The 287,597-nt window shown below is 47.5% G+C and overlaps 1 protein-coding gene and 3 long non-coding RNA genes across 10 annotated transcripts; 2 read left to right on the top strand and 2 right to left on the bottom strand.

The window, feature by feature from the left end:
- Positions 1 to 39,516: 39,516 nt before the first annotated feature.
- LOC149748120 (uncharacterized) lies at positions 39,517 to 45,959 on the bottom strand. The gene is made up of 2 exons (XR_016394522.1): positions 40,902 to 45,959; positions 39,517 to 40,434 (listed from the first exon to the last, which is right to left on the bottom strand). It is a non-coding gene; the product is annotated as an uncharacterized LOC149748120 (long non-coding RNA).
- Positions 45,960 to 72,754: 26,795 nt separating this feature from the next.
- Positions 72,755 to 224,126, top strand: LOC149748118 (uncharacterized). 2 transcript variants are annotated; one of them, XR_016394520.1, is made up of 4 exons: positions 72,755 to 75,405; positions 82,372 to 82,447; positions 163,575 to 163,692; positions 217,712 to 224,126. It is a non-coding gene; the product is annotated as an uncharacterized LOC149748118 (long non-coding RNA). The 2 variants fall into 2 exon arrangements; XR_016394519.1 differs by lacking the exon at positions 217,712 to 224,126 and having other exon boundaries at positions 163,575 to 163,973.
- LOC149748119 (uncharacterized) lies at positions 146,151 to 153,051 on the top strand. The gene is made up of 2 exons (XR_016394521.1): positions 146,151 to 149,396; positions 149,772 to 153,051. It is a non-coding gene; the product is annotated as an uncharacterized LOC149748119 (long non-coding RNA).
- On the bottom strand, positions 171,006 to 235,188 carry LY86 (lymphocyte antigen 86). Of its 6 annotated transcripts, XM_022586596.3 has the most exons (7): positions 235,014 to 235,186; positions 207,348 to 207,434; positions 205,964 to 206,092; positions 186,336 to 186,388; positions 176,041 to 176,162; positions 172,074 to 172,163; positions 171,006 to 171,915 (listed from the first exon to the last, which is right to left on the bottom strand). In XM_022586596.3, exons 1-6 carry the CDS (start codon positions 235,138 to 235,140, stop codon positions 172,100 to 172,102), a joined length of 582 nt encoding a protein of 193 aa, XP_022442304.1. In that variant the 5' UTR covers positions 235,141 to 235,186; the 3' UTR covers positions 171,006 to 171,915; positions 172,074 to 172,099. The 6 variants fall into 6 exon arrangements, 5 of the variants coding, with proteins under 5 accessions (XP_022442304.1, XP_022442302.2, XP_022442307.1 ...); XR_002646455.3 differs by lacking the exons at positions 171,006 to 171,915; positions 172,074 to 172,163; positions 176,041 to 176,162 and adding exons at positions 182,330 to 182,734; positions 182,837 to 183,035 and having other exon boundaries at positions 235,014 to 235,177; XM_022586594.3 differs by lacking the exons at positions 171,006 to 171,915; positions 172,074 to 172,163 and having other exon boundaries at positions 175,923 to 176,162; positions 235,014 to 235,188.
- Positions 235,189 to 287,597: the final 52,409 nt, after the last annotated feature.

Raw genomic sequence — 287,597 nt, 5'->3', positions numbered from 1 at the left:
TCGTGGTACCCACTCGAGGACCTGCCCGGCTGCCAGCACCCCACCCGCTGGGGCCGGTTCCTGGCCGGGCTCTGGGTGACATGAAAGGCCGTCCTCTGTGTGCGGAGCCCGTGGGTGGGCCGTGCCCCCGGCACAAAGCCTCCTGTGAGCGTTTGCATCGCGGTCTTAGCGACTGTCACGTCAGCATGTGACCTTTAAAACTTGCGGGAACAGGAGCCGCTTGTGGGGCATGTGCTGGGGAGGAGCGCCCGTCCCTGCTGCCCGCCGGCGGGAGGCGTTGGAGAGGAGCCCGACGGGCTCAGTCCCTCGGCACCTGCTTTTGCTGCGTCTTCTTCTTCTTCTTCCCGCAGTTGTCTTGCGCACAGCTGTTGGGGGGTTCGGCACCTGTCCGACTCCGTGAGGACCCCAGATCCGCGCCCTGCTCCTTGTCACACTCTCTCACCCCCCGGGGCCTGTGTTTTGGCAGCCGCCCATCACACACATGCACCCTGGCCGCCCATCACACACATGCACCCTGGCCGCCCATCACACACATGCACCCTGGCATTCTCTTGTTCTCAGCAGGGCTCGCTGAGCTTTATCCACTTGGGGAAGCTCCCACGGAAGGGAAGACACCGGCGTCGTGGAGGGGAACCCAGCAGAGGAGGGTGGAGGGCCCCATGGGGTCGCAAAGGGAGACGTTCTGAGGAGGAAAGGTCAGGGTGCCTTGCAGTCGCTCTAAGGCAGGTTGGGGGGATCCCTACGTCTAGGCCCCAGACACTCTTGGGGACGCCCTGCCTCCCTCGGTCCGGTTTTGGCTGCCCTCCCCTGCACGGCTTCTCACTCTCTCTTGGGATATTTCCAACTGGAATCAGGTAGTTGCAGAGATTCTCCTGGGTCACCCTCGACTCAGGGCCGTGGGCCCCGATGGTTTCAGCCCCCTGGTGCCCGAGCGCTCACAGCGGGGCCGGCCTGTCCGCCACCAAAGCCTGCCCACCACCCGCTCTGCTGGCTCTGCCATCTCTCTCCAGGACCCCCAGTTCTGGAGTCGTAAACTATGGCCCACAGGCCAGATCTGGTGGCCGACTGTTTTGTAAATAGAGTTTTATTGGAAAGCATCCACGTCCCTTCATCTGCGTGCTCTCTGGCTGCCTTCTTGCTACGCCGGCTGAGTTGAATATGCCCCCAGTGTTTACCGTCTGGTCTTTCACAGAGCACGTCGGCTACCCCTGCCCTAATTCACCGCGATCCTCTTTCAGGGATGAGTGAACCATCGTTCCCACTGCTGTCCTGTCTCCTGTCTGGCTCCCCTCCTGTCCGTGCTCCACGCTCTGGCCTTTCTACCCTTGATTTAGCCAAGAGGCCGAGGGGCCACGCACTGCGGCCTTTCTAAAGTAGGAATTGGGTGATGCTACTTCGCCATTCCCTTCACTGGCTCCTGGGGCTGGCTGGCTGGCTTCTCAGCCCCTTCTCTGGGTTTGCGGCCTCTCCACGTGCCTCCAGCTCTGCTCCTCCCATGGTCCCATGGTGCCACATCCACTGCGCAGAGCTGCCGAGCGCCCTGTTCCCAAGGCGCCGGGTCTCCGTCCAAAAAGAAAATATTAGGATAGTGAATGTTGGAGAAGAGGATAAGGAGAGAGAATAAGTCGGGAAGGAGGAATGAAATACACTGGGAGTGCTAACACCGAGACATGGTGGCCAGAGAAGGCCTCACTGAGAAGGTGATTTTTTTTTTTTTTTTTTTTTGCGGTACACGGGCCTCTCACTGTTGTGGCCTCTCCCGTTGCGGAGCACAGGCTCCTGACGCGCAGGCTCAGCGGCCATGGCTCACGGGCCCAGCCGCTCCGCGGCGCGTGGGATGTTCCCGGACCGGGGCACGAACCCGTGTCCCCTGCATCGGCAGGCGGACTCTCAACCACTGCGCCACCAGGGAAGCCCGAGAAGGTGATTTTTGAGTAAAGGTTTGAAGGAGGGGAGGGAGGGAGGGAGCCACGTAGGAATTTGGGGAAGAGCATTCTAGACAAAGGAAAGAGAAATGCAAAGGTGGGAGGGCAGGAGCACACCCATGTGCGCTGTTAGAAAAGGAGGCCAGGGTGGCTGGAGGGGAGAGAATGGGTGTGGGGGAAATGTGGGCTGGACAGGGCTCTGGGGGCCAGGGGAAGGGCCGTGGGAGCCCCTCGGAGTGCTGAGCAGAGGATGGCGTGACCTGACGCAGTTTCATAGTCGTCCTGGCTGTGATGTTACTCCCCACTAGACAGACAGCTCATAGGATCTTGTTGACCTTTTTTCTCGGAGAGCCTCTGGCTTGTAGAAGACCTCAGTATGTTTTACAAATGAATGAGGAACGAATGAATGCATGAGTGAATGCTGTCTCCCAACCACCGGCTCCTGGCTCCGGAGGGCTCTGGAAGTCTCCTCACTGCTGAAGGAAAGTTCTGGTAGCAGGTGCTGCCAGTGGCCAAGTCCCCCGGGGCTCTTAGCTGCCTGCTTGGGCGTCGCTATGGCAGCAACACACATCCAAACCAGTTTTCCTTGTTGCCACAGAAAGGGCTGCTTCATGGATCCGTGTCACCCAGAGGGAGGATTTCAGGGCGTATCTCACAGCCTTGGCCTGGGCCCTGCCGTGTGCAACGCTCTGCTCAGTGTCGCTGACGGAGCCCCAGAGTTACTACCAGCTGCAGATGCAGGTGGGAGGGAGGGATGATTTGTTGATCGACAGACTCAGGATTTAAAACTATCTTTGTAGGTTCAAGCCAAGAGGCCCGACCCATAGGAGAAGGTAGAAATAGGCAGACATGGAAGGTTCTACGGCAAAGCCAAAAAATCAACTGTAACAAATGGGATTGGGGATATGTAGCTTCAGGATGTGGTGAGCACTGTCTGAATTAAAAGTGTTTAGCAATTGGCAGAAATCCTAAAGCAAGCGGAGAAGCTGTTCTGGAAGTATATTAATAGATGCGTATTTTCTCAGAGTGGTTATATCCTCCTCTGATTGTGTAAGGCCACTCCTAGGACTTCAGGTCCCACCACGGGTAACACACTGGGAGGTGGTGTAGAGCACAGTGGGTGCTGGGAGGAGAGGAGTCTGGCTGTGGGGACTTGGTGGCTCTCTTCAAAGATCGGAATTATTAAGGCAAGAGGGCTCAGGTTTGAGAGTTATTCGGAATGACCTTAAGGACCACTGGATGTCAGCTAAACAGATGGAAATGTTGTCCAGACATCAGATGGGTTGGCCCAGACCTCTTTTTATGAGGTGAGTGGGGTGGGAGTGGGGACAACCAATGGGCAGGAAAGCTTAAGCATCAGATAAGCACTTTTACTTGATAATTAAAAAAACCCTTTCACAGTGGGATTCCATGCATTTATGCTTCTCTATTACTGTGTGAGGTAGAATCTGCCAGTTCCTCCTTGATATCCATTTTCACTTCTCCCTTAACAGTGAACCCCAACATTTTTAGCATGCCTTTCCAGAACAAGGGCTACTTTCCCCAACCTTCCTTGGAACTAGGTATGGCCAGGGAGTGCAGTTGTGGATTGTGACCAATGGAGTAAAAGCGGAAGTATCACGTTCAAATTCTGGGAAGCAGTAGTAAAGAGAGGAGGGGTATACTCTTATTTCCCCTTCCTCCTTTATGTAGGCTGGAATGTGGATGTGGTGGCTGGAGCTCAGTAGCCATTTTGGGGCATGAGGTAGAAGCTCTGTATTGATAAGGAGCCTGCATTCCTGATGGCTGTGACCATTACTGCAACCCCATATTGTTACCTTTATTCTTATTTATTTATTTATTTTTGGCTGCATTGGGTCTTAGTTGAGGCACGTGGGATCGTCGTTGTGGCATGTGGGATCTTTAGTTGCGGCATGTGGGATCTTTTAGTTGCGGCATGTGGACTTCTTAGTTGCAGCATGTGGACTCTTAGTTGTGGCATGTGGGCTTCTTAGTTGCAGCATGAGAACTCTTAGTTTCGGCATGCATGCGGGATCTGACCAGGGATCGAACCTGAGCCCCCTGCATTGGGAGCACAGAGTCTTACCCACTGGACCACCAGGGAAGTCCACCTTTATTCTTTATTTATGTAAAGGACACACAAAGGAACAGCACTGAAATGAATGACGTGGACTCCCCAGTTGGATTGCTTGGCTTCAAATTCCAGCTCCACTAGTTGCTAACTATGTGCCCTTAAGTTTCTTAACCTCTCTGTGCCTCAGTTTCTCAATGTATAAACTGGGAATAATAATAGTAACAACTGTGCAGTTTTTGTTTTTGAAGGGGTTTAACTGAGAGAACACACCTAAAAGCATAGGAGATTGACACAGTAAATGTTTGACGCATGCTGCCCATTGTCATTGGTAGACAGAGTCTACACATTTTTGGCTCATACTTTGCATCTCCATACACTGAGGCAAGTACAGAGCTGTGCAAGGTGTGCTTTCCCTTATTTACTTGCTCATTTGATAACTTCCAGTAATGCTCCAGAAAGACAAAAAGAAACAATATAAGAACAGTCAAAATGCAATTTATGCATGCATATTCAAGATTTTTTCTTAAGACAATCTTCCTTAAGGTTTGGATTGAGGAATTAATCGTTTCTAGAAGAGTGGGTCGTTGGAATTTGCTGTGTGTTCTGAGTCCCTTCACTGCTCTGGTTATTAATGTTAAGACTGTATATAGATATAGATTTCATAATGATGAGCAGGAATTTGTACCTAGAGAAAGATTACACTTCTCTGGTAGGCGTTGTCTTCCCGAGTTTCTTAAGAAACCGAAGTCTGAACATCATCCGTTCATTTATTTATTCATGGGAATTTAAAGGCAAATGAGGGATGCATGCCCTAAGATGCTCTCAGCTTTGTGGAGAAGGCATATATGCTTCCTGCAGCTCTCTGGACATGCCTCTTCTTATGTCTGTCTCCCTGGGCTGTGGGTGTCAGAAGGTGAGTAAGAATTTGCCAGGAAGAAAAGGTGGGGCAGCACTTCTGGGAATTTATCCCCCAGAGGCGTCTGCACATGTATGGGAGGATGTGCGAACACGGTTATTCACGGCAGCATCGTTTGTAATAGCGGAAGTCTGGAACCCATATGTCCATCTATAGAGGGCTGGGTAATCTACTGACATCCCCGCAGTAAAATAGTATACAGCTGGAAAAAGAAAGGGTTGTCATCAGTGCTGTGATGGAACAAGGCTTCCAGAATATACTGTTAAGCAAAAAAAAAAAAAAAAAAAAAAAAAGCAAAGAGCAGTGAGCATATATAGTGGGTTACGTTTTGTGTAAGGAAAGTTGGGGGCATATACATCCATATTTCCTGTATTTGCAGAAAGACTGGCAACATAAACAAGGAACTAATAGAAATGACACCCCCACACACCCCCCCCACCAGTAGGAAGGCAGAGGACCAGGCCAGGGTGGGAGCCACTCTTCCTAATCATTCTTTATTATTTAGATTTTTGAACCATGTAAATATGTTATCTCCGCCAGTAGCTAAGATGAAGTGTAATAAGAAAAGGGAAGAACGTTCTGGGCAGAGAGAACAGCATGTGCAGGGGCCTGGAGGCATGAAGCTGCAAAAACAAGACAACAAAGTCCCCCTAACTTGCATCTGGTGTCCCTCCAGCCGGGCTTCCAGAACTGTTGGCATGTCTCTGTTTGTGATTTCTGGACACCTACTGGAATCTAAGTTCCTTAAAAGTAGGGGACTTTATCAGTCTTGTTCACCACCATACACAAATTAACACTGGTTGCCTGATATTATGGACTGACTGACTGAGATCTTGTGCTCTCTCACATGGGTCCCAGCATCTTCTGAAGGAAAACCTACTTCTCTTTCCATATCTTGTTCTGCTTCTCAGCAGGGGGCCTATGCGCTTCCTTTTCCCGGACCAGGAGTCATTCCATCTCTCTTCAAGAAAACAAAAAGCTATGGCTGACTGGTCACGGAGAAATTATACATTTAAGCAGAAAACCACCGCTTTGAAGAAAGTTGCACGTGAATGTAAATCTATATGCCATGCACGCGTAAGAATGTATATAAACTTATTCTTACACATATGCACAGGGAACTATGTGAAATACACAATAGATACAGCACATTTCACCTGTTAAATAGAAATTACTTGAGTGGTTTTTCTGGAATAGTGGTTTTCAAGAATTTTAACTTGTACGCCTCCTGAAGGAATTTTGCAAAAACCGTCCACAACATTTACAACTCAACATCTAAAATTTTTTTATCATAAGTTTAAATAGTTGCCAAGGATGTAGGTTTTGGCCTATTGTAAAAGGTTGACTCTTTAAAGTAAAAATATTACAAGACTTTAAAATATAGGCCAAATGGAATTTAAGTGCTATAACGATTTGATAATTGTCACATTTTACACTATGTTAACACTTCTTGTTAACATTCAGACATTTTTCATCTTCCTTTTTTCTCCTTGCAGTCCTATTTCTATTCTACTGCTGCACACATTTTTATCCTAATGTAATACATTTTTATGCTTGAAAGTCTTTTATTGGTCTCATAATTATCTCAATCAAATCTATGTATGTAAATTGCACCTGTATTTTATTTCCCGTGACAAGTTGCTAAATGGTAAAAAAAAAAAAAAAGTGTTTTATTTTCTTTGTGGATTGAATTAGCACCAAAATAGATAGTAGAGAATTTGTCAAAATAAGATGTAATCAGCTTTGTCTTGCCTCAAGAATACTTCATTACAAGCTATCACAGCCCCCCAATGAGTATTCTTTTAGCGCAGGAGTCTGTGGGTCGACTGAGTGGTTCTTTAGGTCTAGAAGGGCTGGCTGATTTGTCTGGGCTGGTGCACAAACCAGCAGCCAGCACCTGGTCAGCTGGGATGTCTGGTGCCTGCTGCATGTGCTTTCTCAGTCTCCAGTGGGCTAGCCTGGGCTTCTTCATGGGGCAGTTGGGCAGGGTTCCAAGAGTGTGGGTGTGACCAAACAAAGCTTCTTGTGTCCAACTTCAGAACTGACTCATTCTCACTTCTGCCGCATTCCACTGGCCAAAGCAAGTTATAAGGCCAGTCCAGGCTCAGGGATGGGGAAAGAGACAGACTCACACAGTCACATCACAAGGGCAATGTTTTGTTAGATTTATACTAAGTTTTTCATTTTGGGGTACTAATATAAATGGTGTTGTGTTTTTAATTTCAAATTCCACTTGTTTATTGCTGATATATAGAAAAGGAATTGGCTTTTATATATTAACTTTTTATCCTACAACCTTGTTATAATCACTTATTAGTTCCAGGAGGTTTTTTCTTTTGTCAGTTCTGTCAGATTTTCTACATAGATGACCATGTTATCTGGGAACAAACACAGTTTTATGGCTTCTTTCCCAATCTGGATACCTTTTATTTCCTTTTCTTGTCTTATTGCATTAGCTAGAACTTTCAGTACAGTGTTGAAGAGGAGTGGTGAGAGGGACATCCTTGCCTTGTTCCTGATCCTAGTGGGAAAGCTGCTAGTTTCTCATCATTAATTATGATGTTAGCTGTAGGCTTTCTGTAGATATTCTTTATCAAGTTGAGCATGTTCCCTTCTACTCTAAGTTTACTGAGTTTTTCTTATTATGAATGGGTGTTGGATTTTATCAAGTGATTTTCTGTATCTGTTGATGTGATTGTGTGATTTTTTTCTTTTTTAGTCTGTTGATGATTGCATTAAGTGATTTTTGAATGTTGAACCAACCTTGCATCCTTGGGATGAATCCCATTTGGTTGGGTGTATAATTCTTTTTATGCATTGTTAGATTCAATTTGCTAATATTTTGTTGAGGATTTTTGTATCTATATTTATATGAGATGTTGGTCTGTAGTTTGCTGGTAACGCCTTTTCTGGTTTTGGTATTAGGGTAATGCTGACCTATTAGAATGAGTTAGAAAATATTTTCTCTCCTGGAATAAGATTTTAATGATAAAATTGATAAAAATAGGTTTTAAACTATGTTATTAAACAACACACCAAATCTGAAAGAAATCACATGAAACTTCCATTCCAGGGCTTTAGCTAAGGTGTCTTGAAAATTTTAGAAATTGTTTAAAACATTCCTGTTACAGTTAAAATGACCAGCATATGACTAAAATTATAAAACTCCAATAGCTACATGGTTTAGCTATTTGAATGTGCTTTTCTTCTCAGCTAATGACACCTCCTAGGGATGAATTTTAGGAATAGCGGCAAAGAATTTCTTATATTTAAAAATGTGAGGAAGAAAAGTATTTTTTAGCATTAAAAATTCTTACAGATGTTCTCCTTGATTTGCGCCTATAGAACTAACCTAAGAATGGTGAATTTCCTCTTTCTCCCTCCCCTCACTTCCTCCTTCTCCCTTTCTTTGACAGAGGTGAGAGAGTGGAAGAGGTGACTTTGTTGATGAAAAGTTTTTATTCTAGTTCCCCACCCCCGACCATCTAACTGAATTCAGACATCCCAACACAGGCCAAGTACCTGGTTTGACTAACAGGCTTTCCCTTAACAAGCAAATAAGCAAAGGTGCAAACCAGGGAAAACCCAAAAGCCCTATGAGTCAACAGGGCAATTATTATTCATCAAAGGAGGCTCTCCTTTGGTTGGCTGCCCTGGAGCTTTCCCATCACGGGAAGATGTATGAGGGCTGAGGGGTAAGCCTTTCTTTTATAAAATGGGAGAAAGGCTTTTGCAAACTCCAGCACCTTCTCACCGCAACCACTTTAGGAGAGTGCACATGTGGAGAATGAAAATCTAGAACATGATTCTCTTAAGACTATCCAAGAGGTACCCCCTGGAAAGTTTTCACATTTCCCAAAGTTAGGGGGTGCCTAGTAAGTTAGGGGATCTTCCAGTTGTCGTAGTAAACAGGGCCTGTGCAGACGTTTCTTATAAAGAGAGAACCTCCCCCATCATGTACAGGAGAACTGGGGACAACTCCCGGCAACTCTGAGGACGTTCTTTGGGGTTTTGTTCTGAGACGCCACAGAAGTTGCTTTTCTAAGTAGACCATAAGCGTTCTGAGGGCAGATGTGTATCCTTTATTACTATTCCCCCAGAGGGCCCAGATAAGTTGGGCAGGCGGTAAACCTGCACAAACACACAGCAGATGGACTTTTTTATTTCTCGGAAGGGAAGGACTCAAAGAGACCTCTAGAATTCTTCAGCTCCTTTCTCGTGCATCTGGTGAAATGAAATTCAAAGTCTCAAAGACAACTGAGAATTTGTCTGAGTTTTAAAAAGCAAGAGAAAGATTCCAGTAATGTCACTTGTTGACCCATTCTCGGGTCTAACGGCCTAGAGTGCAAGAGATGTTTCCCTACGTGTAACATGAGTGCCCGTTTGCTTTCCTTCATGGACCGGGAATAGCTGGTCCCATCATCAGTGACCTTAATCTTCACAGATTGAAAATTTGGTCTCCTCCACCCTCCCTTCCTCGGGCTGGAGAGTCTGGACGCCTTTTCTGTCTCGGGGGTGTAGCATGTTTTCGCAAGGTGTTCTCATTTCCCTTCTCTTATTTTGAGCTGGGGAGAATTTTAAGTTTAAAAGGAAGAAGAATGTGCAAGTTACCTTTCTGACTTTTAAAAACCTGTGGTAGTCGTCAGAAGTACTGTGCATTTGGTTTCCTGATCTGGCCTCTGTCTCAGAGTTTACCCTGATATCAGTTCTTCCTTAGCCACTGATCCACCTGCTGATAGCTGGGCCCCAGGCTGTCCACATAAAGACCACGCTCCCCGACCTACCTTGCAGCTGATTGTGGCCAAAAAGACAGAGACAGCAGTGTTGCCTGGAAGCTTATGGAAAGTTCCATCAAAGATGACACTGCACACGCATTTTTTTTTTTTTTTTTTTTTGCGGTACACAGGCCTCTAACTGTTGTGGCCTCTCCCATTGCGGAGCACAGGCTCCGGACGCGCAGGCTCAGCGGCCATGGCTCACGGGCCCAGCCGCTCCGCGGCATGTGGAATCTTCCCGGACCGGGGCACGAACCCGCGTCCCCTGCATCGGCAGGCGTACTCTCAACCACTGCGCCACCAGGGAATTCCTGCACATGCTTTTTATCTCTGCTTCTTCTGCTTACTGTTCTTTCCGTTATCCATTGCTGTGAACCAATCCACTCGGAAAATTAGCGACTAAAACCACTACAGTGTATTATTTTTTATGATTCTGTGGGTTGGCAATCTGGGAGGTTTCTCATGCTGGTCTCCCAGCTGGGCCGTGGGACCTGAGATGGCCTCGTGGTCATATCTGGCCACTGAGGTTCCTTGGTTCTTCTCTGTGAGGTGTCTTGCTCTCCCAGAGGCTGGATGGACTTTATCACAACATGGGTATCAAGGTTTCCAGAGGGAGACAGAGGAAGCTTCAAGACCCCTTAAGGGCTGGGCTCTGGAATGCACACGTCACTTCCACCAAATTGTATTGGTCAACCTGGATTCAGAGGTGGAGAAATAGAACACATGTCTTGATAGAAGAAGAGGCAGTGACCTTGATATTGCAAAAATGTGCAGACACAGGAGGCCCGATTCACTGGGGCCCATTATTAAGAACCATCTATCACGTTTGTTGTCTGGAATGTGGTTGTGATGTCTAGAATCCAAGCAGTTATCCTGGACAAGCTATGGAGACCACTTGCTGGGAACGTTGGAGGGGCGAGATGGAAAGAGCCTGAGCCCCCGCACGCACTCTGAGTTGTAGACCATCTACCTCCATTGTGGTTTAATAGGAGAGAGCTCTAAACTCTTATTTGTTTGAGCCACTGTCATTTTGGACTTTCCGTTCCTTGCAGCCAAATCTTTACATTCTCTCCGTGCTCAACCTCTTTGAAATTTCCAGCCCTACTTACTGGTTTAAATTACACTGCTTAGGGTTTTCTGTACTTTCAGGGTCACAGAGGAAGAGGGAAACTAACACTGTAAAGACGCCATCATGACTGTTTGATATAATTTCCCATTCCACCTGGCAAGCCTGGGGAGAATAAGATGAGGCAGAAAAGGGTTAGGAATGGTCATGCACCTGAAACATCGCCTGGTTCCAAGTCGATCAGCGTAATCTCAGTGACTAGCTCGGGGAGAGCCCAGGAACCACAGTGGCAGGTCCAGGAACGTCCCAGGCAAACTGAAAAAGCCAAACTTGCCCATGCATAGACTTGTGGATCAGTGGTTCATTTGGATGTGGTCAGAAGCAGGCCTGCTCCTTGAAATAATGATAAGCTGTATATCTCAGATTCCATCTGGAAACCGTTCTTAGATTTCCATTATGAAGAGATGATTTTGAGCTGGGTGTCTCTTAGCTCATCTGTTTTGCATGTGCACCAGGGTGGTTCTAGAGATGAACAACAGCTTTCTCCTCCCCATTTTTCCTTCAAGTTTTATGGTTTGGTTTGGGCTTTATTTATAGCACGTCACATGTAGAAATACAGCAGGGCACTGCCCAGAGGACAAGTGGCGTCCTATCCTCTTACATATTCCCCACTCATAATTACTTTAGGCTGTTGTAAGTTTGCATTTCTTTTCTATAATGATACAGTAGACACAAAGAACTGGAAACAGAAATGTTCCCCCCACGTTGCCCTGCTCCACCCCCCATACCCAGGAGGGTGTACATCAGTCCTGGGTTCATTAACCCACCCGTGGAAAACAGATTAATCTGAAGGCTTCAGCCACTCTTAGAGGCCAAGGGACCTTGAACCCTTATCTCCTCCCTCTCTCTCCTCCAAACAGAATAGTATACAAACAAGCCTGGACAGACAGAAGGCATCTATCTACTCCCAAAGAAGCTCCACGGACAGGGCTGGTTCTGTGACCTTGCTTTGTTATCCATCTCTGAGTTTAGAGGCCTCACTGCCAGGGACTGTCCAGAGTTTCTAGACCTCCAACCGTGTGTGGTCTTCTGGTCACTCAGACCCCATCACAGGTGCTTGCATTGCCTTTAGCTCTCTGTGAAGGACGAGCTGGCGAGGCCACGTATGGGAAAACCTGGACGTATGACAGAAATGCAGCCTAGTTAAAACAGAAAATATGCATAGACATATATGTATATTTGTTTCCAGAGGACTTGGCTTAGAAGACAAATTTGCAGTATTGGGGCATAAATTTGCATATATGTGGCACAAATTTGCATATTATGTTCATAAGTCTCTACTTCCAAATAAAGTAGAGAACACCTTATTTATTCTACTATAATTTATATTCCCCCCTTAGACCCATGTTGTATTACATCAGCTGTATTACAAACTAGTTCCCCTAGTTTGTCCTCTATTTCCCAGAATTTGTTCTAATTTTGAAGAAATTCTTCCTAACTGTCGCCATTGTTGTGAAACCAGCCCTGAGAGACGTCAAGAGGCCTTTGTGAACTAATAGCTATTTGTTAGGTATTGTCTGAGGAGAAGACACTGGGTTCACTAGAGACACCACACAAAGCTCCTCCAAAAGTATTAGTTAGGAAATTGGGCCTTTAATTGTATTTATATAAATTATAACATTATGTTTATACCTATATAAAAAAGAATTGTAATTAAAAATTATAGGTGTAAAGAAAATGATTTTACCAAAAGTACTAGAAACCGTATCACAGTTATTGTCAAATGTAAAGTTAGGGATATTAGTCATGGTTCAAGAACAAGGTTATCAAACCTGCCAACGTAATTATGTGTGAACTTGGGCAAGTTCTGTCGCTTCCCTTGAGCCTCAGTTTCTCCCTCTGGAAAGTGTGGATGGTGACAGGGATCTCAGTGTTTCCCAAACCTCAGGCACTGAGGCTCACCTTATGCTCGTATCACCTACACTATCATTTACTTCATAGTTTTCTGGAATTTAATAACTTTTAAACTTAAACTGGCATTATCTATCTTACCCTGCTCCTAAGTAAAAAATACCTATGAAATGACAGATTTGATGTACTCTTTTTTTTTCACCTTAAAATAACTGCAGACTCTCAAATAATTTTAAAGATGCCCATCTGTATTCACTTGAAATTTTCTCAGGTACCATTGCACCTTGAGAACTGTGGCCAGAAAACTAAATAGTACCACAAAGAGCTTGGAATAAGACCGGTCACAGTTGTCCACAGTAGCTGTGTTTGTGTAGCTGTAGCGTGCACATCAGGAGTGAGAGGAATTTTTAGTGGCCACATTTTCAGGTAACCTACTAAAATACCTCCCTGAATCTCAATTTCTCCATGTGTAAAAAAGGGAATACTACCTATTATGCAAGATTATTGTGGAAATTCAAGGAAATAATGAATAAGAAACTGGGAACATGAGATTGATAGATGAAATAGCTACTCAGATAAATGGCAGCTCACTCCTCTTCCCCTTCCTCGCTTCTGCCCACACACGCCCGCCTACCACTGGGCTCCTTTCACGTGTGATCTCTCCTCCGCTCCCCGAGCAAAACAGATCCCAACCTTGTAAAGGTCTCAGGCGTGTAACAATTGGGATGGATGAGCAAAGATCTAAGTATCAAAGCTAAAGACTGTAGGCTTGTTTGGGGGAGTTGGTCCAGAGGAGGGTCTAGGAGCAGGGCGCGGAGACGTGTGACAGCAGGGCAGAGAGGGGGCCTCTGCTAAGCCCGAGACCTGCCTGAGTGCCTTCTACCTCCTTCTGATGTTAAAGTTCAAAGTTCAGGGCTTCCCTGGTGGCGCAGTGGTTGAGAGTCCGCCTGCCGATGCAGGAGACGTGGGTTCGTGCTCCGGTCCGGGAGGATCCCACATGCCGCGGAGCGGCTGGGCCCGTGAGCCATGGCTGATGGGCCTGCGCGTCCGGAGCCTGTGCTCTGCAACGGGAGAGGCCACAACAGTGAGAGGCCGCGTACTGCAAAAAAAAAAAAAAAAAAAGTTCACTATCACGTATCCCTTCCTATAGGGCTCTGGTTATTGACAGATGTGTGTGTGTGAGAGAGACAGAGACAGAGAGACAGAGACAGAAAAAGAGGTCTGTCTGACTCCTCAGGGGACATTTGGCAATGTCTGGAGACATTTTTGATTGTCACAACCAGGGACAGGTTGCTACTAGCATCTAATGGGTAGAGACCAGGGACGTTGCCGGACATCCTTCGAGGCACAGGACGGCCCTTCCAGCAAAGAATTGCCCAGCCCCAAACATCGAACCCTGCTTTAGGGTTATTGTCATTTCTTCTGGGGAAAGAGAAGACACCATGCCCATCCCCCCACTCACCAAATGAGGTGTTTCCTGGTGGTTTCAAAACTCCTTTAACAAAATACAATTTTTTTTTGTACCATAAATAGAGCTAAAAGGCTGTTCATGATTTCCATAGTGTGGGCCTCTGCGTGCATGTGTTATGGTCAAAGCGAGCTAGAAAGTTGGGAGGAGTACGATTAAGGATGACATAGAATAGGATACTAAGAAGACATTTAACAAGAGTTCATATTTATTGAGTCCTTCCTGAGTGTCAGACCCTGGGCTGAACGCTTCACATTTCACATGTGTCCCTAATGGCAGCTGCCTGGTGGCCCAAGTTGGTTGTCCCCACAGGTCACACTCTGACATTTATGTCCCAGTTACGTTGCTTTGGCTCCCCCCTCAGCGGGAATCCCTGTGTGTCCCTGGATGACGGCTCTGCCATTTGCTAAGGATGCTGGGGACAGGCCCGGGCAGATTAATTTAGATATAATTCGCATACCACACAATTTGGTCATTTAAAGTGTACAGTTCAATGCTTTTTAGTGTATTCACCCAGCTGTGCAGCCATCACCACAGTTAACTTTAGAACATTCTCATCCCCCTAGAAAGAAACGCCATCCCTATTAGCAGACACTCGCATTCCCGCCAGCGCCACCCCCAGCAGCCGCCATTTCCTTTCTGTTTCTATAGATTCGCCTGTTCTGGCCGTTTCCTACAGATGGAATCGTAGAGCATGTGACCGGTTTCTTTCATTTAACAATGTTTTCAAGGTTCAGACATGTTGTACTAAGTATCACTACTTCATTCCTTTTTCTTTTTTCTGTTTTGCCAACTAGTCTGTTATATGAATACAGCATATTTTATTTATCCGTTCATCAGTGGGTGAACATTGATTGTTTCCATTTTTTGGCCATTCTGAATGGAGCTTCTATGAATATTGGCATGCACGTTTTTGTGTGGACGTGCGTTTTCGTTTATCTCGGGTGTACCTAGTAGTGGCATTGTTGAACCCTGCGTGGTTTGAGGGGCGGCCAGACTAGTTTCTGGAGCATCTGCCCCGCTTCACTTTCCCGCCAGCAGTGCACAAGCGTTGCCGTTTCCACGCGTCCTGGCCAACGCTTGTCATGATGGCCTTTTGTAATAGTCACCCTAGTGCTTCTGGTTACTTCTTGCTCCATTAAAAAAAATCTGCCCAGTTGATAATCTCACATCTAAACCTCCTGTGTCTGTTTTCTTCTTTCTGCTTTACGTCAACCCCACAGTTGGTTGTCTGGCACATCACTGCAGAATGATCGAGTGAACGACCTCCAACTTTACCGTCCTCCCTGCTTTCAGAGTCGGACAGCTGAGGTCAGTGAAGATTTCTCCCAACTTGGCGTCTATCTTGCTGCCTCTCTCAGTGCTCGTGATCTTCTCCATAACCTTTTCTGCAGTGGAAGCTCCGCGAGGGCCTTAGAATGAAGAGTGAGTGAGTGGACCGGGCTTCCGCGTTCATCCTATGTTGTGTTTGGATGGTTGGCGGGACTATGAAAGCCTGTACTCCTAAGAGCTGATTTTAGAGAGGTGGTAGTGCTGTCCAGATTGGAATGAATTTGGATTGTTTTTAGTGATTGAGGCGGCAGATAACCCGGGCTGAGTTCAAAGTACAAGGTAGTGAGTGTGAGTCAGAACCAAGGGAGGAGACTGTTCAGTGGGGCAACACCCAGCTCATCTGTTAGGACGGGATCTGGATGTCATTACATGAAAGGGAGGGAGAGAGGAAGGAAGAAAGGGAGGGAGGGAGGGAGGGAGGAAGGAAGGAGGGAGGGAGGGAGGGAAGGAGGGAGGGAGGAGGGAGGGAGGGAGGGAGGAAAGGAGGGAGGGAGGAAGGGAGGAAGGAAGGGAGGGAGGAAGGGAGGGAGGGAGGGATGGAGGGAGCAAGGGAGGGAGGAAGGAGGGAGGGAGGAAGGAGGGAGGGATGGAGGGAGGGAGGGAGGGAAGGAAGGAAGGAGGGAGGGATGGAGGGAGAGAGGGAGGGGAGGGAGGGAGGAGGGAGGGAGGAAGGAGGGAGGGAGGGAGGGAGGAAGGAGGGAGGGATAGAGGGAGAGAGGGAGGGGAGGGAGGGAGGAGGGAGGGAGGGAGGAAGGAGGGAGGGAGGGAGGAAGGAGGGAGGGATGGAGGGAGGAAGGGAGGGAGGAAGGAGGGAGGGAGGAAGGAGGGAGGGAGGGATGGAGGGAGGGAGGGAGGAAGGAGGGAGGGAGGGAGGAGGAAGGAGGGAGGGATGGAGGGAGGAAGGAGGGAGGGAGGAAGGAGGGAGGGATGGAGGGAGGGAGGAAGGAGGGAGGGAGGGAGGGAGGAAGGAGGGAGGGAGGGAGGAGGGAGGGAAGGAAGGAAGGAGTGAGGGATGGAGGGAGGGAGGGAGGGAGAGAGGAAGGAAGGAAGGAGGGAGGGAGGGAGGGAGGGAGGGAGGGAGGGAGAGAGGAAGGAAGGAAGGAAGGAGGGAGGGATGGAGGGAGGGAGGGAGAGAGGAAGGAAGGAAGGAAGGAGGGAGGGAGGGAGGGAGGGAGAGAGGAAGGAAGGAAGGAGGGAGGGAGGGAGGGAGGGAGGCAGGGAAGGAGAATCCTGAAGCCCTCATCAGCACAGCACCGCCCAGAGAATTAGTACTTCAGCTGATGATTTAAACGGCAGGCCCTTGAGCTGGGGAATATTCCTGGATGTTGGGAGGTGCGAGCTGAGGCAAAGCTGGCAGGGAGGGGAGCCGGTCCATCCTCAGGAGCCCTGCTCGGACTCGTGGCCTCAGAGGTTCCTTGCAGGACAAGTGGAAGCCCCAGCTGCAGGGGACGTTGCTGGAGACAGAGGCCAGCACTGAGCAGGGCCGGCCCCTCCTCTCAGTTCAGGCGGGCGCCCTAAAGGAGCCCACGGACCCCAGCTGTGGGTGTGAGTGTCGGGCGGGGGCTGGGAAGGAGTCCCTCCCCACCGCTTCTCACCCCATCCTGTCCCGCTGGAAGGAATGGGGCTGGTTTGGCGCCTGGTGCCGTATGGCTTCCGTCTGAACATAACTGAGCAACTCGGCTTTGGGGGGTGTGCTGCTCAGGGGCACATTCACTTTTCAAAGTCAAAGTCGGAATTTACAGTGCTGCCTTTCAGGGCCCTCCTTCGGCACCAAGGTTATCTGGGAATTTCTGCCAAATTAAACCCGTATGCCTTCTTTAGCGTGTAAAAAAAAGGCCCTTATTTTCAGATTTCAAAAAAATTACATGTTACCCTTGGCAGGCTTTAATCTTTAAGTGATATTTTTAGAAGGGATGATTTAAGGGGCATGAAAGGGTAAATTAGAAATTCATTCATTCATTGTATTGAGCGCCTATTAGGTGGGGTATACAGAGAGATATGAAGCCAGTGGTCTGCCTTCAAGGAAGAAAATCCTGAAAGAGCAGACAAATAACAGGACAGCTCAGAGATCCTCCAGCTCTGATTAGACCTGCTCTGTCCAGTATGGCAGCCACTGGCCACATGTGGTTCCCAAGTACCTGACGTGTGCCAAGTCCAAGGTCAGATGTGCTGCCATTGTAACAAACATACCGGGGGCCTGGAGATTCAGCATAGGAAAAGAATGCAAGACGTCTCATTAATAATTTGAGGTATTGAGTATATGTTCAAATGGTAGTATTTTGTTTACATTGGGCTGAATATATTCCTAAAATGAATTTCATCTGTTTCTTTTTCTTTTCTTTGAATGTGGTCCCTAGAGACTTTCAAACCACACACCCGACCTGTGTTATATTTCTGTTGGACAGGGCTCGGTTAGCACCACAGAGCACTTGTGCAAGGTGTGATTAGCAGAAGCGCACGGGATTATGTTTATGGGTGTCTGGAGGATTGCTAAACTGAGAGGTAGGGCAACCGAGGGGGGAAAATAAGTTCTCTCCCCGTTCTCATTTCGGAGTCGTGAGTCCAGACACCAGATTATTTAACCGCATTAGATGATCTTTGGGGTCTGATTTGAAATCTGTAGAAATGAGCATGTCAGCACCGGGGATGAGAATGCAGGCTGAGCTTTTACCCCTGTAAAGCCACATTCAAGGGACTCTCCCCCTGGAAAAGAAAGAGTTTGGGTTAACATCTCCTCCAGTGCTGACTTCCTTTCATGAAGGATTTAAGCCAGATTGTTGCTTTTCCTTGAGTGGCACTGGTTATAAAAGTATTTTTATTTTCATTTCACTCCATAAAATAATTTCATTTTCAATGCGCATACTACCCCAGCGAGGAGAATTCTGTTCACCGTTTTTTCCTGTCCAAAAATGAAAGGCTGATCATACCAGATCATTCCACACTCCCCAGTCTCATTTCAGCATCTCCTGTTTGGCGTGCGCAGTTGTGTAGTGATCTGAGTGAACTCATCTTAGCTGCTTGTCTGTTATACTCCATCAATAAAAAAGACAAAGGGTTTAGACAAATTTTTAGTGTATGTTTTGAGAACACCACTGAGAGCCTGGGGTGCGAACATACTAGAAATAAAAGAGAAATTTTTTAATCTGGGGGATTTTTAATCTTAATATAAACATGTAAATAAATGCAAAGCCGAGAGGGAAGTGTCTGTCAACTTTCTTTTTTTCTTTCGTCACAGCTATTTTTAATCTTGCTTGGTTCAGAATTTGTGGCATTCCCGAGATTATTCTGTTGGAACCGGTTACAGCTGCATATATACCCTTCCCTTTGTGGTGAAACATTGGGAAGCCTGGGTGTATTTTGTATTTCTTGACCTTTTCTCTAGTTGTCAGCTCATAACAGGTTATAGTCAGCCTATGAACATTTATTCCCTTGAGATTTCTTTTAATAGTTTGGGCACTGGAGTCAGTCGAGTGCAAAGCTCACTCGTAACCTATGAGACCTTGGGCGAGTTACCCACTCTTTCTAAGCCTCATCTGTTAAACAGGCAGAATAACGGTGCCAGCTCACAGCGCTGGGTGAGGATTAAAAGAGATTATTCACATAACGCCCTCAGCCCAGAGGCTGGCACTCAGTAAGTCGTGGCTATATTTATTATCTTTCCCCTGCCAACCTCATCCTGGCTTCCCACAGAGCAGAGTGCCTCAGAGGGGGACCTGGGAAGCCTCCTGCGTCCCTGGGAACCTGTGACAAATGGCAGCCCCGAGCCCCACCTTGGACCATCGAGTGTGATCTGCACCCCGACACTCAGCTGCCCCGTCCCTACCCTGCCTCCTTCCTGGGTGCGTGCCCACTGCAGGTGTGGGAGAGAGCTGAGGGGGTCTCTGGGAGAGGGCTGCTGGAGAGAGGACACTGAGGGAGAGAGTGTAGCCAACCACAGGAGAGGGCGCCCAATCCCTTAATCAGTGGGCGAGGGGGCGGAATCAGCTCTCAGGATGCAAATTCGCCAACCAGGGTGCCACTGGGTGCCCCCGCCTACGGGGGAAGCGACTCACACCCTCTCACACCCAGCCCTCTCCCGTGCTCCGCCCAGTCCAGCTGCCCTGCCTGCTGCCCTTGGGGGCTACACCTGGGCCACACTCCCGCCCCCCGATTATCCAGCAAATGTCCGCCTTTAGTGACCCCCATGCGGTACCCTAGCTCAAGTATTTACATATCTGCCTCAGCTGGGAGGTTGTAAGCTCCCCTCAGGCCAGGATTTTAGTCCACTATTTAGGTCACTATTTACCAAGTGCCTACTGCGGCTGGCCCTTTCTGGGGGCTGGGGGTACAGCAGAGAGCAAGGACCACTGCCAGCACCCCCAGTCCGGGTGACATCCCCCAGAGGCTCCACACTGGTTTCCTTGCCTCTGCTCTCACTCCATAGGGTCCATTCCTCACAGGCCCCCCAGAGAGCATTTAAAAACACAGAATCACTTTACTTCCCTGCTCAGAACCCTCTAGAGGCTTCTGGTCACGTTTAGAATAGAAGCCCCACTCCTTTCCAGGCCTGTAAGGATCCCTGTTGTCACTCGGAGAACCTTTGCCAGCTCTCTGCTCTCAGCGCCTGCGCCACGGTGGCGTCAGCCTCCAAACGGGCTCCTGCCCCAGGCTTTTCCCCTTCCTCCTCCTGGGACGCTCTCCCCAGGCCCTCACGGCTTGCCGCTTCCTTCTGATCATCTGACCACCCCATGCGTGTAACCCCACTCGACCCCATCAACCTCGTCTTCCACTCTGCTTTAGTTTTTTTAGTAGCATTTATTTTTTTTTTCATTTTTTAAAATTGATGTAGAGTTGATTTACAATGTTGTGTTAGTTTCAGGTGTACAGCAAAGGGATTTATATATATATATATATATATATATATATGTATATATATGTATATAAATATATATGTTTTCAGATTCTTTTCCCATATAGGTTATTAGAATTTTGGGGGGGCAACACTGTGTGGCATGTGGAGTCTTAGTTCCCCAACCAGGGATCGAACCTGTGCCCCTTGCAGTAGCAGCGCGGAGTCCTAACCACTGGACCGCCAGGGAATTCCCACAAAATATTGAGTATAGTTTCCTGTGCTAGGTAGTAGGTCCTCGTTGTTTATCTATCTTAGTAGCATTTACCATTGCCTAAAATGATACACTATTACTATTACACTACATACCCATTTTTCACTTGTTTCTATCCATCTCTCCATTCACTTGTTTCTCTAGGATTTGGAAGTTCCTTGGAGGCAGAAACTTAATTGACCTGATCGCTGTTCTGTCTCCAGTGCCTAGACTGTGGCTGGCACCCAGGAAGAGCGGGGTATTTGTTGAATGAATGAATTGATGGACAAATGATTGGATTTGGAGTTTGTAGACTCTCTTATTAGATTCTGGTCCTGGTGTCAATTCTTTTCTCCCCTGGTCCCTTGGAAGACGTAGAGGCTTTTGAAATGTCCAGCAGGCTTTGGGATTCTCAGTCCTGAAGGTTTGTTAGGGTGTCATTGATTGAACCCTGGTGATACTTGCTGGCCTTCATAGAGATCCTGCAGGATGTCAAGAAATAGTAATGCGTTATTACAAATAGCTTTAAGGGAAGTTCACTATGGAACATTAGCCTGGGAATAATAAACATTCACTGGTAATTTTCTTAACAGTACAGATACTACTTTAAGGGATTTCGAAATATTCTGTAGAGTCCAGACAGTAATACATCATGGGTTTGTCTTACATTATTGGTCAGAAAGCACTAAGTCGGGACAGGTGAATTTTTTGGGATAATAATGCATCAACCTTCTTAATCCTAAAATTAAAACACAAATATGAAAGTCGTTTTGATGTAGGAATTTTTCATCGAGTAGAATGTTTATCTGTACCTATGTATCACGTGAACTCTCCTTGAGGGTGGTCTGCAGAGAGAGGAAGGGGGTCTCTCTGAAGCTTGAACAAAGAAAGTGATTCTCCAGGCGCTCACGTCTGAGTCCTGTCTCTCCCTCATTCTTCTCTTTCTTCCGTCCTCTTTTCCTCACCTGTGACGTGGAAATTTAAAAAGTTTCTTCTAGCCTTGTTGCTTCTCAAGGTCTCAAAGGGAAAAGTAAACAGACTTCTATCCAGTTAGCAGATTCTTTGCCTGACAGATGTTCACATAAACAGACACACTGACAGACCCACGGGACAGTCCCTTCGGAGGGGCTGTAGAGGAACTGACTTTCCAGTTCCCAGCCCAACAATTCTTCCTGCTTTTGCAAAACTCTTTATGCTGAGATAATATAAGGAAGATTTTTACAATGTGTCATTTTTTTTTTTTTTTCTTTGTGGTACGCGGGCCTCTCACTGTTGCGGCCTCTCCCGTTGCAGAGCACAGGCTCCGGATGCACAGGCTCAGTGGCCATGGGTCACGGGCCCAGCTGCTCCGTGGCATGTGGGATCTTCCCGGAGCGGGGCACGAACCCATGTCCCCTGCATCGGCAGGTGGATTCTCAACCACTGCGCTACCAGGGAAGCCCTACAATGTGTCATTTTAACGCACTCTCAAGTCACCTCTGCACCCAAGCAAGCAGGGAGATGGAATTATTACCTCATCAGGAGAGTGGTTCTTTGGCCTAACAAAGAAACCATTTTCTTTGCTGTTTATAGAAGCTCCTGAAAGAGTTTTCCAGATGAACTCAAGTTGCCAGTGGTCTGCATCTGTCTCAGGAGGACATCTTCCTTACAAGATGACTAAGGAAGGGTTCCTGCTTTCTTTGTACTAGGAGGACTTTGTACCTCCTATCAGCGATAATTCTTTCAGCTGCAAGTGGCAAGAAACCTGATCTAAACAGGCTTAAGCAAGACAGAGAATATGCTGGCTGGTGTAACCAAGCAGTCTAGAGCACATGAGGTGCAGCTTCAGGTGGGACTTTATTCAAGCCTCAGATGATATAACCTGAGTCCTGCTGTCACTTCTTTCCCGAGTCAGCTGCCTACACGGTGGGCTCTTCCTCTGCAAGGTGGTTGCCAGATGCTCTGGGGAGGAGGAGTGGCTGCTGAGAATGGGGTGCTGGGGATATATAGGGGATCCGGGGATGGTTACCAGGAGAAAAGAGAAGCTGGACAGCCAAGGATGCAGATCTCTGCTACTCACGAGCTGCATTTTCGCAGACAAGACAGACTAGAGGAAATGGTGGAACATAAATAATTTCCAGGGAATCCTACAAATATGATTATACTTTATTTGGGAGCAGATTTAGCCAGAAGTAGAAGTTTTCCAACTGTCACATCATTAAAATCACTGGGGGATTTAGACTCTAGAGGTTTGGAGCGAGACCCAGTGCGTATGATAAATATGATAAATTTGGTCATCTTTAAAGATGATCCCAGGGGATTTGGAAGATCAAGTGGCATTGGGCATCCTTTAGGCACCCTTGTTCTTGGCAGGGCCAGCTCCAGCAGGTGGGTGAAGTAGGCCAGTTTGTCTGTGTCTGCACCTGTGCCTCAGTTGCCCACAGGGTCCAGCCGAGACCTCTCAGCCTCCTGAGGTTGGGACTCGTGCGGCCTTTCCGGTTCATCTCTTGCTGTTCCTCTACATTTACTTTCTATTTGTCAGACTGGATTAGTCCCTTACCTAAAAATGCTCTATTCCTTTCCCACTTTCCTGTCCTTGCTTATGTCATTTTCTTCCAAAAGTCCTCATCTTCTACCTGACAAAATTGTAACCATTATTAAAAAGTCGACTTAAATTCACCCCCTCTTTGAAGTTTTCTCTGATCCCCCAGAAGTGATCTCCTTCCTTCTCTGCGCTGTGTCCAGACCGTGGATATTCTGCCTTGCTCTGTAGTGTTTCCGTGTGGGCTTCACTTTCCTGTTCACCATGATAAACCCTTGGGGACGGGGCTCATGCTGTGTCCCTTGAGGCTTGAGTCTTCCTAGGCTCTGCTACTGTGTCTTATGCATAGGAAGCACGCAATCTGTTTCTGCTGTTTGAATCAAAGTCCGAGTGAATGAAACAATCATGCCTCCCCTTTCTTCCTCCTCCTCTCTGTTTCTGGCATTTTATCTTTCCCAAGATGTCTGTCCTTGGGAAGCTCTGATGAACTCTAGCCTGACTTGCTGAAAAGGCCTTGAAGTGTTACTTCTGCAGGGTTGCTGACATTTTAAGAGGAAGTTGTTGGAAGACAAGAAATTTTAAGTGGTAATGTTGAACCAAAGCAGAAGAAAAGACCTCAGGTCCAGAAATCAGGGACTCCATCATTTCTCAGAGCTCCTTGTTTCCTGCAGTAGCTCTATTAGAAGTGAGCACAGGAGGACATGACAATAAAAACAGGAGAATAAAATTTAGGAGGACAGGTAGAGACTGCTTTTTAAATAAGATAGGAAACCCAGATAGCATCTAAAAAGAAGAAAAAAGATGAAAAAAGAAAGGAAATACCTGCACGGGAAAATGTACCTTAATCAAAGTTGATAGATGACAGGAGAAACCGTTGATAATTCCTGTAACCACAGAAGTTTACTGTTTGATAAATGTTTGAAATTTGATATGAGAAAGCAAACATCCCAACATAAAAATGGGCAAAGGATATAAATATGGGACTTACAGAAGAGGAGATACAAGTGGCCAGAGTGTCTGAAAAGAAGCTGCGTCTCACCGCAGTCAGGGAAACAGAAGTGAAGTTAACCAGATGTCAGTTTTTATCCACCCAATTTGCAAAATTTGAAACAATCCATAGCATCCAGAGCTGGGAGTATTGGCGAAATGGGCATCTTATCCATTGCCAGTGTGAGTATGAATTGCTGTACGTATTTCCCAAAGTTGTTTGGAAGGAGCTATAAAATAAGTGACGTGTACAGCCTTTGATTGAAACACTAATCCTGTTTCTGGGAATCCAAACCATAGCTTTCAAAGTGAAAGCACCAGGATGTAAGACTGCAGGTATCAAGATTATTTCAGCTTCGTTTGAGGTGGGGTGAAGGAAAAGGAAACACTGACTGTCCCGTCATAAAGCAATACACATTTGTTCTATGGCATCTCCTGAAACTAATTAAAAAAATGAGTTAGATCTATAAGTGGAGGGGGGAATGACCATGATATATATTATATATTGGAATACCACTTTTATTAAAAAGTTACTGAGAAAGAGGAAGAAAACCTCCTCCATATGTGTTTATATTTCTATGTGTTTGTGAACCCATGGAGGAAGGTGTGAGGGTTACAAACCAAACGGTTAACATTGTTAACAGCGGGGATGGGATCACACCAGGGTAGGCAGGCCTGCCCTTACCATTGAGAGGTGGCGGCCTGAGAGGGGACAAATGGATGCTTGGCCTTGTCGGCTCCCTGCTCTTCACCCCAGCTCCTGGTGCACCTGAGGAGGCCTGCTCACTCCCCACAAACGCTCCTGGGGTCTAGGAGTGCGCTTTCCTGGGGAGGACAAGCCCCAGAGGAGGCCCGTGCTGGCCCTGGAAGAGGGCTTGGGGCCACTTGGGTAGGGAATTCTAGCATCCTCGGTACTTGGAGTGTGGTCTTGAAGGAGAGTCATAGACTCCAGGTGGGCACGTATTGTTGGCCCTGGAGACTCCTTGGTACAGTGGTAAGGCTCAGCCTTCTAGAGCAGAGTGCTCAGGGCAGGGGCTCCAGTGGCCCAGGTACAGGGGCGTGGAGAAGGTGATTAATACTCTTCCATACATATCTCTAAATTACCCGACTCATGACAGTAAGCATCCAGGAATTTAAAAACATGTTACTTGTAATAACCTTAATGGAAAAGAATCTGAAAAAGAATATATACATTCTTTATATAGAGATATATAGCAATCACTGTACCCCTGAAACTAACACAACATTGTAAATCAACTATACTTCAATAAAAAAGAAGCAAAAAGAAGGAAAAAACATTTAAAAAGTATCCCCTTAAACATTTTAAATTGAAAACCAAAACTCTAATGGGGAAAAAAGACACCAGCTAAATTAATCTCTAATGGAGAAATGCCAGGTGAGCTTGTGGTTGGAGAGAGAGCTGAGAGCAGGTACCACTTCCTTACACCTCCGGGCTCCATCTCGCCATCCCAATTTGTCGATGTGCTGTAAAGCCAAGGGGCATACAAGGCACGGAGCCAGGTACACATTTTTGGGAGGGGATGTCCATTTGGTTTACCCACCCATCAGATAGTTACTGAGGGCTCCTGTGTGTACTTACTATTTCTGGTGCTAAATAATGAAACAGCAAAAATCCCTGCCCTCATAAGACACACACACTAAATAAGATAAATATGTAAGAGTAAAGGCATGTTAGATAAAATAAAATAAAATAAAATAAAATGAAGCCAGGAAAGAGTGAAGACGAGGGGCTGCTGTGTTACGTGGTGTTGTCACGGAGGTCTGACCTGGTTGAGACATGAACCCAGCTCTGTAGAAAGTGAGCGAGTCAGGCTCCGGTTGGGAAGAAAATTAGGTGACGTGACGGATTCACACAGCTCACTTTTCTCCCCTGGAATCGACTGAACAACAAACTAGACATGAAAAGACATGGAGGGAATGGATGTACATATTGCTAAGTGAAAGCAGTCAGTCTGAGAAGACGACATACTGTCCAGTTCCAGTAGTATGACTTTCTGTAAAAGGCAAAACTACAGAGACGGTAAAATGATCAGTGGTTGCAGTGCGGAGGGAGGGGGGATGGCCAGGTGGAGCACATATTCACATTCAGTATTTTTTTTTTTTTGGCTGCACTGCGTGGCTTGTGGGATTTTAGTTCCCTGAGCAGGGATCGAACCCAGGCCCTCGGCAGTGAGAGCGCAGAGTCCTAACCACTGAACCACCGGGGAATTCCCCACATTCAGTACTTCTAGATATTTGTATATATATGGGTTGATGTACCCACAAGTATTTCTTTGCTCAGTCAGTCAACAGGACCTTTTAAAAAAAAAAAGAAAAAGAAAAAGATACCTTGGTACCAATGAGCACACCTCATGCCAGATCTTGAGTTCTAACCACCATCCCCCAGTAAAAGGAGCCGGAGGTCCTTGGAGAAATAGGACCGGGACAGGAAACATGTCAGATGAGCCTGGGCACCTTGTGGTGCGGGAAAGTAAGGCTCACTGGTGACTTCGCCACAGGGCGCAGGGGACAAATAACGGAGCCTCCAGTGGCTAAAGCGGGGACAATTTGAGCAACAAAATAAGGTCCATTTTGTAATCCAAAGTGTAAAATGAATATCCGTCAGTCCAGAGTGATGTAAATAATGATGGAATAAATAAATAAATGGGGGAGGAGAGACACATCTCACCCTCGAGGAGCTGGAATAGAACTGCCCACTTAGGGAACCAACCTGCTTCCAAAGGCTAGGAGGACCTGGGGAGCCTTCCTCTCCGGTGTCAGGGTGGAGTCCCACCAACCTCGGACCTGTCAGTCCTCGATACACACGTGCCCGGGACGTGGCAGGGCCGGCATGCCCTGTCTAATAGGGTGCTATACAAGGCCCTGACAGGGACCGTGGTGTTTGTGCACAGAGTGGGAGGGTGGTTTGGAGGGAGCCACGCTCCCCCAAGGCAGGAGCAGAGGCTGGTGGCTGGCTGGGGACAGAGGGGTGGCAGAATCCTAGGGCAGCCGGCATTCTCAGGCCAGCTCTCCCTTCCAGGTCATGCCCCAGACCCACCTCCTTCCAGAAGAGGGTATGGGCAAAGGGGGGGAAAGAGTCATCTTACAATGGAGCAACCTGACAAAGACGACCTCAGCCAGATGACTAAGGTCAGCATCAACAGTGATAAGTCATGCTGAGAGCGTGTGCTCTTGATATGATGTGACGACAATGGCCCTGACCCCTGGTCTCCCTCCCCCAAATCCGTATTCCCAGTCTAACCATGAGAAAAACATCAGACAACCCAATAGAGGGACATTCTGCAAGGTACCTGACCCGTGCTTCTCAGAACGGTCCAGGTCATCAAAAACAAGGGAGTGAACCACCACGGCCAAGAGGCAGCTAGCTAAGCAGACTGGATCACTAACTGTGGTCTCAAGTCCAGGAAGAAGAACACAACTATGAGAAACTATGGGGAAGACTTAGGAAATCTGAATCAAGTTCAAACTTTCATTTATAATCGTGTATCAATATTAGTTCATTAAGCATAACAAACGTACCATACTCATGTAAGATGTCAATAATAGGAGAACTGGGTGCTGGGTATATGGGAGGTCTCTGTACTATCTTCCTTGATTTTTTGTAAACCTAAAACTTCTAAAAATCAGTCATAGTATATCTATCTGTCTGTCTGTCTGTCTGTCTCTATCTATCTATATATCTGTGAAAGTACAATCATGAGATACTTCCTAAGCGGTCCAGTGGTTAGGACTACGTGCTTCCACTGCAGGGGGCCCCGGTTCAATCCCTGGTCGGGGGAACTAAAGATCCCTCATGCTGCATGGTGTGGCCAAAAAAGAAAGTACAGTCGTGACTTTTAAACCGTAGTTTTGTCCAAGGGAAATACAGCTATGAGAACGATGTTGTCACCGTTTGGAAGTGGATCCCTGGGCCTCTTTCTGAGCCCTCAGACCTCCGGGTCCTTCTGTGGCTTTGGGAGACCGTGGAATAAGATGGGGATCCCAGGGCACCAGCAACCTCAGAATAGCCCTGGGAACCTCTCCTTAGACCCCCAACCTTCCCTAACAAAGCTTCTTTGCTTCCAAGAAACTGCGAGTTTCCTGGCAAGCAAAGGCTCACCCGTGGCTTCTAGAGGTGGTTATTTACTAGCCGGGCACTGGCTGCCCTGCATCTGAGCGTAGCCAGTTACCAGGGGACGCGTAAAGTTCCATCCCAAGTTCGTTATTTTAGAGCTGGTCTTTGAACAAAAGAATTCCATTGGCTTTGGGTAATTTTATTTTCTATCTTCCAGGGGAAACTGTCTATAATTTACATTGTGCAGCTTCGGGTTATCTAATAACTCTGGATTTTCTGCTCTAAGGAAAGGGAGTAGCAAAGGGGCTTTTTGTTTCTTAAAGGAAAAAAAAATATTCACTGCTTCTCTTGGTTGGAGGTAAGGGGCATGGGATGCTGGCCTGGCCGTCCTGAGGGTTAGGTGGAGGGAGGGCTGTGTGGGCAAGCTGGCCTGGTGTGCAGACGTGCTGGAATTCTCCCTCTTCCAAGAGAATTATTCCTTGCATATACGGCCAGATAAAGGGAGGGTAGGACCCACTGGTGGCTGAGGGGCAGGTGTTCCGCCCCTTCGCAGTGTCAGAGGATTGTACTTGTTTGTCTCTCAAAAGGAACTGAAAATGCTCCATTTTGAGTGATTCATACCAGTCCGGTGTATTTGTAAATATCTTCCCTTGGAGAGATTTAAACAGGAAGCGTGGAAGGGCTGTTTACCCCGGCACATTGCTCTAGTGCTTGAATTCTGCTTCGGGGGCAAAGCAAAAGCGGCCCTGATTTCCAGTCTCATTCGAGGTGTTACCCCAAACCATTGCACTGGCCGTGAAGGAGGCACCAAAGTGAAATTCCGAGAGGGGCCCTGCTTAACCGAGGTGAATTACAAAGAAAGCATTCTCTCCCGGGGGTCCGGCAGGCGGCGGTGGCCAGGAGTGTGCTGGAGAATCCTCTAGTTGGAGAGGGTGGGTCGGCTGGGTGGGGGGGGGGAGGGCAGACCCCAGTGGGCAACCGGAGTGAATGGGTTGGTTGCCAAGGCGTTTCTTTCTCTCTCACCTGTCTTTTCCCAAGTGTGGACATGGTTTACGTTACACTGTGAATTAGGCAACGTTGTGGTTTCTCCCGATTCCTCGTGTATTTCCCACACAGGATGGTCCTTCTCCTGGCAGCTGAGTTGTTTTTCCTCAAGAGACTGTTGGATTGAATGAACTCTTACTTTCAAAAAGAGTGAAAGAAAGAGAGAGAGGAAGAAAGGAAGAAGGAAGGAAAGAAGGAAGGAAGAGGGAAAATGAAACTTTTGTGTCTCTGATGCTTTGTTCCCACATGGAGTTGTTTTCAGTCCGAGAGGAAGCAAGGACAGGTTCTCCCCTCTTCCTCTCCCCTTCCTCTTCCTGTCCCCTTCCTCTCCCCTTCCTCTTCCTGTCCCCTTCCTCTTCCTGTCCCCCTCCTCTTCCTCTCCCCTTCCTCTTCCTCTCCCCCTCCTCTTCCTGTCCCTTTCCTCTTCCTTTCCCCTTCCTCTTCCTCTCCCTTCCTCTTCCTATCCCCTTCCTCTTCCTGTCCCCTTCCTCTTCCTTTCCCCTTCCTCTTCCTTTCCCCTTCTTCTTCCTGTCCCCTTCCTCTTCCTGTCCCCCTCCTCTCCCTTCCCCCTTCCTCTCCCTTTCCCCTTCGTCTTCCTCTCCCCTTCGTCTTCCTCTCCCCTTCCTCTTCCGCTCCCCTTCCTCTTCCTCTCCCCTTCCTCTTCCTCTCCCCTTCCTCTTCCTCTCCCCTTCCTCTTCCTGTGCCCTTCCTCTTCCTCTCCCCCTCCTCTTCCTCTCCCCTTCCTCTTCCTCTCCCCTTCCTCTTCCCCTCCCCTTCCTCTTCCTCTTCCCCTCCTCTTCCTGTCCCCTTCCTCTTCCTGTCCCCTTCCTCTTCCTGTCCCCTTCCTCTTCCTGTCCCCTTCCTCTTCCACTCTCCTTCCTCTTCCTCTCCCCTTCCTCTTCCTCTCCCCTTCCTCTTCCTCTCCCTTTCCTCTTCCTGTCCCCTTCCTCTTCCTGTCCCCTTTCTCTTCCTGTCCCCTTCCTCTTCCTCCCCCTCCTCTTCCACTCCCCTTCCTCTTCCTGTCCCCTTCCTCTTCCTGTCCCCTTCCTCTTCCTGTCCCCTTCCTCTTCCTTTCCCCTTCCTCTTCCTGTCCCCCTCCTCTTCCTGTCCCCCTCCTCTTCCTGTCCCCCTCCTCTTCTGCTCCCCTTCCTCTTCCTGTCCCCTTCCTCTTCCTCTCCCTCTCCCCTTCCTCTTCCTGTGCCCTTCCTCTTCCTCTCCCCTTCCTCTCCCCTTCCTCTTCCTCTCCCCTCCTCTCCTTCCCTCTCCTGGCCTCCCCTTTTCTCTCTCCCTCTCTCTCCTCTTTCCATTTAAAGACTTAGATGTTTGCCCATCCAGAAAAAGCTGCTTTAGGGAGGAAGACCTCAGGGAGGAAGCAATGTGAGGAGTGGAAATAGCAAGAATCCAGACACACTTTGATTTCCCGCCCTTAAATCGGGAGAGGAAGAAGCTCTTTCCCTGCTCCTGGCCGGGGTCTGAGTGGATGGCAGTGCCCCTCGCCCCCTGGCTCACGGGCGGCCCAGTAGAAGGCCAGGAGGCCGCGAGCACCCTGCACAGGGCAGCTGGCAGAGCCTGTGCTCCCCCTGGCGCCGTTGGGATTAGGAAGGACATATGCACGTAAGATGCTTAAGGCTTTTTCCAGACACAAGACCACTTTCCAGCCGGAGAGGCAGCTTGCAGGAAACAGGGTAACTAGATAGTCTCCTGCAGGGAGGGGCAAAGAGCCCAGTGCCCTTCGGAACCTGAAGGCTTTAATCTCCTGCCCTTCTTCTGCCTCCTTCTTGCTTCTCGTCCTTTTCTTCTTTCTCTTTTCCTACTTTTAAAATTTTTTTCTCCATCTACTTCCTATTCATGTTTTCCCTTCTTTATTTGTCCCCAATTTCTTTTCCTTTTCCCCCTTTGCTTTCCCACGTTTTGTGTTCCTCTCATCCCTTCTTTTCCACCTCTCTTTCTTCCCTGTGCTCTTCGTGCTTTTCCAGGTTTATCACAACTTTGGTTTCTGACTCCTTTGTCAGCTGAAATGGATCGCAATTCTCAGGGAGAGAAAGTACAAGCTGTGTTATTGAAAACCAGCGCCTGCCTTCGTATGGCTACAAAGAGGTAGTGGTGTCAGAACACAAAAGTAATGAGTACCACCGTCGATCGGGAACTGTTAATCTCTGTAACAGCCCAGCTGAGCAGCCTAATGGTTTCTGGTTTACAGGTTGGGAGATCCAGGCCCAGACACCAGTCTTGCACAAGGTCGCCCTAAATGTTGGAGTGTGGAGTTAAACCCAACTCTGTCCCGTTCTGAAGTTCCCCTTGCTCGGTGCAGCCTTTAGGAGAGTGGGGAAAGTGGCCACGAAGGCTGGGTGTGGGGAGGGCTTCTGGTTCAGGTCAGACGTTCCCCACTCCCAGCTTTCCAGTTCAGGTCTGGGGCAGGGCCTGAGAGTGTGCATTTCTCACAAGTTCCCAGCTGGTGCTAACGCTGCCGGCCTGGCGACCACACTTGGAGAACTGGTGGTTTAAAAGGCGTCAGCTTTAGACGTGGCTGGTCGGAACTCAACCCCAGGTGTCAGGAAATGCTTTCCAGCCCCAGACACGAGTGCAGGGTGGGTGTAAATGGAAGTACTTAAATGGTTCAACCTGCTTCATTTCAGAAAGGACTTGAGGTTGCCTTATAAAATAGAAAAATATAAACATGATAAACAGTTGAGGAAGTCAAACGAAGGGAAAAGATAGGAGTTTAGTGAAAGTAGTTGACATCCAATGAGGATAATTTTCCCTGTTACCAGAGTTACATGCACGTCCCTTTCTTTTCCCGGTTGACCATGTCCTGATTTCATTTTGGGAAGAGGGCCCTTGAATTTTATCCCTTGAATCCAATTCTTCTTTTCCCAAAGTGCCTTGCAGAGAATGTGTTCTTACTCAGACAATTTAGGAGGCATGAGCAGATTGATATATATTTTTTTATAACCTGTGAACTTTGGCAAAATAGCAATTGTGCAACGTGTATTAATTGTGCCACCGTATTTGTTAAATATCTCTTACTTGCTCGTAATAGGAAAGAAATCTAAGAACCATAATAAGGAGACCACAGGGAAACTATTGATAACATAGGATTCCTGTCTTCCAGGCCTTTACAACCTAGTTTGGAGAAAAAGATGTACATATAAACAGTAGGAGAATAATTATATCCTTTAACAGATTCCAATGATTCTAAATGTAGCAGTTCACAGAAAGGAAAGGTCAGAGTAGGTTGATGTACGCACAAAAGAATGAAATTTGATAAAGAGGAGGAAAAAATTGAGAAAATTTAAGAGTTTTAGATATCAAAGTTAGTATAACTTTGCATAAACAAAAACCCCTACAACTTTATATGACACATAACACAACTCTGAGATGGTGAAAAAGAGAACTGAGTTTGTCATCAGAAAGTTTGTTGTGGGGCTCCCCTGGTGGCGCAGTGGTTGAGAATCTGCCTGCCAATGCAGGGGACACGGGTTCGAGCCCTGGTCTGGGAAGATCCCACATGCTGCGGAGCAACTGGACCCGTGAGCCACAACTACTGAGCTTGCGCGTCTGGAGCCTGTATGTCTGGAGCCTGTGCTCCGCAACAAGAGAGGCCGCAACAGTGAGAGGCCCGCGTACCGCAATGAAGAGTGGCCCCCACTCGCCGCAACTAGAGAAAGCCCTCGCACAGAAATGACCCAATACAGCCAAAAATAATAAATAAATAAATTAAATTTAAAAAAAAAAAAAGCTTGTTGTGGATTCACCACTTACGATGATGTGATCTGTACCAGTCATTTGAGCTTCTTAAGTCTTGGTTTCTGCAAACATAAAATGGGGATTTCCGGTATCTGTCTGTATCAGCTGAACTTTAGTCAGGAAGCAGAAACCAGTATTTGAAGCAATTTGAATTAGGTGCTTTAAAGACCATAGGAGAGATTAGGAAAACAGAAGTTGGGAGGCCTTGCACTAGCTCTCCAGTTTGCTGGTACAGCTGTGAGGGTCAGGAAGTTGCCACTTCCACCCAGGGACGGGATGGTGCTGACCGGCGTGCAGAGTCCTCGGGCCCAGTAGAGGCGCACGTGTACCGAAGCTCCTGAGTTAGCACTGCTACTGCTAAGGAAGGATGCCTTCCGTCACTCTTGCGCCGTCCAAGTATTGCTCATGGACGTGACATTGGTGGAAATTAGACTGGAACTCTGTCAGCCAGGCACTTAAGAAAGCACAGTTTCTAGTCTTCTAGCCCTGAGAATTCAGAAAAGAGCCTAGAAGAACGTGTGGAGAGGAGTACAGATGCTGACAGGCCATATTCAGCTCTGACTAAAAGGGCCATTGGAAGCTGTGGGTGGCAACCATTAGTGGGTTGTGAACTCAATTTAGAAGGCTGTGCTCAGCATTAAAAAAATCAAATGGATAAAACGGAAAATAGGGCTTCCCTGGTGGCGCAGTCGTTGAGAGTCCGCCTGCCGATGCAGGGGACACGGGTTCGTGCCCCGGTCCGGGAAGATCCCACATGCCGCGGAGCGGCTGGACCCGTGAGCCATGGCCGCTGAGCCTGCGCGTCCGGAGCCTGTGCTCTGCAACGGGAGAGGCCACAGCAGTGAGAGGCCCGCGTACCACAAAAAAAAAAAAAAAAAAAAAAACCAAAACGGAAAATAGTGCATTGTGTAGAGTAACATTTGAGTGTGCGTGTGTGTATGCATGCATGTCTGTATATGTGTGTGTATGCATGCATTGTGTATGTGTGCACATGTGTGCACGTATGCATGCATGGGGACGTGTGTACGCATGCATACGTGTATGCGTGTGCATATGTGCACACACAGGCATGTGTGTATTGTTTGCGTGTGTGCATGCATGTGTGTACGTGCTTGTGTGTGTGCATGCTTGTGTGTATGCATACATGTATGCGTGTCCTTGTGTGTGCGCATGTATGTGTGTACGTGTGTGCATGTGTGTGTGTGTGTGATATGCTGGGTCATGATATATCGAGGTCCGACAGGTTTAAAAACCACAGAATAAAGAATCAATGACATGAAGTGATTTGTGTGCTTTGTAACTTCTAAAGTGCAAAGCAAAGTTATGAATTAATAACTCACTTGCCTCTCCTGAACCCATGTTTCGTATCTACCCAACCTCAGCGCTTCACTGCTGTTTGTCGCATTAAGACACCACCTGTCTGCCCAGGCAAGTGGATTCAAGATCCCCCCCCACACTCGTGGAGGCTCGACAATCAAACCAGTGGGGACAGAAAATAGAGATTAGTGTGTTAAAGAGGAAAAGCGGCCTTGGTGTTTGATTTCTCCAAGGCCCAGTCTGACTTTCTGATTGAAGGTGCGCTTAGTCAGCAGACACAGCTGCTGGTATTTAGCTGGGGAGAAAAGAAGCTGAGTGATAGGTAAGACAACTTTTAATAGATACACTGAGCACCTTGCTCGTAATAACAGTCTATTTCCAGATTGAAGGGTGTCCTCCCTCAGACAGCAGGTTCCCGGGGACCCTCATTACCAACATCTGGAAGCTGAAATAATACTCCAGAGTCAGTTTCATACTTCAGCGAAAGCAGGCTTTGACGTTTTATTAACTGAAAAACCATTGTCAGCTCCTTCCTTGTAGACCATGTTATTTCAAAGGATTCGCATATCTTTGGGAATGGGTTGAATTTCGTTTTGCTCAAGGGTACATGAAATTTTAAACTGGGTACAAACTTAATCATTTATTTCTTTCTAGTCTAGAAATTTCTCCTTATCTCGCCTTCCCTGTACTCCGTCCTTTTTAAATTGCTTGTAAGGGGGTAGCTCATGATAGAATAACTGGTTTTTCCTGGAAGAGCGAATACATAATAAAAAGAGCACCATTCACTCCTAACAATTTACTGGTTGTTCTCTGAGGCCCCCGGGGGGTGGGTGGATGTTGTGACTTTTCTCTTTAGAGCAAAGGATGTATGACAAGGTGATAGGATCCAGGTCAATGGCACGTAGGAATTCAAAACCGAGACGTGGTTACTCTATAGAGTGCAGTATTTTCTACCTCCCCCGAATGCAGGTGAATGGGGAGCTGCTATCAGACTAGAGCTGTGCTTATCAAAACGTACCTGTGCTTTTCCATGCTACTGTTTGTCCCCAGGCGTCAGGGAGGTCAGGAAATGAGAATGTGTTCTTGTCACCCAGGAGACAATTAAGGGAGGTGTGGCTTGGGGAGCTGTGGGTGGTAGGATGGGATTATTGGGGGAGGGTATTAGATGCGTAAGAATAATTGGGAACATTGAGAAAAATGAGTTCAGGATGTGGGCAGTCATTAAAGAAGTCAGAAAACTTCTCTTGAATGTTTGTGTGGGATTAGAATATGGGCCAGGAAAGGCGGATTCTGATCAAACGAGAATATCCTCTGTCCTGCATAGTTTCAGGGGTTGTCCAAGAATGGACTCAAGGTGTCTGGGGACTAGAGAAAAATGATGTTAAATCCAGAGGGCCCCAGAGAGCTGCCTTTTGAAATGCGAGTAAAAGGAGACAGAGGAAGCAAGTTCCCATTTCTAACAACACCTCAGACACTATGCTAGATGCTCAGGAGGAAGGCGCTGCTTCCTTTCTTTCCCTCCCTCCCTCCTTCCCTCCCTCCCTCCCTCCTTCCCTCCCTCCCTCCCTCCTTCCCTCCCTCCCTCCCTCCTTCCTTCCGTCCTTCCCTCCCTCCCTCCCTCCCTCCCTCCCTCCCTCCTTCCCTCCCTCCCTCCCTCCTTCCCTCCCTCCCTCCCTCCTTCCCTCCCTCCCTCCCTCCCTCCCTCCCTCCCTCCTTCCCTCCCTCCTTCCCTCCCTTCTTCCCTCCCTCCCTCCTTCCCTCCCTCCCTCCCTCCCTCCCTCCCTCCTTTCCTTTCTTAAAAAAAAATCTCAAACTACTTCTCCCAACACTTTGATCATTGTTCCTACTTCAAAGATGAAATTTTAGCGTTCCAAGAAATCAAGTAGCATGCCCAAATTTATATAACTAAATGAAAAAGGAAGATTCAAATTGAGCTTCCCCTAACTCCCAAACCCATGTTCTTTCCAAAACATTACACCAGCTCTCTTCCAGAAAACGGAATGGAAAATATCTGCGGAAACCCAGTGACAGTTCCAGCTACGCTGTGTAGGGAGACTGCGCTCAAGTTATCTTCGTGCATGCAGTCTGTGCCCAAAATTTCCGTAAAGTCTGCTCTCTGCACGGCTGGTTACGTGCTCCTAGCTGAGGACTCGGTGGAGGTGCAGGAGCAGTGAAAAGGAAAGGCCGTGATCTGACAGGCACTGTCCTTGGAAGAGTAATTCCTTGGCCACTGAAAGTTATCATTATGAATGTTGGGCTGCTCTGTAGTTCAGTGGTGAGATTTCAGTTTCTTTGCATTTCCCATTTGCAGGTAGGTGTGTGCTGCATGATTGAGGCTGGCGCTGGCCAGGATCCAGTGCACAGTGAAAATGTGGGCCCCTTCGTTGAAAAGTTAGAAAGGAATTTCCAGGTGGTGAAGGCGGAGTGTTAATAAGTGCAGAGACCTCTGAGCGTGTGGGACCTGCGTGACTGCACAGGACAGTCGCCCACGAAGCTGACCCTGAAGGTAGCCAGTCCACAGTGATCTGGTCCAGCAAAGATATTCACCAAAGGCCTGCAGTTATGCCAAGGTTTCTAACACAACAACAGCTGCGGGGTGGAAATGAGACTCTGTAAAACAGCCAGTTGACAACAGCAGCCACTGTAAACTCGCTTATTTGTTTTTTATCCATGAAGTCATCAATTCACAAGGGATTTATCAACCTTACCGTGTGCAGGCACCCTGCTAGGTGTGGAGGATGTGAACATCCCCTGAAGCACGACCTATATGTTCTTGCCTCTCCCTCATAGGCCATGGCCCTGGGGGCATTAGACACAGGACGCAGAAGTGAGTGGCCACTGAATCTCTCAGCCTAGAAGTCTGTTCACCGAGCGGGTTCTCCGCCCTCCCCCAAGGACGTGCTCATTGAGGACGTATTGGGGTCTTTGGTGGCAGGGAACGGAAGCTGATTCTGCCGCCTTAATGGAGAAAAATAGGTATTATTGGAAAGATATGGGGAGCTCCCAGAATTGATGGATATAGGGATAGCCACACCTTTTTTTTTTTTTTTTTTTGCGGTACAAGGGCCTCTCACTGCTGCGGCCTCTCCCGTTGCAGAGCACAGGCTCCGGACGCGCAGGCCCAGCGGCCATGGCTCACGGGCCCAGCTGCTCCGCGGCACGTGGGATCTTCCCGGACCGGGGCACGAACCTGTGTCCCCCGCATTGGCAGGTGGACTCCCAACCACTGCGCCACCAGGGAAGCCCTAGCCACACCTTTTGAGGGACAGAAACCCAGGCAGGGTTAGGCAGTCTGGGTAGAAGGGAGTAATGTCTTGTCTGAATGCTGCTGCAGGAATGAATCAACTTGGCTTTGAAAGTAAGAAATTTGGGGTTTTTTTCTAAGCTCAGATAGATGCAGAGATTAGACTCGAGCCTAGTCTGTCTTGAGGCACCGGACCCCACCGGTCTGGGCAAGACCCGTCTTGCTTTTTTAATACATTTTCCTTATTTGATCTGTGAGTCCCACTCTCCTCCCCACAGACAACTACCGTAAATGTGCTTGATTTGTGTTCTGGACTCATAGGTATATACGTGTATATAACATACACAGTCTTTAGAATATGTGTCTGTGCGTATTTAAAATTTATGTAATTTTCCTTATTTGATCTGTGAGTCCCACTCTCCTCCCCACAGACAACTACCGTAAATGTGCTCGATTTGTGTTCTGGACTCATAGGTATATACGTGTATATAACATACACAGTCTTTGGAATATGTGTCTGTGTGTATTTAAAATTTATGTAATTGGCTTTACATGACAGTGTACTGATGCTTGCCTTTTTTTTTTTTGAAGATGTTGGGGGTAGGAGTTTTAATTAATTTATTTTTGCTGTGTTGGGCTTCTGTTTCTGTGCACGGGCTTTCTCTAGTTGTGGCAAGCGGGGGCCACTCTTCATCGCGGTGCGCGGGCCTCTCACTATCGCGGCCTCTCTTGTTGTGGAGCACAGGCTCCAGACGCGCAGGCTCAGTAGTTGTGGCTCACGGGCCTAGTTGCTCCGCGGCATGTGGGATCCTCCCAGACCAGGGCTCGAACCCGTGTCCCCTGCATTAGCAGGCAGATTCTCAACCACTGCGCCACCAGGGAAGCCCCTCTGCTGTCATTTTTGATGTAGTGTCTGGAACCCTGTTGTCTGCAGCCAGGCCTGGGTTAGCTGGGTTTTTTCTCCCCATGTGAGCAGTGGTACACGTAGGGGCAGGGGAGGGGTGGAAGGAAGTGTAAATAAGAACACTTACTTGCCCATCCGTGCACCCAGCCACCTTCTGCCTGTGGTGCTGTGCACCCATCTGTCTCTCCTTCTTTTGAACCTGACCAAGGGCTTCTCACCGATTTCATGTCAGTTTCTCAGACCTCCCAGCTCCCTGTGGCATCTCCAGGGCTGAGCTCCAGGCAGGAAGAGAGCAGCCATATCGCTGAGCCCTCATTTCCAGCTTTGGTCAGTCCCCAAGCTTCTGCAGCTGTGCAGCTTCCCAAGCTTCTGCAGTGTTCATAGGAGAGAGGGTCCTCGGGCCTGGCCCGGCCCGGCCCAGGTGGCCTCCCTCAGCCAGGGCAGCACATCTTGATTGACTGACTAAGACTGATGGGGTCGCAGGGGGAGGGGAAAGGAGGTGATGCCGAGATGATCCCACAGTCTAGACATTTGCCTTTTAGGGGAAGTTAGGGGAGGTTTGTGCAGCTAATTAGGAGAGCCTCTAAGCAACCCACTGTGCTTGTACTGCAGTTGGAGAGCTCTCTGAGGAGCTGACGCTTCCCATCAGTCCAATGCCGAAAGTCTACCAACCCCTTCCAGCCCCCGTTTGGTGGGTGAGCTTTGCTCTGCCCGACCCTGCTTCCGTTCACGAAAAGCTGACCTCCAGAGGCGCTGTCGCGCACACATCCAGACCACGGTTTTCTCACCAGTGGCAGTTATATCGAGTGAGCTCAGTTTGGTATTTCTGTGGACTCTGAAATTCTATGATTCGAGAAGACCATGCTTTTAAAGTTTCCGATTTTGAAGTAGTAAACGTTCTGCGTCTGATATCTACCAAAGATGAAGCTGTAGGAAAGCCTCAGGAGGTATGGCAGTTGCAAGCAGTGCAGTGCAGTGGTTAAGGCCACAGCTTCTGGGGCCAGGCCTTCTTTGCGTTCAGGTCAGGGCTCCATCAGCATGTTTTATCTGTGTTACCTTGGGCTCTCTGTGCCAGGTAAATTCTTTAGCTCACACCCAGAGTACTTACTCACTACACACGTGTAGAGTATTTAATCATTATTTAACCATTACTATATTGTTAATATTTGATGCAACTAAATGAAAAAGAAACGTCAAGTTGTTTTCCTGCTATCATTATCTTCATGCCAATACTGGGACTTTCCTGGAGGTCCAGGGGTTAAGACCCCGCGCTTCCCCTGAAGGGGGCGTGGGTTCCATCCCTGGTTGGGGAACTAAGATCCCGCATGCTGTGCGGTGTGACAAAAAAAAAAAAAAAAAAAAAAAAAGCCAATACTGCTGGTTTTCTCACCACCTGAGAAAAGTGATACAGTCCCGAAATGCCTCCTCCAGGAAAATGAAAAGAGCAGTTGAACCATAAACCTTCCTGGGGCTACTTGATTTCTCCTCCCCCTGTTCCCCCTTAAAATTGGCAGCTGTAACAAATCCACTCTGTCACCTGCTTCAGTGGAAACTTTACACTGAGCGCAAAAATGTAAAGTGGACAAAAGCCCTGCAATGAAAGATGCCCAGGTGGGTTAAATCATCACTGATTGTCAGAAGATACTTGTTTTTGTGGAATCATTGATATATTTCCATGGAGAACCAGAACTTTGGAACCCCATGTGAAATCCTCTACAGTGTAAGGCAGTCAGAAAACAAAAAAGCTGCATTAACTATAAGACACACACACACACACACACACACACACACGCACCCTACGTGTATGCGCACGTGCATGAGCCTCACAGAGCACTGACGTGTGTGTTGAGGTTTTGTCCCGTTGAATGACCGCGGTTCAGTGGAGTTAGTCTGGAGGGTTTCCCTTTTGTTTAATAACTTCACGCCGTCGTGTGAAGGCCTTCAGTGCCTCTCCTGTTCTGATGGCACCTCTTGTTCCCCGTGTCCCCATGTGGCACAGCCCTGGGGCGTCCTTTGGTGGCTCCTCAGAGGCCCCGTTTTCTTCCTTCTGATGACAAAGACAAACGTGTTAGGAAGCAGCAAAGCCATGGTTGCCAAGGGGGGTTGGGTTGGTCCCCATGACGTCCCCTCCTGCACAACCACGGCTGTAGCAGAGGTTGCCAGGGCCCAGCCTCGCCCTTTGGACCTCAGACACTTGGCTGTGCTCCGGGCGCTGCTTCCGCCTCCCAGGTAGCCTCCTTGCACTGTAATCCTTATCTCAGCACAGCTTCTGGGGGATCCCAGCAAGATGCCATCCTTAGCTTCCCCCCACCCCTCCTCACCGCCCTTTTAAGCTCTAAGTTTGGGCTCTTGGTGCCATGTCTGTGCCACATAAGCCTGTCCTGTCCTCCTGGCCACCTGATGGACCAGGGAGAGAGACCAGCTGGGCCCGTCAGAATCCCTTCCCCTGGTTGGGATGGATGGGTTGGGGGAGGGGAGTGGAGGAGAGAGAGGGAGAGAGACTGAGAGACTGACCTTTCCCCAGGTGGGGGCTGAAGCACGCACTTGGGAGCTCCGACACCTTCTGCTGTGTATCCTGGGGAGCAGAGGCAGCTCAGTTAGTCTGCAGAGAGCAGATGAAGCAGGTGTGCAGTGCAAAGTGTTGGTGTGGGACACAGAATTCCCGCTGTGGCTTTGGCGGCCTCCCAGATTCTGGTCCGAGTCTTTTCAGAAGGCTGGCTCCATATATTTGACAAGGTACCCGTTTTCTTAAGAAAAATGCCCACTTTGTGTTGAAGCTAGGATGAGTTGCTTTCTTTTTCTCGAAGCCAGAACATCAACAAATGCACACTGTACGTCCCAAGTAATTCTTCTGAAACACGAATTGTGTTTACAGGGCTGTTGCCATCTCAGCTGTGGAATGGCGGTGTTTCATTTTATATTACTTTCTCTCCCTCCTCAGGGGACACGGTGGCAAAGGAAGGGTGGTTTCTTCTTTTCCGCAGGGAAAACCCAGCAGCCCTCTCTTGAGGAGCTGTGTTCTCTGCTCTTTTGGTACCCGAAGGCAGATCCCCTCTCATGTCCCGAGATCGTGCAGGGGCAAGAGTCTGGATCCCCTGGAGAGGTGCGGGCTGTATGCTGGAGGCCGTAGATACACCGGGCAGAGAACGGCCAGGATTCATGGGTCCTGGGCCAGTGTGTTCCGTTCCTTCACCACACTCGTGAGGACGTGGGGTGGACGTGACAGTGAGTTTGGCCACCAGGCCCTGTGGCACTGGGAACACTGGCAAAGGAGGAGAAAGCTGTGAGGGGCATCTTTGCGGCCTGCCCAGAGACAGAGCATCCGCCCCTGGCAGTGGCCCTGGGCAGCAGAGACAGAATTGTGACATTCAGCTTTGAAGAAAGGGTTCTTTCCCGTTTTTGTGAAGCAGGTGACCCCTGGGATTACCATGTGCTACAGGGTGGTAGGGTGTGAATATTGTCGAACCCTGGCCTTTCTAACCGACCTTGGCAAGTGGGCGGTCTTATTTGGACATCTGTAACACACGTACCATAGACGGGGGGGCTTCAGCAACAGACAGTCATTTCTCACAGTTCTGAGGCTGGAAGTCCAAGATCAAGGTACTGCTGATCCATGGTCTGGTCATGACCCTCTTACTTGGTGTGTAGGCAGCCACTTTCTTGCTGTATCCTCCCATGGGAGTGGGAGAGGGAGAGGGAAGGGGGAGGGAGACAGAGAGAGGGGCCTGGGGGGGATGGTCAGGAGGCTCTCTGGAGCCCACTTGCCCCTACTTCCCCGTGCTGCTCCCCTGTGCATGTGGTTTCCAAAGGGTGGGCACGGTCCCCTGAGGGTGTCATGGGTGAACAACTTTAGAACTTCTATTTATATGTATTTTAAACCCAAATGATGGAGTACATTAGGATCGATTGATATGAAATACATGGATTAACACGGGTAGCCTCACTGGGTCTGTGAGCTGTCACGGCTGCACACGGGACCCCAGGCACCTGTGGGGAGTGCTGAGTGCCACAACTCGAGAGGCTGGCGGTGACATTTGCGTTCACGTTTGCTGCCAAACATCCACGCGGCTACGTGCTTATAAGACTGGCTTCTAAGAAGCAGCGTCTTTATGACACTTTTAATGAAATGAGAAGTGGATGCAAGGTATTTATTCCAAAGAGGTTTGCTCAAGGCAAAGAGCTGGCTGTTGATCCTAAAGACACAGGTTCCAGAATTTCTGACTTTTTGTGTCTGGTTAAGTGGCTCTCAGTCATAAGCTGTGTAGAAAATAAAGAACATTCTAATATGTACTTTCAGAGTAAAAGGGACACTTTAACAATGAGTGAAAGAATAATTGACTTTCAAATGTTGTGGAGAAAGCATGTTAAAAACAGGTCTTTGAGACTATTTCCAGTGCTTGCCATTTTCTTCTCTTTTCCCTTTCTCTCTCTCCCTCCTTCCTTTTTTCTTTTGGCTGGAAATGACGTGTGTTAAATATAAAACCTCATCCCTGCATTCTTTAAAAGTATGGAAAAAGAATTTTTATTTTGCCCCTTTTTTTCTCAAATGAGAAATCTCAATGGGTTTTGAAGCCATTTGTTAAAAGTATAAAGTGTAATAACTTATTTTTTGGCCGCGCTGTGAGCGGCATGTGGCTTGGGGGATCTTAGTTCCCGGAACAGGCATCGAACCCGCAACCCCTGCGGTGGAAGCGCGGAGTCTTAAGCACTGGGCTGCCAGGGAAGTCCCTAAAGTGCAATATAACTTGTGATTGATTTCTAATAACAGCCAATCCACATTAGGAAAAATCGATGCTTACCAGCCAAATTTCAATAAAACCTTTGCCTAGGAAGTAGATAGGATTAAAAAAATGGCCCTAGGCAGCAAAGAAGGAATTGTGACCATTTAGGATTGGAGAAAAGATCAAAATTCAAAAATCAGAGTACGGCTTCTATTGAATTCATATTGATTTTGCACCAAGTCGAAAAATCGTTAATGAACCATCCTAGGTTGAGGACTGTCTGTTTTACCTTGTTTCCAACTGACCAAAATTTTTCCCCTTCAACTTTTCAGTCTTTTCCCACTTTCTTCTAAATCTTTTTTTAAAATTGAGATTTATCCGACTTTGTCTTTTCCATCGTTGCCTACATGAGTCCCGATGGGCTCCTGTCCAGTGGCCGCCCCTCTGCCTCACCTCTCCGTCCCCACTTTCTGTCCCGTCTCTTCAGACCCTCCTTTTCTCTCTCCCCTCTCCGTTATTCCCACGCTCCTCTGCAGCGTGATCAATTCTCTGGGGACCATCGGTGGTGATTGGAGAATCACAGAGAAGTAGTGGGGGCCCACTGGCTTTCACTTCCATGGTTGGAGCAGAAGTAGATGCTGCAGAGGGGAAATGAACTGTGCATCAGGGTTCCCAGGACAACTTACGGGGCAGGACCGTTGGTCAGGGGCATGGGGCGGGGGTGACTCCACCCACAGTGGCTTCTGGATCTCGCCATCCAGAATGAGCCCCTTAGGATGAGCCCTGAGCTCAGGGCTCGCTCACATCCTCTGCTGAGAGCTTGCTCATACCTATAGGTGGTATCAGAGAAAAACTAAAATCATTCGTTGCGTGGGACGGTGCAGAGCTGTCCTGGAACAGGCAGAAGATGGTGGGCATTCGGGTCTCCCAATCGAGGGCCCGAGCTCTGCACGTCCCAGGGGAGTCGTACTCAAGTGGATTGGAGAAATGTAAAGGAACCTACTTACAATGCTGCTTGTTATAGGGCAGAAGTCAGTATAAGTCAGGCTGGCCCTGGCTCTTGGCCAAAGGACTTTATTTCCTGAGTCACCAAAACCATTTCCTTTTGCAGGATGCCCCGTGACCCCACCCCCCAGCAGAGAATTGCAAACAGTGAGGTTCCAAGGCCGCTGCCCTTCTGGTCACATTGGCCGGTGCAGACCGTGTCCCAGTTAGGGTCTTCCTGAGCCTGGCTGCAGATCGCCCCTAATTGCCCTGGGCTACCCTTCCCTCATTAGCAGCAGCCTTGGGTGCTGCCACATCTGCACATACCCAGTGCCCGGCTGACGGGGCTTGGAGTCTTTTCCCAGGGCAGCTGGCTGCCATGTGGTGCAACGGCCACAGCCATGCAGAGTGGAGGCCGGATCCTTGGGGACCCTGGGGCAAGACAGGGTGCACTGGTGCCACATTAGGTGGTGTGTCCTTTTGGGGATTTCCGTCCTGCAGTCTCTGGAGCATGCCCCTTAGGATTCCTTGGCCCACGGCACCCCGAGTGGGTAATCCGAGTCTCTGCAGGGCTTGGTAGCTGCAGCCACTAAGCCAGGATGGCTCTGTGTTTTTCTCAAGGGTTAACATGTTAACTCTTCTTCAGTGTCAAAACGTTTTCCCGTGAACGCCAGGGGCAGCATTTCCCCGCCTGCCTTACCAGCCCTAGCAACCAGAAGCCTGGTTTCCAGGAAAGCAGCCACTCCATCCAACCTGGTGAAACCCACTCCCCAGCCTGGCCACTGACACGGCATTTACGCCCCAGGACTCCACAGCAGAGGGGTGTCTTAGCTGTGGCCACGTGGCATCACTTCCGATCGGCCAGCCATCCCCACCTCCCCCATGCAGCCTCGTCCCCAGCCCTTCTCCTCCCCGAGGTCCAGGCTGATAGTTTGCGAAGTGGGGGGAATGCTTTGGGCTTTTGGTGGTGAGGCTGGGGAAGGGGCACTAATTGCCTTTGTTTCTGAGAATATCCTTGGGCCCTGGCTGCTCTAATCTCTTCCCTGGGCACAGGCTCTGGGAATGCCAGCTGCTCGCTGAGTGGCCGGGCTGGGTGGCCCTGGGGAAGACCCTCCCGTTCCCTGGGGCACCTGCCTCCCTGGGGCCACATGGAACGCCGTGCCTCTGCACCCCACATCCTGTGAAGCGCTTGGGAAGAAGAACCGTGTTGCTGATGTGCAAGCGTGGCAACCGCCTTGAGCAAGTGTGGTGGTGCCTTGGGGAGCCACGAAAAAGCAGGGTTGCTGTGTCTTGTGATGTGAAGATGTTCTTTTCCTAACCGTATATGTCTCCCCGAGAGAACCAGGAAATAATGTGCTCCCTCTGGCTGGGCTGTCTCTCCATAGCTGCCCCGGGAGCCCTCTGGCCCTGCTCGCTGCTCCTCCTGTTTCAATTTCCATGTCCTCTCCGTTTTGTAACTCAAGGAGCATCTTGGGCTCAGGAACAGCTGACATCCCGGCAGGCAGCTCCCAGCCATGGCTCCTGGGGAAGGGGCGATAGGCACTGACTTGCAGCTGTGCTCCGGGGCACCCTGTCCCCAGGGCTGTGAGTCACTGGAAACTGAACGAGGATGTGTGCTGGTGGGTGGAGGCCGCCGGTGCCAAACCCAGAAGATCTGGCAAGGCCACGCGAGTGAGTAATGAGACGGGAGATGTGGATGAGCATTTCTCACGGGAGGATCCTGCACACAGCCTCTCATCACATGTCATCCTCCGCATTGGTCCCCCGCCAGAAAGGGGGCCCACTGCTCCTTCGGGGGGCATGCGTGGCTAGACTCCGCTCACACTGCTGAATCGGGGAGCTCGAAGGACCTTTGCAAGCTATCCCACCCCAGCCCTGTATTTTCCAGATGAAGAAACGGAAGTCCAGAGGGGAAATGAATTGTGCCAAGTTGGGATAGAGCAGGGCTTGAACTCAGAGCTATAGAGTCCACACACTGGGAAGCTCAGGGGCTGTCAGCTCCGAGACCTGCCCTGGCCTCACGTGTTTCCCTTGCACCCAAGGAGGTGAGCTGGAAGATTCATGGACTCTATCCCTGAGCCTGGTCCCTGCACCCCTAGCTCTGCTGCCGGCCCCGCCCGCTGTAGCCCCAGACCCCTTCGAAAAGTGATGGCTTTCCCTTCTGGCTCAAACTAAATCTTCACCCCCATCACCCTGGGGGAGGGACAGGTGGAGCACCAGCCTAGGGCGCCTGGGAAGAACACCCTTGGCCGTTCCCTGCCTCCAGCTGTTCTTTTTTTTTTTTTAACATCTTTATTGGAGTATAATTGCTTTACAATGGTGTGTTAGTTTCTGCTTTATAACAAAGTGAATCAGCTATACATATACATATGTCCCCATATCCCCTCCCTCTTGTGTCTCCCTCCCACCCTCCCTATCCCACCCCTCTAGGTGGCCACAAAGCACCGAGCTGATCTCCCTGTGCTATGCGGCTGCTTCCCACTAGCTATCCATTTTACATTTGGTAGTGGATATGTGTCCATGCCACTCTCTCACTTTGTCCCAGCTTACCCTTACCCCTCCCTGTGTCCTCAAGTCCATTCTCTATGTCTGCATCTTTATTCCCGTCCTGCCCCTAGGTTCCTCAGAACCTTTTTTTTTTTTTTTAGATTTCCATATATATGTGTTAGCATACGGTATTTGTTTTTCTCTGTCTGACTTACTTCACTCTGTATGACAGACTCTAGGTCCATCCACCTCACTACAAATAACTCAATTTCATTTCTTTTTATGGCTGAGTAATATTCCATTGTATATATGTGCCACATCTTCTTTATCCATTCATCTGTCGATGGACACTTAGGTTGCTTCCATGTCCTGGCTATTGTAAATAGAGCTGCAGTGAGCATTGTGGTACATGACTCTTTTTGAATTATGGTTTTCTCAGGGTATATGCTCAGTAGTGGGATTGCTGGGTCCTGTGGTAGTTCTATTTGTAGTTTTTTAAGGAACCTCCATACTGTTCTCCATAGTGGCTGTATCAATTTACATTCCCACCAACAGTGCGAGAGGGTTCCCTTTTCTCCACACCCTCTCCAGCATTTATTGTTTCTAGATTTTTTGATGATGGCCATTCTGACCGGTGTGAGATGATATCTCACTGTAGTTTTGATTTGCATGTTCTTTTATTATTGAGCACATGCACCGAAGGAGCCCGCAGAGCTTGGGCAGCCAAGCAAGTCATCTGGGGCGTGGCCAGCAGCGCTGGGGTTGGTGGCTGAACCGCAGAGACAGCCAAGGAGTCCTCAGGCTCTGGCTTGCCCTGTCGCTGCGCGCTGGAGTGGAAATTTCTGAGAACGTCCCTGAAGGTGAGAATGTGGACGAGGCCACTCCCGGCCGAGGGCTTGGAGGGGCGCCTTCCCTCAGAGCTCTGGAATGCCACGCATTTGTTTATCTGCACAGAGCCGTGCCCGCCCACTCTGTCCACCTCTGCTTTCCCCATGGGCTCAGATGCCATTGGCATTTAATACTTGTTAAAAAATAGCAACATCTGAACCACTGACCTTCACATAAAGGCCTTGGAGACCACAGCCAGAGCGGTTCCCCCTTGGTGGAGCCAGACAGCCAAGGCCTGGAAGGGGGAGAGAGAAATACACCCTCAGCTCAGGGGTGGGGACGCCGGCGTCCGGGCGTGGCGTGGAGTTTGCCCCAGACCCAGCCAGGCTCAGAGGTCGTGCTAAGTGGGACGGGGTGCCCTACGGAGGCGCGGGGCTGCTGGCCCTCTGCAAACCAAGGGCAGAGCCTGCCTCACCTCGCCCCAGCCCTGCAGACAGCGCTGGTGGGGCCAGGTGGCCTGGGCACCCAGCGTCTCGGACACTGGGCTGAGGCTGTGCACTTCTGTCACCTCTCTTCTTTGCCTGACCCAGCAAAGTCCCTTCCACCATTGTTCAGCCAAGACTTCCTTGTCTGGTGGTGAAGGACAGGAGGGACTGGGGTTTTCCAGCCAGCATGAGTCTTAGGTTCCGATCTCTTCCTTTAAAAAAAACAATGATGCCGCCTTTATCCACGAGGCCTGGTCGGTAGAGTCCGGGCAAAGTCTTCATTTTGAGCCAGCCCACTCTTTCCTCTTTTCCTTCTTCCCTAAGACTGGGGAAAGGTGCATGTGGAGAGGGGAGGGGACCTGTGTCTCCTGAGGGCCTGGCCCTGGAAGGCAAGGTCATGTCACTTATTTACCTCCCTACGGAAGCAAGTGGACAGGCGAGGCAGCTGGAGTTCGGGCAGTCAGCGAGCGGCCGGGGTTGGTGCTGGTTGTGGACAGGGCTGCATCCCAGGCTGATGTGAGGAGCCTGGAGCCTCTCCAGGGCTTGATGCTGACACCTGTAAGAGGCTCACGGTGCAACAGGCACTGTTCAAGGGGCTTAATGTGTTTGATACCTTTTCTTCTTGACGATGGTCTCATGAGGAGGTGTTTCCCCATTTTACAGATGAGGAAACTGAGGATCAGAGAAGTTAAGTACCTTTCAAAAACGGTCCCTTTAGTTTCAGAGCCACTGCTACAGCAGAAACAGGTGTCTTCTGGGATCCTGGATGATATGGATGACTGGACTGTTGGAGTGACCAGCTGTCCCAGTTTGCCAGGGACTCTCCCGGGCTTAGCAATGAAAGTGTCCTGGGAAAGCCCTTAGTGTCTGGCAAACCTGGGGGGTTGGGCACCCCATTAAATGCTCGTCCGTCTCTCCCTCCTCTGGCACATCTATTGTTTTTTATTTTTTAAATTTTTATTGGAGTATAGTTGATTTACAAAGTTGTGTTAGTTTCAGGTGTACAGCAAAGTGAATCAGTTATACATATACATATATCCACTCTTTTTTTTTTTTTTTACATTCTTTCCCCATATAGGCACATCTATTGCTTTTGATCTTCACAGTAACTTGGGAAAGACAGAGAGGGGCCCCGGGGGTAGAGAGCAGACCCCACATCCTGGGGTTATTTGAGGATGACAGGGAGAGACATTCTTAGCCCAGAGCTGGGAAGCCAACGAATGCCCATTCAGTGACCACTCTCATTGTCCCCCTAACACGATGTGGGGGGCAGAAGAAGGGGAAGGGACAGCAAAGCTGGGGACTCCAGTGCAGCAGAGGGAGCACCCAAGAGCTGAGTTCCTGCCGGGCGGCATTGCCACCCTTCACCCATGTCCTGGGGGCTGGGACTGAGCTGCGGGGCACACCTGGGCGCAGGTGAGGAAGACAGGCAGAGGGAGGTCAGTGCACCGGCCAAGCCAGGATGTGGGGAGTGAGGCTTTCCTCCAAGCCCATCATCCTCCAAAGTCCAGTCGTGAGGCAGGGCTCTCTAGTGGGAAGGAGATGCCAGGATGATGCTTTGACAACGGGGCTGGACGCAGCAAGAGGCAGAGAAACAATCTCTGCAGGGCTGGGAGTGGAAGAGGTTTCTGACCAGAGGCTGTAAGAGCTGTCTCAGTGTACTAGGCCTTCCTCTGTGCCAGGCGTTTCTATTTGCTTTCCCACATTTAACCCGTTCCTGCGTCCCGAATCCTAGGAGGTCAGTATCATCATCGTCATCATCGTCTCCATTTTACAAATGAGGAGAGTAAAGGCACAGAGGAGTAACGAAACTTACCCAAGGTCACACAGCTAGTAAGTGATGTAGCTGGGATTCAAATTTGTCGGATGGTTAAGGAGGAGAGGAGCTTCCCCTTCCTTTCTTTTCCTCCCTCCCTCCCTTCCTCCCTCCTTCCTTCCTTTCCTCCTTCTTTTTTTAAAATTATGTTGCCTTTTCTCTGCCTACAAGGCCAGGTCGGTGGAGTCCAAGCAGAGTCTTCTTTTTCAGCCAGCTTCTCACCCTTCCTATTTTATTTTCTCCCCTAAAGGCTGGGAAAGGTGAATATTTTAGCCCCCCCCTCCCCCCCCCCCAGTAAACTTATCTGCCCCAGGCCCCATCAAGGAGTAGGGCTGACAGTGGAGGGAGCTGGTGATTGGTAATCCGGGTGTGTGAGTGTGAGATAGTGCGTGAGTGTAGATCAAAGTTGCTCCAGGAAAACATCTGGATTCTGGAGCTTGCAGACCACCCCGCCTCGCCCCTGCTAGTTCACGCCTCCTTCATGGCTAGTCTCCTTTCAGGAGCCTGGGGAGAGCACCAAACCCTGAGATCACCTGTTGGCTTTGCCCCAACTCACTGCTCAGGAAGCAGCCTCTGTGCATCCCTTGCACCTGTGTCTGATGGGAAATCGGGGGCGGGGGGGAGCAGATCAGGAAAGAAGCTGTGCTGGGTGTGGGTTCCATGCCCTGGGCAAGCTCTACCTCTGCCCCGCCCCTCCTGACAAAGGGGAGCCCGTGAGTCACTGGCGCAGGCACCACCTCACCAGTTTGGCCCTCTTCCCAGCACCACCCTTGCCACCAGTTCCTCACCCCTGGCCATTACTCACCTGCCTCCATCTGTTCCCATCACCGAGTCTGTGTGGGGCTCATCTGGGGACCAGCCCTGCTGGGAACCACATAATTGTGACTGGCCTGCATGTCAATACATTGAAATGAATGAACAATACAAGCCCAACACCAGTCACGGCAGATGGTCCAACCTGTAAAGAAATACAGCATCCACATGTGCATAGTGGGGAGTCTTGGTTCATGTGGCTTTCGCTCTGGGAGCCCTCTTTTTGCCGGCGAGTTAGGGAATTAGATATACCAGAGCTACAGAGAAGCCTTTTCTAGGTAGAAAGCATTTTGCAGAGTAACAAGTAGAGCAGCAGGAAGTGCCTTAAACTACAGCATTGCGGGAGTATCTGTGTGAATTACGGTTCACCATGGCTGGAGTAACAGCGAGACTGAAATCAGTCTTTCTACCTCAACAGAAAATTTATCAAATACGTGAATACAGACTCTATTTTTAGGCCTGACATTTGAGCAAGTGTAGACTGAGAATTCTCTGTAATCAGAACATCAGTGCTGGTACAAAAATGTGATTATTCCAATCCAATCTGGCTTGGAAGGTGGAGCAGTTTGAGATCAGAAATAGATCATGAAACCACGATGATGGAAGAAAAGAATCTGTGACTGTGATACATCTCTTTGCAGTTCTTAGCTAAAGGCAAGGTTGCACAGGTTGTGTACTGCACAACTCTGGAAGGCACTCTTCCTAGCCACCACTATATGTAGTGCGCTGTAAAGCAGGAGACCTGGATAAGCGTTTTCCCAATCCTTTAGTTAGGGGTATGTGAAAAGTTAGTATGAGAACAAAGCAGTGCGTATTATTTGGAGTTTGTCTGTGCATCTGTTTATGCTTCCCTTAACCGTTCAGCAAATTGCATATATAATTCACTCATGTGGATTCAGTCATTCAAGAAATTTTTGTTATGAAATAATTATAGGTTTATAGGAAGTTGCAAAACAATGCACAAGAAGGTCCCATGTACACATTATCCGGTTTTGCTCAACGATAACATCTTGCAGAACTAGATATAATATCAAAACCAGGAAGTTGACATTGGTACAATCCATGGAGCTTATTCAGATTTCACTGGCTTCACATGCAGTCATGTGTGTGTGTGTGTGTGTGTGTGTGTGCTTCAATGCATGATAAACTTTTATCATAATAAACTGCTGTAGATTCTTGTAACCATCTCCACAATGAAGATACAGAACTGTTCCATCCCCAAGGACATCTCCCACCTACTATATCCTCTCCGTCCTTAACCTCTGGTAACCACTAATCTGTCCTCTGGCTCTATAATTTCATTTCAAGAATGTTATATAAATGGGGATTTAATCTTTTTTAAAATTGCCAATCATTTTTAAACTAATTCTTTCACTACAGAGTTCTGAGTTAAGGATTTCTACCCAAGTATTCCTCAGGAGAGGTGCTTAAACTAGGGAAACCCAACTGATAGGGATCCAGAATATGGTGCCTGGAGGGACAGGCCAGGAAACAGGAGAGCACTTGTACTTATTAAGCACTTACTGTGTGAAAGGCCCTGTGCTCAGGCTTTAAGTGGGCTTCCTGCCGTACAGTGCCTCGAGAGGCAGACTCCGCCTTGGGGTTCGTCCCCACCCTCACCCAGCACACACTCTTTACATCCTTTGCATACGAGCTCCTCATTGGGTCACCATCATCCCGAGAGCAGGGGTGTCTCTCGCTCCTCCTGGAGTATGTGGGAACCATGGGACCTCTGGCCACTGAGTGTTTCAGTCAGATCCCCCTCCCCTGGGCACGAGGCAGCTCTGGCTGCCCAAGGGGCTGCGTGTGGCTCTTGGATTGCCCTCGCTGCCACCTCCCAGCTGCTAGGACCAAACGCCGCCTGGGAGCTGGATGCAGGTGGCCTTCAGCATTGGCATTACTTCCTGTAGCCACCTGGCTGCCTCAGGTTCTCACTTCTGAAGATCTAGAGAGAAACACTCGCAAACACTGCTGGCACCCTCGGCATTTGCAGGAATTAAAGATTAATGGAGAGGAACTCATTGTCCTAAATCCCCAGCTGCATGTGAGTTTAGCAGATTCCCTTCTCGAGGTTATTGAGGCTCAGTGGCCAGGTGAGGCCAGGATGCCAGGGACAGAATGTAATTGGCCCAGTATCTGGGATTTGGGACTGAATTGGCACAAACTAGTGAACAGGGACTTTAAACCCAGGGATGGGTTACAGGCACTATTGAATTCTCATGTCTGGAGGGCTCTGAAAACAGAAGTGAACATGATGTGTCTGACCAGTTAGGTGCAGTGTTACCTGAAGTAAAGGCATCAGCTAAAGGTTATTTTAGAGCCCCTGTTGCACTTCGGTTTTGTGAAATCTCTACTCTGTCAGTGGAGCGATGGCCTAATGCGGAGAAGATACAGTCTTGGTGTTTCAACTTTGCCTGACCACCAATGGATATACTACAGCCAGTCTATAGGCAGAATCCTCTGGTATGATATTCCAACGGTTTAAAGATTGAATATTTACAACCGTTTTGAAGTTGGAACGCCTGTCACTGGTTGGTTAGCGTTGTGGCCAAGTACGTCGTATTTTATTTATTAAGGCAAATAAGAATTGTGTTGTTGGGATTTTGTTGGACTAAGAAACCTGGAGGCCCCTTGAACAGTGCGACAGGAGATAGTTTGCATTTAACCATTCTTTCTAAGTTAGAACCCGAGGCCATAAAGCCGGATTTGCTTCAGAGAAGCTCGTATAAGGAGAGAAACAGTCACTGTGTCCTTGTCACTGGACACAGCTATGCGATTACATTCACCCAAAACGGTAGATGCTTTGCTGACTTTAGAAGTTTACTGATAAGTCATTAAACCTTTGTTCTTCGACCCTTTGTCTTGGAAAGCCGCACTTTCTCAGGCCCCCCCTCGTTATAGTTAAAATAGTCCAGAGTTCTTGTGAGTCCTTCAAGGGCAAAAACGGATAGAGTCCCCTTTCGTGGAATCCAAATCAAAGCAAACAACATTAAAGCAAAGTCCAAAGTAAGTTGATCCTAAAAGAAACACTGGAAAATTTCTGTTTACAAGTAAGAACACCGTGGTGCACTGGAGATGGGATTTTTCCGTAAAGAGAAGTCCTTAGATTTATTGCATGGCGTCACTGCCCACCCTCTTCTCTTCGTAGCACGCATCCTTCTGTGAGGGGCACACTGAAGACTCCCCCTCTCTCATCTACAATCCTAACATCCAGAAAGGTGGGAAAACCAACAGAGGTTTTGTGTATCTGATGCCACTTGGCAGTAAAATCTGACCTGAACTGACTTAAGACTTAGGGCTTATTTATCTCACCTACCATGAACCTTCATATTTCATTGCAGAAATATTAACATTGAACATGGGGCAGTGCCCCGGGTGCCCTGCGAGTGGTGTCACATAAGTTATGCTAGATGTACTGCATTATCTTTCTAAAAATCTGAAAATCTTGGAATTCTGTAACACAGCTGCCTCCAGGATTCTGGATAAGGGATTGTGGACCTAAAACACAGCCTTTTTATTTTCCTGCTGCGCAAGCATCCGATGCCTTTTTTGATAGGTGAGGGGACCCAACCAGATGGCCCAGGCTGTCAAGCCCTTAGTCCCGTCCCTGACAAAGCCTAAGGCGACATGATCCCACATTAAACCCTGGACTCCAGTGCTTTTTCTGCCCGCGTCCAAGCAGCGCGGCCTTCAGGCTGGCTGGACACAGAGGTGACCGTGGCACTGGCCCTCCTGCGCCTTCTCCACGCATGCGAGGCAGGCAGGACCGCAAGCTCTAGGCCCATCGCCGCCCAGGCTTCCATCGGGTGGGGTGTGTAAGACCTTATGGTAAACCCACTGAGTCATTCACCCGTTAATTTGTCAACCTTTCATTTCCTCAGTTACCGCTTACCGTGTGCCTTTTGTGATCTAAGTATGTCTCATGGAGATCCTCGTACAAAATGAGAGGGAGAGTGTGGAGTTCGGACTCAATCAGGACTTTCCCAGACAGTGTTTTATAGACTCCAAGAGATGTTAATAGATTTTAGAGGAAAAAGATTTTCACGATCAAGTAAGTCTTGAAAATGATGCATTAAACAGAGTCCAACAGGTTTCTTCACTATAGCACATTTTTGAGTCCTTAATAACAGAATATGCATGGCTCACCTCCAGAAGAGAGCATTAGCATTGCCCAGGGAAGGCCCGAGGACCTCTGGGTCTCTGCTTGCTCAGATCAGTTTCGTATTCTATGGAGGCTCTAGGAGTGCATTACGTAGAAGGTGGCATAGCGGAATGACCCATAAGGCAATGGAAAACGTTTCCACCCAGCTCAGTCTCTGAGTTGTCCAGGGCTGCAGGCTCTTGCCTCTTCCCACTGCTCTGAAGGTACGTGCAAGTGCAGGTGGGGCCCCGGGAGCACAGAGAATGCTCTTTCTGGGCCCATCTAACCTGGAAAAATAATAGCCCCTTGCGAGCAATTTCCAACCGCATCTCTTTGAATTTCTTCTGTTCCCTAGACAGCTTGCCTTCCATAGCATTATGCCAGGCATAGCAGAGAACATTACTGCCCCTGACCTGTTAGCATTTTGAGAACCAGGATTTCTCCCGATCCAAGAATATGTGGTGGATAAGAGGAGTCCCATTTTCATGACTGGTCTTACAGTTGAGTTAAGGTCTCGCCAACAAAAAACACGGTCCAGTGTAGTAGTTAAATACACTTTTCTATAGTTAGAATGATTTACCTATGGAGATTCAATACCACTTTATGACTAATTCATGGGACAGTGTTTTACTTGACATAAGATACAGTCTTGAGGTAGGATGGGGATAGACAGATTCTTTAGTATTTGCTTCCTTAAATAATGATTTGAGTTCAATTTCTGAATTGGACTTGGGTTCTTTTTTCTGTGTTTATGGTTGCAGCTGTTATTATAATTATTATTTCTACCATTGACAGGAATTGTATCACTTAATTTCTATTTGATTTAGTTGCACCTCAGTTTTACCAGAGGAAAATGGGAATTTGTAAATATTATGAAGAAATGCCTGTGAAATTGGGAACACCCCTGGAGTGAAAAATTGTAGGTATTAAGAAATGACTTTTTTTTTTTTTTTTTTTTGCGGTACGCGGGCCTCTCACTGCTGTGGCCTCTCCCGTTGCGGAGCACAGGCTCCGGATGCGCAGGCTCAGCGGCCATGGCTTACGGGCCCAGCCGCTCCGCGGCATGTGGGATCTTCCCAGACCGGGGCACGAACCCGTGTCCCCTGCAATGGCAGGTGGACTCTCAACCACTGCGCCACCAGGGAAGCCCAAGAAATGACTTTATTTTTTTCAATGATCACTGTGTAGTGAGCACCCAACAAAAATATGACTAGGAGGTAAGAATGATGGTACCGTGAAGGGAGGGGCCTCTTCTGTCTCCTTATGTACTGAGCCCCACAGGGGTAAGTGGAGTTGCCCAGTGCTTGCTGAGTGCCTGAAACACCAATTAACGACCGTCAGAAGGAAGGAGGTTGGAGGAAGGGAGGGGTCCATCTTCTGAGCCAGCGAGTAACAGACTATCACCCTTGTCTTGTCTGGAACCCAGGAGATGTGTCGAACTCTTTTCTTCACATACTATTTTTCAATATTCCAAATTTCCTGAGATGTGTCCCTTCCCCTTCTTGTGTGGGTGAGTGAATCATCTCATTGATCAGACTTTTGGAACTTGGTTAGTACAGCAGGCATGGTTCACTACTTTTCCGTTTTTCAATTCTTTACGCCCCAGCAAACCTGTGTCTTCGAGTAGTGGGGTGCGCCCACCTTTGGACTGTGCGCTAGCATGCTACTAATGTTTGAATCACTTGATCCTTTCAAAACAGGCTCTGCAAACCCAAGGCACGCTCAGCCCAACCAACATTTTCCTTCCCTAATTGTAGAAGGGTCCACTTTCCTCCTGGACCTTCCTCCCCACACCTCGCACGTTTCCTTCTCCCCGACGGGCCATGGCACACAAGGCCAGGGGCGTGTGGTTCAGAAGACAGAACGCTGGGCTGGGAGCCAGGAGACCAGGGTTGGGGTCTGGGTCCCCACCTTGCTTCTCATCCATCCTGGGGGCTTAGGCAAATCTCTCGGCTTTTCTAGTATCGCATTAGCCCACAGGGCTGTCCTGGAGCACCACAGGCTCAGCGCGGAACACTTGCTTTTCCCTGGTCAGTGCCATAGCCGTGATTTTTCCTGGACCCCTTATGGTCACCTCATTATAGTGTCCTTGGAATCAACCAAGGCCCATCTATCATCTATCTCTCTGTCTATCTATCTATCTATGTATCTATCATCTATCTACCTACGTATCTGTCATCTATGTACTTAATTTTTGTGGCTTCTCTCTCCTGAAGCCATGAGATCACCTGGCGGCGAGGACAGACGATAGAACGGTCACCTCTCTTGCTGGCAGGGGAGAGGGTGTTGGGCAGTGACGTCCCTGAGCTGGGCACTGAGTGCTGGACAGCCTGACCCCAGGTCCTCTCCTGCCAGAAATCCCTGTGCACCTTAACTGGGGTGAAGTTGCCTGGTTGCCCATCTACCAGTTAAGACCTCAGGACCTATGAGTAGAGCCCCATCTGCCCTGCTGAGCTCTGGCCCTCCTCCCGCACGTGGCTCCCGCACCAGCTCTTCCCCCACCTGCAGGCTCTCCCCGCTCCCAGCACCTCTCCCAGCTGACCTCACTGGGGACACGTGTGGGTGATGTGTGTCCATCATCACAGAGAGATTTGGAGTTTTAAGATGGTGCTTCCTTGTCGTGTGTGTGTGTGTGAAATAGCTTTACTGAGGTAATTTGCGCGTCACACAATTCACCCACTTACAGTTTACAAACCGATGGTTTTTAGGGTGTTCACAGAGCTGTATGACTAGCGCTACAATCAATTTTAGGCTGTTTTTATTACTTCAAAAAGAAACCTCTTCAATTCCTCTTGAGCTACCACCCTTCTGTCCCCTCGCCTCCCTCCCAACCAGCCATAAGCAATCACTAATCTACTTTCTGTCTCTGTTTTTATTTACCAAGCAGATGGGGAATTAAATAAAAACCTCTTCTCTTGCAGTGAAAACTATGCTCATGAACGGCCAGTAGTATAGGGATCGTTCCCCAAAGGGCCGGCCCAGTGAGATGGGGTTGGGGGAGGCTCCAGTTTGCGACCACCGAGAGGTCAGAGGTCACAGAAGGCTAAGGATCGTGCTTCCTTTCTCTGCCCCTGTGCTGGGGGACTCAGGAGACATTTCTTTCCCCAAACTACCCACCGCATTACTAAAGTGAAGGACTGTTGCCAAGAAGCCAATTACAGTGTGGACGCAGGGACCTCCAGGCAAAACTAGAACCTAAATTGTGCGATGCCAAAGCCGGAGAAAGCTTGGAACTCATGTAGGGCCCACTTAGGCCCCATTCCGTGGATTTGGGAACTGAGGCTCAGAGAGATTAAGACAGGACTGGAATCCAGGAACCTGTAATCCTGGGTTTCCATTCTCTCAGCAGAAGAAGAAGCATTTCGTCAAAGTGTACAGCAAGTCAAACCGGGCTAGAAGGGTCGAGAGGGAATCTGCAGGAGATGCCAGTTAAACACGAAGAAAAGGCACTGCTGTCTCGTGATTAGAGCACAAAGCATCTCCTGGGAGCATCTCCCCTAAAGCTGTGTTAGCAATGGAGAGTGTGGTCTGACTTTATGGTGGAGAAGGCTGGCTGGTCACCTGGTCAGGTGACCAAGGGTAAAAGTCCCACAGGTGAGACGTGTCGGCCCAGTGTGCCCCAGTGGTGGTGCTCTGGGCCTGAAGTCATCCCTGAGGTGCCCGGTCTGAGGGCGTGGCCTGAGACTGGTCCTGAGACAAGATTGGGCTGCCCAGCTGAGGGTCAGCTACAGAATGAAAGGTTGTGCTCTTACGCTTGTCCAGGACACAGGAGACAAAGAACGCCTTTGTAACTTTCATATTGAAGGAGACTAAGTACAAGGCGTGATCCTGGATTGGGTTTTGGACCAGAAAGAAAAAGGTGACATTGATGGGACTGTTGGTGGGATCTGAATGGGGTTTCTGGTTTGGACGGTAGTGTTGGATCAGAGACGATTTCCTGATGTGGACGATGGTATTGTGATTATGTGGAAGAGTGCCTTTGTTTTTGAGAACTATACCCTGGAAAATACACCTGGAGTATATAGGAATGATGGGGCATCAGGGTTACAACTTGCTCTCAAATAGTTCAGAAAAGAAGTAATGGGGAATGAAAGAGAGAGAGAGAGAGAGAAAGCAAATGGGGCAAAATTGGGAACCTGGGTGAAGGAGATATGGAAGTTCTTTGTACTGTTCTTGCATATTTTCTGTAAATATGCGGAATTATTAAAAACAAAAAAGGAAATCAACGAGCCCCTCCCTCGCACCGCAGTCCAAACCAAACCAAGAAAGCAAAGCACCTTCTCAGCAGGTCATCTAGTGCCTCCTCTTTGTTACTAGAAAGATTTCCAGAGAGGAACCTTGAACATAGTTCTTATTTGTATTACTTAAAAGTTCTTGTCATTTAAAAATGTCTCTTATTTAAACTCTCTGGAGGAAGAGTTTCTCTTGAATATTCTCAGAATCAAGAGAGTATTGGGAATCTTATTACCTCAAATAGACGGTCATTCAGGTTGTTTTTACTATTAAAAACCCCCTGGGAACCGGGAGTGACAGATCGCCTGTTCACATCCTGTGAGCGCACCGAGCCCTCATGCTTGACCTGCCACGAGCTTCTGGGGGGCCCGGGAAGGACCAGGCCCCCCGCCCATCCCCGGGACTCGTGTTAACGAGCAGTGATCACTAGACAGAGGCCACAGCCTCCCCGGCTGTTAAGGTTCTGTGGTCCAGCCCAGAGGCATCACTGAAGCAGTTGTTTTGAGACGTGTCAAGATGGAATGGGGGGGCATTCTAATTTAATAATAACCCCTTGCCTCTCAGACATAGGGGTGTGTGTGTGTGTGTGTCTGTCTACCTTTACTTATACCTGCACACACACCCACGCGTGCACACCTGTGACTTAGAACACGACATCCCCACACTCTGGATGTGCTCAGTATCTGCCCGCCTGTCTCTGTTCCCACGTTTTCATGCTGTCTTCTGTAGAGCCAGGACAGGCAAGTTTGTAAACTACATTGCCCAGAGTCCCTTGTCATTTCGGTGTCAGCCAGTGGCAGGCACTGTCAGGGGATTGGCAGGAGACAGGGGTGGCCCCGTTTCCTCTGGAAGTGGCAGCGGCAGCAATGGTAGCAAAGTTTGGCCTCGTGGTCCCTGCTCAGGTGGCCTGGTTTCCACACCGTGGCAGCAGGGGGTCTGCGGCAGCCGCAGGAGCATGGAGGGCCTGGCCTCCTGCAGAGTAACGCTGGTGCCAGCAGCCTGGGGGCAGCCCCGGGGGGCGGGGTGGAGGCACTTCCAGTGTGGCGGCAGATTCCTATCATTATTTAATCTCTGCATAATCTTCCTGCCCCCCTTTTCCCAGCCCTTCCAGTGATTTGTGATCTACTCCCTGTATTAAATCCCTTTGGTTTGAAACACGTAGGGTGGTTTCTGATTCCACAGATTTTGAAGAATAGTTGGGAAATCCAGGGGGGTTTCTTGTCCGACACCTTGGCGATTGCCAAAGAGTCTGTGGTTATAGAAGCCAAGACAGGAAAAGAAATGGCCCGTTCCTGTGCTTCGTTCTGAAACTGAGAACTTCACGGACACGCAGAGAAGGTCTACGGCATTTGTTTCCAGTATCTTCTGTCCTTCAGACATTCGATGCAATTCAACACTTTTGTTTCTGTTGTCTCCCAAGTTCGTCTTTCCTGCCAGTCTCACAGCAGAGTTGGTCACCTCTCACGATACTAACAGGGCCTCCATCACCGTATTTCCTTTTGAGTCCTTCCTCTGGTTTATACTTTGGGGTTCAATACTTTATCTCTCCTGAACTTTGCTCTTTCGTTGGTTTGCTCACTCTTTCATATTTAGCCATCCATTCAACCAAAACAAAAGTTGTTTTTCACCGAGCACCTACTCTCTCAGGCACTGTACTAGAATCTGGAGTTACAGGGGACCATACAGATGCGGGCCTCCCATTTAGTGAGGCCGACGGGCTAGTAGGTCAGCAGTTTCTATGTGGAGAGAGAACTGCTGCAACCAGAGCCACACTGGACCCTCTCCTACCCTTTCGGTAAAAATCACACTCTTGATATTCCCCCAGTTATATGTGTGTGGGTCCCCATAATACCTATACCTGGCACAAGGAAGCACTGGCCTGGCCTGATGTAGAACGTAATTCAGTAAATGATGGACATAGTTAAAAGGAAAATAAATAAATAAAATCTGGACACAATAGTTTTTCAGAAGGGTATGAGAGTCTGGGACTAACGGGCAACCCAGGAGAAGGAAGCTCTCAGCAGCCTTCTGGCGGCCACGGAGGTCCACAGATCAGGAGCTCACCCTCCTGCCCCAAGCATGCTTGCTCTGTGATCCATTCTCTACAGCATCGCTGCCTCGGGAAGGAGACCCCTGTGTGTGGCCTAAGTCTGCCCTCAAGGTTTCTGCAGTCCCTGTGGTGGCTCTTCCAGAATCTTCTCTCCTCTTCTGTTCAGAGCCCAGCATCTCAGGCTCCGAATGCCATGTGTGCTGGAAAAAAAATCTGCATTTTCCCGGAAAGGGGGTTAGGTCATTCAGTGCTAGGCTCTGAAGTTGGCGAGTAAAGGAGAAATCTTAGAGCTCCCCTTAAGTTGTCCCCAAGGATGCTGCCTTTTACTCAGGCAATGACCAGCCTGGAGGGGACCCTGGCTGGAGGGGCAGCAGCTCTCCTGTCCCATTTTCCTCTAGTGCCCGGAATTGCTGGTGCTATTTTTAAATTGTTTCTATCTCTCTTTAAAACACTCTTTTGCCCAAGCCCTGCTGGGTAACTCAAATGTGCATGGACTCAAGTCCGTTGACTATATTTGTTGATATTTGTTTTCTTTTTCTTATGATTTCTTGTATCGTGGGGTCTCACCACATGCATTTTTAACTTATTTAAAATTAACTTTACCTGTAACCCAGCTGCTCCCTACCTCCCAATACTCATCCTCCCTCAAGAAGAGAGAGACAAGGATGAAGTAGTGCGGGGTGCAGGTGATTCGGCCTGCATGCCAGCTCAGTCGTGGGTAAGAGCTGTCCCTCTGCTGTGTCCAGTCCTTCTGTCCAGGGAGGGATGTCGACAAGGAAGCAGCCTGTCCTCGTCCGTTGTGCTCACCTGCGCGGGGCTGGGGCCTCTGGACTCCGTCTTGGAGGCTTAAGGGAGGTGGCTGATTTCTGAATTGCAGCAGAGAGCTTAGGAGTTGGCCGAGGTAAGAAGAGAGGGCGTGAGGAAGGCCTCCCAGGCAAAGGCCTTTTGAAAATACTGTGAGCCCTCTGTATCCAAGTTTTCAACCAACTGCAGATACAGAGGGCCAGCTGTACGGTGCCGTTTTATGAAAGGGACTTGAGCATCCACAAGATTTTGGTATCTGCTGCGGTCTTGGAACCAATTCCCTGCGGGCAGGAGGGCTGACTGTATACAGGACTCCAGGCGAGAGCCCAGGGCACTTGCCAAAGCTCTGTAATAAGTCTTGGTCCCTGGGGAGGGGAGGGTAAGTTTGGAGGAAGTAAGCAGGGTTTATGGGACACACTAAGGCACTTGGAGAGCGTCGAGAGATTTTAAGGAGGGGTCTTGTTCAACTAGGCTTGTATTTTAGAGAGAAGGCATCCCAGTGGCCAGCCCTACCCAGTAGGGGAATTACCCTACAGGGCAGCAGGTGAATTAGGACCCTCTCACAGTAATTCAGTTGGCATGACAGGTGATGGTAGCTTAGGATAGAGGCACTGGAATCTGTGTGCAGGAGTTTCAGAGTTTTTCTAAATTCAGTTTTGATGCTTTCAGTCTTGGAAAGGTCTTTTAATTTTCCTTGGACACTCACTTTTTTCAGTATAAAAGAATCAGACACATGTGGGTCATTTCACTCCCCCAAAAGAAGTGGGTTTACAATTTTTAGAAAACTGGTGCTTGGCAGCCAGCTGTACCCAGATAAAATATCTCTGAAGAGTGAGTTGTCAGTGCTTTGACTCTCAAAACCTAGTCTAAAAAGTTAAGAATAGGAAACAGCCTTGGGCTCAAATACCATGTGAAATGAAGCAGCGTGTTTGTTGAATGACTATCTTGCCCCCAGAAATAAATCCTTGTGGGGAGTACAGGATGAAAATAAAAGTAAATGAGGCCTGATTCCTGCCCTGCGCAATTTATAATGAAGTTGGATAATGAAATGACACACATGGGACTATTAATTATGTAGTTAAGTGTTAGGGATACTGTTACTGGCTTGAAATAAAGTACTGCTTTATGGCCAGCAGAGAGATGAGTAGCTCGGAGTTGCTTGGAGGAGGTGGGCTTGGAGTAGTTGGAGGGGCTGCAAAGAGAGAGAAGATAGATGGGCAGGCAGAGGCCACACAGGGCTGGGCGTGAGGGGACCGTCCTGCGGGCCCTGGACCACGCCAGCGTTCACTCCAAATAGAGCTGCAGTGCACAAAGATTCGCAACGACTGCAAGCTCAGTGGAGCCCCAAGTCCCTTTTCTTAAGCAAAGAGCTTACTATTTTGAGTGATGAATCTGTGTCCTTCTTGAAGTGTTTAATTCTCCTGGGCCCAGCGTTTGGACAGGAAATGCAGCCCTGGTCTTGGCATGGTTTCACAGAGAAAGGGAGGCTTGTGTGGGGTTACCCTGTCCCACAAGGAGGAAGAGCCCCTCTTCCCATCCTTATGTGCATCCGGAGCCACTAAAAAGGGGATCAGCCCATCCTTTTCCCAGGAGCTGTGCTGCTTCCAGACAGGCTGAGGGATTTTTTTTTTTTTTTTTTAGGCTGAGGGATTTTAAGGAGGAATGGATTTATTTCCCCTTTTCCCAGCTCTCTCCACTCAAGGGGCAGCGTGTGGAGTGGGATTTCCTTATGGAGTTGGAGGACAGCATGAGATGTAGTTATTGTCTTTATTGGGTCACTTGTCTCTTCCTAAGTATAAAACCATGAATTCCTTGCAGCTTAAAAAACATATTTTTAGACGCACTTTGATCGGTCCGAATGTCTAACTGACTGTCACATGGGGCCCTGGGAAGGGCCACGTGATGGCCGAAACCTGGAAACTCTACTTGGCGTGGGACTGCAAGCCCAGAAATGAAGCGCATCCTTGGTTTTAATCGCGAAGCCTTGTCAGAACCCTCGCTGTGAACGCTTCAGCCAAGCGGACACGCCCTTCCCCAGGGTCTCAGGGTTGTCGGAAATTGAGAAGATCTTTGATATTTAATAAAACTGCCTTCCGTTTGTCTCCTTTGAAAACAAATCAGAATAAGCGCAAATCTCTGCACTTGACTTGCCCATTGAATGCATGTGTTAGTCAGGATGGGCTGGGTTACCCTGTGGTCAGCAACACCCCTCCCTCCCCAAGTCTCAGTGGCGTAAAACCCAAAAGGTTTTCTTCTCTTTCTCACTACACACTGAGTAGAGAGTGGGTCGGGGCCCTTCTCCGCACCAGCCTCAGCCCAGGAGTGGGGCAGCCAGACCAAGTACCATCCCCAGGTCTGCTGGTCCCCAGGCCAGATATAAAGAGGTGCCTGGTGGGTCACCACTGCTTTCTAGAGCTCCTGTCAGGACACATATCACCTCTGTGTGCACTGCTGTGATCTCGGCCAGACCCCAGGCCGCTTCTAACCTTAAAGGGGCAGGAGAGGCGGTCCACGGTGTAAGGAGAGCTGGAAATTCGGTGACTCCCAAACCGTGTGACCCCTGAAGGGTGGGGATGCAGTGATGATGCGGCCTGGCCTCATGGCCTGGAAGCCTGAAGGACAGTGATTTTCTCTCGTTAGCTCTTGCTTGTAGGCAAATCATGTAAGTTCGGAGAGATCTCATCTCCTTATCCTTTAAGCAGGAAATGGGTAGGAAGGGATGGAGAAGGGAAAGGAATAATCACACCTGTTCGACCTCCCAAATAGGAATGCTGTGTGCATGAAAATAAGGCATCGCCAGTGAAAGTGAAATGGGAAGGAAAGGGATTAGAAGTATTTTAATGTTGTGCCAGAGAAAGAAGCCCCCAGGGAACTGCAGCCCCAAGGTGGTCCTCGTGTGTGTCTTAGGGTAAGGGTGTGTGTCTTAGGGTAAGGGTGTGTGTCTTAGGGTAAGGGTGTGTGTCCTAGGGTAAGGGTGTGTGTCTTAGGGTAAGGGTGTGTGTCTTAGGGTAAGGGTGTGTGTCCTAGGGCAAGGGCAGTTGTGTGTCTTAGGGTAAGGTTGCAGGTTGCAGAAAGTCCAAAATAGCTGTGGCTTACATAGTCTAGACGTTGGTTTCTCAGATACAAAGCTGAGGGGCACGTGGTCCAGGGTGGGTGCAACCGCTCCCAGATTCTCCAGATTCTCGGTGTTCTGGCTCCCCCCACCTTGCTTCCTTGCCATTCTCCGAGCGTCTCCCTGTTTCAGCCCAAGTGCTCCGGAAACCAGAGCTTGAGGCCAAAGCGCAAACGCATCAGCACTTCAGTGGCAGTGTGACCCCAGGAAGCGAGGGGGAAGTGAGGCCAAGGAGGAGGGAGGGAGACACGAAGAGCTGGTGGTCGCAGATGCGGCCAGTGGTTTCGTTCCGTGTGTGGGGGGGTGGGATGGGGGTGGGGGGTGGTCTCCAGAAAGGCCCCTTGGGGCTTGGACCAGAGGAGGAGGGGAGAAGAATCTGTCTGCCCAGCCCCCATTGGTCCACGTGGGCTTCACAGGGCATCAGGACCCCACCTTCCAGGGGGGCACTGTCTGCCTCTCCTGCTCGGGAAAGTCAGAGCCCAGGACAGCAGCAGAAGCATCCAGGGCACAAGGGGCCAGCTGGTGAGTGAGCAGCGGCCAGCCGGGCTGTCGACTCACATGTCTCCATCTGCAGCCCAACGGCCCGGCCAGGTGAGTCAGTGGACCTGGAGAGCAGGTCCCCTGGTGTCTGCTCATCAGAGGCAAGGGGGAAGCCGTAGGGCAGGTGAGGGGCCTCTGACGAGGTCTGGAGCAGCGTGTAGAACCAGGAACACCTGCTACAATGGGCCCAACCCCGCCAAGCAGGGGAAATGTCGTGCACTATGACCTCGCCCACAAGGTAGGATGGAACTCAACGAACCTCTCTTTAAAAAGTCGAAACCCTCTGTGGCATGCAAGAGTGTGGTGGGTGTCAGGTGACCCTCTCAGGGGATCGTTAGTGGCAAAGAGCAGAGAAACCGTGGCTGAGCAAATCTTGGGAGGTGTACAAACTGACGTATTTCATAGGCCAGAATGGCTGCATGGGCCCCAGCCATCACGTCTACATACCTCCTACCAAGGAAAATGAAGAAGAAAGTTTGTACACGACCTCCTTGCTGGCCTCCCTTTGGCCAGAACTTAGTCCTAGCGCCACGCTGAGATACGAAGCAGCAGCGTCATCCTGGGTGGTCTTCTGCTCAGTTGACAACTGGCCGATGGGTAGAACAGAACACTGGGACCGACCGGCACTTTGTGCCACAGCAGCCAAGGTTGAGGGGCCCTGAGCTGGTACAGCAGTGTCCCCACTGTGTGTCCTTATTGCAGAGGGGCACAAGAGGGGTGGGGGAGGGGAGGAGACTGGGGTGCATGAATGGGGGGCACCCGGGGGAAGGCAGATGTGCAGGAAGGACAAGGGAGGAGTGGGGAAGTGAGAAAGGGGGTGAATGCAAATACAGAAAGAGGGGCAAGAGGCTCCCCCCAACTCCCAGCCTGGGCTCTCAGTTTCCATGGAAACCACAGACTTTCCGATGGCAAGAGAGGAAAATGAGTGTGAGGGTGGGTTCTTTCTGGCCAGGGCTGCACAGACCTCACGCTGACCTTGACCTCATCAGCCCAGCGACCCCTGCCCTGAAACCCAGCCAGGCAGAGTCCCACCCACACCTACCTTCTGCCTCACTGCCCTCACGCTAAGGGCAGACTAAGAAGTCAGGCAGATTCCTCCCAGGGCTGCCTGGTGGGGATTTACCCCATCGGCCTGGCGTCAACTCGGGGTCCTCTGTGCCCCCCACTGCACCCCGAAATGGCCCTTCCTGTGTCTAAGAGGCTTCTGGGGAGAAAGACCAAAGGAGTATCCGGTCTGCTGGAAATTAAGGCCGAACTAAGAATCCCCACCCGTCTCGGGCCATTAGGTCTCCTAGGGGAGCAGGACCTTCAGAGACACGGTTCCATCTGGGGGGCCGGCTTTGGCCTCCCCCACGTGCATCATGACCGAGCAGCCTGTGAAGAGAAGCCCCCTGCCCACCTGGCAGTTCCTGACCCGAAACTTCCCCAGACCTGCCTGAACAGAAACCGCCCCGTTTCCCAGCCAGCGCAGCCTCTGCTGGTCTCGCTGCACCCTCCTTCAGCCCCAGGAGGAGCCCCGCAGGATGCTCTCGCAATAGAAGCATCCACTCAGCCTCGGGCCTGCGTCGTGGGGTGTGTCTGGCACCAGGAAAGTTTTCTGCACTTTCTGGGTTCCCCGCCTGAGGCAGTGGGAATCAGGGAGGGGCTTGGAGACCTGTGAGCAGTAAGTGACTTTAGATATCAAATCGTGGAATCATCACGGGGCCGCCCGCCAGCTCAGCTCTCAGAGGGCGGGGCGGGCAGTGTGATGAGAAGGGGTTCAGACCGGCTCCCGCGGCTACTGTGCAGCCTCCGTGGGCGACAGCCTCTCTGAGCCTCGGTTTCCACGTCTGTAAAAGGAGGATGACGTAGACCTGACTGTGTTGGAGGGGAGGCCCTGGCTCGTCCTGAGTAACGTCTGCTTCCTTACGGCCCCTCGGCCCGATTCCATGCGGGCAGCTTGCAGGTTCCGCCATCGAATGCGGACGGAACCCAGCAATGCCGGGCACGTGCTTCCCTGGAGCCGCGGCCAGCGAGCGCGGCCGGCGGCAGGACCGCAGGCCTTCCAGGTGCTCAGCGGGGCCGGCGGCTGCCAGTGTCCTTCTGTTTGTCCACGTGGACGACAAGCCCCAGCGGGCGTGCGTGCTGGACACGAGGAGGGGCCTGGCGCAGCTGTCCTCACCGTCGGCCCCCCGTCACCTCCGGGAGCTGCAGCTCCTCTACAGATGGTGGGGGACCCCCGGCTGGTGCCCGGAAGGCGGCCCGCAGCCCTGAGGCTGCCAGGTTCCGCAGTGGACAGAAAGGGCTGCGCTGAACCCACCCCCATCTCAGCAGGACGTCTTAGTCACAGCTCCGCCACGCCCCGATCCCCACCCACCCCCTTCCTGGGCATCCCCTCAAATCTTTTCCCTTTAAACTTTTTCCTAAAGAATAATATCCCTCGACCGTTTCCCGCAGCAGAGAAGGCGTTCATGGCCAGTGGAAGGGGCATCCTGAGGCTGCTGTAGTGACGATGGCTCTGTCGCCAGCTTGCTGGTGACCCTGAGGACCTCGCACGGCCTCCTGGGGTGGCTCCCTGATTCATTCCAGGAGGTGGCAGCCAGGGGTGTGCGTGAAGCAGTGGCCTTGGGCGCGGGGCGGGGAGGGGGCCGGGGAGCTGGGCGGTGCCCGGCAGGGAGGGCCGGGTGAAGGGTTTACAGGGGGGCGACTGGGGTGACGAGACAGTGAGGTCACGCCGTGCCAGGTGGGTTGGGGCTGGGGCAGGAGGCTGCGGCTGAGTCAGCATGCTGGACGAGGAGCGGACGGGCCCGAAGGGCTGCGAGACGCGGGGAGGGGCTCTGCGGTCGAGTCCCGGCCGCCCAGACCTGGCTGGTCACGTCTGTGTGGTGCGTGCGCGGCCGCAGCCTGAGCCATGGCCGGCCTCGGCTCGCGCTGCCGTCGCCACCCGCCTGCGTGACACTGCTCATCCCACAGTGTTCAGGTCGATAAACTGAGGCAGGAGCCGCCCGAGGCCGAGGGGGGAGGAAGGTGGGGCTGTAACTCCCCCTGCTCGTTCATTCATTCGTTCACATCCGGCCCTGTGGTTGGCTGGTTCCCGGCGGCAGCCGTGTGCTGATGCTTTCTGAGTTCCTCTTCTGACCCTTCCTGGCCTCCCCCATCGTGCTCCAGCCCCTCCAGGCCCTACCACATCCTTGCTGCGCCGCCCCGGCCGCAGCCACACACTGGTGCCTTTGTGCCGTTTATCTTGCGAGACCGGGGGCATCAAATGGCCTCTTTCCCTTGCTCTGCCCCGGAGAGCAGGGGTCTCCCACGTGTCGTGACTGATCACAGACCAGCTGTCTAAACCGAGGACGGGATTGAAGGCAGCAGGCCTGGGGGTGGAGGACAGGCCACAGCAAGCCCCCCTCCGTCCCATCCTGCCAACGCCCAGGGTCTCGGAGCTCACAGGCGTCAGAGGGGAAGTGATGTTCCCCTGTTCCAATCTCTTTTTCCTGTTTTACTAGTTGAATCTTGAGGCTGGACAGGACCGGAAAACTTGAAATGTTCACTTCTGCTTTTAAAATGGAAAACCCAACAGAAACCATTGTCCAGCGAACTCCCAGCCAATAAGAGAGCAGAGCCAGGGGCCTGGGCCCAAGTCCCCGCCTGGCCACCAACAGGCTGAGTGGACACGGTCAGGTGCAACTTATTCTGATTTTTTTTAAATGCAGGTGTTTTATTTTTGAAGGTGATTTGGAAAATGCAGTTGTCCCAAAGGGGAGGAGTATTTTCTTGTGCCATAAAAGGGATCAGGGCTGGTGTGGTTTAAACTCATGTTTATATTTCAGGTCGAATTGGAAACTCGCTTCCCCCTTTAAGCACTGGAGGGAATTAGTCACACTTCCTTGTGGAAGTGGAGGACAGATCCTCTGTGCTACTCAAAGCGTCCTTCAAAAAGTTCTGGGAACAAGCACTGCTGTGTGAGAGAGACAGAGACAGAGAGATGGAGAGACAGAGAGAAATGGAGAGGCAGAGAGAGGGACAGAGAGAGAGGCTGGAGAGGGAGAAGGTGTGTGGATGGGGAAGAAGCAACAGAATGGTCCCGACACAGGCACTGACCTGAAGGGTTTGATCACCAGCAGGAGGGCCTAACACGCCGACAAATATAACAAAAATACAGAGTAGACTGGGGCTACAAACAAAGGGTCCTGGGGAGAATAATGGAAAGCGTGGTTAATTCTTGCTGGAAGGATCCATGGAAGACTTCCCGGAGGAGGTGGCATCGGCATGTGAGTTTTCTCTTAAGGGTGAGCTGCATATGTGTGGGTAAAGGGACTAGGGAGGCATCTGGGCAGAGGAAACAGCAGCTGCAGAGGTTGGCTGCTGGCTGCTCTCTCTCTCTCCAAGCCCTGGGGCTCCAGCCCTGGCCCTCTTCACGCTACCACCCGTTTTTTCCTGGGTGGGGCAAGATGCACAGCAGGTCAGCGCCCTGGTGCTGGGCTGGGCTCCTCCTCCTCTCTCGGGGCGGCACAGGGCACCTTGTCAGCAGTCTGCAGGCAGCGATGGGAGGGATTTCACTTTGCTGAGCAAAATCTTTTCTTAGAATCACAGTTGATTCTTGCAAAATTTTCCTGTCACATAAAAGCCAAGAAGCCAATTTTTTGAATGGCAGAAGAGGAATGTCTGAGGAAGGATGTTGTATGATTGCTGAGATTCTTTCCATCTCCATGTCCCTTTATAATTGGAATGTAGAGGGGATGGGTAAGGATGAGACCATGGAACGGCTGTGAGCAAAGCCACGTCCTTGAGTGGACAAACGTTTTCACCAATGGTGAACTCTGCATCCCTGCAGCTCTTATCTGTTCATCCAGCTTCCAGGGTCTCTTTGACCAGCCTCAGTGCTGTGAGTTTTGAAGGACAGGGTGGGGAGAGGGTGAGGATTCTAAGGAGGAGCAAAGTGAATCCTCTTCCTTTCAGAGTTGCAAAGGAAAGATTATACAACGACCCAGGCTGTTCCGAGATGTGGTGAGAAAGTCCTGTGTCCTGGGGACTTGAGGAGGCGTTCTTTGTGCCTGGTGTGGAGGGTCAATACTTCACCCCCAGTGACAGGCAAGAAGGACATTCAATAAAGCTAAGGAGCAGAAGCCCCAGGTCCTAGAGTGTAGCTGCTGATTGCTCCGCCTCTCTGGACCAAGCAGAGCTCCGGCTGCTACACTTTCTTAGCTGGAAAGGAACACGTGTTCTGCTCAGAACAGATGCTCTAAATCTATTACTACTGTGTCTGCGAGCTTTTATTTTTCTAAATTAATATGCATTAAATGCATCTTAACTATAGTGTTTGCGTGTTAGTAAGCTTTAAGTGCATAGAACTGAACACATTTTTATTTTATTTTTTTTTAAATTTATTTATTTTTGGCTGTGTCAGGTCTTTGTTGCTGCGTGTGGACTTTCTCTAGTTGCGGCGAGCGGGGGCTACTCTTCATTGCGGTGCACAGGCTTCTCATGGCGGTGGCTTCTCTTGTTGCGAAGCACGGGCTCCAGGCACGCGGGCTTCAGTAGTTGTGGCACGTGGGCTCAGTAGTTGTGGCTCACGGGCTTTACAGCACAGGCTCAGTAGTTGTGGCGCACGGGCTTAGTTGCGCCGTGGCATGTGGGATCTTCCCGGACCAGGGCTTGAACCCATGTTCCCTGCATTGGCAGGAGGATTCTTAACCACTGAGCCACCAGGGAAGCCCTGAGCACATTTTTAAAAATTAGGTATAGTCACCGTGATTTTAGTGGCTGTTTATTGAGTAGGGATAAGGGAATTTGCGTACTAGTTTTTCTGACTATTCTCAGTTGCTTTGATTTATCCTCCCAATCTCCCGTGTCATCTCTGGAGGCTGTCTAGGGTGGAATACCTGGACTCGAAGGAAACATCTAGAAGAGCAGTGTGGGGATCCGGGCCTGCACATGGTGAGGAAAGCAGAGAAGCTGGGGGCAAAAAGGGGGCAGAGATGGGGAGGCAGTGAGCCTGGCGGGGCTGAGCTGAGCAGGGAGGGGCAGCTGGGAGATGGAGAGGAAGGGGTGAAATTAACTAGAGCAAACGTGCGCATGAGGCATGGAAGAGGCACCCTGCGCGTTTTACGCTTAGTCTTCATTTTTTTCCCGTGTAGAAATGAGACCAAAAGGGAAGACTTGTGGACACTTTCAGGCCAGATCAGCCCCCAAATGATGGCCTCTGGGAGGACCTTCTGTTGCTAGGGAGGCCTGATGGAGTAGTGATCCTAGGGTGGGTCCTAGGGTCTGCCCTCCTGGGAGCAAATCCTGCCATTCCTCCTGCCGGCTGTGTGACCTTGAGAATTGATCTCACTTCTCAGCACTTTAGTTTCCTCTCCTGTAAAAGGCTCAGTAAGACCTCCTGTCCCATAAGATGCTGTGAGGACCATGAGAGATTGAGCTCAGCCAGAGTTTAGAATAGTGCCTGCTGCACACACGCTAGTGAGCACCACTGACGTCCTGTGACTCGTCCATCTCACCTTCCCCATGGATACCCTGAAACACGCTGTGTGGTCTCAGCCCGATTTCCGGTTATAAAACAACCGGGCAAGGTCGCTTCTTGTGTTTGTGTCTGTTAGGCTGTTTTCAGCTGCAAATAATAAAAAGTGGCTTCTCTCATAAGAATGTCTATTTTTGTTTAACAGTAAGTTCAGTGGTAGATGTCCATCCAGATGTTTCTGTATCTCCCAGACTTTCTGCTTGATTTTGAGCCACTAAGGTGAGCCAGTCGGCCAAGGTTGAGGAGAGAACAGAGAGATGGTCAAATCCAAATAGGTACATTTATGAGGTGTGGCCGCAAGAGAGAGGAACCACATTTTACAAACGAAACAGTTCAGGGCATACGTTTCCACGTGAGCGTTGTCCTTTGAGGTGGTCACCTTGGGAAGCAGCGTTCGCCTTCCAATGTGCTGTGTTGCTCAAATGTTTTCAAACTCTTCTACTGGAATCTTCCTCAGAGGTAAGTTACTGAGACAGGCTGGGACCTGGGACCTGGGACCGTTTGCTGCAGTGCTTGCATCTGGACACACGTCTCCTCCAGCAGCAGAATACAAAGAAACTATGAAGGACTAAAAACAACTGCATGCATGAACAGTTGGGCCAAGTTATGAACAAGATACAGAAAGGCCAAGACCCAACTGCCACTTCTCAGGTGCCAGGGGAAAAAGCAGGGGCCTGCGCATAATCCCGCACACGGGCACCACCAAGGGGGCGGGCAGGCCACCTAAGCCACGCCCCCAGCCCCACCCACTGATCCGCCCCCAGCCTCACCCCATTTAAGAGACCAGCGCCCCTCTGGAGCGAGCAAGGGAACCTGTTACTTGTTTTTGTTCCCTTCTGCGGCAGCGCGGAGTCCCAATAAAGCCTTGCCTGAATTTCTCGGCTGGCCTCTTATCAATTTCTACCGATTGGTAACATTACGAGTCACATACAAATGTTAATTTTATAGCGAGGTCCCATATTGGGCCTCAATAGGCATGACTTTTGACTTATCATGAGGCTCTGAGTTGGACAGGCGTTTTGTGAGTGTCTGCGGTGTGCCAACGAGGAAGGAAATGACCACTTTTGTTATTCAATGACCACAGCCCAGGGACTTTGCATGGTGGTCTCGCTCACCTCACCATGGCCCGAGCAGCTGGTACTATGCTCTCCAGTTTAGAGACGAGGGAATGGAGTTTCCCTAAAATCACACAGAACAGAGCCATGCTTGAATCCTGTGTTGTGTGACTCCATCTTTACCTACTTGCTCCATAGGCAAGGTGGTCACCCCCAAGGGTTTGTAATTAGTGGGGCATATAGGAAACGCACAAAATACCACATGATGATACAGAATGTAATGAGTGTCCTGGGAAGGTATAAATGTTTCAATAAAAGAGTTCAGAGTCAGGAGAGATTCGTTTTAGCTGAGAGCATCAGAGGGCTTCACGGAGGTGGGATGGAAAGTGTGGGCACAGCATGGGAAGGGGCGGGTTAAGAAGGGTGAGGGGCCTCGTGTGGGACACATGGCAGGTTGGGCAGGGGCGTGGGAAAGGGCTGGGAATGCAGTTGAAGCTGGTGTTTAGAGGTCAAAGACTGTCTATTGTATTTCATATTCATTGCAAAGCCCTTGAAGATTTCAACAAGGAAATAATATATTAAAATAAGTTCTAGAGAGATTAACTTGACAGCGATGTCCAAGATAGCTGGGGAAGAGATCTTGAGAGTAGGGAGACCATTTAGGAAGGTATTAACATAGCCAAGACATGGTATAATGTTTCCAAGACATTTGGATTTTATGAACCAGCCAAATTTCCCCCCAAATTTAAGGGACTGACATAGGTGTCCCAACATTTTATTTTGCTAGGTAATGGCACAAACAACAACAACCATCTCAGCCACTATTGTTTCATAAGTGAAAAGACATGTCATCCTCCATAAACAGAGAAGACATTATCTCTGTATACATGACAGTCTTTCCCCAAAACGACATCAGGAACCTCCTATCGACATATGATCCCTCCTCCCAACACACACACACACACATACACACACACACACACGCACACACACACCTACCTGTTATTTTCCTCGTTTCATAACAGGTAAAAGCTCGGTTTTGGAGGTGCCACTGGTGCTTCCCGCCGACTTCTAGGAGCGGCTGTCACAGAATATTGTGAGGTGCCTCCCTAACAGCCCTGCGGTCTGGGAATGAAGGAGCACCCCCAGGGATCACCGTTAACACCCACGACTCCACCTGGACTAGTCCAGATGCTGGCATCAGAGCTGGCCTGCTGGCGGGGCTGGTCCAACCTACCAGCTGGCCAGTGGGCCATCAAGCCTCTCTCTCCAGAACTTGAACAGAATGAGAGGCTGTGTTTAGATTGCAGAGCACATTAGGGGGTGGGATAATCACTTTGAAACATAAACAATCGAGGTAGAGAAACGCAGGAGAACAGGACAAAGGGAGAAGGCCAGGTGGCCCCAGAGGAGGAAAAGTGAGCTGGAACCATATCCCCAAAGCCTTTTCAGGTCTAACCTCGTTTCCCACGAGGCCCGGCTGCGTTTCCGTGTCTGTGTCAGTGACACGCCCTCGTGCCTCTGAAGAACCTCCTCAGGTTGACTGCTCATTTCTTTCTGGCAACCAAAGAGCCTTGGCTAGTACTGAAGTCAAGACAAAAACAAAGATCATTGATGTGAATGAAAGGGACACAGGTAGAAGCAGAAAAGGAGCAGTGAGTAAAATCTGGTGAGGGATCGAATGTGGGAGTGAGAGGGATATCACGGATCACTCCGGGGGCTTGATCTGGGGAGAGGAGGCGTGTCAGAAACAGAGAACAGGAACATGCAGGGGAGTTGCTGGTGAGAGGTGAGTCGTGTTTCCGTGAGCTGAGTTTGAGGTGCTGGTGGGGCCTCTCATACCACAGGGTCCCAAGCAGCGGGCGAGGGGAGCCTTGGCAAAGGGCGTCCTCCTCCTGCACCTCCTCATCAGGGAAAGAGACCTTTCTTGGAGGCGGGCCCTGGTCACAGGTAGAGCCCTGGACCCCGACTGCACAGGGGAGACACCCACAGACAAGGAGCAGCCACCACCATACACAAGGGCCCTGGTAGCCACCGTGGGGGCTGGCATGGATGGGCATCGCAAAATGGGTCCCACGTGGGGAACGAGCATTAACAAATACCCATTTCAGAGGGCTTTGTTTTCTCCAATGCAGCAGGGCATCCACTGGAGGAGCCTGTGTAGCCAGAGAGCAGCCTGAGGGCGAAATCAGAACCTTCCCTTGGAGCCTTTCTGGAGGTGGGAGCAGGCTAAGTCACGGCTACCTGAATCTGTGCCAGGGCCACGAGAGACGCTTCTCCACGTCATCCGGGTCTTCAATCCTGCCAAGGCCATCAGCAAAGCACCGCTGGGCCTCGTTTCCTGCTGTGAAGCTGTTGGTAGAGCATCATCAAAAGAGCCTTTCCGATGGACCTTCCTTCCTGAAGGTCTAGTCCTGCTTGGTTCACGACCATCACGAAAGAGGCTCAAAGCGGTGAGCGCAGAGAACTTGGTGTTTAGGCTGGGGTGAGACTTCAGGGATGGAAGATGGGTCCCAGAAGCTCCACATGCAAGACAGGATTATGATGGCGTAGGAGTGGCTGCAGGGAGGGAGCTGGAAAGATCTGAGCAGTGAGTCTGACTGCAAGGTCGAGGTCAAGATGAAACCTTGAGGAGCGAATCACAGGCCCTTGAATTTGTCCTGTTCTATCAAACGAGGAGAGAGGCAGAAAGCACGCCACTCTCATCCAGCGAACTTTTACGGAGCTTTTGCCATTAGCCAGACTCTGTCAGATGCTGGAGGGTTCAGGGGAAGCTATAAAATACAGACCTTTACAAAGATAGTCATTGCCTTTTAGGCACTTTAAGATTCTCTTCCTCTCTTTACATCTCTGTGTGTCCCTTTCTTCTGAGCCGAGGGGCTCATTCTGTGCCCAGTGCTTCATGTCCGTCATCTCGTTCAACTCTCTCAAACCTCCCTCCGAAGTGGGACGATTATCTTGTTTTACAGCTGGGACAACTGAAACCCAAAGAGGTGACAGGACTTAAATAGGGTCCCATAGCTAGATTCAAATGACAAAGCTGGTGCATTTTTCTTCTCCCTTATGCCTACTTATTTTTTTTTTGATGTTTTAAACATTGTATTCATTTTTGTTTCTAATCAAGTAATATAAACAAGTATTTTAAAAGTCTAATGTTTCTTAGAGAACAAACGTATGGATACCAAGGTGGGAAGGGGCGTTGGGATGAATTGGGAGATTGGGATTGACATATATACACTACTACGTATAAAATAGATAACTCACGAGAACCTACTGTATAGCACAGGGAACTATGCTCTGTGGTGACCTAAATGGGAAGAAAATCCAAAAGAGAGGGGCTATATGTACACGTATAGCTGATTCACTTTGCTATACAGCAGAAACGAACACAACATTGTAAAGCAACTATGCTCCAATAAAAATTAATTAAGAGAAAGGTAACGCTTCTAAGCTGGATCGTGAAAACAGTGTTGTCTGGTATACCTTCTGCCATCTCTTCCTGCTTGCCAGAGCCAATGGCTTTCAAATGTTGGCTACCTCAGTTCTAAAAAATAGATCAGTGGTGCTATTTTTTGATGTGCTAATTTTAGACATTATTTATGTCTTCCAGTCATGATGTTTTAGCTCTCTCTCTCTGTTGGACGCTGTCTGTCTGCCTCTTCCAGATGTATTCTTCTTAACCCTGGGTGTTCCTGGGGAGGCCGACCTTCGTGGATGAAGTGGACAGGCTCCCTTATCCTCTGGCTTCGTGTTGGGTCTGGCTAGTGGCGGCATCCGCAGGAGACTGGATTGGAGAGAGGGGGTGGGGGGTGGGGTATTTATTCTCCGGAATGAGACCCCTCCTCCTCTTCTGGCATGCTTCCCTATCAGCTGCTCTCTGAGGTCTGATAATTGCTTCTCCCCTTGCCCTTGAACTATCAGGCCTGGAGGTGGCAATGACTCCCTGCTATTGTTAGCTCTGCTACTTCACTGTCTGTTTTCCTAAACCCTGTTCACACTTCTGTTCCTGTGTTGTATTTTAACACCATTTGCCCCTGCCCCGCCCCCGTATAATATATTGCTTTCGTTGTAAGCACGATGCTTGCCTTATTAAACTATTTAAATACTGCTGACTGTGTAGCTAAGTAGTGAATTATGATTACATTTTCTTTCCTGAGCAGATTTTTGTTTTTTACTATGTTTAACTGCCTACTTTAAAAAAAAGGCCTTTGTTTTCTGTATATCTGCCTTTAATTCTTTTCACATGCTTCATCAGATCTGTTAAGTGCCTTTAAATGTTGTCTTCCTAAGGCTCAGACAGTTTCAGTTCTCTGTATCTTTTTCTTGGAGGGTGGGATCTCCAAGAGAAAGATATCAGTCTCCATAATAAATCAGTCTCCGTGATGAACAGAACTTGGTGCCATGCATTCTGAAATTAGAATCATAAACTGACAAACTAACAAAGCGAGGAAAACAGGGGTTTAATTACCCAGGATCTCTTCACTGGTTGTGAAGATTTTACTCTCCTTGGCAAATATGGTGGCCACTTACAGATCCTGAGGGTGTTACTAAATACCATGATCTCTTTCAGATGTGTCTTAATGCTCACCCCTTTCAAACAGCATACTTTAAGTTTACTAACTTTTAGCAATAGGGTCTGCTTTCTCCTTTCTCGCTGAGGACCAAGGGTTTCATCTTCATTTCCCAATCATCTCAAGGTCTAGCTAACCCACAAGGCAATTTTTAGATGTACTTTTCTGTAAAAGAAAGTCAGGAGATTTTATGTGTTCAAGAATTGGTGTGTAACAGGCCCCAGTCTCTGACTGATTAACACGTTCTTCTTGCAATGTAGTTCTTATAAACCTAAGATCTCTATTTTGAAATTCTAAAACTGTGGTTTTATCCTTGACAGCTTTTTCCTAGAGACCCTTCCCTGGAGCCCTCTGGCTACGTGCTGGGACTTTCTTTCAGCATCATCTGGTACTTCCCTTTTCCCCATCTGTGTTGGATTTCCTGTTTCCTAGCTATTTCTTGATTTACTCCCTTGTTTTGCTGGAGCATATCCTTTAGCAGCTTCGTAAGAAAGAATACATAGAAGGTAAATTTTCTTGTGTTCTTACATGTCTAAAAATGTATTTATCCTGCTTTTTACTTTATTGGTAGTTGGACAAGTATAAAATCTTGTGTCACAAATCATTTTCCCTCAAAAATGTGAAAGCATTGCTCCACGCTCTTCTAGCATCCAGTGTTGCTGGAGAGAAGTCTGAAGCCATTTGATCCCCATTGTTTGGTTTGTGATGTGTTCCCCTTCAGAATTTTCTTTTTAACCTGGTATTCTGAAATTTTATGACATATGACTTTGTTTTGGGTCATTTTTAATTTATTGTGCTGGGCATTCAGTGGTCTTTTTCAGTTTGGAGAATCTTAGCTTTCAGATATGGGAACTTTTCTTTCATAGTTAAAGTCTTGTAGAGCCTTGTATATACATACATACATAGGTACGTTTCTTTCCTTCCAATTTACATTTTGCCTCAGGAATTCCTACAGTTTTATTTGAAACTTGTGGATTCTCCTTACGTCTTTTATCTCTTTCCTCTGTCTCTCCTTCTGTTTTCTGGGAGATTTCTTTGACTTTATCTTCTAATTGTTTAATACAATTTTAATGATCATATTTCTTGTTTTCTGGTTGTTTCATCTTAAAAGCACTTTGTTTTGGTTTTACATACTTAACATCCTCTCTCTTTTTCTAAGGAGATGATCAGTTAAAAAAATTTTTTTTTTAATTATTTAAAATTTTTTCTTCTGTTTCCTGTATTGTCTGTTTTTTCGGGGTTCCTATTTTTGGTGTGTCTGTTTCAGTTTCTTGTACCTTGGAGACTGACTTCAAATGCCTTGAACCCTTAGCTGACCGGAGCCTCTACGTTTTTCACGTTGGGCTTTTTAACTGGCGGGCATTCAAAGTCCAGTGAGTGGTGAGCTGGACATTTTTCTTGGGGACTCCCATATTTCAATATCTAAAGGTTCTTTGTTTTGGTTTATCCAGAAAATAAATGTCCATATCTTTACCTGCAGGAGAAGTGCATGCGGTGGTGGGCTGGCTGAGTGGGGATGCCTGGCATGGCTCAGTCTTCCTTGTGTGACTTACCCCAACCCCTCATTTTCATTTCTCCCTACCTTACACCGTGTCTGGTGTCCCCAGGTCTGGAGAATCCCGGGTTAATTTTCTCCAGAACACAGTCTCCCATCCCTGAGGGGTGGGGGTGAGAGTGCAGTAGTGTGTGGGGGGCTGGGGAGACTTGCTGGCAGAAACGGGTAAGAAAGGGCACATGGAGGTCCAACCAGCCCACATGCAGACTTTAGCTGGCTCTCCTGTTTCAGGCCCGAGACTCACAACTGTCTTTCTGGGTGTCTGATGCCTTAAAAGCTGAAAGCTCTGTGGGCTCTGGATGAGGACTGGCCCCAGTTTTTAATCTTTTTACCCTTTTACCCCCTCGCATGCAGCTTACTGCTAAATCTTTACCATTTTTCCATCTGCATTTCGTCTTCCAAAACACCATTAAAGTCTTTCCTTTGCTGAAGTCTCCTGCTCTCTTTTAGTTCCTTCCTTGTCATTTTAGTGGGGTCTCTGGAGGTCAGGGGTTTAGTTAGGAGTCCCACAAGCCACACCTTGAACCATAAGGTGGTCCTGCCTTCCGGGAGGTAACGTCAGTATCTGCTTTGAGGGTTTCTCCTGCACTTGTAACAACAAAATGATCTCCATCCTTCTGTTGACCACAGCTGGTGACCAAACTGTAGTCCGGCTCCTCTTCTTAATGAGGCCTTGACCTTGGCCCCTGTCCTGTCCTTGGCCTGCCCAGCCCAGTCTTAGCAAGAATTCTGCTAAATCCCTTTAGTGAGAACCCACTCCCCGCCCCACCCCCACCCCCACCACTTTGATGTCTGATCAAATTGCTCATCCCCCACCCTTGATGTATATGTCCTTGGCCTTCAGCAAGAATCCTGTTAGGTCAGATTAGCAAGAATCCCCTCACCCCTCATGCTCCTCTTAGTGATTTTCCATCCACTGACTCCCTCACTCTGCTCGTTGGCTATAAATCCCCACTCGTCCTTGTTGAATTTGGAGTTGAGCTCCATTTTTCTCCTCTATTGTGTTACTCCTATTACAATAGTCTTGAATAAAGTCTTCTTTACCATTTTAACAAGTGCCGGAATAAGTGTTTTTTTTGACACTGGCCATTGGGAACCAGTGTTCAACCAGTGGCTGAAGCTGGTTTGAGAAAGCTGGCCTTTGCCTCAGGAATGCTTTGTGTGACCTGTGTAGTACAGAAGGTGCTTTTCTAGGTCATGGTTTTTCAAACTGTGAGCTGCAACCATTTGCTTAGTCACAGCCAACATTTAAAACATGAACTCAAGTAGGTTAGAAAACACCATTGTGCCTTGTCTGTAGGTGGGGCAAGTGTTGACTCATGAAACCTTTGTTTCAGTTTATGTGTCTGGGTACCGGGTCAAGGTGTAAATATATTTCTTGCCATGGAAACCGGTAAAATCTGAAAACCACTGGTCTAGGAAGTAGATTTGGATCCTTTGATTTGTTTTCCTAAGAATGCTCTACTAGTCAGACTGACACTGCCATATCTATTTTAGAGAAGATGGATTTGGTTAGGTAAGTTCTCAGCCACTGAGTCCTAAGACATTGATTTCTCAGTTTGTATTATACCATAACCTTTTCAGCATTCTCTCTTTTTTTTTCTATATACCATCTCCCAATTTTGTTTATTTTATTTTTAAAAGATTTTATTGGAGTGTAGTTGATCTATAACGTTGTGTTAGTTTCAGGTGTACAGCAAAGTGAATCAGTTATACATATACATATATTCACTCTTTTAGATTCTTTTTCCATTACACAGTATTGACTAGAGTTCCCTGTGCTATACAGTAGGTCCTTGTTGGTTATCTATTTTATATATAGTAGTGTGTGTATGTCAATCCCAATCTCCCAATTTATCGCCCCCCCCCCCAGCATTCTCTTTTGCTTAAAGCATTTCCTTAATTTTGTCTTGCTTAAGGAAGCCAGGATACATAAGAACCTTGTTTCAGAGTTTGATGGGTAGGTGAGGGTGTATCAGGAATTAAACAGATCAAAAGCAGCAACGAAACCCACCCACACATTTCTGTTTGGGGTAAAACTAAGCCTTTGTGAATAATTTACATGTCAAATCATTAGCTCTTGGGACCCAAAGGAAGGAGAACCTGATTCACCTTTTTATTACCTCCCGGTGGGAGGAAGGAATTGTGCCGTAAAATTAGTGGCAAGATTTAATGCCTGGAAAGCACAGTATATGTAAAACTGATTCTGTAGGTGATTCTACAGAAGAAGAATAAGAATTCAAAAGGCCGTTGGAGGCTCTGTGGTTGGCATGTCTTCAGGGCTTTTGGTGGCTGTGATTTAAACTGGTCCACACCCCAGAGCCTTCACAGTTTTGTTTGGTGTAGGGGGGAGAAGTCAAGCTTTGACTACTTTGGAGCACTGGGAGGGTGTAAACCTGAGCTCAGGTGGGCCTTCGCTGGAACCTTATCAACCCCAGGGGACCTTTTGGGACCCCTGAGACAGGGCTTTATGATGGGTGAGGAAATGAGGATACACAGTGAGCTTGGTTCTCTACCAACAGTTGGAAGTGGTTGATTTTGCTAATGAATAAGAGAGTTTATTTTCCTGGGATTTGTTTTAACCATGTCCTTTTGGCTAAGCCAACTGGTCATTTGGTGAGTTTATGTGGATGAAATATCAGATGAAGCCCACTTGCTTCATCTGTGGCACAAAAGCATATAAAGCCTCTGCAACTATAACCTAAAGCCTGAACAAACGAACAAATTCCAGTACACGCAACAGACACATTTAAATAAAGATTGGACCAGTGGACTTATTATTTTTTTTTGCGGTACGCGGGCCTCTCACTATTGTGGCCTCTCCCATTGCGGAGCGCAGGCTCTGGACGTGCAGGCCCAGCGGCCATGGCTCACGGGCCCAGCCTCTCTGCGGCATGTGGGATCTTCCCGGACCGGGGCACGAACCCGCGTCCCCTGCATCGGCAGGCGGACTCTCAACCACTGCGCCACCAGGGAAGCCCCGGTGGACTTATTTTTAATATAAGAATGCTCTCTGCTTTGTAACTAGCCATCAAGCGCCTCAGGGCTTTCCTTTTTTCCTTTCCTTCAACTGAATTAAATTTGGATTCTAGGGAAACCACAGAATAACACTATTTTTGAATTCTGTTTGGTTGAAATGGTTGGAAAGTAAATGCCTCTAAACAGCTAAGTGGCGGGGGAATCTTTTATGAATTAGAAGAACGAGGTTTTGCATTTGGTTACCCGTTGTGTAAATGTCTATATTCTTTTAAAACTGTTATTTAATTATTTATTATTCAGTATTTGTTTTGCAGCCAAATCTTCCTAAAGAGGCGATTCCTTTTCTCCGGAGCTATCCAGGAGAAGCATGGAAGATCTAACGGCTCAGAGGTTAGCTGGGATCTCTTGGGTGTGTGGTGATGGTCATATAGCAATAATGATAACAAACAGTTATCATTTGGTCTCAGGCACAGTGTCAAACCCTTTACCTGGAATGTTTAATTTGATCCACACAAAACTCAAAACCTCAAAATCCTCAAAAACAGGTGAGACAGGTGTTTTAATTGTGCCCATTTTACAGAAACTGAGATGGAGTGAGGTTAAACCACACACCTAGGTCAGCACCAGCACTGAACCTGGGCAGCCCAACCCGGGGTCTTGGCTGTGACCAACTCTGCAATATTGCCCCCTCCTGGAAGTTCTTACCAATCAGTTGTAAACTGGTACTGAGGCCCCTTTACGCCAAAGGTATAAACAAAGGAAGATGCAGGTAGTCTTTTCTTTTTTAACCTTCAAAGTAAGCAGAAAAATTAGAAGCAGAAACAAGAGGGGGAAAAGAAAAAGATTTAGATGAAGCAGTAATTGTTCAATAGCTCAAGTTTAGAAGGGTACTAGATAGTCCGTGAAATTTTGTATTTCTTTAAATCTTGCTCTAAATGGCTTGCAGTTTCTCTCCTTTTTATGCTAATATTTCTAATTTTTTTTTAACATATTTATTGGAGTATAGTTGCCCCACAATGGTGTGTTAGTTTCTGCTTTATAACAGAGTGAATCAGCTATATGCATACATGTATCCCCATATCCCCTCCCTCTTGCGTCTCCCTCCCACCCTCCCTATCCCACCCCTCTAGGTCGTCACAAAGCACCAAGCTGATCTCCCTGTGCTATGCGGCTGCTTCCCACTAGCTATCTATTTTACATTTGGTAGTGTATATATGTCCATATCACTCTCTCACTTTGTCCCAGCTTACCCTTCCCCACCCCCGTGTCCTCAAGTCCATTCTCTACGTCTGCTCCCTATTCCTGTCCTGCCCCTAGGTTCTTCAGAACCTTTTTTTTAAGATTCCGTATATATGCATTAGTGTACGGTATTTGTTTTTCTCTTTCTGACTTACTTCACTCTGTATGACAGACTTTAGGTCCATCCACCTCACTACAAATAACTCAGTTTCGTTTCTTTTTATGGCTGAGTAATATTCCATTGTACATATGTGCCACATCTTCTTTATCCATTCATCTGTCGATGGACACTTAGGTTGCTTCCATGTCCTGGCTATTGTAAATAGAGCTGCAGTGAACATTGGGGTACATGACTCTTTTTGAATTATGGTTTTCTCAGGGTATAGGCCCAGTAGTGGGATTGCTGGGTCCTGTGGTAGTTCTATTTGTAGTTTTTTAAGGAACCTCCATACTGTTCTCCACAGTGGCTGTATCAATTTGCATTCCCACCAACAGTGCAGGAGCATTCCCTTTTCTCCACACCCTCTCCAGCATTTATTAACATTTATAATTCTTGTAGTGGTTACATGGTGGGCACATTTGCCCTCTTTCTTGTGTCAGAATATCTTGCTGGGCTGACCTGCATACCCTCATGCATCCACGCTTCTCCTAGTGGAGAAGGATGCAACTAACTGACAGCCACCGACCGCCGGCCAGCCTCGCTGCCTTGGCCCCTCTTCGCACTGGTCTCTTCCTGTTTTTACTATAACTTTAATGGGCAGATCTCCGTTATATGCTCCTGTGTTTGGTGGTCCAAGGTACTAGTGTGACTGCTCTTCAGATGGCCATCCCCTGTTGCGTTCAGAGGCAAAGAGGAACGGAAATGACCTTCTTTCTGGCAAGAGTGTTTCAAGGCGAGCTGGAAGGAGATCCATTTGTCCCATCGCGCTTGGTGTTGTGGACGAGGAACTTCACCAGGACGAAGGGGCACATTTATTTAAGCAGTTCTGTTTCAGCAGCCAGGATAGGACATCCATGTCCCATTGCTCATTAGTTACACGTCATATATAACAAGAGATGACTCAGGTTGGTTTTTCGTTTAATGATGAAAAGGAAGAGCAAAGGTGAAGGTGGTTGAAGGGACAGGAATACAATTTTCCATCCCTCACATAAGGGAAGTTTTTCTAGACTTAAACTTTTTTAAAGGGAGAAGAATGCCATTTTATTTTATTATCAGAAATAGTATTATGAGTTGTGCCTGTTAGAAAAAATTGCACAATTATAAAATGTATCAGAATCATCGGGCTGACGTTTTTCCTCTGAAGTTTTAAAGTCAGAATTTGCTTCCAGCACCCACAGTGCTCCACTGTTGATGCAGGTAGTGAGATGGTGTAATTGGCAATAGCGTTCTTACGTGATGAGTTTCTTGCCAGCTCTCTTCTGAATAGTTACAATGCTTGGTTTAGTTGGGTTTTCTGAGCCATCGTAAAGTTAGTCTCTGGCAAATGTGCAGTTACTTCTGAGGGAGGGAAATGTAAAGCTTGTATGAAGTTAATTTGTTGGTAATGGGTAGTATACGAGACATGACCCAAGAGATGGTAGGGACCCAGGAGGCTAGATGGCCAGGTGGGGTGAAAGTACTGACAAGAGACACTATATTCCTTCTTGAAAAAAAGCATCTGAAGAATTTGTCTATTCCTCATTTACTTAGCATCTACCGTCACAAGGATTCCAAATCCCCAACCCATTACGTGCTGGGGCACCCTGTCGCTGTTTGCTTGATAATTCCTTTCTCTCCCTCGTCTTAAAAAATCATGCACGTGTTAAAATAAAGCTAAAGTGAATTTAAAATACGTATTTTAAAACTATAAGGTTTAAACAACTTTTTCCCTTGAAATAATTACGGTCCTCTCCAGGGAGCCGGGAAACCATACCTTGTCTAGAGAAGTGTACGTTTAGACTTTCATAATTACTTGGTGAATCAGCACTGGCTGATTTCCCAGGAGTTGGTTCCCACCACGGGGAATAATTTTCTGTTCCTGGGGGGGTCCCTTGGGAGACACCTTCTCTGATTCCTCAAGTCAGAGAAGTGCTCTGTGCTACCTCCCTGGCAGCCCTTTTTTATTCCCAACTGCATCTCCAGCTCTACCATCGATGACCGAATGTCTGTATGACTTACCTCTCCTATTAGACGTCAGACTCTTTGCCAAAGGGTCTATGCTTGCACCTTGTGTTTACTGAAGTAAACTTTAATTCCTGTTTTGGGGGGTTAGGGTCCTTGCTTGTCATAACCAGAGTCAGAATGCCCCAGAATCAGAACAAAGTTTTCAATACTGGATGTCTTAAAAAAGATGTGTGTTGGGAGATAACCTTCAGTGATTTAAATATCTGAGTAGATGTGGAGTATTCTCGATGCAAGCATTCACCGAAACTCTTCATAGAGAAAAACGTAATTTCTGAAAGTCTGAAAGAGTCATTTACCTAAGACAATGGAGTTTTTCAACAGGTCGGCAAAGGGACCACTTGTTTCTTTCAAAGAAACCCGTTTTTGGACAGTGCAGCAAGTACTGTTTGGACAGAAGTAAAGATTTGGAACTGAGAGTTCTGGGTAAATGGCTCTTGAGTGTGTCTTGTAAACCAGCCCTGGATGAAGAGGCCCAGGATGCCCTGAGCTGGCACTGCCTCTTCCTGGTCAAATGGAAATCCACGGCCCAAACACCTGATCTGGGGCACAGCTGCATATTTCCTCTTGATTTAATAGCTCTCTCTCGGCTAAGGTTGGGGATGAAGTTCAAAAACATTACAGATGCCTCGATGCACTGAAATGTGTTCACTTCTTACCGCGTGACAGCACTTTGCTCAGGGCTCTCTGTGCCAGCATTTCCTTAAAGGGCTTATGACTCTGGAAACAGCTGGATGTAAATTGGGAAGGTCTTGGCAAAGCTTTTAGAATTATCTGCTACTTTTCCAGCTTTCTAGTGCCTATTTACCTTGTTCTCTGTTTCTTCCCTCGACACTCCTTTCTCTTCTTCCCAATCGCCCTTTAGACATTTCAAAATTGATGGGCTGTTTGTGAAATAACTGTTATCAGCCAGGATCATCAATAGAAGCTAAACCATCGGATGGAAGGTTGTCGGGGACAGGACACGTGCCAACATATCGCTCCAGGGTTACCGACTAACTGTGCGGAGGCAAGGAACCTTCCCGATGGAGAGGCCTGAGGGTCACTGCTTTACTCGAGTGATCGGATTTGATGGAACACTTGTAGCGAGGCAGTCTCCTGACAGGATGTGCCATGAACCACACAGCATCACCTGTGGAGTGTTCTTGCCAGAAATGTTTAACCTGAATCTAATCCAGTCTCTAGACCTAGCCTTCGGTTGACGGGAAATACAGGGCAGAGACTAGAGACCAGGTAGACAACAGTAGGACAAAACGATCAGCCAAACCAGAATATGGGAAATTTTACAAAACTGTCCAGGACTCTTGAAAAAATCAATATCATGAATAAAAAAAGGGGGTGGTTGCTGTTCTAGACTAGAGGATTTGAAAGCGTCTAAAGAGACATAGCAATCAAATGTGGTGTGCTTACCTTATCAGATCCTGGTTCAAAGTGACAACAAAAACAAAGAAGAATTTGATGATGAAGAACAGAAAAAAACACTAAAAGCCATTTGGGGGAATCTGAATGGGGACTGGGTATTAGATAAGAGTAGGGAATTAGTGTTAATTTTCCTAGCGGAGATGTTTACCTTGGGGCTTTTTAGAACGTCTGTATTCCTGGGCGATGCTCGTTGAAGCATTTAGGGACGAAAGGTCACGGTGCCTGAACCCTCCATCCAAATTGTCCCAGGGGAGCCTGTGATGTAGCAGAATATTGATAGTCCTTGAGTCCAGGTGGCTTGTATGAGTGTTCACTGAGCCATCCTTCTAACTTGTGTAGTTGTTTAAATTTTTTTAAAGGGAAAGTAAAAGTGAAACGATGGGCTCCTTGGTGAATCTGGGGGAGGAGATTTTTTTTTTTTTTAACCTGTGTCAATGAAAGGCAGCTCTGAAAAAAGAATTGGGTTAATTACTCTTAGAACCTGGAGTGGGGTAGGGGGGAAGGGGGCTTCCCTTATTGGCTGCTTTCTGCTTCCTCAGTTAATGGTCCTTTTTCTGTCTGTTGTTTAGGGCAGTTTCCATTCTGTTTTCTTCCCTCAGAGCAGCCTTCCTGAACTAGCCATGGGGCATCTGACTAGCCTCCTCCTTGCTTCTCTTATCTTCCCAGCTGGGTGAACTCCGTACCTCTTAGCTTTTACCTTCACGTGCTCCCAAGATCCTTTTCGTTTCTGGCTTAGTCCAAACCATTTTCTTCACCCGACTTGTGGGAGCCACAGTCCTTCACCCATCATTCTCCTTCTTCCCTGTCACCTCTTCCTCCTCATTCTGAAAGTGCTTTCAGAGGCATTTGAGTTTTTATGAAACCTACCTGAGGGGATTTTCTGTCTACAGGACAAGAGGCACTGAGAGCGTCATCAACAATTATGGGTGTGTATGTTTGGTGATGATGGTGACAGTGGTTGAGGGGATCCATTTACCACCCATGTGCTTCTTTATACCAAAGGGTCTTCGTAGTCAAAGTAAATGTTTGTTGAGGGAAGGACTTTCTGGTTTCAGTGTTCAGTGCTGACTGCTCCATCCTGTAATTAGGGTCCGTGAACCATCTTGTCCTTGTCTACAGGCCTGGATGCCCAAGACTATCCTAGCAGGACTGTGATTTGAGCTTAGGACCAAGTATGTGTGGACCCCGGGGTCCAGGTAATCTAGTTGACCCAGGAGCCCACTGTAGGTCTTTCAGGATTGCAGAAGTATCGTTCAGTTCCAAGAATGAAGTAACAAACACAAAACTGCCAACTCCAGGGTATTGGAGACAGAACCCTGCCAACCTGATTGCCCACCCACCCCAGGCAAGCTGACCTTCAGGCAGCTGGGCAAAGCCTGAGGAATCTTGTGAAACAGGCCAAGGGGACCAGTCATCTGTGCAGAGAGAGCACGCAGAGCAAGGGGAAAGCCCACCAGTCCGATGCGTTATGTCATGAGACTTGGGTGTCTGGCTCTTTTTCTTTTTCATTCTTTGTTGTGAGAGTGTGTAATCACCTCATGTGAGTGACTCAGCTCTTCTGCCCTTGTTCGGCCTTTGCAATGCTCACGCTGTGCACCTTGTAACTGTTTCTGGGCTTTAGAAATACATGACTGGAAATTCAGGGTTAAGATAGCAGAGCAAACCCGCACGTTTATAATCCTTTCCCCACATTTACTAAATGAAAATAAACCATTGACCCACTAGACAGACATGAAAGCTCTTCATTAATGAAAGTTCTAGTGCATGTAAGCCAGATTTTACTCTAAACATCTCACACAGAACTCCTTTTATTGCACGTGGGCGTTGGGCAATGCCCTCCATTGGAGGAGGAAGCTCCCTCCAGAGTCCTGCCAAAGCCCTGGGGTGGAGATCTGGAGACCCTGTGCAGACCTGGAAACCGAGAGGAGTTTGAGGAAGAGGGATATTGAGTTTAAGGAACAAAATGAACTGACCCTGTTTGGATTCTGACTCGACCATGGCTTTCCTTGGCTGGTATTCTATGCCCAGAGAAGAAAACAGGAGGTCCTGTACCTTCCCCAAATGGTCTCTTCTTCTCTGAGTCCCATTCGCAAAAAGTAAACTTAAAAAAAATCTCTTACATAAAGACATGTATAGGACACCCTCCCCTAACGCTTTTACCTTCTAGTGTTTTTGTGTGTCTATTAAAATATACACAACATAAAATTTACTATTTTAACCATCTTTTAAGTTATAGTGCGGTGGCATTAAGTACTTTCACATTATTGTAGAACCATCACTACCATCCATCTCTAGAACTTTTTTGATCATCTCAAACTGAAACTCTGTCCCCATTAAACCTTAACTCCCCATCCCCTAGCCCCCAGCCCCTGGCAGCCACCCTTCTACTTTCTGTCTCTGTGAACCTGACCAGTCTAGGGACCTCGTAGAAGTGGACTTGTAAAGTGTTTGTCCTTTTATGTTAGAATTCCCTTCCTTTTAAAGGCAGGATAATATTCCACTGCATGTGTATAGCACATACGTTTATCCACTCATCCATCAATGGACACTTGGGTTACTTCCACCATCAGGCTATGGTGAATAATGCTGCTATGAACATGCACGTTCAAATCCTTGGTACAGTTTTGATTTTACTTCTCCAGGCAAACTTAGAACTTGACAGGATTTGTGCTTGGACTTTCTTTGCTTAGACTAGATAGATTTAAGTTTATATTAAAAAAAGAAAAAACAACAACCCAACCAGTGGCCTTTTCTTTGACTAAATATCATAGAAAGTCATTTTGTTTCTGGTTCACGGTGCATCACTTCTCTGAATAAATAACTTATTTTTAAGACTTGAATGGATGTGAGAAATGAATACACATTAAGAGAATAAATCAGGAGAAAAGGGTGGCCTGGCCATCCCGATTCAGGTTGGAGCTGTTCAGATGGGCACCAAGAAATCCAGTAAGGACAAGCTCCTATTCAGCTGTGAGTGTGAGAAAACACACCCAAGTGAGGGACTGCTTCGAAGCCAGGAAAGCCTGGAATTCCAGCTGCATTTTCTTGAGTTACTCGAGGCTCAGACTTCTAACACATGATGACACAGTATGAATGAGTTGACAGTAAGCATCTGGAGGGTTCACTCTAGCTGTGCGCTCCCATCGTGTTGCATCGTCATGCATCTCAGATGGTTCATGTCAGGGTTTCCCCTGTGCCAGGTGATGTCAAGAGAACGTTCCACTGCACAGTAGAGAGGGCCCTGCTGACCCAAGCAGCGGTGTCACAGGTGAATGTCACTGGAAGGAGAGGACACCCCGCAGCTGTAAGTGCTTAGGGCACTGGGAACCCATACCTCCACATGGACTGACCGACCACGGGTGGGCTGGCCTTTCACCTCTCTCTCAGGAGCCGCAGGGCCTCTCATCTCTGCTCTTCCTAACACACCTGCTCTCATTTTTCTTACAGCCTGCTTCCCTTGTGTAGGCGTCGTGAACGTGGCTCAGTAATGCCGCCAGCCTTGACTTTCCAGCATTGCTTATTTCTATCAGCCACCGGCCTCATCCTCGCCTGTCAGTTGTGTCTGCATCTCTCAGTTCACAATTTTGGGGGACACTCTGATTGGCAAGCTTTTGAACGCGTTGCCCAGTGCCCTGGGTGGTGGGTGGAGAGTAAAGTAGGAAAGTGGGAGGCAGGCGGCGGGAATCCTGTGGTTTACGGGGCTGCCCTTTTAAGAGATTGCAGTGGGCAGCCCATAAGACAATCGAGAGCGCTGGTTGGAAGCAGGTTGGATGAAAGAACAAACTGGTCGAAATGAAGAGGGAAACATCCTTCCCCACAGCTCGTGACCCCGGACGCGTTTAGCCTCCATTCTTCTTTGTGCAATACGTGGTCGCCTAGACATGCCTCATTCACGGGAGAGGCTGTAAAACCTCTGCAGAAATGAAGCATTGTGATTTTGCTCTTCTTTAATGGAAAGTCCTCGGTTATATTAATTAAGTACCCAGTTAATTAACTCATCAGCCTCCAGATGTTTATTGAGTGCTGTCTACGTGCCAAGCACTCTGCTTTGTCTCTCCCATCAATGGACAGAGGGTATTAGAGCCTGGACCACGTGTGGCTGAGAGATAAGACAAGCGTCCCAACATCTGGTGAGAATTTTCCAATCTCCCAGGCACTGTCTAGGAGCTTTTCATATATCATCTCATTCAATTCCCCAGGTGTTAGGTATTATAATTTCCCTGTTGTAGGGATTAAGCCAAGGCTCAGAAAGGTAAGTAGCTTGCCCAAGTCACACAGCTAGTAAATGTAGTGACCAGGAATTACACCTGAGATGGTCTTTCGCAAAGCTTGTGCGTTTAACGCTATATTTTTAAACTGACGTATACTTGACTTACAAAGTTGTGTTAGTTTCAGGTGTACAGCAAAGTGATTCAGTTATACATATATATATATTTTTTTTCAGATTCTTTTCCATTATACATTATTAGTAGATATTGAATATAGTTCCCTGTACTATGCAGTAGGTCCTTGTTGTTTATTTATTTTATATACAGTAGCGTGTATCTGTTAATCCCAAACTCCTAATTTGGGATAACTACTTCTAATTGCCTCATACAGAAGCATAAACTCTTCCTTCTCTTAATTCCTATCCCAGTAAGGACTCTTAAGCCCTTGGCAAAGCCATGAATACAGGTAGGCATGCAGGGGATACTTAATGGAAATATGTATTCTGTAGGCAGATGTCTAACTTCCTGCCAGAAATACAATCCAGACGCATCAATTTTAAAGTAAATTAAAAAAAATTACTGTGCCATTCTGATGATTAAGACATCCTTGAAATATTTAATTTTTTAAACAGTTAGTGGCTAGAAAGAAACTAAACATGGAAATGAGTCTGAAAAAATACAAACAATATTCCATCTTGAGAAAAAACGAGAGTTTACAGTGGTTAAAAAAATCAAATCACTATTTTAAACATTCTTTTAAAATTCTTCCAATGGCTTGTAGATGGACATTATGTTAAATTCATTTTGGTCCTATAATTAAATATACTGTCATTATCAACTCCTTTATTCTTGAAGGAAATGACGTTCTCCATGATTTTCTCATGGAGAAATTTCTACTTCTAGAAATCTCTAGAATAAATCTCTAGTTCTAGGTTCCATCCAGTTATTTAAATCTGCTTCCATATTTTTTCTCACATACGAAGAGACACAAAATTTAGAAAATAATTGAAGTAGTTTTTTAAAAAAAACATCGAAGGGTAAATTAAAATATTCCAAAGAATTCGATCAATTCAATTCATTTTGCTTAATCCAAAATAGCTATAAAGTAACCATCTTGAAATTTCAGCATAGGACTGGAATGGCTTCAGAACCCTAAGAGATCTAAGGTCGCAGAGCAGGTGCTCGGAAGTTCCGTGGGGCTGCAGTTCTATTAAGCACCTGGGTCAGCAGCAAGATGAGAAGGGACCACAGTACAACAAGGGGGGGGTAATTATTTCTCTCCCCTTCACGACACACCGGACTTTTTAATGCTAGAATTAGCACGTGCTTTGAAAAGAAAAGTTGGAAAATACAAGTTGAAAGAAGAAGAAATCCATGTCAGCTAACAGGAGACTAAAGGAGGCTCAGAGGGTCCCTCACGCGTGCCCCCAGCGGCCCCACTGCCTCAAGCCAAGAGCAGTGCCCCGAAGAGGTTTCCCCGTGTGTCACTTCAGTCAACAGCACGCTTTGCTCTAACACGAGGGTCATTGCCCGTTGGCCAAATCTGGCTCACCCCTGCTTTTGAATGGCCGATGAAGCAAAAATGGTTTTTCCATTTTTAAATGGTTGGAAAAGCCAAAGGAAGAAGAATATTTCATAAACATAAAACGTAGGTCAAATTCGAAGTCCGTGTCCATACTAAAGTGTTCCCGGAACGCAGCCACCCTTGTCCTTGTATGTATCATCTCTGGCTGCTTTCACTCTGCAGCGGCAGAGCTGAGCGCCCTCCGCTGATGATCTGGTTCTGTGATGCATCAAGAAAGTGGAAACACAAAAAGGAACCCCTTCCACTCTCCCCTCCAAATCTCCTGTTCTATGGGCATCTCTGCTGGTTCTTCCTGCCTTCTGTCTGCTACTAGGGATGAAGTTTCCTTGCTCCCATCAAAGGTCAAACCCTGCCTTCTCTAGAAGCCACCCCGTCCTGTTTTTCAGTAACCTCTCTCTGTTATCTTTCTCTTTCCTCCACCATCTCTTTTATCTCTTTTGATTAGGTCATTCTTATCAGCACACAAACAAGCTCTAAAATCGTTCCCTAAAACAGCCTGCCCCTGATTCTCCTCTGCCTCTTTGCTCTACGCCCCTCCCCAGGGAACCTCAAGTGTGTCAGTGGTCCCACTGTGACCACCACCTCCCTTTCCGTCCTTCCTGTTCTCACCCCTCCCCTGAACCTGAGCTTGTAAGGGCCACCATGTCGCCAAAGCAGAGGTGACATCTCTTTACTAATTCTCAAACTTTCAGCAGCATTAGCTATAGTCGATAATCCCTTCTTCCTTCCAACAAGATTCTTCCCTTGGTTCCGGCACACGATGCCCGCCTAGGCTTCCTCCCCACTCACTGTCCGCCTCTCTCCTTGCTCCTCCCCCTGAGTCCAGTATCCAGCTCTCAGTCCTGGGCTGTCTTTCCTCTCCATGTGCTGTCTGTACATCACCCCATCCAGGCCCGTTGCTTTCTACGCCATCACGTTCAAGTAACTCCCAAATGACTATCTTCCCCGTGACGCCCCCTGAGCAACTTGACTGTGTCATTGATGTCTTCTTGGGGATATCAAATAGGCATTTCAACTGTAAAATGACAGAAACACAACTCTCGATTTTCCGGCACAAGCCTGTTCCGCCCACTTTCTCAGCTCAGTAAGTGGTTCCGAAGTTGTTGAGGCCAAAAATCTCGGAATCGTGTGAGATTCTTCTCTTTTGACTCAGTATCTCTGTCCGCACCCTCCCTCACCCTGAATCAGGTTCAGTTCAGTTGATGCCGCTCCCCCTTCAGTGTATTTCCTGAGTCCATCCATCCCTCCCATCTCCACGGTTGCCACTCCAGCCCATGCCTGCCTCTCGTACCTGGGCCCCTGCAGGAACTTCCACCTGGTTGGAACAGGTGGAACAGGTTCGCTGGTGGGAACCCTTGTCCTTTCAGCATGACCGGGCTCCTGCCAACTCTCCAAACTCACCTTCTACCTCCCTCTCCCTTGCTCCGACCTGCTGTGCATTCCTGGGCCGTGACCCTGCCAAGCAGGGTCACTCTTGGGACTTAACACTCGGGCTCCTCATTGTTTGGGTTTCCTCTGAGGTCTCCGCCTTCACGACCCACGTGAGAGCAGACCTTCTGGTCCCTCTACCCCACAGCTCTCTGTACATTTTCTTAGGACATCACTCTTTGCATATACCTTGTTTATTGGTTTCTTTACCTGGATTTTGTCTATCTTTCTTCTCCAAAATATAAGCTCCAAATGTAAGCTCCGTGAAATGTAAGCTCTGTGAAAACAGGAATTCATGTATTCCCAGACCCTAGAATTATCCTTGGGTAGTTCTGTAGATAGTGGTTGATTATAGTTCCAAGACTATCATGTATCCTTTGCCTTTTTCTGTGCAAATTTTCCCCTCATATTTGTTATCATACAATAGTTTTGCATACTATTTTCACTCAACATCAATAGGTAGATTTTTTTTTAACACGTTATTTAACCATATTCCTAAGCGTCCCTTTAACGACTGTATAATACTATATTCTGTGGTTGTTTACTTTGGCTTATTTCACTGTCATTTGACATTTAAGTAATTTAAGTAATTCCTGATTTTTCACAGTTATAAGCAGCTCGTTCATTCGTGTGTGTGTGTGTGTGTGTGTGTGTTGCCCTGTTTCCTCTGTGCCTCCACGAGTGAATAGATGGAGGCCTGTGATCACTGCAGCATCTTTCAGAGGGCTGTGCACCTGGTCTGGCTTGATGGGGAGAATAAGCCAGTGTCTAGAGTGCAATTAGCATTTGAATTAGTGACATGAGGATAAACAGGTGATTATCCCATTTAACAGCTGTTGAACAGTGTTAGAGAGACACTGTCTGACAGCTTCAGCTTCAAATATTGGGTTAAATAACAAATCGTTCAGGAAAAAAAGTAAAAAACTATTGGGTTTTAAAAAATATAAATGAAAATAGGCTTTCAAAAGTTAGGACTTTTCAGTGTGCTTTAAACAAAACTAAATCCATCAACTCCTAAATCAAGTGGCTTGTTTAAAAAGTGAACAGCACAAACAACAAAAATAAAAATCTAACTTTAGTTTATATCACTATTACTATCACTAAATTTAATTATACCCTATATATCCCATTTACATTGTAATTCTAAGATGGTTCTTCTAAGTACAAAATGAGAAAAGAACTGAGGTAATTTTCTGGAATATATATGCAAACCCATAATTCTCCTTTCACTTTTCCAGATATTTCAATATAAGAAATACATATTCAGAATTATTAAAATATTTGTGAATGTTTAAAAAAAAGTAAATAGCACAAATAATCACATTTCATACTTCCTGCCTTTTGTCTGAGGAGCTCAGAATGATTTACAGATGGTCTCACAATACCCCTTCAGTTAGACAAGGACCACTTAGTACTGACCCAGGATCTGCATTTTGCCCGTGGGGAAGCTCAGTCATAGGCTGTCCACAGACGTTCATGGGGCCACATTTCAGAAGAAGGGACAGAATTGGAACTCACTTGAAGCATCAGCTTTTTTAGTCTTGGTGAAAATCGTATTGAGATTCTTTAGAGTCAGTAACGGGTGAGGATACTTTTATTGTCCGTGACGTTTATCTTGACAGTTCCCTTCTAATTACTCATTTTGGATTTGCACTGTGGGAATCTTGCTGTCTGACGTGGCAGGGACCTCACGGAAGGTATCATTGTGACTATTTGCTTTGTTTTCATGTCCGTTTATGCTTCTTGACTTATTTGCCTTAAGTTTTAGGTTCGTAGGATTTAGGGTCAAAACAGATGCAAAACTTCCACAGGTACAGAATTACAACTAGTGGTCTAGGTTTTGCACAAGTTCTACAGAAGTCAGCACAACTTTCATCGGGCCAGCCTTCCCTTGGTGACAAAGCCTTCCCTTGGTGACAAAGCAGCAGAACCTTAGCAGAGGGCATGCTGGGCAGAGGGTGACTTTGAGAAAGTCAATGTCATTTTCTCCCCGTGGACACGGGTACCCAGGCACCAAAACCACAGAGGACCAAACGGACAGAGACAGCATACCGGCTCCCTGGGCATCTTCCCACTCAAACTTTCCCAGCATAACACTTGGAAACCAATGTCATTTATTCCTGAAAAAAGGTGCATTAAAAATATTTTTCCGGGGCTTCCCTGGTGGCGCAGTGGTTGAGAGTCCGCCTGCCGATGCAGGGGACGCGGGTGCGTGCCCCGGTCCGGGAAGATCCCACATGCCGCGGAGCAGCTGGGCCCGTGAGCCATGGCCGCTGAGCCTGTGAGTCCGGAGCCTGTGCTCTGCAACGGGAGAGGCCACAACAGTGAGAGGCCCGTGTACCGCAAAAAAAAAAAAAAAAAAAAAAAAAAAAATATATATATATATATATATATATTTTTTTTTTTTTTCCCGTCACAGAAATAAAAATCATTATTCTTTAGAAAGCTGACTTACTCTTCATGAAAAAGTCCAAGTGATATCCCATAAAGACCAGCGCCGGATTCTTTAGCCATCCAGCCCCTTCTGCAGGTGTTTGGATCTGAGGGACCATCAGGGGCCTCACCTTCCTGTTGGTGAGTGGACTTGCTTGCACACATGTAACTCATCGCCTTTCATTTTTTCACGATCAGCAAGATAGTCCAAGGGTCAGATCCTCCTCAACTGATCTGGCACGTGACTTGTTGTAGAGAGAGAACTCTGTTGTGCTTTTTTTTCGAGGTGGCAGTAGAGAGGTGGGTTAGAATGGGTTGGGTTAAGCTTGACTTACTCTGTGGATGTCCCAAAGACTGAGTGGGATAGGCTTATAAAAATCCATTCGTTGTTTATCTGAAAATCAAACTTAATTGGGCATCCTGTACTTTTTTTTTTTTTTTTTTGCGGTACGCGGGCCTCTCACCGCTGTGGCCTCTCCCGTTGCGGAGCACAGGCTCCAGACGCGCAGGCTCAGCGGCCATGGCTCACGGGCCCAGCCGCTCCGCGGCATGTGGGATCTTCCCGGAAAGGGGCACGAACCTGCGTCCCCTGCATCGGCAGGCGGACTCCCAACTACTGCGCCACCAGGGAAGCCCCATCCTGTACTTTTAAATTTGCTAAATCAGGTTAGCTAGCCAGGTTAGAGCTGGAAAGTCTTCACTGGACGGCATCCTGGCACTCTGGGAGATTCCCAGCATACTCCCTGTAGGCGGAGGGGCTCCATTTTGTTCGGCTTGGACCTCCAGATGGGCACACAGTTCCAGGGGCTGCTGCCTCCCTCCCCATGAGAAAGATGGAATAATAACAGTTTGTGAAGATCTTTCTGATCCTCAGTGAATACATTATATTAATGAAGTTATCACTTTAAATGAACCCTGGCACCTGCCCTTGTTCTCTTAACTAAGGCCGTGAGGACAAGGCAGAGGGGTGAACGGAGGGGGAGAGGAAAATCGGGAAGATGCAACGATAAGACCTCTACGCTCCTATCAGCGGTTCTAGAACAGCTCTTTCAGCAAAGAAGGAACATGGCATCCATCGCTGAGTGAAGTTTTAGGCTCTAAATGATGCTTCTACTCATAGGAAATTTTTCACTGTGTTTCCTCCTTGGGTGTCTGGGTCTTTTGTTTTCAGCTGTGCTCTGCACAGGAGCTGGAAAGCTAACTCCCCAAAAGTGAACTTCCTCTCCTTCTATAAACTGACCCCTGGTGGTTGCTATAGCAACTGCTAAGCGAGCCTAATGAGCAGTGTAAACAAGGCTGATTCCCAGCGCTGGGGCAGGGCAGCCCAGGAGAGGGATGGGGAGGGATTTGATGTGCCTGAAAAGTGGCTCTTGGGGAGAGTTGGAAATGCTGCAAAAGCTCCGGCCCTTGCTCCCTCCTCCCCTCCCCTCCTCCTCTCTGCCCTCACCTCCTGCCTTCCCAGCGGGCCAGGAGAGGAGACAGGCTGTAGGCGGGCAGCGTGCAGCGGCCTGCCTTGGACGCCGAGGGGCTGAACACCATGTGACCGGAAGATGGAATCTAAACATTCACCCAGAGCCCCAGGCAAGAAATGTGCCAATCTGACCCTGGAAAACAAACCACCTGTGTCGCTGCCACACCTGCTTCAGGCCTGAGCTGCTATGGGTGCTGGGCAAAGGGGTTTTATGCCCTCAGCCGCGCTTTGGTGTAATGACTCAGGCGGCACCTGAGACAGAAGCCTTAAAGTTTCTGCGCTGCCTGCGTTGATGCTTTTTCCTTTTTGGAAGGAAGGATGGTGAAGGTATGTGGTACCTAAGAGCACTATGATTATGAAGCTAAACACACACACGCACATACAACACACACATACACACGCACATATACACATACACATACATGCACACATACGCACATATACACACATTCTACACACATACATAACATACACATATACACACATATATACACACATACACACACACACTTTTTTTTCCCTCCAGGAACTTGGCTACTACTGGCAGGAAACTTTCTGCACATAATAGCAGAGGTTACAGTATTAATTTCAGTTTTCCTTGGTTAACTCTCTCCCACCCTCATCCAGTTTACTCTAAAGGTTTTGTACATTAAATACGAACTGTATGATGCATATTACCCCACAAGTTCCCTACAGGCTTCCTAAAAAGATAATCCACATTGGTGGATTGGGTGGGAAATCCCATGTTTTTATGCCTTTTACACAGCCAGTGTAGGTGTTCATTTCTTTCTGTGAAAATCAGTATTTCTCAGCCCCCCTGAGAGGAAGTCTAGTATAATGAGCTGCATTTACTTTTATACCAATCATTCTATGTTATCCTCACACATACATTATTTCATTAGATCCTACAACAACCCCCAAAATCGTATAGGGAAAACTATACCTCTAATCCATTCTTCAGTTGAGGAAACTGACATAAGAGAGATTAGATGACTATGTCACAGGGATATTAGGGTTTAAAACTTTGGATATAAAAGAAATTATAAAAGATCTGAGTTGCCATTATTACCAAGATACCAAACTTCCCAGTATTTACACGACTCTAGGTAGTAAAGAAAATGTATATTAGCTACATTTTATATAAGCTACAATATAAAGCCTTATATTTATACAGCATTTTCCTCCCATATGTTCAAATATCTTCTATTTAGTATTATTCTTTACATTATCTTTTCACAGTAGGTGGTCAGGTTCTGTTGTTTTAATCTGATTCTTAATTCCTGCCAGCTCTCCATTTTGTTATCTGGCGTCAAAAGACTGCTTTCATTTTCCTTTAAAACCATATTAACAACTATGGTCCAAGACAGACATGCTTGAAGCTTATTCCCCTTAGTTAGAAAGAACAAATAAGAGACCTCACCACAGTTCTTGCTTTTTCCACAAAATTTCTTCTTCTTTTTTTTTTTTTCTTCCCTTTAAATTAAGTCACAGGCCATGGCATTTGTGGGCTCAACCCCTTCCTGGTCGGTGGGCCATGGCTTTGTGAGATTTTTAGTAAGATAAAGGGAAGGAAATCTGGACTAGCAATGCTATTTCCTCAGGGAAAATAGGGACATTTATGAAAAGTAGCAGTATTTTGGAACCCATTCTTTTCTTATTAATGTTCAATGGTGGGAAGAGAGGGCTGTCTTCTTCTAGATACAATTTATGACACCCAGGGATGGGTTGGTAGCAGCCTCTGTGAGTAGGATGGCTTGTGCAATCAAGCAATGCATTCATTTCAGTGCTACAAACTTGCAGTCTCCACCCCTAAGACCAAGGGGCTAGATTCTGCTGGCATCCAGTCTCTCCCTTAGGATAGGATTAGTCTCTGTCATCAGAAGTTACTGCTTATTGAAGAGGCTGTCCTTTCTCCACTGTACATTCCTGCCTCCTTTATCAAAGATAAGGTGACCATATGTGCCTGGGTTTATCTCTGGGCTTTCTATCCTGTTCCATTGATCTATCTTTCTGTTTTTGTGCCAGTACCATACTGTCTTGATTACTGTAGCTTTGTAGTATAGTCTGAAGTCAGGGAGCCTGATTCCTCTAGTTCCGTTTTTCGTTCTCAAGATTGCTTTGGCTTTTTGGGGTGGGAGGGAGGGAGATGCAAGAGGGAAGAGATATGGGAACATATGTATATGTATAACTGATTCACTTTGTTATAAAGCAGAAACTAACACACCATTGTAAAGCAATTATACTCCAATAAAGATGTAAAAATAAATAAATAAATAAAAGAATCATAAAGCAAAAAAAAAAAGAAGTTACCGGAAGTGTTGAGGTTTCCATGGAGACCAACTTTTCAATCCCCAGCCCTAGGCATCCTTCCCTCAGATGGTGCAGGATTTTACCAATAAAATTTTCAGACAAAGATGACTTCTCCCCTCAGTTTGGGACATCAGCAAGCTCTGGAACCAAGACCCACCCCCCACCCCCCCATCACAGAGCCTGCCCACTCTACAGAGGGGAGAGGGCCCCTGGATCTTTGAATCTTCCAGGTTGTATGTAGGGGCCTCCTCATTATAGGGGGAATGACTCCTGACATCTTTGAAATGAAAGCTCTAGTTTAAGTTCTTTGAGCAGAGAGAGAAAGAGAGCATAAAATGTCATTGCTGGAAGGAAACTTAGAAATCATTCATTGGAACTAGATTTCCCACATTTTAAATATCAGGGTTCCTTTCATCGTCAAAAAATTCCTGTGTGATAGTGGTTGTGCCTTTATTCCTTCTAGACTAGAACTATCCAGTAGAAATAAAATGTGAGCCACATGTGTAACTGTAAATTTTATAGTAGCCACATTAAAAAAGTAAAACTAAATGGATGATTCTCCATAGAAGATATAGAAATGGCCAAAAAGCACATGAAAAGATGCTCAACATCAGTAATCACTAGGGAAATGCAAATCAAAACCACAATGAGGTACCACCTCCCAACTCTTAGGATGACAGCGATTAAAAACAAAGAAAATAACAAGTGTCAGTGAGGATGTGGAGAAATTGGAACCCTTATGCGTTGCTGGTGGGGATGTAAAATGGTGCAGCAGCTGTGGAAAAGAGTGTGGTGGTTTTTGAAAAATTAAAAATAGTTACCATATGGCCCAGCAATTCCACTTCTGGGAATTGAAAGCAGGGTCTTGAAGACTATTTGCACATCCACGTTCATAGCAGTGTTATTCACAATTACCAAGAGGTAGAAGCAATCCAAGTGTCCAACAACAGATGAATGGACAAACAAAAGCTGGTAGCTACGTACAAGGGAGAATAATTTGGGCTTAAAAACGAAGAAAATTCTGAAAAATGGTACAACGTGGATGAACTTTATGGACACTGTGCTGAGTGAAACAAGCCAGACACAAAGGATAAATCTTGGATGAGTTCACTTATCTGAAGTCCCTAGAATAGTCAAATTCGTAGAGACAGAAAGTAGAATGGGGGTTACCAGGGGCTGGGGGACGGAGGATGGGGAGATACTGTTTAGCGGGTATAGAGTTTCAGTTTGGGTTGATAGAAAAGTGCTGGAGATGGATGCTGGTGATGGTTTCACAACAATGTGAAAGTGCTTAACACTACTGAACTGTACACTTAAACATGGTTAAGATGGCACATTTTATGCTGTGTGTGTTTTACCTCAATAAATAAAAGAACAGGCAAGAATAATTTTAATAACATATCACATTTAACCCAACAGAATCAGAATATTATCAGTTCAACATGTAATCAATACTAAAAAACTATTAACGAGACAGTTTACATGCCTTTTTCATACTAAACCTTCAAACTCTGTTGTATATCTTACTATTTCAGCCTATCACGATGGCCACGTGTTCAGGGCTCGAGAGCCACATGTGGCTAGTGGTTACCATATTAGATATATTGCTTTAGACAATATTTGGTGGGAATGTGGCTTCAAGGATCCCTTGCAATTGCTCCTGGGCCCCCAGGGCCCCTTAAGCCCTAGGCTGGGACCTGGATGACTGTCACACACTGGGCGTCTTTACCCTCCACAGGGTAAGAGAAACAGAGGTCTTAACCAGGCATTGGTGACAGTCAGGTGTCCAGCCTGAACAGAGCTGGCCCCTGAGCAGTCGCCCTCAGGTATGGTTTAGGAATTAAGGTAAGGTTCTTAAGGAAGGTTTACTGATGTCTAAGCAAAAAAATGAAGTCCTTAAGAATTGGCAGCACAGAAGACAAGAAACTGATTTGGCAGTGATAGGGCTTGAAGGGAAAAGTCTCAGGCAATGTGGCATCCTCATCACTGCTAAAAAATAAAAGCCTTAACGTAATCCTTCTTGGATAGCTTATTAATGAGTCCGTTTCCTACTTTCCTTCCCTCCCTCCCTCCCTTCCTTCTTTCCATCTTCCCTCCCTCCCTCTTTAAGTGTACTTCTCCTGTGCCCCTCTGTAATGTCACGGTCCCTCTTGAGGTCTTATAAGAGCAGTCGCCCTCCAGTCCCCCAGCCCCTTCTCTCTGCTCTGTGGGCTGGGTGGGCAGGGACCTGGTGGCCAGTCCTCCAGGCCCAGGGAAGCAGAGGCTGCAGCCGTTCGCCCCGCAATCTCCCGTCGCTGTGGGAAGCTGGCAGGTTTCTGGAAGAGTGCTTACTGGGAATGCTAGGCCTCCTCCCTGACCTTCAGGCTCTTTGCTGTGGGTGTGGAGGGTCCGCGCCACCCTGCGAATTCCTGGGCTTCCAGAAACGGTTCTCACCTGCCAGGGACTCCACCTGGCCAGCCGCCCAGAGGAGACAACGTGAAGGGCTGCCCGTGGGGGGTTAGGGGTTGCGGAGGCTCCTGTTACGTGTGGCTGTCAGCTCAGGATGGCAAAGCGCTGGATTTGATGAAAAAGCACCTTTCCTCAAACATAACCCCGCTCACCAGCCAGACAAACCCTGGATGAGCAACACGTATGCAACACAGATGACCTTAGCAGGGGATGGGCAGGCCTGTGTCCGGCCCCGGAGCGTGTGTGTGCGCATGCTTGTCAAGAACAGGGTGTGAGCCAGAGGGAGAGGCGGTGCAGTTTCAGGTCCTACCACTGTTTTATGATCTCAGAGTCAATTTCCTCCTCCGGAAAGTCAAGGGAACAGCTGTCACCGTCAGGCACAGCCCTGTGGCCTCGGAGTGGTGCTGGTAAGCCTGAGGCAGGGCTGGCACTTCTCAGGCCTGAGACGGAGCAGTTGCTAGGAGGGGAAGGGGCGTGGCTGCCTGCCCCTCCTCTACCTCGGCTTCTGCCCGACCTCCTGGGACTCGCAGGCGGCATCCTGCCCAAGAGGCCGTGGGCTCCAGCTCTCAGCCCTGCAGAAGGAGGAGTGCTGACTGGTGTCATTTTTATTTTCAGAAGCATAGGTTTGCTGGGCTGCAAGGGCTCCACTGACAACCCTGGGGTGTTTTGACACCAAAGCTAGGGCTGATCAGTGACCTGGTGCATCGGGAAAGTGGCCTGAGAAACACGGGGCTCTGCTCCGTGCAGAGCAAGGCCCTCGCTCTGGGAGCCTCGTTTTGGGTGACGTCCGGGTGCTCGGCTGAGATTTGGAATCAGTGACATCGCTGCCAGGCCTCCCCCTTCCTTGGGTCCCCATGGATTCCAGGGAAACAAACAGCCCCCCCCCGCCCCGCCCCCCTTCTCAACACCCAGGCTGCCTGTGATTGTTTAAGGCAGACCATCCAAGGCAAACAAGGATAACGGCCTTGACGCTGCTTTGATTCCCCTTTGGGATTAATGTCACATGAATAAACAGTCCACAAAGCCTATATTCATAGAAACGCTTAGGATGTGGAATTGGAGCCAAAGGGTGCCTGTGGACAGCCAGGGACAGGGGACGTGGAGGGATGGGTGGGGCTCAAGAGGAGAGGGAAGGCGAGGGGGAAGCGGGCTCGCGGGTGGGGCCGCTGGCTCCAGGATTCGCGAAGGGGCGAGTCGGCGGCCACGGTCAGCGGGACGTGAGAGCTAGCCGGGGACTCCTGCCACGACAGCTGAGCCTGAAGGAGATCCCGAGCCGCTCAGCACAGGGAGTAGGAAACCCCACAGCCCCGTTCACCGAGCCGCATCCTCTGGGGCCAGCCCAGCTCGCCTGCTGCCGAGGCTGCATTAATTTCCTCTAGCGCTGGTGGCCCTTAAGCCCCTCCAGGGAGCTGCCCTGTGGTCAGTTGAGTGATCACCTCCTTTTTTTTTTTTCCTTTTTAAAGGAACAGATCTGAAGCAAATACGGTAAAATGTTAAAGTAATTGGCGGGTACCTTGTTTCTGTACTTTTCTACATCTTTTAATTATTTCATAATTCAGTAAAGTGTATTTAAACAGAAGGCACTGGATACGCTTTATTTCATCCGGTGGAAGCTGTTTGGGGATGGCGTGGACGCTCCCTCGGCGCCTCCTTTGTTCAAATTCCAGGCGGGGCCAGGAGGGCTGCAGTCACTGACGGCCGTGCTGGGGGCGGGGGCGGGCGCACCTCGGGGCAGGGCAGCCGCACACCGTCCGGGGTTGGCGCAGCAGGAAATCCTGGCCCCCCATCCTCACGGCTCCGCTGGTCCCAAGGTGTGCGGGGGAGGGAGGGCCCACGCGGCCTCGGTTTCCCGCCGCTGTCCCTCGGCTGGAAACATCCAGGATGAGTCATCCATCCTCCTCGGGAAGTCAGTAGTAATCGCCCCGTTTCACGGCGAGGGGGGGACAGCAGCACCGCAGGGTGTGACCTGCCTGAAGCCGGAGGGAAGATAAATAACCGGGAGGAAAAACCAGAGCTGAAAAGCTCCAGCTGAGATTTAAGGCCTTCAGCTGGCTGGTGAGCTGTGAGCAATTCCGGGAAGGGCTGGATTCTCGCAGACACGGGCCTGTGTGACCGCAGGGGCCTCAGTGCAGCCGGCACCGGTCAGTGGTTTCTCAGGGCCATGGGGTCTACCTCTGACCACTTCACACATCCTGGCCAGTTTCCCGCGGGCCAGCTCCGAGGAAAGCAGCCCATAGTTCAGACATTCAGAGAAGGTGGCTGGATGCTCAGGAACTGGTAGGACTGGTTTCCAAGGCTGGAACCACCAGGAGATGCCAGGAGGACAGTTAGGTCAGGGGAAGCATTCCGGGTGGACGGAAGGCTACCAATCTATAGGCGTCTAGGGAAGCTTCTGGAATCTCTGACTCTTTCTGGCTGTCTGTCTCCCCTGGACATTTTACATCCTGGAGTTGCTCCTGTTACGTGGTGACCTTTCCGCTGACCCGTCTGGGAATTGTGTTGGAAATAAAATCCAAGCGCTCAGGATCCCCTCCGAGAATTCCCATGGATCTGATGTTACTCTAAACCACTTGCTATAGTCTTGGAAAAAGTTAAGACCCTCAAATATTTTTCAAGCTGGTGAGTGTGGCTTGGATTTTTTAAAAAAGTGTTCCTTTTATAGAGTACTTTTATTTTTGTGGTTATTTATTTTTTAAGTCAAGGCTTGAAGTATGGTTACTACTGCCTCGTACACAAAGTGTTTCCTTTGAGTACGGCTGTTTCAGATCCTGGGAGACCAAGGTCATCATTTAGGTGTAAGGACTTTGAACAGTTGGGTCCTCTGTTCCGTCAGGGCACTTGAGGAGCTGATTCTATTTGCTGCTCCAGAATAACAGCCCTCCCACATTTTTGAGGAGAGACAAGGATTCATTTGCCTGAACTATTTATCAGTGGTTTTGAAAGACGGAGATGTTTATTTTATGAGAACATTTGTCCCACCTTAATTTGCAAGGGATTAAAAAACCATAGCCGCCATGAAATATGATAGAAAAGTATTTGCTTCTTGTGAAACACGTGAATGTTTGTGATAGAATCTCTTCCACATAGAAACGCCTTAGAAATAACTCTCCCGATCGTCCCATCTCTCCTGTTGTCTCCGCGTCATGTTTTTTTCATTTGGTGGGATGCACACTCCAAGTCTCCGTCCCACTCAGCGGGACCTCGCTGCCTAGTTTCCTCCTTCCTCACCCAGAGGAAAGTCCCCGTGGCCCATTTTCTGGGCATTGCTTTTCCACTCTTTCATAATCTATTATTTTGACCTTGAGAGGAGAGAGGAGGCTTGGCAGGGCGCACTCCACGTGGAGCCAGCACTGCTGGCGTCCGTGCCCTGGTAGCGCATGTGTGCCCGTGGCTGCCGCAGCCCTGTGTCCCCGAGTGTGCGTTGGTGCCTGCCGTCCCGCATCCTGGCCCCCCCAGTCAGGGGCTGCGGGACACTGGGGGCCGGAAGGACTGTCCTGTCAGGCTCCATGCGGAGTGCAGTGTTCCTGGAGGCCTGGGTCAGCAAAGAACATTCTTGGGGGAGAAGGGGTGTGTGTGTGTGTGTGTGTGTGTGTGTGTGTGTGTGTTACAGAAAGAGAGAGACAGACACACAGACAGAGAGAGGTAAGAGAGAGATAAAAGAGACTCTGCTTTAAAAGTAGATTTCAACTAATTTTTTCTAGGACGGTACCTGATAGTTTTGATTCTTTTAAAGATCAGTTATAAAAACTGCACACTCGCAGTGGTTGAGAATCCGCCTGTCAATGCAGGGGACATGGGTTCGATCCCTGGTCCGGGAAGATCCCACAGGCTGTGGAGCAACTAAGCCACGACTACTGAGCCTGCGCTCTAGAGCCCGCGAGCCACAACTACTGAGCCTGCGAGCCACAACTACTGAAGCCCACGTGCCCAGAGCCCATGCTCCGCAACAAGAGAAGCCACCGCGATGAGAAGCCCGCGCACCGCAATGAAGAGTAGCCCCCGCTCGCCGCAACTAGAGAAAGCCCGCGCGCAGCAACAAAGACCCAACGCAGCCAGAAACAATAAATAAATAAAATAACAAAATAATTATATAGAAAAAACCCCCAAAACAACAAAAAGCTGCACACTCTATGCAAGACAGTTTATTCTTAAATGCAGACATCGATGCAGTGAGAGGAATACTGGGAAACTGCGGGGCGGGGGGGGGGAGGAAGCAGAGCAGTGAGGGTGAGTGGGGGTCTCCGGGTCCCACACTTTGGTCCCTGCTCCCCGCCCACCCCCCGGGCTCGCCCTTCTCTCCCTCCCGGCCCGGCTCCCGCTGGCAGAGAGAGGCTCCCGCCCTGGCTCACTCCATCAGATGAAATGAAGGGAAGTCTGGTTTGCTGCTAAACGGGCTCACTGTAGGCGTTTAGGGGTAAGCTGACATGAGGGGCCTGTCAGACACCGGGAATTTCAGTGTTTTTCATCATGTTTCCGGGAGGTTCTTCCAGAATCCAAGTGGTTATGTCAGGATACTGATTTGCAGGGTTTGAAATCACCTTTAATCAGTATACTTGTCATCTGGAAATAGCCAGTGCACGCACTGCCATTATGTATGTATTACTATATAAACATATAAAGTTTGTATATAGTACACAGCATATGGTATATACACAGCATATGGTATATAGAGTACATAGTGTGTATATATATATTATATGTTATATATGGTATACAGCTGACCCTTGAACAACATGGGTTTGAATGGCGTGGGTCCACTTATACATAGATTTTTTTCAATAGTAAATATGACAGTATTATATGATCTGAGGTTATTTGAATCCTCAGAGGCAGAACCATGGAATTGGAGGGATTGCATATACAGAGGGCCGCATGTAAGTTATACAAGGATTTTCATCGGCGCAGAGGGTTGGTGTCCCTAACCCTGTGTTGTTCAAGGGTCAACTGTACGTATGTATGTATATTACAGTATATGATCTATATATAGTTCATGGTATATATGTAGTATATGATATATAGTATATTGTGTGTGTATACATATATACACGTATATTATTATATATACACACACACATACACGTATCTTCAGGTAAACAAGGATATTTAATAAAAATGCACAGGGTGTTTTCCTTTTTATTTCCTAAATTACCTAATCTTTAATTCCCATCTGTAATCAATCATTCACAGCTGAAGAGGGCTGAGGCATTGTTGCTGAGCGTTCTGCTTCCTTCCTTGAAGGGAGTTTTCCATCTGCATCCCGAGAATTTTACGCTCTTAAACGCTTGTAGCGAAGCTTCTGCCGCACCACGGTCAAGTCTTAGACCCCGTACTCAAAGGCAGACGCACCTATTTCACTGCCCAAGCCATCCAGTCATTTAATCCCTCATTAAGTGAATTAAATCATTATTCAACAAACGTTTGTTGATCGTCTGCTCTCCGGACAGCTAATATAGCGAATGCCTTGCTCAGCTACATCCAGGAGCTCATAATGAAGTTTTCCCATGAGGATGGGTATGATTTGAGAGAAAAGACACTCCTGGAACAATGGAGCAATACAGACTTGCTCATTGGGACGCCTGATGGACTTATTGTCTTGTCTTTAGAGACTGCTAAGCTGGTGCCACCACACCGTTCCCTTCTTTTTGCTGTGCCCTCCTGTCTCCATGGTTACCAGGATTCCCAGTGTTATGAGAGTGCATCCCAAACAGGGAGCCCTTATCCAGTCTATCCTGGGAATTCACTGTTGGTGTCCATTTCCCCCTTGTCTGTTTCATCCAAGTATCTGGGTCCAGTTACCATATTTCACTGCTTCTGTGATACACATTGTTTCTTATTTTCACACGTCTGATATTGGAATACACTTAAAATTGGTGGTGAGTCACAATTGGCTAAGGTTTCTTTCTTTCTTAGTGGCACACCAACTAATGATACTAATGACTGTATTTTAGATTTGCTGGAATATTGCATGTGGGCCCTTGAGCGATCCTGAACCCGTGACAGTGGTCTTAACAGCTCCCTTCCTAGCAACCGAGAGGACCCAGGCGTCCTATAAAAAAGGCTCCTCTCCTATTACTTCTGGAATCTTCCAGGTGCTGTCTTTTACTTGACACCAAACCCACCTGACTCTGTCTTGGCAGCTGTGGCTTCAGTTCTTTTGTCCGCTAGCATCCCCCATGGTGTCCGTGTCCTGCCTGGGTTTCCCTTCCACTCCATGGGGCTGTCTGTGCGGCTGAATCCTGCCTTTGCTTCCAGGCTCCATTATCTGCTGTGTCCTGGCTGTGTGCTCTGCAGCCTGGGGACCCTTATGCCCATGGGTACCCGGTGGAGCAGGGACCAGGCCGGCCTGCTAGCCGTGGAGAGGAGTTCTGAGGAGAACTCAGACTCTGCTCTTGAATTTTGTATCCTCAGCACTTTGCACAGTTACTTGCACATAATAAGGGCTCACGAAATGCTCATGCAAAAAATCCATGATCCAACATTTTCATCTATGTGACATATAGGCGCAGAACATCTATTTTTGCATATTTTTTCCTTTTTTCCATGACAAGGAGGAGTTAGAGCACAGAGCCGCTCCTTAGCAGGGCTGAGGCATCTGGTCTTGAGCGGTTTGCTGACCTCTTCATTTAGATGAGACGGTTTTGTCTTTTTCTGCCCCTCTGGCTGGGACAGGAGGTGGTTAGCTTTGCTGGCGCCGGGCGAGGTGAGGCATCCACATCTGACCTCTCTTTCTGCACAGCCTCTACCTGGCTTAGCCTTGAAATTTCCAGTTCCCCTGGGGCAGGTCCAAGTTTGTGGCTGAGGCTCGAGCTGGGGCCAGGTAAGTCTCCACAGGCCTTTGCCTTCCGGCTCAGGCTAGATGAGGCTGTTTGCATCTACCAAATGCATGGGATTCAGTCCTGGTGCTTTATCTGGGTCCGGTTCGCCTCTGGCTTTGATCTAACTCTCCTGTAAAAGCGTGACTTTTAGCCTGGTTAATTCCCTCGCTATGGGCTTCTCTCCATCTGTTAGGATAATGGAGCTTCCCTGTGAATTGAGCACTTTCTTATTACCTGCAGGGCAAAGAACCTTAGGAGGCAAGGTTCCTGCCCTCTGAAAACTTCCCTCCCACTCAGCAACCTGCTAAGAAGCAGGAGTCGCCATGCAAAGCACTTTTCATGTCATGGACTGGTTTGTTCACGGTGACTGTGGGTGATTTTTTCATGACTCTTCACTCTAATGTTGATTTTGATGTACTATTTCAGATTTCTTCTAGAAAACAGCTCTGATCTTTATATTCTTAGGGGCGGTGGTGGGAGCCGGTGCCTAAGATGGGCACAAGGGGAGGTGTGTGGCAGTGGTGTGCCATGTGGATTCCTAGGAGGGATTTTTAGATATTCAGACATTTTGCTAGCTGCTCGGCCACGGAAGGAGTCTTTTCATCGGAGAGATAGGCAAACGCAACCTCATTCCTTGGCCTTTCAGAGCCGGTCACCCAGCACACCACTGACGCCACCTCTGGATGGGGCAGCCTGGGAGGTGTCATGGCTAATGATTTCACTTTCTTATTTAGTTGTGAATTTTATCAAGAACAGGTATGCGTAATGGGGCGCACAGAGAGGGTACAATTAGAGCATGAAACAGTCCGCAGGAAGGTGAAGGCTCTTGGCGATAGGAGATCCACATCCAGGAGCTGTAGGAGGTGACCTGGGTGCACCTGGCTTGGCTGCAACTCTCTTTCCAGAAAGTGCCTCCGTCCCCTGATGCCGTGAGTGGGCAGCTAAGAACTCACTCCCACAACCGTCCCCAGAGGTTTGCCCTTCTGGTCACCCTCTTCCCTTTCTCACCAGGGCACAAAGCCACCCCCTGGCCTTAAGGTGAGGCCTCTGTGGAAGAGTATAGCTGCTAGTGTTTAAGCCATTAGCTTCTTTCAGGTTTTTTCTAATTCAAGGCAACCAGGCCCATACTTGAGGATAAAATAAACCATTAACAGTATAGTGAAACCAGACATTTTGGATTGTTTCCCCTTCAGTTTCCTTGGTGGAGCAAACCCTGCAGGCACTCATTGCAGACAAAGAGCTGAAAGCAAGAAGAACTCTTCACCCCTCCCACCTCCACTGCCACTGCCCCATGGACGCAAGTTTTGGTATGAAGAAGTGGGAGTTCCTTGCGCTTTCTTAGCTGTTATTGTCAGCATTCCTTTACCTAATTCAAATTCCTGGCTGCCACCTGACTTACTCAGAGGGAAGGGCTCCCTGGGAAAGACGGTGCTGGGGGTAAACTTCTGAGGAGGTGATGCTGACAGAGGACTGAACAGCTGGGAGGAACCGGCCGTGCAAAACTTCAGAGGAGGAGGAGACCTAAGGATGCCCAGCACCTTGGAGGAACGGAAGGAAGGCCCAGGTGACAGCCACAGGTGGTGGGATGAGGCCCCGGGGTTGAGTAAGAGGAGGCCAGAGCCGTTGGTCTGGGCTCCAGGCAGCTCTGTGGACCCGCGTCAGCCAGGGTGAGGAATTCAGATTTTTTTCTAAGTATAAAACCCTCGGGCCCTCCACCTTGGTGAAGCAATCACCAATCTAAATGACCTCCTGGAAGACCTCCAGTCATGCTGGCTCACAGATATTTTTTCCATAAGAGTGACTAAAACAGGTATTTCCTAACATACGTGAAGAATGGATCACTCAGATGAACAGTACCAAATACCACTCACTTTTCCTCCCCCTCTAATTGCTTACACATCTAAATGATCTCCGGGCCTGTGCACCTCGTAACATCCCAGCAAATCACGGTGGTCCCAGTAAATGCTTCCTTCAGACCCGCCCGTCCTTGCCTCTCACAGACATGCCCCTGAAACCCACGCTCGACCTGAAATCTCCATGTTCCAGGTTCCCGGACAGTTTCAAATGGCAGTCAGGTGTCAGGGCCACCTGAAGGGAAACTTAGGGTATCAGGGCCATGGCTGGGGACAGGGGGAGCAAGAAGCATCACAGGGGCTCTTCTCCCTGCTGGCCAAAGGGAAACGCAAAACGGTCAGAATTTGTTACCAAAGCTTCCAGCCTCCGGAAATGGACCTAGAGACCCCAGCAAACATCGGTTTATCCAGAGGAGTTGACAGAGAAAGGTCTAATGGAATTGCGCTCTTTGATTCAGTTGGCGGTTGCTCTTGAAACCAGATAGTTAAGATCATTTCTTTTCTGCGCATTTTATTCTGTCCCATCAAAATTACTTGGTGGGTGTCTCCCGTGGGCTCAGGACCGCCTCGTGCTGTGGAGGTAGATGTAAAAGACAATCTTCCCTGGGCCCGAGTGGGCGACGGACTGGCAGGTGCTCAGCAGCGTGTTGATAAAGGTATGTGCAACTCTTACGACTGTCGTCTACCACTTCGCGGAGGATTTCTGGCGGAGGGGCATCAGATATGCAATCGCTCTGGCCTGCTGGAGCTCCCGAGTGATGAGGCCAAGAGGCCGGGTCCTGGAGGAGCTTGGAATGCTGTTTTCATTAGTTTCACTGTTTGTTGGGAGGTTTTGAAAAGCCGTAAAATAATTTTAAGTAAGGGAGTGACATAACCTACTTACATTCTGAAAATAGGGCTCTGGCTGTAATCAGGGGATAGGGAAGAAGGGTTTAGTTATCTTTGCTGCACCATGAATCACTTCAAAACACAGTGGCTCAGGATAAGAGCACGTCTTTCTTTGGGTCAGGATTTCTGGAGCTGCTCAGCTGAGGGGTTCCGGCTCGGGGTCTCCCATGAGGTTGCTGTGAAGATGCTGGCTGAGGCTACAGTATCGGAAGGCCAAGGTGGCTAAGTTTCACGGCTGCCAAGTTGGTGCTTGTCATCGGCAGACAGACGGTCAGTTCCTCTCCCCGTCAACCTCGCCACAGGCCACGTGACGTAGCTGCCGGGTTACCCCAGAATGGGTGATCCAGGAGAGTGAGGCCAAAGTGTCTGTTACGAACTGCATATTTTTGTCCCCTCCTCCCAGATTTGTATGCTGTATTCGTACTCTGGGAGGTAATTAAGGGTAAATGAGGTCATGAGGTGGGGCCCTAACCTGAAAGGGTTGGTGCCTTTCTGAGACGAGGAAGCCACCAGAGCCCTTGCTCTCTCTGCCATGTAAGGACACAGGGTGAAGGCAGCTTCTACAAGCCAGGAAGCAAGCTCTCACTAACCACCGAACCTGCGGGCACCTTGATCTTGGACGTGCCAGCCTCCAGAACCATGAGAGATAAATGTCTGCCCATGGTATTTGGTTATGGCAGCCTGAGCTGATGGGGACACTGCTAATGCCTTCTGTGACATGACCTTGTACCACCCCTGCAGCCACATTCTCTTTGCTAGAAAGTCGCTAAGTCCAGGCTACTTTCAAGGGCAAAGGAATTAGACCCCCACCTTTGGAAGGAAGGCACATCAAAGAACTTGTGAACATAATTTCGATATCCCTTTGTGATGTTCTTAAAATAAGAGGTTATTTTGTGACCCAGGTGAGAAAGGAAAGGGGTCGTAATCTGGCCCTAATGCAGATAGAATAAATGGGGCACAGATTTGGAGACATGAAGCTCATAGAGTCAGTGTGATTTGGAAACTGCAATTAGACTGAGCTGAGACAACCAGAAAGGATGTGATGTGGTGGAGGAAGAGTAGAGTCAGGGCGTGTCAGATGTGAGAGGCCTTTGGGACGTGAAATGGATATTTCAAATTGGCAGGTGTGCACCGCAGACGTGGTGTTAATCTGGGGGCTGTAAGCACGGAAACATGGGTGCGGATGAGGTCACCCAGCAAAGGGCACAAACTAAGGGGAGCGAAGGCCCACGTAGAGCTCAGAGGAACTCCTTTGTTTGGGGTTTGTGTAGAGGAAGACAATCTAGCAAAGAAGACCAAGAATGGGGCAACCAGAGAGGGGACAGAAAATCCAGAAACGGTGGCCTTCAGGGAGCCAGGAGGAGAGAGTGGGTCCCTGTGCCGCACAGGGCTGGGAACATGGCTGGATCTGGGGACGTGGAGGCCGCCTGTGACCTTGAGTGTCAGTGGACTGAGTGGTCAGGTTGGATTGGGTCAAGGAGGAAATATTTGGAAGGAGAGAAAGTGGATAGAAACTGGGTTGACAGCTCTTTCAGGAAGGTTGGCTATAATAGAAGAGGGCAGTAAAGGAAGTCAAAAATGTTTTAATGCTTGAGGGAGGGCTGCAGTGGAGAGGGAGGGGTGGGGAGAGGAGAGAGAAGAGTAAGAGCGCTTGGTTAGGGAGTGAAGTCCTGGAGAAGTCGCCTGCCTTTGCTCTTGGCCGGGTGCGTCCTCCTTTCTAACAGAAAGGAAGATGCAGGCTTGGGTGCCTGTGATGGGCATCTGTAGGTTGGGGGTTTCCCTTGGGTGCCTTCTGTTTTCTGATGAAGTTCAAGTCTACGTTAGTGACGCTCAACTTCGGTCACATATTAGAATCCCCTGGGGGAGCATTTCGACCTCCCTTACACTGGGCTCACCTCTCAGACTCATTACATTACAATCTCTGGGTTGGAATCCAGCCATCAGGATTTTTTAAAGCTCCCCCCAGGAGACCAGAGTGCAGCCTGGGGGGAGGAGGGTCACTCCTGGAGGTGACCGGGGAGGAGATGGGGTGGTGGTGAGTGGTCGTGGGATTAAACTGTGGGAGCAGAGGCCACTCACCAGGGCTGCAGGCAACGTGAGGCCCTACTGAGGTAGGTGACGGTCCCTTTCCCCTGGTGACTGTCTGCTTGGCTGCTTGGGTACCTCCAGCAGAAGGACCTGCTCGGTTTCAGCTTTGATGACAGTAGGTGGTAGAGACCTTAACTTCTGTGCCTCCATTTCATCATCTGAACAATGGACATAATGGTACCTACCTTCTAGAATTGATGTAGGATTGAGGGAGATAAAGGGCATTAATGCCTAGCACAGCTCATGGTACAGCATAAAAGGTCACCATTCACATTGGCAAATAACCTTCTTGGCTAGAATTTAGGATGTGAGTGGAAGGGTAGTGAGATAGAGCTGTAGAAGCATGTTTGTAGAGAGGAGCTTTTTTTTTGCCCTTTTTTAATTGAGATATAGTTGATGTACAATATTATGTAAGTAACAGGTGTACAACATAGTGATTCACAGTTTTAAAGGTTATAGTCCTTTTATAGTGACTATAAAATATTGGTTATGTTCCTTGTGTTGTACAATATATCCTTGTAGCTTATTTTACACATAATAGTTTGTACCTCTTACTCCCCTCCCCTTATCTTGCCCCTCTCCCCTTCCCTCTTCCCGCTGGTAACCACTGGTTTGTTCTCTATATCTGTGAGTCTGTTTCCTTTTTGTTATACTAGCTTGTTTTATTTTTTAGATTCCACGTGTAAGTGATAACACACAGTATTTGTCTTTCTCTGTCTGACTTATTTCACTTAGCGTCACGCCCTCCAAGTCCATCCATGTTGTTGCAAATGGCAACATTTCATTCTTTTTTATGGCTGAGTAATATTCCATTCTATATCACCTCTTCTTTATCCATTCATCTGTTGCTGGACACTTACATTGCTTCCATATCTTGGCCATTGTAAATAATGCTGCTATGAACACTTGGGCATATGTATCTTTTCAAATTAGTGTTTTTGTTTTTTTTCTGATACACACCCAGGTGTGGAATTGCTGGGTCATATGGTAGTTCTATTTTTAGTTTTTTGAGAAACTGCCATACTGTTCTCCATAGTGGCTGAACCCATTTACATTCCCACCCGCAGTGTATGAGGGTTCCCTTTCCTCCACATGAGAGGAGCTTGTTTAATAGGCTGTGAGGACCGCCGTGGTATTTCAGTCTGGGGTGTGTGCTTTGGGAATCCTGGAGATAGTGGATTGGAGATCCGAGGGCAGATCTGGCCACTTGGGCTGTCCTCCCAGGGCCCCAGTACAGTGCTCTGCTTGGACGTCTTTTGCTTTCTATCTTTTCTGGCATATTCGGGCCAGTGCACAGTGTGGGGAGCAAGTGATGAAGGATTACGACCCCGATCACCGGGTTTGACCGAGCTGTACATAGTTAAGTAGGCATAGGGAGAGCCAATGGTCTGGGTCGGGTCCGTTCACTGCAGGGGGTATCCTTCAGGGGAACCTGTTCTGATTGTTCTGATCATGCCTGCTGGCCTATTACCAGGACTGGCTACTGATTGCACGGGTGAGGAGGGACACGTTTTTCTACCTGGCTCCAGCAGGGCTGTCTCCATCAGATGAGAAGTAAGCCTCTGTCATGAAGTGGGGCTCTGGGCGAGCCACGCTGAACACGAGATAAGTCATCTGAACGGCTTCTTATCTTCGGTGTGCCTTCCTCCAGTGCTACCTTTAGCCACCACGGGAAGCCTTCCTCTGGTAAGTCCTGTCCCAGAGCCTCTCACCGACGGCCATCTTGCCCGCAGAGACTACAAGTCCCAGCATCCATCACAAGAGTCCCGGCCACGTCCCCTGTTAACGGCGAGGCCACGGCCCTCGCTCCCTCCCCCAGAAATGCCCCTCCGTATCTTTGGCAAGCTGGCAGGCTGCCACCCCGGCCTTGACTCAGCCACGTGCTTTGTTTCAATGCGGCAGTGGTGATCCCTTCATTCCTGGCGGTTTCTTTGCCCCACGATGAGACAGGAAAAGCAAGATCTCTAGCCGAGAGCTGCGCCACTGCTCATTCATCCCGCCAGCCACCAGAACCCTGGCAGGATCGAGGGTTTTGTCAGATGGGAGCTGTGGTAGTGAATAAAAAAAGTGAAACCAGATGTTCTTCCCTCCAGTTGCTTCATATCCATGCAGGGGCTTGGAGGAGGAGGCTGTAAAAATGTCACAGCCCTTGATTCCTGAGGCCCAGATTTACGCTCTTTGTAACCTTGCACCATAAATCCACTGCCCTCGCTGGAGCACTGGCTTCTGAAAGGGCAGAGCCCAGCTGCAGCAGTGACCGGAGGCTGCGGACAGTGCAGAAGGGACATGGGTGGGGAGCACGGGGGCGGGGAGCCTGACTGGGGACCAGCGGTTGCTTTTCAAGAATTTGAAAAGATGTTACAAGATTGGCTTGGAGTTTGGCCTTCTCGGGAAATAAGCCAAACTCTATCTTGCCTTTTAGCCTGAAAGAAAACTTGCTTTCTCTTTGGAAAGTACTAGCAGATGCAAGAGAACTCGGTGGGAATGGAAATCACAGAAGCAGAGTTCTCACTGCAGGTTGAAGTGCCTGCAGGAGAAAGGAGAGGTGGGCAGGGACCAGATGCCACTGCCCGAGGGGGCCATCCTCCAGAAGCTGGAATGGATCCTCAGTGCGTGGGGTGCCATCGGACTGGACTTTGGCTTTAAAGTAGTGGCTCTGTCTGCTGTGTGGAGGCTGAACTATGGGGGTGGTGCAAGAAGGAAGCAAGGAGGCAGCCCAGGAGACTCTCACAGGCGTCGGGTGATGACGCTGGCGTGCACCAGGTGGAAGCCATGGACGCGAAGAACGGCAAATGGGCTCAAGGTCTGGTGGCCAGACCCTGGGAAGAATCAAGGAGGCGTCCCAACTTCTGGTGTGAGCAGCCGAGTGGAAAATGATGAAGCCACTGCAACGGGGCCTGGAGGAGGATCCTCCGTCTCCGGAGGGGATTCAGACTTCGGTTTTGGACCCATTGGGTTAGAAATGCTCATAGACACCTACGTGGATGTTTTAAAGAGACAGTTTGAGGGCTTCCCTGGTGGCGCAGTGGTTGAGAGTCCGCCTGCCGATGTAGGGGACACGGGTTCGTGCCCCGGTCCGGGAAGATCCCACATGCCGCGGAGCGGCTGGGCCCGTGAGCCATGGCTGCTGAGCCTGCGCGTCCGGAGCCTGTGCTCTGCAATGGGAGAGGCCACAGCAGTGAGAGGCCCGCGTACTGCAAAAAAAAGAAAAAAAAAAAAAGACTAAAAAAAAGAAAAGAAAACCAACAACAAAAAAAAACCTAAAAAAATGTTTCTTGGGCTTCCCTGGTGGCGCAGTGGTTGAGAGTCCGCCTGCCAATGCAGGGGACACGGGTTCGTGCCCCGGTCCGGGAAGATCCCACGTGGCTGGGCCCGTGAGCGCGTCCGGAGCCTGTGTTCCGCAACGGGAGAGGCCACAGCAGTGAGAGGCCCGTGTACCGCAAAAATAAAATAAAGAGACAGTTGGAGATGTGGGTCTGGAGATGTGAAGAGAGGTCAGGGCTGGAATCTAAATTTGGGAGTCATGGGTGATAATTAAAAAGATAGGTACGGTCAGGCCCCAGTTGCCCTCTACTATTGCCACTATGGTTGTGGTCACCTTCTTAATTTCTCTTTCTGATCTTTTGTTGTTAGTGTATAGGACTGCAGGAGATTTCTGTGTGGTCACCTTCTGATCTCTGCATAGACGCTGGCCAGTGCCAGGGCGCCCTGGGTCATGGCTGCAAATACACAGGCCACGTTCTTCCTCCTGCCTATGGCTGACGTTTCTCCTTCCTCTTTCCAGCTGAGCCCACAAGCGGCGCCGCGGTTTCCCCGCGGGGCTCCCAGGTAGCTGCCCGCTCTTGATGGCGGTTCCCACGTGGCAGGAAATCTTGCCATCCTGACCCCAGACCAGCAGCATTCTCCCCGAGTTCTCCATTTCTGTCTTTTTGCATTGCCTAGCGCAAATCTTCTACTCTCTTAACATTTTCCCAGCTTGTTGACATTTTTACAGTGGGTATAACCCACTTATTTCATTATTAGTCACTAAACAGGAAGGATTTAATTCTTCATTTGATCCATGTTGCTGAAAGTGTTACATTAGTTTCTAGCACATTCTAAGTGACCAGGTTCTGACAGGCTACTTGAAACGACACTTCTAGGTCTGTGTCTAAACAGCTGATGGTCAGGGTGCCACCAGCTGCTTAGACTTGGACAGAGATGCCCCCTTACAGGGATGCAGGTGGCACTCAACCCTGCCGTTCATGCTTATCGCGTCCTGTGCGATTTCTACTTTGCATGGCAGCTATCTATGGCTTTTATTTGTTCTAATCAAATAGGAACAGTGTTCAGTTCAATGGATTCTTCATATAAAATGACCATAGGGACTTCCCTGGTGGCGCAGTGGTTAAGAATCCACCTCCCAATGCAGGGGATGCAGGTTCGATCCCTGGTCAGGGAACTAGATCCCACATGCATGCCGCAACGAAGGAACCCATGACCCGCAAATAAGGAGCCCACCGGCCGCAACTAAGGAGCACACGTGCCACGACTAAAGGAGCCGGTGAGCTGCAACTAAGGAGCCCGCCGGCCACAACTAAGACCTGGTGCCACCAAAATACATAAATACAATAAATAAAATTTAAAGAATAAAAATAAAACGACTCTAACAACCTCCTGCCTTCCCCTGCCCCCAAGTAAGGCTGGAAACAGATGCCGCTTGTACCGTAGAGTTAGAAACTGCCCTTGTGTGACTGAAGCTGGGACATATGTGCAGGAACTGCTGAGGGGCTTTCTTGTGGCCTAGTGTGGAGCCCATGGGCCAGGCGAGGAAGGGCCAGGGAGAGCTGATTCACCATCCAGGGGAGGCTGGAACACTAGCACCAGTCTGGGTCTCTCTCTCCGTCTCTCTCCTGCAGCCCTTCTTACTGTCCTGCGTTGCTTGGTTTTTGCTGGTACCTGGATTACTCCCAGGACTGGAGCTGCGGATTTCCTCCCCTTTGGGGATCCTTGCTGCAGATAAGTGGGATAACGTGCAAACTGAGGCGTCACGACAACATGAGGGGTAGGTGAAGGCCAGATTGCTCACGGGAGGTGTGTACAGGGAGACACAGAGGGAACCAGCATGGAGATCGGAGCTCTGGGATGGACCAGACAGCAGGAAGGGAGCTCGTAGGGCAGCCGGGGAGGCAAGGCGGCTGGGGGTGGGTGCGCGGGTGGTGAGAACTGCGGTGGGGAGTCGTGGAAGTCTGGAAGAAGCAAATTTCAAGAAGGGACACTTGTTGATGAGTCAACACACTGCAGGCGGTTATTAAGACATCGCTACAGTGTCCATTAGATTTAGAAATTCAGCGCTAACTGGTGCCTTCCGCAGAGCTGGTTAGAGGCAAGGGGTGGGGCCGGAAACCAGCCTACAGGAGGTTGGAAAGTGAGGCAACAGAGGCAGCGAGTGAAGCTACTTGGAGGGAATTTGGAGAAGAAGAGAGACAGGGCAGAAGCAGAAGGGCACACTGGGTGGAGGGAGGGGCTGTTTGCCTGGCTTCGCGCGGAGCTTGGGGAGGGCGCCACTGCGCTTTCATCTCCAGTTACAAAGAAGAAGAAAACAGGTGCTCTCGGCTGACAGCCCAGCCTGTCTGCTATTGCGGTGTTTGTTCGTTTGTTTTGGGACTCAGTGTGATGGAGACCCGCCCGTTTGTCCTGTCAAAGTCTTGCTGTCACTCCATGTGTCTGGAGGAAGGTTAGCAGTGCCGGGAAAAGGCCCAGGTAGTAATGGACCCAGAGAGCGCCCACTTTCCAAATCCAGTCCCCCCCACCCCGCTTTTCGAGATTGGCCCACCCCTGCCTTCACCTCCACACCTGCAGGCTCACCTCTTCCAGCGGCCAGTGAAGGTCAGCTCCACCTCGTTGGTGAAACTGTTTTGTGCGATTCCTACTATTGCTGGGAGACATTTTTGTTCTTTGTTATTCTGGTTTTAACTGGAGAGAATCTTGGTGCTGAGACAAAGGGGACGGACGAGGGGAGAGGGAGAGGATGAGAGTCAGGGAGGGGATTCTGGAGGAGGGAAGACCGGATGGGGTCGGCAGGCAGGTGAAAGGCCAGGGTTGGGGAGCTGGAGGGTCTAGGAGGCAGGGGCAGGTGTGAGCCTGGGCAGGAAGTTCAGGGAACTCATGCCCAACTTTCCCTGCTCAGCAGGCAGGCGGCAGGATCACCCATGGAGGGGAAGACAAGGATGTGATGGGGCATGATGAAAAAATCTGAGGTTCGGCAGTTGTGGGGGCTGAGAGGGGGCGGGCAGGGACCAGGAGGTGGTCTCCACGTTGCTGCTTGCCTAGCTGAGGTCGATGGTGTATTCAAGGTGACTCTGGCACCGATGGTCTGGAGTTTCCTCCGTCAGTGCTGTGAGGATGTGGGAAGGAAGGGGCTGTGTGGGGATCGGAGGAAGAGCTCAAGACGGGAGGGCAGACGAGACACAGGGCCAGGGGCCAAGGGAGCAAAGGGCTCTGGCCCGAGCCCCGCGATTCTTGTCCTCCTTTCCCACCTGCCTCGAGCCTCTTCATTGAAAACCAGGTTCATTTCACTCCCTGTGTTTTATCCAGAGGGAGGCCTTCGGGGTCATCCACGCACTGGAACGGTGGACCTGGGGCAGTGGTGACATGTCAGTGTAGTTTCATCAGTGGTAAGAATGCACCATCTGGTGCAGGATGTTGATGGCGGGGAGGCTGTGAGTATGGGGTCAGAGGGCACACGGGATCAAGACGCTACCGTGAGGAAGGGCCAGGAAGGGAGCGGGGCAGGCTGCTTGGGGGCTGGGAGTGGGCACAGCAGAGCTTGCTCATAGACCAGAGACCACAACGGGGCTAATTTTCTTAGCTGGCTTTATTTTTAAGGGCAGTTTTATGTTCATGGCATAATTGAGTAGAAAATACAGAGGTTTCCCAGATCCCAGCCCCCCCAGCCCCACACACTTCCCTTACCATCGACATCCCCTTCCCTGTGGTATATCTGTTATAATGAATGAGCCTACAGTAACACATAATAATTGCCCGAGGTCCACAGTTTACATTAAGGTTCACTGTTGGTGTTGTACATTCTACGCATATGGACAAATGTATCCGCCATTACAGTATCATACAGAGCATTTGCCCTCTCCTAAAAAACCCTGTGTTCTGTCTATTCATCCCTCCCTCCCCCAGCCCCTGTCAACCACTGATCTTTTTACTGTCTCCTTAGTTTGCCTTTTCCGGTATTTTATATAGTTGGAATCATATAATAAGTAGTCTTTTCAGATTGGCTTCTTTTACTTAATAATAGACATTTAAGGTTCCTCCATGTCCTTTTGTGGCTTGATTGCTCATTTCTTTTTAGTGCTGAATAATATACTATTGTCTGCATGTACCATAGTTTATTTATCCATTCGCCTATGGAGGGACATCTGGGCTGCATCTAAGCTTTGGCAATTATGAATAAAGCTGCTGTAAATACCTGTGTGCAGGGTTTTGTGTAGACATAAGTTTTTAACTCATTTGAGTAAATACTAAGGAGTGCAATTGCTGGATAATATGGAAGGAGTATATTTAGTCTTGCAAGAAATTGCCAAGCTGTCTTCCAAGGTGGCTGTAACCATTCTATGTTCCCACCAACAGCGAATGGGCGTTCCTGTTGCTCCACACCCTCACCAGCATTTGGTGTTGTCTGTGTTTTGGATTTTAGCCATTCTAATAGGTGCGTAGTGGTGTCTCATTGTTGTTTTAATTTGCATGTCCCTGATGACACAGGACGTCGAGTATCTTTTATAAGCTCAGTTGACATTTGTATATCTTTTTTGGTGAGATGCTTATTCAGATCTTTGGCCCATTTTAAAATTGGGTTGTTTTCCTCTTGTTGGATTTCAAAACTCTTTTGTATATCTTTGAGAAGAGTCCTTTATCAGACGTGTCTTTTGCAAATATTTTCTCCCAGCCTTGTTTTCACATTCTCTTGATAGTGTCTTTTGCAGAGCAGAAGTTTTTAATTTTAATGAAGTCCAGCTTACTAAAGCTTTCTTTTAATGGGTGTGCCTTTGGTGTTGTATCTAAAAAGTCATTCCCAAACCCAAGGCCATCTAGATTCTTTTCTATGTTACCTTCTAAGATTTTTATAGTTTTATATTTTACATTTAGCTCTATGATCTATTTTGAATTAATTTTTTGTGAAGGATGTAAGAGCTGGGTCTTGATTAATTTCTTTGCATGTGGATGTCCAGTTTTCCTGCACCATTTCTTTCTCTTGTGTCAAAAATTAGTTGACTTTATTTCTGTGAGTGTATTTTTGGGGTCTCTGTTCTGTTCCATTGATCTAGTTGTTTATTCTTTTGCCAGTGCCACACTGTCTTGATTATAGTGCTATTTTTGATTTATCAATTATAAGTCGTAGCTATTGACTCCCTATTAGGATTAATGAGAAGTTAGCTCTCTTACACTCTTGAATTCATCTCTCCCCATTCTCCTCATATCTCTGTTTTAAATTTAATCAACATTCTGTTTATGATACCAAAACTATGTTGATATTGTCTATAGCACATCTTAATATATTATGATTATATTTTTGCAGCCCTTTGTTTTCCCTTAAATTACGTGTTTGCCTAATTTATTATTTATATGCTATTTTCATATACGTAATTGTGGCAGTTCAAAAATTTGTCCACAATTTCTTTGATACCCTTCCCTTCAAAATGTAAAGCCCTATTTCACTTGCCTTGTAAGTGGGCTGCACTTAGTGAGTTGTTTCTAACAGGTAGAAAATGGCAGGAGGAGGCTGTGTGGCTTCTGAGACCAGGTCATAAAAGGCAACACAGCTTCCTCTTTGATCTTTCTCATGGGGATCTTGCTCTGGGGAAAAGAGTTGACATGTTGTGAGGCCACTGAATCAGCCCTGTTGCCGGACCCCTGTGGAAAGAACCTGAGGCCTCCAGCCAACAGCTCCACGAGTGAGCCAGGCTGGGAGCTGAGCCGATAGACGCAGTGGAGCTTTCAGCTGATGGGGCTCATCCGACATCTTGACTGCAGCCTCAGGAGAGGCTCTGAGCCAGGATCCCCCAGCCAGGCTGCTCCCAGATGCCTGACCCTCAGACACTGTGAGATAATAGGTGTTTGTTGTTTTAAGTCTGTGAGCCTTGGGATGATTGGTTATGCAGCAACAGGTAATGAATATAATACCCTTGATTGCACTCTGATCATCACTTTGTCGCTAGACTTGCCACATAATCTACTCTGTCGAGTCTAATGCCGTTTTCCTGGGTCTCCCCACCTTCCCACTGCCACTGGACTGGTTATTCTCGAGACCTGCAGCACAGTGGTCACCTTCCCCACCCTGCTGACTGGGCGCACTGGTTCCGGGATCTCTTAGCCTTTCTTAGGCTTCCTTTTCCTTTTTTTAAAAAAAATTATTTCAAATTTATTTTTAAATTTTTTATTCTTTTATTGAAGTCTAGTTCATTTACAATGCTGTATTAGTTTCAAGTGTACAGCAAAGTGATTCAGTTGTATATATATATATATATATATATATATTCTTTTTCAGATTCATTTCCCTTACAGATTATTATAAGATATGGAGTAGAGTTCCCTGTGTTATACAGTACACCCCATTGTTCACCTATTTTATATATGGTAGTGTGTATAGGTTAATCCTGAACTCCTAATTTTTCTCTCCACCCCCCACCCCCTGCTATACCCTTTGATAACTGTAAGTTTGTTTTCTATGTCTGTGAGTCTCCTTTTGTTTCGTAAGTAAGTTCATTTGTATCATTTTTTTAGATTCCGCATATAAGTGATATCATATGGTGTTTGTCTTTCTCTGTCTGACTTACTTCACTTAGTATGATAATCTCTAGGTCCATCCATGTTGCTGCAAATGGCATTATTTCATCCTTTTTATGGCTGAGTAATATTCCATTGTATGTATGTACCACATCTTCTTTATCTTATCCATTCATCTGTCGATGGACACAGGTTGTTTCCATGTCTTGGCTGTTGTAAGTAGTGCTGCTCTGAACATTGGGGTGCGTGTGTCTTTTTGAATTAGAGTTTTCTCCAGATATATGCCCAGGAGTGGGATTGTAGGATCATATGGTAACTCTGTTTTTAGTTTTTTGAGGAACCTCCATACCGTTCTCCATAGTGACTGCACCGATTTACATTCCCACTAACATATAGGAGGGCTCCTTTTTCTCCACACCCTCTCCAGCATGTATTATTTGTCGACTTTTAAATGATGGCCATTCTGACTGCTGTGAGGTGATTAGGCTTCCTTTTCTTCCTTTTTATTCTTTTTTTTCCCTGAAACCCATCAACAACTAGCTCTTAGGAAAAAAGTGTATGGGAGATAATTTTTTAATCCTTGTATGTCTAAAAATGTTTTTACCTGCTTGCTTTCTTGATCCATAGCTGGGTTGATTACTGAATTCGAGGTAGAGTGTCATTTTCTCTTAGAATTTTGAAGTCATTTATTGTCCTTCTAGCATCCAATGCTGTACTTGTACATTTTCGTTCTTGTTCCTCTGTGTCTTCCCTTGCTTTTCCCTCCTTGGAAGTTCAAGGGCCCTCAATTTGTCCCTGGTGTGGTGGAGTTTCATGATGATGCACCTTGTTGTTTCCGTTAGGATGCTGGAAGTGAAGAAAGCCCAACTAAAATGGCTCATAGGACAAGTGGGTTTTTTTTCTTGCACAAAATGAAAAAGTCCTGGGATAAGGTGGCTCTGAGGTTGATTGACTTAGTGGCTGAATTACAACCTCGGGAACCCAGGTTTTAAAAAATCTATTTGCTCTGCCAGAATGCTTTGCGTAGCTCCCTTTCATGGACAAAATATGGCAGTGGCTTATATTCCAGAGGCAGAAATTGGATCTACCTCTTTCTCTGACTCTTTAAAACTGTAGAGTACTTCCCAGAATGAATCCCATCATTGGCAGACTTTCTATCGAGACCACATGTCCAAAATTAGGTGTTATGGCCCTTCTTAAATGAATCACTAGACAAAGGAAATAAAACTAATTTGATTGTCTTCGACTAATCAAGATTTAATCCCTGGAGCTGAAGGTGGGGTTGGTCTTTCCTGACACCATGACTTTGCAGTGGAACGTGAGGGCTTTAAATAGAATCTGAATCTTATTACAAGGAAAAACAAGGCAAGCATTATTGGTGGGCAACCAGATTGTCTGCTACAGCGGCTGTGGGTTCTTCTGTCATTTACTGTGATGGAGACCTGGTGATCTCTCTTCTATGTGTCTCCTATGTGCTGTTGTCCCCTCCTGTGTCCTTTGCCCTTGTGGGTTTGTGCCATTTTGTTCATTTTGTTCAGGATCCCTGAAGGGAGGGGTGAAAAATGTGTGTTCAGTCTCTCTCCCTGTTTGGAAGCCTGCAGCCAGTGTTCCTCATACTGTGAGCTGTAGCCTGTGAGTGAGCTGTGTCCAGTATTTTAACAAATGAAACAGAGTAGAAAATACCAGATTGTATGTATCGCACAGAGTAAGATTAAATATTGTTTCAGTTGAGTATGCCTATGTTGTGTGTCCTGGCTAGAGATGTAGAACGTGTTTCTCGTTAGAAGCTGCACACAAAATTATTTGGGAAGCATTACTTGAAAGAAGTCTCTTCTGAGCAATACTGTCTTTTTCGGGTTGGTTTTACAGGTATGTGAGGCTAAGAGAACATAGCAAGCCCACCCAACTCCAATGGGCATGAGCTACTGCGTGGTATACGTATAAGAACTGTTCACTCCCACAGAGCAACTCAAAACCCCACGAAGTAAATGTGTTACTGTTATCATGTTATTCATTTCTGTGTTCCCAAGGAAGAAACAGCGCTCCGGAAATACGCTTAATGCCCAAGCAAGCAAGGCAGCAGGCTGGTGGGCCTGAGAGGCATGATTCTGGACACTGAACGTGGAGCTTGGCTAAGTTCTGCTCCCCTCACCTCCCCCCCACACCCCCGTGGTCAGGACTGGGTCACAGCAGGCGCTGAGTGTCCAGGGTAACCTCAGCAAACATCTGTCAAAAGGCCGCATTCCCCAAATGTTTGGAGAGCCTCCGACCAGAAGAGATGCTAGGCTTCTGCTGAGTTACATAACGTACTAGGATCATGGTTTGCTTTCAAGGCCTGTTTTCACTCAATCTTGCCCTTTCTGGGCAGTTGTATTCAGCAAAGACTGATGGGTGTATTTCCTATGCCTAAAGATTTTTAGGAAGTGAAAACATCCTTCTGTCCGGGCAAGGTCACCATCAGCATGAAAACCTGGTACCTGGTTCCCGTCCCAGGGCTGTGGGCCTGGCCTGGAGGCCTCCGCAGTCTGGCCCCGTCAAGGTGGTGGTCCACCTCTACTGCTGCCCTTCCTGTGTCCCCTTGTCATTCTTGTTACACTATGTTTTCTGCGTCCCATTTTTCAAGTTCTTTTTTTTTTAGAAATATCTTTTTTTTTTTTTTTGCCGTATGTGGGCCTCTCACTGTTGTGGCCTCTCCCGTTGCGGAGCACAGGCTCCGGACGCGCAGGCTCAGCGGCCATGGCTTACGGGCATAGCTGCTCCGCGGCATGTGGGATCTTCCCGGACCGGGGCACGAACCCGCGTCCCCGGCATCGGCAGGCGGACTCTCAACCACTGCGCCACCAGGGAAGCCCTAGAAATATCTTTGACACAGGAAAATTATAGCTATTTAAAGTGTACAATCTGATGTTTTGATATACGTAAACAGTGTGAAAAGATCCCCACAACCAAGCTAATTAACACGTCCCTCACCTTTCTGTAGTTACCACCGAGTGTGTGTGTGTGTGTGTGTGTGTGTATGTGTTTGTGGTGAGATGATTTCCTTTTAGCTCTATCCTCTTTGCAACTTCCAAGTACTCACTACAGTCACCATGCTGTACAACAAATCTCTAGATTTCTCTCTAGAACTTACTCATCTTGCATAACTGAAACCCTTTGATCAACACCGTTCCATTTCTCTTCCCCTTCTTCCCCGGCAGCCACCGTTCTACTCTCTGCTTCTATGCATTTGACTTTTGTAGATTCCAGCTACAAGTGAAATCATATAATATTTCTCTGTGTCCAGCTTACTTCACAGAGCACAATGTCCTCCAGCACCATCCGTGTGGTCACAAATGGTGGCATCTCCTTCCTTAAGGCTGAATACTTACTATATAACTTTGTTTCTGATGCCTAAGTGATCGGAGAGGAATGAATTCCAGTCCTTCCTTATTCCCTGCATCAAGAGCCAATATTCTTTACTTCTCTGTGTTTAAAAATTAAAACAGAAAGACCTGGAGTTCTTTTACGCATTGTCCAGCTTTTAAATTGCTGTCAGTGGAAAACTTAGTCTGAATACCGTGCCTGGAGCTGTTGGAAGTTGGAAACCCTCCCGACAGCGTGAGGTTCCCATTCAGTTCCAAGCGCATCCTATTCTAGATGGTGAGTGTTACTGCTATAATTAGCACGTCCCCAGTTTAGAGGCCCAGCAGTCCCTTTCCCTTGGACCATTGGATTGAAGAAGGAGGGAGGGGGAGGGCCCAGAGGCCGACCCGATGGCCATGTGGGCAGAGCTGGGGATGCTCGGGGGTCCTGGCACCGTCTGTCTTGCTGCGCTGCCTGCCCAGGACCTGCGCTTGGCTTTCAGTGGGCAGGATTTGAAAACAAAACATGTGAATGGTGCTCGAGAAAAAGTAATCGCTCCATAAAGAAACGCAGGCATAGCGACAGGCTGAACCACAGCGCCGTCAGTGGGGGCACTAGCTAAGGACTCGCCTGCTGGTTCGAGGCCAGGCTGGATCTTGGGGAGGAGATGAAATGAAAGCAGGGGTGGAGAAGGGAGTGAGAGCCTGGGCCTGTGCGCCTGCTGAGACCTCAGTGCTGGGACTTTGGTCACCTGTCACCTTCAATTTGACACTCCCAAGCCTGTTAGGGCAGAGCCTGTCATTCGAGTCTCACAGGCCCGTGGCATCGTGGTTGGCGCTGCCCCCAAGGGCTTGTGGGAAGAAATGAATACCTGGGTTGCACAAACGCCCTTACTCCTTCCCCTGGTGAGCTGGACGGAGGTGAGGCCCGGCCACGCTCCAGATTCTGCTTGTCAGTGCGCCGAGCTCACCCCTCCGCAGGGCAGCCCGGGAATCACAACGAGAGGTGCTGTGGGGAGAGGGACAGAGGCCGATCCTCGTTGCCGGGAGCCCTTTGCAACGCAGAGCTGCTCTTGCAGGGCATGCCCCAGCGCCAGCTCGTGTCTGTCCCGTGCAAGGATGCCTCTCTGGCAAGGCCCGGGCCTGCGAGCTGGGAGGGTGATGCCCACTGCTCAGAGCCAGGCTCTGCCCTCAGAACTGGCCCACCTTATAGACCAGCAAAGATGACAGATCCCGACTGGTGGGGTCGGATTTCGTCCTTCCTCGTCAAACCCAGGCCTTGTCCCCCCTGCCCCCCGACACCCCCGCCTGCCAGCCTCAGGGCACTCCTTTGTCCTCTCTTTCCAGAAGGCTGAAGAGCGAAGGGACACATGGCACCTCGAGTCTCCCCACACCCCTCTCTGTTCGAGGTCTGGGCACCGAACTGGCTGATTGGCCCAGACCATCAGATGCAGGCTCATGGGGCAGGAGGTGTCGGCTTCTCTCTGGGGCCTGTGTCTTCCCAGGTTTGTGTTCCTGGCATGTGCTGGGACATGTAGCCTGGCTCTTCCAAGGGCAGTGTCTCATGGGCACAGCTTTGGCTTGGAGGGATGTTTCTCTGTCTTCCAAGCCAGCCCTCCCTCGTGTCTTTCCAACTTGTTTTTCTGCTGACAGTGGAACCCTAGTGCCTTTGCTCTTTGAGACGCCCTGCCTGTAATTGGAAAAGGAGCCAGCGCTGAGTTATAGGTTAGCACACGCTGCCCTCTAACGGCCGCGTCTTCTAGTTTCCCAGCTCCACTGGCAACAGCTGCGCTAGGCCTTCTTGGAGGCCCAAAGCAAGATTCCTTCCAAGTAAGCTGGCTCTTTCCCTTCGCTCAGTGCAAAGAACCAGCCCTTGCTCTTGGGAGGGGGTCGGGGGGGATGTCAAAAGTCAGGCAGCTTTTGTGTGCCTTGCTGTGCGGAAAATGGTCCAGCGTTTCCCTGCCAGACATGAAATAACTGGATTCTTCGAGTTCAGGGGCTTGGACCAGTCTGTCCCATGGCTGTGATGTCCACCTGCTCGTTCGCAGTTCCTTGCCGGGCCTAGAGAGGGAAGTTCAGGGCCTGTCCTCCGTGCACCCAAAGTGGCTTCCTTCTCCCACCCTTCTGGTCAGAGGGCCGCGGGGCAAGGTGAGGGATGGGTGTGACGCACCCCTCAGCCTTCCCTGTTCAGCCTCGAAAACCAGCGCAAATGCTAAAAGGCGAGGGAGGGAGGACACACAAACCTCTTGAAACAACATCCCTTGAGTTAATGTTTGAAGAACCTGGAGAAATTGGTTGGACATAGTCCAGTTCTGTTTTGAGGGGAATCTGGGACCTAGTTAAGGAACAAAGTTCACGGGTGTGGGAGGAGAAACTGGGAAACATTTTGTTCTGGTAGCTGGAAAGCTTATCTCCAGAAGTGATGGAAAGAAGCTAAAAGAGGAAAGGACTCGTGTTTTCCTCCAATTAAGCCCAAATCTGGCAAAAGTAAAGCATCGTGGGGGAGCTCTGCCGCTCTGCCGGAAATGACGTGAAAGTGCGTTTTCACGAGTTTAGAGTGTTTTATAGAGTGAAGCTCCTTGGGGAAAAACGACTCACTGTGAAACGGAGCTTGGAGCTGGCCGCCTTCAGCTTTGCTTAAATCGGGGATGGTGGTCACAGAGGTTGCTGCGCTAATTCGCAGGGAATTGAAACCACTGTTTGGTGGGAGCAAACATGGCTCTCTTCAGCCCAGGGGAACGGGCACAGAGACCAGAAAGTGGGGCAGATTGCACTGAAATTTGAATTATAAGCCTGGTTTTCATGTGGGGTTTAAGCGACTCATCACTTCTGATATGGTCGCTCTTTGTAGCAATGGAAAAGAGGCATTTTTTAAAATTTATTTTTTATTTTATTTGGGTCTCCAGCTGCAGAAAGTCATCATTCAGAAACACATCTTTCCCCACTCACCTTTAAAAAGTGGGCTTTTTCTCTCCTTTCTGAAAATCTTGAGCAGATTCTGAAAAAACTTAAAATTAAAAAAAAGGTGCCTCTCTTTTGACCGACCTCACTTGGAACCTGGGCCTTGCTTGCCTTTGGATGCCTGGTGGTGCTGACGCAGCCTCAGAGGCGTGCAGCATCTTCCTAAAGGTGCTGTGTGCATCCCATCCAGGCCGGGCAGAAACAGCGGTTCCCGCTGCGGATTCTAAGGGCCCGGCAGGCAGAGGGTGAAGCTCTGAGTGCTGGCTCTTCCAGGGAACAGAGCCGGCTCTGAAATAACACGTGTATTGTGCACTCCAAGATTTGGTTTGTTTTATAGCCACGCCTCCCCCCGCCCCTCCAGCGTAAAGATGGCACCGAGGCTTTGGGAGACGTCCTGTCCTGTTCAGCAGGAAGCCCTTCTTCCTCCATAATATTTCATGCAAGGCCAGTTCCAGCTCTGAAGAGAGAAGTGTCTCCCCAAAGCTGGGCTCCTGCTGAGCTGCACACACTGCTCCCTGGTTTTATTTGGGTAAAATCAAAGGTAAACAGAGGGCCCTGGCCTTATACGTGATGTTTAAAACAAAAGAGTGTGATTATTTAAAGAATACCTCTGGGGCTTCCCTGGTGGCGCAGTGGTTGAGAGTCCGCCTGCCGATTCCGGGGGACGCAGGTTCGTGCCCCGGTCCGGGAAGATCCCACATGCCGTGGAGCGGCTGGGCCCGTGAGCCAATGGCCACTGAGCCTGCGCGTCCGGAGCCTGTGCTCCGCAACTGGAGAGGCCACAGCAGTGAGAGGCCCGCGTACCGCAAAAAAAAAAAAAGAATACCTCTAAGAGTTCTTGAAATTCCCGGCATTCCATGTTTCCCTGCGAGTGTTCTCACCGTGGTTAGGGGAAGCTGGCCTGGGGAAGGGCCTGAAATGCCCAACAGCAGGACCACGACTGTCAGAGGGTAACTGAGGCTCCAACGCACCTGAGGTCACAGGGCCGCACCATCCAGGCGGGACGTGCATCTTCTGGGCTTTGCTTCTTGGTGGCATCAGCCGCACTTTACTTCTCCCAGCCTCAGGGTCCCCCTTGGGGCTGGAGATGTTGTGAGCATTATTTTAGAAGTCCAATGCTTAGCATTTATAAGATAGCAATATGATTAGTTTTTTAAAGTCTGGATTCAAAGTACCCAAAGGAAATGAGATGTAGAACTGGCTTCTTCGAGCCTTGTGCCTCATCCAGCCTTGTGCCTCATCCGGCTTGTGGTCAGGTGAGGGAAGGAACTGGGGTAAAAGTAGAAACAAAAGCTTTGGGAGGAAGATGAAGAAACAGAGAGGGGAGAACTAAGAGCCCTTCTCCTGGAGAGGCTAGTTCGATCGCAACCAGAGCCTGTGGAGGTGTGGGGAGCAGACACTGGGGAAAGTGGAGGATGGAGCAGGGTTCAGCTCTGCGAGGCGATCCAGCAGCGGAGAGAACCTGACAGAGCCCCGGGCTTAGGGTCTGGATACCTGCGGAGAGAGGTTTTGCCTGGGAGTAGATAAGGGGCCCTGGGGTGGGGTGCAAACTGGGAACCAAGCCAAAGTTACCAGTCTGCCAGGCTGAGAGGGGCCTTGGAGCGCCAGCCTGTTAAGTGCCTGATTAATGAGTAAGCTGCGGGCTGTCCAGGTCAGGGTGCACCTGGTGTTCCCCTAATCCCCACCGAGCTCGCCCCTGGGCTGCTCTCCACACGCCCAGGCCTTTTCCACTCTGCCTGCTTGACTAAGCCCGCGTTGTGCTGAGCAGCCCTTGGGGGAAGGGACCCCTGGGACAAAGTTTTAAAAAAACCTGGCATTTTTGGGGTGTTTGCTCTTGCCCATTAACAGAAGTGGCAAAGAAAACAGAAAGAGGAGTTGCTTCATAAGCTCGAGAGCCCCAGATGTTCTTAGGGAGCAAAACATGGGCAAAAGTGAAGTCAGTTGGATGTTATTACAGACTTTAGATTATCTTTCATCCTTGTGGCCTTTCCTGTAGAATTGGATTTTTATTTTTGTTCATGTAATTTCTTTTAATCTTTAAGTATAATATGGGGAGTGGGGAGGAAGAATCGGCTGAAGCCAGTTATTTTACAATATTTAAAAAATTAAAAAAATGCATTCAGAAAAGTGCTAAAAGCCTAAATGTGTAATTTGCTAACAGTTCACAACTTGAAAACACTCATACAACCAGCACTTAGACTAAGGAACAGGACTTGACCAACAGCCAGGAGGTCCCCTTTCCAGAACTAGCGCTCGTCTCGCACCACAGTTTAGTGCTGCCTGTTTCTTTTTTCCCTTTATTAAAAAATGACTTTTTAACTGTGGTGAAAGATGCAAAACATAAAATTTATCATCTTAACCATTTCTAAGTGTCCAGTTCAGTTTCATGAAGTAAATTCATTTGGGGCCACCATCGCCACCCTCAATCCACAGACCTCTTTTCTTCTTACACAACGGAAACTGTCCCCGTTAATCACTAAAACTCCCCAGCCTCTGGCCCTCACCATTCTGTGTCTATGAACTTGCCTGCTCTAAGGACCTCATATAAGTAAGTATCAAACAGTGTTGGTCCTTTTGTGACTGGTTTATTTCACTGAGAGTGATGTCCTCAAGGTTCATCCACACTGCAGCATGTGTCAATTTCCTCCCTTTTTGCAGGCTGACTACTGTTCCACCCTGTTAATATCACTTTTGTTTATCCAGAGTCATCCTTTGAGGGACACTTGGGTGCCTTCCACCTCTTGGCAATTGTGAATAATGCAGCTGTGAACATGGGTGTGCAAATATCTCTTAGAGACCCTGCTTTCAATTCTTTTGGCTAAATACCCAGAAGTACAGTTGCTAGGTCATGTGGTAATTCTACTTGCGAGTTTTTGAGGAACCTCCACACTATTTTCCACAGCTGGTTTTGCCCGTTTTGAACTTTCTGTGCAGGAACTGTTCAGTACACACTGTTTTGTCTGGCTTTTTTCCCTCAACTTTGTGTAACTCAGTCTTTGTTGGTACATGTTTAACAGGCATCCAGGTTTTGTAAGAAGTTATAATGTACTTGATTTTTATTTGTCTGTGTTTCATATCTTCCCATATCTTTTTAATTGAAATATAGTTGATTTACAACGCTGTGTTAATTTCTGCTGTAGAGCGACGTGATTCAGTTATACGTACATACCCAGACATACGTTCTTTTTTTTTTTTTTTTTTTTTTTTTGCGGTACGCGGGCCTCTCACTGTTGTGGCCTCTCCCGTTGTGGAGCACAGGCTCCGGACGCGCAGGCTCAGCGGCCATGGCTAACGGGCCCAACTGCTCTGCGGCATGTGGGATCTTCCTGGACTGGGGCACGAACCCGTGTCCCCTGCATCGGCAGGCGGACTCTCAACCACTTGCACCACCAGGGAAGCCCAAACGTTCTTTTTTTAATATTCTTTTCCATTATGGTTTAAGCACAGAATGTTGACTATGGTTCCCTGTGCTCTATCCCATATCTTCTTAAGCTATGTTTTCTTAGGTAGATCCTTCCAGTTCTACGATTAACTGTGTAGCATTTTGTAAGGGGTTTGGGTGGAGTGGTACATTTCCTCTTTCACTCTCTACAGAAGCCTCTGCTGGACACAGGTGGAGGAGTTATGGTAGGTTCTATGATTCAGGTCCCCCGTGGGGACATTAGCTGCTTCTCTGCTTCTGCCGCTCTCACAGAGTTCACAGCCTGGAGAGGCAGACATCCAAGTGAAGACTCCTGCCCAGTCCATGAGCCAGGCCTACTCTGATGTCAAATGTGCAATGTGAATGTCGATTCTATAATTTTACGATGGAGAACTTTGATCGGCTGCTCAATTCCCTTGGTGATAACTGGCTACATGTGATACAATAGTTCAGCCTTCCACGCCGCTTCTCAACCAGATTTCTTCATGAACCCTTCCATCCACATCCACCCAATAAAAAAACTGCTGTTGGAATCCCGTATTTATAGAACCCCCGAAGCACCTATGGATTTCATGGAAGACTTTCCTTTCGTTAACCATTTCTCTAGAGAGCTGAGTGTGAAAAGTATCTCGTAAATCAGAGGTGTGAACCTCAGCTTCGAACAAGGTCCTGTTTAAATGTTCCAGCGGGTTCCAGGGATGCTAAGGGAATACGGAAGCGTGTCCTAACTTGGTTGTTTGGAGGCTGGCAGCCGTATAACAGTAAGAGTTTCCCAAGAGGAAGGCACTTCCAGGAATAGAGCTGAGGTCCCCTCCCTAGGTCATCAGCAATCCTTCCAGGCTCTCTGGGAATCTGGGGACGGGGTGTGGTGGCGGCGTGATCTTGTTAGGTGGAGTCAGGGGTCCTGGGTTTGAGTTCTTCATCTGACATTTACCAGAAACGTGATTCTGAGCGATTGTCTTCACCCGCACGGACTCTTGCTTTGTCCACTTGTGGAAAGAGCATAATTTATAGAGATCTTAAATTGCCTGTTGTCTTTTTCTGGGGTCTCCACTGCCAGAAGTTCAGGCTTTTGAGCTTGTTATCTTGCTGGAGCTTTGTGGTGCAGGACGGAGAGAAGAGTTTGCCTGAATCGAAACCCACTGTCCTGGATTTTATTTTGAAAGCTTGAAGTCATTCAGGAGATAATGGTAGCTGCTGCTGGGAGAATGGGGTGTGTGCATGGGGGAAGTGGTGGGGGGATTGAGGCCGGTGCTTTTTGTTTTGGCTTGGTTTGGGTTTGTTTTTCTCAGTCAGAGGGAAAGCTGCAGAGCAGAGAGAGAGCTTTCTTGCATCCAGGAGAGAGTCGGTGGGTTGGGGATTGCAGATGGGGATTGCAGTCGGTGGGGAGCCCGAAGAATTTGAGTCCTGTGCTGTCACCGTCCCAGTTCTCGGGAAAGTGGCCAAACCTTGGTTGGTCCTTCCTAGAAGCAGCATACAGACCCCTTCCAGGTACCAGGTGGGCCAAAGCAATGGCCCATCAGGGATAACCAGGGGTACAGAAAACCAGAGGGGCTACCTTGAATGTTCTTTGCTTACAACTCTGGGACCTTTACCTTTCGAACAACCGAAGGAACTGGGGTGAGAAGTGATAGTGGAAAAAAAAGGCTAAGACTGAATTACTTTGATTTAATAAAAATGAAGAAATCAACATTTCTTATGACCTGAGTTTATAGAGCAAAGTGCCTATTGGCCACATAAATAAAACGGAGACACCCTAGTGTCCAGCTAACATGACTATTCTTTTTTTAATTTTTAAAAAAAGTACACTAAAGTGACTCAGTTATACATACGTATATATATTCCTTTTTACATTCTTTTCCATTATGGTTTATCCCAGGTTATTGGATATAGTTCCCTGTGCTCTACAGTAGGACCTTGTAGTTTATCCATTCTATATATAAAAGCTCACATCTGCTCACCCCAAACTCCCAGTCCAGCCCTCCCTCCCCCTCCCTCCCCCTTGGCAACCACAAGTCTGTTCTCTATAACATGACTATTTTGGGAATTAAGGGAGTTGATGGAGGTGGGAAGCACTTAGCAGATCATGAAGCACCTCACCAGCTCTTATTAGACCCTGGCTCTCCTGGCTACAGAGGAAGCTTCGGCCCCAGGCTCTCTTACAGGTCGGTGGGAGTGGAAAGTCACCTCGGGGAGGTAGACTTTCCCGGGCTTCTCCGTGGCGTGTCCAGGGTTTGTTGCATCCATCAGACAGGAGCAGGCTGTTGACAGCTGGGGCTGCTTCCTTTGTGGGATGGAGCCGGGCGTCGCCCCTAAACGCTGACTTTTTGCTGACTGTGTCACTGAGGAGAGAGAGACTCTCAAATACCTGGGGGCAGGCATCGGAGATTTTCTGATAGATTCTGTGTCCAGTCCGTGATGCCTCAGCTGTCGGGTCCATCCCGATGGAAGGTAGTGCTGACAAGTGCTTGCTTAGCCTGTGTGGTAGCGAGTCCCTCCCAGGGAATCTGGACCTGAGTGGGGAGGACCTTAGGGGGCAGCGTCTGAACCTGTGCTGACCAGTAGAAACCTAATGCCCCACCAGCTGAGCCGCATATGTTATTTCAATTTCTTAAGTAGCCACATTATTAAAAGTTAAAAAAAAAAAGAGAGGTGAAATTAATTTCTTACAATTTGTTTTTTATGTAATCCAGTGTATTTAAAAATGCTATCAGTGGAATCAAGAAAAAATATAACATAATAATATAAAAATATTCATGAAATATTTTACATTTTTTGTTTTGCATTTAAATGTTTGAAATCCAGGGTAGAGTTTATGCTCACAGCAGATCTCAGTTTGGACTGGCCACACGTCACATGCTCAGTGGCCCCATCTGGCTTCTGGGTTAGACGGTGCTGGTTTGTACCAGTGGTTTTCCTGGGGGAGGGCGTCCCTCTCATCAGGGGGCATTTATCAGTGTTTGCAGATATCTGGGGTTGTCACAACTGGAGGGGATGCTACTGGCATCTAGTGGGTAGAGACCAGGGATGCCGCTAAATATCCCACAATGCACAGGACAGTCTCCCATCCGCCACCGCCCCCCAACAGAGAATCATCTGTCCCAGGATGTCAGTAATGCCGAGGTTGAGGAATCCTAGTTTAGACCAATTCCCTCTCCCCTTTCCGCCCCCCCCCCCACCCCCCGCAGCAGTGAGAATGAGCCAGTTGGTGGCAGGACAGGTGCTGACACACAGGTCTCCTGAGTTCGGCCCCAGGGCATTTCCCTAAGTCTCCCGTGGCCTCCTTCAGGCGGTGATGGTAGTGGGTGTTTCCAACCCTTTTTCCAGCACAGCTCAGTAGATGAGTATAAGTGACAGCACACAGGCCACGGGTAAGAAACCAAACCCCTCCAGAGTTCCACATCACAAAAGAAACTTTTGTGCTTCATGAAAATTTAGGGAAAATTCATACACTTGAGGACCAGCCCAAGAGACAAAGGAAATGCTGAGGTCAGCAAGGAGCCTGTAGCTGAAGCTGGGCCAGCTCTGGACGGGGGTTGCAGAGCACAGGGTGTCGGGAAAGCATCTTCCAATTAGAGACGACCAGGAACCATTTTCTGAACATCCATTTAAATGTTTATTCTCATCAGTCAGTGAAAAGCTGGAAGCCACAGCTTCAAATTCCAATGACCAAGTGTGCTTCCCCTCCCTGGGTCTCCTCGGGGGTCCTTCCCCCGCAGAAGTTTGAAGATATGGAACTTTTAGAAATGTCTGTAGAAGCTGATAGGAGAATGAGTGAGTGAAAGAGTGAATGAACTGCATGGAACAGCTTCAGATAGAAATGAGCCTCCCTCCCTGTTTGCTTCAATGTTAAGTAAACTGGTTCTTTTCTATTCTTTCTGGACCCTCGGCCTCCTTTGCTGGCGTTGCTGCTCTGGCCTCCCTACCTGGGCGTCCAGCGCCGACTGCGTTCCTGCGTTTGTCTGGGTGACCTGATTCCCCTGCAGGGGGTGAAGCTGTGAGAGCTCCCTGGGCGCCCTCCTCCAGCCACGCGCCAGGCCCCGGGGGGTCCTATAAAAAATGTCATTTCCCGGGTCCCACACTCCTGGAGATGGTCAGACTTCGCTTCCTGCATCAGTGACCTCTGGGCACTTCTTGTGCCCATCCAGCCTCCACAGAGACGGCGCCCTTTCTGTGTGGTCCTGCCGACCAGGAGCCCTGCAGGGCGGCACGCTTTCTACCTGCCATACACTTGCTGGTTGACAAACTCTAGACAGCCTTTTGTCCACTCAGCTGGTGCTTTAAGACTGCTGCTTGTTTCTCTGCCACCTTTGTGCGTTTTGCAGCCCGTCAGCTCAGTAGATGATGTGTAAGCAGGGCTCAAACCAGCTCTGGCCACGGTGTCGTTAGCTCGTGTTAAGGGCAGAGTTAGAGAGATGCTCAGAGCTGTTTAAAAATGAGACTGGAGAAGCCGTGTGGCTCTCACACGTGGCTCCTTCCCCAGCCCTCTCTGTTTAATGAGGGGCTGGCCCCAAAGATGCAGAGCTGTCAAGAGGCTGAGGGATCCTTGGGAATTCCCAGAGGTCTGACCCATGGCTGCGTCCTGGCCCTTCTCCTCCATGGTCCCTATTTTTCTCAGGCGTCAGCAGGAGACTGAGAATCCCTAACTCCGCTGGGTGTGCTGGGTGTCGGGTCATAGAGGCTCCAGGACAACAGTCCCAGCCCTGGGACATGGAAAATATGATGCCTTAAGCTGAGAACTGGAGGCTTGTCTCGGAAAAGAGGAAGAGCAAACTACTTGGAGATGGATCAACCTCCTTAGTGACTGCCAGTGGTGGGGACAAACTCCTGGTCCCACGAAGCAGCTTCATGGGCATTGCCAGGGCACCAGCTCTGGGCTCCATGCAGCTGCCCACTCTGCTCACGTGGTGAGCTTGTCCATGGAGAGGGGCATTGTCCCAACGAGGGGATTGCTCCGTCCACTGACCAAGTGTAGATGAAGCCCTTTCTAGACACCCAGAGCTGCTCTCCTCAGGGAATTAAAGGATGTCTTTTGCAAATGATTTTCCTTTCTTCTTCCTCATCTCCTCATTATGTTATTTACTTTAAACAATATGCACAATGTCTTTCTTAAAGAAGATGAAACCTAGAATCTAGGGATCTATTCTCAGCACAGTGGCTTTTCCGAGATCACTCCCGAGAGCTTGGCTTCATCTTGACAGCCTTCGGCTCTCCTGAGATGAATACAAGGCCTGCCTGTGAGGGGTAGCTGCTCTTTGCCTCGGCAAGTCTGGGGCAGCTGGGTAGGGGTAGACCGAGGCTTCCCTGCTGCCGTGCAGCTGTTTGCAAACCGCCTCCCCAGGCCAGTGGCTCCTGCAGCTGGACCCGGTTGCATGCAATTTGGCAGCATTGCCTGTACTGCAGACAGATGCCAGGACTGGTGCATACTCCCTAATGCAAACACTAAAAGTAATGGGAGAAAGCGTTCCCTTTGCACCCGGGTTGTGGTTTTGCAGTCGTGCTTGCTGACCCAGCATATCACGTTAGCTGCATCTTTTTTTTTTTTAATTAATTTTTGGCTGAGTTGGGTCTTCGTTGCTGTGCGTGGGCTTTCTCTAGTTGCGGCGAGCGGGCTACTCTTCTTTGCGGTGCCCAGACTTCTCATTGCGGTGGCTTCTCTTGTTGCAGAGGACGGACTCTAGGCACACGGGCTTCAGTAGTTGCGGTGCACGGGCTTTGCTGCTACGCGGCATGTGGGATCTTCCCAGACCAGGGCTCGAACCCATGTCCCCTGCATTGGCAGGCGGATTCTTAACCACTGTGCCAATAGGGAAGCCCCGTTAGCTGCATCTTAATGAAAACGTTTTTGGATGGGGATGCGTGTCACGGGTGCTTTTATTAAACTGATTTCAGCATATCATTGACCCTGGTTCTCGATGGGGCACAGGGCTTCCTCTGGGGGTGCAGAACGGCCACTTACTCCTCAGAGTGGCCTCGAGGGAGTTAACGTCAAGGAAGGTCACGTCTCACTCTTCCTGCTGCATCTCCTCGCTCCGATGGCTTTATTTATTTATTGCGGTACGCGGGCCTCTCACTGTTGTGGCCTCTCCCATTGCGGAGCACAGGCTCCGGACACGCAGGCTCAGCGGCCATGGCTCACGGGCCCAGCCGCTCCGCGGCATGTGGGATCTTCCCGGACCGGGGTACGAACCCGTGTCCCTTGCATCGGCAGGCAGACTCTCTACCGCTGCGCCACCAGGGAAGCCCTGCTGGCTTTATTTTTACTTGAAGAGACAGCACAGTGTTTTGCTGGAGGGTGAGTGCCTGAGAGAGTCATTTTCGGGGGGAGGAAGTGGGGATATTGGCACAAGGAAAACCTTATGTTCTAACGGCATTTGTTTGTCTAGGCTTTTTTCTGCTGTGGCTCAAACAGTTGGAAATTCGGATCTCCTTAGGAAGGTCGGCAGTTTGCTTTCATGGTACACAAATGGGTCCTAAAACCATCCGCCCCCCGGGCTAGTCTGGGTTGGAGGCCAAACCGAGCTATAAAAGCTCCTCTGTGCGGGGTGATAACTCCGAGATGCTGCAGCCTCCTTGGAAGGGTGCTGGTCCAACCCTGGCAAGTCATTACCATTCACTTTGCACGCCTCCCAGAAAGAAAACGCCCTCAGACATCACCGAGTCGTTTCCAGGCCTCTGCTTTGCCGTCCTCCTGCCCCGCCCGCCCCTACTGCTGAGTAGGGCAGCCGGGTTGGAGCAGCGGGCCACCCCTCACCCGTGTGCTCCCCAAGGAGGCTGGGGTGGGAAGAACTGGCCGGCCTTTCCTCTGTCATCCCTGCTGCCCTCGCCCCCAGATCTCTCTTCTTGGCACTTAGCTCATTTCCCAACAGATTTCCAAAATAGAACTAAATTCAGATCATCAAAGAGCATTGCCTGGGTCAGGGCACATGCTAATCAGGCTGGGGCCCCAGACCCGCGCCTGACTCTGCTGGGCCCTCAGGGTGGCCCCTTGCCTGGCTCTGTGCCTCCCCCGCCCCCTGATCTGCGAGCCCTGGGAAAGCAGAAGGCCTGGCCGTCTTTCTGCTTCGACACTCTGACCATGTTGCTCACAATTCTGAAGAGCCCAGACGGTCACGCAGCTCCTGCCTGGTCAGGACACGCGGGGCATATGGAAGAACTAGGACTTCGGTGTCCGCGAGAGGCGGTACAAGGTGAAGAAATAATGGGGTGCACAGCAAGGTTTAGAGTGGATTCATAAGTGACCGGTTTATAGGCTTTTCCAAGGGACCCAGGAAGTACTCGTATGTAAGCCTCTGCTCTGGGGCAGGGGACACGTGAAGCAGACGGGCTCCTTGCGTTCAAAGAGCTTCCAGTCTGGGAGGGAAATGAGATGTGCAACCAGGTGGCTGGCAGGTGAGAGACCTCCTCCCGTCCCCATGAGACAAGCCTTCCTGCTCTCCCTGCTTCCAGGCCTTTCTCAGCCCAGATGGACACAAAGGACCACAGATTAGACTCCATTGGTCTTGGAGAGTAATGAATATGTTTGCTGAACAATTCAGGGGGCTGTGAAGAGGTGAGGGATTGGGCATTACACGGACCAACACGGTGGAAACTTCTGGAAAAAGGCACCCCCTGACCCATCTGCCTCTCTGACTCCTGGCCTCCTGAGATGGATGAAATCTCTCCTCTCTTATTGTCCTGTGTCCTGCTGCTTGGCTGTCTCATTCCTCTCTCGCCTTGGCCACCTCACACCACATCCCCCCTCCCCCCTCCGTCCCCTCCCCCATAATCCCCTTCCTCACTTACTTTCTCTGCTTCACTGCGTCGCTCCCTTCAATGGGCTCTTTTCAGTGGCTCTGTTGGCCCCTCTCAGCCTCTTCACAGGTTCTTTCCTACCACGTCCCCCATCAGCCAGGAGAGGCTGCGGGGGGGCAGAGCAAGCAAGGGGGAGGGTCCTTGGTGACAGTGCTGAGTTTTACCTGGGCTCCAAGCTCCTGGATAACGGCAAAGCTTAATCCTCCCAAGCTCTGGGACTGAGCTCTCCCACCTTGTGTGTTCTGGGGAGTGACTTACTGCGGAGGCCACCCTCGCCCTCCAGACTTAGATAAGACCCACTGCTGTGGGTTGAATGTGTCCCCCACAAATTCATGTGTTAAGTCCTAATGCCCAGCACCTCAGAATGTGACTGTATTTGGAGATGGGCCTTTAAAGAGGTGATTAAGTTAAAATGAGGTCATGGGGGGTGGGGCCTAAGCCAATGATTGGTGACCTTGTAAGGAGAAGACGTCAGGACACAGACACACACAAAAGGGAGACCACTTGAAGACACAGGGAGGAAGTGGCATCCACAAGGCAAGGAGAGAGGCCTCGGAAGAAACCAGCCCTGCCAGTACTTCTAGCCTGTAGAACTGTGAGAATATAAATTTCTGTGGTTTAAGCTCCCTAGTCTGTGCTATTTGTTACAGCAACCTCTGCTGACTGATACACCCACTCATTCTTGTGACCCCATGAGACCCCATGTTCACCTGTGACAAGGCCTGACACAGACCCTCCAAATTCCCATCTTTGTTTCATAAGTGGTTAGCTGAACTATTTGCCCCTCAAAACTAGCTAGACACAGGGAGAGATATCTCTTGTTCAGCTGACAGACTCCCTTGATTATAAAAAACATCCCAACTGTGAAATCACCCACCTGTGACTTGTCCTCTCCTCCCTCTGAAAGTCTAGACACACCCATAGCCGAGACACCCTGGTCTTCAGAGCTGGGATTCTCTCCCGACTGCAATAGCCTGAGTGCAGTCAATGCCTTTATTACCTCTTTGTTTTTCATTTTTTCACAGTAGAAACTATTTTTTTTTTTTTTTTTTTTTGCGGTACGCAGGCCTCTCACTGTTGTGGCCTCTCCCGTTGTGGAGCACAGGCTCCGGACGCGCAGGCTCAGCGGCCATGGCTCACGGGCCCAGCCGCTCCTCGGCATGTGGGATCTTCCCGGACCGGGGCACGAACCCGTGTCCCCTGCATCGGCAGGCGGACTCTCAACCACTGCACCACCAGGGAAGCCCTAGAAACTATTATTAATTGAGCATTTGCTATGGGTAAGACACCATTCTAAGGACTATACATGTAGTATTTCATTTAATCCTCACAATAACCCTAGGAGCTGTGCATGTTTCCCCCTATTTTTTTGAAGAGGAAAAGCAGAGTAACTTCTCACGTCCCATGAGAGGACACGGCAGATTTGGGATTTCACAGGCAGAGTTCTTTCTCTCTATTCTGTGCTATGGCTATGAAGTCTCCCACATTAACCATTAATACATTCGTTCTTGCTATACTAATAATAGAGATGGAAAGTGCTCTGGAGGGCCAGGAATTAAGAGGTTGGGGAAAGCTTATGAGAAGGTGGCATTAGAGGGGTGTACTGGAGGCTGGAAAAGGCTTTGTGGAGTAGAGATGAGGAAGGATGTTGCAGGTTAAGAACAGGCTCTGTGTCCTTCAATTAGAATTGGGCTCTGGACTCAGGAGAGCTTTTTGGGACCAAGATGCAGACTTAGGAACCATGTGCATGGAAGCAATGAGGGATGTTGAGAGAGCCTTTCAGAGCAGCAGGAGGATTGATGAGTTAGTGAGAAAAGGCAAAAAGGCATAGACTACTTTTTCAGGAAGTGTGATAGTAAAGGAATAGAGAAAAATATGAAAATAATTGAGGGGCCAGCAGGCAGGGTCAAGCAAGTGCCTGAACATACGTGTAATGGTGACTTCCCTGACGCCTAGAAATACTGAGCTTCACTCTTCTCCAGGCCCTGGGCTAAGCATAACCTTATCTGGTCCTTTCCCAAACCCTGTGAGGCGGGTATCGTAACCATCTCTGTATTACCGATGAGGAAACTGAAGCTCAGAAAGGAACTTGCAGGATACAGAGCAACTGGAACGCTCATTCATACACGGCTGGTGGGAATACGAATGGGTACCACTGTCTTTGAAAACAGTTTGGCACTTTTTACCAAGTTAAACGTACACTTACCATAAGACCTAGCATTTGCTCTCTGAGTCATTCATTCTCTTCAAAAGAAATGAAAACATGTCCACGTAGAGACTTAACCACTAGTCTTCACAGCAGTATTATTCATAGTAGCCCCCAAATGGACACAGCCCAACTATCCATCCATAGGTGAATGGATAAACAAGTTGGGGTATCCGTACGATGAGTCACTACTTTGCAATTAAAAAACCCCAGACTACTAAGATGTGCACTCACCGTGGCTGAATTGAATAACGCATTATATTGAGAGAAAGTAGCCATGCACAAAAAGAGTACAAACAGCGTATGACATGATTTTGTTTATATCAAACTCTTGAAAAGACAAGTCTCATCTACAGTGACAGAAAGCAGGTCAGTGGTTGCCTGGGGCTGAGCACGAAGAGGATGGTCTGGGAAGGGGCCTCACAGGAGTGCTTTTGAGTGATTGAAATGCTTTTACCTTGACCGTGACGGTAGTTACACAGGTATACATTTGTCACATAGGAATATTTTATTGCATGCAAATTAGACAGGTAATAAAAATTTAGAAACGAAAAAGAAAGAGTCACATGTACTGACATGGAATACCTTAAAAATAGGTCACAGAAAAATAAGCCTAGAATTACATTAAAAATAATAAAATTTTAACCACGTCCCCATCTATATGAATGCATGGTGAAGGATCCAGAGAAAATGCAGCGAAGTGATAACTGGATGTCACCCACGGGGAAAGGGGTGAGATGGAGGGGGACTTTCCTCTTACAGTTAGTATATGTTCCTTCTGTATCGTTTGGCTTTTATAATCAGTATGCATGTATTGTTTGTATATTGGTTTTTAAAAAAAGATGAAAAAAGAAACACACGCAGAAAAACTCATGTCCCAGTTCCCATGAGTCTGATCCCAGTTCCGACTCCAAAGCTGGAAGCTAAGAGCCGCTAGGCGTGGGGCTCCGCCATGAAGGACCACGGTTGCCTGCCCATCAACTCCAGGAGCAGGACGCCAGGCAGAAGGGGCAGGGGTGCTCCTCGCACGCTTATGTGGAAACACAAAGCATGTGGAGGAATGCCTCGGACTCTCCCAGTGTCCCGTATAATTTGGCTACAAAGCCAAGATAATTGTGAGCAATTTTTTTGTTGTTGTTGGTAAGTGTTTTCTGGGGACAACCAAATAATCTAGTTTCCTCTTGATCAGTGGCTCTTAACTGGGGGCAACTTTGCCCCTCAGGGGACATCTGGCAGTGTCTGGAGATACTTTTGGTTGTCACAACCCGAGGGGCAGAGGTGCCACCAGCACCTAGCAGGCAGAGGCCAGGGATGCTGCTACACACCCACCAAGACAGGACAGCCCCACGGCAAAGGGTTATCCTGCGGGAAGTGTCAGCACTGCCCAGGCTGGGAGACCCTGATGCAGACAGCACTGCTTCTATGATACTCTCCAATCTGATTCAAGAAATAAAAAGAAATCACCCAGTTTGCTTTAGTGATGGAAGCTGATGCTTATAGAAGTGTTCTGTCTTTAAATATTACGAGCTGTAGTGTGGAAATAGAAACAACAGAACAGTCTTCTTGTTTCTGAACAAAAGTTGGTCTTGGGCAAATACATGCTGTTGGGAGAGAACTTGGCCAGGAGCACGGTGCCCGGGGTCCTTGCTCTGTAGCAGTGCCATGTGTCTTTGGGAGTTCTGCTCTCCTCGGGGTGGAAATAAGTGTCTTCAGCTCTTTTCCGGCTCCAACAGTTTTTATTCTCTAGCCAGTCCATGCATGAGCCAGTGTGGAGAGTTGCTAAAGCATAACAGGGAGAAGGAAGAAGAAGCCCGTGGCGCTCTGCCCTTCCACACCCAACTGTGCTCCTCGTGTGCCCGGCTTCCTGTCCCTACACGGGCTTGAGAAGCAGCTGTTGAGAAAGGAGGGGGTGGGGAGGCAGGAAGGCTGGCCAGGGGGAGGTCCCCAAAGGCTGGCCAGGGCACTGTCCCAACTTAGGGCAGAGGGACCTCTGTGAGATTGCTTCCACACTGGGGTCCGGGGAGCTGTGACATGCCAGTTATTCTCAAGAAAGAAATGATGACTGGCCCCGACATTTTGATGCCACTCTTTGAGAAGACCTGTACTCTTTTCTGGGACGAATTATTGCTCACTTTCTGTAGTTCTTATTAGTCTCAACTCCAGAAGCTGAATTTTTTTCTTTGGTATTCATGCAAGAGGTTTGAGTTGTTTGTTTTGTTTTCTGAAACAGCTGAGAATAGGTGATTCTAAAAATATACCTAGTGGACACATTTTATAGGTCATCTATACACATGGTAAGACATTTAAATATGAAAAAGGGTATACAGTGAAAAATGAGTCTTCTTCCCAGCTCCGGGGTAGATGTTCCTTGTTTTCGTCTCAAAATGGTCCCGGGGGAACTGAAGAAGTTGGAGAATTGCTGCTTTAGAGGAGAGAACATCAAACTGAGGGGGCTCTTTCTTGTGACATCTTAGGAAAGGAGGCCGGAGGGGCCAGAGTCCAGGAAGATGACACTCAGTTCTGGACAGACATCCACAGCGAGATAGACCACTGCACACAGCTTAGGTGGTTGCCCTGCTGCTCTATTGATAGAGGAAAAGGAGAAAAAGTCAAGGGATAGGAACAAAGCAAGAAACTGAGGCTTTCGGAGTTACAGGCTGGAGTTCTACTGGTTTTCTTCCAGAACAGTCCACACTAGTGTATTAGCCAACCACTTCTGTTTTTCCTTCTATGTCATCATTTTCAGAGTAAGTGCTTGGCTAATACAGGGAAGTAACACAAGTTAGAAAGAATAGGATAGGGTTTCTTCGTCTTCTGTGTTTTCTTAGAACTCTGTTGTCTTCTTTCTGTGTTTAGCGTGGCCTTTAGGGGCCGTTGGTGCCCCCAGTTACTCAGTGCCGGTGTATCACGCTTGAATCTCACTAGATTCCCGGGCGTGTGGGTACCCTGGGGTTCTGTGCTCCCGGCATCAGGATCGTATGAATGGGGCAGCAGGGAAGGGTGGGCACCACGTTGCATACACCTCCTCTGCTCACGTGCATTTTTCATTGCTCCTAAGGAGCAATGAAAAACACAAGTTCAAAGGTAAAATTATTAGAAATTTCAAGATGGCAACGGCAAAGCATTAAACCAAGCTTGGGACCCTTGTGAGCACAGGGCCCTGTGAACCTGCACAGATGGACGACCTGTGAAGTCGCCCCGCTGGTCTAGATGTGAAACCAGGACTTCTAAGGGCTCTGGAGACCATGAGACAAGATGCCTAGGGCCAACCCCAGTGCCCTGAGGATGGGACAGCCAAGAGCTGGAAGGAACTTGGGTTCCTGATGACATCATTGAACCAGTGGTTTTAATCCCCTGGGAACTTCCTGGACTTCTTATCACCTGAGATAAAAACAGCCTTGTTTTTAAAGCTGGTTGGAGTTGAGTGTTCTGTTTCTTGCAGTCGAAAGCGTTCTAACGTATGTAGTGGGACATTCTGTCCTTAGTGGGTAAGCACCATCCTGTTTTACTTCCTTTTTCCTGCCTGGCTGTGTGTCTCTGCTCCCTGCTGCTGACAAAGGTGGACACATAAAACTAGGGGCCACCTAGTCCATCCAGATAAGACTTTGGAACTTAGAAGACTGAAGCGACCCAGCTGGCAACCAGGCCCTGCTGTCAGATTTTGGATGGAATGCCGTCCCACAACATCCCCAGCCAAGACACCTGCCATCCTCAAGATGCTGTATTTACCTGCACTGCCCTCTTCAGGCCAATGGATGACCTTGTAAGAGTCACCTGTGACCTGAACAAGCCTGGTCCAGTCACACCCAGGGTTAAATCAACTCAGGGAGTCTCGCTGCCTCTCTGTGTTCGTTCCTCAGGCTTCCAACTTCAGGGTCATTCAATTTAGGAGTTTAAAAAAAAAATAATAGTAAAAAATTAGTAAATCTGAGACCCCCCCAGAAAGTGACCCCGGAAAACATTAGCTAAGCAGCAGAGCTATAGAAAATCCTTGTAGATACTTAGACAATTCTACCGGCCTGCAAATGTTTCCACATCCTTCCTGGACTTGAGAAGTGCCCACACATGCCGAAATTGCCTCTGGGAATTGTACAGACTGGTCTTACAGACTCAAAGCCATCTCCCTTGTAATGAACACAAGTCGCTGGAGACCGCTAACAGGGACAGTTTGGCAATCTTGTTATCAACATTCTCAGGTGCCTGCAATCCTTAGAATCACAGAAGTTTATGGTTGGAAAAGTCCCACAGAGTTTAAGCCCTACCTGATGATCCAGCCCTCCTGTGGAGGTAACTGAGACACAGGTGTGATCTGCTCAAGGTCAGCAGTTGATGCCTACCTGGGATGAGGTGTTTTGATCTCCTCCCCGCCCCCTCCACTCCCTTACCGCTCATGCTAGTTTATTACAGGTCCTATTTGTACAGCCTACATTCTCTTCAGTATAAGATTACACTTTTTTCCCTATTACTTCCCCCTCTTCTCCCTCCTCCCCCAAAGCTGCTGAGTGTACAGCTGAGATCAGTTAGCAAGGAACTTCCTGCCAAGTGGGTTCTGCCCAGGTGGCACATCTGCAGAGCTGGGTCCGAGGGGAATCTTGTCTGTATTCTTTCTGCTATGTGTTTCACATCATCCTTGAACTAATTTTGTCAGGCCCAAGTGACTCTGTGAATACTTAGAATAGCAGAATGTTGAATTTAGAATGTAGTCTTGCAGTTCTCTAAGTATGCTCCAGGGAACCCCAGGGGGTTCCTTAAGGGGTGCCTTCTGTGAGCAGGTGGGGTGGGGAGCTGAGCAGACCTTCTTCCCCTCCCCTGAGTCATTTTATTCAACTGGGGAAGATTTCTCAAGAAGAAAGGTTTCAGTGCTACAAAATGGCTTATCACAATGGATCTGGTCCATCTGGAATAAGATGAGATGACTGGATCTGGACAGCCATTTTGGATCATGAGACAGAAGCCGTCTGTGGAGGGTGATGAAGCCACAAAATAAGACAAACTCAAGCCCCACTTGTCATGGGCTGCCTAGGTTCATGGGAGAGAAAGCTCAGTTTCTAACTAAATATGGGGAAGTGGAGGCTTGGCAGGAGGGTAGAGGAACTGTGATCTCTCCATGCACAGGTGCACCACCCACTAGTGACAGAGCAGGGCTGGACAACTGGTCTGAAGACTTCCCCTCAGGAGTCACCTCGTGGAGAGGATCAGCGCCTCTAAGAAGCCGTGTGTGTGGCTTGGCTGAGAGGTGGAGCTGCTGGAACCAGCTCTATGGTGGCTGCTCATCTGGGAAAGGAGGGGCACAAAATCAACACGGACCGAGTGACTACTGGGTGACAGACACTGAAAACCTATCCATGCCCTGGCTCTGAGCAGGTGCCCCCAGCACCTCTCCTGTGGCAGCCCCTTGGGACAGACACTGCCCTGCCTGCCTTTCCTCTGAGCCTCAGGACAGCAGCAGGAGAAGCTGCAGCCCGTCTCCGAGGTGCAGGCCCTGAGAAGGTAGGTGACTCAGGGCAATGCAGCTGGTAAGGGGCAGGACCAGGTCCAAGCCATCTCCTGGTCCCCAGCGTGCTGTGCTGGGCTCTACCATATCCCAAGACAATTCTTATTTTGTTTAAAGCCTCAGGAAGTCAGCAGCTGCCAGTAGCACATGAGCCTTCCAACGACTTGAAACTCAGTAACATAATAGAATAGAACAGAATAGAATAGAATAGAATAGAATAGAATAGAATAAAATAAAATAGAATAAAATAAAGTAAAATAGAATAGAATAGAATAAAATAAAGTAAAATAGAATAGAATAGAATAAAATAGAACAGAATAGGACAGAATAGAATAGAATAAAATAACTTGAATTTCCCCTTACCCATCTAGAGAGTGGCAGGCCTCCCTCCATGCCTGTTCTCGCGGGGACACCGCCATCATAAAGTGGAGTCCTGAGCTGCCTCCCTATCCAGAGTCTTCCGTGAGTCACCACATGCAGCCCAGCCCGGCTGGAAAACATTGCTCATCCCGCCTAAGCTTTGGGCGGGTCTGGGAGCAGCCGCCGCCTCGGGGACCCGCGGGGCCTGTGAACGAGTGACGGGGCGATCACAGTCGTGTGCCGTGCAGGTCACGAAGTGTGCGTGAGGCGCCAGCCTTCCGTGGTGCAAGAAGTTTCCAACTGTCTTTCAGTAAATGGTGTGTCTCAACAGCCTGCCAGCAGCCCTGGGAGACATTTCAGCCCAGTTTGTTTGCCCAGTTTGAGGCTTCTTCCTGCTGGACCCTGTCCAGCCTCTTGATCATCTAAATGTTCTCTGCAGAGACTGGGGGTCATTTTGAATAAGTGGGACTGATGTGTGTGCCGGGAGGGGAGAGGTGATGGGGAGAAGAATGGGAAGGAAAGCACGGGGGTCTGTGCTAACCCTCCTGGGACGTGTGACGCTGTCAGCCCTCTGAACACTGGCCTTTTCAGCACTCGTACTCGCCGTCTTTGTTCCCTGCTTTTAGGGGATGTGGTTAAACGTCGGTGGTAGTGATGGGCCTGGCGGTGGGGTCTGAATATCAAGGCTTGAACTCGAGGTTTGCTTTGCCAGCTCTAGAGGAAAACACGCTGTCCCTCAATTTAAAAATTAAACCATATAAATCTTTATGAAGACATTCAAACTTAAATGGTAAACTGAATGAATTATTCCAAGTGAGCACAAAAATGTATGAAGAAATTCAAGCCACAGCCTCCTTTGGCATCTTTCTCATTAATTTTTAACTAGTTATTAACTTACGATCATATTCTCTCTCACTGGAAAGAGATACTTTTTGACATTACTCCTAAAGAAGAACCCGCATCTCTGAGGCAGCTCAATTTGAATATTCCATTTACTTATTTGCAAACTAAGCAAAGGACAGGGCGATTCTCAGCAAAGTATCTCTGGGCAGATCGATGCCAAAGATGAGGCCTGGGGAGGGGCTTGGCGGCCCTGGCCCCTCGGTGGCTGGAACGGCTGCGGTTTGGTCAGCAGAAGTGGCCGCTGCCTGCCCCACCCTCACCCCTTCTCACGTGGGTGAACACCTGGCAGTGCGTCCCTGCTGCCCCCGCCCCCGGGCTGGGCTCTGCAACAGCGGGGTACACCCCTGGGGCGCGGGGCTCCCGTCTTGGGGGCTTTGGGAGCTGAGTGGAATTGTGGGAGCAGCACAGTGAAAACAACGTTCTCTGTTGCCACGCTGCTTTCTGACCTGCAGGGCGCCCTGCCTGCCTGTGCCCAGTGCGGGATTCGGGATGGAGTCCTGATGAGGAGAGGCATGCTGTCCACCCCCAGGGACAGGTGTTACTTGGTAGCGTGGGTTTTCAGGGAGCCCCTCGGAGCCCCTCGCTGCTTGTGGTGGCGCTGAACACAAGCACTGGGTCAGCAAATCACCAGGACCGCGCCCCGAGTCTGTGTCACACACGGGAGGTTTGCCTTTGTTTTTGAAGAGGGGACGTCTCTAGTCTCAACTGTGTGCTTCTTTGCCTCCCCCCACCCCTCACTGATTTCTTTCTCTCCGGGGTCACAGGACACTCAGGAGCTGGGGAAGGGGTCAGGCTGGACCTCTTGGGACAATATTCCTCACCACCCTCTTAGGGGCTTGGAGAATTGGTGGCAACCAGTGAAGTTTTCAGGGTTTAGTAACCAGTCAGGGTCCTGAGCTCTGGGAACAGCTTTCTTTAGCTCTTTAAGGTTGGGATTAGAGGCGCCTGGAAGCTCGTGCAGGAGAGAAATGAACCATCCCTGCTCGGTTGTGGACGGCCGCCAAATGGACAGCTTTGAAACACTCAGCCAACAGCCTAGAGGGTCCCATGGAACGGCCTTGGAACAACTTTCAGAGAAGAACGATATCTTCCCCAACTGCTCAGCGTCTGCCTGGGTGTCAGCCAGAGCCCGTGAGCACCGCAGCGCTGGGGTGCCTGGGGTGAGGCTGGTGGCCATAGCAACGGGACAGAGCGACCAGGTCCCTGGGATTGAGAACAGCGGATAAGATGCGGTCAGGCAGGGGAGGTGCAGGGTGGAGAGGGGAAGGTGGGCTCGCCCAGAGAGTGGAGCCACCTTCCTGCTGTGGATGAAGCCCTGCGTGAGTCCAGCACAGGCTCCAAGAAGCAGGTGCAGTTCAGTGGGGAGCTTGTTAGACGGCCAGGCTATAATCGACCCGTTGGCTCCATCAAACAGTAAATTAGCAGCCGCAGTACTGGCTGTGTGCCACCAACCTACTGTGGGCTGACCCTTATCGAAATATTTACGTGGACGATGGTCTCCCAGGACCACGATAAGAGAGTGCGTGGTATTTCCCCCCACCGATTTTTCCGTAAGTCTCATCCTCACGCCGCTGGGCAGGAGAAGGAACGGAACCCACCCCATGGAGAGAGATGGGCGGTGTGTGGGAAGCCTGCTGCTGGAGCTCTGGGCCCCGTGCAAAGCTGTGAGTTCCAATCCCAGCAACACCACGACCCATCACGTGACCTCTCTGTGCCTCGGTTTCCGCACCCATAAAATGGGGGTGGTGAGATGGTCAGAGCCTCTCCAGTTCTGAATTTCCGTGTGTCTGTGGACTGAGGAGTAAAAGATTACGAGGCACTTTTATTGGTTATGTCTTCTTCATTTTTCTCCCTCCATTTCCTTGAAGCCATCCGCCGGAGTCGAGGACAAGCTTTACAAATGGACAGGTTTCTTTTTCTGCCCTCCCTCCTCTGCCTACCCTTCTCTCCCTCTCTCCTTCACTCCTTTCCTTCCTTTTTTTAAAATTTAATTTTTATCTTATTTTATACTAGAGTCTAGTTGATTTACAATGCTGTGTTAGTTTTAGGTGTACAGCAAAGGGATTCAGTTATACATCTACATGCATCCATTCTTTCCTGCCTTTCGTCCTTTTTTATAATTTAATTTTTATTTTATTTTGTATTAGAGTAGAGTTGATTTACAATGTTGTGTTAGTTTCAGGTGTACAGCAAAGGGATTCAGTTACACACACACATATATATATCCATTCCTTCCTGCCTCTCTTCCTAACGCTTGCATGTGTCATTTGGCTACGGTAGGCAATTGTAAAAAGTCATTTATTTTTGTCAGTCTTATCTCCTCACCTGCAAGATGACCCCAACTCTCCTTGAGGTCTAGATCCCCTGGCTCACCCGCCACCCACCCCATCCACCTTCCCGCTGCAGGTCACCCATCTGAATTCCGAGCTGCCGGCCCCACGTCTTCTTTTGTCCCAGCCCTGGCATTGCAGCATCTGAAACTGTTTATCTGCTGCAGTAATTCTCAAACCCAGGAAATTTTTAAAACTCAGTGCCTGGAAATTAGGATGCAATTGCTCTTCACTGGCATTTTTAATGCTCCCCAAGTGACGCTAATGTAGAATTGCCCTTTAAGCTACTATTAAAGGGAATAAACCTCTTCTTATTGACAGTAAGCCAATCCTTGCCTATGACCATGGCGGTTGTTTTCTCGTATTCTGATATGGCTTCCCTGTGGGGTGCCCCTTAGATATAATATCACCCCCTGAGGTAAGCAGCCACTAAGACAGTCCCCAGTGACCCCTCACGTCCTGGTACTCACACCCCCACAATGTAACCCCTTCCCCTTAAGCCTGGGCTGTGACTTGCTCCTAACCAATAGCATAGGACACAAGTGATGGAATGTCACTTCCAAGATTTGATGACAAAAGCCTGTGACCTCTGCTTGCCTGCCCTGTCTGTCTGTCTCTGCCCCCTCCCTCTTCCCGTCCAGAGCCCTTGCTCTGAAGGAAGCAAGCTGATATGTTGTGATTTGTCCTGTGGAGAGAACCAGGTGGCAGGGAATGAATGTTTCCAGCCAACCGCCAGTGGGGACCCACTGACGCCCCAGCACGAGTGAGCTTGAAAGTGAAATGCCCCCCAGTGGAGCCCAGTGGTGACTGCTGGCTCTGTGCAGCCTGTGGGAGACCCTGGGTCAGAGTTACCCAGCTAAGCCATGTCCAGATTTCTGGCCCACAGAAACTGTGAGATAATAAATGTTTGCTGTTTTAAACTAAGTTTGGGGGTCATTTGTTACACAGCGATTGATAGCTAATACACTCCCAAGAGAAGAGGTGAAGCTGTATTCCTGGGAGGGCCAGGCTTTCTGTAGATTCTGGGGAGAGGAGGGTCTAAGAGAACACTTTTGAGGGTGGGTGCAAAATGGGCAGGGCCCAGGTTGCTAAGGTTAGGCGGTGGATGCCCAGGAAGCAGAGTCTGCCAGTTAGACCCGTGCTTCTCAGATCTCAGTGTGCATTCAGATCACCTGGGAAGCTTGTTAAAATGCTGATTCTGATTCTATAGGTCTGGTTGGGGGCCAGAGACTCTGCAAGCTTCCGGGTGATGCCGCAGGTCTGGGGACCACGTGTTAGGAGACAAGGAGCTGCCCTGTCCAGATTCCTGCATCTTTATGGTGACTTCCTTTTTAAGTAGTCTTCTTTGTTCCAACCCTGACTTGGTGATGCTTCGGGAGGCCCAGGAAGTGGCCTTTGCCCTTTGGAGGAGGAGCAGTGCCCCCTGAGGCCACACGGTGGAGGCAGTGGCGAGACAGAGAACTCAGAAAGGAATCTATGATTTGGGTTGGATCGCAGGAAGGAACCATTCATATAGAAATGGTCAATTATTGGCAATTTCATGAAGTTCCAGTTATTAAGCCTGGCCACCCCTCCCTACCCAGAGATCCAGAGTCCAATGTCTGTCTTTATTGTGTAGATTCCTCAGCAGTGCTTCCACATCACCAAACCACAGAGGGGCACGGACCCCGGGTGCGGAGCCTGAAGCAGCCAGGAGAAAGGCCTTTGAAGTCTTTTTTAAAAAATCTTACTATTTCATGTGAGTTAATGGGAAGTGTTTGTTACAATATAAAAATAACTTCCTCCCCAAGTATCTGTGTAAAGTGGCTGCCTCAGGAAGATGTCCTGGGACTGATGGGTCACCTGGGAACATGGCTTTTGGCCCCAAGCAGCGCTGCCTGGACTCCAGCTCCCCTGTCCGACCCTGAAACCCCACCTCCTGCTCAGACGCTCCTGTTTTCCTCACCCTCACTCACTTCCAATCTTGACCTTTCCCCTCCACTTTTCCTCTCTCACCGTCTTTCAGCTCTCTCCTGCCTTCAATCTCAGTCTCTGCTAAGTGTGGGTCCGAGGTCAAGCGTTGCAACTGTGCTCACAGTCACCCCCCTTCCCACCACACCCTCCTGGGTAAACCCCACCCTCCTGAGTAGACTCCACCCTCCTGAGTAGACTCCACCCTCCTGGGTAGACCCCACCCTCCTGAGTAAACCCCACCCTCCTGAGTAGACCCCACCCTCCTGAGTAGACTCCACCCTCCTGGGTAAACCCCACCCTCCAGAGTAAACCCCACCCTCCTGAGTAGACCCCACCCTCCTGAGTAGACTCCACCCTCCTGGGTAAACCCCACCCTCCTGGGTAGACCCCCACCGTCCTGAGTAGACCCCACCCTCCGGGGTAGACCCCACCCTCCTGGGTAAACCCCACCCTCCTGGGTAAACCCCACCCTCCTGAGTAGACCCCACCCTCCTGAGTAGACTCCACCCTCCTGGGTAAACCCCACCCTCCAGAGTAAACCCCACCCTCCTGAGTAGACCCCACCCTCCTGAGTAGACTCCACCCTCCTGGGTAAACCCCACCCTCCTGGGTAGACCCCCACCGTCCTGAGTAGACCCCACCCTCCGGGGTAGACCCCACCCTCCTGGGTAGACGCCCCTCACAGGGCTTACCCCAATCGTCAGTTTTCTCCTCACGGGCTTTTGGGCAGCGGTGTTTTATACGAGGCCAAAGGATGCTAAAGGCTTCCCCGCAGTTTCACATTATCCAGCCTGTCCCGGGCTCTCCATGCTCAGCACTTTTTAACCACTCTTTCTTCGAACTTGCCTGGTGTGAAGCGTGTACTCCGGCTGTCCTAACAATGCAGGTTTTTGGTCCCATCCCAGTTCTGGGGAGCAGTTTGGGAATCTGCATTTTGACATCCCTCCTGGGGATTCTCCTCAGGAAGCATCTTGGGAAGCACCTTTGTTCACACAGGACGCCTTGTCCTGGACCCCTTAGCCGCTGGGGAATTGTCTGCTTCCTGCCCAGTCCTGCCCCACCGTCTCCTCGGCCAGATTCTGCATGGCCGCCTTTCCCAGTTAGAAGATCGAGGCCATCTGCTCCACGCTCCCTGAAGTTCCCACCCTCCACCCTCGAACGACCTCCACACGCCCCCCCCTTACCTTCTCTCCCCCATCAGGGTGCCCTCACTGCCCACCTGCTCTGGCACGTGGCCCTTCATCACACCCTTTCCTGCACCTTCAGCGTTTCCGTCACCAAAGCATTGTTTTGTTTTGTTTGTTGAGTTGGGCTGTTCTTCTTCTGCTCCCTGCATCCTTCAGTAACTCGGCTTCTCCCTCCAGCCCCCAGTGCAGACCCAGCCCCCCTCTGTCATGCAGGGTCTCATCTTCCCTCACCCCGGCCCTCTCCCCTAAGTCAGGGTCCTGAGCTTGCCAAGCACCATGCTGGACTCGACAGCCTTTACCCTGTCCCTGTCTGGTCCCACGGGGTGCCTGCATGGTGCTTGGCAAGGTCTTTGCAAGCCCCTGGTTGAGCCGGGCAGGGGAGGTCGTGCTCAGAGAGTGGAGGCCGCCTGCCCGCCGTGGACCCAGCAGCGCCCAGGGTTCCGTTTCCCTGCCCAGCTGCTCTGATCCGAGCCTCTGCCCCTGGTGACTCCCTGCAAACACACAGGGCCTGTCTCGTATGGATAACCACAGAGAACCCACAGAAAAGGGGAAAAATCACTGCCACATGCTTCCGAGGATGGAAGGCTCCTGAGGCCTGAGGGGGGGCTTCTGTGCACAGACTGTGGTGTTGGTCCCTGGAGGAGACCCCCGGAGAAGACCCTCGGGAGCCAGTGAGCATCCGGGCCCAGTGCCGCCTGCCTGCAGAAGGGCGGCACGCAGCACTGAGCGTTTTCACTCCCACCCACACCCACCAGCCGGATCGGTGATTTCTGTTGGACTTAAAATATGATTTACTGAGGTGAAACTCATATAACATAAACTTAACCATTTTAAAGTAACAATTCAGTGGCATTTAGCGTATTCACGATGTCGTGCAAACACCACCCCTATCTAGTTCCAAAATGTTTTCATCACCCCAGAAGCAGTTTCCCCCCATCCCCCTCCCCAGCCCTGGCAACCACCAATCTGCTTTCTGTCCCTGTGGATTTATCTGTTCTGGAAGTTTCCTATAAATGGAATCAGACAGCATGTGACCTTTGCTACTGTTATTTTTTTTTTTTTCCCTTTAGCATCATGTGTTCAAGGTTCATCCACGGCAGAGTATGTATCAGTACATGCTTCATCCCTTTCTTTTTCTTTCAAAATTTTCCATTGTGGTCAAACACACATAACATAAAATTTACCATCGGAACTATTTTTATGGGAACAGTTCAGTGGTATTAAATACATTCACGGTTGTGCCACCATCACCACCATCGTCTCCAGAACTCTTTTCATCTTCCTCAGCTGAACCTCTGTCCCCATCAAACAATCCCACCCCACCACCCCGCCCCCTGCCCCTGGCAGCCCCTGCCCTATATGTCTCTATGGTTTTTCTGCTCTAAGTGTCTCATGTGAATGGAATGAGAGGCAATTCTTAAAGTAAAAACAGGCCGTCATCGGTCCTCCGTTTCCTCGCACAGCCCTGCAGCTCGGTCCTCCGTTTCCTCGCACAGCCCTGCCCCTGCAGCTCAGGACTCCACACATTTTGCCTAGAAACTACGTAAGGAGCGGTAACGTTTTATGGGGGCACAGCCCCGCTGTCCCCTGGTCCCTATTCTTGCCTCTGTTTCTGCGGATACTGAGCAGCACCCTTCTTGGCTGCCTGTTTATTTTTTCCCTTGGGAACACCATGCTCTGTTAACCGTGTCTGTGACTCCCTGGTGGTCATGCCTCTCTGGCTGCCTCTGTGACCTCGCCAGTCAGGAGGGTGGTAGCAGCCCTGTAGCTTCTGGTGGTTAAATGCAGGCTCCTGCTAGAGCTTCGGGGCTCTCCCTCATCCTAACCATGGCTATTCATGAGCCCAGCTCTGCGGCCAGCCCTCCTACGATCTGTAGAGCAGAGCCATCCTGAACATCTTGAGATGCTGGGTCCCCCTCACCAGCACGTCCCCCTTCTGGGGGAAGCTGCGTCTTCTGGGCTTCCTGCGGGGCATCATCCTCTGGTGGGTCTTCTGCCTCCCTAATATTCGTTCCCATCCCACCATGCCTGATGCTTCTCCACCCTTCCTTGGCCACCTGCCAGGGAGGCTTGGGCTTTTTTGCTTCACCCAGCACTTCCCATCAGTTTCTCCAACAGAGAATTCGTCCATCCCCTGGGGTCCCTGCAAGGATGTTAAATCCTGACTCTAGAGAAATTGCCCTTGAATCTATGAATTCCTGATTTCTGCAGTCTGACATTCTGGCCTCCTTGATCGAGTCCCCTAAAAATCCAGTCCCAGAAGGGCTCACCTAGCTCCTGCCAATAAACACGGCTAATTCTTGCAGCAGCTTTGGTGTGTCGTTTCTTTCCTTCATCAGCACAGTGCATCCCCAACAGGTTATGCTGGACTCGACAGCCTTTATCACCTAGGAGCAGAGAGAAGAGGTGGGGTGCTCCCGAGGGGCCCCAGGTTCCTGTGACAGAGGCTGGGAGAACCCTGGATTGAGATGCAGGTGTAGCCCCAGTGGAAGGAGAAGGGCACTGGTGCAGGTCTAAGAAAGTTTCAGCCAGGCCTATGGGGAGTCCTAATGCCAAACCGCATCTCCCGGACACAAGGATCCCTCCCTTCTGAGTGCGAAACCCTCTGATGCCTTGTTTATGAAGTGAGGGTGGTACTTATTGTACAAGGAGCTGTGTGGATCAGATAAGACAAAGCCTGAGAACGTAGCCCATTGAGGATAGCAAGCCGGTGCCACTGCGTTTCCCATGCCCAAGGCAAGTGGCACAAATTCACACACAAAATATTTTTTTCCCCAGGGCGGCCTGATTCAGCCGCTGAGACAGTCTCAGTACAGTGTAGCGAGCGGTCTCTGAAATGAAATCTAATTCCTAAGCCGGACCTAGGCACCACCCGGCCCTCTGTCCCTGGAAGAGTCTTCGTTGGGACTCCCAAGGCATTTCAAGGGCTTATGAACTGGTAGCTATGAACTGTGTTTAATGAGTCTGTTCTCTAACTTCCAGGTATTCTGTTAGGATGGTATTATCCAAACAGCACAGAGCAAAACTTCAGTTCATTGGGAGGATACTCATTTCCTTGGGTTATTTGTCAATTTTTGATTTAAGGAAGTTGGGGGCGGGGGCTACCGTGGTGAAGAGAGGAGAGAGGAGCTTGGGTGCACGCGGAAGTGGGGGGGGCCGGGAAGGGTCTATTTCTCCGCTGGGGGAGGGGGAGGGGGAAGGTGTGTGCTTCTCTGAGGGTCCCACAGGGAGGGTCACAGGTCCGTGTCCACCGAATACAGGTTAAGACGTACTGGGTTATTGTCGTCAACCCCAAAGGCTCCTGCATTTAGGAGTACAGTGAACATAAAGGGAGAGGAACAATTTTTCGTCTGTCTGCTCTTTTCTCTTTCACTCTCCCCACTAATCAGACTGGCCTTGGGCAGCTCTGGGTGGAATGGGAATGGATGCTCCTCGAAGCAGCCTGTGCTGGCCTCTACTGAGACACTCATGTGCAGACACACATGCACACACATGCACCAAACCACACATGCACACATGTGCAGACACACATGCACACGCACGCACCAAAACACACATGCACACATGTGCAAACACGCACGCACACAGTGCAACAAACCACACATGCACACATGTGGGAAAACACATGCACAATGCAACAAACCACACATGCACACATGTGCAAACACACACACATGACTCACATGTACACACACACAATTACACATGCAGACGTGCCAAGTACACAAACATGTACACTCAAGCACTCACGTGCTCACACACAGGCACACACACACTTGCGTACACACATGCACACATACACACTCACACAAACATGCACACATACACACAATGTTTTCAGCAGTTTCCTACAGGGGTCATTGCAAGGAGGCGGGAAGTGTCTCCATGGTCCGCCAAGCTCCAGGCCAGGCTGTGTATGAATAGCTCACCAGCTGACACGCTACGCAGTATCTCATCATGACACCATCTTCTCATTGTTCTATTTAAACATATTTTCTTTTTGCCCGAGTGAGGAAATGGGCCACATTCTCTTCCCTTCCTCCTTCCCCTCATAGCTGTTTGCATGTACAGTTTCCTATTTAACTCCTTGGTGTCAAGGAAAAAGGATTCTCATGATTTTCAGGCATATAGACTTCTGTCTCCAGGCCTTGAAAGAGGCTCCTACTTGCCTTTGGACAGCCTCCGGGAAATCTCTGGTTCTAGCCTTGATTCATCCTTCTGGAAGGATCTGGGTCACAAATGCGTCTCTTAGTGAAGGCTGTAAGAGGTCTTGGTGACTATTGGTTAAAATTTGGGATTTCTATATTTTCCTTATGCTTCTTCCCCCCCTTGCTCTTGGTGTGACATCTGCACATCCTTGATGTTTGCTGACTATTTCAGAGAAGTGTCCTTTTGTATTTAAAGGTGTAATTGTTTTCTGTGTGTGTTGGGGGGGGAAAGGAAGGAAGGAGAGGAGAGGAAAGCAAATACCAGGGAAGGAATACAGCTCCACTCCTGCTGGGCCAGCCATTTCTATCAGTGTTATTGATGAAGCAAACTGGGAAGGATTTCTTAAAGCGGTGCTTTGGTGGAACCGGCAGGGGTGGCTGTTTGGCTACATGAATTAGAGAGAACTCTACGTCGCAGGACGGGAAATCTGCATTTAGCGGACAGTGAGAGCCATGGGAGCCGAGTGGCCAGGGGTGCCGTGTGCCGGCGGGACTAGGCAGGGGAGCCCGGGGGTGGAGGGTGCAGGGGCGGCTGTTGGAGCCTCTCCTGCAAAGGAAGCGAGGCCTGGACTGTGGTGCAGGCAGCAGGAAGGCAACAGAGCAGACAGACAGAGGTCACTTCTGCTGCTGATTGGATCAGGAGACAGGGAAGCGGGGGACAGCTCCTCTGGAGGCCAGGCGGGGGGTTCTGGAAGGTGGCAGGGAGGTTGGGAGGAAGGAGAGGTTTCGTGTGGTTGTGGAGATTTGTTTTAGACGTGGAGAGCTGAACGTGCCTGCAGGAGCAACCAGAATGCCACTGCAAATGCAGGAGGGACCTTCAGGACGGGGGTTTGCCCCAAAGATGTGGAGGCGAGCATCGCATGCTTAGAGGTGACAGTTGAGACTGTAAAAGGAGATGAGACCCTGAGGATTGCGATTCGTTAGAAAATTTACATCACTAAGCTCCCTCCTGACAGTTCCCTCTGTAGGATAGATGAGAGATAGAGAGATAGAGAGATAAAATAGATAGATACATAGAGCTAGAGATAGATAGAGGTAAATATAGATGATAGGTAGATAGATATACAGATAAAATAGAGATAGAGATAGAGGTAAATATAGATGATAGATAGATAGAGATAGATAAATATAGGTAGATAGATAGATGATATCTGTTATAAGTTCTGTATCTACTAAAATAAGATTTTGTTGCGATTTCCTGGTTGTCTAAATATGTTCATAGAAAATTCACCACAATCCCCAGAGGCTTAAGCGCTTGGTCTCCAAGTGCACGACAAGTTCAAGGGGCTCCTGCTTGACTGTTGTGAGTTGCAAGGTGGTCCTGTCCAGCAAGGTGCTCCCTCCCGTCATGATGTTCCCTGCTCTGCAGGGCTGTTTAGGCGCTGCGTCCACACTCCGTCGGTCAGGATTCTTCGGGGCTCACGTGTCCCATCTCAGCTTGGGATGCTTCCAGCTCCCACCGTGGTTCCCCTAAGCCCTGGTGAGGGACGCCTGCAGGGCCCCCTCCCAGCACTCTCACAGGATCAACCTGTAAATAAGGGCCAGTGAGGCTGGGGCAGGGACCACCGGAGAAACGCTCCTGTCCTTCGTCCATCAGGCGGATGGTTCTGAGATGCCCTGTATGGGTTTCTCCAAGAGCCTCGCAAGATCTCTCTCCAGGCAGCTGCCTTGGTGGCCAGTAGCACATCTTTGTGGTGACTTTTCCTCCTTGCCTCACTCCTGCTCCCTGGACCTTCTTCCCAAATAAACTGCTACGTGAGGCACTCTGCTTTCAGGGAAACCAGGGCTAATGAAGATGGAGTCTTCTAACTAGCCAGACCTGAGGCCTGGGTCTTTGCCTGGGGCTCTCAAATAGGAATGAGACGGGATGGGGTGCTGTGGTTATGGTGGGGAGCGTGCAGATGCCCAATGAAAAGGAGTGCTGTTTCTAGAAGCAGAGGGGAAATAAACGGCACACACCAAGAACAGGAAGGAGTGAATGAGAGAGAGGGTTATTCTCTCTCTCTCTCTCTCTCTCTCTCTCTCTCTCAGTATATATACATAGGGGAATATGGAATATGGTTTACTGAATGGTCAGGCTGGAAGTTCAGCCATAATCGTGCCTTAGTCGTATTTAGCAATACCTCTGTGTTCCACTCATTAGAGGGTACAAAGCAGTCACGTGTCACAAATTCTTAGTCCTCCGAACACACTTACAGAGGAGACGAGGCTATTCTTCTCATTATAGAGATGGGAAACCAAGGCAAAGTGATTCATTGATCTCCCAGAGCCATAAAAGAAAGTCATTGTTGAGTTTTGGGTTACGTTTTGGGCTTCCTGCCCACTGCAGCCAAGCCCAACCTTTGACTGGAACCAACCCCAGGGAAGGAGGTTTGTGGGCTTCCTGGTAGGCAGAGCTTTATATTTGCTTGTCCTGTGCTGGGGCCTTTCACCTGGTGTGGCCCGGGAGGATGCTGCAGGAGGTATACCTAGGAAAGGGAGGGGAGAGCCATTCTGAGCAGCCAGGCTTGGGATCTGCTGCGTCATCGCTGACCGTCTGCCCATGGCTGAACTTGCCACTGCCTGGGAAGAGTCTGACTCCATTCATGGATACCAAGGACAGAGCAGAACTCATCTCTCTACAGATCTGAGTCATGCAAACATACTATTCTTAAAAAGATAGTGAATAGAACAAAAAAGAAGCAGCCTCACAGATACAGAGAACAAACTAGAGGTTAGCAGTGGTGGGGGGAAGGGGAAATATAGGGGTGAGGGGATGGGAGGTATAAACAATTGGGTGTAAGACAGGCCGCAAAGATGTATTGTACAACATGGGGTATAGAGCCAATATTTTGTAGTAACTGTAAATTGAGTGTAAGCTTTAAAAATTGTATAAAAAAAACCCTGTAGTAGAATGCCAGAAAAATGCCCCCAATCTTTAGCTGTTATGTTTATATGTTGTTGCAGAAAAATATGTTTTCAGGAGAAATTGTCTCCTCTCAGGAATCCGTAAAATACAGACAAAAACATGCTTTAATTTTGTTTCTCTGGTTTTTTTCTGGTTTTTTTGTTTTCAGTTCTGATTTATTTTTAGTCTTTGGGGTAAAGCTTGGGGCTATATATTGAGGGCGGGATAAATGGGGTGGGGGCAACCAAAAAATATTTGGCCTTTATTCATGGCATTTCCATAGGTGGCTTTATTTATTCTTTACCACCCCCTGTGAGACATGGACCATAATTGTCCTTTTTTGCAGCTGAGTAACCTGGAGCTCAGGGAGCACAGTAATGGGAGCGTCACTGAGCAAGTTAAAGGAGAAAACCACCATCCACTCCCCGCAGGGGCTGCCCCCAAAGCCTGTGCTGTTTTGTCTGGTGAGTATCCCCCTGGCTTCCTAATGCACGAGGTCTAGCTTCCCGTATGTCTGAGTCACGCTGTGGACTAGCCTCGGATATTCTGGATGGTTGACAGCTGTGATCATCCGAAACCATGGGTTTGTCGTGCTTTTTTCAAATGTGGTCTTTCCTACTTTTTATCATGGATGCCAGATTTTCCTCCTTCTCCCAAAGTTATCTTTATGTATGCACATGTGCGCACACTCACGTGCACACACACACACACACACACACACACACACACACACCCCTGTATCTGAGTGGGGGGAAGTGGAGATGGGAGACAGCAAAAGCGCATGTTAAATTCAAGTGATCATGTGTCTTAGTTCCCATTGCTATAACAATGTGCCACAGACTTCGTGACTTATAAACATCAGACATTTATTGCTCACAATTCTGGAGACTGAAACATGGCAGTCAAGGTGCCAGCAGGGTTGGGTGAGGGCCCTCTTCCAGGTCACAACTTCTCATTTTGTCCTTACAGGGCAGAAAGAGGAGACAGCTCTCTGGGGTCCCTTTTACGAAGGCACTAATCCCATCCTGAGGGCTCCACCCTCATGGCCCAATCACCCCCCCAAAGGCTCCACCTCTGAATACCATCACATTGGAGATTAGCATTTCTACATATGAATTTTAGGGGGACATTCAGTCCGTTGCACCCATTTCACTGATTTTAGGAGGAACACTTTCTCGTGCTCTAGCCATTCTGAGATCTCTTATTCGAGCTGTGAAGTAGGCAGCTGTGTGTCATAGTGTTGCTGGTACTGTATGGGCATCAAAGCTTAGAGAACGGGTGTCAGAGGTTTGGAGGAAAATCCTGACGACAACTGTGGAGCACTTTTAGAAGAAATACGGCCTTACCAAAATTCTCCTGAAAGCCCTCGATGGCTCATAGGACAGTGGTGGATGGAAAACGTGGATTCCAGAGGTCCTGCCTCAAATGTGATTCCAAAGAGGTAGATTCTGCATGGGGAAAAGTTTTAGGCATACCTTAACCAATTTATTTAGCCTCTATTTCCTTTTTGTGTATGCAGAAGAGTGATACATGATATAATACATTCTGTGTTCGAACAGGCCTAAAAGAGTTCTTTTAACACGTTTAAAATAAAAATTCTAAGTGCTAAGAAAGCATTGTGACACATACAGTGAGATGGCAACAATTCCCCTTGCTTGGTGTTTCATTAAATAACACCGAAGGAGCCTCAGATTACATGAAATACAGTAGTATTTATGTTTTCTGTTTCAATAATCATCAATCTGTTTCTGATCTATTCATGGAGAAATATGTGAGCCATCTTGCCATGAAACTATTTTCAAAATCTCATGGAAGCCTACCAAGTTTTCACAAATTAGCTAAGAAACTTTCTTGCTTTTGAGAGGGGAGTTTCCGGTACTATAAGCCTATGTTTCTGGGTGTATTTTTGGTTAGCTTTTGTTAACCCTGGCTTTTGTCTAAAACAAACAAACAAACAAATAAATGAAAAATATATAACTAGGTGAAATTTATAAATAAAGGAAATACATATCAAGCAAAATTAAAATGCTTGTATTACAAAACGTGCAATTTGGAGAATGAGTGGTCATTTGTGCAATGTCGGTGGGGCTTTGATAAAAATGTTTCAGTTCAAAAGTCTGGCCAGTCTGCTCCTGCACTAACTGACCCGTGGTTAGGGATGTGTGTCCTTGAGTGCCCTTGGATTTATTTATTAATATATTTAAATAGAAAAAAAGTGTAACCTTGGGACTTCCCCGGTGGCGTAGTGGTTAAAAATCCGCCCGCCAATACCGGGGACACGGGTTCAAGCCCTGGTCCAGGAAGATCCCTCATGCCGCAGAGCGACTAAGCCCGTGCGCCACAACTACTGAAGTCTGCGCGCCTAGAGCCTGTGCTCTGCAATAAAAGAAGCCACCGCAATGGAAAGCCCACGCACCACAATGAACAGTAGCCCCCGCTCTCGTCAACTAGAGAAAGCCCGTGCACAGCAACGAAGACCCAACACAGTGAAAAATAAATTAATTAATTAATTTAAAGAAAAAATGTAAACTTATCATTGGTGCTGCAGATTGTGTATTTATTTATACTATCTTTCCTTTCAGAAAAACACTATGATATCATAAAAATAGTTCAACTTTAAAGGGCTTCCCACAAGCCTCAAGTTCCGTGCAGTCCCTGTGCACAAAGAGAAATCAGTCTATTCCATCTTGAAGGGCAGTGGACTTTGGTTTTGTCCCACATTTAGAGATAACAAATGCCTCACAAACAATAGAAACTTCTTTCCGTTTTGCACCACTCTTTCAGTCCTGGCACTGCCACGCAGTTGTTGTGTCTGGATTGATGGAAGCTTCCAGGCTGGGAGGAGATGGCATTTCCAAGAAAGCAGAGTGCAGACATCCCCCAAGTTTATGCACACCTGCACCCCACCTAAAACTAGCCCTCTGATCTTGGAGTTGGTGGCCTGTTGGCCTTTTGAACAAACACCCCCTCGTCCCCCCTCTGTCTCCCAATACTAAAGCCGAGATCCTCAGGGTCCCCTTCCCTGCCCACCGTCAGGGGAGAGGCCAGGTCCTTCCTCACAAGCGCATGCTCTTCCCTGCTGAGTTCACACCCACCGTCCCAACCCCTGAGGGGAGAAGGGCTCCACACTTTGTGGTCCGGCGTCTCCCCTGTATAAAACCTTTAGGTGGTGCCCCATTGCCCTCAAGGTAAATCCAAACTCCTAACTGGCTTCCAGAATCCTTCATCATCTCCCTGGGTGTCTATGTACCTTCCCCCGGGTCGCTTCTTGTCAATTCTCCTCCAACTCTGACCTTGGTCCAGTCCCCCAAAACTTGTCAGGCTTTCCCTGACTTCCCAGTCTCTGCATGAGGCCTGGAGTGGGTTTGACTGCCTTTAGGGAGTTCTACAAATGCACTCTCCAAGCCTCCTTGTTTGGATGGGAAAACATACCAAACCAACTTTCAAAACCACATTTGGGGCATAGGAAGCTGTAAGCTGGGCCTCACAGGTTTTGCTACACAACTTCAGTTACATTAGAAGAGTCTGGTCCTAGCAGCTGTCGCTGCCTCCTGGGGGACCCCTTTTCAGAGCTTTGGAAGCTTGGACATGGAAGGCTGACCCATTCGCTGCCCGCCCGTTTGGCATGGGAAGGCATTTGGAGTCCATCTGGGTGAAGGCTGAGCTGGTAAGCAGTGCAGGTTCTCACTGGATGCTGGGCGAGAGGAGCCGGCAGGCCCTGCGGCAGGGTAGGCAGCGCGCCGGATTCGCCCCCCAGGCGTGGGCTCCGGCTCAGGGGCCGACAGGTGTGAACGTGGTGTTTCTAGGCATGGCTTTTCCTCACGTGACTCCTGTGATTTCCCACCATCCTTCTAACCTCACAGGACACCTGCCCTTCCCTGCGGTTCAAACACGTGCAGAGCCTTGGTGTGGTCTCAAGGTGTCTGATGCTGTAGAAGCCGACATTTCTAGTTACTTATCAAAAACAGCAGGTGACCTTTCTCTGGCTCCGGTAAGCCCTGGATGGAGGGCCAGAGTCAGGGCCATCCCAGGGGTACAGAATCCCAGAGGGCTGAACCCCAGGTGGGCCCTCTGGGTGCATTTTCATGCAGATGGAAAAGGGAACACCTCCAGGGCACCTTGGCAGAAGCAAGGAAGTGGGTGGCTCTAAGCAGACCCGGTGGGTGTGTGTAGGATGGGGGAGAAGCCCTTTATGCCCGTGTGTGTGTGTGTGTGTGTGCGCGCGCGCAGGGTCTTTATAGAATCGTGGGTGTGATGAGCCCCAGGGCTCGCTCAGCATTTGCTGGCGGATCTGCCCGGCTTCATGAGCGCTTCCCAGGTAGAGTTTCCGTCTATGGTAACCAGCTTATCGAGCGTTTTCTCTAGTTCAAGCGCTGTCCTGAGGACTTCCCTGTCTGACCTCTCTTCACCCTCACAGCAGCCCCTGAGCTGCTGTACTTTCACCCCTACTTAATACACAAGGAAATAAGGTTTGAGGGCTTATGTTACTGCTCCAAATCCTGAAGCTGGCTCCCTCGGATGCCACAGCCCACGAGCCGCTCTGCCATCATTTGTCTCACCCGGGACTCGATGGAAATGGGGGCTATTGCCCTGGCGAAGATGCAGTAGAGGAAGGAGCCTAAGGAACGTTGTCACTCCTCACAACATGTTATGAGAAGTACGATGAAAGTGGCTGGATGCTGAGACTCAGGGACAGGAAGAGAACGTCCTCTGTCTCCTTTCCTTCGCCACCTCTGCGTTCTGTTCCGTCCACCCTCTCACTGCCCTGCTTAAAATCTTTGACTGGCACCCACTGCCCTTGGGGTCAGGTCTGGACTCTTTAAGTGGCTTCCCCAACCCTCCAGAAGCCTTTACTCTCTGAGCAGCCATCCTAGTTCTGTAGCTTAAGAGGTGGCAATAATTCCATCTCAATGAACCGCCTCTCAGGAAAGCTCTCCAGACCCGTGTTGGCATGAGGAAGACACGTGGGCATTGCTGGTGGGAGAGCACTTGGTCTGAGTGACTCAGGGCTTGGGGACAGCACTGTGACCTCAACAGAACAGCTACCCCGCTTCTTGTTATTTCCTGCAGAATCCTCCAGCTGTTCAGCCTGCCCGGAGCTGGACTCGGTCTAGCAGCCCAGCTGAGTCCTCCCCCTTCATACACCTTCCGCCCACCACGAAGGCCCATGTGATAAGATGTGGGGCTTCAGCGCGGGGCGTGTGCCCACTCTGCTTCCCGTGATGTGCAGCTGCCTCTTGTCTTGCTGCTGGGAAAATACTGAAGGTCTGGCTATAGCTAAGAGAGTCTGACAACATGTAAGGCACAAACATTCTTTATCTGCAGGATGAGGTTAGTTTCTGTTTGGGCCTGGTGTTTTTGTAAGAAGGAAATCGCGTTCATAAGAATGAGATTAGGTCCAGGAAGCATCCGCTGGGCAATGCAAAACTGCTAGAGGCAGAGGGTCAGGAGTTTCTCATTGGTTATGACTGCCACCTCCTGGCTGAGCTTGTGAACTACACAATCTGGACTTCCTAGGGAAACAGTATTAAGAAAGATTACTAACCCCTTTCTCCAGCTTTTTATCAGCTCTGAGTGGTGCAAAAGGGAGATGAGAGGAATTTTCTGTAGATAGAGTATTTCTTTGCATATTTCATGTTAGCAACAATGATAAAGCAGACACAGCAACGATGAATAAAAACATAGTGGATTGCTCTCATGTGAGGCAAACAAAGAATGTGTCAGAGCAATTTATTATATACCTATTGACTCAGTGTTAGCTTTTCCAAATTAAGCGTTCAGCCCTTATCTGAGTTTCTAAGACCTGCCCACTCTCTAAAGCTGAGTTCTTAGCAAATTTAGATGAATCTACTAACCACTTCTGGAAAATCAGTACAGAATTAAGGACTTGGGTGAAAATTGCAACTTAAAAAACTTGGGGGGCCTAAGGTCTGTCTTTAAAATTATGCAATAAAAAATAAGATTTGGAATTATCATTTTTTCATATTGATTTTATTCTTAGAAATTTAAATTCTAAGTCAGGTTAAGGATTACTGTAACACATACAATGGACATATATGGACCAAGGTAGAAATATGTCTTTCCAGCTATTTAAATTTCTTGGGGGGAAAGTTGTATTTTACCTTTAATATCGAATGTGCTGAGACCCACAGGTGGGTGATTTCAGAATTATATTAGGGATATTGGCAAGACTTCTCAGAATCCTTTCTTCTCTTATTCCTCAGCGACAGAAACCCACAATTTTAGCTGGCCCATGGCCACTGTGTTAGTCTTGGTGTTCTGAGAAGCAGGTGCTAAGAAGGGATTAAACGTGCAAGGAGCTTGTTAGGGACAATGTCTGCTAGGAAAGATGGAAAGGCAGCTAGAGGAAGGCTGGAGGGGCCCCCAGAACACAGAGCAGGTCTGACCTCAAGTGCAGGAGAAAAGGAGGGAAGGAAGGAAGGGAGGGAGGGAGGGAGGAAAGGAAGGAAAGAAGGAAGGGAGGGAGGGAGGGAGGGAAGGAAGAGAGGGAGGGAGGTTGGAAAGGAGGGAAGGAGGGAGGAAGGGAGGAGCTGGATGGGAACATCTTACACTACAGTGCAGTTCTAAAGAAAGTTTGGCAAGTTTTGGACCTTTGTGACAGGCAGATTTCAGAGATGAGCCCCAATGACCCCTACCTCCAGGTACCCATGACTTTGTATAATCCCTTCACTTTGAGAATGAACTGGACCTAGTGACTAGCGCCTAATGAATAGAAGATGGCAAAGTGATGGGATGTCCATTCCCCGATGCTGTTACAAAAGCCTGTGACCCCGTCTTCCTGGACTCTCTCTCTCTCGTGCTGATTTTGATGGAGCAAGCTGCCAGATTGGGACTGAAAGTGGCCTCCAGCCATGACCTAGGAAAGAGCTGAGGCTCCCAGTGCAGCAACCTGTGAGGAGACGCATCCTGACAACCACCACCAGGGGTGCTTGGAAGCAGGTCCTTCCCCAGTCAGACCTCAGATGAGACCTCAGCTCTGGCTCACACTTTGACTTCAGCTCTGAGGGAGATCCTGAGGCAGAGGATCCAGCCAAACAGCACTGAATTCCTGACCCACAGAAACTGAGAGATAATAAATGTGTGTTGTTTTTAGCCACTAAAATGTGGTGTCATTTGTTACGCAGCCGCAGATAATTCATACAGTCCTCTAGCCGATGTTGCCCATCACAGAAGTCATACGACTCCTAGCAAAGAGCTGCCTTAGAATTACTGATGCCCTCAGGCTGGGAGCAGCGTTTTGCAAGCTTGATCTCGCTGCAAATGCAGTGATGGGTTTCAGAGCACAGCAGCTGGGCCCTCGCACGACTGCACTCCCTGCGGTCGGATGTCTGAGAGGCACGTTCACACGTTGCTGAAGACACCCAGGGCGAAGATTACGTTTCTCATCCTCCCTTGAAGCTTAGATGGCCTTGTGTTACGTTCTGGTCAATATGGTATATACAGCTTTCAGGAAGAGTCCTTAAAAGAGGGGTTATTCCTTCCCTGCCCTTTTGCCTCTCTTGCTGGCTGGGATATGATGAGATGACTGGATCTGGACAGCCATTTTGGACCATGAGACAGAAGCCATTTGTGGAGGGTGATTAAAGCCACAAAATAAGACAAACTCAAGCCCCACTGGTCATGGGCTGCCTAGGTTCATGGGAGAGAGAGCTCATCTTCTAACTTGTGTAAGTCACTGCTTGATTTTCTGTCCCTTGAAACAGAACTTAATCCTAATTGCAAAGAAGCTACATTTTATATGTAAAGTCTAAAGGTTAAAGGGGTAAATATTTCCCAGAGGATAAATCATGGCACAAAGAAAAGTTTAATTACCTAAGACTATTGCTGGGAGATGATCTTTATTCCATATGTTGAGGGTGGTGACAGGTCTCCCCTTCCGGTTGCTAGGAGGGCATCCCTCTCAGTTCACAAGGACAAGAGAAGGAAACCACTGATCCCCATCACAGAGAAGTCTTGGAAAACAGCACTTGAGAAAGCAGCTAACGCCCCTGCCACTGCATGTCAGGCTAAGAGCACTGGCCCCAGAGGCTGACAGAGTTTGCTGGATGAAGGGACCAAAGAAGGAAACCAGCTTGATTTCAATTGTCTGTCTAACCTGTTGAAAATGAACTTTCTCTAAACTAATTCTTTTCGAAGTTTTCAAAGCCTGAGAACATAATAAATGTTACCGTTTGTCGTACTTTTCATCCACTTTTTGGCCATGGCACAGAGGGGTATTTTCTGGAAGGATATGGCTGTTCTCTCTGATGACTTTCAAAATGTGAATTTGCTCATCAGAACTTTTTGGCTATGTTATCCAGAGCATTTTTTAGCCTTCACATGCACTTTCGATATGTGACTTCTAAGTGTTAGCAAATCCCATGCTTACTAAGTGTTCCATTGGTCAGGAGGCAGTGTAGACCAGTGGTAAGTAAGTCTCTTAATCTCTGAGACTGTTTCCTCATTGGCACCATAAGTCCCTAGCTTATGGGATTGCTGTGAGAGGTAAGTTTGATAATGCATGAAAAGTCTTAGAGGCTCAGTAGAGCCCTGGGCAAGTGGTAAGGACACAGTATCCACTAGCTATTACCATTAATACTAACACACCATCTCCTGTCCAGTATGGCAGTCGCTGGTCACCTGTAGCCATTAGGCACCGAGATGAGAGTAGTCCAGATCGAGGTGTGCTGCAAGTAAAAAATACAGACTAGATTGTGAAGTCTTAGTATGAAACAAGAATGTCAAATATTTTTCTGATCATTTTTAAACTATTGATTACATATTGAAATGATAAGAGTTTGGACATATTGTGTTAAATAAAATATATTATTAAAATTAATTTCACCTGGGACTTCCCTGGTGGCCCAGTGGTTAAGACTCCATGCTTCCACTGCAGGAGGTGCAGGTTCGATCGCTGGTGGGGGAACTCAGATCACTTATACCAAGCCGTACGGAGAGAAAAAAAAAATCCATAAGCAATAAAGCTGCTGTTGGTGGAATTATTGCTTTAAAAATTAATTTCGCCTGTTTCTTTTTCCTTTTTTAAAATGTGGCTTCTAGAAAATTTTAAATGACATGGATGGCCTGCACATCAGATTTCTCCTGGATGGCTTGGGTGTAGGCAGACGGGTGTGGCAGGGTGGAAAAGTGAACCAGGAAACTTGGTCCACTTGGTCAGTATTGGTGTTCAGTAGGGGCTCAGACAAAGGAGACAGAGGTTCAGAGAAGGAAATCTACTTCCCAGGGCACTGTGGATTCTGATACGGTTCAATTCCACAGAGGATGACTGGGGTCAAAGGGTGGTCCTCACTCAGCACTCAGCCACGTGAGTCTAAAGACAGGCTGAAAATCTGGGAGCTCAGACAAGGAGGTCTGGAGAGGGCACACCGGGATCCAGGGTGGAGTCTAAGACCCAGGGTGGAGCATATTGTTGACAAGAGACCAAACAGTGGGTAGTAATCAGGGACGTCGACCAAGGGGGTGGCAAAGGAGTGGTAGGAAATCCACTTCTGGGGGCCCTGTTGGTTCTGACACAATTCAACTCCACAGGAATCGATCAGAGTTTACTAAGTGCCAGGCCCTCTATTAGAAACTGGAGAAAACGCAGTGCCTGCCTGCAAGGTGCTCCCAGTCGAGTGGGGAAGACAGAGAGATAAACAGGTGATCGTAGCCCAGTGAGTAGCCCTGTGATAGGATGCAATGGAGCTTGTCGGAGGGGGAGCTAATCCATCTCGTGAATAAGGAACAGCTCCCCAGAGAGAGCAAAATCTCAACAGAGACCTTGGGAAAGCGGCCAGGTAAGGGAGAAGCACGTTCTAGGTACGGGAGCAGCCTGTGCAAAGCTGGAAGCTTAGGGGAACTTTGTGCTCCAGGAGACGCGAGTGGCCCCGTGTCCCTTCACTGTAAAGTGAACGGTGGGAATGCTGGCGAGAGGCGGAGGACCCAGATGCCAGGGGGCACGGCACCACAGATGGAGGGTGTTGCAGGCATGAGGCAGGGGGCTTTTAAGAACTTTATGCAGACAAGTGACGTAACCAGATTTGTGCTTTAGAAAGATCTCTCTGATGACCCTGTGGGGTTCCGGTGCCGGGTAAAATGGATTAAACCGAAACTTGTGTTGTTTCAAGGCGCTCAGTCTATGGCCTTTGCTGCAGCAGCCCTAGCAAACTAGTGCAGCACATCACCAGCATAATTTTTCTGTCTTGGACCATTTATTCAACAAATATTTTAAGCCAAGTGCTGGAATTTGTGCAGAGGTGAACAAGACCCGGTTTATCTCTCAGGTTGCTTATGTCCTAGTAGAAGAGACAAAAAGCAAATAAGCGATTATAGTCACACCATGGTCAAGGGGAGGTGCTGGGGAGCCCCAGGAGGGACCTTTCATCCAGCCTGGGCACCAGAGACAGACCGCTTCTTGGAGGGAGCGACATTCCAAAAATTTCAGGTCATGGAGCAAGGTTGTGAATGACTGTTGTTATAATGGAACAAGGTGAGTTCCGAGTCAATATGAAGAATGGCAGTGAACAAGCAAGATTAGAGAGAAGTCAATGTGTTTGTTCCACTTAGCGGTTTTGCCTCCAGAATAAATCTTAGCTAGGGTGTCACCTTATTAACTTTGGTTGGTTGGTAGAGGTGAGTGGGGACTGGGTAGGGTGGGTTGGAGGTGAGATCAGGGACCATCAATCAACAGGCAGAGACTGGTGCCTTCTTGAGGCAGAAGATTCCCTTTGTTTAGCTCTCTTTCCTCAACCTGTGCCAAGTGGTGGGAGAAGATTCCAAAGCTTGGCCTGGGTCTCTGGGTAAGGTTGTATAGGTTGTGGACTGCACAAGGGGAGACTGGGGACTGAAATCTGGCATGTGTCCACTTACCAAGCCTTGTGTCTGAGCATGGGCCCCTGTCTGCCCAGAGGATGGGTACCCCTTTGCTTTGCACAAGGGTGTCATCTTCTTGTCAAGTCATACGCAACTGATTCTGGTTCCCCTGGGAGGGGGTACCCAAAGGTGCCATCTATCCTAATGGTAGTTGCCATCATGGCATTTGGTCTGGCTGCATGACAAGGCATTTGTTTCTTTGAAATAAAGTCTATTCTGCATGTTGGAAAGCTGCCCCAGGAGTCCTGGTCATACAGTTAGAGAGTGGATTGAGCTGAAACTCTAATTGTATACTCCTCTCATTGGTTAATTTACCTCCTCCTGGTTAGTTTGCTAGTCTGAACCTTTGCTGTATGGCATTTGGCTCAGGACCCTGAGGATGAGATTATATCTGGTTTTTGTGGAGCCTAAAGAAGAAGGGACACAATAAAGCTCCAAGCAGTTGGCTATTAACTGTTACTTAAAAATATTGCCTGCGTAACTAGGACAATGCTCCCTACACACTGCAGTCCGGTCATATACATGAAGGTCTAATACTTTGTAAATTACCGAGATTGGAGTTTCCTCTGTTATAAACCCTGCCGCACATTTGCTTTGGGCATAAGGTAAAGGATAGGCTGTGGGGATTCGGGGTGTGCTCAACCAGGACATAAACAGACAGAGATTCTAACGCTTGTCATCAGGAGGGTGGTGAGGAAGGGGCCCTTTTCCCAGCAGGAGCAGCGCGTCCCGCCTGTCCTCAAGTGGACAGAAAAGCAGTAACACGGGGATGGCGCGGAGGTTACGAGGAGGTCCAAGTGGACCCCCAGATGTCAGTGAGGAACAGAAGGGGCTGGAGTGGAAGCACGTGGTAAGGAAATGGATTCCCATCCTGGCGTGGCTCTGGGGGAGGGAAATCCTGCCCACCAGCAAAGCTGGAACGTCTTAGGCGTCAGTCTGTGGGTTCCTGTGAAGACATCCTAACGACGAGAATGGAATGAAATGTCACTGACTGGTCTCCCCCCCACTTGCGTATCAGGGAATCTCTGCAGACTCTCGTCACATTCCACGCTGGTTATTTCTGGCGCCTCTGTCAGCAGAAGAGCAGTTCTTTCCTCTCTCATTCTTGTCTCCCCCGGGTTCTTATCCAAGCTCTCGAAGCTGCAGGAAGGCAGAGCCACTGTGTGTTCCGGGGGCAGCGTGGCACCTGTGCTCAGGCCTGGCTCTCCCCTCCCTGCTTTGGGCTGGGTCTCCCAGGTTCGTGGAGCAAGCCATGCTGTGTTCTCCCTTCCTGCCCCTGTACCCCAGTGCCATGGGGGTGCCACAAAGTACCACGGGTACCCTGGTGGCTCTGAACCCCTGGTGAGTCAGCTACTGGCCCAGATTCCTACTGTCGATTCTCTCTCCTTGAGGCTCCGATGCACGTCTGCGGGGCTGGGACACCAGGCCCCCCTTCCTGTCCGCCTCTGCCCCCAGAAGCTCGCCCACAAGGCAGAGCCAACATCACCACTTCCAGCCCGAAACATCCAGAAGAGATGAAACGGTGTCTTTTGCTGCAGGGAGGATTGGTTTCCTACCACAGTTGTGCTCATTTTGAATTTCTAATTTTTAGGGATGTTTCTCCAGGGTCTGGGAACGAACTCTCTGAGTGGAACAGGCGCCACTCGGCTCTCAGGGATGAACCTCAGTGGCTTGTTCCTGAGCCCAAGGTTCTGGAATCCTGAATGTGGCCGTGAAATATTGAAGTCAGAACACATAAAATAGTGAACAATGAGATCCGATTAAAAAATTGAACAAAAACCAAACAACTGTAGACAGATAGGCCTCAGGGTGTGAAAGTGAAGGGAAAAAACTCAACTTAGACAAACGAATAGTCTGGTACCTTCGGAGGCAACAAAGGGAAAATCCGATAACGGTTAGGAAAAATTGTGGCCAGGGAGCGAGACAGGGGTGAAAAGTACCTTTCTCTTCTAAATGACTCCAGATGTGACGTTTGTCTCCCAGGTTGGCAGAGGGGGTCATTACTAAGAGCGGCAGACGTGGACAGGTAACCAATACAGGAGTTTATTCCTTCCGTTCTTTTCTAAAAAAAGTCAAATATAGTGACATATAACATTGTGTATGTTTAAGACATACAAGGCATTACATTGATACATTTATATATTGTAATCTGATTGCTTTCGAAGTGATATGTAGCGCTTCTATCACATCACATAACTATTCTTTCTCTTTGGTGGTTGGGATCATTTTCAGTAGAGGAGTTTCTATGTTAAGCTTTCAATTCCTTCCATTTCATTACCAAAAATGAAGTGGGGAAAGGAAAAACATAAGGGAGGTGTGAGGTCTGAATGTTTGCATCCCTCCAAAACTCTGATGTTGAAACTGACCCTCTGCGGTGATGGTGTTGCCTCCTGGGGGCTTTGGGAGGTGGTTAGGTCATGAGGGTGGATTCCCCGTGGGTGGGGTTACGGTGCTTACCGAAGAGGCCCCAGAGAGCTCCCGCCCCTTCGGCCACTGAGGGCACAGTGGGAAGACCATCTGTCTGGCCATCTGTCTATGAACCAGGGACCAGGAAGGGACCCTCACCAGACTCGGAATCTGCCCACACCTAGGACTTGCAGCCTCCGGAACCGTGAGAGGTGAATTTCTGTGGTTCCTCAGCTCCCTGCTCCGTGATGTCTTTGTTACAGCAGCAGAACGGACTAAGACAGGACGAGAGATCACAAACACGTGATCCTGCCATGGAGAAAGTCATGACTCGAGTGTTAGTGCGTCTGGCTGGGAGAAGTAAACCCGGGAAGAAGCCGATGGCCACTGAGTGCCCGGCGGCTCTGTGCCCGGCGGCTCTCGGCTGCCCTGTCGCGAACTTCAGCTTCTGGTCCACATAGAGGCTGCTGTGGCCCCGTGTGTGCCCCGATCTCCTTCCACCCTCAGAACGGCTGCTCCCTGCCCCTCCTGTCTCTGCTTCCGCCGGCAGCCTTTGTTTGGCTTCAATGCTGCCTCCTTGTCCGGATGCCCTTCTCAGGCTGGCATCCCCTCCCCTCCCCTCCCCTCCCCCTCCTTCCTTCATCCATCCCATCCCCATGGAACCCTGCACAGAGCCCTCATCCACCAGGTCAGCCCCACACCTGCTGCCACCGAAGGGGACTCAGGCAACGTGAGTCACATGTGAAAAGGGGTGAAGAGGCCACGCTTGGTGAAGAGAATAACCTCTCTCCAGCGAGGGATGCTGACAACCTGCTCAGGAGGGTGACAGGGGGACTCCAGCAGGGGCACGGGCTAGGGTGAGATCTGGGTGCACAGTTGGCCTCAGTAAATACCTGCTGAGTGGTTGAGTTTCAGGGATCACAACTCAGTATTGAGAGAAAAGCCTGGGCTTGGGCGAAAGCATCTTACCTTATATACTTTATTTTGTCTGACACTGAGTTCCTTGCCCAATTATAGCAGAAATATAATGTGCCCCAGTCCCCGGGAGTGAACCACCAGGGTTGACAGCTAGGCAACCACAGCTGAGCCTGCTCTTTTTTTTCTGTGCTCCCATCAGTGAATTAACCTAACACTTTTTTAGTCTCTACCTTTTGTTCTCAGCCTGTTTGCTGCTTGACTTGAAAGAAACTGCAAGGCTATAACACACAGTGCTTCTTCTTATATAGCCTCCAGCCAAACAGCCAAGGTAGTGTCAGCTGGTGAGAGCTAGGATGGAGTCGGACAGATTTGAATCCCAGCTCCCTGAGCTCACGAGCCTGAAGAAGCAGGGGTCTGTCTGTTTCCTCACTTTACTAACCACGGCTTCCTCTTCTATAAGGTGGGTCCTTGGATTATCCCCCATGGGCTGTTATTGAGATTAAGAACTGAGATACAGGTAAAATACCCAGCTCAATGCTGGAACATAGCAAATGCTCAACTAATTGTTCGCTTTTAAACAGCTGTTATTATTATTATTCTGCCTTCTCAGATGTTATTTTTCTATACTCACACATTTTAACATTTTTAGTCTACCTCTGTGTGGAAACCTCGCTGTATCCCTTTGACCATTTCCATAACATTCTCTGGCCCCTTCTCCAGTTTTCTTCCACTATTTCTGAGTAGAAGAAAAGGAGGGAAAACCAAATAAAATGATATAGGCTTGCATGGCCTGGATGTTTTCTTTCTTTCCATCCTGGCTTGGGTTTCAGGGAGTCCATAAAAATATCAGCTGGAGGAAGAAATAACATCGATGCTTATACGCTTTTCCTCAGGAGTGAGGAGACCAAGATACTGCAGGAAGGAATTTGGTTTTGTCACGCATTTTAAAGGAAAGCTGGGTTAGAGGAGAAAGAAAATTCAGGCTCGTGCATTTGAAGGCAGCTGAAGGCTTCAGCTCCAATGGAACAACTGAAGTTATTTACACACTAGATGTAAAGTAGCTCTTTCCCAGTTCCTCTGGAACCCCTGCTTGCCAGATAAAATGATCGGGAAACTAGACAGAAGAACTCGTCTGAGAAAGTTGACTGAGAAAATTGTAGCTGATTCAAATCTGAAATTGAACTGCTGGCATGATAAACTTTCCCTCCCTAACAAGTCCGGGTCAAAATCAGGATGTGGCCTTTTCCGTTCTCTTCCTGGCTATTTTGGGTGATTTTTTTCTGAAGGCAGATGTAATTTGCAGTTGTTACATTTAGTTCTTCACATCCTGAATGTGTATTTTTTTTTTTTAAAAACAGGAAACAAGTTTAATTAAAAATTACACACATTTTCTTTCCTAGGCCTTTTTTTTTTTTTTGGCCTGGTTATAAAGTTTCTGTTTCAGGGGAAACTTGTACCTTAATGTTTCCCTTGAATTGTTTTCAGAGTTCATGTAGCTCAGTGAACATCCCAGGTCTACTTAAACCCGCTACGCTTTGAAGAAATCAAGGTGCCAAGGAACCATTTCAGGACTTAAAAAGGAATGTGGGCTTATGGGTGAGGTCAAGGCTCAAAGACAGTTTGGCCGTGATGATGTCGGAGGGATTGGAGAGGGAAATTAGGAAACAGGGCTTCAGCTCCAAGGTGAATACCCACCTGCTATAGACTGAATGTTTGTGTCCCCCGCCACCCAATTCATATGTTGAAATTCTTACCCTCAGTGTGATGGTATTGGTGGTGGGTCTTTGGGAGGTGATTAGGTGATTAGTGTCTTTATAAAAGGGACCGCGGAGAGCTTTTCCTCACCCCTCCCACCACGTGAAGACACAGCAGGAAGACAGCTGTCTGTGATCCAGGAAGCGGCCCCTCACCAGACACTGAATTTGCTGGCAACTTGGTCTTGGTCTTTCCAGCATCCAGAAATAACTGAGAAAAATGTGAGAAATAAATGTCTGTTGTTTGTAAGCCACCCAGCTTATTGTATTTTTATTATAGCATACCGAACAGACTAAGGCACCTCCTGAACAGAGTAATAACTCACATTCATTGAGTTATGTGCCTGGCACTGTTCTCTCATTTAATTCTCAGGGTATTTCTGTAAGGCAGGTGTTATTATTGTTGACACGTATGGATGAGGAAACAGAGGCTTAGAGAATCTGAGGCACTCGCCCAGTGAACAGCTGAAAAGCCGGCCTGTCTAATTCTAGACGCACCCTCCACTACTAGCGTCTCCCCCTTTCCTCCCTTTACCCTTTCCAACCTCCCTAGTGTCCACTTAAGGAATGGTGTGGTTCCAGTGGGACTAATGCCAATCCAGCTCTGGTTGTGGGTCATGTGATCTAGGCAAGCCAGTCAGCACGGGGCCAAAGTGATTGGCCAGGAGTGGTCATGTGACCCAAGCCAGTGAAATCAGGGTGAATGCAGGGCTTCGGGAGAAAGGTCTCTCTCCTTGGTACTTTGGACAAGCGTGAAACTATTTGCCATTGCAGGAAAGACTGTCTGAGGGTGAAGCCAATATTCACGGAGGCCAGAGGTGAAGGAACTTGGGAGAAGTAGAGGTGAGGTGCTGGTGACAGTGTGCACCTGTGGAGCAAACCACGGCTGATACTTGAACCACCTGGGACTTAGCAGTCAGACCTGAGCTGCGTGTGTAACCAGACAGAGCTGGTCTCCGTTCTTTACAGCCGAACGTTCCGAGTGGGGCGATCACAGTGGCCAAACGGATCTTCAGCTGCCTGCCTGGACCTTGCTTGGCAAAGCTTTCCTTGGGCATTGGCGTTCCCTTAAAAAATACACACACACACACACACATTCCCTTAAAATATAAGGAAGGGCCTACGGACACCAAAATGACTGGCGCTGGCTGATTTCCACGAGAGTTCTTCGGTTTGGAGGCATAGCATAATCTTGAATAAAACTGATTTTTTTTTTCAGGGAAGTTTATTCAGGAGAAGTTTTTAGAATACTTGATGTTGATTTTGAAACAGTGGCAAATCATTTATGAGAAGATGAGAAGTAATGAAGTTCTTTGGCAGGTCGCCCTCCCCCCTCCCCCGACCCAGGCACACGTGGGTGACCAGCTAAGAGGGCTTTTGCCCTGGGCTGCCCACTGCCCCTCAACACCTCCCTCTTCCTGGGATGACACTTCCAAACTTCATCTTCGTTATTCTGTTCTGCTGGAGTTTTGATAATGATTCTGGCGTTTCTCCTACCAGGACTGTTCGTATTTTTTAATAGGAGAGTTATAAACAGTGAAAAGCTTTCTCAACTTGCAGGAGTGAAACTCAGTGAAATGTAAGGCCCACGCTAAGGACAGACAGATTTTGGAGGCAGAGAAACACTCTTTTCCCCCCTCAAATTACACCCTTAGTGCAGCGGCTGTGTGCTCCTGGGTACTTAGTCGAGGCTAGGGTCAGCCTGTGCATGTGTGGAAATCTCTGTTTAACTAAACCTCTTTCTCCCTTCGTCTCTCCCTCTCTCCTCTCTTTCTCTCTCACTCTCTCCGTCTCTGTCTCTGTCTCTGTCTCTCTCTCTCTCTCACACACACACACACACACACACACACACTCAATGAATTTTAAGAAGAGAGTGAAGGACAGGAAAGGGAACAGCTCGATCTGCTTGTTCCCTGTTCCCTGCCCCTGTCTGTGGAAGGCTGTGACAGCCGTCCTGAGCTGTGGGAACATGTGAGTACTCGGGAGCCACTCAGGGCCCTTAACTGGATGTAGGGATGTTTCTGGAAAGGGAGCGGGAAATGTCTCACCAGAGGGGATGGGGAAGGACCAGCAATCCAGTTTGCCGTCTGGGTACACAACAGTGTCTGCTGTGTGTGCTCAGAGGTTTGCCCCCAAGCCTGGCATGGCCACAGCAGGGCTCTTCTCTGGAGCATTTTGGGCGTAGGCGAGGACACTGCTATAATTTTCTCTCTCCACAACCCAGAAAACCTCAGATGCTGCTTTTAAGGTTTTGATTCACCAGGCTCTTATGGCCTGCTATTCCGGGTAGTTCAACTATGTACAGACAGTAATTAATAGCAACGAAGATTTTTAAACTATGCATTTCTTTTCTCTTTTAATCTCTAACACAGTGGCACTTTTATCAACTGAGGAGGTCAACCCAGTCTCCCGACTTCGACCCCTCTACAGGAGCAAGGGGGCCAGATGTGGAGCCCAGGGATGCTGGAAGGAGAGAGGTGGGGGGAGCACAGGGTGTCGAAGGGGAGGTGGAGCCCCCCAGGGATGCTGGAAGGAGAGAGGTGGGGGGAGCACAGGATGTGGAAGGGGAGGTGGAGCCCCCCAGGGATGCTGCACATCCGGGGACAGGAGACACCAGGGACACCAAACGGCTCTGGCAACATACAGGCCACCTCGTCATTTACAGGGGGGATCAAAGGAGGTGTCTCTGTACATGCATGATGTGGCCCCTGGTGGACATGTGGTTTTTTAATATTCCAGGGGACTGCAGGCTCCATGAGGGCAGGGACAGTGTCTGTCTTTCTCCCTGGAGTAGCCTAAGTGCTGAGCACAGGGCCCAGCAGGTGAGTGACCGGCCGTGACTTGCTGAGTGAATTAACGAACACATTCATGAAGGCCATGGTGCGCTGGGGCCAGGACAGCCACGATTCAGGATAATGAGGTTTGTTCAGGGGAGACCGTGATGTATTGCTTGTGCGGTTTCGTCGGCTTCTGGGCTTCCCCAGGAGAAGGAACGGCTCACTCCCCAGTGCTGTCATTGCCACTGGGCCGCCACTGTCCTGAATCTCTCAGCATCACTGATGCCGTGGCAGCCCCTGGCTCTGTGTGCAGAGGAACTTATGTTAGAGCTACAGGATTGTACCAAGATTCTTTAACAAACCAGGAGGCACAATTGTGGTGCCGGTTTCTTTATTTTGGGCGACCAAGGAAGGGCCCCCAGGAGCTGAAAAAAGGGGAGTGATGTCAGGTGAGCACTTAGGGAAGAGGGACGGCCCCTCAAGACTGCTGGATGACCCCCAGGAGCTCCTGAGAAGCAGATGTTTCGGGGGGCCTCATTACATCCGCGGAGCCTGGGGACCTGTGGTCCTGGGGCTGAAACCAGCACCTGCGCGTCCCCAGAGGCTTGCTCTGTCGTCCACTGGTCCTTCCTCACGGCAGGGCGAGCGTGGGAAGCTGCGGTTCCCGCAGGACAGCTTGCCGTGCTTCAAGATGCTCAGGAACAAAGGATGGTGGCGTTGGCGCAGGCCACGGTGGAGTGGTCTTGGTTGTATAGCTCTAGCAGAACTTGGTACTCTCCCTGAAGGGATACGGGGAAAGCAGGAGGTGTGTGAGCCCAGAACCATCACCTTTCAGCAAGGGGTTGCGGAGCCCTTCTACGTGCAGCCTCTGCTCTACGCACCGGGGATAAAGTCGAACCACACAGACCGTCCCCACCCGCTGTGGCTCCCGGGCTGGCTGGGAGAGACAGGTGGTGTCCATGATGAATGGCTAAGCCTGAGGAGTTTCGTGTCCCCGATGGAGCTCCCACGGGGGTGCTGGGCTGGGCTGGCGTGTGCTGGTTTGCAGCTTTAGGGAGGATGGTGGTCGAGGCAGGTCCCCTGAGGAGGTGACGTTGGGGTGAGGACATGAAGGTGGTATGGAAGCACGCCATGCCGACTGCGGAAAGTGAGGGCCCGATGGGCTCGGGGGCAGAGGCCCACAGGAGGAGAGGGGAAGAGGCTGGCGATGGCTTCCACCTGAGGCGTGGCCTGTCCCGACGTGCCTGTCCGCGGGGTCTCTCTGGCTGCCGTGGGGAGAAAAGCCAGGGATGCGGGTAGGAAGCAGTAGGACCGGGTAGCAGGTGGCGAAGGTTTGGAGCAGGTGGTGGAGATGGGGAGAGGGGCGGGATTCTGGATGGATTCGGAGAGAAGAGCCGATAGGATTGGCTGAGGAAACCCACGTGGGTGGGAAAGAGAGGGGTCAGGGGTGACCCCGAGGACTCTGGCCTGAGCAACAGGAGGGATAAAGTGTTGTTTCCTGAGAAGAGGGAGGCAGCTGGGGGGGGGGGCAAAATCCAACGGCATGAAACCCAAACGCTCCGCTAGAGAAAGTATTTCTGCCTTTTAGGGTTCCTTTCTGGCGACAGCGCACTGCAGAGGACCCCCTCCGTGGTCAGGGAATGCCAGCCAGGCCGTGTGGAGCTGCAGAAGGAACTCAGGCCTGAGCCACGTGTGCCGTGCTCGTGGCTGAAGCTCCACCCGGCCCTGCAAGCCACGTGGTAGGGCCAACCTGCAGACTCTCTGTCACCCGAGGAAGGGAAGACATTTAATCTATATAGGCCGGAGGGAAGGAACAGATCAGACCACCGGGTAGATGTTGCATGAAAGGTCTCGGGCTACGAGAGAGGCGCTTTCTAGCAATTAGCAGAGGCCCAGGAGTGAGTGGGTTCCCCAGCACTGATGGTGTCTCAGGCGTGAGGGCTGCTGAGGGTGTCTTCCGGCACCCTTCACCTTGAAGATTCTCTGACGGTCTGGGCTCCCTGAGTCTGCTCAGATATCAGCAGCTGTGATTTCAGAAGCAGTGTTAGGAGTTTACATCAGAGTGTAAAAGTTAGAGAATTAGTTCTGAGTAAAGACCAGCTCACGTTTGCGTCTGATGGTGTTTCGTCATCGCCATCATTGTTATCACCGTCAGCTACTTTTAACTGTCCCTGTGCACTTAAGTACACACCACACAAAGTTATTGAAAGCCAACTGAATTTTCCCCATCGCTTTCTAAGCCTAGTGAAAGAAGTAGAATTTGAATGAAGGCGTTCCAGCTTACGAATTACAAGACATACATACTCTGCTTTAAGGGGCGAGAGTATTTAGGCAACAGGGCCCACCTGTGGGCAGGAGGAAAGGATGATGCAGAGAGAGCAGGGGTCTTTCTGCTGTTTGAAGAGCGCTGGATTTGTCAGGTAGGAGTCTGTAGTTGCACCCTTTGCACTTACACAGTTCAGGCCGTACCTGCCAGTTGGCATCCAAGTTGGAAGCCCAAAGGGCCTCTAAATTCTAAGTCAGAAAGCGGCAGCCATAGACAGATGCCCACTGCAGGCAGCAGTTCCATCGGGGCCAAGGGGCTGGTTGTGTCAAAAAGAAAATTATACCAAGACACTGAAGACTGACTGCTGAGTGGAAAAGTTTTCGGCCAAGCGGGAGTAGAATTAGCACAAAGCCCATCTCTGGGGGATTTGGCGGGAAGAGGCGGGATCTGGGGCAGGTCTTTTAAAACCAAACGTCTTCACACCATTTCTGTCCCATATTAGGAAGCAAAGTCTCTGAGCCTTGCAGGCTGGCTGTCAGCCAGGGGCGCCGGGCTGGTCTTGGGCCAGCGTGGGAGCTCAAGTTGGGGATTAAGGCCTCCAGCTGCCTCTGCTGCATACGTGACAGATCACATGTGTCCACTCTGCTTCTGTCCCCTGTCAGGCCTGGCTGGGGCGGGGTCAGGGCTGGCCGGGTTTCTGCTCCCCAGGCCCAGGCCCCAGAAGGGGAAGAGGTAGGAGGGCTGGGCAGAGGGCATCTGTGGATGCTTGAACAAGGAGGCCAGGGGCCAGGTGACCTGGCCTTGTCTCAGTCTCACGTCGGGCAATGCCCCCGAGGAGTACCGTTTGTTGTTGAGGGACGCAGGTAATGCGCTCACTCACGCATCCCAGGTGGTTGCAATAAAGCTTTTTACATCTCTGCTACCTTTTCTTTCAAAGTGATCCTGTGACTTTAAGTTCTCTCGCCTCTGTTTCACAGCAATTGCTAAGAGTAACCGTTTTTTTTTAAAGTTAATAATGCAAGACTAAAGTTAATTGTTTGCAAATTTTAAGTCCATCTCCAGTGGAGGTGTGGGGAGGGTCCAAAGGAAAATGGAGGAAGAAAAAGAATTCAAATGGCAAAGATTTAACGCAAAAAACTACGTGAGAGAAATTGTCTCACATCCTAGACGGGAAGAGAGTTTGCGCAACTGTCATATTATGCTGAAAGGCCTGAGGAGAAAACTCTGGAAGGCTGGACGCTTCCCAACTGCCAGAGGAGAACTAGTGAAAGTCCAGCATAGTCTGGAGACTTGATGGCTTGAGACTGAGGAACCCAGAGGCTGGGACAGAAAGGAGACATACAGGGAAATGAAACGAGTTCAAGAGATTCTTTATGGAGAAGGAGGTTCTTTTCTAGAGTCGTATGAGGTTTCGGAAGATGCAAAGGATGAAGTTGAAGACCAAAAAATGAAAATGATTACATTTTTGTGATTCTTTTGATGTGTTTCTGAAGGATGCTCTCAGGGGTAGTGTGTTGCGAATGGATCGCTATGTCAGAGCTGCTGGAGTGCAGCTGTTTCATAAAGCCACAGTATATACTGAATGAAAAGGAATTAGAGGAAAAGTCTACTCGTAGCTGTGAACCTCAGTAGTGAATGTGCAGGACGCGGTCATTTTATTTACTGGGTGGTAGCTCGTGAATCCTGTGCGAGAACAGTAACTGGGGAGCTTTATGCTTTCCGGGCTGTGTGTTTCTTACTTTCTCTGAACGAACAGCCCGTCTGTGGCTGCCGCCCTTGCCTCACAGCTCTAGCCGTGTGGAGGCTCCCCAGACAAGGCCAACCCGCAGGACAGGGCCCCAGGATCCCTCCCCACGGGAGCTGTCTACACAGGGGCTGCCCCACAGGACAAAAGTGTTAAATACCAAAATGCCGAAACCTGTGCGTCAAGCATTAGTAAGTGCCCACGACGAGGCAGCCGCTTCACGGAGAAAGGGCTTTCTTCGTGACGGGCCAACAAAAGCTTTAAGTTTTTAGTTTAATTCGATCCTCCACCTCCTCTGCGTCTCCTTCTTTAAGAAACTGCTAGATACAGTAATTAAGGAACAAAACAAAACAGAAAACCAAGACCTTACCTCAGGAATTTCAAATCCAGGATTATAGACAGGGCCGGCATAAGAAATCTGCTCTGGAGAAACAGACAAAACACACATAAGGTCATTCAATCATTGAAAACAAGAACGATTTGCTCTATTATCTGTGATTGCTGTGCTCTGGGGATCCATTGATGAAGACAAATGTCTCTGTGCAAACATTGTTTATATGCTAATGAGGAGACTGACGGTACATAAATCACTAAATGAGATAGCATCCAGACTGTAAAAAGCGCGAGAAGGAGACACACAGGTCATGGGAGGGAGGCAGATGGAGGGACGGTTAGGAGGCCAGGCTGGCCCTGGGATGCTCAAGGTTACATCCTAAGACAACTTCTGACAACTGATTGACCTTAGACAGTTCTGATCTCTTTGGGCTCAGTTTCCTCGTTTTTAAGATGGGTATAATAATGACAATAACAGAGCTGAGAGGAATGAGGAGAGTTAATCAACATAAAGCCCTGATAACAATGTCTGGAAAGCCCTCAATAAATATTTACTAAAGTTACAAACTGGGAGATGCCATGTTTTGAGAAGGTGGCTGGTCCGGGAAGACATCGCTAAGGAGACGATGTTGCATGATACGATCTCCCTGAGGGAGGAGAGTGAGGCAATTATTATTATTATTATTGAAAACTTTTATTTGATATTGGAGTACAGTTGAGTAACAACATTGTGTGTTAGCTTCAGGTGTACAGCAAAGCGATTCAGTTACACATATACACGTGTCTCTTCTTTTTCAAATTCTTTTCCCGTTTAGGTTATTACAGAATATTGAGCTGAGTTCCCTGTTCTGTACAGTAGCTCCTTGTTGGTGGTTATCTGTTTTAAATACAGCAGTTATTTAAAGAGCTGGATGAAGAGCACCGCAGCGCCGCGGAATAGGGACAAAGGCCCTGATGTGGAAAAGAGTTTGAGAATGTGGAAGGATGGAAGGCAGATGGATTTACCAAAGCAGAGTGAACGCAGGGGTCCATGCTGGGAAGAGATTGGAAAGACTGAGGGGAGGCAGATGTTCCAGGACCTTGAGGGCGCAGTGAGGAGCCAGGTGGCAAAAAGTCAAGTGAAGATACCTAATCTATGCTTTGAAGAGATCATTCCGCTGTGTGGAGAGGCCTAGAGTGGAGGCTGTTTAGTGGCCGAGGAGAGCGATGGGTTGGTGAAGCATGGTGGTAGGGGGGAGATGGAGAAAAACTAATGGAATCAGATGGTATCGGGAGGGTTTGGGACTGAGCATCTGGGTAGATGGGGTACCATTCACTGAGATGGGGGAGGCTCGAGAAGAAGGAGTGTGTGTGTGTGTGTGTGTGTGTGTGTGTGTGTGTTAACTAAAGAGTTAGTTAGTGTGTTAACTAACTCCTATTTCTGGGAGGTGGTTATTAAGGGTCCTTGAAAGCAGTTGGTCACATGACTTTGGAATATGGGGGAAGAGGTCAGGGATAGAGCCAGGACCTACTGGAGGCAGGATGAGAATGAGGCCTCCCCTAAGAAGACAGACTTGACAGGCAGGGAAGGGGGAAGGGCCAGGACCACTCCTGGGTCCCTCCAGCATTCAGGAGTTAGGGAGAAGAGGGGAGGACAGCCAAGGAGACTAAGAAGGAATGGCCATGGAGTGCAGGGTAACCAGGGAGTGGAGGGGGCAGAGAAGCCAGGAGATGGATGGTTTTCAAAAAGGAGGGTACAGTCAACCATGTTGAATGCAGCTGAGATTTTACGTAAGATAAGGACGGGCATGTGCGGTGGACTTGGCAACATGGAGGTCATTTGGTGACCCTGACAGAAACACTGGAGAAGTGAGAACAAACGCCCAAATGGGGTGAGTTGAAGACCAATACGGAGGTGAGAGAAGCAGAAAAAATGAATGAAAACTGGAGGAGGGTGTGGGTTAAGAAGGTTGTTTCTCTAAGGTGGAGACACTGTACCATATTTGTCATTTGAAGTTAATGATCTTGAGAGAGATTGAAGACGCAGAAGAGAGGAAATATTGGAAAGGATGAGTGTTTCAGAAGGCGGGAGGGGAGGGATTTGCCCCTGAGAGGAGCACAAGGGTTGTTCCCATGTTTATAGGAGAGAAAACAGAGCAGAACAGGTTCAGACATAGGCAGATCTGTAGATTGGCCAGTGGACCAGTGGCAGGCTCCTGTCTGATTACTTCTGTTTCTTAGTGAAGGTCATGGGCAAAGAGGTGGGGGAATGTGGACGGTGCGGAAGAAAGTTACTTGAAAAACGACAGGATTGCTAGGCAGTGTTGCATTTGTTTGTTTGTTTGTTGTTTTTTGGGTTTTGTTTTGAGATTTGTGGCATAAATTTCAAGAGACTGCAGTCAGCCCAGATGCGTATTTTCTCAGCAACATTCAGTAGCTCTGATCAAGGGTAGAGGGGTTAGACGGCTGAGTTGGGGTCCTGCTGGACAAATGTAAGGAGAGGAAGGCAAGGCTGTTGGGAAGAGATGCAGGGAAGTTGATGATAACAGACCACGGAATCTGAGGAGGGTACGGGAGACGATGAAGGCGGGAGGGGTTGATCGATAGTAAAATCTGCGGTGGAGTCGGCTGAATGGAGTTTCCATCACTGCGATCCACGACCTAGAGTACCTGAGCTGAAGGATGTGGTGAAGCCACGGGGAGGACGGCTTGACGGCGAGATTTCAGAAATGGCGCCCTTGCTGCAGGGACCGCGTGCGTGCAGGGCTCACGTGGGAGAGAGTGCTGAGGCGGAAAGGGGGGCTTGGGTGTTGGAGGTGAGGGGGTCCAGGGGCTGAGACATCGTGGTGCCGGGTGGGTTCGTGTCAGTGTTGAATACTGAAACCTCAGACGGTGGCCGTCTCCTCCGTGATCCCCCAGCACCGTGCACTTAGCATACGGCGAGCAGAGTGGCACAGACTCTGGGGCCAGACTATCCGGGCTGGGCTTGAATCTTGACTCTTTTTCTTGCCAGGTAGACGGATTACGTAACATCTCTGTGCCTCAGTTTCCTTACCAGGAAATGGGGTGGTAATAATACCCACCCCATGTGTTGTGCACATTTTGCACACGTAAGACTCTTGCAACAGAGTTCGAAGAGGGACGGGCGCATGGTAAACACTCAACTAGGACTTGCCTAGTTCATCCGCCAACCCACACTACTGGCGTCCATTTAAAAGAGGCCAGGTGCTATGCTAGGTGCTGGTGCCACAGTAGACAAGAATGTTATGTGAACCACCTGAATCACTGAGCACCCGGAACTCTACTCAATTGTTTACAGGGCTGTTTCCTTCTCCGGTCAGGACCTCTGTGTCTCCTGGTTTACACAGCTCCCTGTACACTGCACAGAGCCCAACACACGGCTGGGGTACAATATATGGTTAATGAATGAGGCCATCAAATGAGCAGACCCAGAGCCAGGATGCGGTTTGCCAACCAACTTCATTCTTGCTCACGCTATTGTAATCCTCCTTCTGCTGGAAGGGTCCAGACCTGGCACGTGCTGACAGAGAAGACAGGATTAGGGAAGGAGCCACTCAGAGCAGCCAATGCGGTGATGAGGGTGGAGGGATGGTTGGGGAGGAGGCAGGAGAACAAACTCTTACCGGTTTATTGATGGCGTTGGGTGCCGGGCTCCTTAATGGCACGGTGATTTCCTACCTCGCCCAGCACCTGGTGCTTAACGGCTGCTCAGTTAGTATTTGGAGACAGACCAAGCTCTCCCCAGTTAAGGGGCAGGGGCAGGGGCAGGGGCAGCGTGGCTAGCAGCTGCCCACATGGAACCATGTCAGGGGCCTGAGGGCAACCCGAGACCTGAACTTCTACCACAAGACCTGTGCTTAGCATAGCCTTTGGCTTCTGTTCAATGCCCATGTCCTACCCTTCCTTCCCACGGTCACTTCCTGGTACCTTGCAGGGATGACACGCAAACCTGGTGGGGGGCAAGACATCCCTATTTCATTGCTCGAAATGTACTGCTCCATCCGTTGTTAAAGGGAAACATATTTGCTTGTGGATATAAGCAAGAGGCTTATTGGAAACTGCTGATCTGTACCATGTGGTATTAGAAATAGAAATGCTGAGGTCCTGAATCATATCCTCAGGAATCTTCCAGTGCGACTGGGGAAGAGACAATGACTAGCTATAGAGTTAACTGTGTGAGGGGTGAGCAGAGGGTGTGGGCGGTGAACCTAAGAGAGCAGAGAGCTCAGCGGGGCTGCCGGGTTTCATCCGTAGGGCTGGAGGGTCTACAGCCCCAGGGCATACCGTCCACGTTAGGATCCATGCTGCCCCTGGGGTTGTGCGGCACAGGGGCCCAGCTGCCAGTACGTGGTTTCTTTTTAGGACGTGATCTATTATCTCTTCCCTAGTGTACACTCTGACCCGAGTCAGGACGATCTGAGCAGAGGATCGAAGAGACTGGGGACCCATCTATTCTGGCAAGAGATGCTTTGCTTCATTTCAGTCTAGAGCTGTCCACTTGCAGCCTTCTCACTGATTCTGTGACTCCTAGGTAGCCTTCCAAGAAAATCCCTTTGCCTTTGTTGGCTGGACTAGGTTTTTGCTGCCTGCAGCTCAGGGACCGTGGTTGCTAGGGGCAGGAACCAGTTAAAATCCCTCATGCTGGCCCTTGGAGAATGGGACACAGCCGACTCAGGGGCAGGGTCCCAGGACGGGAGTGAGTGTGTCCATCCATGTCAGGTCTGGTTGGATTCCCTCGGACACGTCTTGTACCCACTTCATTCTTCTCTTTAGTGTTCTGAGGTGACACAGTGCCAACTGCTTGACCCTGGAGGCTGATAGACGGGTTCAGGGCCCAGCTTTCCTACTCACTAAGTGTTGACGGGTGATTTGCTTTTAAGATGCGACTCACCTTCTGCACTTGCAAAGTAGAAATAGGAACACCTCACCTGCAAGGCACTGAGAGGACTCGGAACTTGTGTGTCAGCTCACGGAGAAGACTGGGGTGCCCAGTAAGGGTAGAGACAGCAGTTGTTCGTTGTACAATTATTCACTGGATGTGAAGGAGAGTGAGGTGTGACGGCTTGCGTAGGGGATGCTGAGAAACACACCGAGGCTGGGTTTGGGAACCTTCTTCCTGAGCCCATGTGCACAACTGCTAAGTTCTGCTGGTATCTTTTTTGTTTTTTTTTTAAACTTCTGTTTTAAAAAATGTATGAGTGCTGTCCTTGGAAGAACACCAGTCGAATGATAACTAGCATTTTATTTTGCTCATTTAATGCTCTAAGATTTGCTCATTTGTGCTTCGCTATTAAGGTCCTTTACTGGGATGAAAGAATGTCATGAACTAGATCCTCTTCACTTTACAGTTTCAACTGGAGCTTTTCTGGGGACCCACGAAGTTCCTGAGAGTTGCTGCAAGTAACTCATGAAACTATCTTTTTTTTTTTTTAACCGGATGAAACAACACCTTCCTTTTTCAGATCATCTCTGATTCGGAGATTCCTTTAATTAACATCCTCACACTCCAATACGATAAAAAGAGCCCCAGTATGTCTGTACCCACTTCTTCCTTTCCTTCTTTAGGAATCTTGATCAGTTTTTTTTTTTTTTCTTTTTTTTGCGGTACGCGGGCCTCTCACTGCTGTGGCCTCTCCCATTGTGGAGCACAGGCTCCGGACGCGCAGGCTCAGCGGCCATGGCTCACGGGCCCAGCCGCTCCGCGGCACGTGGGATCCTCCCGGACCGGGGCACGAACCCGTGTCCCCTGCATCGGCAGGCGAACTCTCAACCACTGCGCCACCAGGGAAGCCCTTGATCAGTTTTTAATTGCAGTGAGTTAAAGAACTTCACCCTTCTGCCTCTGAATACTTGAAGTCATTTCTGCCGGTCAGCTTTTCCGGGGACCCAGGTCTTTGTGTGATTGGCACACAGTGTTTTTTTAGAGAGGAAATGGATTTTAAAATGTGGAAATTAAAGGTCCCAAAGAGTGTGGATCAGACTGATATGAGGCTGGGAGCTGCTCAGCAACCGGGGCAGATCCTGGCCTGGAAGGAAGTGCTTGTTGATTGTGTGGATTTCGTTAGATGGAGTCTCACCATTTCCCAGCCCTTGCTATTATCTTACGGGAATTCCCTGCGGTCTTTCAAACTTATTACAAAATGTCATCAATATTTAAGCATCATTAAGGTTCTTGACAGTGTAAAAATACTTCGAGTTACAATTTATCAACAATAGGCCAATTGTATATTCAGATCAAAGACTTTTTTACATGGATCCTTTATTCATTTACTCCCATTTGACCCCCAGGGACTGGGGGGCAGCGTTGAGCTAGGAAGACACAGCCCACGTCCTGCCGTCCAGTGAGTGGGCGGCGTCATGGGGTCCAGGAAGCGTGAACAAGGGCTGCTGTGGGCAGTGGTCCCAGGGTGAAGAGGGAGGTTCCAGGCGGACCAAGAGCCTCATCTCTGGAGTGAGAGGGAGTGAGCGCTTTACTCTGAGTAAACTCTACACTTGTCGTTCCTCTCTGCCTTTGGGCATTTCCTTAAAGGCACCAGATGCAGCCCCTTGTGAACCACATCCTCAGCTCCCGAGCTCTGACCGGCCCTGCTTCCTTCGGTCTCCGACCCCAGAGGGTGTGTCAGCATCTCTGGTCCCACCGGGCAGTGCTGAGGTAGTTGCTGGGTAGGGCCCTCATTTAAATTAATAAAGAACCTGCCTGGGGTGGGGACACAGAGGAGCGTTCACTGCCTCTGGGGTGGATGCGGCTGTAGATTGAACCCCTGTGCGGCCCCAAAGCCTTGAGGTTCTATCAAGGTTTCAGTGGATTCCGGGCAGGGGTGGGCAGGTAGCCCCAGGCTAAGTCCAGGCCCAGATCTGATTTTTTTATTATATATTTTTGGTGTGTCCTGATTGGTCAGCTTCTTTGTCTCCTGGGCCATGCAGCCTGTTACCCTCTAGAGCCTCGGCAGGTCCCCCCTGAGGGGAGGTCAGAGGAGGACTTCCGTGCTGTGAGCATGCCTGCACCATCTCAAGAGCGATCCTGCAGCTACACCGGTGCAGTAGAGCAGACGGGGCCACAGGGGATGTGAGTGGGAGCGGAGACTCCCAGTGTCCCGGGCCACGTCCCTTAGCCCAGGTGGCAGCCACCACGCTCTCCGACATCCTCCCAGGTCAAGGGCTTCCCACTTTCCTGCGGCTCAGCAGCCCATGGAGGGCGACCGGGCGGTGCAGGACCGTGTCCCCCGGAGGACGCCCTCAACCAGGGAGGATTGGAATCCAGGGATAAATGCCCGCAGCCTTCTGACCTTCAGAGGGATGATTCTGAGACACACATCTCGGTTCCCCAAGGGTCCAGTGGGCCGACCCTACTCCACGCTGGTAATCAGGTCCCTGACACATCGCTCCCTGGCTTTTCCTCCTGCCCCGAGTCCGTCTCACTCCCCTCTCACCCTGCTTCCTGACATCACTATCCAATAAACTACCCCCCGAGTCCTTGTCTCTGGCTTTGCTGTGGGCGGGGAGGGACCTCAAACTGAGACGCTTCCTGGCAGAAGGTACACTTTTCCCAGTTTGTATGAAGGCCATGTAGGAGCTAGAGGTGGTCCTGGAAACCTGGCTGCCAGTATATTTGGACCTGTTTCTGGTGATGGAGCCACGCAGCCTAGAATGTAAATCTGAAGCCCCTGGAACCTGTTCTCTGACTTTAGCCCCAAAGAACAGGAAGGAGGATGGATGCCCTGGATCGTCCCTGTGACGGCTCCAGCATCACCCTTCCGGAGAGCATAGGGCGAAGAGAGAGGTGACGACCGCAGCTGTGCCCGGAAGAGGGTGAGCTGGATGTGGGTGCGGCTGGGAGGGCGCCAGCAAGTCTGAGGGAAGAGGGAGCAGAGAAAGGAGGGGAGAGGCGCATGGCCAGCCTCGCGGGCTTTTTCCCCTTCATTCAGCTGGATGGAGTTGTATTGTCACTGAGTGGTCCGCCCAGTGGTGTAGCCTGTAATATATAAAGTAAACTTTAAAAACCTGGAGTTGAGAGCTTTGGGATTCCTTGGCATGTCAGATGACCCTTTCGTTGGGAGGATCATTTCTGCTGCTACTGAGGGCTCAGTGGTTAGAACATGATCAGTTTCATCCCCAGCATATCACGAGATGTCCCGCCAGTTGTTGGCCCCTTTGGCTGCAATGGAGGGTCAGCCTGTTCCAGGAATCGTAGCTTGTCCTTGTCAGAATCACAGTGGTACTTTGGAGCTCGTGACTATCTAATCAGAGTTTGGGCTTCTACACAAGTTACCTTAGTTTTGCCCATGCTGACTACTTTGATTTCTTTCCCTGTCCATTCAAACAGGCTTGTGAGATCTTCTGTATGACCTTTTTTTTTTTTTGCGGTACGCAGGCCTCTCACTGCTGTGGCCTCTCCCATTGCGGAGCACAGGCTCTGGACACGCAGGCTCAGCGGCCATGGCTCACGGGCCCAGCCGCTCTGCGGCATGTGGGATCCTCCCGGCCCGGGGCACGAACCCGTGTCCCCTGCATCGGCAGGCGGACTCTCAACCACTGCGCCACCAGGGAAGCCCTGTATGACCTTTTACTACTAGAGAAACCTACTGTTATTTATACTTGGAGACATTCACTGTGTACTTGCAATGGATCATGTATAAAACTATAAAATGAGCATCCTTCCAGGGCTTACTCATTCATGGTCCTGCCATTCCACCTCTCCAGCTTGTCACCCCACCCTTTTTACCCTAATATCACGCTACCTCTTCTCAATGACAAACTCCTATCAGGGATTGTTGTCCATCTTATTCCCTTTAGAGAAATGTTCCCACACATGGGTCTTGTCACTGACTTCTAGCCACATAGTTTCCCCTCTGGGCAGGTGATATGGCAGGTGGGAGCTTTATGGGGTCTGGGAAAGGGCGACAAGAACAGCCCAATAAGGCAAACCTTTTCTGAGCAGTGATAGGATCCCCTAACCAAGAAACCCGTATCTTGCCCCAGCTACACGAGCAGCTGTATGATCTGTGAAGTTCTCAGAACTGTGACTTCTAGGAGGGCATTTTTCATTGAAAACATACACAGTATGAGTTTTCCTTGGATTATGCACAGTTATTTGGCCTCTTCACATGGTCATGGTATGCAGAGGTCGGACAAGCTGTACTGGTTTTCCATTTGGAGATTTTACAGGCTACTGATGCCCTCCCCCCGCCCCACCAAAGATGTCCATGTGCTAATTCCCAGCACCTGTAAATACTACCTTACAAGGCAAAAGGGACTTTGCAGATGCAATCATGTCAAGGATTTTGAGATGGGAGATTATCCTGGATGATCTGAGTGGTCCAGTGCAACCATAAGGGTCCTCATAAGAGGGAGGAGCTCAGAGGGAGAAGGTGATGTGAGGATGAAGCAGAGAGGAGTGATGAGGCTACAAGCCAAAGAATGCCAGCTGCCACTAGAAACTAAAAACGTCAAGGAAATGGATTTTCCCCGGAAGCCGTCAGAAGGAACACAGTTCTGCTGACCCTGATTTCAGACTTCTGATGTCCAGAGCTGTAAAAGAATACATTTGTGTTGCAAGTTACTGAGGTCACAGCAGTGCGGTGATTTGTCACAGCAGCAGTAGGAAACTAATACACTGATCTTGGACTCAGAGAGGGGCCAAGAGTGGTGGCTTGTTTGGATTTGGGGTCCCAGCAAAGGGCCCTTTGGAACCAGGACACTAGCATAATCTAGGATTTCAGCAAAAGAGAAGGTACCCGTGCCTATGGCTGGACTAGAGAGTGAAATTTCTAGCATAAATTCATACAGCTGAACTCAGAACAGATGGTTAAAAAAATTTAGAGCCATATAGAAACTGCCAGGTCAGTGATGTTCAATATAGCATTCCGCAAAGATGCGACTGTTCTATATCTGCAGCATTAAATGTGGCAGCCGCTATCCACGTATGGCCATTAAGAGCTTGAAATGTGGCTAGCATGGCTAAATTTTTAACTTCATTTAAATGTAAACGATTTAAATAGCCATCTGTGACTAGTGGCTACCATATTGGACAGTACAGTTTTAGGTCAGCACTGTCTAATAGAAATATAATGTGAGCCACATTTGTAATTTGTATTTGAAAAAAGGAAACAGAAACAAGTGAAATTAATTTAATAATGCATGTATATTAACCTGAATATTAAAAATATTATAATTCAATATACAACCAATATAAAAGTATTGATGAGATATTTTAAATCCTTTTTTCATACTACTTTTTTGTACAAAGTCTTCAAAATCTGGTGTATACTCTACACTTAGAGCACATCTCACTTTGGACGGGCCACATTTCTGATGCTCAGTAGCCACTCAGGGCTTCTTCCCTGGTGGCGCAGCGGTTGAGAGTCCGCCTTTCGATGCAGGGGACGCGGGTTCGTGCCCCGGTCCGGGAGGATCCCACATGCCGCGGAGCGGCTGGGCCCGTGAGCCATGGCCGCTGGGCCTGCATGTCCGGAGCCTGTGCTCCGCAATGGGAGAGGCCACGACAGTGAGAGGCCCGCGTACCGCAAAAAAAAAAAAAAAGCCACATGAGACTAGTGGTCACTGTACTGGACAGGGCTAATGATTACGTCACGGTGGCCCAGGAGGTGAAACGAGTTTCCCCAACTTCATTTCTCCTACAAGGATTTTTTGTCTTTGCTGCCCAGGTTTCCTCTGTGAGACCTGTAACATCTGGCAGTAAGAAGGGAAGGAGGATTTAAACTTTTTTCCCTACCAAGCTAGTTTTGGATTTCTGTGGATAAGCATTTACTATGACTCTCAAAATACAAATTGTGCATCGGTGGGCTGATTAGATTCCCAGAAATGGAAATGAAGAAGATGGTGGTGGGAGGAGAGAGAAGAGAAGAAGTTGAGTTGATCTTCAGACACCTGTGGCAGCCACAGGAAACAGCAGTGTGACTGGAAATGATGAAATAGACATCACAGAGTGTGGCCTTCCTCAGACTGGGGGTCTCAGAGCTCCCAGGCTCTTTGTTACCAGCAACCCATGGGGTCCAAGTTTTGGAGTGATACAGGGGAGCTGGGAGTTGGCCTTCTCAACTAGCTTCTTAAATGATTATTACACGGAAGTGTAAGTCACTGAATCAGATTTATGAAATTCCACAACAGGCCGAGAATTTGTAAAGGATCCCATGTTGTCTTGGAGAATTAAAAATTCTTTGGTCCTAAGTCATCATTAGCCTCAATATTCTGGGCTCAACAAAAATAAAGAATTGATGGATGTCAAAGGACAAGTTCGACACATTCTTGGCTCATTTACAAAAAGGCATGAATTTGAAGATGGAGGGAAAGCTCCCAGGGCTACAGGATTCCTTAACAGGCCATATGCTTAACAGGCAATATGTTTTCTTTCTTTTTTCTCACTTTCTTTCTTTTTCTTTCTTTTTCTTTCTTTCTTTCTTTCCTTCTTTCTTTCTTTCTTTCTCTCTCTCTCTCTCCCTCCCTCCCTTCCTCCCTTCCTTCCTTTCTTTCTTTCTTTCTTTCTCTCTCTTCCTTCCTTCCTTCCTTTCTTTCTTTCTTTTTCTTTCTTTCTGCCTTTCTTTTTCTTTCTCTTTCTTTCTTTCTTTCTTTCTCTCTCTCTCTTCCTTCCTTCCTTCCTTTCTTTCTTTCTTTCTTTCTCTTTCTCTTTTCCTTTCTTCTCTCAGTAAAAAAAGTCTTTTTTTTTTTTTTTGCTTGGTCATCGCGGGCACCCTCTCTAGGGTGACCATTGTTTCTATTGTTGGTTTTGTTTTGGGCAGTTCAAGGGTGGGCATTTTCTGCCAATGCAATAATAAACCGCCATCTTTGCTGATTCTCCGTGAACTTGCAGCAGCAACAGCTGCCTGGTCATCACAGGCAGGAAATGCGCAGCTGCCTGAAGTATGCAGACAAGAGTAAACCACGAAGAGAAGAAAGGCTGAAGGCTAAACTGCTGGTGCGTCAACTTTCCGATTCCATGAGAAATGCAGACAGGACGCTCTCCTCAGGCGAAAGGGGGCTGCGTAGGCTCTGCTTCGTCAGCCACCAGAGAATACACAGCTTGGACCAAAGTCAGGCTCCTGCTACCTCTGAGGAAAAAGGTCCTGAACTTCTAAGCCTCCAAGGCTCTGCTGCCTCCCCAGGCCTTGTTAAAATGCAGACTTCCACTCTGAGAATGACGACTTCAGGGGCTCAGAGCCCTTGCTTGAGAAATCCCTCGACAGCTGCAGCAAGTCGCTGCCATTTATCACTTACTGAGCGCGGCCTGTATGCCAGACTCTATCCTAAGAGCTTCGTATATATTGTCCAAGTCTATCCTTACAACCATCCCGGGAAGTCACTTGTACCTCCTTGTTGTCAGATGCAGAAACCAAGACTCAGGGTAGTTTTGCCTGTAACCATAAGGGACAGTAACGGTTCGTCACTATGTAAGCGTGGCTTCCAACCCTGTGCTTATTCGTAACCAGGCTATAGCGGCTCCCAAACTGTGGTCCCTAGACCAGCATCATCAACCTCGTCTGGGGACTTGGAAGCTTCTCAGGCTCCTCCCCGGAGGTGCTGAAGGGGACACGGGACTTGGAAACTTCTCAGGCTCCTCCCCGGAGGTGCTGAAGGGGACACGGGACTTGGAAACTTCTCAGGCTCCTCCCCGGAGGTGCTGAAGGGGACACGGGACTTGGAAACTTCTCAGGCTCCTCCCCAGAGGTGCTGAAGGGGACACCGGGGGTGGGTCCAGCAAGTTGTGGTTGAAGAAATCCTCCAAGTGATGCTGAGGCAGGTTCGAGTTTGAGAACCACTGGACCGGGCTAAGCTGCCCGCTCTCCAGGGGTGAGGCAGGCAGCAGGAAATCCTTACAAAATAACACTGGCTTTGGCGGCATGCTGCCTGCAGCTCTAACGTGACAGTGAGGATGATGATGGCAGAGAACCCGTGTGATTCCCAGGTGGCGGAGAAGCATCACTCCCTCCGGGGGTCTGTTGACTCATCCAGAGGAAACGGAACCAAGACACACGAGTTCCCATGTAGGCCACACTGTCATCTGGGCTCTGACCAGTGGTGGGTGAAGGACAGGGCCAGAAGCTGGGATGGGGAGAGACTGAGGAAAAATCCCAAGGACCGGCAGAGCAGAAAGCCTGAAGCAAAGCAACTTGGAGAAGCAGGAGGCCTACAACGGCCCAGAAATCGAAGATGAGCAAACAGGCAGGCGATGCTACCCCAGAGAAGATGTATTCTTAAACTGAGGCCTCAGGTGAAGCCACTTATTCCCCTTCTTTTAGAGCAGAAATCAGTGACTGCGTTCCTGGGGCCTGCATTTATTAATAACGTGTGCTGTGAATGCAGAACATTTGAAAATTGAGGCCGGAGGTAAGGCTGCGGTGTGCTTGATAGAGGCTTTTCGGCCATTGGCATGGATAAACGGTGGAGCTTCTTCAAGGTAGCACTTGCCTGGAAGGTGTTTTGTCCTGTTTTCTCCTATAGGTGCAAGGTATGAGGCATTTTGCAGAAGGCGTTTGTGGGAATTTTTCCAAGTCGAGGCAATTTCCAAGTTTCTTCCATTTCTTAGACCCGAGAAAAAGAGCACTTAGAAACAGAGACAGCAAGGGCAATGGAACTCTAGCTGATGAAACGTGAATTGCTGATCTAGACAGAGCTGTTAGGACTGAACTCTATAGTTACTGTCAGATTGAGAAGCCTCTGCAATTGATGGTCTCGGGCGATGGCCGGGCTCACATGCTCAGTGTGAACCAGGACAGACAAGAAATGCCCAGGTTTTTCAAGAGACAGAGAAGACAGGTGGCTGGCATGAGCGCCCACTAAGATTTCACCTTCATCTATTCATAGGTGTGAAATCAGTGAGACTTGCAGCAGCATCCCTTAGCTGCCATCAGGAATAGTATCTGCCTTGCGGGCAATGTCATGTCAGACCTGAAAAACTGTTCTCAGGGGATCTTCTCTTCCGTATATTGAAATTCATCTAATTATGATGTATTCCCCACTTTGGACAAACACTGAACGTAGGTAAGCTTGGATTTTACACAAAAGATAAACTAGGGAGCAATTATTTCTTGACTCAGCAGCTTGCAAAACATGTCACTATCGTATTTATTTTAATTCCAAGCTTTCCCGATGCATTTAAAATTAAGTCCACAACTAATGTTTGCCTGTAGCCTATATATTGCACGAAGTGAGGTATGTCAATATCTGTTGTGTGTATCTCATAATAGATTTTTGCTCCTTCTGGAAAGCGGTTGTTGCACAGGTACAGGGATGGGTGCACCAAGCGTCAGCAGTTCTCACGGGATTGCTCTCTTCTCTGGGATTCTGACACATGTACGATGTCAAGTCCTCTCATCATGTTTCCTCCATGTCAATCACAGCCGTCAAGTGTCAAAGAAGAGCCCTTACCCTGAAGGTCTCCTAGTTTATGATCTTATATATCCTGTGCGTACGTGGGCACACACATGCACACGTGCACACACGCAGGGACACACTATCTAACCACATGGAGATTCTACCGGCATTAGTCTTATAACATGAGACACAGACCTACTAGAGAATGGACTTGAGGATATGGGGAGGGGGAAGGGTAAGCTGAGACAAGGCGAGAGAGTGGCGTGGACATATATACACTACCAAACGTAAAATAGATAGCTAGTGGGAAGCAGCCGCATAGCACAGGGAGATCAGCTCCGTGCTTTGTGACCACCTAGAGGGGTGGGATAGGGAGGGTAGGAGGGAGGGAGACGCAAGAGGGAAGAGATATGGGGACATATGTATATGTATAACTGATTCACTTTGTTATAAACTAACACACCATTGTAAGGCAATTATACTCCAATAAAGATGTTAAAAAACAAAAAAAGAAGTTTACTGCAGCTTCCCTCCTCAGGGATGGTAATTAGGTGTGGTCTCTAGGGACATTCAATTTAATCCCAATTCAGTCGTAAACATTGATGGAGCCAGTTTGAAAGCATCAAGACCAAGCAAAGCAAATGGATCTATATGACCTGATGCCAGGAGGAGAGAAAGGAGCAGGAAGTAGAGTAGGAAGTAAAACAGGGGCCGAGTTTGGTTCCTGCTAAATGAACCCACAGCCAGTAAAGGGGGCTGTGGGAACACAGGGAAAGAGTACAGAATGGATACGAGATGATCCAACACTTTGATTCAGATTCTGTGTAACTCCAAATATCATTGAGTGTTAAGTAGGTTATGATTCTTTTTTGAAAACTCTTATTTACTATCCGGAGGGGAGAGAATTCATCCTCTCTAGTCTTTCCTACAAAGATCAACTAATATTTAAAAGAGCAACCTTGTAAATTTATTATACTAACGAAAGAGATTTCCAAAAAGATGAAAATAAGGTTCTGCAGTGCCACCATTTAGAGGTAATCATGATTAACACCCAAGTGTATACTGTTTCAGAGTTTTTTGGTGTATACACTTACATACATTTTAATAAAAACAAAATCCAATAGTGGGTACTCTTTTATGGCAGCTTCTTTGTCACTTAACAATATTTTTATGAGTATCTTTTTATGTACCTTCATAATCTCCTACAGCATCATTTAAAAGCACAGCAGATTGTACCTTTGTTTGGCTGAAAAACTGGCTGAATTCAGCCCATTCCCTATAATTGGACCTATAGGCTGTTTCCCCCAAATTATCCATCACACCCTAAATGGGAATGTCAAAAGAGCATCATTGGCTCTTCGAATCCCATGTGCTTTTGCCTTAGAGCTAGCTGAGGAAGATGCAGAAGAAAAGGCAACAGCATTTTATTCATACAGTCTTATTAAGCCTGACCCATTCTGCAGTGTTATCTGGCTTGGGGAACAGCCGGCTGGGTGCAGAGGAATGCATCCTAATGCCGTGGAAACATCACTCAACTGCGGCTGATACCGTACGTACTGTGTGGCCTGTGGTGGGGACAACAAGTCTTGTCACCGCTCTGCTGAGAAGGACCTGCAACCCCGGAGGCACTCAGCTTTCTCCTTAATACATCACCAGCCACCACTGGTGTTTGAGCTGGAATTGACCTCACTGCTCATCGGTGCCGTTTTGTCCCCTTTTCTAATCACTTCTTTTCAATAGAATCATTCCTGCAGTAGGCTTGTGGGTGGGTTAAAAAAATTTAATAACCCAAGAAGCCTCTGAATGTAAGATTTTACTCTTTCTTGGCTTATGTAATTTACATAAGCATTTGTTTATGCCGCATTTGTGTATCGCTTTTCTGATCAAACTTCCTGGCGATTCCGCAAGTTTGGCTTCTCAGCCCCCCCGGTGCAATTATTAACCCCACAGCAAGAAAGCCAATAAATGGCCGCAGGGCTGCCCGGTGTTCAGATAAGATAAACACCAGCCTTTCAAGCTGCTGAACTGAATTGGACTACCTCAGTTTTGGGGAATAATATCTCTTCTGTTTTATTAAACTTATTAAAACCATTCACGGAGGAAAAACTAGTTCAGTTTTCTTAAACTTGGAGGACCAAGATATTTACTAGGGTTTGACATGCTTTTTGCCTGTGGTATGCGTAAACATCATCGGATGGTCACTTCTGGGCTGGTAAACTTGCATTTAATCCATCATATGCAAACTCAGTTATTTATTGCATCTTTATTCGGTGCCAGGCTCTCTTTGTCAGGTCTGCAGAGATAGAAAGGAGCAAGAAAGATTCCCCCTTCCTTCAGGGAGATCACAGTTTGAAGTGTCTTCCTTCAAGGAAGACTCACACGCACACACACTATATAGTATAACTTCAGCTGAGATAAGTAAGAATGTGATACTCCAGGAGGATCCAGAGGGAGCATTTCACCAGGTTGGGGGCTGGAGGAATGTTTCCCAGAGGAGGCGATCCTTGAGCTAGGTCTGGGCAGAAGACAAAGGGAGAACAGATATTCGAGGCCAAGGGGACCGTCAGAGCAACGTCATGTCAGTGAAAACACAGGGTGTGGCCGGACAGTGGCAAATGACTTATGATAAAGCTGGCGCTTAAGGGTGCATCCTCGTGGGGCAGCATGTGTCTAGAAACAGGCTAGAGTCAAATGTGTGATGAACTTTGGTCACTAAAGAACTTAGACTTTGTTCTGTAGAGATGGGGACTCTTGGAGTCTTTTGGGAAGAGGGGAGACGTGATCAGATCGGTATTTGAGAAAACCATGCTGGTGGCAGTAGGGAGGGAGGGAAACCAATTAGAAGCCATTTCTGTCATCCAGGAGGGAGATGGGGAGACTTTATCCAGGGAGTAGAAGGAAGGAGGAGTGAAGGACAGCCCAGTATGTGTCCTTTCTTACTAAGCTGGCGGTACTTCCAAGCATACCACTATGTCAGTATGCTTGGAAGAATGCATTTCATACATTTGGGTTCAAGAATACTTATTTGGGAAGAACACTGGAAAGATAAGCCAAAGACAGGAGATAGGACAGTAGACGCTGGCTAGAGGTATCAGCTTATGAAGACGTCAATCTTTCTCAGGGGGGTTATTATTTAGTTATCAGTTCAAGATGCTTTGAGGTCCTCCAAAACATTCTGTAAAATCAGGAATGCTTGCAGACCATCAGCATTTTATGCTATATTATATATAGCCTCTAACTGGCTTTCAAAAAACCTAAGGCAATCAGGAAAGTAATTCTGTATTAAATTTCCCAGATTGCCCTGTTCCAATAGGTTGAATCCATTGGGAATGACCTCTACCCATCCAGCTTCCTTGGCATTTTATACCTCTTTAATGCAACTTGGAAGAGTTGTCTTGTGACTCTCCAATCCCTTCAGACTGTCATGAATGTCTTTGAAGGCAGAAACTATTTTTGGTTCATCTTCAGGCTCCCCAAAGTGCTTGGCATGGAGTAGGGACTTAGTGTTGAAAGAAGGAAGGAAGGAAGGAAGGAAGGAAGGAAGGAAGGAAGGAAGGAAGGAAGGAAGGAAGGAAGGAAATGGGAAGGAGATTGACTGTAGGGTGAGGAGTTTGGTACAGGCATGGCCGAGGGCAGGTAGAAAACGTTAAATAGGGGCCAACTCATGAAGAGTTCACCGTGCTGGGGAAATACATCAATGCACCCGATTAATCAGAAATATTTCCAGTAAGTTGAAAAAGGAAAACTGACTAATCATTCTTTGGTAGGTTAGTTAAGAATTTTAAAATGTCCTGATTCGAAACAAAGTCAGATCACTGGCCAGAAAGAGTTCTTAAATAAAAAATTTTAAATAAACTCCTGGTCAAAAGGCACATTCATACGTTTCATTGTTTGTTCTTTTGCTCATTCATTCCTTAGAAGCCAAGATTATGGCTCTGGAGCCAGCCTGTCCAGGTTGAAGCCATGGGTCCCCCACCAGCTCTGTGACGGCACAAGGTCCTAAAACTCTGTGCCTTGTTTTCTGCATCTGTAGAGTATTAATAATGCTAACTCTTGAGGGTGGGGTAGGAAGTAAATGACTCACTGGATGAAAAGCTCTTAGAACAGTGTGTGGCACCAGTGCTTAATATTGCATTAGCTATTTCACTCTGAATATGTGCTGTCCTTAGCACTCCCTATGTATCCGTGCATTCAATATCCTGCGAGTAAGAAGATGGAGATGGTAGCACCCCATCCACAGGAAGTCTATGGGGGATGACAAATGAGAGTGAGCGATTGGAGGCCAACATGGCAGGTGCTAGAATTGAGTTATGAGTCCCACACTTCGGGGAGCAGAGAGGAGGGTCGCGAGGGAGGGCTGAGCTGAGGCTTGTCGCCTGCACATCACAGCCAAGTCCAGCCTGCTCCTTCCAGCCTGCACGCCCTAAATTCCCCCATTTTCTTGCACAAACCTCCCTTGTCTGCATCCCTTAGGATGGGAAGGGGACCCCAATTCTTCTCGATTGTTTGTTCAGAAAGCATAACTGGCTGATTTCTCTCTAGTTTGCGTGAATGTGGAAATAGAGAAGCAGGTGTTTGTGGGCTGTGGGATTAAGGGTCTGCTCCCCCTTGGCCGACGGGGACGGGAAGGAGGCCCTGGGAAGGGGGACGAGAGCAGCTTCCGGGGAAGGTCAGTCACAGGTCAGACCCAAGTTTTAGTTAAATACACAGAGGCATCTCAGGGCCTCAGTGAAGACGGTGGTGAGGACAAAGGAGGACGTGGCGGGGGACAGGCCAGAGTGGGGTACGACTAGCAGAGGGTTGGGGGTTGGTGAATTGGAGAAAGAGGAGATAATACAGTGGGTTTCACGCTTCTATTCAATATATTTTGAATCAAGATACCTAATGTCCCTATTGGCCATTGGCTCAAAGGGAATGACCACAGTTCAACAGTGACATTTGGAAAGCTTCATTTTATCCCGCCAGCGTATATCGAGGAGACCCTGCCACTAAAGGGATCGCTGACGAGAAGCCTGGAAACACTGAATCTCAGTGGATTTGGGGAAGCTACTGGTTCTTTCTGTCGCTAGTCATTTTTCACAAGGTGCCACCACTAACAGTAACAAGTTTCTCTTTGTAAACACCCGATAGGCACATTTCATTTGCTGTTCACACTCCCCCGTAAGGCAGGCCCTGTGGGATGGGCCGTGTGGTCGTTTTTATACAACACGTGATGATACGTGAGGTTAAGCTCGTCCACAGGTGAGGGGGGAGACCCAGATGCCGGCCTGGGTGTCCTGACCTCCACCGTGAGCTCCTGTCCACCTCCCTCTGGGCATCAGCCAGCCAGACACCTACCTCCTTTCCTTCTTCCGCAGAAAGAAAACTTGGGTAGATCCACTTCACAGATGGGGTAGGAGAAGTTCAGAATGGACAGGCCTTTACTGAAGAGAGCGATGTCCAGAAACAGCTCCTTGATATCCTCCCCTGAAGGGAAAGGGAAGACCAGCTTTCCTGTTAGTGTGGGTTTTGCTGTGCAGCACGGTGTTCAAAATTCATAAAAGCATGAGCCAAAGGACCTTTCTTTTCCAGAAATCTGCACTGTATAGGGAACAGTTTTCTTTTTTGGTAAAACAGCATGGGGGCAACGCTACTGGGACAGCCCTGGGGATGAAATGAGGCCCTTTCACGAACTTCATCTGCTTGGAGCAGGTAGCTGACCTGCTCCCCTGGCCTGATGCCATGGCCCCTGAATGTGGCGGCCGGGGGCCTGGCTTCCACAGCTTCTCAGCTACGTAGTCCCAGGTGCCTCCTCTGAGAGCAGAGGGCTGTGGTCCAGCCTGCCTACCCTCACTGCTGATGGCAGGCAGACATTGTCCCGTTGTCACACAGGAAGCTTCCGGCTGCTCTGCAGAGCTGGCTCCCGACTTTCTGCCCTTTTCTCCATCCCTCCCTTTTATGTTTCACTCACTCCACCTTCTATTCCTCTTTCCTCTCTGTCTCTCCCTAAAGCATCCACGGAGCTGCTGGTATAGAGCCCAGAGGCTGTGCAGGGTCTGGAAATATGAAGATGCATGAGAGTTCTTGGCCTCCGGAATGTTCCCTCCGTTTCTCTGGAGTGATCCCACATGCTCAGTTTATTAACTCCTTCTGCCCTGGTTTTGATGAATCTGTGTTAGAAAGGAGATACACTAGCAGCTATAGCAATGTAATGACCAACGGTAATGACACGACCACGTAAAAATAAACAATCAGAAAGCATTCTGGCTCATGGATTGGGGTGCAGGGAGAAGATATTCCGTGTCTTTGCCTGTGTCAAGGTTTAAGAACTTACAAGAGCTATTTGGGGAATGAAATAACGCAAAGATAAACCATGCTGCTGGTTGTGGCTTGTTTGGGGCTGAGATAACTAAGCAAAAAAGGTCTCTCAAGCAGACACCAATATTTAGGCTCAAAATATTTTCTTTATTTTGCTTCATATACTGATTCCAGGGGCTTGTAATACCCAAATGAGTGCCTAGGGTCTTTCTGGTACAAAAGCACAGCACGAAGTGAGGGTTCTGCTCTATCTGGATATTACCCAGAGGGAGAAATGAAAACGAAAATGGCACTGGAGTTCATTCCAAAGACTGCTGGGAGCACTGGTGTCGCCACGGCCGCCACAGTGAACGCGGGCCACTGGGCGTCGGGGCCGCGAAGAGGTTGTGTAATGTTTCGTATTATGTCAATAATTTTTACTTACTCAGAATGATTCCAAATCTGATGTTGATATTTGGTTTTAGTTGTTTGAGACACTGGTCAACAGACAAGCCAAAATCTTGTAACGCGTCTGCCAAGAAGAAAACAACAGATTAGGTGTGAGGACACTGCATATGCTGCAAGCTCACATTCAAAATGTACAGCAATTCTTTTTTTAATTATTATTATTTATTTATTTTAACATCTTTATTGGAGTATAATTGCTTTACAGTGGTGTGTTAGTTTCTGCTTTATAACAAAGAGAATCAGCTATACGTATACATATATCCCCATATCTCCTCCCTCTTGCGTCTCCCTCCCACCCTCCCTATCCCACCCCTCTAGGTGGTCACAGAGCACCAGCTGATCTCCCTGTGCTCTGCGGCTGCTTCCCACTAGCTATCCATTTTACGTTTGGTAGTATAGATACGTCCATGCCACTCTCTTACTTCGTCCCAGCTTACCCTTCCCCCTCCCCATGTCCTCAATACCTGTTTTATTCCTTCCTTCCTCCCTTCATTCCTTCCTGTATCCGAAATACTTTTTTTTTTTTTTTGCGGTGCGCGGGCCTCTCACTGTTGTGGCTCCTCCCTTTGCGGAGCACAGGCTCCGGACGCGCAGGCTCAGCAGCCATGCATGGCTCACGGGCCCAGCTGCTCCGCGGCACGTGGGATCTTCCTGGACCGGGGCACGAACCCGTGTCCCCTGCATCGGCTGGCGGACTCTCAACCACTGCGCCACCAGGGAAGCCCCAATTTTTTTTTTTTTTCGAAATACTTTTTAAAGTATACAAGCACGTATGACTTTGTACTTTGCTCTTTGACCTGTCCCACAATAATTAACCTAAACACAGAGCTCCTAGAGGCAAGAGCCAGTGTTTGTTTTGTTTGTATTGTTTTGCTTTCCATGTCCTTTTCCTTCATGTTTCCCACTGGGCCCCAGAGAGGACGACTGATTTTAACTGAGAGTCTATGTTATGTGAGTCACTGAACTGTGCACTTTATGAGCTATCGACTTAATTCTTCAGACCCCCCAGTGCCTAGCACAGAGCCTTGCAGTCGGACACATAGTAAGCACTCCATAAATGCACACATGAGTGGATGAACGGGCCACGTATGAAGCTACCTCAGCTTCAAATCCACCCTTCAGGGCTCTGCTGTGTGAAGCTGGGGGCGCTCTTCAACCACGTTTCTCCTTTGCCACCTGCCAGAGATGTGCCAGAGGTCAGACTGGGGCTGAGCGGGCGAAGGACTTGCTTCTTCTTACCCGCTTGCTGATGCTTGAGCGTGTCGCCCGGCGATGGCCTGTCACCCTGGCAGTGGCTGTTGGTTCCAGTGTCCCTCTCTCTCTCTCTCTCTCTCTCTTTTTTTTTTTTTTTACTTTATACTACACTTTATTTATTTTGCCTTGCACCTTCTTGGAATCAGCTGAGGTTCAGCTCTACTGGCTCCAAGCTTCTGTGATGATGGTACCTCGGAGGCCATCGCCCCTTCCCCAGCTGGCAGCGTCTCAGCAGCTCAGGCCCTTCTTTCAAGCTTCCAGGTTCTAACAACCCTAACCTCTGTCCTCTGCTCATAGCCCTCTGGGGGCAGCTGCTTCCTTCTGCTTTTCTGGTTCTCTAACAACTGCTTAACCAACACTCTGTATTAAAGTTTCTCCGTGGAGATGACTGACAGGGTCTCTGAATTCCTGACCGGACCTAGACTGATAGAATGAATGACAATCTTGAGAGACAGGCACGATTGTCCTTATTTCACAGGTGGGAAAATAAAGACTGAATGAGGTGGTGCTGACTTACCTAGGTTCAAGAACTAGAAAGTGGCAGAGTCAAGGTTCAAACCCAGACTTAAAAACAAATCAATAAGAAGTTGCCCCCCAGTACTGCACAGAGGCACTCACAAAGTAGAGCCTTGAAGACGTATGTTAAGTTTCTGATTAGTAAGATTGCCTGGAACCTTTGCATGCAGACATATGGCATTTGCATGCAGACATATGGCATCTGGCGGTTCTGTTTCATAACTGGCTTCAATTTCAGCTTAGCTATGCGCTCACATTGTCGATGGGAGCGTTCCAGACCGTTTAATCATCCACATCGCTGACCTGGAGGACATATAACTGTCTGTGATACCTGCCGTGGAAACGATCACTAGGCTGTTCAGGCTTGCGAAACTAATCTAGGTGCACTTTCGTTTGATGAACCCTCCTGTGATCTGGTCACTAATTTTCTGGGGGGATAAAAGCCATTTTCTCTTATGCTTAGTTTACTTCTTCACTGGCATCTTCGTGTCATCCCAGGGTTTCTTTCATCTTGGAAAATGGGACCAGGGGATAAGGAGACAATTGTTTCTGCTACACATTTGGCCCTCGGTATCGAAAAAGAGGCCAACTAACAGACGTTTGGGAACGTGCATCCTCAAAATCGTGAGCAAATTTAAGTTGCGATCTGCGGAAAGGTAAAAGAGGCTAACCGTGTGTCGCTTAGCTAATTAGCAGGTGCAAAATTACACTGTGCTTATCAATATTTTAAATGTATAGATGGAGAGAATAAACTAAGGGCAGGAGAAGGAAATAAAACATCTCCCTGGCACTGGAAAAATATTCTTGTTAGGAAAATAATCTTAATAAGAAACAAAGTTAAAAAGGAAGCAGCAGATTGCTTCTCTCTGAGGATGTGAGTATAAAAACAGAAAGATAGATTGCTTAAAAAGTGCTTAGGGCTTTGGTGCTCTTTTCTAGCAGTTATTTCAATTTTATATTTGAGAGCGAATTTTATATTTGGGAGTGAGTATGCACTTTGCAGTTGTCTTGGGGAAAATGACATCCATCCCTCCCATCCCCCCAATCCCAGCCTCACACACTTATAGCCTTTCCTCTTTTGACTTGTATTTTCACTCTGGCGCTTGGCATGCTCTATACCAGGGGTCCCCAACCCATGGGCTCTGGACCGATAGCGTCCAAGGTCTGTTAAGAACCGGGGCCACACGGCACGAGGTGAGCGGCGGGCAAGTAAGCGAAGCTTCATCTGGTGCTCCCCATAGCTCCCATTACCGCGTGCATCACCCCTACACCCCCAAACCCCCCACCCCCTGTCTGTGGAAAAACCGTCTTCCACGAAACCAGTCCCTGGTGCCAAAAACACTGGGGACCGCTGCTTTACACTACATTATATTTTCCTGTAAACCTCTACTAGATGCTTCAAGGCAGGCTCTCCTGCTTCAGGGCCCAGCATAATATCTTAAGATTATACTAGGTTCCAAGTAGTGGTTTGTTGAATGAATAATAGAGGTTATCTGTAATCAACTTGTGCAGAACTTTAAAGCTAGATTTCTCAACCTTGTCACTATTGACACTTTGGGTCAGAAATCTTTTTTGGGGGGTGGCTGTCCTGTGCAGCAACACCTCTACCCACTAGAAACCAGTAACATCCCAGCCCCAATTCCAGCCCAAATAGGTTACAGACATTGCCAAATATCCCCTGGGGGACAAACTCGCCTGGTGGAGAGCGATTGCTTTAAAGAATTGCTTTCTCAATTGCCAGACAAATGCCTCAGAATCACCTACCAAAATTCAAGACAGTGGGTTGCATTTTTAAAGGAGTTCTCCTTATACAGTGTAAGAATTGATTGGGGGCGAGGGTGGGGGGATTTTTCCTTGGACACTTGCCTCAGGTAATTTTGACCACATATACATTGGATTATCCGAATGTGGATCCTCTGAAAGAATAAAATGGGAAAGTTAATGAGAGCTGGCGTTCCTGGGCTTCGAGGGCAGAGATAAATGTTTCTTCCAGACACTTCACTGTATAGCAGTGAATGGACTGAGGAAAGAGGCAAAGCTTCATAGGAAAATATATGACCTGTTCATGGAAAATATTTTTTCCTTTGCCTCTAAGCTATACTCCCTTTCTGTCTGTTCTGTCCTCATGTGCGACTTCTGCCTAAGAGAGGCCCGCAGTTACAGTGGGCGAGGCCGATGCGCCGCAACCTGCCCTGCTGTCCACACACACCAGGGACAGGTGTGCCTGGAAGGCAGACTCCTCCAAACGGCTGACAGGAAATCCCTCGGTGGGTGGGGAGAGAGGCTGGGGAAGCAGCCAGCGGCATCTGCATTCCTGCTAAGGGCAGTCAAATGCATCCTGGAACTGTTTCATGCTCCTTCATGGAGTAGCATAGACTTAGGTAAACGGGTAGGGTTTAGCATGTGCAAGTTCTTTACACATCTCAGCTTCAGAGCCATTCTTGGGCCTTGAGTTCTGTTCCTTGCCTGTGCTCTCCCTGGCAGGGCTGGCCCTGGGCAGTTGTCCAGGAGAGGATGAGCTGGCCTGGGGTGTTTCTGGCCAGCGTTGGGCTCTCAACTGGAATCAGGGAGAAGACGACAAAACTCAGCCTCTGGAAGTGCAGTTCCTCCCCGAGGATGGCGGGGCCGAGGGCGTGGTGGGGCCAGGAGCCGGTGTGTCTCGGGCGAGCCACGCATCCCTAGGTCCTCGAGTCCGTGGTTGTTGCTCTGTGCCCTGTGTCCATCCTCTGTGCTGCTGGTTTCATGGTTTGAAGGACAGAGGACGGGGGGCCGTCTCTCATGCTGCTAGTCTCATTTTCCGATTTCATACCTCTGCTTGAGGCTTTTAAAAAATTTTTGTATTTTGAAATCATTATATTCTCACAGGAAGTTGCAAAAAGATAGAAGTTTCAGGTACCCTTCACCCAGCTTCCCCGCCACGGTGACATCTTACACATAGTACAATATCAAAACAAAGAGACCAATGTTGGCGCAACCCACAGGGCTCTTTCAGATTTTACTAGTCTTACACTTGTTCACGCGTGTGCACATGTGTGGAGTTCTGTTGCTTAGGTTTTAAATGTTGTTGCAAAGTGGGTGAAGCACTGGCTTTCCTGCTCCCGTGGCGGGGAGGGTGGAATTCCGACAGCAGTGTCACCCTGAAAAAGAGCTGACACCCCTCCAGCCTCCCCTCCACTAGCCTTCCCCACGTTCACGTCCAAGTCCATCCAAGGCTGTCCACGACCTTCCTGCTGCGTGAAGGTAGCCTCTCTCTCTTTCTCCTTCTTTCTCTCTTTCTCCCTCCCACTCCTTCCCTCTTTCTCTGTGCTCCCCTCCAGCACTTAGGTGGGCTACATCCTGAGATCCAGAGCAGTGACTTTCTTCTAACATCCCTTAACCCACCCATCCCTTAACCCATGACTTTAGGAGCTGATATCGCTTCCTCCGTGTGCTGTTGGCAGAAAACAGGCTGCTCCAGGGGAGTTCGATATTCCACGGCGTGTTTTATAGCACGTTTCCAATAGAGGCATGGCTTGGGGAGGGTAGAGAAGGACAACAGAGACAGGGGAGGGGCTTACTGTCAGCACATCGCTCGGATGCACTGGTGAAATCGACTCTAATGGTTTATGGAGAGAAGAAAAACTTGGGCAAACAGAATGTGAGCAAAGCTGGTCTGCTTCTGGTTGGTTAATAAAATAGCACCGGATAGCTTCTTGCTCTTTAATAAAACCCGATATATTACAGTTTTTCAGAGAAGCAGAAGCAATAGGATATATAGAGATGATATCTAGCTAGCTAGCTAGACATAGACACAGATATAACACATAGAGGGTATTTATCATGTACATATATAGAAATATAATATATATAATATCTATCGAGAGATTTATCTTAAGAAACTGGCTCATATAAGAGGGGCTGAGGGTGAGAAAAAGCCAACTTAGTTTTTAGAAGTATTATAGATAGGGCTGTCCTCGTCCCAGGGAAGCATAGAGAGTGAGCCAGAAACTGTGCCTGGGGAGCCATCGATGGTTCTAGAGGAAGGGCGTGACAGGATCTGACCTGTGCTTTCGTTGCCTGCGGTCAGTTCTCTCCTTTCTGTCCAAATCCTGGCCTCTCTGTCCCTACGAACTTAGATCTATGCCAGTTAGCACAGACTACCTAGTATTCATACTACATACACACTATCTTATATGATACTGTCCTGCCTCCCCAACCAAGGTCAGGCCCAAGAGGGTGGGACTTTTCCCTTATATATCATTCTGTTATATCCTCTTATATTTTTGATTACTCTCCCCTTCTCATTGCGTCTGACCTCATGTATCTCCAGCGCAGGTGCTAACTCAGAGTTGCAGGATAAATGGCTCTCACTTTATTCTCTACCTTTTGAAACTGTTTACCTCTATCTGCAGCATGAAAATTTGGACAATTTCCAGTAAGTGAGAGAGGGCTGGATCTCATACAGGAAAACCTTGTTTGCCTCTCTCCTGCCTTTTGTATCTTCACAATCCAGCTCAGCCACTCTCCTCCCCAGGATGCCCTGGAGTTTCCTGATCTGTCCTTCCTGAGGTCTCTCATGCATGGCTCCCTCTGTACATCTTCATCATACCTTTATCATCATGAAGTGCGGGAACTCTTGCTGGTTTGTATCTCGCATAGGTAGATGACACTAGGGTATAAGCTGTGGGGGTTAGGAATTCTGTCTTATTTATCCATCCTTACATAACCAGCATCTAGTACTGGACACGCCCCCAAATCTCAGCTGGCTGGACGAATAGATGAAAAGGAGAGAAGGTTGGGCAGTTTGATGACACCAGGAGGGAAGCTGGGCTTTCACGTCCATCTGTGATGGGTGCCAGCGATCACTTGGGAAGCCTGAGTTTTGAAGCCAATGATTGATTTTCCCCACACTTGGAAGGCTCTTTGGAAAGGTGTTAGTACATATTAACTTTATCATCATAATAACCAGGGTATTTGCCTTGGCACTTAGGATGGAGTTTCTGAGTGTGGTTGAAAATCTAGTCCCAGGCCAAATATTAGCAGATGTACCTCTACTATCTTTCAGAATTCTTTTGCAAATAAAACAAAACAAACAGACCTTGCTTTTGACTTCTTCTTTTAGGTTGGGTGATTACCAGCTCTGCAAGCTTGTACTGTTTACAGTACAGGCCTGGTTGTGCATGGATCTGAAAGTTTCCTTTCTGACATGGCAGTATTTTCATGGGGGGGGTTTAATTTTCTTGTGTGATTCCTAGGATAACATTCAAGGGTCATTATGGATCCCTAAAAAATATGGATGGGGGGGGAAGTCTTCGGTGAGAAGCCATTGCTGGAAATCCATTACCGTGGCAACAGAAAATTAATATCCTCTTTTTTGTCCTTGATGCGTTGTGGTGTGTTTCTTCCCCCATTCCCTCATCCTCCTTCCCTGCCACTGAAGAGAAAGAAATGACTAACAAGGTGGTAAATGTATTCTAGCTAGTCGTTCTGTTATTTCCTGATCTCTCCTTTTTCCTCCACCTGTCAAATCTTATTACTATAGAATAGCACGGCAAAGCTCCCCGATGGGCTATTATATTTCAAATAATAGTAGCTCTGCCCCATTCCAGTCTCCTTGGTCAGCATTTCATTGGGAATTGACTCACCTGGCCAAAGTTGGGTATACAATCCGGCTTTTTGTTTCTTCAGCTTGAACATGTAGAGTGGGTGTTTGAAAATGCTTAAACATGGTTCCTGATATCAAACACGACCAAAATGCATGAACACCATCACAGTGGAACAGCTCCTGCTTGTAGCTGTACAGAGGACAAGAATTCCTACACCCCGCAGGCTGCCTGGTAAGCCTGGTGAATGCATTTTTGAGTGTGAAGGTAGGTTTGGGCTGCCAAATTCAAAATCCTAGATCCCTCACCTTGTCTGCTTCGGATTCACTGGAACTCAGTATTGATGGAGAAGGGGTGTGAACCTGCATCCTCTTTTGGCCTCTGAATTCCACTCCCCAGGAGTAACCTGTGTTTGGCTTCCACGAGCTTAGGGGGAGATGGTTTTTGTATGATAGTATACACATTAGAGACCAAAAAGAGAGAAATGGCAATGAGGATGAGGTTTCATCCAAAACACCTTGCCAAATGTCTCAAGGAAAATAACGACCCATTTGAAGCTATTAAGATTGATCTTTTGCATCTCAACTGTAGATTGACAATAAACACTAAATGCACAGTTTTATTGCGTGTTACCAAGGGGGTATCATGGTGCCACAAAAAATCTTAACATGAGCGTACGAGCAAACTTGAACTTGTCTTACAGGTGACAGTGCATCTTAGTAGCTGGAGAATGGGAACTGCAGCTTAGCCTCTCATTCATTTTACTGAGTACCTGACACATGGCAGGAAGAACACTAGGCCTTGGGGATACAAAGACAAACCAGAACAGGCTGCTGCTTTCATCTGGAGTATAACACTTTCATCACCTAATTACGATACTACATGGTCCAAACACAAACTCAATAAAAGATACACGTATACTCTAAATCTCTCATTTTATAGTCAACATAGAGTCAAACTGTCTTCTGCATGCAAGGCGTATCTCCCATGCTCTCACTCCACACTACCTGGCCTGGCCCCTTTGCAGGTTAAACACAATCTTAGTAACGGTGTTGTTATTCACTCCTTCAACTACTACCACCGCAATCAAGATAAAGACACAGAGAATGCTCCTCATGCTGTCCTTTGACAGGCACTCCCTACCCCACCTCCCCTTCCCTATACCCCAGAAACCATGAATCACTGCTCCAGCAGTATAATTTTGTCATCTTGAGAATGTTATCCAAATGGAACCATACAATATGTATGCTTGCTTCTTAACTTGTCATATATATATATATATTTTTAAAATTGAAGTATAGTGGACTTACAATATTATATTAGTTTCAGGTATACAGCATAGTGATTCAATATTTTATACATTACAAAATGATCACCTCATATGCAGCCTTTTGAGATTGGATTTTTTTCATTCTCCATGGTGTCCTGGAGACCCATCCAGGTGGTTGTGTGTCTCATTCGTTTTCGTGGCTGAGTTGTTTTCTGTAGTGTGGACGTTTCACAGCTTGTTTAACTACTCGGACATCTGGCCAGTTTGGGACTATTAGAAATAAAGCTTTCACATACAAGTTTTTGTATGAACATGGTCTTCATTTCTCTGGGATAAATACCCAGGACTGAGGTTGCTGGGTTATATGGTAAGCGTATGTTTGGTTTTATAAGAAACAGCCAGTTTTCCACAGTGGCCATGCGTATTACATTCCCTCCAGCCTAGTAGGCATGCCCTCTTAAGAGAAACACTTGCCCAAGAAGCTTGTTCCCTGGGAGGAATCGGGAAAGGGGCTGTAGTCAACAACTACAGGGGGTTGACAACTTTTTTGCCCACTCAGCCTTCAAGGTTCAGGCAAAACTCCCTCCATGACATGAGGTGGAAGTTCTCAGGAATGATCAAATCCTAGAAGCTGTGAGATGCACACGCAGCAGTGGCTAGTTGTTGTTAATGTCCATCTGGTGGAGGGCGGCTTGGATGACCAGCCGTGATGGGGGTTTCCTTCCATAGCCCCCCTTCCTTCCCAGCGCTGTGTTCAGGACCCCTGAGGAAGTTCTTGTCATGCCGTCACATGGAGGCCTGCAGAACAAGTGCTAATTCTTATGACTTGTTTCCCCAGCGCTTTCTAGTGTGAGAGCAACTTACTATATACTTCTTCCCCCTTGAGCCCTGCTCTCCCCACACTGGGTAACAAAGTGTCCACTGCTGCCTCCAACCCCCCATCAGAGTCACAGGAGGAAACATCAATGTACACTTTTCCTAGGAGGCAAGCCTACTGACGGAGCTGATGGTTTGTCTTAGCTTGTCAGGCTGTCACAACAAAATACCACAGACTGGGTGGCTTAATTTCTCACAGTTCTGGAAGCTGGGGAGTCCAAGATCAGGATTCTGGCTGATTTGCCTCCTGGTAGGAGCCCTCTTCCTGGTTTGCTGACTTCTCCATGTGTCCTCATATGGCAGAGACAGAGAGAGAGACCTCTCTGGTCTCTTCCTCTTAGAAGGTCACTAATTCCATCACAGGGCCCCACCGTCATGACCTCATCTAACCCTAATTACCTCCCAAACACCCCTTCTCCAAATACCATCACATTGAGGTTTAGAGCTTCAGCATATGACTTTTGGGGAGACAATACAGTCCATAACACGTGTAAAGACCCTCCTCTTCACTGTTAGCAGTCAGAAAAGGGTCCAGAGAGTGACACTGTTTCTGAATTGACCACCCTGATATGGAATGAGCATGAGTGCCCAACAGAAGGCACTGAAAGGGAGAGGAAGTGTTCAAGGGGGATCACAGATGCATCCTTCATGAGAGAATAAGAGGCACAGTATCTCCAGAGCATTTAATCAACTCTTCCTAAAAACACCCTGGAGATTTACTGAGAAGGTGGAGTCGGTACACAATGAGAGTTTCCACCAGGATGTCTTGTACTGAAATCTGGGAAGCGGGATTCCAAATTCCCAGAACTGGTTCACCACTTATTCTTGCATGTCTCACATTAGGAGATGGAGCCAGAATGAATCTGCTGGATGTCCCAGCTTTGCAGTAGAGCGCTCCCTGATGGGAAGGAGAAGGATGTTTCTCACTGTGTGGCATGGACCACCCAGGAACAGAATCCCGTGACAGGAATGACATAGGTCTACAAGCACTCACTGGTCGATACTGGAGGAGAAAAGAACCAGCTGCCTTTAGTTTGGATCCTCTGCCAGCAAAATAAATTCCTAATTAAGAAAAGGACTCATTTCTCTGCTTCCTGAATCAACACAATCCTATTAGTTTCCTCCTGTTTAGAGGATTAAAAATACTTTTGCTAAAAATATAAAAAGAATTCTGTTGGAACATTGCAAACTGACATGAAAAATAAGATGGAAACCTGACTTCAGATTAATAAATGAGTCACACACTTACTGAATAACCACAGACTACCTGCCCCAATGACCTGCACACAAGTTCAGTGCAGCATGTGAGCTGATCACTGCAAAGTTTCAAGCAGACCTGACTCAACACCTCACCCATCTCCTTCACGCCATCATTGGAACCATTTGGATATCGTTCAGCCTTTTTTTTTTTTTTGCCATCTGTTCGTGTGTTTTCAGAACATAGCATTTAAAAACTGTTATTGTATGGAAACATTACTAGACAAAACTGGTTAAACTAGAGAAATTCTTCTACATACCTTTGCCTAGGCTTAATTAAGCCTCAGAGAAATGGAAAGAAAAGTCCTGGGTTGGGAAGCATTTTCTGACATAAGGAGACATAAATAATAGATGCTCACAACCATTTGTAATTGTGAAAAATTAGAGGCAACCTAAATATTTATTAAAGGGAGAATGTATAGGGGCTTCCCTGGTGGCACAGTGGTTAAGAATCTGCTTGCCAATGCAGGGAGCACGGGTTCAATCCCTGCTCCGGGAAGATCCGAAATGCCGCAGAGCAAATAAGCCCGTGCACCACAATTACTGAGCCTGGCTCTAGAGCCCACGAGCCACAACTGCCGAGCCTGCGTGCTGCAACTACTGAAGCCCATGCACCTAGAGCCCATGCTCCACAACAAGAGAAGCCACCGCAATGAGGAGCCCGTGCACCACAACAAAGAGTAGCCCCTGCTCACCTCAGCTAGAGAAAGCCCATGCTCAGCAACGAAGACCCAACAGATCCAAAAATAAATAAATAAATAAGTTTAAAAAAAATTAAAAAAAAGGAGAATGTATATAATTTTAGTCTATGCAAATAATGATATATTCTACATCTGTGAAAGTGAATTAACCAAAGCTACGTATGCTAGCTATCTTTTGGAATAATATAATACACTGATTTCAAAATAAATTGTTAGTTCAACTCCCATTAATTCCAATAAATTTTAATTAGGTTTTTCTATGTTGACAGTCATATTGTATACATATAATAATATTTTGTATCCTCTTTTCAAATCCTTAAACATTGTATTTACTGTGCTGGTGAGGGCCTTCAGTGTCATGTTCAATATAACTGGTGATGGTGGGTGCTCTTGTCTGGTTCTTGGTTTTAAAGGGAATGTTTCCAATGTTTCACCATTAAGTGTGATGTTTACTGTAGATTTGTATTTTAGGTACATTTCTTTAAAGAGCAGAGAGCTTATTTTAAAAATTCAATCTGGTAGATCCTCAAAAAATTAAAAATAGAACTACCATATGATTTAGCAATTCCACTTCTGGGAATAGATCCAAAGGAAACACAAACATTAACTTGGAAAGATATCTGCACCCCCATGTTCACAGCAGTATTATTTACAATAGTCAAGACACGGAAACAACCTAAATGTCCATTGATGGATGAGTGGATAAGCATTTTATTATAGTTATATATATGTTAGTTATTCAGCCATTAAAAACTGTGGGATAATAATGGTTGTTGTTTTAAACTGCTAAATTTTAGGGTAATTCATTATGCAACAATAGGAAACAAATACATTCCCGTTTCAAATTAGATATTATTATCATTCATTGTTTCTTTTAATGTATTAATTCTTTTCTCCCATTCCATCTTGCATTTCAGAACTTATTTCTGGGAACATTTTATTTCTTTCTGAAGTATCCCTTAGAACAGTGGCCCCCCAACCTTTTTGGCACCAGGGACCGGTTTCGTGGAAGACAATTTTTCCACGGATGGGATGCAGGGGTGGGGGGAGTGGTGGTGGTGGGGTGATGGTTCAGGCAGTAATGCTAGCGATGGGGAGCAGCAGATGAAGCTTCGCTTGCTCACCCGCCACTCACCTCCTGCTTTGTGGGCCGGTTCCTAAGAGGCTATGGACCAGTAGTGGTCCACAGCCTGGGGGCTTGGGGACCCCTGCCTTAGAAAGTTCCATTACTGTGAGTCTTTTGGTGGCAAACTCTAGATTTTGTTTGTCAAAAAAAGTCTTTAATTCCCTCTTATTTTTGAGTGGTAATTAGTTAAATAGAGAAGTTGAAGTCGATTGCTGTTTTCTCTTTTCTCTGAGTATATTGCTGTTGCTATATTAGAATCTTCTATCAGTCTAAATATAATTTTTTGCTACATGATTTCTCTTGCTATATATTTATACCAGTTATTTTTTTTCCCTTTGTTAATTTGTGGTTTTACTCCGATGGGTCTAGTTGTGGAATTCTTTTTATGAATCCCACATGGGAATTGTTGTGTTTACTGAATTTCAAGATTCATGTCTTTCATTAATTCCAGGAAATCCCAGTACTTTTCTTCAGAAATTGCCTTTTCCCTATTATCTCTGTTTTGTTTTATAGCTGTAGCTCATATCTCTCGATTTCTCCATGACGCATTTTGAGTAATATCTCCAGACCTTTCATCCAGTTCATTAGTTCTCTCTAAGCTATTTTAAAATCTGTGTTTTAACCTAGCCATGATTTTTTTATTTCAACAATTAAATATTTTATTTTAAGGGTTTCTCTTTGATTCTTTTTCAAATCTTTCAGATGTGTTTTTTTACATTGTATTTTTCCTTGCTCATGTTTTAGATTCCCTCTTTTATTTCTTTAAACAAATGACATGTTCTCAGTTTCATATTCATATGTATCTTATATTTTCCAAATCTAATACATATAGGGCTATAATTTTGCTTTTTGTTTTTCTGCTGACTTTCCCTCATGGTGGCTTATTTCCTTGTGTTTTTAAATTTTGGATCGTGAGCTCAATCTTCAGAAATCATGTGAAACCTGAATTGAGAGTATGTATTCCTCCAGAGAAAGTTTGCATTTTCTTCTGTCAATATGTCCCAGGTATTCCCAATCAAGACCCACTTTAATTTAATTTCTAGGTTTGGGATTTCCTGGATCACGAATGGAATACACATTTTTGTACCTAGAGGTCTGAGCCCCAAACCAGTGGTGATATCAGGTCTGGAGTTACTGCTTCTCAGGGAAGAGTTACTTTCTCCAGAGGCCAAGCAGAGTCAGATAAGTTTCTTTGTCTTCCATTTTGCTGAAGAATGTGGTTTTTTTTTTTGTCCACTTTTAATTGTGGCTATAACTCTTTGACGGTCCTTGTTTCATGATGGGATTGATTTCCACCTTGCACAGCACAGGGCATGGTTGCCAGACTCTCACAGAGCCATTGAAGCCACATTCTGGCCCACGGAGTCAAACACCTGTTCTGAGGACAGACATAGCTTCGGTGCCGGCTTTCCACTCTGCTTTTGTGCTTTCTTTTAGCTCTGGCTCTTGGAAACCTCCCGTTCTTTCATGCAAGCTTACCTATGCATTCAAAAAGATTTGTGTCACATTGTACCCAGATGTTTTATAGCAAGACAGTTTTTCATAATGTGGAGACCAGAAGCTTGCCCATTCCACCTGCAATGGCCACTTTTTGTGGGTTGTCTTTGTCTCTCTTTTGTCAGCGTCCTCTTCATGAACGCTTTTGTGTATATGAGAAGTTCCAATGCACAAAGGGGATTTATTCTCTCCAAAGCCTTCCTGCAGATACCTATGACTGCCTGAGGGCTTTCTCTGGGTGTGGGAGTGAGCTTGTTCTATACACTGTCAAGCCAGTAGTGCTGGGGAGCCAGTGTACCCAGGAACAACCATGACAGATAGAAGCTGCTAGACCAATGCCCCAATTTCTTCTCCCTTCAGACCTGACCACCGTAAGGCATGTTTCACGGGTCTCCCAGGGGTCCCCAGAAGGACCAGGCTTCAGTTGCCCACAGTGGTTACCTGGATTGGCTTCCTTTTCTTCCCTGCCTCACTTTTTCACTCTCTTCTGGTTCTTCCCAGAATCATTTCTTAAATAAATTTGCACTCAATTCCTGTGTCACTGATCATTTCTCAGGAAACTCTAAACTTAACACTTAAACTTATTCCTCTACTTTATAATGAATATTGACTATGTATATGGTGCTAATTGTTGTGGTTTCAAAGACAAATGCAAAGAAATAGTTTCATCTTTAGAGTAGTTTATATTCTAGGCCTCCTGCTTTCCAGCGTTTTTTTAGAAATACACATTTCAGTGAAGTTTGTAGGTGGCAAGAAGCATTTCAACAGATCTGGGTCAAAGTCTAACTGGCAGTTCCAGGTGTTTGGATGATGATGGAAATAGCACGGGCTGGACGCACTTGGATACTTGATTCTTAGGCCAGCAAGAATATTCCAAATTGAGTAACTGGTTACCTAACTTTTACATATTTGGCATTCTTGGGGATTCATATGGTGACGTCACTTTGATACAGAGGGTAGTGATGTTAAAACTGAACTGTAAGATGGTTTTTTAGAGATACTCTGAGTCCAGGAAGGGAAGCCATTCAGGTCTAGGTAGCAAAAAAAAAAAGGCATAACCAGACTAAAGTCTCCCCTCTCTACAGCAGAGGCCATAAATGGCTAGAGCTTGATTTGCTCCTAGCTTTCAGATGTGTTTTTTGGCCTGCACAATGTTTAAAAACACTTAGGCTATAAGTGTCCATCGACAGATGAATGGATAAAGAAGATGTGGCACATATACAATGGAATATTACTCAGCCATAAAAAGAAATGAAATTAAGTTATTTGTAGTGAGGTGGATGGACCTAGAGTCTGTCATACAGAGTGAAGTAAGTCAGAAAGAGAAAAACAAATACCGTATGCTAACACATATATATGGAATCTAAAAAACAAACAAACAAACAAACAAAAACTGTTCCGAAGAACCTAGGGGCAGGACAGGAATATAGACACAGACATAGAGAGAGGACTTGAGGACACGGGGAGGGGGCAGGGTAAGCTGGGACGAAATGAGAGAGTGGCATGGACATATATACACTACCAAATGTAAAACAGATAGCTAGTGGGAAGCAGCCGCATAGCACAGGGAGATCAGCTCGGTGCTTTGTGACCGCCTAGAGGGGTGGGATAGGGAGGGTGGGAGGGAGATACAAGAGGGAGGAGATATGGGGATGTATGTATATGTATAGCTGATTCATTTTGTTATATAGCAGAAAATAACACACCATCGTAAAGCAATTATACTCCAATAAAGATGTTAAAAAAAAACACTTAGGCTAATTGCCGTATTCATAAATTAGGAGGTTGTCCTTCTAGATTAGGAACTTTTCTTCTGAAAAAGTATAACAGAAGGTTAGACATCCCAGGTCCCACAATCCCACACAGCGATCGGATGGAGCTGAATAGTAGTTTCCTCTTCGAGATGAGAGGAGAGCTATAGTCCCTGTAACTTTCTATTGTAAATTACAACTGACCCACCTCCTTCATAATTTGCCTTTTCCATGAGTGTATTTGAGCGTTCGAGCCGAGCCCTATAGCTTCTGGAATGGGTGAGATGGAAGGAATTGATGAGTTTTGCAGGAAGGGAACCATGGTCTTCTCTCTGTCGCCGCTTTCCAGAATTCTGAAGGTCCGCTCCCCCAGGAAGGCAGCGCCGCTGAGACCCCGAGAGCAGGCAGTGTTTACACACTTCTGCTCATTATCTTGGCTCCCAGCTCTAAAACCTCAGACACAATTGGACACTTGATACTTGCTGTCCAACCACTGCTTCAAGTAAACCGAGAGCCATTGGCAATTTTCTCCTCAGGTATTTTTTTTGGGGAAACGTGCACACTCACTGACACAAGAATTGTTCTTTCATTTAGTTAAAACCAAAGCCAAGTGTGAGGCAGAAAAGCTGTTCACCCTGGAACACGATCTTCCTACCCACTCTCCATCCTGCTTGAATTCCATCAGCTCCGTATAAGTCAGGCTAGAATTTAGACTCCAGAGAACTGAGTCTCCAGTACTACCCTTCTGGAGCAGTCACCAGGCAGGTTCTAGACCCAAGCCTGCTGACACCAGGGGAGCTCTTGCCTTCACTGTTCTATCAAACTATGTCATTTGTATGTAAAGTTTGCAGTGATAGGACATTTACGGAACTAAATGGTCCTCTCAGTATTATAAACGAGCCCCCTTAGCTCTTGTGTATACACAAAGTCCCTTGTTTTGTAGGGGCCTGGCAGGGAGGGATGAGGGCACATCGCCTTAAGAGAAAGGCTGCCAAAAAGAGGATCCTGTGCACTTCGGGGGTGTGAGTATGAAGGAGAAGATCTGGTCGCGGCGTACGCAGTATCTCTGGCCTGACATTGGGTGAGTTCACATCATGGCGTTTATGCAGAGGACAGGACGCAGAGCTGCCCAGGAGGGTCCTGGGATGGGGCCGCCACCACCCTGCTCTGTGGCTGTGATCGGGACACATTGCTTCCCTGGCTCCGAGTTTCCTCTTCTGAACACGGAGGTGCTCGGACTGAAGCCCTGAGGTTCTGTCTGGCCAGCACATTTCCCAGTTCTGTAAGAGATCCCCCGGCTGCTCTGAGCCTGTGGGCGGGGACTGAAAGAATGCTGACCCCTCCCCACCTGCCTGCAGAGCCCCAGGCTGGTGGAGAAATAAATAGGTGGTCATGTGACAGTCCCTGGCCGCCGGGCTCCTTTCGAGGCCACTTACATCCATGACCACAAAAGACGGACACAAGGCCACGGTCAGAAACAGATCCTTTAGCCTCACGGAGCGTAAGGCTCCACCAAGAGCGGCTCTAGGAACCTCACCCCGTGCTGCAGTGTGCTCCCTTCCTGTCCGTTAGCAGCTCTACAGCCACAGCAAACTGTAACTGGACAGACCAAAGTCCTCTACACTGGCCACGGAGCTGGAAAGAGAGGGCAAGCCAACGCTGTGGGGGGCAGGGGGCGGTGCCCTGTTGGACCATCTCTGACCGGGAGGGGGCAGGTGGGAGGAGATCACCGGGGACCTGCTCGCTTCTGCTGATTGGGGCGATACCAGGCAGTTTCTGGGAATAGGAAGAAAGGCATTGCCTGCTGTTTGGGGCTCTTGAAGACCTCAACTCTCGCGATTCTTTCAGAATCATTTCACAGGTTTGTCTGGGTGAGGCAGCCTGAGCAAAGATGAAAAGGGAGTTGCGTCACATCCCAAACACTGGATGAGCACGAAGCCTTGTTCTTAGAGGTTCAGAGAGTCCCCACCCGTTTGGACAGAGTAGAGAGAACCACGGAATTTTTTTTCTATCTCTGTAAGTAGGTAGTAGTAAGGACAAAGCATTGTGAATAAGCCAGAAAAAAAGTATATGTATATACATATAACAGAAGCGCTTGGGAAAAATTAGAACAGAAGGATTGATCAGCTCAAGTGGCCTCATATAAAAATTGGATAGAAAGCTGGACGAGAGTCAAGTCAGCACCAGAAACCACACAGAATATACGAGTAGAGAGACAATCCAGTGCTATGTTCTAAGAGGATGAGTTAGCTAAATGTCGTAAAGATGAGCCTCAACTGTGCAGACAAAATCCATCATCTCCTCTAAATGACCCCCTCACTGTATTTCTGACATTAGGGTGGTAGGTGTACGTTTCCAGCAATGCTGACAGGCTGGGTTAATGCATAATAATGCCAGGATGGCATCACAATGACCCAGCAAAACACTCATCAATTGATGAAAGAGCAGCGGGATACAGGGAACCCTGTGAAAGCAAGGGGCTGAAAAGGTCTTCAGGATGTAATAGGTCAAGTTTAAGTACAGAGACCTCAACTTGCTGACCCGGTGCCGCCAGGCCTAGGATCAACTGATTGGTAACTCAAAACCTGCGTCCTGGTTGGCCTGAGTGATAGCATTCATCTTTGGTCTGGAACAAACTAGACAGCTAGGAAAATACTGCACTAAGTATTTTTATAACTCCAAGAAAAATAAGAATACAGGGGAGAATAAACATCAATGTAAAGATGATAAAGAAATAAAGTTAAGCGCATAGTACCGATATTTTGACACTAGTTTAAGGAAAGGGTCATAGTAAATGGAACAATCACCGCGATAATTTCTGCTTGCTTTGCCTCTGCCTTTAAAGATTTTAAAGCATTTAAGGAAATCCGCTATATTTGTTTACATGCTTAAGAGAATTCTATTAAAAAATTTCTGACCCATGGATATATGCCTGCAATAAAAGTAATTTGTTAAATTTACAAAGTTTTGATTTATTAATTATGCAAGTAGAGTTTAATTGTTTAAAGGGCTATTTTTAATTCAGTACGGGAAGCATGAAATCGAGCACTGAAACATACAGAGAAGCCCTCCGAATAAGAAAGTTCCCAGCTACGGGAAAGGATTCTAATGGTGAACAGGCAGAGGGAACCCTGATCATTCTCGTCTGGATTTGTCGCCGGGGCTGGCGCAGTTCCCACCTGGCCAGAGGGGAGATGCCAGGCTTCAAATAAGGGAGCCCATTGACCTCACTCTAGGTCCCCAGACAGCCTGTGTGAATCTCCCACTGTTAAGTTGTGCTTGGAAGCAGTGCTTTCTGGGCTGAGGGTCTTTTTCATTTTCCTCCTGGCCATTACCTCCTGGCCTGGTTACTACTTCCTTCTGTTCCGGAAGCGGAGAGGCACCGCAGGGGAAACGGGCGCAGAATTTCAAAAGGGCACGGAGGCACAACTCAGCCTTCTTGGATCCCTCACAAGGAGGCCAGCAGACACAGGCTTGCCCATTGCCCACTGCGCTGGAATCACCCCGGCTGCACCCAGACGCATGCGCGAATTCTATAGCGCTTGTTTCCTGGGAGACCCCAGAGTACTTCCAGGGATGCTCACCTGGCTACTCTAGGACCCCAGAATGAAATACTAGATCAGGAGCCCGGGCTCTCACTTCACAAGGCATCCCAGAGAAGGAACGCACTCTAAGCCAGATGGCACACAGTTCCTGGGTGGATGGCCCTTTTCTTTCAATTATCCTTTTCCCTGAACTGTTGTTTAGGGTTGAGGTTTGGAGGGTGCCCCCGCCGCCACTGCCCACCTGTATGCTTGAGCAGCACGCCCCTGCTTTGTGCCTTCCGACTGCTCTCACCAGTGATGCTGAGGGCGCTGCCAGCCTGGGGCTCCTGGGTGACGGGAGCCTGGTACCTGCCGGGCTCTGCCAGGTGCTCCAGCGAGAAGAGCTGGAGCTGGGAAGGGGGCTCTCTCCTTCGCTTTCCTCGGCCTCTAAGAAAAAAGCTGCTTTGGACCCGCGCTGCCCCTTCTGCCGGCCTGAGTCTGCAGCCCGGCCCAGGACCTCACACTGGCGGCTGCTTTTGCAGTGTGTCCTCTGCGTTGTAGTCTTTACCAAAATAGCTGCAGAGCTGGAGGATGGTCCTCCCTCATCGCTAACTCTCCAAAGAGCCTCCTCCCCAAACTCGAGCTAAGCTGCCCCTCCGATTTTGCCTGAGGATGGAAAGAGCCTCTTACACTCACGGACTCTTGGGTCTTTTGTCTCCACAGGTCCCTATTCAGTAAGTTACTCAGCATCTCTTAAAAAGCTCTTAGGAGAAGTAACACCACCTTGGAGACTTGGCCATAAATGGTAACAACCAGAGGGAAACAGGGAGGAACACAGGGTCTCTGGCAGAAGCGCATCTGTGGGCTGGGCTGTTTCCCCTTCAGCTCCTGTCCAGTTTTGACTTTTTCCTGTTCCCATTTTTAAAAATCTGCATCTCAATGTTGACATTCTTTTTTTTTTTTTAAATCAACTTCCTGTCTTTAAGTTTGGCAGAAAGGCCCCACTCTGCTCAAGGCCACTAGCTGTTGAATCCTGCAGGCCCTAAGTTTTCCCTTTGAAGTTGCATCTTTGTTTCTCTGACCGTTTACTTTTCTTTAATTGCCCGGTATTTATATCCCTATTAATCTAGGAAAATAAACAGAGAAATTGCTTTCTGCGTGTAATTTTTTAAAGTATTTTTAAATGACTACGTGGTGTGTGATGTTTTCCATTCATATTATTATTTTTTGATGTCATTGCTTCTTTTGTTTGTTTTATGCTCCGTTTACTGAAGAATTATTAGGTTTTGAGGAAAGGAGGTTTTCCCCCTCCCTTTCCTTCCAGGCTGTTTAAAACAATTTTTTTCCTAGGATATTTTATCAAAGTCCTTCCGCTCTGCAGCCAGGCCATTGCGGTTCACCCTCTGCTCGGAAGGAAATGTGGCCAGCGTCGTTTCGCATTCTTAGAGTCTGATGCATTGTCCTGTGTGACTCTCCTTATGGCTTATTCAGGCGCATGTGACCTGATTTTGACTTTGTCATTAAGGACTTTTTGGAGGTCAGATAAAGTGAAACTGATTTGGGCAGAAGTGGACAAAGCTGATCCCTTCAAGGGGCGAGAGCCGGTGTTGGCTGCAAGTTTGAATCACAGCGATCAGATGCCATGGTCCCCTGACCCTAGGACATCCCAGGTGGCTGGTCTGTCCCACAGGTACCACCCACAGCCCTCAACTTACTGCCGGAGATGGGGCTTCCCCCAGCTTCTTCACAGAGGAAGCTGCTCTCAGGTGTGAGGGAAATAGGGTTTCCCTATGAGGTGAGCATGACATCTGCGCAGGAGGGCTCTGCCGTAAAATGTGTTGTTCTCACCCATAGGAGAATGGCCTTTCATTTGCTTCTTTTAATTTGGGAGGTGTCATTTCCAGACACCTTGCCGCAAAAGAGGACTTGGTACCCAAGGCTGATAAACATAGATGTGGGTTTCCTTGTCTTCTGTGGCTGCTACAGGTCCTGGTGGACACTTGGGAAGAGCCATACTGGCCCAGCTCTGAACTTGTGCAGAGAGGGGAGACTTGTGGGGAGGGGTGGGAGGGGGAAACAACCCTTGACTCAGAAGACAAATCTCTCTCCTGCCCAGCCCCCTTTCTCCCTCTGTCTTCCTTCCCTCTCCCTCTCCCCCCTCCTCTTTTTCCTCCTCCTTTTGCTAGTACTTAGGGTTTTCACCTCTTCACCCAAAGACTTCGTTTTTCAGCTGGGCCTTCTCCCTGTCCCCACGCTATGTTTCTGGGATCAGCTAGCATGGCTTTTACTCCATATTAGAGTTCCGCGATAACAGCTTTAGGTCACCGGGCATGGAGTCACTTAGGTTGGTTTGTATCAAGGGCTCAGGTATGTTACTTTGTTAAGATATTTAATATATATGTGCTTCTGTTTTTATATCTGGAAAATGGAAATACACACTCTTCATACCTCCTAGGGCTATTCATGAGGACTGAATGAGACCTTACAAGTGGAAGAACTTTATAAATTGTAAAACGTTATTCAGAAGCAGGAGATTGTTATGGCAACGACGATTCTCTCAATGGGATCCTACAAGTCCTTTGCAGTGGCGGTGGTTTTGGTGCCAAGTTCACTTGGCCATGGAGTTTCTTTATGGCTAGAATCATCCAGGAGACCCAGGACTTGAGGCTCTGATCTGGTGAAGAGCTTGAGAGGTTCTTTCTGACCTTGACTAGGGAGCAGCAAACTTTTTCGATGAAGGGCCAAATAGTTAATATTTTCGGCTGTGTGGGCCCTCAGTCATTGTCGCACTCCTCACTGTGCCATTGTAGCACAGTTCCAAAACACTTTATTTGTGGACACAGAAATGTGAATTTCATATAATTTTCACATGTCACAAATATTATTCTTCTTTTGATTTTTTTTTTTTTTTTAGCCATTTAAAAACGTAAAAACCATTCTTAGCTCGTGGGCTGTTCAAAAACAGGCAGCAGGTGGGATTTGGCCTGTAGGCTTCCTTTGCTGACCTTTGCCCTAGACGACCCCCAGGAGCCAAGTGAACGGCCAGGTTGACTGTGAGTATCAGAGAAACCAAAAAGGGGGACATGAAGTGATTTGGGCATGTGTCACAGGTCCTTTACTTTTTATGACTCTCCTCTCTGCCTGGTTGACGTCAAGGCACGTTAACTGACAACACTGAGGTGTACCCTCAAGGCTCTTGCCAGAAAACACAACTTAGATCTCTGCTCTTCAACCCTTATCAAAAACCCCATAACAGCAGCAATGGTCACAAGAATGGTATTTATGGATGGGTCCTGGAGCACCTGCGGCTCACCCATTCCTATGGGTGTCCAAATTCCCCTTGAGCAACCCAGACCTGCAAGTGCTGCATTCAAGGACGGTTCTACTGTGGCCTTTTGCAAAATCGATCCTGAGTTTCATTTTGGTAATGAGCCCTTGGTCTACACTGAGGGGCACCACAAAAAGCAGTGGATGTGAGTCACTGTGGCATCTCTTGTAGAGATGTTCTCCAGATGCCACTCGCTCCAGGGAGAAATGCTTCTCACAGCTTATTCCAGGGTCAGGAAAAGCTGGACATCTCCTTGAAAACTGGTTTGACTTTGTAAACAGTGTAATTTCCTTGTTTGATCTGGCTTCAAGGAAGCTCAGAGTCAAATACACCTCTCGTGACGGTGAAATATCTTACAAGTCAGCAGCAGCAAAGATTTACTGAGCACATAGTATGTGCTCAGCACTGTTCACACAGTCCTTTTCACTTAATCCTCACACAGCCCTGAGATGCCGATAAAATGATAAGCCCTATTGTAGTGGGCTGGATAATTGTTCCCAAAGATATCCATGCCCCGATCCCCAGAGCCTATAAAGGTTACCTTAAGTGGCAAAAAAGACTTTGCAGAAGTGATTAAGCTATAAGGATCCTGAGGTCGTGAGATTATCCTAATCACAAGTGTCCTCACGAGAGGGAGGCTGAGGGAGACTTGACACAGAAGAAGGAAGGAATGTGACAGCTGAGGCCAGGTGCAATGCTGCCGGCTTTGAAGACGCAGGAGGGGGCTGTGGGCCAAAGGATGCAGGGAAGCAGCTGCAGAAGCTGGACAATGCAAGGAGAGGACCCTCCCCTGGAGAGTCCAAGTGAGGGTGCCCTTTGACCAAGTGAAACTGACTTTGGACTCCTGGCCTCCAAGACTCTAAGAGAATCAATGCACGTCCTTTAAAGCCACCAAACACCAAGGAAACCCACTTTACAATCAAAGACAGGAAACAGAGAGTATTGCCTAAGGGTTGGAATGATTCCAGACCCCAAGCTCCTATCCCTCACGCTGCTGCCCCCTCTGTTGTAAGTGTCCTGACCTCCCCAACCCCCCCACCCCCGCTTTATTATTCCCCTCTCCCTCCCCACCCCACCGCTTCCCCTACCATCTAGTTCATCTTCCGACCACGTGCACTTTTGTGATCCACATCACATCTTTGTGTGATAGAAGCAGCACCTCAGTAAACACATTGGTGGACATTTGGGGCATGTATGTGGGGTGGGGCCCCTGGGCTTTTTCTAGCCCTGGAAATTGTCTTATGATTTAACAAAAGAAAGGCCCCTGACTGCGTTTGTTCCCCCTTTGGCTTTTATGAAGACTGTCCCTCTCTTCTTTGCTGCAGCACTAACGGTTGGACAGAGCAGAACTTCTGCTTTTTCAGACACTTTTGCTCACTTCCTGGTCTGTGTTCAGAGCCCCATAACTGTTTATGAAATTCTTTCATTCACCTCGAGGATTGTTGTCTTATTCAGAACAGTTTCTAGCTGAAAATCCCCCCTCCCACTAAAATGATAAAACAAAAAGAGAAAGGAAAAATGAAGGATTTTCTGCGCTAAACCCAGAAGACAGTAGATCCTTTATCTTTGTCGGCTGATCCTCCCACATCTGTGCACATGTCGGGACCCCTGACGTGCCCAGGGATGTCTAACCCCCAGGCCTGGATTTAGCATCACAACTGAAGGATCACATACTATGTCTATGTCATCAGTGCGAAGGCCTCGAGGGGCGGCCCCGCTGTGAATCCAGCTGCGGAGGGGGCATCTCCATCTGCGGAGGGGTATGCAGCCATTCAGTCCCCGATAGCTCAAAGGCTCTCAAGAGAGGAGGGAGGCCCATCCCTAGAGGAGCTCCCAGGACACTGCTTCCCTCTCTGCTGATCTCAGTGTACACCAAAGGTTCCTTCTGACATGAAGCCTGTTGAAATTCTGCTCTTTAGCTCCCATGGTTTCTTTCCTGGATGATTGATTCTCTAGGCTACAAATCCTGCCTGAAGCCTCAAACAGTTTTCAGTCTCATATCCACGCTCCTACCCGTACCTGAGGAATCTTGCCAAAACGCAATCCTTTCCTCATTGCCAAAAGGATACAGCCCAACCTTGTCTGGGTCTCTTGGTGTATCAGTCAGGGCTCTCCAGGGAAACAGAACCAATGGAATTACATATATGCCTCTATTCTAGAAAGAGAGTTATTACAAGGTGTCGGCTCACATGAGGATGGAGCCTGAGAAGTCTCACGATCTGCCATCCGCATGCCGGGGCCCCAGGAAGGCTGGTGGTGTCGTTTGAAGGCCTGACAACCAGGAGGGCTGCAAGTGGGAGATCAGGGCCCCAGGTCTGCAGTTGGGTAGAGAGTGAATTGAACCTTCTTCTGCCTTTGCGTTCTGCTCAGGCCCTCGCAGGTTGGCCGAGGCCCACTCACATCGGCCGGACCATCGGCTTTACTCAGTCCCCTGATTCCAGTGCTAATCTCGTCAGGAAACACCGTCACAGACACACCCAGACATGAAGTTTAAGCAGCTATCTGGGCATCCCATGGCCCAGTCACACTGACACATAAAATTACCCATCACACCCGGGCTCTGCCCACATCTCCCACCTCATCTCTCACCCTCCCCAACGTCCCATCCCTTCCGCAGCTCCGTGAACTCTAATCCTGGGCACGTTTCCCGAACTTCACGCACGCTGTTATCTGCCGAAATGCTCCTCCCCGCTGCCCACCTCCACGCCATCTGCCTTCGGACAAAATTCTAGATGGCAGGTGATTCAGAGTAGGCTCTGGAGTCAGACAGGCCTGGGATCAATTTATTTTAATTCCACAAATATTTACCTAACGCCTCTTCTGTGCCACTGGGGATGTGATTCTGCCACTATTACCTTTGTGGCCTCGGAGAAGTTACCTGACATCTCTAATCCTCAGTTTACACATCTGTAAATGAGAATAACTCTTAGAAAGCCCTTAGCGCGGTGCCCGGCACCTATAAACGTTCTATGAACATGAGATGCTATAATTACTGTTTGTATCATCCTTTAAGGTTGAACTCAAGCTTGATGACCTTTCCCCGATGGGTTTAGGTCCCAATCTCACCCTCTCCAACCATCATGTCCCCTGGTGCTGGACCTGTGCCTCTGTTGCAGCCCTTCACACACAGCCTGTACCCTGGTGCTTGTCTCATCCTCCCACCACTCTTGGACTAGGACTGCGTCTCCGCCATTCCTTTTGCTGAGTGCCCGGAGCAGGTTTTGTGCTCAGCATTCATTGACCCCACGGCGCCACCACCCCTTCAGAGGGAGGAGCCTTCCCTGGGCGGGTGGGTGAGAAGCTCTCACTCTTTCCCTGATACATCTGCTCCTCTCGTCTCTCACGGCAGGGGCTTGCCAGGCTTGGACGAATGCTGCAGGCGTCAGGCTGGTCTGAGGGATCGACCAGCCATGGCCACCCTTCACGGGAGGACGAATTGGAAAAACAAATCCTGAGCAGGGCATTCATCTCGAGCCTTGCTTCGGGTCCTGCATCTGAAATGAACAGGCGCCAGCAGAAAGCATCCCATCCCCGCAGGCAGAGCAGGAGCCCGGGGATCAACACTTCCAGCATCCAGCCGTTCCTTCTCTTTTACGCTAAAAAAATGTGTGTGTGCATTTCAATGTTCGATGTTCCTTCTTTTTAAAAGAGTGAAATGTGGACCTCTCTGAGGCAGCTCCTTGGGTGGCAGCCGTAGGGATCAGCTTCTGCTCAGTGTAACATCCAGTACTCCTCAGCTTATCATGCGGCCGACTTGGGTGCTTAAAGGGCATCTCCGTTCCGCCTCCTACCGTCCAACAGCATTCTGAGCCCTGTCCACCTCCAAAGTGGCCTATTTCACACTGTCTTCATGAGCCAGTCCCCCTAATCTTCATTCAAGCTGTGATCCTGAGACTGGGCTGCTTTCTGGTCACTCAGGCCCCCTTTATGGATTGAATTCCCCAGCCCCATCCATATGTGGAAGTCCTACCCCTCGGTACCTTAAAATATGGCAGTATATGGAGTAAGGGTCTTCAAAGGGTGATTAAGATTAAACGAGGTCATACTTGTGGGCCCTGATCCAATATGACTGATGTCCTTATAAGAAGAGACACAGACATGCTAGGAACATGTGGGCACAGAGCAAAGACCAAGCAAAGACAGGAGAAGCAGATGGCCGTCTGCAAGCCAAGGAGAGAGGCCTAAGGAGAAACCAACCCCTCTGACACTCGATCTTGGACTTGCAGCTTCCAGAACTGTGAGACAATACACTTCTGCTGTCTAAGCCTCCCAGTCTGTGGTGTGCTAACAGCTCCAGTAGATGAATATACACCCCAAAAGACTCGGTTCCGACACTGATTGCGGCAGTTCCCAGCATTCTATTCATTAGATTGCAATTTTGGTTGGTATCTACGTTTGCCCCATAGGGTAACGTAGCTCATTCCCTTTTGTTATGTCCAGCCCTAGAGAAAATCCTGGCATCGGCAGCTGCCAGATAAGTGTTTGTTGAATGAATGAATGATGTTGCTGCTGTGATAGAAGCTCTGGGAGTGTCATCAGGACAGGAGTGTTCTCCTTTGGTGTAAATGACCTTTTCACTCAACTTGCAAATGAAGTAACTTGGCAAGGTGTCCCGGGTGTACAACCGAGGGAGGCGACAGAAGCATCTCTTCCTGATCTTGAGCTGGCGATGTTTCACGATTTGGTAGACTCACCAGTCAGTCTGTTCTTTTTCGGGCTCTGTGATGTTAATGAATCGCTGTATCTAGACTCTCACTGTCTTTTTCTGTTCCTCTTGCCATACTCTTAAGCTCTCTCCCGGCCGATCGCTGCTTCTGCCCAGGGCTCCCAGGGGTCCTCGCAGACCTGTTTGGCCACTGTCCCCCTCACCCTTCCCCCACCCCAACAAAACACTCCAGCAGCTCACATCTGTGGGCCTTAATTTCCCCATGAACAGAAATGGACATTCAGAAAGCGCTTACCGCAGCTCTGGTAGAGGACTTGCAAGCTCTCATCCCTGCAGGCCGTGTGTGTGGGCCAGGCTTCCCCGCCACGGCCCTGGGGAGACAGCAGAGTCCAGACAAGAAAGGCGGCCATGAGCACCCGCATGGCGAGGTTCTGCGTGTGACCAACAGAAGAATAACTGGCCCAAGAGAAAGGGCCCTCAGGGTGCTTCCCCTCCTCTCATAAAGGGGTGACATGTTCAGTTTCACTTCTCAAATTTTATGCTCCTTGGGGAACCACTCTGAGAAGCAAAAGGCAGTTAGCTGAGACCTCTGAATGCTGTTCCCCAGAACCTTTGGCGCTTGAATCAACGGGTCAGGCTCGTCTGGGTCCGGGGTGGCTAATGTTTGACTTTCTGCTTTCAAAGAGAGGGGCTAGCAAGTGATGCAGGACCTTACAACTGGGCCCCCAAAGAGCCCTCTTTCCTGCCCCACCCTCCTTACAGCCCTGCCCCCGGGTGGGGCAGAGAACTCAGGAAAGCAAAACCACAGGCCTCCACATGCTTTCCATCACTGGGTCCCCTGTTCCCAGGGGCCTCTGATGTGGGCTCTGGCCCAGGGGCCTGGCTGGGGCCGGCCAGCAGCGTTTGGCATTTGGGGGGCTGCAGAAGGACATTTGGGATCTGGAATTAGGCTTTTGCCTTGTTGGCACTTTTCTCTGGCTTCAGCTCCAGGATTAAGATTTCAGAAGCGACTGTGCAGCTGGGAGGACAGGGCAGTGCTCTGGGGGCAGTAGCTGTGGTCTCTGGAGACGTGGTGGAGAGAAGAGCCCTGAGAAGCGAGCTGGGTTCTATTTCTGGGCTCAGCTTGGTGGGAAGGGTGGGGAAGGACGGGGAAGTGAGGGCCTCCCTTTGAAGACTTGTTTTGGTCAGTGGCAGGATTATTAATGTCATGTCCCACTTTCTTTTCAAAGCCAAGAATCTGTCTCTCTATCCCCCTTCCTCTGTGGTCCTGCATCGTGACAGCAAAGTTTCTCAACCCTGATTCCCCACCCCCAGCCCCAGCTCCACCGTAGTTTGAGAGAACCAGAGTCAGGACCAAGGCCGGCAGATTTTAGAAGCAACGGAAAACACTATTTCCCTCGGGAGGAAAAGCGTTTCTCTGAGCGCCCTGGGTAAGTTCACGATTTCTGCCCATGGCTTAAATAAGAATTAAAGGCACTTCCAAACTTGTTTTTGTAATAAGTGGAATTTAATTATCAGTGAAGACAAACAAATAAGTTGACTTACTTGATGGATACTTTGGATTTCTAGGGAGAGAGCAGGGCATAGTCACTTGGGGATTGATTTTCTTAAGTTCAGTGACATTGGCTTTTAATAGCGATTCTCAAAGTGCGGTTCCTGGACCACAAGTATCAATTCCACCAAGAGTTTGTTAGAAATGCAAGTTCTTGGGCTCCACTGAAGACCCACTGGAGCACGAACTCTGGGGTGGAGCTGCAGATGTGCTTTAATAAGCCCATCACGTGGGTCTGACACGTGCTCCAGCTGAAGGACCGCTGGCTTTTGTGAGACTCAGGGGGAAATTAGAGCCCCGCCCGAGAGGTGGGTAAGTTGCTGTAAGAAGAGACAAGGTAGCCCCATCTAGTCTGTGTGGGTGGGAGGGCGATGGGCTGAGAACAGGAGCTCAGGGGGTGAGAACTTATGGGGAGGGCCGTGGGCTCCGGAGGAAGCCTGAGAGCGCCGCTGATTCCAGGACAGCAAGGCGGAGCCTGGCTTTCCCTAGGGACTTCTGAGAGCGCCTTGTTGAGACAGCTGTGAACAGTCAGCCAGGGGGGCAGTTGAGGCCACGCCCCTCGACCCCGCAGAGCAGCACCGCCCGCCAGTTGAAGGACCCCGGAGCGCGGGGCAGGGAGCAGAAACCCAGGCAGAGCCCACGAGCGGCCCCAAGAGGGAAACAAGATCCTCCTTTGAGGGCCGGGCGACAGATTTTTGTAAATCAAAGGACCTAGCCATGAAAAGAATCATAATTCAGGGGTTGCACTGACGCCTAGAAATATGGACTCTGGTGACGCGGTGGCTCTGGAGGAGTGGTTCTCAGACTTGAAAGGGCATCACCATCACCTGGAAGGCTCATTCACACAGATTACACAGTCTAAGAAGTCTGGGGTCTGGCCTGAGAACCTGATTTCTAACAAGTTCCCAGGTGAGGCCACTGCTGCTGGGCTGGGGGCCCAGGTTTGAGAACCTCTGCTCTAGATGATGGGATTTGGTCTGTTGCAGAGTGTACAATTTTTAAAAAATCAAATAAGTTCTTTTTTTTTTTTTTCTTTGCGGTACGCGGGCCTCTCCCGTTGCGGAGCACAGGCTCCGGACACGCAGGCTCAGCGGCCATGGCTCACGGGCCCAGCCGCTCCGCGGCACGTGGGATCTTCCCGCACCGGGGCACGAACCCGCGTCCCCTGCGTCGGCAGGCAGACTCTCAACCACTGCGCCACCAGGGAAGCCCCGGAATAGGCCCCTCATCTAAGTTCTTAATAAAATGTTCTTCTGCTAAACGACAGGCAACATTTTGTAGAACATGTGGCACATCTGTATAGGACTAGGAATAAGCCACTTTCTCTAAGGAGTTCTGCTACTGAGAACCACGATTGACCTGAAATCATCAGCTATGGCTTGCCTAGTTCAATTAGTGCGTAGTGTCTTGAGGAGTTCTCTAATTAGGAGCTTCATGAAGGCAGCAAAAGAGTTAGTTGAGAAGGTCTTGTTCCCTAACTCTAAAATAAAATTAGGATCAGTTTATGATGGTTATTTAAAATATGGTTACATCTGTGTAAATGGAACTGAATATACCATCAGGCTCTGGTGTTGACTTCCAGCCCCTGAGCATGTCCTGCTGAAGAAGCTGTGCTGTTCCGTCTCGTTCAGATTTCTCTTCTACTCTTTTAAATAATCCTCTTCCGCTGTGTCTCAAGCTGCTTTCTTTCCACAGAGGTTCGCTTGGGGATGGCGCCTTTCTTTTCTTGCCAGGTGGAAACGTTCTCGTCAGGCTGGCTGTCACTGACAGTGTTCTTAAGAAAACTCTGATGTTTAAGGAGAGGCTTTAAGAATAAAAGGGAGGCTAAGGGTAAGAGTCCAGTGACATGAGGAAGTGAGGGTGAAGCGCCTCCACAGGAGAAGATAAGATTACACATATCTATGGAATCTAAGGAAAAAAAAAGGTCATGAAGAACCTAGGGGTAAGACGGGAATAAAGACACAGACCTACTAGAGCATGGACTTGAGGATATGGGGAGGGGGAAGCGTAAGCTGGGACTAAGTGAGAGAGTGGCATGGACATATATACACTACCAAACGTAAAATAGATAGCTAGTGGGAAGCAGCCACATAGCACAGGGAGATCAGCTTGGTGCTTTGTGACCACCTAGAGGTGTGGGATAGGGAGGGTGGGAGGGAGGGAGACACAAGAGGGAGGAGATATGGGAACATATGTGTATGTATAACTGATTCACTTTGTTATAAAGCAGAAACTAACACACCATGGTAAAGCAATTATACTCCAGTAAAGATGTTAAAAAAAAGAACTATGCAAAAATATATATATATTACACCAGGTGACTGGCTTACGCTGCAGAGAGCGAGGGAAAGGAGAGACAAAGGAGTGGAGGGAAGGAGGGGGACGTGAGCCGCTGAAAGTCCGCTGCTGCCGGGTAGGAGGAAGCAGCCGGGAGAGCCCAAGGTCATCTAAGGGCAGACAGATTCTAAATTGCTTGCTGTAGGGTTGCTGTGTGATGCCCTCTCCACCCTGTGACTCTCACAGGTTCAGTGGAGACTTACACACTCCAGGAATGCACGTGTGCACACCCGTGTGCATGCGCATGTGTGTGTGCACGTGCATGCATGGGCGTGTGTGCATGTGTGTGCGTGTGTGTGTACTGAGAAAAGGACAGGGTTTCACGTTGGCCTCAGCTTGTGTTTCCCCAGGAAGTACAGCTCCCTTTGGAAAGTGGTTCAGTCCCAGCGTGGGCCCCGCACTTTCGCAGTGCACGGCAGGGGCTTCAGGCCAATTCTATCCACGTTTTGCGTGCCAGCTGCTGGCCGACAGCCCTGACTATACAACCCTGCTGATAGAGGACTCTCGCTAATAGAGGCAAATGTGTCTTCACCGTCTTTTGCGTTCAACTGTGGCTGCTCTCCTTTAATGCCCTTCCAACATTTATGATATTAGGTGACATTTTCCCTTCATATAGCACTGCCGCTTTGCTCCCTTTCTCTGTGGCCTGTCCCTGGGTTTCTGCCACGTTGCAGAGGGAAGAGACAGGTGTGATCTCTTCTCACTTTTGCCTTCCTGATTGAGTGCCACCGAAAAACCGTTCCCCTCGTGTGTAGAAGTCAGGAAGCTGTGCTACTTCCCGTGTAACACCATTTAGCGCCACCCCGCAACCCCCTCCAGGGCTAACAGCTGAGGTTTTGCTCTTTATTTTCACACCTACTGTTTGTTATGTGGACTACACGAGCATCTTGTAGGGTTGGTACCGGCCAGCTAGGCTTTTCAGTAGAGTCTTTCCACGGTCTCCCAGGCTTCCGGGACATTCATCCCAAGGAAAGTGTGAGATCCCGCTAAAACCCCTTGGAGTCTTGATATCATGGAGTATATGTCTGTATCTGATAGAAAAGCATAGAAACAGTCTGCTTTCTACAGAAAACAGGGAAAAGTGCATCTATTCATCTACTTGCTTCAGGTTCATTCCCTCGTTTATTCAGCAAATATTTACGAAGCACTCCAGCATGGCAGCTACGATCGCAAGTGCCAGGAAAACAGAAAACAAAGTCTTGGTTATCACAGAGGGTACTTTCTAGTGGGGGGAGACAACAATCAACAGATTTATTTAGTATCATTGTTTATTAAAGAGACTTTGCTTCTTGAAAGATTGCTTGGGTTTTCCATAGAAAATTGGACAGAGCTTTCCAAAATATTTTCAACTTATTGCATATATACACTAACTTAAAAAAAAAATACCCCAGATTGGAAGCTCACCAGGGCTTTCTGATAATTGCTCCAACAAACAAACTGTAGCAGGCTTATCTGAAATATCGCTCCCCAATTTCCTTATTATTGCCCCGTTTATTATCATTACTAATGTTTAAGCAACATTTATTAATGTTTAATTATCCTGAAGACACTACATGCAAAGTACTTGGTTTCTAAACGGATCTATAAGTCCTATGACAAACTACAAACAGAAATGAATTTTGCTTGCTTGAGGAACACCTATGCTGGACCAAGGAGGAGGTGGGCTCTGTAGGTCAATCTGATCAATTTCCCAATGATGAAAAGAGCAAATTGCAGTATCTGATTAGGGCAGAAGAAACTGCTCCGAGATTCAGGGAGGGAAGGTCTAGTCTGAAAGGACTGATACACGTTGCCTAAAAATTCTCTACAGCACGGGACAAACCAGCAACTTGTAGCCAAACCTCTGCTCAAGTTGAGAATGCTCTCAAGATTTCATTCGGATAAGATCGAAGTGATTTTAATAAGCTGAAGGGAAAGCATTCGGGAGGAAACCAGGAGTGTGGTAACGAATGGACGGATCTCTCTTCCGTGGTATAAAGAAGATTCCTGATTCGTTGTTGCAGCTGGCGCCCTAGGCCTGGGCTTCAATATTGCCACCAACTCCGGTTGGTTCCAAAACTTCCAGTCATGGGGGCATTGGTACTTGTCACGTAAAAGCCAAATTATCTGAGAGCACGTTTTGCTGGATTGGCAGGTGGTAGCTGGAGTAAATGAACTTACCTGTTCTCTGCATCAGACCCCTGGAGAGTTTCTTCATTTCTCGCTCCTGGCAGTGGCTGCTGGATCCACCTAGGATTCTTCTGAAGAGGCACAATGGAGAGCTTTCTGTTCCCTTTTGATTCCCTAGTATTCAGCGGTAATTTTGACATACAAATAACAATCTTTGAAGTGGCCTGTGTTTTTTCTCCTCTGGAATACATAAGAGCAACCAAGTGTGTTGGACCCCTTATATGCAGGGCACTCTTCTAAACACTTTAATATGCATATTTCCTCACTTCTTTAATCCTCACAACAGCCTTACAAGGTAGGTGCAGCCTCGTGATTCTCCCATCCACAACTCTGAAATCCCCAGGTCTTGAAAAAGGAAAGAATATATATGTTTTTGGAACCCTTTTGGTAGAAAATCCGATCTAAATTGATGAGACTATAACATTTCATCAGTTTAATAGGTTTAATTTACAGTCTTAATTTATCTCGCTATATGAATATTAATTTGTTTCACTGCAGAAATATTAAAGTGACTGTTTATTGGGTGATGGGTCCTGCACCCGGCCCCACTGGGGGTGTTATGAAGTATAAATCCTCTTGCCTTTCTAAAATCAAGAAATTCTAAACTTTAAAATACATCTGTTCCCAAAGATTTTAGTTAAGGGATTCTGGGCTTGTATTATGTTAATCCTTGTTCTCCAGATGAGAAAAAAGAGGCATAGTTAGTAACTAGTCCAAGATCACCCATGTATTAGTGTCAAGTTGAAAGTCAGATGGTTGGATCCCAGAACCCAAGTTCTTCACCCCTGAGAAAATTATCTTTTCTCCCCTGTGCCTTTATGCTTGCTTATCTTCCCCTATAAGTGATAGTGAAGCAAATTATCCCCACTACTTGGAAGTTGATGAGACATGACCTGCGAAGCTTCCAGGAGTGGGCTGGACCTTGGCTTCCCTCAGAGAAGAATTGCAGCTATGGGGGAGGAGGGCAAGTTGGAGTCGTGCAGAGGGAGCAGGTTTTGTAGTCAGATAGGCCTGGACTGAAATCTTGCCTCTACTGTGTGGCATTGGCAAGTCACATAACCTCTCTGAATGTAAGTTTCTTTACCTTTGAAAAAGTCAATAATAATTAATAAATGGTAAACTTTTTTTAATTAATACTTTCATTTTTAGAGGAAACCATATACGGGGAGATGCCCTGAGTGCCAGGCTCAAGAGTTTCTCAGTAATCTAGTTTGCAGACTTTTCACTTCAGCCAAATTCAGGCCCTACACCCCCTGGCAAGTGACTAAATTGATGGACCTTACTGGGACATTAATACCTTCTCATTAGAAGAAATATCTTCCCGCTAGAAATGTGAAGTCACGATGGAAAACAGGACCTTGAAAGCTCAGAAGAGAGAGGCCACAGAAGGTGGCCTGTGAGATGACCAGCCCCCGAAGGGGTCTAATGAGCATCCCCTTTCCTGTGTCCACCGGATGCCACTGAAACAAAGGTCAGACCGTTTCGCAGCAAGTCACTTAATATTCACAAACTTAGCTCTTTGCTTTTGCTTTGAAGCTTGAATGTGTCAGCTCCAATTGTAAGGTTATTGTTGAATAAAGTGGGAAAAATCACTTTGTACTTTTCAGGCAAAACAGTACTTTCCATGGCTGTGGCCTCTGCTCACGTAGAATTTAATTGTGTTAAAAAGCCACAGCCCTGCGTTGTCACTTCCTGCTCAAAAAGCTGGTCTTTCCTTTGTTCGAGCTTTTGAAACTTAAGATTGTAGACTCCCCAGCAGGGAGTCAGAGATGAAGTCCCTTAAAAATAGTCTGTCCATTACCAAGCGCTTTCCATGTGACTGTGTGAGAATCGCTCATCCCACCCATGTCCGTCCGCTGCCACCCGGGACGGGAAGCCTCAGGGTCTCCCAGGATCCTTCCTACCCCCTCTCAGATCCAAAGCCCTTCGGGGGGCCCTGAATGCGTCCATAAGGCCTTGCCCCCGATTTCATCTCTCCCGTTCCAAGCCCCTGCTGCCCCCAGCCCTCTCTCTGTTTCTATAGCAACCCTGCTCCCTCCTGACCCAGCATCTCCAGCACAGGCTGTTACCTTGCCCTGGAATGCTCACGCCTCTTCCTTGCTTTAATGCCTGAACTTCCTTCAGAGCCACGACTGCCACCACTGGCAACTCCCCCTAAAACAGGCTTGTGCACCTGGGGGGATATCATCTCTTCTCAGCACTGCTCAAGGCCACCATCTGGTTAACATCAGAGTCCCTCATGATATATGAGAGATCTTTCTTCTTCCCTCCCTCCTTCTCATCCTTCCTCCTTTCTCTTTCTCTCTTTTCCTCCTGCCTATTGTATACCCAATGCCTAGCACAGAGCAGGTACTTGGTAAAATACTTTAGACTGAATAGATGAAGTATAGAGGAAGGGTATAGCCCAACAAGCTTGTCTTTGTGGCCTTGGCAACTGGACTTCTCGACCTAGTGAGTCATCTCACGGGTAAGGCAAAGCAAGAGCTCTCCCTCGCCTGAGGGTCTGGGATCCCCAGGAAGTTCACAAAGTGTGATGTCATCTTTTTCCAAAAGTACATCGCAGTTTCTCTTTCTCTCTTTTTGTTTCTCATTCTTAAAGTAATATATTCTAATGAAGGACTTTGGAGATACACAGGATAACCCTCCCCCGCAGGGAGATGGGGCAGGGAAGCTGGAGCGAGAGGAAAAATAATCACCCATAATCTCAACACCCAGAGATAAGCACTGACATTCTGCGAAATATCCTTTTGGTACACACACACACACACGCGCGCGCACACACACACACACACAATCACACTGTACAAATTGCCCATACTGTAACATACTGCACTCTCTACACTGGTCATTTGCAATTCTTCCACGGCATGACTCTTACTAGTGACAGAGACTGTTGCTCAACCTCTCCTAAGTGGCACCAGGAGAGGAAGCTTTGTAAGGGGTGGGCGGAGTCAGGCTGACCTTCATCCTCATTGGCCCCACTACTGACCGCTGTGTGACCTTGGCAAGTCCCAGACTCTCATCTCTGAAGGGAAGCTTGCTAAACCCATGTTTCAGGTTTGAAAACAAAACTAGGTTGAGTATATATGGAAAGTGCTTGTTATGTATTTGGCACTAAAAACCTGGTAATCCTCGTTGTGGAATGACTCTTACTCTGTAAATTAGGGGCTAGGTCATAGATGGGAATGACCACAAGACTTTTGTAAAAGGGATACTGGTGACGAAAAATATCAGTAGAATACTAGCCCCCAACAGTGAGATTCAGAAGATTCGAGCTTCCTGGTGAACAAGTAGAAACTGCTCTTTTAAGGTAAAGGAGAATAATTTACTTCCCATTCACTTGTAGAATAAAGCCTCCTAATTTTTGGAACGAATGACTAGAACAGAACTTGATTCATGATTTTTCCAGGCTCCCTGGTTACTGTGCTTTGTCAAGGAAAAAGATTGCACATCACAATATGAACGCTGACATAGCAACATATTTTTACCCTAATACCTCTCTCTGTTTTCTTACTTTAGCCTCATAACAGCTATTTAAGTGGGCAGTCAGATATGTGTCTGGCTCCTCTATTGAAGAAAGGGGCTTTGCCATTCACACTTGAATCATTGCTGCCTTGAATGGTGTCTAACCCATAGTTCATGGTCCTTAGACACGTATCTGGCTTAATGATAATAATAATGATAATAAAAAACAACGAATATTCTTGAGGGCTTCTAAGATGACAGGCACTGTGTTTTATGTGGATTTAAGGTGGACTTTAAATAGTACCCATTTTAAAGATGAAGAAACTGAACTTTAGAGCAATTAAGCGATTTGTCCAAGGTCACATAGGGGCAGAGGCGAGACAAATCTGGGGCTAAAAACCAAATCCATTTTCTGAACCATGACACTCTATTGCTTCGATAAGCAGATATACTATATGATAAAGGAATAAGTACAGAATGAGAAGGATGAGGTCTCCTGTCTAAATTCCCCAAAATTATTAATGGTAGATTTGGGACTAAAACTCTTCATTTGCATTACTTGAGCCAGCTCCTCACCTTCCCTGCACCTGGAAGGAATGGATTAATCCTCCATGCCTAGATGTGTTATTTGTTCCATCGATTCTTGTACTTGTTTTTTCTTTCCTGATTTCTTCTGGATTAATATAGTATTTCTTTAGTATTCCATTTTATCTCCTCTGCCTGCTTTTGAACTGTCCCTCCTTGTTTTATGTTGTTAGTGGTGGCTTTAGAGCTGTGGGGTCCGATAGGCTAGGCTTTAGCTACACTAGCACTTGAAACGGGGCTAAAATGAACTGAGATGTGTCGATAGTTTAAATATACACTCATTTTTGAAGAATTAGTATAAGAAAAGAATGTAAAACATCTCACAAATAATTTCTTATGTTGATTACATGTTGAAATGATAGTGTTTTCAAGATACTGAGTTAAATAAAATACTAAAATTAACGTCCTCTTTTTTATATTTCTGAACTGGCTGGTAGGGAATTTAAAATTACATATGCAGCTTGCATTTCTGGTTTATGGCATGTTACCATTAGACCACGCTGCTCTAGAGGTTATAGTATGCGTCCGTGAGAAACTTGCAGTAACGCCTTTCCATTTAATCTCTTACATTCTTTGTTCTATCACACACATTTAACTTCTATTTACGTTATAAATTTCATAATACCTTGATGTTATTTTTTCTTAAACAATTGTTAAGAACTGTGACGATTCAGAGAATTTACCTTATTTGCAAAAGCTAAGAAGCTAACCTGTTGTTGGTTCATGGATGCTGGTACAAGACATGAAACAAAGGACATTATTACTCATAGTATAATGAGCAGATAAACATCAGCATATCTGCATTGATTCCTCTTGCCCCCAGGTCCCACGTGGGCAATGTGATGGGCTCAGGTGGATGCTACACATGCAGGAGGTCTGTGATGTAGCTAAGGAAACGCGGTCAAGAGCCTTGCACTTTCTGAGCAAGCAGTGACCATTGTATCCCTGGAATATATACTATAAATTTTATGCTGAAAAGTTTATATGTAATTATCACAACAGTCCAATAATCTGTGGATTTCCTTCCAGTGAAAGAAGGGATGTTCTAGAAGTGTATTTCTATAACATCTGGGTCTTTAACAATGACCATATAACACTTGTGCGATTGAAAATGAAAGTTTAAAGATAATATTCAACTAATTGGTGTCAGTAGAGATTGTTACTTTCATTTTTGATAGCATTTCCTTAAACCATCAAGAATGTCTGCAGGGCCTTTAGTCAGCTTCCTGTTATAGTATCACCATTTTTGTGTTTCTTTAATTTTCACACTTTCCACAGCAAGAGGAACTTTTAAAGTGATCAGCTTTTTTGATTTTTGTAAGGGGGGATTTTTTTTTTCAACTGTAATGAGTTGTCTTTGGCAGATTAATATAAGATGTTAAAAGGGGCCTGTCAGGAAATATTTAAATAAATCAACATGCTTTGTTACATGTCTATTTATGTAAATACTTAAATAGTTCCTCCTGTACTGAACAGGAGAAGTACATCTCTCCGGAGAATACCTCAGTGTTTGAATTTTCCCCAAGGATGGAGCTTCAGACAGTTGGAGAAAGTGGAAAACACACACGTGGAAGAAGTACTCGCATTTTATTAGCTTACCCTCCAGGGTGACTGTGGCCCAGCAATGGGGAACAAGGCAGAGCAAACCCCTTTCTGGGAGGCAGATCCGGGACCACCCAGCCGTGGATGCTGTTGGATCTGATCGCCTAGAATTTCCCTCGCTGGAGACAGGGAAGCGTGTCTGTATCGCATATTTTTATTTAGAAGGTCAGTTGCCACAAGGAAGAAAAGCTGAAATAAACTGCTTTCTACAACCTTTATTTTTGCAATAACTCTCACATCCAAGACTGAAGACTCCACTTACTTCAAACTGGGAACAGATTTAAAAATGTCAGGGACAGCTGCGGAGTGGTTCTCTCAAAGTCCCAGGGCTCAAAATACTTGTCAGGCTGGGAGACCAAGGACAAAGAAGCTGTCCTCCAGCTGTTCAAATAGAAACACGCTTCTAGAAGATTCTCCTTAAACCGGGGAGCCTCTCCTTCCCGCCCCCCGGCTCGTTGGCAGACGGCCTACAGTCTCCAAGGGGCAAAGTCAGAAGCTGTTCTTTTTTTTTTTTTTTAAGATGTTGGGGGTAGGAGTTTATTTATTTATTTTTGCTGTACTGGGTCTTCGTTTCTGTGCGAGGGCTTTCTCTAGTTGTGGCAAGCGGGGGCCACTCTTCATCGCAGTGCGTGGGCCTCTCACTGTCGCGGCCTCTCTTGTTGCGGAGCACAGGCTCCAGACGCGCAGGCTCAGTAGCTGTGGCTCACGGGCCCAGTTGCTCCGCGGCATGTGGGATCCTCCCAGACCAGGGCTCGAACCCGTGTCCCCTGCATTAGCAGGCAGATTCTCAACCACTGCGCCACCAGGGAAGCCCCAGAAGCTGTTTTTGACTCGACCTCTCCCTTTGCCCTGCGGTGGCGTGGGGTCTGCAATGAGCATGAACCTGAAAAGGAAATGTCCTCAGACTGCCGGGCCTGAATCCTGCCTGCCTGGTAGTGAGGGGCATCGCTTCCTGAGCCCCTCTTTCCTTACGTGTGTCATGGGGATGATGGCCTCCGTTATCTCAGGGGAGTTTGAGGATTAAATGAAGTGGTCCATGAAGAAACATCTGCTGTACACTAGGTGTTCAGTAAACGTTAAAAACAGACACACAAACCTCCAAGCCCTTCTTTTTTCCATTGTGTCTCAGCCCCATACCCCCTTCTCTGTTTTCACCCCGCCTCCCCAGCCCTGGCCTGTGTGTACCTGCTCCTGAGCTGGTGGAATCGCCTCTGGTCTGGTCTCCCTGCCTGGGGTCTCTCTTTCCAAGCCCTCCTCCGTGCCCTGCGGACAAGGCATTCTGAACCCTACACAAATACGTCTCCCCATACACAGCCCCTTCGCATGGTCTTTTCTCCCCTTAGGATGGGGCCAAGCTCCTTGGTCGAGTATTCTTGGCTTTCATGATTGATTATCCCAAAGCAGCTCCAACCTCTCCCTTCAGACTTTCCTGTCTGACCTTCCTACTCATCCCGAGTGGTTTGCCTTCTGTCCCTTCTCAAGGAGACCACATGGGTTCCCACCTCCATCCCTGGCTCCACCCAATCCCAACTTCCTCTCCTTTCTTCTGCTTTGGAGCGACTTTTCCATGAATTTGTCCCAACTACCCCAACCCTGGGTGGTCTCTCTCCTCTGACGTCCATCGTACGACCTCCTCACCCCAGTGGCACTCATCAAAGGGTGTGCTCTGCCTCATGTGGGTTCTGTCACCCCTCCTGATGCTATAACTAGCTCTGTCTTGGATAATTGCTCGTCATTATTTGCTCATGGCTTCACTCTTCATTTACTCTTTAACAAGTTTTTATTTTAGTTTTATTAAGCACCTACTAGGTGCTGGGGGTGCAAGAGTAAAGAAAGCATTTCCTAGGTCCATTTGCTTACAGAAGTTTCTCTCATTTCACTTCATAAGTACTGGGAGAAGGATGGGGGTAAATTCTGGCTTTGTGGAGCCTAAAACTCGCAATTTATACGTCTTCTTAAAGAAAAAATAATTGCAAATACAAATGAATATTTAAATTGAATATTTCAAATGATAGAAGAAATAATATATCATTAAATTTAGAATCATTATATTTAAAATGCCAACAAATAGCACAAACACTGCAAAATTTGTAAAAATAACATTTTAATTAACATCTGATTGTCCTCTATAAGTGCTTGTTTCTCCTGGATTTTTGTGGCTTTTTCACTCTCTTCAGATGGCGATTTTGTCGTATTTTTCTATAAAGAGATTAGAAAGATAATTCAGTCTTTCTTCCAGCATTGTTGATTGATATGGACCAAATTTTTTAAACTATTGCTAGTTTAAAAACATTTTTGTGTAGTTGCTCAATTTGTTATTGGTTAAGTTCTAGGATTATTGTCAAATTTGGGAAAACATCTATTGAGTTTTGTTCATACAATAAAGGACTTTCAGGGACTTATTTTTCTGAGGAAAAGTTTCAGAGGTGAGACTTTTTTTAATTGAAGTATAGTTGATTTACTATGTTTAAGGTGTACAGCAAAGTGTTTCAGTTATACATATATATATATTCTTTTTCAGATTCTTTTCCCTTATATGTTATTATAAGATATCGAATATAGTTACCTGTGCTCTACAGTAGGTTTTCAAGGACTTTTTAAAGGACTTTTCAACTTTTTTTGTACATTAATTAATCTCTAAAAAATCTTTGTGTTGGTAACACTCATTTTGTCACCAAGGTTTCTTATGAGTTTTGCGTTGTTGTTGTTGATTCCACTATCTGTGGTTTGTGCCAAATCAGTGGGAGTTAAATATTTTCCATTTTGTTCATAGAATGGACTCCTCTTCATTAATCAGATAATTGAACAACTCAGAGAGTCTATTCTTTATTTCCACTCAAAATGTATTACTTTCTTTTAATGAATTACTACTTTTGGTTTAATAAAAAGAAACACAATTGCTACAACTTACTTCTAAATGTCAGCATAATTCCTACTGATCACTACATTGTTCAACTAATGGCTTTTGTTTTATATTCCATTAATTTTTAGCTGGATTTTTCTTTTAGCTTTTTAATAAATAAATTTAATGATGACCAAAAGAAATACCTCTTTTCTATATCCAAATTTGGACCGTAACTCTTCACTTGTTTTTTATTGATACATTTCAAAACCTCTTGCCAAATTCAGGTAAAACAATGTCTTCAAGCTTTATCAAAACATCTTTCTCTTTACAAAAGGAAAAAAAAAAAAAGAAAAGAGGACGGTTTGTTTATAATTATATTAGCTGAATCACCATATAGATCTCTACAGGCAAGAGCTTCCATTTTGACCAGGTACCTTTAATAAGTGAACCCTCCACTTACAATTATAAATGTCTGATGACTGGAAATATTTCTCACAGATTCCATTTCAATCCTCCTTTCTCCCCCATGACCTACATACTTCTGTGCTTGGTGCTATGGAACGTCTGTAAGGCTCTGATCTACTTAGTACTGGAAGGTCAGCAGAAGGGGTGCAAATTCCTACACTAGAACCACCTGCGGTAACTCTGTTCATGCAAGTGGCTGGAAACCACAAAAATATACCCCACTTAGCCAACCAAATGGATGCCCAATTCAATCTCCCCTTAATACCGCCCCCAAAATGCCATTGGTTCCTCCACATCACCCGACAGAAAGGGAAATGTAATGGAGCGTTTGTCAGAGTGGAAGATGATGGTCTTAACCAACTTGGGTTTTACAAGTTTTACAAATTATGACCCCGCATGAACACGTTGCTGAAGCCCTTCTAATGAGGGCCATGGAGCTGATTTCATTTGCTTCACAGTAAGTCTACCAGGCAAAGGGCAGATGTTAGCTGTATGCTGACCTCCAAGGACTTGAGTCCTTTAGAACAGAGCTTCTCAGAGTGAGATCCATGGACCAGCTGCATCAGAGTCACCTGGGCTTGTAAGGGTGCAAGTTCTTGGGCCCTACCTCAGACCTACTGAATTAGACCTGAGAGGACCTTTAGGTGGTTCTGAGACAGACTAAAGGCTTGAGAATGATTGCTGTAGGATTATGCTATCCAATATGGTAGACACTAGCTGCATGTAGCTATTAAAATTAATGAAAACTAAATAAAACTAAAATTTTCTGGTGCTTAATAGCCACATGTGCCTGGTGGCTATCATATTAGACAAAACAGAAACTGGACATTTTCATCATCACAGAAACTCCTGTTGAATAGTGCTGCCTTAGAATATATAGCCTTCAAGTTTTCCCCCATCCCTCCCACTTAGGGCCCAGTTATATAGCCCAACTAGAGCATTTACACATGCTAGCAACAGTATTTATTTCTAGGTGTACTTCTCCATCTATAAAGTGTGGGATTTCAGGTCTCTGTGATATTCATCTTTCTAACCACAGAACCTGGGCTTGAGTCTAGAACATAGTGATTGTTAAATAAATGTTTGTATAATAAACAAAGAATTAAAATATACCAAGATAAACTATTCTGATCGAAGGATGGAGGTGTTTTTCTATGTTTCTTCTGTTATTCTAATTAGTGCGCTTACCTTGTCTTATGTAAGAATGCTCTATATTTATTATGAATGATCTGAACTGGGGGAGATTAAATCCACTTTCACTTAAGGAAGGCCACTGACCTCAAGTTTACACTTTTACTTCAAGGGGTAAATGGGGGCACCTTCTATTTACTTAGTGAAATAGTATATATGTATATGTGTATATATATATTCAGCAATCTCAGGTTATTCTTTTTCTTTTAGATTTACAAAATATTTTAATCATTTTTTCAATATAAAATGATAAATTATTTTCCAATGGGTTTATAAAATTTACATATTCTCTAGCAATATATGAGATTCCCACTGCTTCAGTCCTGGAAGTTAGCTCTTCAATCTACAATTGCTTCAATCTCTGAAGTTATCAGAACTTAAATATTTTGCTCCACTGTACCATGCAATTTATTGGTTTTCAATTTCCATGTTCCACATTGCTGATGTTCTTGGTATTACACCAGAAGATTGTTGGCTATTCAGACTTTCTGTTCACAAAAATGACTGCCTAAGAATTTTGCTTATTTTTTTCTATTTGATTGGTTATCATGATATTATTATTATCATTTTGTTAGTTTCTGCTTTATAACAAAGTGAATCAGTTATACATACACATATGTTCCCATATCTCTTCCCTCTTACGTCTCCCTCCCTCCCACCCTCCCTATCCCACCCCTCAGGTTATTCTTGAAATAAATAACATAGGAGGGGAAAAACACCGATGGTAATGACATTCAGTCAATAATAAGATAAGAGCCAAATTATTCTGCCTAATTAAATCATTTTTATCTAGCTCATGAAAAGAAGATAATTTAATTTCAGGAGACTGAGCGTTGATTGAGCTGTGAGTCCCTGAGGCATTTATTAGACAAATGAGACCAATGAAAAAGAAATGTGTTTTTCATCTTTAATTTTCATGAGATTTATAGCCAAACTTGGGAATGCTGATTCTGAAACTGTAACATTTCCCCCCAAAGTTGACATCCACGGGCTATTGTAGATGAGGGTGTCACAGAGGAGCTGACAGAAGGTGGCCTTTGGGCTTCCTGCTGTATCCATCACCTCTCTACCCTGCAGTCTTTGTTCTGAAGCCACAGGCTGCTAAGTCAAGGGGCAGCCATCGCTCCATCTACTGCAGTTTGAATTGCACAGACTTTCAGCAGATTAATTACAGTGATTATTATAGGGCACATCAGCTACACAGGATTTTTTCCCTCTAGGATGAAAAAGATTTTTAAAAATTTTAAATTCAGTTCTAATAAATGTCTCGATATGGGCTTAGTGGAGAAGAGAATGGAGGAGGATTTGTCTCCTTGCATTTCAGCATTTTTCAGTGTTTAACAATAAGGAACGAAACAAAGGATCTTTTGGGGTCATCTTCCTCCTTCTTCCCGTCCAGGCTGCAGCACGTCTGTCTAGTGCGTTCTTCACCCCGAACCATCCAGTTTTCTTCTAACTCCAACCACATTTACTTACCTGTATTTGTTTGCACCAAGGTGAGAAACCCTCCATGATGGAGCGGAAGGCCGGCAGGTGGGCAGTAAGGAGGATCCCATGCTCTGCCCAGGCTGAGCCCTGTATGTGTGTCTCTAAGGAGATGAGTCCACAATGGGCAGGCTGAGAGGAGGGGCCCTGGCCAATTCTGCTCAGGTAGGCTGCCTCACCCCTGCTCTTTCAAAGAATGTTTAGAGTTTTCTCAGGCTTGGAGTTTTTGGTCAACACCTTCCCTGGTTTTAGCCCAGACACTTCAATGTTGCCAAGTCTGAACAAGGGAGAGAATCCTGAAATTGAGAACCAAGGCCCATTTAACTCCATTGCTAGGAAGTGTGTCCTCCTGACCAAAAAGGCAGAGATCTGGACCCACTCGTAGGAAGTGGTGGTGGAGGTGGGCAGTGGAAGAGACCTGTGTTCCAGGGACAGGCAGACCTGTCTCCAAAGCCCAGCTCTGACCTCCCTGAGCATCAGTTTCCCTATTTGTAAATGGTGAAGTAGTATAATAATGGTCACTGCAGTTCATAACTCTATAAATGTGAGGTTCCTTCTCTTCCATTCAACTGTATTTCCCTGATGCTCTCAAGATCCACACATTCATCACAATAGTCCATAGGTCACGTTGTGCTATTTGGCCATTGGGTCACTTCTAAGTCCTCCCTCTACCCAACCATATTTCTTCCAAGCGTGGGCACAGCTCCCTGCATCTGCACAAGGATAGTGGCTCTTCAGACCCACAGACCCCCGACCTGGCCCCTGGGCATACCTGCTTAGCCCTCTGTAGGCTTCCAGAACTGCCCGGTGTGGGGAGCGTCACGGACTAGTTGGACACGGCTCACTGAAGCACAACTGAAGCACAAACCCTGGAAATAATGCAACAGAAAACTAAAGGAAAACTCTGAAAGGAAGAAGAAGACACATTTGTTAGGGGTCCTGGGACTGGAGGAGCACCAGAGGCAGAGCATCTCAACTCATCCAACACAAGAAGGCCACCCAGACCTGGCTTTTCCCACCCCCTACCTGTTCCTGGTGAATTTAAGGTTCTTGCTTTGCCTCAGAAAGAATTCAGAGACGAAGCAGGGAGGTTAAGAAAGTGAAATGAGAATGTATTTAAGCCAGAATATGCGCTCAGAGGGAGAGCCAGCGGAGAGGGGAGGAGCTGCTGCCCTGGGTTTCTTTGGCCAGCTGGTTTTGAGGGATATGCAAATGAAGGGGCGGGATATTCACTGGGCAGGAGGAGTTTGGGGGTCGTATTCTCTGATTTTCATCCCAGCTCCACCTTCCTGAGGTGGGGAGGGATTTTTGTCCTTATTTAGTTTAGATCAGAAGTGTCATGGCATCGGTGCATGATGGGTACTTCTTATCTTCAAGGCTAATTTTATTGTAATGAGAGCATAATGAGCAACAGGTTGCATTCAGAGGCAGGAGATTCCCGCCTTTCCTCGCCTTTCTTTGTCTGTCTCCAGGACACTTATTACCCCAAAATGTGTGGCTTCCTGTCAGTCTGGGGGTTCCTGCTTTTCTTTGTTTGCCTGTGGGCCCCCGCTGTTTACAAGATGTGCAATTTCCTGCCACCTGGACCTTGCCCCCCTTTCTCTGCTGGTACCTAGCTACCTGCCAGTTATAACAAACCCAGCAATGATGGCAGCCCGGGGAGGCCAACTCCTCCCCTACATTGAATGGGAATCCCTGTGGCTACAGTCACTGTGCCCAACACCACTGGCCAGTGGGAGTCCCACCAATAAGCAGAAAGGGAAACACTCTTCCCTGACACAGGATAGGATCAGTGAGCTTGAGGGCAGGACAGTTATAATTCACCCAGTAGAAACAACAGAGAGAAAAACAGACAGAAAGTAAATGAACAGAGCTTCAGGGACTATGGGGCAATAGAAAAGATTCAACGTCGTATCATCAGAGTCTGAGAAGAAGAGAGAGAATGGGCTGAAAGAGGATTTGAAGAAATCATGCCTGAAAACCCCCCAAATTTGGCAAAAGACACACAAATAACAGATGCATGAAGATAAGAAAATCACAAATAGGATAAGCCTAAAGAAATCCATACCAAGACATATCATAATTAAACTCTGAAAACTAAAGCCAAAGAAAAAATCTCGGAAGCAGCCAGAGATGAGCAACACATTGTCTACAGCGGAACACCGATTCAAATGAGAATGGATTTCTTCTCGGAAACCTCAGACACCAGGAGGAAACGGCATAGTATTTTTCAAGTGCTGAATGAAAAGAACTGTCAGTAAAATTCTGTATCTGGTGAAACTCTCCGTCAGGACTGAAGAGGAAATAAAGACGTTCTGAGACAAAGGAGTGTGTTGCTACTGACGCACCCTTAATGACTGGCTAAAGGAAACTGTTTAAGCAAAAATGATAAAAAGAAGAATCAAAGATCAACAGGAAGGAAGAGGGAATAATGGAAAGAGTAGAATATAGGTACATACCCGTAGACTACCCTCTTCCTCATGAATTTTTCAAATTGAGTAGTAAAGAATTAAGCTTCCCTAAAGAGAGGTCTGGCCTTCGCCCTTGGCTCCTGGGAGGCAAACTCTAAGAGCTTGGAATGTCTTCTCTGACAAGAGTAGCTTTGTTTACCTGCAGACCTTGGGTCACATCAGATAGTCTATGCTAACAGTGGTTTATGGTGGGGGCTCTGGGCCACCTGCTATCAGCTCAGCTTCTAGAGGGCTGGAGACTAAGGTCAGCCATCAACCTACAAAACCAGGTCCCAGTAAAAACTCTGGACGCTGAGACTCAGGTGAGCCTCCCTGCTTGGCCATACTCTGTGAACGTTGTCACACATCATTGCTAGGAGATGTTAGGTCTGTCCACAGCTCTACTGGGAAAGGACAACTGGACACTCTACACATCAACCTCTCCTGGAGTCCGCCCCCCTTGAACCTATTCCCTTGGCTGATTTTGATCTGTATCCTTTTGCTTCAATAATAGTGAGTATAATAATCTTCAGTGAGACCTGTGAGCTCTTCTCATGGATTATCAAGACCCCTGTGGCCTTGGAGACCCCTGAACTTGCAGCTGGTGTAATACATGAGTGTGGCCTTGGAGACCCCCAAACCTGCAGTTGGTGTCAGAACTTGGGGACTCCTCATCGCTGCATAAATCATATTTGAGGATTGACACAAAAATGACGCCATCTTAGACTCAAGACAATAGTATCTAAAATTGAGGACGGCAAAGGGACCTAAACGGCAGTGAAGTTTCCACATCTTACTTGAAGTGTTTATGTTGATAAAAGTAGACTGTAATAAACGACATATGTGCATTGTAATACTCAGAGCAACCACTGTGAAAACTAGATAAAGAGATACACTCAAAAGCACCAGAAATAAATCCAGATGGAACCCTAAAATTATCCATATAACCCACAGGAAGAGAAAATTAGACCAGAAATGAGAAACTGAAACAGACAGAAAATAAATAATTAAGTGGCAAACTTAAACACTAACATATTAGTAATTACCTTAGCTGTAAATGGTCTAAATATACCAATCTGTAAGTCAGAGATTGGTAGAGCAGATTAAGTTATATATATATATATATATATATATGTGTGTGTGTGTGTGTGTGTGTGTGTGTATCTCCAATCTATATGTTGCTTCCAAAAAACTCACTTCAAATTTGATGACATAGTGTGAAGGTAAGCTGATAGGAAAACATATATCATGAAAACATTAGTAAAGAAATCATGAATAGCTACATTACTTTCTGATAAAATAGACTTCAGAGAACAAAAAATTGCTAGAGAAAAAGAATGCATTGCAAAATGATAAAATGATTAATCTGCCAGAGACACATAATGATCCCAAATGGGTTTTCACCAAAAATAGAACTTCAGAATACATGAATCAAAACTGACAGAGCTGAAAGGAGAAACAGACAAATCCACAATTACAGTTAAAGACTTCAGCTTCACCTTCTCAGCAACTGATAGAATTAGTAGACAGAAAATCAGCAGGGAAATAGAACATCTGGACAACATTATCAATCAACAGGCTCTAAATGACATATATGGAATATACTCTATCCAATGCCTGGAGATTACATACAGATTTTTAAACTCTCATAAACTATTCACCAAGATATGTCATACCCTGGGCCATGAAACAAACCTCAGCAAATTTAAAAGAATTGAAATTATGTAGAGTGTGTTCTCTGACCATAATGGAATCAAACTAGAAATCAATAACAGAATGACCACAGGGAGATCTCTAAACGTGTGGAGATGAAACAACACACTTTTAAATAATCCATTTTCAAAGAGGATGTCTCAAAGGAAATTAAAGAAAACAACAATGAAAATGAAATGCAAGAAACCAAAAAATGCGAGGTGCAGCTAAAGCAGTGCTGAGAGGGAAATTGTAGCATGAAATGTTCACATTAGAAATGAGGAGAGGCCTCAAATCAATAATCTCCATACCTACTTCAAGAAACTAGAAAAAGAATAGAAAGATAAACCCAAACATAATGAAGGAAATAATAAAGAACAGAAATCAATGAGATGGAAAATAGGACAATAATAGAGGAAATCTATGAAACAAAAAGCTGGTTCTTTGAAAAAAAAAGCAATGGAGTTGAAAAACCTCTAGCAAGATTGACAAAAATAAAAAGAGTGAAGACACCCAGCACCAACATCAGGAATAAAATAGAGGATATTGCTACAGATCCATCAGCCATTGAAATGATAGCAAGAGAATGCTATGAGCAGTTTTGTGCTCGTAAATTTGAAAACTGGGAAGAAATGCACAGTTTTCTTGTAAACAACATACCACCAAAACTCAAGCAAGAAGAAAAATAATCTTAATATATTTAAAACCATTAAAGAAATTGAATTTGCCCTAAAAAACTATTCTGAAAAAGAAATCTTTAGGCCCAGATGGTTTCATTGCACGTATTGTGGGTCTCCAAGACTACCCTTAGGCTTGTAGTTCACGAGAGAGAATCATAGGACTCAGCATATTGTTGTCCGCGTGGTCAAGATTTATTACGACAAAATAAGCCAAATAGAGAAAACTACAGGGTAAAATCAGCAAAGGGACAGGCGCATGAGGCAAGGTCCTGAAGAAATCAGATGCAAGCTTACAAGAGTTTTTTCCCTGTGGAGTGAAACAGTTCTTAATTCCTCCAGCAAAGGGTTGTGACAACACATGTGATGTGGTGTCTACCCAGGAAGCTCGCCTGAGCCTAGGAGTACAGGTCTTTCTTAATTTTTAAAATTAAAAAATTTTTTTCTTTTTTATCAGAGTTGCTCATATAGGCACATGACTGATGACAGTCATTGAAATTCCAGATTCCCAGAAGGAAAGCATCAGTTCAGCACTACCACATTCCACTAACAGTGTAGGTACAGAGAGCCACTCTTAGTATTTAGGGAAAGTTGTATATCACCATCGGGAACTATTTACAACCCAAGTTTCCAGACACCAGCCAAGGGCCAACCTTGCAAGCAGGTCTTTGTAAGGATCACAATATCAGGTCTGCAATGTTAACTCTTTCCTGCACACCAGAGAATTTTCTAAAACGACTAAATATGAGTGAAAACCAATTTTATACAATCTCTTCTAGAAAATCATAAGAGAAGAGAACACTTCCTAGCTCATTTTTTTTTTGAGGCCAGTATTATCCTCATAACAAAACCAGAGAGACAGTACAAAGGAAAGAAAACCACAGATCAATATCTTTCATGAATTAGATGCAAAAATCCTCAACAAAAGATTAGCAAACTGAATCCAGCAATGTATAACAAGAACTATATACTGTGACCAAGTAGTATTTATTCCAGTTATGCAAGGCTGTTTCAATGTTTGAAAATCTATCAGTGTAATCTATCATATCATAATAAAAAATCATATGATCATATCAATTGCTGTAGAAAAAGCATTTGACAAAATCCAACCCCTTTTCATGACAAAAATTCTTAGCAAGTTAGGAATGGAGGTGAATTATCACAACTTGATAAAGAGTATCTATAAAAAATCTATGACCCACATCATACTTCATGGTAAAACACTGAACACTTTCCCTGTAAGATCAGAAATAAGGCAAAGATATCTCTCACCACTGTCATTCAACATACTACTGGGAGTTCTAGCCACTGGAATAAGACAAGAAAAATAAGAGAAAGGAGTAAATATTGAAAAGAAGAAACTGTCTATATGCAGATGACATAGTTGTCTACATAGAAAATTCCAGAGAATCTACAAAAAATAAACTCCTAAAACAAATGAGCTCTGTAAGGTCATTGAATATAAGATTAACATGTTTCCATATACTAACAATGAACATATGTAAAATGAAGTTAAAAGAATAATATCATTGGACTTCCCTGGTGGCGCAGTGGTTGAGAGTCCACCTGCCGATGCAGGGGACACGGGTTCGTGCCCCGGTCCAGGAAAATCCCACATGCCATGGAGCGGCTGGGCCCGTGAGCCATGGCCGCTGAGACTGCGCATCCGGAGCCTGTGCTCCGCAACGGGAGAGGCCACAACAGTGAGAGGCCCGTGTACCTCAAAAAAAAAAAAAAAAGAACAATATCATTTATAATCATTTCAAATGCTTAGGGATAAGTGTTAATATGTACAGGACCTTTAGGCTGAAATTAGAAAATGATGATGGAAGAAAGCAAAGAAGTTCATGGATTGGAATACTCAGAATAATAAAGACGTTAATTCACCCAAACTGATCTATAGTTTTAAGGGAATCCCTATCAAAATCAGCAAGGTAATTTGTTATAGAGAGAAACAAGCTGATTCAAAAATGTATATGGAAAGGCACAGGTCCTAGAAAACTGGGTAAAACATTCTTGACAAAGAAGAGTACAGAGGGGAATCAGACTTTCTGATAGGAAGTCTTGCTATATAGCTACGGTAATCAAGACGATGTGGAAATACAGACATATAGATCAGTGGAACAGGATAAAGAACCTGGAAATAGACCCACATGAATATGCCCAAGTGGTTTTTGAAAAAGATACAGGAGCAATTTGATGGAGGACTGATAACTTTTCAATGAGTGGTGTTAGAACAATTGGACATCAATGGGCAAAAATTTAAAAATTTTTAAAAATAAAAAAGAAAGAAGACTTTGCCCTAAACCCCATAACATAAGCATTAACCAAAATAGATCATGGACTTAAAAGTAAGTATAAAACTATAAAACCTTTAGAAAAAGTTGGATAAAATTTTCAGGACCTAGGGTTAGGCAAATAATTTTTGGCTTGACATCAAAAGCACACTTGCTGAAAGGAAAAATTGATACGCTGGACCTCATCACAATTAAAACCTTTTTCTCTGTGGAAGTCCACGTGAAGAAGATGAAAAGATAAGCTAAGATGGAGAGAAAATATTTGCAAACCAAATATCTGACAAATGATTAGGATCCAGAATATATAAAGAACACTCAAAACCCAACAGTCAAGAAACGAACAACCCAATTAGAAGCATAAGACGTGAAGAGTTACTTCCCGAAGAGGATTTACAGTTAGACAGTAAGCACACGAAAATGTTCAACGTCATTAGCCAGCAATACTAACAGCACTACGAATGTTCACAGCAAGTTCATTTAATAGCCAAATCGTGAATCAGCCCAGGTGTTCCTCAGCAGGTGAATGGTTAAGCAAACTAGTGCATGCAAACTGTGATGTGGATGAATCTCCAGGGAATTATGCTAAGTAAAAAAATCCAGTCCTGAAAAGGTACATACTATATTATTCCATTCATATAATATTTTTGAAAAGACAAAATTTTAGAAATGGAAGACAGATTAGTGGCTGCCAGAGGCTTGGGAGAGGGTTGGGTGTGGTTATAAAAGGGCAACACGAGGGATCCTTGTGGTGGTGGAGATGTTCAGTGTCTTGACTGTGGTGGTGGGTGTCTGAATCTACAGGTGATAATATTGCATAGAGCTACACACACACAGACACACACACAGACACACACACAGACACAAACACACACACAGAGACACACACACAGAGACACACACAGAGACACAGACACACAGACACACACAGGCACACACACAGACACAAACACACACACAGAGACACACACACAGACACACACCACACACACACAGAGACACACACAGAGACACAGACACACAGACACACAAGGCACACACACAGGCACACACACACAGACACACACACACAGACACACACACGCACGAGTAGCAGTAAAATTGGGGAAATCTAAATAGGATCAGTAGGTTGTATCAATGTCAGTATCCTGGTTGTTATACTACAGTTTAGAAAATTGTTTCCATTGGGGAAACTGAGTAAAGCAAATATGAAATCTCAGTAACAACTTTCAGAAGAAAAAGAAGCAGGAGGAAAGGGAGGGGGAGGGGGAGGTGAAGGAGGAGAAGACCTAGTCTTCCTGGCAGAAATACTGTGTCTGGGTAGCGCTAACACGGTTCCTGCTTCTTCTAGGACAGGGAATGCCCTGGGCCCTACAGTTCTGGGATTAGAGGGCCATCCTGCTGCCTTTCTCGAGAAGGTTTGCCATGGGGTGACTTGCTGCCACCCACCTCCACCTCAGTTCCATACTGCTGGCCCATGTTTAATTCAGTTTCTTTCCAAAAGCAAATGAAAGTAAAACAACACATATTCCTCCTCACTTGGCCTCTAAATCTTTACGGAAGGAGAAAATAAACAGTTTGATGAATCCTGCGGAATGGACCAGAAATCTTCAGGGACTGAGCCCTCTGGCAATGGCAGATGCTAGTAGGGAGCCCCCTAGTGGCTCCCTGGCTGCTCTGCAGCTTCTTACAGGGCTCCTGGAATTCGACCAACCCTAAATGAAGAGGCAGGTTTCGGGGACTCCGTTTGCGCACGGCAGGCATCGTGAGGCTGGAGCCTGCTCTGCTCTGCACCTGGTCTGTGTGGGCTGCTGCACACCTGTCTGGGCTGGCTGGGCACTTACAGACCCTGGGGCCGCGGGGTATAATCTTCCTCCGTCGGGGGACTAGCGTGGAAATTAGAACAAATGCAACTATGCCGTTACGGGGTCGTGTAGAGGTATCTCATCACCACGCTGCGCTGTGGCAATCCATTCCGCCTTGGAGAGGGGCGCCCGAGAAGACAGGCTGAAGTTCCTGAGCGATACTACATCTGTTGGACATATGGCAGAGTTTACTGTTACTGGAAAATAATGCGTTGGGAAGGGCCTGGCAGGGGAAGATAGGGTGAGTGGATGATCTTTGGTACCCAGGGTCGAACAAAGGATTCCAGTGCAGAAAAGAACTGCTGGTGTTTTCTGTTCTAGAAAATCACCCGAGTGCCTCTGGAGAGGCTTCATTCTGTCTATCCATTCTGGGACATTCTGGGACAGTCATCCCAGGATGCTATTTTGGCCCTGGGAAGCCAGATGGACCCAGCACAGGATGGAGAGAGGGAGGTGTTGGAGGGGGGGTGATGAGTCACTCAGCATTTCCTCAGGAATAGTCAGGAGTGTTCACATAAAGGAACACCCCCCCCCCCACCCCGCCGAGCTGGTGTTTTTCTAACAGCTTGGGGTGTAGCTGGCTGTGTCTGGTGCTATGTGTGTGGACCAGAGTCTGCTGTTATGATGCTGAATGAATCATAATTAGTGTACTGTAAATTTGAAGTTGAGACCAAATAGTCCGTGAACTTTAATGCAAAACTCTGGAATGACTTTTTTTTTTCATACTCACCATGCAGTACATTACATCCCCATGACATTTATTTTATCACTGGAAATTTGTACCTTGTGACCCCCTTCACCCATTTCACCCACACCCCATCTCCTGGAGCTACATTTAAAAAAAAATTTTTTTTTTTACATCTTTATTGGAGTATAATTGCTTTACAATGGTGTGTTAGTTTCTGCTTTATAACAAAGTGAATCAGTTATACATATACATATGTTCCCATATCTCTTCCCTCTTGCGTCTCCCTCCCTCCCACCCTCCCTATCCCACCCCTCTAGGTGGTCACAAAGCACTGAGCTGATCTCCCTGTGCTATGCGGCTGCTTCCCACTAGCTATCTATTTTACGTTTGGTAGTGTATATATGTCCATGCCACTCTCTCGCTTTGTCACAAGCTTCCCACTCCTGCCCTCACCCTCCACGCGCTTACATGTGGATGAAATTACCTTTGTAACCCAGCATTCCACAAGGGAAGCAAGCACTCAGTAGAACCAGGTTCTGCCATGGATCCAGTAGAAGTTAAAAAAAAATCCAAAATAAACAACAGGTTTATTTGACAGCAGGTTTATCCGATAGCAGGTTTATCTGATAGCCATGGGCTCTGCTATCAGACTGTTACCATGTAGTTGAGAAGAAGCATCAAGAAAAGTTAGCTAGAAATACACGGGGGAGGAAAGGCTCCCACATGACACATCCGTTAACACTGCTGAGTGAGTTGAGGGAGGGGTCCTTCCTATAGGAAGGCTGGGGAGGGTGGTGGGTTTGCAGAGAGATGGAAAGAAGCAGGGCCGTCGAGGTAGACAAGGCAGGGTTGGTTTGGTGGCTCCCCGGTGCTGTTGGGTCCTGATCTCCTTCTCTTTCTGCTCAGCCCTCCTGGGCACGTGGCTCTAGTCTCCACGGTTTCCACCTTGTGTTCACCAGGTAGCTGGTCACTCCAGCTCTGCTGGGGGCCTACATTCCATGTGAGAAAGGGAACGACAGAGACTCTTGTCACTGGAGTCCACCCCCTTTAGGAAGCCCCCCATAAAGCATCGCCCAGAGACTTCCGTATCCTCCTAGAGATGGGGTACGTGCCTCCCCCACCCCCGACCCCGCCCCGGTCTGGAAGCACTAGCTGTGCACATCACCACACAGAACAAAGTGGAGGCACTCTTGGTAAGGAAGATGCAGAGACCGATGGCAGATCAGCACAGGTAGGAAAGTGCAAGGCATGCTGGGAGGCTAAGATTTGAAGTCTGTGTAATAGTTTCTGTGTGGTACCGTTAACTGCTTACCAATTCCTTGCACATTTCTTTATATTATGGCAAGAAATTTGTCCACGGCGGCTGGGGATCATCTTACGGGTCAGCATCTTTGGACGGCTACTGACACACCCTTCCACTTTCCCAGGTCAGCAGTGGCCCCTCTGGTCTGGAATGTGCCTTCAAATGTTTGCAATGGACACCATCTCTGGCGTTGGGCTTCACAGTATCATGAACTTTGGGCAAAGCTCTGATTAGACCCCGAGTCTGATGTGACCTCGGTTTATTGATATTCAGACCTTAGCTCCCTGCAATATCTCCCACCTCTTCGGGTACTTCTGGGAGGTGGTGGGAGAATTTTCAAATCAGCTTATGAAAAAATATACTCCAGTGGTTTCTACAGCTCCATGACACGGCTGTAGCGTTCATGCTGCTCTTCCAGGTGGCCAGCATTTCTTCACCATCTTCGCTCTTTTAGGTAGCCTTTCATGCTCCCACGATGGCCAACCCAAGACTCAAGTCACTGAAGTCACATGGATGCTACAGCACTTAGGCTCTATTGTGGTGGAAGGGAAGCAGCCCTTTTAGTCTTAGGGCCCCACGCTCAGGACTCAGACCTGTGTCCAGTTAATTGTACAGGAGACGATTTAGCCATTTATCCCGAATCACAACCTCCCTCTGCTGCCTAAGGCTTTACTATGTGCTCAATCTTGGTAAACCGGGCTCCTTCCCCATTAGAGTGAGTTTCTTCTGAGAAATCCTTTGGGGGTTCCTGAATGGAGACCTCAGTCCCTGCGCTGTGTAGTGGAAAGTTCCTGATCACACTGACATGTCTGGTCTACAGGAAAGCTCTACACCAGTTTGAATCCATCTATTCTCTCACTTAATGACTATTCCTTGGTTGGTTTGAGCTGCTAGTCCTTGTATTACACACATGAAGAGGATGCTAAAATAACCGAGCATGTGGTTATTGGCCTCAAAAAGCTAACTGATTAGAATCATTACCCTTCCCACCTGCTCTGCTTGGTTTCTTCCTTCAGTCTAATTTGTTCTTTTTCCTGGAATTAAAGAAAAATACTAGTGCTGGATTTGGAAGCTCCTCATTTACCCCCAGATAGACACCTTCCATTTCCTCAAGCTTGAAAATGTGGGATCGCTCACACTGCCTCTCTTTATTTTCACCCTCACGTGAAATCCATCTTCACATCCTTCTGAGTTATTCTTTTGGATCCCCCTTCCCTTCCACACCCCAAACCGCTACCCCAATTCATAATTTCACAGGTAAATCATCGCACTACGTCCTATTTTGTCTTCTTTCCCCACCTGCGTGGTCTCTCTCTTTTCCATATCATTTTATATAAAACTCTTCAAGCAATTCTCCTTAAATGGTTTGTATCACTGACCTTCAAGGTCCCTCACTAATTTCCTTCTACCCCTTGTCATCTTTTTATTCCCCTGTAGGAACCCTCACTCCACCCATGCAGATCTTCTTGTCTTCCGTACATTGCCTGCTCTCTCCTGCACTTCCGATGTGCCAATATTTTCATCTGGTCCATATCCTTTTCACCTTTCGACTGCTACTTGTCTTTGCCCCCTACAAAGCCCAGCTTGGACACCATCCCCACGAATCCTCCACTGAGCGACTTCTTCAGTCTCCTTTATTCCTCGGCTTCAAGACAGCATGAAATTTGAAACAGACTGTTGTATATTTGTTGAGACGCGGTTTTACAGAAATGTTGAGCCTTCCTTTCCCACGGTGGTTCTTCTTTCCCGTATTCGGGGAAACTATCTCCCATTCTTTTTCAGTCTCATGTTGGGCTTGGCTCAACACACTGAACTCAGCGGGCTTTGAATTAATGTGATTGATTGATTGTCTGAAATGTTTGACTCAGTCTAAACAGTCTAACCCCTTTCATTCTGCTTCCTTGGTGGGTGGTCGGCTAGAACGTGATGGCTGCTCGGTTTTGCGTCCAGTTGCCTCAGTGGTGGGTTAACATCACCCAGAGAAAAGACCCGTCATGTGGCCACCTGCTGTCCCCCTCCACCCTGATAACCACCTTAAGGAAAGTCATCCTAGGAGCCTCGGGCAAGGGAGTGTGGGGGACTCAGCCTAAACTGATTGCTCCCGTGAGAATCATGGCTTAAGTACACTTGGTGATGGATCTATGATGGTGGATTAGGAAGTGACTTCTACAAAGAGCATATATTAAAATTATACAGTAAGTGAAATGATACAAAATAACATTGTCAGATAGGTTGGGTTATGTTTCAGTAACACATACCTGCCAAAATCTCAAGAGGTTAAAACAATAAAAGTTTATTTCTCAACCACTTAGGGTCCAGTGAATGAGGGGCGACTCTCAGGGTAACCATCTTCCACGTGGTGACTCCCCGACCCAGGATGCCGCGGCCGTCTTGGAATGCTGTTCTCAACAATTACCGAGGCTGGGGAGAGAGGGCTGACAGGCTGAACCCTGGCTCCTAAATGCTTTGGTTCATAGGGACTTGAATCACTTCCACATACGCCTGTTGGCTAGAATGTCACGTGGTCCTACCTAACTATAAGAGGTGGGTATTTGGTAAGAAGTGAATCTCTTCGTCCAGATACAATTTAGCTCCAAAGAATTAACATAGATTTCAAAGTTACCTAACGAACAGTCTTGTGACGGCTGGTAGTCTGAAACAGCATGCTACATACAGACTTCCAAAGCAGTATTTATAACCTCATTTGCTCATCCAAAGTGTAACTAGATTTATATGGATTTAAGGTAAAGAACACTGGCTAAAGATAATAATTAGTTACTGCCCGGTCAACCTTCCTTCCGTAAATAAATCACGCCACTCAGTGCTGTCAAGCATTGCTTTACTCTGACCGTAATTGCATTTTCTTTTCATCATTATCATAGATATGTGTGTACAATGAATGCTCTATGAGAGGTGAAGGGTTTTGGGGGGGAAGGTGTCCTTATTTATAAAATTAAAAACTTATTAAATTTTATATCTTTCAAAAGAATACATGTATATCATCGAAACAAATTATATAATTCCCAAGAGCTTATCACCCCAAACAGCAGTGTCATTGCCCCACTCCTCATTCCAGATTTCCACTCTTTGTTTTAACTCTTCAGTTGTTTCTTTGAGGATACACCTTCAAACATAGAAATGACCATCTTATACTGCTGTTTCTTGGTTTTCTCTCCCAGATTTGAATTTACGTGTTGAATCATTACCAAGGGGGATGAAGATTTAGAGTTCAAATTCACCTACCTATTTCACATGCCCTATCATCCCAATAAAATTATATGTTACTTTTGCTAAATTACTATTAAGAATTTATATTATTATGACCACGGAAACATTATTCACAGCCGAATAATTACAGCCAGTAGTGCACTGTAATTATATTTCCTTTATTGTACAACTTTTTGTTTTTCCTGGAGTTTATGGTTGACTTATTTTTAAATTTTTATTGCTCTCTTAGTTTTCTGTGTCACTATCAATAATTCATTCCCATTCAGCCAAAGACTTTCTTCCCAGTACATTCAATTACATTTGCCAGTTTCATCTTCTAGAAGAGATTCTATAGAAAATCTCTGTGCCTTATTCTACCTTCCTTTCCTTCTCGTTTCCAGGACTGGAAGGAAGCTTGCAAACTACATTTTTCAGACTCCGTTACCAGCTGAATTCTACTTAAGTCTGCTAATTGGAATAGATTATCATCAAGGACATACTGTATAGCACAGGGAACTCTACTCAATATTCTGTAATAACCTAAATGGGAAAAAAAAATCTGAAAAAGAATATATATATTTAAAAGTTATATGTATATATATATATGTTTATATATATATATATAAAACTGAATCACTTTGCTGTACACCTGAAAGTAACACAACACTGTAAATCAACTATAGTCTAATATAAAATAAAAATTAAAAAAAATTGTTTTAAAGTCTGCCAACTGGGGGCATTCACAGAAACTAGAAAGAGTAAAAACATAGAAGCCATTATGTTTCTGGCAGGCCGTGTCTCAGCAACAACGCCACACACTTCAGCTCAGCGATAGCAGAGGGTGACTGTCGGCTGCTGTAGCGCCAACAGGTCCGACCAACGTCACCAGCATCTACAGGTGAGCAGGCTCTGCGCTGTGTAGCCTGCAATTGACCATGAGCTCTCAGAACACATTGCTGAGCAACAGTGCAGGGTGAGTCGAGTGGGCTCACGTGAGCACTTGCTCCTGAGCAGGGTGGGAGTAGCTTTCTGCAATCCTGCATTTCAGGAAACACCACCTTCCTGTTTTGCTCTTTCAGTCTTTATAACAATCTGGTAACCAAATTCCCCATGTCAAATCTCCATCCTTTGGAAATACTTAGAGTAATTTCTGTTTCCTACTTTGGAAACTGATGGATACAGCCTGGGCCAAGCCTGCTGCCCCGAAACCTTGTGATAAGAAAGTAAGAAACAAAACACAGAAGTATCTAGGTTAGTGACTGTGGCTCAGTAATAAAGCCCTTTAGATCAGTGTCGTCCAATAAAAATACAATATGAACCACATTTACATTATTTTCTAGCAGCCACATTTTACAAAAGTAAAAAGAAACAGGTGTAATTAATTTTGATAATACGTTTAACTCCACATATCCAGAACATGATCACTTCAACACGTAGTCATTATGGCACAATTGTTAATGAGATATTTGACGTTCTTGTTTTCATACTAAATCTTTAAAGCCTGCTGTATATTTTATACTCACAACACATCTCCATCAGATGGTCACATCTGAGTCTCATTATCCATGTTTCTGGGTCGGGGTCTCATAGTCTTTAAGGCTACTGTATTGGACAGCTCAGCTTTAAGCCCCTAGGGCTGATGTGGTCCTCTCGCCTTCCACCAACCCCTAAATAGTCTAAAAGGCAGTGATCTTGTGGTTCAAAACTCTGGTCAGGAGGACTCCTCATGTCCTGTGTTGCTGAGATCCCTGAACTGCACGGAATGAGGGAGGGGCCAGAGAGCTGTATCCACTGCACCAGCCCTACGCCTGATTTAATGCTTTTGAAAATCTTCATGATTCTTAAACAAGGGACTTCACATTATCATTTTGCACAGAGCCTTTCAAATCATGTAGCTGATTCTGCCTCTTTGACTAATCCTGTTGTTTTATTTCTAAATTTTTAATTGTCTATTGTTTTGCCTTTTTGTTCGACTTTCTGGGGCTTCCCTAAATTTTTATTTGAACTCTTCCTTTGAATCTTTCATTGTTGTGATTATACTTTTTAATTTCCAAGGTTTGTTTTTCTGTCCTCTGAATATTCCTTTTCTTGTGGCATTCTTTTCTCAGGTATGCGATATCTTTTTTTTATGCACCTGAGAACATTATTGATAGTTTCTTAAAGTTTCCTTCAGCTTCTTGAATTTTTCTCTTTTGAGTTCTTTCCTTCCTGTTTTGTTTGGGCTCAATATTTTATGTTAGAGGTAAACGTAGATGCATTTGGTTTGGAAAAGACAAAGGATTTTTTTTCCCCCTTGAGGTAAGAGAGAAAGAGAAGATAGGAGATGATACAAATATTTTAAGAGCAAAAGAGGCAACATGGAGGGAGCTCCCACGAGGAGAACTTCATCTCTGGAAAGCGAGAGGATTTGTTTTTCAGACGGTGAGGTATTGTAAGGGCAAGAGCTGAAGATCGGAGGGAAACATTTGGAGTATCTGCAATGCAGGAATCAACAGATGTTGAAAGCAGAGTTTCAGGGAGGGCTCATCCGAAGTCCCATCACCTAAATCTGCCTCTGGCTCAATCAGTCCCCAGCGTGGTGACCTTTCTCAGTGAGTCTTGGCCCGATGAGGTGCCAGACGAGGAAACAGCTGAGGATGTTAATCGGGGTTGGGTTAAGGGGCAAAGAGGAGAGGGGCAGCGGAGGGGTCGGAACGTGCCCAGGGAGACCCTGCCCCCAGCTTTTCAGGCAGTGAGGCGTCTGCTCTGCAGTCCTTGGCGGAATGAAAGAGCTGGTTGGGGTCAAGAGATCACAGGGATGTAAAACGATTCCTCAGTTGGGAATCAGGAGTCACGATTCCCTTCCGGGCATGGCTGGAGCTGAGAAAGGTCACGTAACCAGCCCTCTTCAAAGCTGTGAATCAAGGAGGTTAGTTTTTTATCTCTTCGTCCCTTTCAGCTTCAAATCCAGTAGCCCTAGAATAGATTGCAATCAAAGAGGGAAATTTCAGTTGTAATATGTAACCTGGGCCCCATGGAGAAACCCCTTGCACGATGACTCATTGACAAGAAAAACGGGTACACAACTCCAGGCAACGCGGGCCTTGCAGCGGAGCCCGCTCCTAGAAGCAAACGTGGACCATTACATCACTCTGCCTGGTCTCCCCGCGCAGGCCCGCACGTGCTGACCACGACCACCAGATGGCGCTGTTGGCCTAAGAGCCGACGCCTTCGGGGCCTGGAGGTCCTGGGAAAGCCTGACCTGAATCTAAAACTTCCCCCTTCACCGCATTTGATTCAACGGCAAAACAGCAGAAGAACGCTGCGCATCCCAGCGAGGTCAGAGTGTAGCATCTTACGGTACTGCGTGGCCCATAGCAAATCATCAGTGGCTCTTTCAAGTTGGATTTTAGGAAAATGACTTGGAAATGAAGCGTCTGGGGAGCAGGCGAGCCCGGCCGGTGCCCCTCCCCGCAGCCCCGACGTGGAGCCTTCCCGCAGCCGCCGCGGCGGGGCTGGCGGCGCGCGCGGAGGTGGCGAGCTCCGGGGGCCCACGCAGCGTCTGTGTGCGCAGTGCCCAGATGGCAGGGGCTGCAGAGGCCTCCGGAAACCTGCGGCTCTGGTGCATTTCTCCGACTCTGGCCCCCGCCCTCCCTCGCCACCCCGGCTCGGGGGCTGCAGCACCTGGGGGCTCTGGCCACCCCGCAGCCGGCGGGCCGTGCGCTCTGGCTGAGCAGTGGCTGCGGGGACTGGTGGCCGGGGAATAGGCCCTGGCCGGGGGCCACATTTACCCACTCGAGGGTCCTGGGGCCCAGGGCGTGCTTCCCACTGGTATTTTGGAGAATGAGCCCGGCTCTCGGGCGGGCCGAAGCCCACCCCTACTCCCCCCAAACCCTCCCGCGCATCCCGGGCGGCGCGGCCGCGTTAAAGCCCTGGTTTGCTCCTGCCGCGGCCTGTGCTCCGCGTGGGTCTGGGCCGTGGACGAGCGGAGGCCGATGAATTTTTCATCACAGCTCACTTGCTGCGTCTCAGAAGGCGGCCTCTGGGGCAGGGCCCTCAGGGACCCGACTGCGCCAGGGGCAGCCCCTCCCCCGACCGACCGCGCCCTGGCTGACCCGGGAGAGGGGCTGTTTCTCACATCAGCACGTTTCCTCGTCCCTTTCCCTGTTTTGATTTCGGGAGCAAAGCTGGGGGCCGGCGCTTCCTCGGAGCGGGGCCGGGCGTGGGGCAAGCGGGGCGCCTGTCCGCGGAATCGCGTTTGCGCAAAGCCGCCTCTGAGCCCGGCCTGGGGTCACATCCCCGCCCTGGAGGAGCTGCCGGCTGCTGAGGGGACCGCATCACAAGGCCGGGGCCCGGCAGTCGAACGCGAAGATGCGCGGCGATACGTACCAAGGGCCAGCTAGGAGGGCTGTGAGCGCCCGAGGGGTCCAGGGGAGGGGAGGTGGGGTGCGCGGGAGGAGGGAGTGAAGGGAGGGAAGGAGGCCGGATGAGGCGGGACTCACCTGGAGCGGGCGCGGGGGGACCTGGCAGGTGCTCCTCGGATCAGCCAACGCGCAGGTAGACCCACCCACCGTAGGTCTGGAACCAGTATTTTCGTAGGCCCTCCCCCGCCCCCTGTTAAATAAAAATACAGATATATAGGGGGAAATCAGTATCCAGAGAAAAACACGGTTTGGGGGGGGTGGGGGTGAGGGGGATGGGCTTCTATGGGTGTTGTTTTTTTTTTTGGCCAAGTAAAATTTTTTTCCATAAGTGTATGTTAGAAATATATACATACATAACATACATAGTGTATAGTAAAGTTTTTACATTTAGATATTTACAAACACGATTTCTAATTATAAATACTTGTAAACCTCTTTGTACCTGTTTGGCAAACAAGGGAGTAAATGAAGACAAAAATAAAATCCCCCAGATTCCAAGCTCATTATAATCCTTTTAGTGTGTTTCCTTAAAATATTTTTTCTGTGCATGTTTAATTTAGTTGAGACCATATGATATGAACTTTTAGACATGGTCAATATACAAACATTAATAGAAGGTGATGGGAAAAGGGTTGCCTAATCTCAAGGTGGATAGCATCTCAGGGGTTCTGAGGGCTCCATTGAGCTACCCCAGTCCACTCAACCAAACGCCTGAGGTGAGAGAGCCAGCCAGGGCTCACAGCACTGCAAAGGCGCCCACCAAAAATCCTCCTTACAAATCATCCCAGCTTCCCATCCCTTGTGTTGCCTGTGAGAGGGCTCCAGTTGTGAAATTCCTTATTAACCACCTATTCAGAAAATCTATGCAGACATTGCTTTGTAGCTGATATCATTCTTTTTGGTGTCTTGCCCCAAACATTAATTTAATTAATTTTAACACCTGTTACAAAGGAACGAAAATCAGGCTCACATAAGAGTTTTCCTCTGACACATTAAACGCAAAAAGAATATGGAGCAACATCTACAGAATTTTTAGGAGAAAGTGTTTGTGAACCAAGAATTTTGTTCTACGTCAAATTATCTTTCACATTTAAAGCCAACAGAAAGACATTTCCATTAAATAAGAAAATATGCCACCTGGTACATTTCTTGCGGGGGAAAAATACCTTGAAGAAGGTTTCCATTTCTGGCTGTGAAGAAGTAGTTTATATCAGAATAACCTCGTGCAGAAGAACTGTGAAGCTGAATAAAATAAAATGTAAAGTAGTCTGAGAGCATCAGAGAGCAATCAGGGTTGCCAGGATTCGAAGGGTCAAGATGTTAGACAGGGGAGAAATGCACTGAAGTGAGTCCTTTCTTTCCAGCTGCTGTTCTCTCCGTGGAGCATTTGCTGATTCAGGCCCTGTCATGGAGTGTGGAAACCAGACAGCAAGTAGCAGCTCAAAGCTTGCTACAGTCAAAAGAATTGGAGTTCAGGATGCAGAGTTGCTAGGATTTGATTGGCCATTAACATAGAGAAAACAGAACCAAAGGAATTGAGTCTGCATGCAATTTCTCTTCAAGACATTTCCTGATTTCTAAGCTGTGCAGGTAAAGGCTGAAAGGCCAAGAAACTAAACAAAAGCACCTGCTCAGAGGCTTGAAAACTGAGCAAGGACGCTGGTACACTCGTGCTGCTGGGATACTCACCAGGTGGCCGTGCCCCCAGTACAGGTGATGCTCATGAGACGCTCATGCCTCACTGTCCTGTGTAGACACAGCTCTCAGTTCAGGCTGTCAGGAGAAGGGGTCTTGTACACAACTCATGTTGTCAGTTGAGACCCCAAAGATGAAGCCACAGGAATCAGGGCAGACAGCAAGAGGGCAGCCCTCACAGGACACCCAGCACATGGGCTCACAAGGACATAGGAAGGTTAAAAGCAAGCAGATAGGGCTTCCCTGGTGGCGCAGTGGTTGGGAGTCCGCCTGCCGACGCAGGGGACGTGGGTTCGTGCTTCGGTCCGGGAAGATCCCACATGGCGCGGGGCGGCTGCGCCCATGAGCCATGGCCGCTGAGCCTACGTGTCTGGAGCCTGTGCTCCGCAACGGGAGAGGCCACAGCAGTGAGAGGCCTGCGTACCGCAAAAAAAAAAAAAAGAAGTAAGCAGATAAACTAGGCCAAGAAACAAAACAAAAACCCCCCAAACCCCATAAACAACAACACAAAACACTCGTGTATTCATATCAAACAAAAGACAAAATAAATTATTCAGGCTTTAGAGATTAACTATGAAGTGTTAAAAGATTCAATTCACCACTATTGCATAACAATTCTAAATTTAAATGCACTAACAAAGTGGATATATAAAGCAAAAATTCACGCAAGTTCAAGAAGAGGAAATAAACAATTCCTCTGTGATAGTAGATTTCAAACTACCTCTCTAGTATTAGATTCCAGGTGGATTTGAAAAAATTCAAGAGAATGTCCTAATGTACTTGCAATAGGAAGAATTTCTTAATCAAGACTGTAAGGGAATACCTAAAATAAAATAAAAACCATAAAAGAACAGGCTGATATATTTAACCACAAAGATACTAGAGGGGCCCAGATCAAGCAGACCATCGTAGGCTCTAGAAGGAATGTTGGTGGTTCTACTGAGACTCATGGAAAGACGTTGAAGGGTTTTGAGTGGGAGATTGTTACTCTATGACTTATAGTAAAAAAAAATCCCTTTGGCTGCTTTGTGGATAATAGACCCTAGGGGCTAGGAGTGGAGGGGGGGAAGCTAGTAAGGAGATTATTAGAGCAGTCTTGTCAGGAGATCTTGGATGGAGTGGTTATGGTGGAGATAAAGGATTCAGAAAGTACTGGGGGAGAGGAGCTGAGAGAGTAGGCATAATTGAATGAGCCAAATAAAAGATAATTCTGAGGATTTGGGGCCTGAGCAACTGGGCAGCTGTGACGCTATTTACTGAAAGGGAGAACCCCAGGAAAGAACTATTTAAGGAGTGGCTGAGAAAAGATTCAAGAGCTCCATTTTGCCTATTAGGCAACCAGACAGCTCGGTAACGAAGGCATTTAGGCACACAAACACGGAGCTTTTTGCTGCCGAGGTCAGCAGTGGAGAGACCTAAATTTGGAGAGTCGTCAGCATATAGATGGCATTTATAGCCATAGGTTAGGAAAGGTAGTTTTGGGTCACAACACAAATGATGCCAGGCAGAGGCATTTTACTCAGCTTTGAATCCTTCATATCTACACTGACGTTTAGCACAAATGTGAGCTCGAAAATATTTGATGATGAAAAGTTTCCAGGGCTGGTTTCGTATTAAACAGACATTCTGCTTTCTTATAATGTATGAAAGAGAATTTTAGGCTTTCCCTACTGGTTGATATCAGCAAGTACTGAGATGTTTTAGTGTTTGTATTTAGTAACGGAAAACATCAGACAGAATCAGAAAAGCAGGGTTCTCCTGCCAGCTCTGCCACTATTAAGATATAAGACCTCGGGGTAAAGTCATTTAGTCTTTATTTTTAGGGACTTCTCACCTTTTAAGACAAGGGTCTTGGCCCAACTGATTCCTAAGTTTCTGTGATTACTATGGAAGTTGCATAAAAAGTTGCATTTATTAACAGCAACAGCAAATGCCTTTGCTTTAAAGAATAACATAGCAAGTCACATGGGGTTAGCAGCAGAAAAGGAGAGAGAGGACTAAATGTTCTGTGCTAGAAATAAACCATTTTTGGTACTGATGTTGCTGTGAGAGAGGGGCTGGGAGGAGAGAAGGAAGAGGGAGGGAAGTTGGCAGGATGCTGAGGGGTGGAGCTTTATTTGTGCTGGTGTAACCAGTGAGCAATCCACAACCAGGTGGCCACAAGTGGTTTGGGAACAGGGTTACGCTCAGTTCAGTTGCTGTTGTTTGCATTGCTGCGATATAAATGTCTTTGATCTTCCCCAACTTTGGGTAGAGCCTGCCATGTTGAGTATTGGTGTGAGCATGGGTTTTACTTTATTGCTTGCTTGGTGAGTTTCGTTTTTGTGAAAATGAAGGAAAGCACCATTTCCATATCTGGATTAATTTGGGACAGAACAGAAGCAGCATGTAAGGCACTGTGATGTGATTCACATTTACAGCTAATTCAGTAGGAATGAGAGGCTCACGGCCAAGAGTAACCATGGGAATATAAGGCTCCCCTTCTTTGGCAGGACATCACTGTCCACAAATCATGATACTGTTCAAGCCAAAGGAATTAAAAGATCAGGGTGACCCCCAGCTCTTGCTAGCTCTCACAACCTCTCTATTCATCGAACTTGTAGATTTTGGAGGACTACTCAGGAAGTAGAAGAGTTCTTTATATAATATTTATTTTGCTATGAAAAAACTTCTTTGCATTATTCGAAGCAATTCTACGTATATATTTTTCTCTACTTCTGATTGGTGTTAATAAAGAGGTTTATAAAACCCTTCACGTGGTCATTTGTGTTTTTATCTAGCTCTTAACGGGAATTTGTGGAGAAAAATAGCCTGAGTTTAAAACATGTGCTTGTGTTTACAAGTGAGTCAAACGTTAAAACAAGGTATTTTCCAATACAGAAGAAGCAACAATTGTGTTTGTGGTGTTCGTTACCCAAGGTGTTTCTTGTTTTTCTGTCCAGCAAACAAAGAACTATTCAACATCAAGGGGGAAAGATGCAAAAACTTTGACCTCATTTGGAAGGTGCTTGAGGGTGACCTAAGTTGTTTTAAAATGTCCTCTTAGTAATTACACCCGCCATCCAATTTTTCCCTAATTACTCTAAAATGAAAAGGAAACAAAATAACTCATTATTAACTTTTTACTTTTGAATTTGTCTGAAAATTTCTTTTGGTGAGGAATGTAAAAACAAAAATGCTTCTGCTAATGACTTGTATCCACTGATTCTGAGGAGCAATAGGGGTTGAAAGAGGAGAGTGAAAAGTGACCAGCTGAGAGCAAACTCTTAGCTGCTTTGGTGGCTGAACCTCTGGGCTGAGAGAATTCCATCGCCAGGAGCTGGAAGGGCCTCGGGGTAAGGAGGGGTCAAAAGACTGAAGATGGGCAAAGGTGGTCTTCAAAGTTCTCCAAAAGGGGGTTGAGATAGATTTCTAACCCTTACCAGTGAGCTCATCACATTCCTTTTTCCTTTCATTTGGAAACGTGTTATTCCATATTTTGACACGCCATGACTTTTAAAAAAATTTTATTGGAGTCGAGTTGATTTACAATGTTGTGTTAGTTTTAGGTGTACAGCAAAGTGAATCAGTTATACATATATCCACTCTCTTTTAGATTCTTTTCCCATATAGGCCATTACAGAGCACTGAGTAGAGTTCCCTGTGCTATACAGCAGGTCCTTATTAGTTATCTCTTTTATATATAGTAGTGTGTATATGTCAATCCCAATCTCCCAATTTATCCCTCCCCCCGTAACCATAAGTTTGTTTTCTACATCTGTGACTCTATTTCTGTTTTGAGAATAAGTTCATTTGTACCATATTCTTTTAGATTCCACATATAAGCAATATCATATATTTGTCTTTCTCTGTCTGACTTACTTCACTTTGTATGATAATCTCTAAGTCCATCCATGTTGCTGTAAATGGCATTACTTCGTTCTTTTTATGGCTGATTACCACATCTTTTTTTTTTTTTCTGCGGTACACGGGCCTCTCACCGTTGTGGCCTCTCCCATTGCGGAGCACAGGCTCCGGACGCACAGGCTCAGCGGCCATGGCTCACGGGCCCAGCCGCTCTGCGGCATGTGGGATCTTCCCGGACCGGGGCACGAACCCATGTCCCCTGCATCGGCAGGCTGACTCTCAACCACTGCGCCACCAGGGAAGCCCACCACATCTTCTTTACCCATTCCTCTGTCAATGGACATTTAGGTTGTTTCCATGTTTAGGCTATTGTAAATAGTGCTGCTATGAAAATTGGGGTGCACGTATCTTTTCGGATTATGGTTTTCTCTGGATGTATGCCCAGGAGTGATTGCAGGATCATATGGTAGTTCTATTTTTTAGTTTTTTAAGCAACCTCCGTACTGTTTTCCATAGTGATTTTACCAACATAATGTGGTGGTTATGAGTGCAGAGCTGGGGCCGGGATGATTATTTTGGAATTCCAGCTCTACCATGTGTTGTCTGTGAGATCCTAAGTAATGCAACATCTTTGCTTTAAGGTGTTCAACTTCAATTTCCTCATTTACAAAATGTGGATAATAATATCCCCTTCCTAGGGCTGTTGAGGGGATTACAGATGTTACAAGAAAAATACTTAGCAGTGACTGGTACATTGTAAATACCATAATTATTAGTGTAGACAACCCCCAAATTTTTATTGGGTATTTAGGTATTGCCCCCATTTTTCTGTAAGCATAATTAACGTTCTGATGAACATTCATTTACAAAAGTCTTTGAAAACATTCCTGGTTATTTCCTCCAGGTAACTTCTCAGATGTGAAAACATTTGGTAAAAAGGTATGTGCAATTTTAAGGCTTTTGATCCTTATTTCCAAACTGACTACGAGAAAAGCTTTTCCCACCCCTCCTACCATGACACACTGGTCATTTCCACTGAAAAATAAATATCTGTGTGTGTATATCCCAATTTGCTGAGGTGCGGGAATACAGAAATAGTATTTCACTGTTGTTTATATTTGCATTTATTTGATTAGGGCTCTTCGCTTGATTAATGTCCTAACCCACTCTTCTCTAATTCTAGTCCCACCTGCTAGCCATCCCTATTATTTCAGGCAGCTACCTTTTCCCTCCCCGGTGGATATAGATCACCAGCTTCTTTCAACCATTTATTATATGAAATAGTTTCCAGAATAGGTTGCCCTTTTCTGAATGTATTCCAGTTTGTCATTGTCTCTCTTAAAAGATGGCGCCAGAATCAAGCATAATCCTCCCTGCGTGGTCAGACCAGCTGTTATGTGTGCCAAGGAATAAGATGGTTCAATTATAATGTGTTTTTCTTTTGAAAGTCCATTACTGTGCAGTTCCCTCTGAGTTTCTATTGAATCTTGAGGTGACTTAGAGTGAATTTAGACAACTGTGGTTTTAGACTAAAGGATTATTTTTTAAAATTGTGTTTTAAATGACTTTTTTCTCTCCTATTTTATGCTGCTCTAAGACCACATGGTGTAACTGTTCCCTTTAAGGCTCCGGATTTGATACCTCCATTAGGGTAGCACTGGGTCGTATTAGCTATTTTAGCATTCTTCTTACATTTTGCATCATCTGTAGAGCTAACAGTTAATGGATTCTTTCTATGTAGAATGATCAAGGCACACATAAGACAAATAGAGGTAGCTGGATCTGATTCTGAGAGATTTGGTTCAGCCAACGAACAACCCTGGAAACGGGGAGAGAGGACTTTCTGGAGTTTCTCTGATTGCTCTTCTGGTTTATCAAAGAGGTCTTTCAAAATGCATACATCCTGTGGAAATTAATGTCCTATGCTCATTCACTTGATTAAGGAGGAAGGTGGTGGGCCAGTGAAATATTTTGAGAGAAGGTAACATTGCACGTTTATGTGTGAAGGTGGTTTACAAATTCCATGTTTTATTCCATTCATGCTAAGGTCTGGCGGCTATTACGACCTTTGAGGACACTTTAGGGAATGAGCTCATCTGTCAGAACCAAGAATTGACTGGTAAATTCAAGTGCTGTTTTTGGAGCTGGGTGATGAGACATACGGACTCTCAGACATGGGTGGTGGTGGTGGGAAGATAGGGATTGTAAGCAGAGTTAAAGGCTGTTTACTAAATTGGGTATCTAACTTGATTCTGAAAACTTAGATTTTTAAGAGCTATCTGGACTGTTGAATCTCAGAGAAGGAGGACAAATGGAGGAGACAGATAGCTTGCTGGGCCCAGTGGGCTCTAGTATTGAAGGATGAGAGACACGAGGTACTGAAAAACAAATTCACTTGGATGAGGTTTTCTGTTGGTGGTCAACTAGTGTCAGTCTCCCAGGACCATACCTCTTCTATCTTAAAGCTGGTGAGCCGCCTGACGGTTTTGTGATTTTTATGAGATGGTTGATATCTAACAGGTACAAATCTGGAATGAGCTAAGTCAGAAAGTCTAGGATGGGGGAGGGGAGAGGTATGGGCATAGTAATGGAGAATTGTGATCAAATTTAGCCATAAGACCAAAATCACAAAGTGAAGTCTGGTGGGGTTACTCTTACATATTACATACATAGGAATGATTTCATAATATGATATAATTATGACTTTATGCATTGAAAGCTCCAAAGAGTTCCTCAGCAAAAATTCTTAATCCCAATGGTTATTTGTGACTGTGAATAAAGACACACTGAACTAAACACATTGAACTAAACTTAAAAAAAATAATTTTAGCTTTTACGAAATACAATTTTAATTTTCATTAAATGCTACAGTAACCATGTTCTTTGGCGAGAACTATCATGACATTGATGAGCTCTTGGATCTGCTTGTTCCACTGAATGTTTTCTAGCTGATGCTAATATTTTAAACTTTTTGGTATGAACAAAACGTCTTATCCATAAAACTCAATTGTTTTACTTAGCAAATGCAAATGCCATTTTGTTGATAGAATTTGGACTTTGAGACCTCAGCTCTCCCTCACTGGCTATGGAGTTCAAAAAGGTATAATGGCTTCTCCACTGTTACAGTGATTTACCTTCATTTTGCAAGTTCATAGATACAAAATGTGCTATCATATGAAAGAACTAAATAAAGGACAGTAGAGGAAATCTAACATCGTTGCCACAGCCCTGGAGACCCACACTCTCCAGGGAGAAGCTTCCGTAACGCATTGTACCTTTCGAAGGCAGATCTGCTTGGAGATGCATGTTTTGGCATTGGGTTTGCCAGAACATTCTTTTAAAAGGAGATAGCTTCCCTGCTGAACAGAGGTGTTAATTTTTCATGGACTGACACTGTGAAGAGGAGCTTGAAAAGGATGAGAGAGCTTTAGGAAAACAGTGTTGAAACAAAATAAAAGAAGCCTTGCTCTGGTCCAAGAAAGAACATGGAGACTGTTGTTGAAAGTTTGCTTGTTAGTAGAGACGGAAGTTAAATACGCGACATTTTAATGCGATTAACTCTTTGGTGAGAATTTCCTGGGAAAGGAAGGAAAGTTGTACCAAGTCTAGACCGGTTAGAGTCAGACCAGAAGCTACTTGGAGACTGTAACGGTCACATTTCTGCCCTGGCAGGAGAGTCTGCTGGATAGAGTTGCTTGACCAGACAGAGGTGCCTGCCACGGCCCGAGCTAAGTCACTGGCCATCTGGACCTCTGATTATCCACCTGTTAAATGAGGAAATGTTCAAAGTTTTCTCCTATTATAAAATGACTCAAATCTACATCAAAGAAGCTTAGCATATAGAATAGTATTTTTTACTTTAAATCTGGACTGGAACTGCTATTTTCAATAGAAGCTGTATTAATATTCACCTTTTTTCTTTCTGCCTCTTTACATTGATCCTACGTGAAAAAGCCATGATTTTTTTCTGTTTCTTAATATTGACATAATTAAAGAGAAAAATTTGGCCTAAATAACTACTCGTTCTGTCAGCATTTTTACTGTCAGTTAGCCACCACTTGACCTACAAATACATAAAAGTCAAAGCCACATGGGTACTTTTTGCCACTTGGTTTTACTTTCATGTTTTGGATCTCAGGTACACAAGGTTGAATTAATCATACCCTTCACCTGGTGGTGAGTGATCATCCCTGGCCATGGTATCAAGTGCTATGGAAGGGAACTTCTAAGATGGCCCCAGTGGTCCCCACCCACCTTCTGGTCCTCATGCCCTTGTGTAACACGCTTGCCTGGAATGTGGGCTGGACCTAGTGACTAGTCCCTAGTAAAGAGTATGTGGCAAAAGTGGGACGGTAGACACCCTCTCTCCCACTCACTCCGAGGGGATCAAGCTGCCGTGCTGTGAGCTGCCCAAAGAGAGCCCCAGGTGGCAAGGAGCTGAGCAGGGCTGGTGGCCAACAGCCAATGAAGAACTGAGATCCTCAGTCCAACATCCCACAGGGAATCGATCCTGCTGGTAACGACGTGAATGAGCTCGAAAGTAGATCACCCCCATGTAAGCGTGTGCAGTGATGCTGTCAGCATTTCCCCTTCATTATATGTGAGCTATTAGAATATTTATAATTCTGTGATGTGTCTGCATGTCTACATGAACGGCATTGGTATATATCTCATTCCAGTTTCTACTTTTATTTCTTCACTCTATGTTTTTGAGATCTATTCAAATTTATTATGTGAATACAGTTGACAAATTCTGATTATTCCAAAATATTTTATTGTAGGCATTTTACTCACATATTTCCTATAGTGGTGGACACCTAGGAGGCCTCCAAGAACTTGCTACCACAAAACAATATTGTCATGAGCATCACCACACCTGTCCTGTCATGCACATGCCTATTCAATAGGAGTTGAGGTTAGTGGGTCAATTCATAGATAATCAAGGATGCTTTTAGCATTCCTACTTTAAAATGGCTTAACAAGTAAGAACCTAAATTGTGTCGTATAACAGGAGTTCCAGAGGATGCACTGGCAGCCCAGTAATGTAATCAAGGACCCAGGCATGGTCCATTTCTCTGCTCTACCATCCTCCATTCATCAGCGTTATTTTCCCCAATGTCACAGATGGTTACAGCAGCTCTGGGCATCACCTGCAGACATGATCACAGTTGTGGAAAAGAAAAGGTCTGTACCATCCCATGCATCTTTTATTATAGAGGAAAACTTCTATCACAGGTCTTTTTTTTTTTGCGGTACTCGGGCCTCTCACTGTTGTGGCCTCTCCTGTTGCGGAGCACAGGCTCCGGACGCGCAGGCTCAGCGGCCATGGCTCACGGGCCCAGCCGCTCCGCGGCATGTGGGATCCTCCCGGACCGGGACACGAACCTCTGTCCCCTGCATCGGCAGGCGGACCCTCAACCACTGCGCCACCAGGGAAGCCCTATCACAGGTCTTTTAGTAGATGATCCCATGGGTTCCATGGACTAACATTTATATATGTTGCAATAGAGACCGGAAAGCCAGTGTCTGGAATTTCTGGTCCCCAAAGTGGGAGGCTTGATGGTTAATTTTATGTGTTAACTTGCCTTGGCCACACAGGTGCTCAGATATTGGGTTAAACATTATGTTGGGTATGTCTGTGAGCGTGTTTCTGGACAAGGTTAACATTTGATCAGTAGACTGAGTAAAGCAGATTGCTTCTCCAATGTGTGTGGGCCTCATCCCACACTTTGGAGTCCTAACTAGAACAAAAGGCTGGATAAGGGAGCAGTTGCTCTCTCTGCCTGTTTTTGAGTGGGGACAATGGTTTCTCCTGCATCCAGGCCGGAACAAACACAGTCAGCAATCCCATTCTCAGGCCTTCGGACTCAGACTGGAACTGCACCACTGCGTCCCCTGGGTATCCAGCTTGAAGACAGCAGATCATGGGATTTCTCAGCTTCCACAGTCACACGAGGCATTATAATCTCTTTCTCTGTATATATCCTATTGATTCTGTTTCTCGGGGGTACCCTGACTAATACAAGGGGGAGCCTCTACCAACAAGGAAAGAGTGGAGGAGGCTGAGGCAGTTTCTCCTTCACAGAGTATGTAGATGTCCTTCTGAATCCAGCGGAGATTGGGTCCAGGATCCCCTGCAAGCACCACAAACTGCTATGCTCCAGTCCCTCATATAATAAAATGGCATAGTATTTGCATATAACCTATGCACAACTTCTCATAGACTTTAAATCATCTCTAGATTACTTATAATACCTAATACAATATAAATGCTTTGTAAATAATTGACTAGAATGTACATAATTGCCGGTGTGTAACAAATTCAAGTTTTGATTTTTGAAATTTTCTGGAATTTTTTTTCAAATATTTTCCTTCTGCAGTTGGTTGAATCCATGGATGCAGAACCCATGGATAAAGAGGACCTATTGTATGCTACTTACACTCACTAAATACTGACAAAATGCTTCATCGGTATATCAGTCAGGTGTTGCCAAATAATGCTGTGAAACAAACAGTCCCAAAACTCAGTGGCTTAAAATAACACTAATTTATTATCAGTCATACATCTGTGGGTCAGCTGGGAGTTCAGCTAGGATGGCTATAGGTCTCAGGCTGGGCTTAGGTCTGTTTCACCTGTCTCTCATTCTCCTAACTTGTGGGCTTAGCTAGGGCATGTTCTCATGGCAATGCCAGAAGCACAGGGATCAGGCCTAGCCAAGCAAGCACATTTCAAGCCTCTGCCCAAGTCTCTTTTGCTACCATACTATTGGCCAAACCAAGTCCTACGGCCAAGCTTAAAGTCCAGGAGCAGGGAAGTGCACAGGAAGCCCACTGTGAGACCACACTGATTCACATGACCAAGTCCAATGGGGAGAAGAAATATATCTCTCCTATGGAAGTGGTGGAGAGGTAGTCAATATATCTGAACAATAATCTAACATACTATAATCAACATTCTCTCACACCAGTAATGCACGAGTTTCTTATATGCCAACATCATCACTAACACTTGGTATTTACCAATGTCCACATTTTTGCCAACAGAATGGGCATAAATTTGTTTTGATGTATATATCTCTGGTTGCTGGTGAATGAAGTTGAGTATTTCTTAATATTCTTATTAGTTGTTTAAGTTTCCTCCTCTGAATTACCTATTTATATCCATTGGACAGTTTAGAATTGTTTCCTATATTTTTCTTGTTAATTTGTAGGAGTTCCTTCTATACTATTGATATTACCCCCAATTCATTTTAGATGTTGCATATCTCTTCTCCCATTCTTCCACCTACAAATATACTTTGTGGTATTCTACATTGAATAGAAATCTTCAGTTTTCTTGTCTTCACCATCTTTTTCACCTTACGTCTTTGGCGTGTTAGAACTCCTCCCACGTGTCCCAATGTCACAATATTTTTTAAAATATCGCTTTACTGTTTTAATTTTCATATCTAGGTTTTCAATCAATTTAGATTTGTATTTTTGTATTTCATTAGGTAGACATATTTCTTCATGCTGCCAGTGACTTTTCTTAACATCAGCTACTAAAAATTCCATCCTTCCCTACAGATTTATAATGCTATCTCTACGTAGAATGAATTCCCACACTTATTTGGGTTTGTTTGAGCTTCCTATTCTATTTCATTGATCTCTTTGTCTTTTCTTTTTCTTTTTTTTTTAACATCTTTATTGGGGTATAATTGCTTTACAATGGTGTGTTAGTTTCTGCTTTATAACAAAGTGAATCAGTTATACATATACATATGTTCCCATATCTCTTCCCTCTTGTGTCTCCCTCCCTCCCACCCTCCCTCTTTGTCTTTTCTGATGCCAATATCACCTTTTTCTTTCTAACTACTTCATGTTTGAGGTATAATAATAATATTTGGTTGGGAAAGTTTTCTTGCTTTGTTCTTTCAGATAACTTTTCAAATGAATTTGTCAAGGTCATCTGAAATCCTACTGGAATTTTGATTGGAACTGCACTTAATTTATAGATCAATTTGGGGAAAACTGTTTTATCGAAACGAACTCTTCGAAAGAAGCGGCAAAGAAAAAACTCTGTTGAAAATGTATGAAGAATGAGTAGTTTCTGAAATCAACATGTTGGAACAAACTTCTTGGGTTGAGTTAGATACTCCTTCCTAACTGTCTGGAATAAGCCTGGGATCTCTCAACAGACTTGACTTCAATTATCACAATAGGAGCAAAGCACACAAGAAGCCATGTATGTATTTTGGAATGGTTCATTAGTTGTAGGTGGCAATAATTCCTTCACCAGAACCATCACTCTCTTTACCATCTCTGAGTATAAGCTCTAGTGCCTATGCTATTCAGTGATTTGTTTAGTTCTCCAAGGGATAATACCACGTCTAGCTTTGTAGTTAACATTTCGTGGAGCTATTTATATCTCTTCAAACTTGCCCAGTGTTGCATGTGCTTGGCTAGGTTACCTAATTACCATGCCATGTTGATGAGACCAAGCTCATTAGAACCATCTCGTTCAGAGTCTTTTCACTTCCCCCTAACCTTGGCCAGCCATCTTGCAAATGTGTGTTCTGAGGACCAGGGAAACCTAGAGAGTGTGCTTGAAAATGTTCAGACGCTTCACCGCTCCCGGAAAACATCTCAAGAGTCACAAGCTCACTGATGGCCTAATTTTCCTACATAAAGGACAGGACCTAATCATTGTCTGAAGCTCACTCAGGGAAGTTAATGAGAGGTAAAAAAATGAAGAGGCTAGAAAGATACAGCACAACGGGGGTCGCAAATTGGTTGACTCGTCTTTGTCCAGTAAAAGTCTATGCATTTTCTGTAACCCTCCAAAGGGAGTCAAAAGGGTGAACCATTTGAATATTTAGCAACATACTAAATCCAGTTCAGATTCAGTTACTGTAGCTTTAAAAAAAACCATTATTTAATGAGTGCATTTCTAACATATAACTCACTGAGAGGATAAATATTCTTATTCAATGTGCTATTTAAGAAAGAAATGTTTTAAATGAGCCCAGAATTGTTAAACTTAGCTCTATAAATGTACAGTGATTTTATACTTTTCCCTTGCTTTTCCATATCTCTCCCTTATCTTTCCAACCTCAGTTGGGTTCTTTTTAAAGTCACTGTCTTTTAATCATGTAATTTTAAGTAACAAGACAGCTAGGTGACATATTGCAATATTGGAATTGTTGAGTCAGGTCTTCTTCATAATTTCACAACTGTTAAAATCCCCATTGGAAATATGACTAATTCTCTCTAATTCTGAAAAGTCTTCTCCAGAGAAAAATCCCATTTTGTGCGACTCGGATGTCATAAAAACAGCTCCCACATGGCTCCTAACCTAGCTCACTGTGGGTTAGCCTAATAGTAGGTCGATGCTCCATACCAACTGCATTAAAAGCTCTCCTCATAATTGTGTTTGAGAGACGAATAGGGCAGAAAACATTGTACAGACCCGAAGTTGAGTTTTAGCTAAAGAGATGCTTTGTGTACAATCCAAACAAGTGAGTTTCTGCTTTTTAAGGTGCTTTTAAAATTCCTCATAGACATTGTCCACATTCCTCTTACCTTATGGAGGCCTATACTTTCCAGGTAACTCAGAAGGCATTACCAAACTGCTGAGAGATGGCAGAGATTGCGGAGAGCTTTGGTTACACGTGTGGTCATGGTTTTTTTTTTTGGGCAAAACATAACCAGAGCCACGTGCTCAGGTGAAATTACTGTTATGCTTGCTCATAAATAATTGTAATAGCTGATACTTCTCAGTACTCCATATGTGCTCTTCCTGAATTGTCTATTTCATCCTTACGATAACCCAGTAAAACAGGTATGATTACATTCCCCATTTTACAGACAAGGAATCAGGGGTGCAGGGCCATTTTGTGTATAGGGTACTGAGTCTGTCCAACTAGAGTCTTTGCTCCTTGTAGCAAATGATGTCAAGCCTTTGCTCAGAGCACCTCTACTTTCTTTGGTGTGCCTATTGGTTCCGGGGTGCTTCCTGGCCTGCACAGTCTGAAAGCAGGAAGTGCTGGGGGAATTTACACCCCTTATTCAGGGGCCGGTGGGTACAGAGGTATGAAAGCCTCAGCTCTCTCGTCTTGCCAGAGGAGCCTTACTCCTGAGCCCCCGCAGGACTGCTCGCATCTGCCTTCTGGCTTGGCCTCTTCCCTTCCCTTCCTGCTCCCCGTTCCCGTACTGGCCTCCCCTAGAAGCCCTTTCTCAAAAAGTCACCTGTAGCGAATCCTCATCTCAGGGTCTGTTTCTGGGGAGCCCAACTAGGACTCTCCTCTCTCCTATGGTTTCACGGGACAGACTTCTCCTGGAACTTCTCCTGAAGTTCCAGGAGACTTCAACTTAAAATGAGATTTAGGTTGATATATTCAAGCCAAATTACAGAAGGTGTGAGTTTTAGAACTTGAAAAAAAGAAAGAAAACTGAATGATCATCTTTAGATGCCTTTCCGCTTACCTGGAGACACTGGAGGGTTTCGTCTAACCTCCCCCTCCATCATTCCAGGAAAAGGCCAGGCACCGTATGGTTCTCAACTGAATTGTTCAGGAAAGGAAAGCCAGATCTTTGTATTCTTAGGGCATCTTCGATTCAGCCGGCTCGGTCTTAATACTCTGTCACCCAAACTATACTCCACCCTTTCAGTTCTTCTGATACTTCTTTCTGATGTAAAAGGGCCTGTCTATGTTTTAAAGCAGGATGAAACCTATTAGAATGTGAAGTTGTTCCTAAGAGAAATGTGACTTATCCTGGGGCAATAAGTAGTTAGCACTAAATATTAAGAGAGAAGTTCTCAGCTCCTGAAAGCCTGGGGACTTGGAGATGGGGGCACAGGGAAGCAGGTCTTGGGGAAAGTGTGTGCGTTTGTGTCTGTGTGTAGTAACGGAACTCTGACACTGTGGGCCTAAGTCAGCAAGGCATGGAGAGGAGAGAGAGAGGGGGAGAGAGAAAGAGAGAGAAAGAGAGAGAAAGAGAAAGAGTTCATTCTCTTCCCCCCAAACTGGGGAGCCGCGGTGCTAGCAGTGTTTTCTCGATGGCCAGGGTCAGGTCCTGCCCTG

The sequence above is a fragment of the Delphinapterus leucas genome, chromosome 10 (assembly GCF_059928025.1).
Source record: "Delphinapterus leucas isolate spDelLeu-1000000601 "Yukka" chromosome 10, BTC_Dleu_Yukka2, whole genome shotgun sequence".
NCBI classification, from domain to species: Eukaryota; Metazoa; Chordata; class Mammalia; order Artiodactyla; family Monodontidae; genus Delphinapterus; species Delphinapterus leucas.
The sequence above is the reverse complement of the archived record's forward strand: the minus strand, read 5'-3'. Positions and strand labels throughout refer to the sequence as shown.

Excerpts from the sequence above, each read along its gene's own strand:
- LY86 (XM_022586594.3), bottom strand. The coding sequence starts at position 235,140 with ATGCGGGTGCTCATGGCCGCCTTTCTTGTCTGGACTCTGCTGTCTCCC. Across the intron at positions 207,435-235,013 it reads AGTCCTCTACCAGAGCTGCG|ACGCGTTACAAGATTTTGGC; the intron begins GTAAGCGCTTTC and ends TCTTCTTGGCAG. Across the intron at positions 186,389-205,963 it reads CTGCGGAAGAAGGAAAGGAG|AGCAGATTTCTTATGCCGGC; the intron begins GTAGGTGTCTGG and ends CTGTTTCTCCAG.